The sequence below is a fragment of the Kogia breviceps genome, chromosome 13 (genome assembly GCF_026419965.1).
Source record: "Kogia breviceps isolate mKogBre1 chromosome 13, mKogBre1 haplotype 1, whole genome shotgun sequence".
In the NCBI taxonomy this organism is placed as follows: domain Eukaryota; kingdom Metazoa; phylum Chordata; class Mammalia; order Artiodactyla; family Physeteridae; genus Kogia; species Kogia breviceps.
The window spans coordinates 7,104,969-7,393,326 of NC_081322.1; the positions used below are offsets into that span (position 1 = coordinate 7,104,969).

Genomic DNA, 288,358 nt, shown 5'->3' on the forward strand with positions numbered 1-288,358 from the left:
TCAGTGAGAGACTTAAAAGAGTCTGTCATAATGCTTTTCCTAAGAACTAATAATTAATTGCTTATCTGGTAAAAGTAGTTTGGGCCTCTCTACTTGTGCTAATATTATGTATGTGTGATGGACAGAATTGCAAAGCCAAGGGCTGTTTCGAAATGAACCAGACTTTAGAGGTCAAGAAGATAATTATCCCTATTATTAAAGATGAAAACAGGGCTTCCCTGGTGGCGCAGTGGTTGAGAATCCGCCTGCGGATGCAGGGGACGCGGGTTCGTGCCCCGGTCCGGGAAGATCCCACGTGCCGCGGAGCGGCTGGGCCCGTGAGCCGTGGCCGCTGAGCCTGCGCGTCCGGAGCCTGTGCTCCGCAACGCGAGAGGCCGCGAGAGCGAGAGGTCCGCGTACCGCAAAAAAAAAAAAAAAAAAAAAGATGAAAACAAGAGAAACCCCAACGCTTAGAGTGTCTCATTATCTTATCAATGATGAAGCCAGGGCTTCAGTTTCTCCCAGTACCTTATTCAGGATTTCATACGAGTAGACTACTTCCGGTGAGCAATTGTATATTCATACATAGACTAAAAATACCCGCTCAATGGGCCGGAACAATATTGCCAAAGGATTTGAGATATTGAGCTATCTACATAGAAACCCTGTGTGTCAAAGTTTTCATAACAGCAATTTGATGAACATTATCCTTATCTAAAAAACACAGTGCCCTTCTCAATTTTCACACAAAATGTTACATTCCGCGCTATCCTGTGACCAACTGTAGACTTAGATCAGCCTAAGCTGACCTCAGCATCTAGCATCTAACACCTGTGTCTAAAATGCAGACCCTGAGCATGCTTGGCTCAGGTACTTAGCTATTTTTCCACCATTTATTTTTATTTATAATTAATGTTATCTATGGGCTAACTAGTTCCAATTTGCTTGTATCTGGGGAACAGTAATCTGGGTGAGAGATAACGATTAGCTGGCCTGAAAAAAAAGCGACCCGTCATAACTGTGATGCCTGGTAACTCCTGCAAGCTGGGGGGTGGGTGAGGGGAAGATGTGGCCCGATGATGGAGTGGAAAATGTTTTGTAAGGAAGCAAATAAACTCTTAGGTGGTTGAGAAACCTCAAGAGAGTTTGTATCATCTGATTCCAAAGTTTCCTGAAGCAAATGACAGAACTGATTAGGGGAAGTATCTTTAATTAGCCGAGCTGAATCCAAAAGAATACAAGTCCATATCAACAGAGGAAGTTTATTGGATTTCCTATTTAAAACAGATGTTTTATCAGAACTCTGATTAACGTCTGAATGTGATAGTAACAGGACTGAATACTGAAGCAGTTTCTTAAAAAGGAACCTTAAAAGTAAACAATATCTAGGCACGCCTACTTCTAAAAGGTGTAGAGAATGCGGACATTTTTGCAGGAGGATAAATTCCCCCTGCAGGCAGCAAGGTCAAAGCTGGGGCTTGGTAGCTGGTGGAGGAAGAAAGGCATAGCCCTAAGCCAGTGCCTTGCTCTCCAGGCAGAGCTCCTGGGAGTAGGAGCCATGGAACGGGGGAACAGGCCATATGCCAGCGAAATTGATGCAGAATCCCACAGGAAATGTTTTCTGTAACTTTAGTGTACAGTTTCCTGTGAATAAAGCAGCCCTCCTCTGCTGATGCAAAGTCCTGCTATAAATTGAACTTCTGCTTTGCTTTGTCTTTGGTATATGAATTTGGAGGCTATCAAAGAGATGTGGTCTCATTTACTAGAGTTGATTTTTAAAATTCAGAGCTCAAGAGTTCCCTTGAGGCTTGGCAGGGCATAAACATAGGCCCTGCTCTGGAGGAAGGCACTGACTTTTCAGGGAATACATCTTTCTTACTCCACAGCCAAGGGGTTCTCCTGGGAGCAATCAGAATTCCAGTTTTTTACCAGGTTGCCCCACTGTAGCACTCAAGAGACATTCTCCCCCAGATTTCTCCCCAGATCCTATCTTATGTATACAACTCTGGATCTCAAGTCATCTGGCTGGCCAGTAGTTTTGGGGATACCACCCAAGCAGGATAAATAAGTCATCTTTGTAAGGTCAGAAATCAAGTGTAATTAGGAACTGATAATATGTTAAACTTCCTTTCCATGGAAGTTATCTAATAGCTAGTGTAATAAAAGAATGAACTCATTTCACAATAATATTTTGAAAACAATGTATTTAATGTGTTACCTGAAGCTTCTCAAGAAAAAAAACTTCAAGATAACACTTGAGAGAAACATAGAGAGGAAAAAGTGCTTTGGTCAACTGTTAATATAAAAATATATGTAAAGGGGCTTCCCTGGTGGCGCAGTGGTTGAGAGTCCGCCTGCCGATGCAGGGGACGTGGGTTCGTGCCCCGGTCCAGGAGGATCCCACGTGCCGCGGAGCGGCTGGGCCCGTGAGCCATGGCCGCTGAGCCTGTGCGTCCGGAGCCTGTGCTCTGCAACGGGAGAGGCCACAGCGGTGAGAGGCCCTCGTACCGCTAAAAAAAAAAAAAAAAAAAAAAAAAAAAAAATATATATATATATATATATATATATATATATGTAAAAATCCAGTGTCCCCATGTACATATGATGATTAAGATTTAGAGGGTTTTTTTCTTCTTCCAGTTCAAAAAATGGAAATTATTATTAAATATCTACACAACAGAGGGCCCCAGATTTAAATGCTTTGCTGTTTTGAGTTTGCCGACAGAGGTGGTGATGAACTGTGGCTTTGGTCTCAATCTTCCTCATATATTCTACAGATTACTAATGTCAGAAAAGTGGTATCTGTAAAAAGAGTAAAATTCAGACTACAGAATTACATCTGATTGTACTAGGTCACCTTAGAGGTCCCAAATGACTTATTTGGTTCTTATTCTGAGATGAAATGAAGACAGAGTAGTAGATGGAAGAAGATTTGCTCACTGACTTTGTAACTTCAATAAAATCTATAACATTATTTTATTTTACTAAATCATAAAAAAAAAGGAAGAGACTTGGGAATTCTGTCTTTAAAAAAATGCACAAATAATGGCATTAATCCCCGAAGCATTTTTATTTTATTATTATTTTTGCTGGCAACCATGAACTCTTATGCATCAGATAGTTTTGCTGTGTAATGTCACCTCAAAATTTAATACCTTAAAACAACCTTTTTTATTTTGCATAAGTTTGTGTATTGGCTGGGTGATTCTTATCTGAGTCAGTTTACAGATTTGGGGAAAACATAGATAATAAGCAAACATAGATTTAACAAATATGCTTAATAAGTTTCAAATGATAGAGCCACTATCATACAGATCTTATCTCACTGTCTTTAGAAACAAGATGAAATATGTCTCTATGATAGAGCCACTATCATATAGATCTTATCTCACTGTCTTTAGAAACAAGATGAAATATGTCTCTATGTTATAAAATAAAATAACTTGGGCTTGTTTTACTTTAAGTAAATTTTATGTACATAAATATTAAACCCCATCTTTTATTATTGAAGTTGAATAAAATAAAATAAACTCTCTTATTTGGCATTGTCAAGTATTTTTGAGATAGTCTTTTTAGTGACATAATCTGATTAATAGCATTAATATAGATATCATGCATGGATTACCAGTTTGCTACCTTAAAAATAATAATAAGATGTAATGGTCCAACCAAGACATTGTTTCTATGTATGTACTCTTGCCATATGTATTTTCACCAAATACTAATTCTGAAAAGCTATTATTATTATTTTTCTAAATTGGAATATAGTTGACTTACAATGTTGTGTTACTTTCTACTGTACAGCAAAGAGAATCAGTTATACATATACGTATATCCACTCTTTTTTAGATTCTTTTCCCATATAGGTCATTACAGAGTACTGAGTAGAGCTCCCTGTGCTATACCGTAGGTTCTTATTAGTGATCTATTTTATATATAGTTGTGTGTATATGTCAATCCCAATCTTCCAGTTTATCCCTCCCTCCCCCCTTCCCCCCGGTAACCATAAAATTGTTTTCTACATCTGTGACTCTATTTCTGTTTTGTAAATAAGTTCATTTGTATCATTTCTTTTAGATTCCACATATAAGTGATGTCATATGATACTTGTCTTTCTCTGTCTGACTTATTTCACTTAGTATGATAATCTCTAGGTCCATCCCTGTTGCTGCAAATGGCATTATTTCCTTCTTTTTATGGCTGAGTAATATTCCATTATATATATGTACCACATCTTCTTTATCCATTCATCTGTTGAGGGACACTTAGGTTGCTTCCATGTCCTGGCTACTATAAATAGTGCTGCAATGAACATTGGGGTGCATGTATCTTGAAAAGCCATTATTATTACGGAGACTATAAAATGCTAGGATTAGAAGAAGGCAACTCTAGGAATTTAGAGGTTTGCATACTCAAGGGGAGAGAAGAAGGTACTGTAGTAAAAAAATATTAGCCCTGCCAGGAATTTGAGAGATGATTTCTGATATCCTCATTTTGTGATGAGGAAACAAAGGCACAGGCATTCTGAATTACACCTACAATAAGAACAATTCTAGATTCCACTCTTTTAAATGTATGTTTCCTATGATCTCTTAAGGGAGGAAAATGGGGAAGACACTTTAATTCTATTAAGGAGGTTTGAGACCTACATCTTTTCCTTCTTTGAAACCTACTATAGAAATTTTTAAAAAGAAAAAGTGTTGAGTGGGAAATAACATTTTAATGTGAGACCCTGATTTTTACCTGCATAATATTTTATTTAGTGTTTTCAGTTTTTACCTGAATGTTCTGATACAATTTTAGGTCCTGAAAAAATTTGAGGCTAGAACAATTTTCCAAACATAAAACGAGATAATGATTTTTATGGGTTTCTGGTACAGTAAAAAAATCATACCTATGTCTTAAAAGCTTTTCAAAACCTTCATAGCTAGTTATTATTAATTATATAACATTTATGTATTTACTTTATCTGTTTTATCCCAAATTCAATTCGGAAAGGTCAAGGGAGGGAATAGAAATATCTCCACCTAGTGGTCAGTGTGAAGTAAACCTCTAGGTCTATGACATAATGAGCTTTAATTAATGTTTACTTAGATATTAATTATTAATTATTATATAATTATATTAATTATTATTATGTTAAAAAAGTAAATAGTAAGAATTTGAGACTAACGTGAAAATAATAGGTGGACATTTCCTCACGCTATTCATAAACGTTGACATTAGTTGACCGAGAGGTGATACATTTTTCAGACAGAGAAACCATCTGAGGCTTAGTTATTTCTTTCCTCTCTTTATCTCAGCAAAGGCAGGGCCCTGCTTCCTTTTGCTCACCAATGTAACTCCATGACCAGCACAGCGATGGGCTTGTAGTAGGGCCTCAATGACATAATGGAAAAAAAAGATGATAAATGTTCACGAAGGCGTAAAGGTTAAAAGTGACATCAATCAAATAAATATAAATATTACTCAGTGTGGCTGGTACTGTTCTAATTGCTATTTCTGAATCTATTTTTATTTACTTTTATAAAAATGAATTCAGATATAAGAGCATATGCAGAATTATGCAAAAAGCAGCAGTCAGAGACAAAAATGAGTCATCTGTATTTAGTGACTTCTTGGGAATAATGAATATTTCCGTATTAAAACTCAAACCTACACCCGTGAACAAATAAAAGTATGTGACTCTCGTTCAGAACAGAGATTCTATGCAATAGTCTGGTTTCCACTCCGGGGCTTGTATGTAGTAATGACTGTCTTTGTGTTCAGTGCTTTTCTTGGGGAAAATCAATCGAATATTGTTAGAATATTAGACGTGGTTTCTAAAAATCGTCAAGAATTTAGGGGTAAAGCTCCTATGTCAATATAAAGAACTTACCCAAGAATAGGAGATATTTGTGGGAGAAGCTATTGGGCTCATGCACCTATTTTTGTTTGTTTTCTTGTTTAACACCTATGGTCTTTTAGTGAAATGATATGGGATTGACCCTCACAGAAACTACCGATTTGAGTCTCAGTTTAATTGAAAATGCCGTATCTTTCTTCTCTTTGTAGAAAGTATCATCATCCACCAGTTGCGTATGAGCTCCAGATGAAATGGTAAACCGAGCACACACTGGGTGTGTGTACTTCTTCTGAACCCCTGTTGAATGGATAGTATTTCTCCAGCTCTCCACCATCACTAAGGTCCTCTATGCTACTGATGATGACTGGAAATAATTTTCTACTTCCAGTGAATTTTTTTGAGGATACAACTGTAGAAACTGAACATGGTGTTGCTGACAATAGAAAAATATGTAGCACGAGAGCAATTCAATCCTTATGTCAAAATAAATTTCTCTTCCTTTTGCAAAGCTTTCAGGTCCATGGGCACATGCTGTGTAATTTATTTTTATAATACACTTTGTAATGTGATTTTTTACTAAAGTGTTTCCTTTTTCATAATCTATGGCACATGTATCTGTAGAATACACTGTCAGTTCTTCAAAGTATTGGTATTGGTACATTCAAAATGGTAACCTATACTTATTTTCTTTCATCAGTTTGTTACTTCTGAAAAAAAAAAAAAGAAAGTACAACACTCTACATATTTCCTGGGGTAAATTCAAGAGGAAAATCCAAAGCAGGAGATTCTGGAAGAGGTGTTATTATTGTTTGTACGATGCTGTGCTTCTGTTCATGGTTCAACACTAACAAATAACACTGACTTAAGAGCTTAATTTTAAATACTTAAGCCAGTTTTTAAAGTTGCTCTTTCTAGTGTTCTGTGCCCCAAACCCTGGATGAATTGGTTTTCATATGGAACAAATTAATAGAAGGAGCTGTATGAGTTTAACCAGTAAGACTTACAGGAACACCTTCTACTGACAGTTCAATTATATTTCTGTTTGCATTGTGTTTACTTATATGTACAGGACTTATAATAAGGACTGTGATATCAGGATATTTCTCACAATCTACCCAAATGAAAGCCTGAAAATAAAAACTGACCTAGATGCTATCAGCATCTTTTTAAAATATGGTAGAAGAAATCCCAAGATAGATAACTTTTTTTTTCCTTGATAGGTAAGGATTTGGACAGGATTTTATAACCATATGTAGGTTAGAGAATATATTCTTTAAAGATTCAAAGCAAACATACATTGCTCAAATCTCAGTGTCAGACCTGCTGTTGAATTTAGGTTTCTGTGAAAATATGCATCAGAAATCTACTTGAAACCCTAACAGTATAGGTTTTTTTTAAAAAAAGACTTTGTTAATATGGACATGTTTTCAAGAAGGTCTTTAAAAAGATAACTGAAAGGTAACTGAAGAGTTGACACATTTTCTAGGTGCAGAAATCGTGTATCATGTCACTTTACTGAGATTAAAGAAAGAATGCTTCTGGGTGTCACAAGGAAAACTAGAAAGCACACAAGTAATACTATTGGCCCATTTCTCCCGTCCACAGCTTTATCCAGGTTCCTAAGGCCACAGAGGGGAATCCGCACTGAATCTCTGGAACAGAAACATTAGGTTTTAAGGTATACCTTGTGGAATTAGCAAATCATATTCAGTAGCTATGATAAATTAAATAACTATATTTTATGTAAAATTAGTTTTGATTTTTATAAGTAAAAGAAATGCTACAGTAGATTTGTCCTAGCGTGAATGATTGTGAATGCATCACAGACCTGCAAGGCTTTCATTACTGATTAAGAAAACTAGAGTGTGTATGTGTGAAGATTTTAAAAATTGTTGTGGCTTTTGATTTCTGAAAATGTTTCTGAACTGTAAAGACAATCTCAGTGAGAAAAGGGTTTTATTTAGTATTGCTGTACTTTTTGACTCACAGTTAAGTTCGCTATTTGCCAATGCTTATACTTCTGATGGCAAAAATATTCTCATATATCACAAACTAGCGTCTGAAGCAAATAACTTTCTGATCCTGTGGGAATTTTATTACACCAAGAGTGAACAGGCTAGAGGATAAAACTTTCAATACTTCTTGACTTTCACTTAAAATATTACAAATAATTTATATATATCTGGATCAAAAGTTTTTATTTCTCCTGCATTTATAAGGAAATTTGGTACTTGCAAAGCAGAGTGAGGGTGATAGTGTGATCCAAGTCTTTCAGATGGATGCAGAGCTCTTTTCTGCCTCTGCTATGGTTAAGTCCTTTCTTTAAACTCTAATGGAATCTGAGTGACCGATGAGTAAAATTAACCTAAATTAATTTAAAAATTGTCTTGAAATAAAATAATAGAATATTAAAAATTAGCAGAAAATAGAAAACACCAAATAGTCATATCCTTACCTAACGAATAAACAAACAAGATCATAAATAGTCATATTCCAATATCAACTTCCAGCTGAAAAATTTGCCCCCATGTGCAATTCTGGCACCACCCCAGACTCACATGATTTCTATATCTTTTATTATAAGCAAATCTCCAATCATCAGTATGAGTGAGAATCAGTTCTGAATGGAATAAATAGGTTTTCTGAAATAGAGTCATAATCAGTGTTTCCAGGTTAAGGCATATAATCGAGCTAATCCATTATGTTGCCCTTTTCTTTTTGAGAGGAGAATGTTTTTCGAGGGTATCTTCTACAGAGATTGCTTTTCAAGTATGTCATAAAATATTAGGGTTTGATGAAGTTAGTGGTAGAGGAAATAGTCCAGATATTAGATGCCTGGAATGGTCACAACATGTGCAGAGTAAACTGCATCTTAGGACAACCGTTTGAAAAAAAATCGTGGTGTGGAATATCTAGCTTAAACATTAACAGAGACACCAACACGACTGAAATAATTCACAGCTTCTAAAAACCAGTGACAAGGAGTAAATGGTGTATCAGACAATGCATTTAATATGTTTCTGCCTTTTCTATTTATACTGTGGTTGAATTTTCCTGGAAATAAATTTAAAACATAGCAAAAGCAGGGTGTGTTCATGAATTTGATGAGCAACGATTCTAAAAACAACAAAATGCAAGATGCAAGTTTTAAAAAAACCGTATCTGGCATCTGAGGCCTATACGCCCCTCCGGACTCCCGTGTTTACGTCTCTGTTAAAAATACTAATTAGAAAGCAAAAAGGAAAAATGACAAAAATTGTTGTAACAAATTCATAAAAGTTGGGAGAGTTTCATCGAATTAATTTTGCTTAGTGACCACTAAAATTTTATTTTCTTAAATTTTCAGCATTTACTCCATAACTAAATGATGAAAACTGTTTGTTACTTAGGGAAAATGCCATAGATTCATAAATTTACACAGAAATGTTTAGAGGTGCCATGACATGATTCATTTATTTTCTGGTGTTGTTTTCTTTCTGTTTGTTTATGTTGTTTGGGTAATTTTACCTCACCATTCACAGATTTTGTTATTTTAACAATTCAGATCTGTATTTCTTTAAATTTTGCTTTAAAAATGTCAGATGTGAGCTCTTCCAATATAAGAGACTTACAATGTGATCAGGTATTCTTAGAAGTTTTGCCAGGTTTAATGGATTTTCAAAAGCAAAAGATTGCATTGAAAAAATTTGGAGCTACATTCTATTTTCACAGCATTCTCAATTTTGTTTCCTTTAAGTTTTATTAAATCCATGAGAAGTTTATTATTTTTCACTACCTACGAGTGAATTTATGGATATGTACTTGTTTTTTCTATGAATGTAATATCCTACTTTCAGTTCTTCACAGGCTATTGAAATTATTTAACCAATTAGGACATTCTCTGTGTTATTTCCAAAGCCAAACTATGTTTATCAAAATCTCACCAGAGTGAGAAAAATAACAATTGTGATATGAAAGCATTGTGCAATATTCTTTTTTGAGTTGGAACATAATATTCATCAAATTAAAATCATTTAAAATGAGTATTCAACCTTCTTTTTACTTAAAATTGTTGGCTTTAAAATAGTTTTCCCTTCTGCATTTTGTATTTTCTTTAAAATATGGTGTTTTTCACAGCGAATATGCAGAAGCGGTACAGCAGATCTGCCAAAAGGAGAGACGCTTTTCCTTGGAGTTACATCATAGTTTGTTTCCTTAGTGAGATGAAAACTGCAAGACACCAAGAGACGCAGCTGGTTGCAGGGTTTCCCTCGCCCCTTTAGCCTCCCCAAATGCTTTGTCCATCAGCATTCAGATATTTCCCACTGCGCTCTGCTGTCAGTCTAAAAGGGAGGTTACTCAGTAGAGTGAACGCTCCTGAGGTTTTTTGTTTGTTTGTTTCATTTTTTTTTGCGGTACGCTGGCCTCTCATTGTTGTGGCCCCTCCCGTTGCGGAGCGCAGGCTCCGGACGCGCATGCTCAGCGGCCATGGCTCACGGGCCCAGCCGCTCCGCGGCACGTGGGATCCTCCCGGACCGGGGCACGAACCCGCGACCCCTGCATAGGCAGGCGGACTCCCAACCACTGCGCCACCAGGGAAGCCCTCCTGAGGTTTTCCAGCAGTCCTCAGCCAGCCTCTACATGGGCAGTTGGGTAATGGTTTCAGCGGAGTGTGCTGGGGGTGCCTGTGGGGTTGTGCTCTGATCTCTTTTATTTGTCAGCCTTGTGCCAGAAATGGTGGTGCATTGCCATAGCCAATCCGAATGTATCCTTGCCTTACTGGGGACAAAGGAATGGGTTTCTCCTATTATTTAAAGATACACATATCCAAAAAGCAGGCAAGGCTGTTGTCTACCCAAAGATGCCTTCCACAGGAAAGCTGCAGATGTTAGGGGTCTTACCCATAATTGCAGCTCTTTGGCTTCTCTTCTTGGAGGAGTGGAGCCCTTTGGGGCACATGGTTTAAAAGCATTGGCCAAAAGACTGTTATTTCATGACTTCCTGGGAGAAGGGGTCTCAGGCTTTCCATCATATACGTTCAAATGGATTACTGCCTTTGAGTCCTGGGCTAGAGTCACTTTTCATGAGGACAGGCTTTTCCCCCAGGTAGAGAAACCGGAGCAACTTCTCTGGGCTCCATGTTTGTTGTCCTTTTTCTGAATGTCATTAAAGTCTGCTTTTGTAATTTGTATTCAGTGATTCCCAAGGAACGTATGAAAAATGTCAAGCACTGAGGTCTGTCTTCAGCTGGGGCATCCCTAGTGACTGCATGGTCCAGGCACAGCAAGCTGACCCACAGATGATGGTAAGAACCCAGTTCCCTGCAGTTCCCAGATCTTTTTTTTTTTTTTTTTTTTAAGATAATCAGTCCTCCTTTAGTTTTCCCTGGCATTATTTCCAGAATCTCTTTCAGAGATAAGTGTCTCTAAGGATAAAATAATTTTCTTCTTTCTCTTCAGGAGTCGTTTGTCCCATTCTGCCTTGTATTGACCCGCATTGGTGTAAAACGCTGTCTCCCTAGTTTGACTGTAAGCTTCTCCGAGGCAGGACTTGCATATCCCTCACAGTGAAAAGAATATACTGGATAAATGTTTGCAAAAGGCAAGATAATTCCTTCTTCCAACTGCTCTGTCTCCTAATCTTCACAGAAGTTTTCCATGACCATAAACACATACTCAGTTTTGGTCTTTCTGACTCTTACTCCCATTTCTTTCTCCTCCCTGAGAACAAGGTATATGCATAGCCAAAATGGCAGGGTGTTTTATAGGCACTTAATTATTGACTCCTAATCCCAAAGGGTTGCTCCTTCAGCAGGGTGTTCTGTGCCAGATCTTCCTCACCAAATTGACCTGCCTGGTGATTCTACCCCTGCAGAAGCCTCTGTACCCATTGAAGGTTTCAGATGCAGAGTATCCCGGATTTAACAAGAGAAAAATCTCAATAATCACTGATTCTAAGGGGAGATATGCTGTCTGCAAGGACAAAGGGCCCTCAACTTATCAGATCACCAGATGGTCTGTGCTAGCATAACAAGAGAGTTGTGGCCAGTCATTTCTGATTCACAGAGAGGCTAAGCCCCGGTTCCCACATAGAGCATTGGTGCAAGTAAGCAGTGGGACAAATGGACTCCACAAGCTAACAAACTGAGCATCTCCCACAAGTGGAAGGAACCAGAGATCTCTGTTTCTAGGGCAATGGCAATCTGCTAAGATCTTGCTTGAGAAAAAGAATATGATTAGCCAGGGTATATGGTTTTGCAAATTATTAATAATAAGTGTAGTATAAGGTTCAACTTTCTCTACATCCCTTTATTTTTGATTCTCTTCTCTCCTGGGTAGAGAACCACAATATCACTTAGACCTTAGGACCAATTTCCTCACAATTTAGTTTTTGACATCATAAAGAGGATAAGGTGTGGTACCTCCCCAGACCCTCTATAAGTCCCTGTGCACACATTTTATATGGCACTGACCTCATTATATTTCAATTGCTTGTTGGCAAATTGTCTTTCTCATGGAGTAAGGAAAGTCTCTTTCCTCCATGGCCCCTCCCCTTTTAAAAATAATGTCACTGTTACACATGTGTCAGTTGGCTGTCAAACAAGAAATTGCAACATCGTATCTGAAAGGAAGACGTTAATCTATAATTGATGGCACCTGTAATAGATAAATGATGGAAAACTATATGCCATGGTATGTAATTGACCGAGGTTCTATACAGTGGAAGTTATGAAGTCTGAGGTCTCATTGGAGTTATGTTCTTTCATTTAAAGAAAGTGTGGAATTATGAGAAATGAAACCTTATTTCCTTCCCAAAACAAAGTTCTTAGACTGTCTACTAAGGAATTTTGGTGTCATTGTCTTTCCTCTAATGAGATTAACCATTAAAATATCTTGCTTGACTTGTATTTCTGATTACTGACTGTGGTTATTTGTGAACTTGCAAAATCTTCATCACAACACCAATGACCTCAGGCTAATCAGACAATCTCTCAGTGTGAGAACAAAAGGATTTTCTTAAATGCCTAACTGAAAAAGTTTAATAAATATACTACATAAAAATCAGGAAAAGGTCAACTTTAAAATCAATTTGGATCAATCTCTGATGCAATAAATACAAGAAATCAAATTTATTACACAGTAGATGAAAAATTAATCAATAGTCAAGCTAAGAGAAAAATGGTAAATTTTATTTGAGCCAATCTGAGGATTATAACCTGGGAGACAATCTTTTAGAAAACTCTGAGGACTGTTCCATCTGTTAGAGGTCAAAGTACAGTCATATGTTTTTGAGACAAAGGGTTATATGTCAAACGATGTACAGTATTGCCAGTTTATACAATCCAGATCTGCTTGTACAAAGGGAGTAGTGGATCATCCTGACCCTTTACAAGATTAAGAGGGAAGCTTGTTTCCTAAGGAAGTCTGATTAATGCCGATGCACAACACACACTGAAGGGGAGGGAGGAGGCCCAAACAGGAAGAGAAAAATTTTATGTTCAAAGTTTTCTTGTCTTGCCATAAAACATGAATTTTATTTCATCAACTTCCCCTTTTTGATCATTAATCTTTTGATGGAAAGCATTAGGTGATCAAACATTTGGTCCCTTAATGCCAGAATGGTTGCTTACATGTCCTGGGTCTATCATGTCCCTTGATGTTGGGTCTTAATAGCCGGGTTCTTTCGTTCCTTTTAGGGGGTTGTACTAGTAAGATGTCTTACCCAGTTCAGCAGTATGATCTAAAAGTTATCAGAAGCCTGTATTTGTCAAAAAGTCCTTTCTATGAATCTTCTTGAAGACAAAGCATTTCTTTTGCAAAAGCATTAGAGTACAACAATAAATGACAAAAGACTTAAAAAGGCAAGGTTAAAGATCTGATTACAATGCAGTTGACAAAGAAAGCTGGTTATTGTTGAGGCAAACAACATTTAGATAATAACTAGAATTATTACTGATAACATTTTACTAGGACGTAGTCAACTTTTAGAAATTTCATATAATCTCTAGGACTTTCATAATAATGACATTTACCCATACAATATAACCTAAGAAGGTTTATTAGTACTCATTGGACAATGTTTGTCATGTAATTTAACATACCAAATAAGTCCAATTAGTTTAATATTGTTCGTTGGTAAGGAGAGAAAACAATTCTCTTGAGGTGTTCCAGGGGCCCTTCAGAAAGTGTCAAAGGTAGCTAGAGGTCAAACAAATTTCAATTCGAATTTGATCTTTGGGAAGTTTCAAAAATATCAAAAAGGTTTCAAAACACTTAGTCAAATAAGATCATAGGTCATTGTGGATCAATACTTATTCGCTTAACCAAGGTAACAATAAAAGATTTCAAAAGCTAATAAAGTTATAACACATAACTTAAAAGGTAAAGAAACTTTACAATCTGCTATCAATGTCATCTCATTTACATTCGATTTACTTAAAAGTTTCATCACTCAAGTTATTTTTCTTGTTGACAAATATTGTAACAGGAATAATAAGATCTTATTTGAATTCTGGTAAACCTAGCTAGGTACAATAAAAGTATTATACTTAATGTTGATGACTCTAAAGGCATGTCTGTATTAATTAAACTGACAACTTAAACTTGTTTTCATGCATTAATCATTAATCTTAGATATTGTGATCTTGAAGTTCATTTGGGTTAGTTTTTTAAAAAAATATATTTCTGAGTATATATGCACTTAATTTTCTTCAAGCCAATTAAATAGAGCTCTTTTACAAATTAATTCTGGCAATACTACACATCTACAACACACACATATACAGATAATGATGTGGAGGTGAAATAAAGTTAGGTGGGTAAAGCAGCTACTATGATTGCAGAGCACAGGAGATGGAAAGGAACTGGAAGGATATCAAGGAATCTAGAAAAGTCATTTCATCTATTTGGACCTCATCTGAAAAGGTAAGTTTTAGATTAAAAATCGAACGAAGTTTTCAGTTCTACAGGGGTTGCCAAACCTCCCAAATTCAGGCTTGGGTGTCCGACGTGCAGCCAAAACCAACCACTGAGACACCGGTGTAGTGTAGATAGAGGAAGGTTTATTTCATTTAGCCGAAGTGAGAAGACTAGAGAGCAAGACCTCTCGGCTCCATCTTAACAAAGAAGCTAAAGCGGGGAGTTTTATGCAGTTAGGGGGCAAGAGAGAGGAGGCTTCAGGGAACTGAGGAGGAAATCTGTTTCTTCAGTCTCAGAAAACACCTGGTGCAGCCAGACTTCTGGGTGGCAGAAGCTGGTCACATCTTCCTTAAGGTCATCCATTTCTCCTGCACCACAAACTCATAAATTCTCCTTGTGACCCTGGAGTTATCTCCTCCTGCCTGACCAAGAAATAGTACTTCGGCATTTAAAAATTATATCGTGAGAACAAGTGGTGCTGAGCAGGGAGCAGGCAGTCAACATGTGTGAGCAAATAAGGCCTAATCAGAATTTAAACTGTTTGATTCCGGTTGCTAAAATGTTAGAGGGAACTAAAATCACAAGGGGCCCGCAACAATACTAAAGAAAAAGAAACAGTACATCAGAAAAAGTATATCATGATCACTCAGATCACTAGAACAACAATAAAAACCTGAAAGCAAAATAATTGACCATTCTCACAGAAAGCTGGAACAGCAAACCACTTAAGGAACTATCACATTTAGTGGGTATAATGATGTAGGCAGAAATGGGGAGAGAAAATTTGCCTTATGCTTTACATTTTTGCATTATGCCTGATGTTGTTTATATACATTTACCAGTCAATGAAACTTCGCAAAACGCTTCTCCATTAACTTTGATAGGTGAACGTTTTCCACTTGTGCCTGAGGTTGAAAGGAAATTTACATAGATCAAAACAACATATAGACTTACTTATGTTACCAGTGCTGTGCTAAGGATTTGAGAGATAATGACATCACATAAGCAAGTGAGTTATCTGCCAGATAAATATTAGATTGACTTACCTCCTGAGACTTGTAGTCATTTTGAAAATACATTTAATTATAAATTATGAGGCCCAAACACTCTTTCATTTATTTATTTATTTTTTGTGGTACGCGGGCCTCTCACTGTTGTGGCCTCTCCCGTTGCGGAGCACAGGCTCCGGACACGCAGGCTCAGCGGCCATGGCTCACGGGCCCAGCCGCTCCGCGGCACGTGGGATCCTCCCGGACCGGGGCACGAACCCGTGTCCCCTGCATCGGCAGGCGGACTCTCAACCACTCCGCCACCAGGGAAGCCCCGAAACACTCTTTTAGTTCCCCTTCCCTTAGCTCACCTTCCAAAAGGAGTAACTATAGACAAAGCCTTAAAGAAAATAAATGTTGGGTATTTTTTTCAAATAATGTGACTTACTGTCTGCTCTGGATTTCAAAGATGCCAATTTAATGGGGGCTATATATAATTAAAATTTTTTTTTTTTACAAATATATACTTATTGCAGTAATTTTGGAAAATACAAGATTGCAAAGTAGAGAATAAACATTCCCCATCTGGTCACTGGAGGTTACCACCATTTACTTTTTAGTTGGGCTTTATACTACATACCTATGCTACTTTGGTATCATGATTTAGTCACTTTTTGTAACATGAGTATTTCCTTGGGTCATGAAATACTTGGTAGTTTTAAAGTGTCTGCACAGAATCTTATTTTATAATAATGCCATACTTTGTTGAGGTTTTTTTGAATTATCCAAAGTAAAATAAAGAACTGGCTATTGAAAACTGGCAGTTGTGTAGCAGTTGAATAATGCTGGTTAGCCGTTAAGGTGGCGTGTTGCAGTGCAGAGTGCTTGGCTGTTTCCTATTTTCTCCTGATTGCTCGTGTGTAAAGATGCCCTGTCGAGCAGAAACAAACGGCTGTCCAGTTTATTAAAATGCCTGACAGCTGCACTTCCAGTCACCTGGGCCTTGAATATAAATAACGGAGCATACAGAGAGCACATCGAGCGATGATAAATACACCTTTTATTTTTCTTCCTCTCCCCCCCAAAAATGGTAAATCTGATCATCTTCACATATGAACTTAAAATATGGAAAATGTGAAGGAAGCAAACAGATGGCTCATAACTTTGTAAGTACTTATAATATTGTGTATTTTCTTGCTCATGAATATTCTGTACTATAACCATTGTTTCTGTAGTTTAATTAAAATGTTTTCCTGGTGTTAGCTTTAAAAAAAAAAAAAGTAAAATAAAGAGCTACAGCTTATTACAAGACTTCTTAATGACCTGAATAGACATTTTTCCAAAGAAGATATACAGATGGCCAACTGGCACATAAAAAGATGTTCAACATTGTGAATCATCAGAGAAATGCAAATCAAAAGCACAATGCGCTATCACCTCACACCTGTCCGAATGGCTATCATCAAAAAGACCACAAATAACAAATGTTGGCAAGGATGTGGAGAAAAGGGAAGCTTCCTGCACTGTTAGTGGAAACGTAAACTGGTGCATCCACTGTGGAAAACAGCATGGAGGTTTCTCAAAAAATTAAAAATAGATATACGATATAACCCAGCAATTCCACTCCTGGGTATATATCTCCCCCAAATGAAAACACTAATTTGAAAAGATACATGCAACCCTGATATGCACAGCAGCATTATTTACAATTATGTACCAAGCTGTAGACACAACCTAAGTATCCATCAACACATGAATGGATAAAGAAGAGGTGGTATATATAAAATGGAATACTACTCAGCCATAAAAAGAATGGAATTTTACCATTTACAACAACATGGATGGACTTGGAGGGTATGTTGCTAATTAAAATAAGTCAGACAGAGAAAGACAATACTGTGTAATATTGCTTATATGTGGAACTTAAACGATAAAACAAACTAGTGAATATAACAAAAAGAAACAGACTCACAGATAGCATAGAAAACAAACTAGTTTGTTACCAGTGGGGAGAAGAAAAGGGGGAGGGGCAAGGTAGGGATATGGGATTAAAAGGTACAAACTATTATGTATAAATAAGCTACAAGGATACACTGTACAGCACAGGGAATACAGCCAATATTTTATAATAACTATAAATGGAGCATAACCTTTAAAAATTGTGATTCACTATGTTGTACACTCGAAACATATATCGCAAATAAAGAAGACTTCTTAAATCAATGTGCAAAAGATAAACGTGGACTCAGAAAAGGCGGTACACAGTAACTTGGAGACTATTAATATAGGCAAAAACAAGCGAGAACAGCTCCATCTCAGCCAAGATATTAAGGTTAAACAAGTCAGATGATTTATTCTTGAGGGCAAAAGGGTCACCCATCATGCATGTCACTTAATATTTACACTTGCACCTCGTGTGGAGGTTTATTTTTTGAATTAGAAAAAGTCGGGGTTTTATAACTCAAGCAAATACTGCCGATCCCACGAGCCTCGGGCTCTCTCTCTCTGTGGCCTTTTCAGTGCTCCGATCCCCTTCCGAAAGGGCTTCGAGGTGAAACAAAAACCTGTCTGGCGCCGGAGCCACCCGCTCCTGGGCTAACGGGTGTGGCCCGGGTCGGCCGGGTCTGACCCGCCACCCGGAACGGCAGTCGCCACGATACCAAAGAAACCGGCAGGTGCGTGCGAACCCCGCGAGCGGAGCGAAGAGGCGCCTGTGGCGCAATGGTCGAGGCCTCTTCGCCCCACCCACCCTGGTTCTCGCAGGCGCCAACGCAAGCTTCACGCTCTGGGGACAGAGGCCCTCACTTTGTCGTCACAGGGCCGATGATCAGGGGGCGTCCGCCTTCTCCCGCCCTCTTCTAACCCTCCTTCCTTTTCCCCTCCCCTCGTCCCTCAGGCTTCTCCCTCCTTCCTGTCTCCCTCCCTCTGGCGTCCCCAGCTGAGTCCCGCTTCCGGTCTGCGGCGGTCTGCGGAAGGGTGTCCCGCCTCTTCCGCCTTGACAGCCGAGGCGGCGGCGGCGGCGGCGGCGGCGGCGGCGGCGGCGGCGGCGGGGGCCGGCGACGGCGGCGCCTGCGCGTCTTCTCTCAGGGTCAGCAGGCGGGTCAGCGGGGCGGTCCACCTGCGCGTCGCGGAGCTGCGCCCTGGGGGGTCGATGGCGATGAACTATAACGCGAAGGATGAAGTGGATGGTGGGCCCCCGTGTGCTCCCGGGGGCACCGCGAAGAACCGGAGACCGGATAACACGGCCTTCAAACAGCAGCGGCTGCCGGCTTGGCAGCCCATTCTTACGGCCGGCACGGTGCTCCCCACTTTTTTCATCATCGGCCTCATCTTCATCCCCATTGGCATCGGCATCTTCGTCACCTCCAACAACATCCGCGAGATCGAGGTGAGCGGACGGGAGGCCGCGGCGGTGGAAGTCGGCGCCGCCGGGGAGCGGGGTCCCCCCGCCGGCCCCACTCCTTCCTCGGGTCCCGGGGCTTGAGAGGAGGGCCCCGCCCTCCCCCACCTTCTCTCTTCCTCAGTTTCCTCTTTCTCTTCCTACGGGTTTTCCGAATTTGCAGTTTTGCCCGCGCTTCCTCTCGCTGTTTACCGGGTTAGAGAGGGCATGAATGTTTAATGCAGAGTGTGGGTCGGGGCAAGAGCGCCCCTTTCCTGGGCGGTGTGTGTGGTTTTAACCCCCAGCGGCGGTGGAAACAAGAAACAAAAAGAGAAGTGGAAAGAAGTTATGTGGAGAGAAAACGCCAGGAGAGTTGACACGTCCAGAGTGTCATTACCTGTGTGGGGATTATCCCGGGACACGGAGATTAACACCTTGGCCATTGTTGGGGAAAGGAGCCAGAATCATAGAGGCATGGATGATTTTTATGTCAAGAAGGTGTCATGTTACCAGATCACATATTAGGACGTGTGACCGAGGTGTGTACAGTACCTTTTGAGTTAATAGACGCTTTTAGTTATAGGACATGAGGTAAAAGGTTACCTGAAACTTCAATTCCAGTTTTGCCTCAGGCTACATTGATTAATAACCATGTCTTACATTCGCCCTAGGTTTTTTTTTTTTCCCCAAACTTAAAAAATAAGAAAGAGAGTCAACGACCGTAACACAGAGAATAATTTGTGAATTGTCTACTGAACATTTTACTTTCATAAGAGAGTGTTAGAGAAACTTGGGGAAGCATCTTGACTTTGGTCAGAGGAAACAATCATAGTATCTTCATCTGCAGTGGTGAACATAGGTTGATACAGAATGTAAATACTTTGTGTAGATGTCCAGTATTAAACATCTGCTCATCCACTTTTCTTGAATATCTGAGAAATATTTTTATCTGTTCGAAAGGGGAGGAGCTGGTACGAAGTTCTCGTGACTTCTTCTGTTCTATCAGATTGTGTCATTTTTTCCCCCTCTAATTTTATTAAATACTTAAAAATTATGCATGCTTTTTAATAGGGCTTTCAGAGCAATTTTATTTCAACTACAGCAATAGGCATACTTTCCAGTTTAATTCGCAATGTTACCTGTAAAAGCAAAATTGTTATATTTTAAAATTGTACAGTGCTCATTTCTGTGTTAGTAATAAGAATTGTACAATATCTATAGCCTAGTTTTTAAATCTTTTACTAAAAACTCATTTTCAGTTTAATAACTAAAGAAAGTAACACAGTATGTTTTTTTTCAGCATAAAGTTTTGTTTTATCATTTTTATCTCCTAGTAGTCCTTCCAATGTAGTACTTCGTGTTCTCCCAACGGTACGAGGACCACACATATCAGGATGTGAGCAAAGTGGTGTAATACAAGGACCATGGGCTCTAGGCAGGAGTCAGGCAGGGCTGGGTTTAAATTCCAGCTCAGCCACTAACTAGCTCAGTTTATTGGAAAACATAATCTCTCTAAGCCTCAGTTTCCTCACCTGTAAAATCGGTAAATAATGCCTATCTTGTGAAATGTGGGACTTAGAAACAATATAGATAATATTCCTGGCACTTAGTTTGTACAGTAGTTACTATTATTGTGATGACCCCGAATCAGGAGATAAGAAATGGAGTCAGAGGGGTAGGTATTTGCTAGTAAGCTAGAAGAATATTGTAAAATTGAGACAGAAACCAAACCAAGATGTCTTGATTTTCAGTCTTAAGCTTTCACACTACACTAGGACCCTTACTGCAGTGTTAGTAATTAAGTAGAAGAAAATTTAACATTAGAAATTTCATCATCTTATTTAAACTTCTTAGGATTTTTTTTTAAGATTTTTTTGATGTGGACCTTTTTTAAAGTCTCCATTGAGTTTGTTACTATATTGCTTCTGTTTTGGTTTTTTGGCCACGAGGCATGTGGGATCTTAACTCCCCCACCAGGTATTGAACGCGCAACCCCTGCATAAGAAGATGAAGTCTTAACCACTGCACTGCCAGGGAAGTCCTTGAAACTTCTTAGGATATTAAGATGAAAGTAGCAATAGTTTGGAATTTTATATGATGAGTATTTACTAAATTATCAGAACTCACCTTCTATAGATATTTACTATACTATGAAGATAAATGTTTACTTTCTTTAACACTTTCGGATTCTGAAATAAAATAAAGTTCTTCACACCAACTAGTTGGTGAAATGGAAATTTCTTTAAAAAAATTTTTTTTAAATTAATTTTTATTGGAGTATAGTGTATTAGTTTCTGCTGTACAGCAAAGTGAATCAGCTATACGTATACATATATCCCCTCTCTTTTGGATTTCCTTCCCATTTAGGTCACCACAGAGCACTGAGTAGGAAATTTCTTAACTAGTTCTCATGTATATAATTCTGATTTCAAGTTGCCTGAAGAGTCTTCTGCAGCTTGACCTAGTTAGAAGGGCACTAAAGTTAAGAGTCAAGGCATTAGAGTTGAAGTTCCAACTTTTACTCTCTAGTTTGTGATCTTAGGCATATTTTGAGTCTCGATTTTCATTTTACTTGAAGAGCCAAAAGATTCAGACTAGGTGGTCTCTAAGAGGCTGTTCAATTCTAATATTCTGTAACTTCCAACTTTAATGTGATTTTTTTTTTTTTTTTTTTTTTTTTTTTACTCCGGTACGCGGGCCTCTCGCTGCTTTGGCCTCTCCCGTTGCGGAGCGCAGGCTCCGGACGCGCAGGCTCAGCGGCCACGGCTCAGGGGCCCAGCCGCTCCGCGGCATGTGGGATCCTCCCGGACCGGGGCACGAACCCGTGTCCCCTGCATCGGCAGGCGGACTCTCAACCAATGCGCCACCAGGGAAGCCCCAACTTTAATGTGATTTAAAGAAAAATGCTGCATATTCAAATTGTATCACCTTTGGAACCAGAGGAAATGAAAATTAAGAATGATTAGGAATATTGTACCAATGCTCACATACAGTTATGCAAATAGAATAAATTTTTAAAACTTTGTTGATTATGTGGAGAATTCATTCAGCATTGGGTCTGGAGTTATTAGAAAAACCTAGGGAGCTTTCCCAAAACACACATGCTTGTTTCTGACTGCTGTCCACCCTTTGTCAGCCACTAGTTTAGTAATAAAATATGTTGAGGGTTATTAAAAGTAAATGTGTAAAGAGAAGTTCTTGGCAACATTCACTTCCATACTATAAGTTGCTCACAGCTCTTTAGCCTATTGCCTCATTATTGAAAATTTTAAGAACTTGTATTGCTGTATTATCAATACATCAAATTACTAGGCCAAAGGAGACTTGTCCAATCAGAATGCTTTTTTAAAAAAAAATTTATTTATTTGTTTGTTTTTATTTTTGGCTGTGTTGGGTCTTTGTTCTGTGCGCGGGCTTTCTCTAGTTGCAGAGAGTGGTGCACGGGCTTCTCATTGTCGTGGCTTCTCTTGTTGCAGAGCACAGGCTCTAGAGCGCAGGCTCAGTAGTTGTGGCGCACGGGCTTAGTTGCTCTGTGGCATGTGGGAATCTTCCCGGGCCAGGGATCAAACCCATGTCCCCTGCATTGGCAGGCAGATTCCCACCCACTGCGCCACCAGGGAAGCTCCCAGAATGCTTTTGCAGTATAGCTTAAAGTGCTAAGATCAGAAGTCCAGACTTTTTAGGTATAAAAATCAGAGGGTTTTCATCCTTTTCCCAGAAATTTTATACTAAAAAATTACTACTCTTGTAAAGCATGTTGGACTCTCCTAAAAAGGGAGTAAAAAAGGTATTTAAAAATTTTAATGCTTATATTTGGAAGGATATCTCCTCCCCCCATTAGGTGTATATATCTTGTTTAGTTGGTTTTTAGATTTTCCATAATCTAATAAAGTTATTAGAAAACTAAAGTTAATTTTATCATTCATAAGAAAATATTTTAAATATTTAATATCTCATTAAGACTAAGACTTAATATATTCGTTTATTATTAGCAGCAAGGAATGAATAATTTCTGTAATTTGGCAGTTGTAGGAGTCAGGCACATCTTTCTACCATAAAGATAGTGTTTGTCTAGTTGAGGGCCCTTGTTGGTGAGGCAGAGATATTAATTGAATGGGGCTAACTTGAAACAGGTAGGAGGTATTCTTAATTTTTGCAATTTCACACATTTATCAGTGTGAAGTTATATAATTGTCAATTTTTTTTTAAATTAATTAACTTATTTTTGGCTGCGTTGGGTCTTCGTTGCTGCGTGCGGGCATTCTCTAGTTGCAGCGAGCGGGGGCTACTCTGTTGCGGCGCGCGGGCTTCTCCTTGCGGGGGCTTCTCTTGTTGCGGAGCACGGGCTCTAGCCAGACCATTTTTTTTTTTTTTTTTTTTTTTTTTTTTTTTTTTTTTTGCGTTACGCGGGCCTCTCACTGTTGTGGCCTTTCCCGTAGCGGAGCACAGGCTCTAGACGCGCAGGCCCAGTGGCCATGGCTCACGGGCCCAGCCGCTCCGCGGCACGTGGGATCTTCCCGGACCGGGGCACGAACCCGCGTCCTCTGCATCGGCAGGCGGACTCCCAACCGCTGCGCCACCAGGGAAGCCCTAGCCAGACCATTTTTGTGAAGCCCAGGAACTGAGAATGGTTTTACAGATGAACATTTGCAATTGAGTTTGATAATAGGGAACACTAACTTTGAACTCCAATGATGCAAAATGTTACCCCACCAAAAGAATTTTATTCTTACTAATTAATCTGTGTTACCAGAAAATTGTACACAATTGTTATTATATGTTGAATTTCGTCAACAAAAGTTTGTGCAAATTTGTTTTCTCTCTGTTATATAAGAACCCACAAATATCCTCTTGGTTTGCAAAGCCTAAAATATTTACTTTCTGGCTCCTTACAGAAAAGACTTTCCTACCCTTGACTTAGAGTTTTAAAGAGACATACTGGCAAATTTAGCAGTTGTTACAAAAATAGCAGTGTTTAACTTATACATTCTAATCCTCAATAATCTTTTCAAGGTAAGTGTAGTGATTACTGATAATTGCTTTTGTTCTACCTTCTTTGTACAAATAGATGTAGAATACCTTAGCTGAATTTACCATTAACCTTGGTGCAGGTAATATCATTCTTCATTTCTTTGTCACAGTCAGATAAAGTTGACAGAACTAAAGAAAATTGTTTTTGAAATTTTTACTTTAATTACCTTTTGTCTTCATTAGAGCCTCTAGAAAGGACAAATAATTCTTTTTTATTTTTATCTTTTTAAATTTTTATCTTTTAAAGATAAATTCTTTAGTGTGGAATCACTTCAAAGGGGTACTTAAAAATGCCGGTTTTAATTTAATCTAATTAATACTTAAAATGATTTACCTTATTACTCAGCATTTTGTTGAGTGACCTGTTTAGGTATTATATTGATTTCCTTTAAGACAGATTTACATTCAAAAATGGAAGTTCTCCAGTTCTTATGCAGGGTAAAAATGGCATGTCCTTCAGATTCCTCCTTTCCCACCGCATTAAATTCAGTCAGTTTCTTAAGAATGGGATGCATTTGTAGAATTACTAAGAAGAATTGCCAGTTCGATTTAGGAGAGCAATTACAATGGTAGCAGAACAAAGTTGAGAAATATGATAACTCTTAAACTAACCCAGTCATCTCCATCTGTTGTTCTGTTTTGCCTCTGGCTCCTTGTGTTTTGAATTTAAGCTATTTGCAGGTCTCCAATTTATCATTATATTCTGCACTGTGCCTTGTATGCTTTTGACATTTAACAGGCATTAATTTTTAAAAATAAGGGAACTGTAGTTCCTCTCCCGCCTGGTAGCCTCTTTCTTTCTAGGATAAGTTATGAACTATTATCTTCAGTATAAGCTTTTTTTCCCTACCTTTATTAAGGTTACATTTGACAAAAATTGTATTTATTTACAGTGTTCATTGTGATAGCTTGATATATGTATATACTGTGAAATAATCACCATAATAAAGCTAATTAACATGTCCATCACTTCCCATAGTTACTCTCTTATTAAAAAGACAAGCCATAACAAGTGTTGGTGAGGGGGTAGAGAACAGGGAACTCTTATGCGATGTAAATTTGTATAGCCATTATGGACAAAAGTATGGAGGTTGCTCAAAAAGTTAAAATATAGAACTACCGTAAGATCTAGCACTTCCACTAGGTATATATTTAAAGGAAATCAAATCAGTATCTTGGAGAGATATCTGCACTCCCACGTTCACAAACTTCATTTTTATACCCAAAAGGATTTTATTACAATCTGGACATTGGGCCAGGCTGCCCTTGAATTTTAGCTCATGAAGGATGTAGTGGTCTTTTGATGGTAAAAACTCACAGACTGAATTAAATGTATCAAGAGTTTTAATCAACATTGAGCATTTTCTGTATGTAAAGTGCTGCTCTGGGCATAGTGGGCGACAGAAAAAAGTTTGTGGACAGGGCCTCTTATTTTTCCTTCCCCCTCAAACAGAGAACCTTTCTTAAGGTACCTTAACCTGGAATCTTTTGGGGGGAGATGAAACATACATATTAAAGGAAAACCAAGCATTGCTAAGTGAGTGGCACAGACAGAAAGAATATGCCTTAGTGGTCCAAAAGAAGACAAGATTACATCTGTCTCTAATAACCATGGAAAACTTTGTGGTGGAAGTGGGCTTTGAGCTGGACCTTGAAGGATAAATAGCACTTCTAAAGAGGAGGTTGGATGCATTCCAAGAAAGGAGATTTATATGAACGAAATTGTAGTGGCAGGAAATCAAAAGGTGTCTAGAGAAAGTAGGAGTAAGGGTAAATAAGCTGGTGCCAGGTTGTGGATAGACTGGGTATTTGATAATGATGAAATCGTCTAACTTAGATTGGGACTTGAACCCACGTGCTGGAACTCGAACCCAGCCAAAACCCGGACTGAGACTTGAACCCACGGTCTTTTAATTGAGATCACACACCTGGTCTCAGGACTTGGGAGTGGGCTTGGGAGAAGCACAGTCCACAGACAGAGTGTGGGCCATTTCAGAAGGCGAGAGAGCACCAGGGTGTGGGGTTGTCAGTTTTTATAGGGGTGGGTTGTTTCATAGGCTAATGAGTCGGAGAAATATTCCAGCTATTTGGGGAGGGAGGGGGAATTTCTGGGAATTGGGCCACTGCCCACTTTTTGACCTTTATGGTCAGCCTTGGAACTGTCCTGGCTCCTGTGGGTGTGTCATTTAGCTTGCTGATGTGTTAACAGTGAGTGTATACTGAGGCTCAAGGTCTAGTGGAAGTCGACTTGTCCGCCATCTTGGATCGATTTGGTTCTAAATAAGTTTATGTCATGTCCTTGGGCTGTGTCATTCTTTTAAAGGTTGTGCGCTGCCCCCTTCCCTCCTGCTTCAATGAGATGATGGTGTCCACTGTAGAACGGTTGCAGTGAAGAGCAGTTAGATTTAGGATGTATTATGAAAGTAGAGCTAATAGAATTTTCTCATGTGGTGGCTGTGTCAGGTGTGAGAGAAATTGTAGAATCAAAGATAACGCTAAGATATTTTGGCCTGCATTAGAAGGATGGAATTGTAATTTTGTAACCAAGCAAGGGCTTGTGTGCCCGGTTGCAGAAAGACAAACTCTGACAGCAAGCATTTGCAGCAAAGTGTAGGGGTTTATTTGCAGGGTGCCATGCAAGGGCATGGGAGGAGACAAGCCTCAGATCCACTCCAACTCGGTCTTTGAGCTAGGGATGTTTTAAAGGGGAAGAATGGTTTGGGAATCAGGATATCTTTGGTTTACAGTTCTCTGGCCAGGTGGTCCATGGCTCGGGGGTCTGTAGGCTCATCTTGCCCTGGAGAAACAGCCTGACTTTGTGTGTTAATGATGGTATCTACAACAAAAATTTTAGTACATTAAGGATGTTATCGACAACAGCAATCTTAGTCATCTGACTCTGGATGTGTTAGTGTTAGTGTTCAGTTAGCACAGAATTGAGGTCAGAGGGGACAAAAAAGGGAATAAAGCTTTGGAGAGAGAGATCAATCATAAAGTCAGTAAGGGAACACGGTTTTAGGGAAACTTGGCTTCAATTTATCAAGATGGGGAAGACTACAGAAAAAGTTTTAGTGTGATAGTAGGGGGTTGGGGTGTGAGAAGCTGAGTAAAGAGTTCTGTTTTTAACTTGTTACAATGAGATGCCTTTTAAACATCCAAGTTGGAAATAATGAGTAGACAATTGAATATATGAGGCTAGAGTTTAGGGGGAAGGTTGAGACTGGGTTTAAGCATTGAGGATTCATCAGCGTAGATGATATACAAAGACATAAGATGGAATGAGGTCAAGAGAGTGATTATAGGTCAAAAAAAGTGAGAACGTCCAAAGACAGCCCTGAGTCACTCCAGTGTCTATAGAAGTTGGGGAGATGAGGAGGAAGTAGCAGAGGAGACTGAAAAGGAGCAGCCAGTGAGGTGGGTGAAAAACAAGGGAAGTGTGCTATTCTGGAAACCCATTTCAAGGTCGAGTTTGTGAATGACCACGCCCAGGGCTGCTGCTCATATAAGGGGAGGACTGAGAGCTGGCTTTTGAGTTTACAGCGTGAAAGGAGCAGTCTTGCAGTGACTGGTGTCACTGGCCACATGGGTTTTCAAGCCAGAAACTCTGGAAGTCTACCTAAACTTACCATCCCACCTCTAGGCGTTAAGTCCTATAGGTTTTACTTTCTCTATATTTGTAAAATCTCTTTTCCCATTACCACTGCCTTTTTCTTAGTTTATATTCTTAACATTTCTCGTCTGGATTATTGCAGTAGCATTATTTTTTTTTCTTTTATCTTTTCTCGTTCTAGTCTGGCATTTTCTTTAGTCTTTCTGCATGTTACTGCCAGAGTGATCTTTTAAACAGCCTAATCTGAATAGTTCATTCTCTTGCTTAAAATTTCTTGTATGTCTCCCTGTAGCATTCAGGATAATGTTCAAAACCCTTAACGTGGGATGTAACGTTCTTCGTGATAGGCTACTTTCTGTTTCTCTGGCCTCATCTCCCACCATTCCCCTGCCCTTTGCTCTAACCATAGCAGACTGCTGTAGTTTATGGAATGTGCCATGCTGCTAGATCTACCTGAAATGTCCTTCCTTTTCTTGTTCTACCATGGTTTTCAAATTACGTTGCCGTCGACACTATGGAGAGTCTTCCCTGATTTCTCCCCTTTCCATTTTCAAGGAAAATGATATATATAATACTACAAGATCAAACATGTATAACTATGATATCCATCCGTATCTAAAGGCAAACAAATTTTCTTACTGAACATTAATTCAGAACAGTAGCAATTTAGCAAGCAAGTTTTTTGGCAAATGCTGCAAGCAGAAGAGAGATGATGATGATTTTTAAAATGGCAGATTTTTTTGATGCTTATTTTAGAAGCAGGTACTGTTGTATACTTATTAGTTCTGAAAAGCTGGAAACCATAGACCAACCTCCAATTACATGGATTTGTAGTTTAATTTCTAAATTAATTAAAATATAAGAATGATCACGTGACATTTAATAACATTGTGTATCACTATGCTGAGTAAGTTAGCTATTGTTCTAAGCTCTCAGGTCTCACATTATATACAATTATATTTAACTTTGAAAAAGTTTTTAGAAATTATTTGTTTTTCCTTGATTTTTAAAACGATAGAATGTACTTTTTCTTCTCCCTTTTAAAAAACTGGCATGAAGTCTCAAAGCTTGATTTGTACTGGAAGAAGTGAGAGTCAAATTCAAGGATACTAAGCCTATTGCTAAGGAAGAATTGACAGAACTTGGGTGCTAATTCCCAAGATGATGCCAAGATTTTGAGCTTGGATGCTTGGGACAATGGTGGTACCATTTATAGGCACCAAAAGACCACAGTTGGGTGTGAGATTATGGGGTTCAATGAATCACCACTGATGATTTTTTTTTAAGTAAAGTTTTTAGTGAAGCGTAACGCCCCGCCCTCGCCCCCTGCCCCAAATGAACAAATCACATATGTCTGACTTAGTTTTGGAAAGATCACCGTGGATTTGAAATAGAGAGAGATGGTAAGAGTTTCAAGTGGGAAGGAAGAAATTCAAGCAAATGAATACATCTAGGGATATAAAAACGGGACTGGAGGATGAAAATAAGACCAGTGATGATTTAGAGAGGAGACTATAATGTATGAAATATGATATGAGGTAGCTTGAGGTTATCGTCAGAAAGTAGCACTGGAGACAAAGATGAAAGCCACTAATGTTTGAACATCAGTTACATGACTATACAAAAACAATGTTTTATATAGAAAAGACCATGTATTTCCTTAAAATAAAAGCCCTGCTTTACTCATATTAACTGCTTATCTGTTCCTTTGATCTACCCTATTACATAGATTGGAGCATAATTAGCAAAGCCCTTTTCATCAGTTCTGTCCTAGGCAGTTTTTATAACTTGATACTTTTGTAAGAGTTTTTTAAGGGGTAAACTAAAACTTCAGGTTGGAATTTACTTTTCGTTTGTAGAAATGCATTAAATGCCAGATATAAAAACTTTGTGTATGAAAATTTATATTATAAAATTCTATTTCAGATTCTAAAAGTTAAGATGGTGCTAGAATGACATCTACCTGTCATAACAAAGTTGTTGGTTTTGATCTGTATTTTAGATGAAAACTCTGAAGATTTGGTAGTACTGTTTAAAACAGCATATTCATGAACGGTGCCAATTTTACTTTTAAAATATAATGTCTTTTAAATTGACTTCCATATTTCTAAATTATTATAATTATTATTATTCCACTTTCCTGGTTTCTGAGACCTAGATTTTCCTTATTACTGGTTGCCAACTGTTTTATAAATGGACACTGTAGAAAAATTAGATATCTTAACTAGAGAACCCCTCATTGATTATCATATCCTTAACTCAGAACTTTGTCCTAAATTCATGTATCTTGGGTTTGTTCCTGTGCTAAGCCCTCAATTAGAGATTGTCCCTCTTGGTACTGGCTCCCTGTAGATAACATCCACTTGTCAGCCCTCATGGAGACATTTGCTAGATACTGGATTAGGTGTGTGTTTCCATAGTACCTGTACTTCTTTTACCAAAACACCCATTCCATCTTAGTGACCGTGTTCTGTATTAGACAGTGAGCTCCACGTGGTTAGGTATTGGGTTGAGTCCCTCTTGCCTGGAACACACAGACATTCAAGTAAATATTAAGTTAATAAGTGATTCTTTCCTGACAGGGTATTCAGGAAGAAATGAAAGTCTCGTTATCTTAGCCTTTTTAAAAAATCTGTTGTTATATCAATACAAGTGTTTGATTATGTTAGCCTCCTCTGTCTCCATTTCCTTATTTCCTTTTTTAAATTTAAATTTTAATTTTTTTGGCTGCGTTGGGTCTTCGTTGCTGCACACGAGTTTTCTGTAGTTGCGGTGAGCAGGGGCTGCCAGCTCTCCGTTGTGTTGCGTGGGCTTCTCATTGCGGTGGCTTCTCTTGTTGCGGAGCACGGGCTCTAGGCGCGCGAGCTTCAGTAGTTGTGGCTCGTGGGTTCAGTTGCTCCACGGCACGTGGAATCTTCCCAGATCAGGGATCGAACCCGAACCCCTGTCGAGGCGCATTTTAACCACTGAGCCTCCAGGGTAGTCCCATTTCCTTATTTCCTGCAGGACATTTTTAACACTCAGGATTATTTAGCTTTCAGAGGCTTTGTTGTCAGCAATATTAACCAACTCTGGGTAGCTTACAGGGGAAAGGGATTTATTGGAGGAGATTGGGTAGCTCTCACACAAAATAGGTAGGAGGTCTAGAGGATCAGGTTTGGAGACAGGAGGGAAGGAAGGGGTGTTTGGAAGCAGAAACAGTGGCCCAGATGCCACAGCTGCTGTTGAGTTCCCTGTTAGACTTCTGCTGCGGCTGCTGATCTCATCACACCCACTCCTCTCCGATTTATATGGAGATTCAGTTCTGTAGTCTCAATCAGGATTGATTGTACGTATGCTTCTGTCCTGGCTCCTGGGGTTAGGGAGAGGAAGGACTCATTTATTCCCTTGGCTTCTGAAGTGGAAGTTGGAGCCCAGCCTGCCTCCGAAACTCTCCACCAGGAGAATTCCCCAGGGCTTGGAAGTGTGTTTGGGTGCTGGGCACCCAAGTTAACAACAACAGTAAGTCACAGTTATCCCCCAGATTTTCTTCATTCTTATAATCTGCAGGCTCTGAGTTTGCATATCAGAAAGGATGGGTATGTTCATTGTGCAAGAGGACATCGGATGGTGGAGAGAACAGAGATTTTGGAGAAAGGCAGAGCTGGGTTTAAATTCTTGCTGGGTGATCTTGGGAAAATTACTACACCTCCCTACCTGTCAGTTTCCTAGGTTAAAATAAGGAAAATAAAAATTAACTTTTCAGGACTACATTTTAACGAGATGGTGTTTGTTAAGTGCTTATAATGTCTGACACTTAGTATATACATTCAATAAACAGCGGCCAGTAAAACAAAGCATGTATTTATGGATCCAGTGTACCTTTTAGCGTTGTCTCGTTTCCTTCCAACATGAAAACTCTCGCCACAAATCCAAAGTGCTTATGCTCGTCATCCTTAAATGTACCTGTGCTCTCTACCTTCGTGCTTCTCCATATGTCGCCTTTTTCTATCCTTTTTTTCCTTTTAATGGCTCAGTTCAAATCCTCTTTTCTTCTCAGTGAGAAAGTGCTAGTCCAGCTAGTACTTACTGCTCTCTTTGCCATTCAGTTTAGCACTTAATGTTTATAGTCATTTTCTTTGTGTTTATGCACTATCTTTGATAGTCTTCTGGAGGGCCAAGGGGACTGACTGTGGTGGTGAAGAAGCAGTTTAGGAGAAGGAACGTTGGACTTGGAGTAAAAAATCCTGGCTTCTAGCGTAGCACCAGCTACTGCTGTTTGTGTATCCGTGGGCAAGTTTCTGAATGTCCTCTTTACGTAAAATGAGGATAATAATACTATAGGATTTTGGTGAGGATCAGATGAAATATGTGTGGAATAGAAAGGGCTGTGTAAACTGTATCGACTAAGTATAAGATATGATTACTTTCGTATCTTCATGTCATACCTTGCACATAGTAAGGCTTAAAATGTTAATGACAAGTTTTTTACTTTCAGAATTTCCTGGAATCAAAAGACATGCAATTTTTTTGTACATTTAAAAAAGTATAAAAAAGATTGTGATGAAAATGTTATAGCTATTCTTTGAAGTATAATTTAACATTCAGCAATAATTCTTGGTTTCAAAAAATTTCAGTTTTAATATACTATAGTATAATTTATTAGATTTCACATTCCATCGTATTATTTTTGTTCAGTTAAATAAAGAATATATATCTTTGCTTAATCATAGCTGATGATCTGTCTTTCCTCCTTTGCCCTAGAAAATAATTTGAAAGAGAGTAGTTTAAGAGGTTTCTGTTCAAAGGCAAACAATATGGTAATAGGCCCAGCTGACAACTTTTTTTTTTAAATCCTTAAATTTGACTTAGAAGAGAGAGAAGATGTGAAGAGATTATTAAATTTTAAAAAATCGAAAAAAATTTAATATATTTTAACATAGATTTTTAAATATAGTTGATTTTTCTAAATGTTCTCATGTTTTCTTTCATCTTGTCAAAATCATAAAAGTTGGCTTTTAAGTGCGATATTGTGCATGAACAAGCCCTGGGTGGAAAACTGGGGCCCCGCAGGTTTAGTGAAAAATTATATATGCTTTATCTCTCTTCATTTAGGAGACCTGTTTTTTTAGCTTGTTTTAATTATGTGCCTAGCTTCTCTTAGATAATGGCAGTGAATGAAAATTTTTTCTAAACAAAGTTTCATTAGTAAGTAAGCTTTGATGGAGGACATTTCAATAGGTTATATCGGAGTTTGACAAAAGCAAGTTTTATTAAGCAGTTTTGTGGTTTTTGAAAAGCAATTAGATGTAATTTTTAAAAATTATTAAAAAAAATTTTATTGGAGTATGGTTGATTAATAATGTTTTGTTAGTTTCAGGTGTACAGCAAAGTGATTCAGTTATGCATATACATATATTCATTCTTTTTCAGATTCTTTACCCATATAGGTTATTACAGAATATTGAGTAGAGTTCCCTGTGCTACCTAGTAGCTCCTTGTTGGTTATCTATTTTATATATGGTAGTATGTGTATGTTAATCCCAAGCTCCTAATTTATCCTCCCCACCCCGTTTCCCCTTTGGTAACCATAAGTTTGTTTTTGAAATCTGTGAGTCTGTTTCTGTTTCATAAATAAGATCATTTTTTATCATTTTTAAAATTAGATTCCATATGTGAGTGATATCATGATATTTGTCTTTCTCTGTCTCACTTACTTAGTTTGATAATCTCTAGGTCCATACATGTTGCTGCAAATGGCATTCTTTTGTTCTTTTTTAATGGCTAAGTAATGCTACATTGTATATATGCACCACATCTTTTAAAAAATTTTTTTAAATTATTTATTTATTTTTGGCTGTGTTGGGTCTTAGTGGTGGCACGTGGGATCTTCGCTGAGGCATGCAGGATCTTTTGTGGAGGTGCGTGGCCTTCTCTCTAGTTGTGGCGTGTGGGTTTTCTCCTCTCTAGTTGTGGTGTGCAGTCTCCAGGATGTGTGGGCTCTGTAGTGGTGCATGGGTTCCAGAGCGCTTGGGCTCTGTAGTTTTGCAGCATGTGGGCTCTAGTTGAGGCGTGTGAGCTCAGTAGTTGTGGCACGCAGGCTTAGTTGCCCCGCTGCATGTGGGATCTTAGTTCCCTGACCAGGGATCAAACCCACGTCCCCTGCATTGTAAGGTGGATTCTTTACCACTGGACCACCAGGGAAGTCCCTATGTACCACATCTTTATCCATTCCTCTGTCGATGGCCATTTAGGTTGCTTCCATGTCTTGGCTGTTGTAAATAGTGCTGCAGTGAACATTGGGGTGCATGTAATTTTTCGAATTATGGTTTTCTCTGGATATATGCCCAGGAGTGGGATTGCTGGATAATGTGGTAGTTCTATTTTTAGTTTTTTAAGGAACCTCCATACTGTTCTCCATAACAAGAATAGGTACAATTGTAAATCGTACCAATTTACATTGCCACCAACAACGTAGCGGGGTTCTGTAGATGTTGTAATTTGATGCTGTATTTTCTATATACATATTTTAACCTTTTTTTAATTATGAAAAGAAATTGAATATCCATATATAAAGTTTAAATGTTCAGCTTCAGAAATAAAGATTAGTTGGCTTTTTTTTTTACTTTATTAAAGACAATTAATTAGGGTTGCTAATGATAAAATTCTTATTTATCAAGAGAGTGATAAGACAAGTTATAGTCTGGGAGAAAAAATTGTTAAAAAGCATATCTGATAAAGGACTATTACCAAAATGTACAAAGAACTGTTAATAGTCAATAAAAGAAAATGGAAAACCCTATTAAAAATGGGCAAAAGACCTGAACAGATACCTCACCTGACAATATCTTAGTCAGCTTAGGTCGCTATAACAAAATGTAGACTAGGTGGCTTAAACAACGGGTACTCATTTCTCACAGTCCTTGAGGGAGGGATGTCCAAGATCATGGTGCTGATAGGTTCAGTTCTTGGTGAGGACCCTGTTTCTGCCTTGCAGATGGCCACCTTCTTGCTGTGTCCTTACCGTGGCATAGAGAGAAGGAGCTCTGATTTCTTTTCCTCTCCTTATTAAGGATACTAATCCCATCATGGGGGCCCCACCCTCCTGACCTCATCTAAACCTAAATACCTTCCAAAGGCCTACCACCAAATGCTATCATACTGGGGATTAGGGCTTCAGCATAGCATTTGGAGGGAGAGGAGACACAACCATTCAGTTCATACATTCTGCCCCTGGCTCCTCAAATTCATGGCCTTCTCACATGCAAAATACTTTCATTCCATCATCAGCCCCCAAGGTGTCAACTGGTTCCAGTATCGACTCTAAAGTCTAAGCTGTCTTCTCAATATCATTTTGATCAGATATGGGTGAGACTCAAGGTATGATTCATCCTGAGGCAAAATTTCTCTCCAGCTGTGAACCTGTGGAACCAGATGTGCTTCCAGAATTCCATGGAGGGACAGACATAGTATAGACACTCAAATTTGAAAGGGAAAAAATGAAAAGAAAGGGGTGATGAGTTCCAAGCAAGTCTCCAAAACCTAGCAAGACAAATATCATCAGATCTTAAGGTTGAGAATAATACTCTTTGGTCTAACACTCTGCCTTCAGGACCCACTGGGGTAGAAGTCCTGCTCCGAGGCTCCAGATTGCTGCCGTCTGGTCTGTTGAACTCCTCCCCCAGGATGAACCGAGGACGCAGCCCTGATGGTCTCGAAATCATCTTTGGGATCATTCTTCTCATCTTGGAGAATCAGTAGCACATTCTGTAGCAGAATGGCTGCATTGGCCAGTCCTGTAGGATCTAAGCAAGTCCCTCAGCTTTCCTTCATTTTGTCCCTTCTCTTTCCCCTTCCGTTCACACTGGCAGTGTTTCTGCTGGAATGGCTGATTAGGTCCGTGGTTCAAACCCACACTAATCTCTTTATCGAATGATTGTTCAGCTACACCGTAGTATTCTCTTCAGAACAAGTTTTCTCATTTTTTTGTAGTATGGATAGCTTTGAGAATTTTCCAAAGCATAAGTTTTGCTTCCTTTTTGCTTAACATTATTCCTTATTCCATTTGTTTCTCTCTTCTTCCATTTTACTATAAGAAGTCAGGTGGAACCAAGATACTCTTTGAACACTGTGCTTGGAAATCTACCTAAATATCCAGTTTCATCCCTCACAAGTTCTACATTCCACAAAACACTAGAGCACACTTTAGCCAAATTCTCTGCCACTTTATGACAAGGATCACCTTTTTTTCCATTGTCCAATAATGTTCCTCATTTCTGAGTAAGACCTCACCAGGATGGCCTTTTACCATCTATGTTTCTACCAATATTCTGATCACATTTATTTATTAATGCTCTAAGGAGATGGAAGCTTTCTTTCTAACTCTCCTCATTTCTCTCTGAGATGTCACCAGAATCACTTTTTTTTTTTTGCGGTACACGGGCCTCTCACTGTTATGGCCTCTCCCGCTGCGGAGCACAGGCTCCGTACGTGCAGGCTCAGCGGCCACGGCTCACGGGCCCAGCCGCTCCGCGGCACGTGGGATCCTCCCGGACCGGGGCACGAACCCGCGTCCCCTGCATCGGCAGGCGGACTCTCAACCACTGCGCCACCAGGGAAGCCCCAGAATCACCTTTAATGTTTATATTTCTAGTATGCATCTCATATCTCCAGCCTCTAACTGTTTCCCAGTTCCAAAACCACTTCTTTTTGAATATTTGTTAAAGCAGCACCCCACTTTTCAGTACCAAAATCTGTCAATTTGGGCTTCTATAAAAAAATAATAATATAGACTAGATGGCTTAAAAAACAGACATTTATTTCTCACAGTCTTAGAGGCTGGGAAGTCTAGATCAGGGTGCTGGCAGATTCAGTTCCTTCAGATTCTTCACCCTGAAAAGGGTGAAGAGCCTTTTCCTGACTTGTATTGATAGATGGCTGCCTTCTCACTTTGTGCTCACGTAGCTGAGAGAGAGCGTGAACGCGAGTGCGCTCTGGTCTTTCTTCTTCATCTGAGGAGGGTACTAGTCGTGTTACGGAGGCCCTACCTTCATGACCTCATCTAAACCTAATCCAGGGCCTTCCCTGGTGGCGCAGTGGTTAAGAATCCACCTGCCGATGCACGGGACACAGGTTCGATCCCTGGTCCGGGAAGATCCCACATGCTGCGGAGCGACTGATCCTGTGCGCCACAACTACTGAGCCTGTGCTCTGGAGCCCTCGAGCCACAGCTACTGGGCCCGCATGCTCTAGAGCCCGCACGCCTCCACTCCTGAGCCCATGCATCGTAACTGCTGAAGCCTGTGTGCTCTAGAGCCCACATGCTGCAACTACTGAAGCCTGCATGCCTAGAGCCTGTGCTGCTCCGCAACAAGAGAAGCCACTGCAATGAGTAGCCCGCACACCTCAACTAAGAGTAGCCCCTGCTTGCCACAACTACAGAAAGCCCGCGCGCAGCAACAAAGACCCAACGCAGCGAAAAATATAAATAAAATTTAAAAGATAAATAAATAACCCTAATCCAATGTCCCCACCTCCAAATTAATCACATTGGAAATTAGGGCTTCAACATAGGAATTTTGGGGGGACATAAACCTTTAGTCCATAGTACACAGATGGCAAGTAAACAAGTGAAAGATGCTTGACATTATCATTAGGGAATTGCAAATTAAAACAATAGTGAGATACCACTACATGCCTATTAGTGAAAACCCAAAGCATCAACAGCACCACTGCGGGTGAGGATGTGGAACAACGAACTCAGTTATTACCGGTGGGAGTGCAAAGTGGTGCAGCCACTTTGGGAGACAGTTTGGCAGTCTCTTACAAAGCTAAGCACTCTCTTACCACGTAGTCCAGCATTTCTGCTCCTTGTTATTTACGTAAATGGGCTGAAAACTTAGGTCCACGCAAGAACCTGCACGTGGGTGTTTATCGGTTTTACTTGTACTTGCCAAAACTTGGAAACAACCAAGATATCCTTCAGCAGGTGAATGGATAAATAATCTGTGGTGGACCAAGAAAATGGAATAATCTTTAATGCTAAAAAGAAATGTGCTGTCAAGCCATGAAAAGACAGTGAGGAACCTTAAATGCATATTCCTAAGTGAAAGAGGTAAATCCGAAAAGGCTACATACTTTATGATTCCAATTATGTGACATTTCTGGAAAAGGCAGAACTATGGAGACAGTAAAAAGATCCATGGTTGTCAGGGCTTAGGGATAAGGGAGGAATAGAGTACAGAGGATTTTTTAGGCAGTGCCACTATTCTGTGTGATACTGTGATGGTGTATATATGTCATTATACCCTTGTCAAAACCCATGGAATGTACAACACCAAGAGTGAATCTTAAGGTAAACCACTGCCTTTGGGTGATAATGATGTGTCATTGTAGGGTCGTCATTGGTAGCAAATGTATTACTCTGGTGAGGGATATTGGTAATCAAGGAGATTGTGTATGTGTAGGTCCAGGGAGTATATGGGAACTCTGTAGTTTGCACTCAATTTTGCTGTGAACCTCAAACCACTCTAAAAAATAAAATCTATTTAAAAAAATTCGTATAATGGAAAGAGTTTTCTCATTTTAGCTATCAGGTCAGGTCGTCTGACAACAGCTGGTGTACTGCAATTCAATTCTGACGCTGACCACCTGAGTTAGTGTCAGACTCCACAGGTGTAAGGACATGGTCCCCAACAATATGCTTCAGTACCACTCAGACACCAGCTACGAGTCAGGGCCCCAGGCTACCCATACTTCTGGCCAACTAGCTACAAATCCGGGAGTTCCCAAGCCCCCCTCCCCCAGACTGCCCTCACTGCAGATGCCAGTTGCAAGTTCAGAGGTCTCCAGGCCACTTGCATTTCTGACCAACTGCCTATAAATATGGGAGGTTCCTATAACTTCTCTCAGGTTCCATAATTTGCTGGAATGACTCAGAACTCAGGGAGGTGCTAGACTTACAATTATAGTTTTATCATAAATTAAAGAAACTAGGACCAGCTAAATGAAGAGACACATTTGGCAAGGTCTGGGAGAGTCCTGAATATAGAGCTTCATGCCCTCTCCCTGTAGAATCAGGGCACACTGATGGGTTAACGAACCCGCGAGCTCACCTGTGGTGGCCAGAGTTTTTATTGGAATTCCATGACGAAGGCATGATTGATTAAACATTGGCCACATGATTGAACTGAATTTCCAGCCTTCTCCCTCTTTCCAGACTTTGGGCTGGTCCAGAGTCCTTCATCACATCTAGTCTTTCTGGTGACCAGCCCTCACCTGAGCCATCTCCTTAGCATAAACTCTAGGGTGACTCAAGGGGCTCATCAAAAACAAATACACTCTTATCACCAGGGGAGTTTTAAGGGATTTAGAGGCTCCCTGCCAGGAACCCAGGAGAAAGATAAGACAGATTCTTAATTATCCAACACCAGGTTTTAAAAAAATGGTAGCCCTTGAGAACCCTGGTAGTTTTTTGTTTATGTGTTTGTTTTCTTAATTTGAGAATGTGCCATGGAAAGCTGAGATGATGGAAAAGTTGTTTAGACTTTATAGTTATTTAAATCTTTATACATCATGCAGTTTGAATTTTATATTTATGATTTTATGCCTAAATGTATTTCTTTTGGTTAAAAGGAGAGATGAGCCAGTAGGATGACATAGGACCCTTTCCAGTTTTTACACCTCACACTGTCAAAATAAACAGATGACCTTATAAAAAGTTTTTTTCTGGGCTATTATTGCTCCATCAGACTCTTTTTCCCTCTGATAGCAAATTATTTCAGAGTATATCCACTTTCTCCAAGGAAGTGTGCTTAGTTATATTTTTCTCTTGCAGATTGATTATACCGGAACAGACCCTTCCAGTCCCTGCAATAAATGTTTGTCTCCGAATGTGACGTCTTGTATTTGTACCATTAACTTCACACTGGAACAGTCATTTGAGGTCTGTATTCCCAAGTAATGTTTTAGAAAAGCCATGCTTTAAAAAATATTGATATTATATTAAATTTTTTTTTTACTAGTTATTTTCTTCTTGTTGATATGTTGCTTTAATTTATTGGGAATCTATACACTTTTGAGGACGATTGTTTTGTTTTGCTATTGGATTATGTGTCTGATAATTAAATACATTAATTTAATAGTTTATTGTAGTAGTAGTTTAAATTAAATTTTAAACCTATTCTTTTTCTGGAAAATTTTATAACTACAAAAATTTATTTTGTATAAAGTTTCTATCTACATCTACATGTATTCAAATAATTATTGCTCAGTTTTGCCTACTTTTCATACTATAAGTTTTACTTTGGAAAATAAATACTAATTCACCCATTATTTAATTGCATTATTTTTTCATCAGATATGATACTTTAACATAAATGCAAACACTCAGTAAAACCTTATTGACAAGCAGTTAGAATACCATCCGTGTGTGTGTGGGGGGGGGGTCTGTGTGTCTTTTGCAGTCACACTTATCTGTCATTCTTCTTGGAAACTGAGCAGACGCTAAAGGACACAAAGATTCAGAAATAGGCATGACACGACCCGTTCGTGTTCTCCTTTACCTGAAAACTGAGCTTTAAAAAATTATTGCTTTATTCTTCAGGGAGCAAAACTGCTTTAATACATGCCAACTTTTAAGATTTTTGTAGCTATGCTTTAGGTTTTCTTAAAGGTCGTGATGACTTTTGAGGTCCCTAGTAGATGGTTGCCATCTAGTGGTTATGGATGCTGTTGCCCTGAGATAGTGGACTGTGACGCTCCCCTTTTCAAAAAATATGAAAATAAATTAGGGAGAAGACAGGAATTTAATTATTTTATTTTGTTTTGGCAGAAATAACATACAACTTTAAAACATCATAAAAATTTGATTTTTTAATATGATGGACAAACTATAAAGATGCATTGAGTTCTGCTTTTGTCAGAACAGGCAGAATTAGACATGGAAGAGACTTGTAATGATTTAGAAGCGCCACTAGTTTCTTCCCCCATACAAAAACACTTAGCATTTCAAAACTTTTCTTCTGCGAAGGTGATCATCCTCAGATTCATTCTTTTGTGGGCTCTGTGTTCCTTTACAGGCCCAAACTGAATTAGACTAAAGCCTGTTCAGAGAACAAAAAACCAACCAACCAAATAAATAAATGAAAGATTTCTATGTAAGTGTTTTCTTTATGTGGAATGGGAAAGTTTGCATATTTTGACATTTGAAAATCAAGCTTTAGGTAAATGATTGTGTATATGAAAACAGCAAATCAAATAAAGCAAAATGTTATTGAATTCCCTTTTTGTGTGTGTGAATTCCTTTTAATTCAGTATAAGGTTATAGACAATGGAGGTAGCAACCAGAAAGGAGAAAATAGCTGATGTTTTTGCCACCTCTAAAAATCTTAGTCATTCAAGATGACTTCATAACATCTTCTAAATAGTTACAATGTATGTAGGTTACCCTTATTTCCCAGGTTATTTCCAAGTTGACTCCACTGAATACATTATAGTACCTTTCTTGATTATTATAAAATGACTCATTATCTTAGATACTTTACTAATTATTAATTTGTTCATTACTAATATTATATAGTATCCTACTGAGAAATTTACTATGTCCCAATTAAAGTTCAGAATTTATTTTGGGCAGTAAATGAAAGCTTGAAAGTATTATTCCTTTGAAAAGTTGATGCTAATTGGATGAAGACCAATCTGAATTAGAGAAGATTTAAAGTTGAAAGTAGGAACTTCCCTGGCGGTCCAGTGGTTAAGGCTTTGCTTTTCAATGCAGGGGGTGCAGGTTTGATCCCTGGTCCAGGAACTAAGATCCCACATGCCTCATGGCCAAAAAACTAAAACATAAAACAGAAGCAATATTGTAACAAATTCAGTAAAGACTTTAAACATGGTCTACATCAAAAATAAAATCTTTTAAAAGATAAATAAAACTGAAAGTAGATCAGACTAGGCTAATAGATTCCCTGAGAGCTTTTTTGTTTGTTTTAATGTAAATACACATCTTTGAGGTCTTTCAGAGTATTTTCAAATTTCACTCTTGGATTTTTGACCTTATTTGATTGATTCTTTAACATTATTTGATTTGGTTTAATTGTTTAACCTTATTTACAATTTGTACCATTTTAGATTGCTAAGTACTGGTAGAATTCACCCCAGTAACTGTTTTAAGTTATCACAAATTCTAAACTAGTGCAAATTACATAGCTTTTATGTATGCATGAAACAACTTCATACTTAATAGTTTTATATGAACATTTTTTCCCTTTCTGTTTCTGTAGGGCAATGTGTTTATGTATTATGGACTGTCTAATTTCTATCAAAACCATCGTCGTTATGTGAAATCTCGAGATGATAGTCAACTAAATGGAGATCCTAGTGCTTTACTTGTAAGTAAAGTGATGGAACATCAAACTACGGTGTCTAAGAACTAAGAACATGTGGTAATTGTTCCGTTAGAAATGTTAAATTTAATAATGTTAGATGAAATTAAAGTGTTGTTTGACATTTTTAGTTTGTTTAGTGAAGGTTTTTAGTTAAAAATTTTTCCTCTGGAATTTGCACAGCTTAATGATTTCTTGCAGCCAGAGGACACATTACAACCTGCTTGTTTCTGGTAGTATCATTGGGATTTTTGCTTTGTTAATCTGTTTGTAATGGAATTTTGATGAGTCTAGCATTCTGGGAGTATAATTTGTTCTGTTTGAGTTTACTCATCATTATTACACTGGGTAGGAATATGCAAATAAGCTACTTTTAATTTCTGAGATTGTGTTTTAGAATTGAACATGTATGTTCTTTGCTTTTTACCTTGTGGGAAGCCCGATAGTAAAGTCCAAAGGGTGTGGGTTACTGAAAAACTGTCTGAGGAGCTTTTTGAAAATACAGATTCCAGGATTCTCCTAAGTCTCATATGTCTGTGTCTATAGGGGTAGAGCTCTAAAAATACCTATTTTTTTTTTTTAGAATTTTTTTTTTTTTTTTTTTTTTGCGGTACGCGGGCCTCTCGCTGTTGTGGCCTCTCCCGTTGCGGAGCACGGGCTCCGGACGCGCAGGCTCATTGGCCACGGCCCACGGGCCCAGCCGCTCCGCGGCACGTGGGATCTTCCCGGACCGGGGCACGAACCCGCGTCCACCGCATCGGCAGGCGGACTCTCAACCACTGCGCCACCGGGGAAGCCCATAAAAATACCTATTTTTAACAAGCTCCCCTTTTGATGCTCAGCCTGGTTTGGGAATCTGTGGACTAGAGGATCTTAGTTTCCTGACTGTTGTTCAGCTTCTCATAGAAGTGGTTGGTGCCCAAGTATTTTATATTATTGCCTGCAATGCAGCAAACCTTTAGCAATTCAAGTATCTCTTAGAAACAGTGACACTCTTAGAATGCGATTTAGGACCACACTGGGACCAGAATGGTCCTGGTAAACGTAAAGTTACTCTAGGTTATCCTTCCTGGTTTGATTGCTATTTCCTGATGTTTGGGATCTTAAGAAATAATAAGTCTATTTAAAGATTCTGGTTAGGTCTGCAATATCTTGTAGTCTGTGTGGGATTTATGTTGTGGGATCTAACTTTAAGGACTCAAGTCCAGAGAAGGTGAAGTTCTGTGAGGCACACCAAGAATTTGTTGATTGGGATCATAGATTGGGTGGCTTGAAAGACCTAGAAGGGGTGTTTGATTTACAGTTCTTTTATATAGATACACACTCTCTTCACTGAGGGCAAAAGAAGCTGAGATTCTTTTCTTCCAAACCTCAAGCAGAGCTTTTAGACTAAACCTAAGGATTGATGAATTTTTTCTGTAAAGGGCCAATAGTAAACATTTTCAGCTTTGCAGGTTATATAGTCTATTGCACCTACTCACCTCTGCCATTTTAGAATGTATACAGCCATGGAGAATACTTAAGTGAATGAATGGGTAGCTGTGTTCCAATAAAACTTTATTTACAAAAACAGGTGCTGGGCTGGATTTGGCCTGCAGGCTGTCGTTTATTGATCCCTGGACTAGACCAAAATATATGACTTAAGACCAGGTGGCTTTCAGAAATTTTAAAGATGTTAAGAACAGACAGATTGAAGTTCAAGTAACTTAACATTGTATGTAAGGCCCTTCACAATCTGATGTCAACCTACCACTTCAGCCTCATTGATTTTATATTCTATCCTTAATGTACCTTTGGCCTGGCTGCCCTCAGCCATATATGCTGTTCCCTAACCATGCCTGGTGATGCAGGTAATCTTCCCATTTGGGCATTTCCATTTCATTTGTCTAGAATGTGGTTTTTACTCTTTCCCTGGAGGTCCTCTCACCTCAGACCTGCTGTTTACTTTAGTGTCTTTGGATGCAAAATAACATCTTTACATATTTACTTCATTCATACCCTGTTCCAAGTCACTTCTCACTTTACTTAACAAACTGTTTCCCCGTATCATCTACTCTTGCTCTTCCTTTCCAGGCCATTTTCTACATAGCTGCTAGAGTGATCTTTAAAAAAAAATAAATACCACTTCCCTGCTTAACCTCTTTCAGTGGTTTGTTTACTCAGGATGATCTGAGCTACGCACGACTCTCCAGTCTCATCATATGTCATTTTCTTTATTGCCACACTCTAACTACATTCCCTGTTTACCTTCTCAGAACTATCAAGTTCTTTCTAAATGGGGTGTACTGTTCTCTCTGCTTAAAGCTCTCTTCTGCCTGCTCTTCATGTGGCTGTCTCCTACTTTCTTTAGGTCTTAACTTTCATGATACTACCTCCAGAGACAGTCTTCCCCTTATCTTCTGTCCTCCCAACTCCACTGCAAGCTCATGAGAGCAGGGAGCATGACTTTCTTTAATCACCATATACCAAGTGCCTTTCCAGTACCTAGCACATGAAAGGCATTGAATAAATTATATATGGAATGAATATAGACACCTTTATCATGGCTCTTATTTCATATTATAGTTGGTTGTATTTGAGTCTGTTTTCCTATATTACGTTGTGAGCTGCTGAAAAGCAGGGACTTTTTTTTCATTTTTCCATTTCTAGCACCTTACATGGTATGTGGTACATGTTAGGTACTCTTTATTAGATGGCTTTCCCAAGCCAGTTACTGCAAAGTACCTAGCATTGCTTAGTTCAGTTCCTGATGCATAGGTAGTAAATATTTTCCTTTTTTAAAAAAAACTTCTTCAATAATTTAGTAGTTAGAATATGGGTCTTCGGGACACTGGTCCACCATCTTTTCTGTCTGCTGGTTTTCCAAATAAAGTTGCTATTCCTTGCCCCCCTCCCCTCCAAAATGGTTTAGTGGTTAGAATATATTTGCCCCATTGAGAGTTTATTTACCTTATTTTTTTGAAATCAGTTTTCATCAAAACATTCAAATAGTAAAAAGCCAGTTATACATTGTCTATCTTCATGGTCTTAGAATGCTAACTTTATGAATGTAGATGTCTTAGGGACCAAAAAGCTGAGAAGTCAAATATTAAAGAGACTTTATGAGATTCCCCGCCAGAATGTAGATACAAGTCAAGGTTGGTTACAATGGAATAGCCTTAAGAGGCCTGACTAGGTTCTAGTTAATTTCAAATCGAGACTATCTTGGTTTGTTTATGTGTTGTGAGACATGGCTTAATGTGGCCTTGGAGTCGTAGAACAACTCAGATGTATACCTAATATCAGACTTGGTAGAATCTCTGGATTAATCCTACAGCTTCCACGTTTCCTTGAGATCTTCAATAGGGAGGGACTAAGTCAAAACCAAATCTGGAGGACAGGTGAAGTGCTGTTTGCCTTGCCAACATTTTTGTTTTCTTTATACCTGGCAGCACAATTTAGAGAAGATTGGTACATTCTAGGAATCTGTATCAGACTTTTCCTCCCTCCCTCCCTTCCTTCCACGTGGGCTTTAACCCCAAACTACAAAATTTGAAATTATCTACTTGAACATGTTAATTTTATAAGTGAAGTGCAGATAAATCAAGGGACTTGCACAAAGTCACATAGTACACAGCTGGACTAGAAGCTCAGGTCTTTTTTTTTTTTTCTTTTTAATATTTATTTATTTGGCTGTGCTGGGTCTTAGTTGCAGCATGTGGGAGCCGTGTGTGGGATCTTCGTTGCAGCATGCAGGATCTTTGGTTTTTTTCGTTGCAACATGCAGGATCATTTTTAGTTCCAGTGGGCGGGATCTTTAGTTGTGGCATGCGGGCTCTTAGTTGCGGCGTACAGGAGGGATCTAGTTCCCTGACCAGGGATCAAACCCGGACCCCCTGCATTGGGAGCCCAGAGTCTTAACCACTGGACCACCAGGGAAGTCCCGAAGCGCCAATCTTCTTACTTCCAGTTTAAGATTTCCTTTCATTCTGTTACAGCTGGATTGACAATAGACAGCTTTTTAGTTTTTCTTGTGAAGAAAACAGTTTGTAGTTATGATTTCTGTGTTGATATGAAAATTTTTTAAAATATCAGTTTGGGGGCTTCCCTGGTGGCGCAGTGGTTGGGAGTCCGCTTGCCAACGCAGGGGACACAGGTTTACACCCTAGTCTGGGAAGATCCCACATGACGTGGAGCAGCTAAGCCCGTGCGCCACAACTACTGAGCCTGCGCGCCTAGAGCCCGTGTTCCACAACAAGAGAAGCCACCGCAATGAGAAGCCTGTGCACCGCAATGAAGAGTAGCCCCCGCTCGCTGCAACGAGAGAAAGCCTCTGCACAGCAACAAAGACCCAACGCAGCCAAAAATAAAATAAACAAGATACATAAATTTATAAAAAGAAAAAAAAGTCAATTTGACATATACCTATATGACAATATATGCAAAGAAAGGCTATAATGCAGTAATGTTAAGGAATATATTTTGAGTAATTAAATATGGTATTATTTATAGTCTGTTTATAATATAGACATTTTATATGCATTGCAAGTGAGAAATATGTAGGGATTGAATTTTTAATCAGTAATTAGGACTAACTCATAGTTCTCCCAGAGGCCTGGGTAATAACTTCTCTCTTCTTTCCTTCTAAATATCAGAATCCCAGTAAGGAATGTGAGCCTTATCGAAGAAATGAAGACAAACCAATTGCTCCTTGTGGAGCTATTGCCAACAGCATGTTTAATGGTATGAGACAGAGATAAACAAAGATTTTATATCTATCTATCTATCTATATCATACTGTAGTTAGGAATATTTGTATAATCTTTCAGAAACATGAATGAAATTGAGAAATTCAACAGCTTTAAGATAAATATGTGAATTAGTTATTTAGTGGGGTATTATAATGCTTTATGACTCTCTTTTGTGAATTCTTATATTTTAAGAATGAGTTTCTGTCTCTGGGAAGAAAGAAGCAGGGACATTCTGCTAACTTACTATTTCATACATGATAAAATAAATGCCAGGCTACCTTTACCAACAACTTCGAATATTTATACCATTAAAAAGGGGCTGCAGTTGATCACTTAGAGCAGCACTGTCTGATGTGAATGTAGTGTGAACCATAAATGGGAGACGTGTATAATTTTAAGCTTTCTGGTAGTCACATTAAAAACAATAAAAAAGAAACAAGTGAAATTAACTTTAATTATATTTTATTAAACTCAGTATGCCCCACATACTATCATTTCAGCAGGTAAGTGATATTCAGTATATAAAAATTATTAGTGAGATATTTTATATACTAATTTTTATATTAAATCTTTGATGTCTGATGTACATGATATCCTTACAAAACATTGTTATTTGGACCAGCTGTGATTTCAGGGGCTCTGTAGCCATATAGCTAGTGATTACCAGATTGGACAGTGCAGAGAGAGAAATTGATAAGCCAGAAGCTATTTAGCAGTGCTTTTTTTTTTTTTTTTTTTTTTAAAGAATAGAAAGAGAGGCAGATTTACCTTGCAAATTGTTTTATTTGGGTTAATATTAAGACATTTGACCATATCACATATCAGCTAGCCATGTAGGAAAATGACCTGGAACTATTGAGGGAAGGCAAGTTCATCTAGGATTATGAAGTTACCATAGCTGATTCACATGTAAATAATCAAGAGCAAATGCTCATCATGTGCCTACTTTGTTACAACCTCTTTGGGAAGCAAGTACCAGATCCTCATTTCTCATGGAATAAAGCCGGTACTATGGATTTTCAGTAGATGTTTAGCAGTATCTTCCTTTTCTTGTGTTTTAGATACACTAGATTTGTTTCTGGTTGGCAATGAATCTGATCCTACACCTATTTATTTGGAAAGGAAAGGTATTGCTTGGTGGACAGATAAACATGTGAAATTCAGAAATCCGCCTGGAGCAGACATTCCCCTAGAAGAACGATTCAAAGGTAAAATATTACGAATAGCCCTTAAAGCATAAGCTAGGCGTTTTAATGAAGTACCTAACATTTTCTGTCTTTAGAATCTTAAAAAAGTTTATGCTTTTTAAAAAAACAACTTTTCTTAACTTGATGTCAAGTTAGGTAAAATATGTAGTATCTTCTAATGTACTGAAATTCTAAAGGAAATGTAGTATACTTTTTTTTTTTTTTTTTTTTTTTTGCGGTACGCGGGCCTCTCACTGTTGTGGCCTCTCCCGTTGCGGAGCACAGGCTCCGGACGCACAGGCCTAGCGGCCATGGCTCACGGGCTTAGTTGCTCCGCGGCATGTGGGATCCTCCCGGACCAGGGCACGAACCCGTGTCTCCTGCATCGGCAGGCGGATTCTCAACCACTGCGCCACCAGGGAAGCCCTGTAGTATACTTTTTTTTTTTTTTTTTTTTGGCGGTACGTGGGCCTTCCACCACTGTGGCCTCTCCGACCGCGAAGCACAGGATCCGGACGCTCAGGCCCAGCGGCCACGGCTCACGGGCCCAGCCGCTCCGCAGCATGTGGGATCCTCCCGGACCGGGGCACGAACCCGCGTCCCCTGCATCGGCAGGCGGACTCTCAACCACTAAGCCACCAGGGAAGCCCTAGGAAATGTAGTATACTTTAAATCTCGAATTTCTCTGGTATTTCCTTGTTAGCGTTTCATCCATAATCTTAAAATTGTGACAAAGTTTATTTTAAACAAGTATTTATTTGTTTATTTATTTTAATTATTAATAGTTATAAGTCCAAATTTCTTTTTGTTTCTATGCCTCCTTGATTTCACAGTGTAATGTTTCTTACCATTATATATCTTTGTATTAAGTCATTTGCTTTTTGGAATATACTCAATAGCCTACTTTTAGTATTCTCTTAATTAAGATATCAATCAAATCTTTGTAATTATTTGTTAAGTTATTATGTGAAGAATTGGTTTCTCTTTCGATTTTAAGACTTCCTTAGAATACGAATATATTTCTACTTTTGAACATAAGGGAAATATTCATATTGTGTATCTTTGTTTTATTAGAGTGTGAATTTTCGGTGAAACTCAATGGAATTGAATGTCTTGTCTCCCCACCCCACACCGATCTCTCCTTTTTAAGGCACAACAAAGCCAGTAAACTGGGTTAAACCGGTATACAGGCTGGATCCTGACGAAGACAATAGTGGGTTCATAAATGAGGATTTTATTGTTTGGATGCGTACTGCAGCATTACCTACTTTTCGTAAGTTGTATCGTCTTATAGAGAGGAAAAGTGATTTACATCCGACATTACCAGCTGGACGATACTATTTGAATATCACATACAGTATCCTTTTTTGGCCATGTGCATAGACTCAAAGAATTTGAAAGGAGTGTAGTCCAACCTTGTCTCAGTTATGTGGTATGCTACTTTGTGTTTTAGTTTTGCTCTCTGCATTTTTATGAGTATGTGTGTATGTATGACAAAGTCTCTTTTAACTTGTTTCTTCCAGAAATGCCTTTAATTTTAAAATACTTTGTACTAGAGTTCAAGCATCTTATTTGGTAAAATTATTTAAAATGTAGGTGCTAGATTTGTTAATAAGTTAGATATTTTTACAAGAGAGATTGTAATTCAGCTTAATGCAAAGGCTAGTACTCACTTAGTAAATCTAAATGTTGGTGGTACTGGGCTGTTTTAATCTATATTTTTTTAGATAATAAAAATCAGCAAATTTGTTAGTTCATATCAACATAATTATTTATAATTGTTGCTCTGTTTACAGTATCAAAACATTTTTATCATTAGCTGTATTGTTCCACCTTAATAATTTAGGCATACTTTTCAGTGCTGATAAATATCATTAATTTCATCCTGACTATATGTCACTGTTATACTAAGTACTTTCCATGTATTATTTTATTTATTTCAAGCATTGTGAGGCAGGTATCATCTCCATGTTATAGACAAGAATATAGGAACATAGAGCACTTAAGTAACTTAACTGAGATTACACAGGCAATAGAAGAATCAGGGTTCATAATCAAGCTGTTGACTTTACCATCAACCATCACTGTAGGCTGCATCCCTAGCTGGTTCACTCAAGTAGTCAGACCAGTCCATATTGGCCTGGATGCAAAGTCTTTCCTAAGCCAGAAATATTGGGCACTAACTTGTATTCTCAACAAAATCCTTACATCTTTTAATTTCTAGCCCATTGCTTGTATATATCATGAATGAAAAATTTTCAAATATTAGCATGTGTGCTGATGATCTTACATTTTTGATTTTTCATAACCCAAATTAGCTATAAGTTAATATAGTTTTAGCTTTATAATGGATTAATAAATGGTTTATAGACCTAATTTCAAAATAAAGATCTATTTGTAGCCTTAGTCTTTTGATTTTGCACCTCAGTAGACAACTGAACATGACCTGATAGTGACAGACTGAAAGTGACCAAGTGTTTGAAACTAGGCCTACATAGCAGAAATTTTAGACAGACAGACCCAGTTTAGGTGCTGGTAGAAAGAACATTATCTCGAGGCTATGGCCAAAGTAGAGGGCAACCTGTAGCCTACAGCACAATAAAGGGAAGTCTTTGGAGCACTCAGGAATTCTTAGTTGACAGATAATTTGCACCAAGAGAACTTTTAGGAGGAATGCAGACTATTTTGAAAATCAATAAGACAGGAATTTGACCTGCAGAACATTAAGGGTTAATTATCAAAATTGGGTATAAGGTGGGAACTAGGTATTAGAATCAAGGCAGAAGCCAACTTTTTAGGGTTGCAATATAGAGAGACCAGCATGGGTGATTTGATACCACATCCCGTAGAGGGTTGGGTTAGTTAGAGCTCTTAAAATCATTCCTGGCTCAGGTTGGGATTGATTTAAGAACTAGTAGAGCTGAGGCTGCCATTGGAGTCACAGCCGGGCTGGGGAGCTACGGAAGCTGGAGATGGGAACTAACACTTGATTCAAAAGATGCTTTTGAAAAAGTTGTAAACCTTTTGCATAGGGACTTAGTTCTGTCTTCTTCTCTTCCCTGACTCTTGCCAAAATCCTAGAACCGGTCCATGTAGGTAGCTCATCCAACATGTTGGTGTCCCATTTCTCAAATTTGTTTAAGGATCCACCCTTCAACTCCACTCTGTTTTTTAGTCATCGATCCTGTGTCACACCGTGAGTTTCACCATTGCTCCAAATCAGCAATGTAAAACTTCATTGTCATGCTTTTCAACCTTGTGCCGAGTCCTCCCATGCCCCCATCACTACACTCTTGCTACATGTGCTCTTTGAGCTCATAGAGATCCCTAATCTCCTCATTCTTCCTTTTTCTCCTGGTCTGTCAAGCTCTTTTTCCTGTATGGGTTTCATTGCTATTTATCTGAAATATATTTTCACATTGCAGACCTTTTACCCCTCCTGTGTAATGAGAACAGAAATATCTAAGAAATGAAAAATTATATAACCCTTAACTTTAGTTATTTTTGCTTGTAAACTATATTGGCTTTTATTTATTAATTTTTAAATTTTTCCTGTGTATTTATTTATTTTCTTATTAGTCATCCATTTTACACACATCAGTGTCTACATGTCAATCCCAATCTCCCAATACATCACACCACCCCCACCACCCCTGCTGCTTTCCCCCCTTGGTGTCCGTATGTTTGTTCTCTGCATCTGTGTCTCTATTTCTGCTCTGCAAAGGAGTTCATCTGTACCATTTTCTAGGTTCCACATATATACGTTAATATACGATATTTGTTTTTCTCTTTCTGACTTACTTCACTCTGTATGACACTCTGTAGATCCATCCACGTCACTACAAATGACCCAATTTCGTTCCCTTTCATGGCTGAGTAATATTCCATTGCATATATGTACCACATCTTTATCCATTCATCTGTCGATGGGCATTTAGGTTGCTTCCATGACCTGGCTATTGTAAATAGCGCTGCAGTGAACATTGGGGTGCATGTGTCTTTTTATTTATTTATTTATTTATTTATTTATTTTAACATCTTTATTGGAGTATAATTGCTTTACAATGGTGTGTTAGTTTCTGCTTTATAACAAAGTGAATCAGTTATACATATACATATGTTCCCATATCCATTCTCTCTTGCATCTCCCTCCCTCCTGCCCTCCCTATCCCACCCCTCTAGGTGGTCACAAAGCACAGAGGTGATCTCCCTGTGCTATGCAGCTGCTTCCCACTAGCTATCTATTTTACATTTGCTAGAGTATATATGTGCATGCCACTCTCTCACTTTGTCCCAGCTTACACTTCCCCCTCCACGTATCCTCAAGTCCATTCTATAGTAGGTCTGTATCTTTATTCCCATCTTACCCCTAGGTTCTTCATGAACTTTTTTTTTTTCTTAGATTCCATATATATGTGTTAGCATACGGTATTTGTTTTTCTCTTTCTGACGTACTTCACTCTGTATGACAGACTCTAGGTCCATCCACCTCACTACAAATAACTCAATTTCGTTTCTTTTTATGGCGAGTAATGTTCCATTGTATATATGTACCACATCTTCTTTATCCATTCATCTGTTGATGGACATTTAGGTTGCTTCCATGACCTGGCTATTGTAAATAGTGCTGCAGTGAACATTGGGGTGCATGTGTCTTTTTGAATTATGGTTTTCTCAGGGTATTTGCCCAGTAGTGGGATTGCTGGGTCATATGGTAATTCTATTTTTAGTTCTTTAAGGAACCTCCATACTGTTCTCCATAGTGGCTGTATCAATTTACATTCCCACCAACAGTTCAAGAGGATTCCCTTTTCTCCACACCCTTTCCAGCATTTGTTGTTTGTAGATTTTCTGATGATGCCCATTCTAACTGGTGTGAGGTGATACCTCATTGTAGTTTTGATTTGCATTTCTCTAATAATTAATGATGTTGAGCAGCTTTTCATGTGCTTCTTGGCCATCTGTATGTCTTCTTTGGAGAAATGTCTATTTAGGTCTTCTGCTTATTTTCGGATTGGGTTGTTTGTTTCTTAATATTGAGCTGCATGAGCTGTTTATATAGTTTGGAGATTAATCCTTTGTCAGTTGCTTCATTTGCAAATATTTTCTCCCATTCGGAGGGTTGTCTCTTCGTCTCGTTTATGGTTTACTTTGCGGTGCAAAAGCTTTTAAGTTTCATTAGGTCCCATTTGTTTATTTATTTATTTTTTTTGTGGTATGCGGGCTTCACTGTTGTGGCCTCTCCCGTTGCGGAGCACAGGCTCCGGACGAGCAGGCTCAGCGGCCATGGCTCACGGGCCCAGCCGCTCCGCGGCATGTGGGATCTTCCCAGACCGGGGCACGAACCCGTGTCCCCTGCATCGGCAGGCGGATTCTCAACCACTGCGCCACCAGGGAAGCCCCCATTTGTTTATTTTTGTTTTTATTTCCATTACTCTAGGAGGTGGATCAAAAAAGATCTTGCTGTGATTTATGTCAAAGAGTGTTCTTCCTATGTTCTCCTCTTAGAGTTTTATAGTGTCCGGTTTTACATTTAGGTCTCTAATCCATTTTGAGTTTATTTTTGTGTATGGTGTTAGGGAGTGTTCTAATTTCATTCTTTTACATATAGCTGTCCAGTTTTCCCAGCATCACTTATTGAAGACTGTCTTTTCTCCATTGTATATCCTTGCCTCCTTTGTCATAGATTAGTTGACCATAGGTGTGTGGGTTTATCTCTGGGCTTTCTATCCTGTTCCATTGATCTATATTTCTGTTTTTGTGCCAGTACCATATTGTCTTGATGACTGTACCTTTGTAGTGTAGTCTGAAGTCAGGGAGTCTGATTCCTCCAGCTCTGTTGTTTTCCCTCGAGACTGCTTTGGCTATTTGGGGTCTTTTGTGTCTCAATTACAAATCTTAAGATTTTTTTGTTCTAGTTTGTTAAAAAATGCCATTGGTAATTTGATAGGGATTTCATTGAATCTGTAGTTGCTTTGGGTAGTATAGTCATTTTCACAATATTGATTCTTCCAATCCAAGAACATGGTATATCTCTCCATCTGTTGGTATCATCTTTAATTTCTTTCATCAGTATCTTATAGTTTTCTGCATACAGGTTTTTTGTATCCCTAGGTAGGTTTATTACTAGGTATTTTATTCCTTTTGTTGCAATGGTAAATGGGAGTGTTTCCTTAATTTCTCTTTCAGATTTTTCATCATTAGTGTATAGGAATGGTTAATGGTTTATCAATTTTGTTTATCTTCTCAAAGAACTAGCTTTTAGTTTTATTGATCTTTGCTATTGTTTTCTTTGTTTCTATTTCATTTATTTCTGCTCTAATCTTTATGATTTCTTTCCATCTGCTAACTTTGGGTTTTGTTTGTTCTTCCTTCTCTAGTTCCTTTAGGTGTAAGGTTAGATTGTTTATTTGAGATTTTTCTTGTTTCTTGAGGTACGCTTGTATAGCAATAAACTTCCCTCTTAGAACTGCTTTTGCAGTATCCCATAGGTTTTGGATAGTTGTGTTTTCATTGTTATTTGTCTTTAGGTATTTTTTGATTTCCTCTTTGATTTCTTCAGTGATCTCTTGGTTATTTAGTAATGTGTTGTTTAGCCTCCATGTGTTTGTGTATTTTACATTTTTTCCCTGTAATTGATTTCTAATCTCATAGCATTGTGGTCAGAAAAGATGCTTGATATGATTTCAATTTTCTTAAATTTCCTGAGGCTTGATTTGTGACCCAAGATGTGATCTATCCTGGAGAATGTTCCGTGTACACTTGAGAAGAAAGAGTAATCTGCTGTTTTTGGATGGAATGTCCTATAAATATCAATTAAATCTATCTGGTGTATTGTGTCATTTAAAGCTTGTGTTTCCTTATTAATTTTCTGTTTGGATGATCTTTCCATTGGTGTAAGTGAGGTGTTAAAGTCCCCCACTATTATTGTGTTACTGTCGATTTCCTCTTTTAGAGCTGTTAGCAGTTGCCTTATGTATTGAGGTGCTCCTATTTTGGTTGCATATATATTTATAATTGTTATATCTTCTTGGATTGATCCCTTTATCATTATGTAGTATCCTTCCTTGTCTCTTGTAACATTCTTTATTTTAAAGTCTATTTTAGAGTATTGCTACTCCAGCTTTCTTTGATTTCCATTTGCATGGAATATCTTTTTCCATCCCCTCACCTTCAGTCTGTATGTGTCCCTAGGTCTGAAGTGGGTCTCTTGTAGACAGCATATATATGGGTCTTGTTTTTGTATCCATTCAGCAAGCCTGTGTCTTTTGGTTGGAGCATTTACTCCATGCACATTTAAGGTAGTTATTGATATGTATGTTCCTATTACCATTTTCTTACTTGTTCTGGGTTTGAATTTGTAGGTCCTTTTCTTCTCTTGTGTTTCCGCCTTAGAGAAGTTCCTTCAGCATTTGTTGTAGAGCTGGTTTGGTGGTGCTGAATTCTCTTAGCTTTTGCTTGTCTGTAAAGCTTTTGATTTCTCCATCGAATCTGCATGAGATCCTTGCTGGGTGGAGTAACCTTGGTTGTAGTTTCTTCCCTTTCATCACTTTAAGTATATCATGCCACTCCCTTCTGGCTTGTAGAGTTTCTGCTGAGAAATCAGCTGTTAACCTTATGGGAGTTCCCTTGTATGTTATTGTCATTTTTCCCTTGCTGCTTTCAATAATTTTTCTTTGTCTTTAATTTTTGCCAGTTTGATTACTATGTGTCTCAGCATGTTTCTCCTTGGGACTCTGCACTTCCTGGACTTGGGTGGCTATTTCCTTTCCCACGTTAGGGAAGTTTTTGACTCTAATCCTTCAAATATTTTTGTCGGGTCCTTTCTCTCTCTCTTCTCCTTCTGGGACCCCTGTAATGTGAATATTGTTGCATTTAATGTTGTCCCAGAGGTCTCTTAGGCTGTCTTCATTTCTTTTCATTCTTTTTTCTTTATTCTGTTCCACAGCAGTGAATTCCACCATTCTGTCTTCCAGGTCACTTATCCGTTCTTCTGCCTCAGTTATTCTGCTATTGATTCCTTCTAGTGTATTTTTCATTTCAGTTATTGTTTTGTTCATCTCTGTTTGTTTGTTCTTTAATTCTTCTAGGTCTTTGTTAAACATTTCTTGCATCTTCTTGATCTCTGCCTCCATTCGTTTTCCGAGGTCCTGTATCATCTTCACTATCATTATTCTGAATTCTTTTTTTGGAAGATTGCCTATGTCTCCATTTCATTTAGTTGTTTTTCTGGGGTTTTATCTTGTTCCTTCATCTGGTACATAGCCCTCTGCCTTTTCATCTTGTCTCTATATTGGCTTTTACTACTAACATTTAATTTGTGAAATCAGTCCTTTTGGATAATAATTATATAATTATTTTGTGATTCAGAACATATGAGTAAGGTGCCTGTGTATTGTAGAATTATACCAATGAATTACAAGCAATTAAATACCAACTTTTTAAGTTGTATTTTAAAAATCAAGTAACTAGACATGGAAAAGTCTTCCTATACACTCTTCAGATTACCCTGTACATTCATTTGATGGACGAAAGCGGATGATCTTGAGCACTATTTCATGGATGGGAGGAAAAAACCCATTTTTGGGGATTGCTTACATCGCTGTTGGATCCATCTCCTTCCTTCTGGGAGTTGTACTGCTAGTAATTAATCATAAATATAGAAACAGTAGTAATACTGCTGACATTACCATTTAATTTTATATTTTGAAAACAAATTTACTGCATGTGCATCAAGGCCAGTCCTATTCAACCTAGCTTTCAAATGCTGATGTCTGGTTAGTATGTCATTTTTGAAGTTGGCACATAACTTTTTTTTTAAAAGCTGTCTTTATCCTTTGCTTCTTCCGTATGGATGACTTATGAAAATATATGACGGGTATAAAACAAATTTGCTATATTGATCATATCGACACTGTAACTGCTGAAATGGCATTCTGATGTTTCCTTTTTGTTGGGACAGGCCGTATGATGCATGGAGCCTCTTTCATGTGAAATGCGTCTGCTGCTTAAATGTTTATGCTGTGTTGTTAATATTATATTGACATATGATACTGTATATGTGTGCCTATGGTATGAAGAAAGGGATTACAAGGTGTGTGAGTATAATGACTTGCTAACCCTTCAGGATTCATAGTTACAAAAAGATGAAGAAAGACCAAATCTAAATAAAACACTTCATCCTTTTTATAGGTCGTGTGTAAAGGCTTAAAGTGCCATCTTTGTTGAGGTGGTTCTTGTATTCAGTTTATCCAGTACAGTTCTTTGTCAAGCTTAGATTTGATTTCAAAGGACCTATTTACCTGTCTAGAATAGGAATTAATGCTCACGGTAGGTCTCCGGTAGGAAGATTTAAAATTCCTCTTTCCATTTGGTTAAGATGTTGCAGTCAGGAGACCCATCTCACTTGATGTTTTTACATGTGATCATTTCCCTTGAAGCTTACACTTCATAAGGGATGAAAGAATATAGGTGAGATGGGAAAGCTTCTTGGCCGACCTTTATCTTCTGCCTCAACTGTCAACCAGATGTAAATGTTCAAAGGAGACTGTTTTCATTCTTGTGGTATTTAACATTAAGAAATTTGCTTCAGCATTGGAAATACCTCAAGCTGTTTTTATTTTGCAGGTAAGTGTTTTGACTTAAGTACTAATGTTATCTTGCAGAAATTTTGGAAGACAGTAACCTTCATTTCCTCTATATTTCATTCAATTTTTACATATAGGTGAAGGATGAATATGTATGCACATTTCTCTTTAGTTAAGCCACCGATTGTTTTGGTTGGTTTTTTTAAGATGTACTTTAAAAAGAAGTTCTTTAAATTTCCTAATTAAATTCTGGAGATTTTGGAGTATGTACATGATAAATTATAATATATGTGCTTGAAGTTATTTTATTTTCTATTAACTGGAGTTATTTTTAATATTCCTTATTGAATAAATGCTGTAACTTGTTTGCTATGGAACTTATTCTTGAATGTAAACTTATTTTTTCACATGCATGAAATGTATGTCTTCATCAGAGGTGGCTTAATTGCATTGAAATGGCTATTTTTTTTTTTTTAGCTAAAATAACTCAAATGTTTGTATAGAAGAATTCCTGTTTGAATTCAGAGTTTGTAATGGTTTCCTTTGTTTATATTTTAAATCAAAAGGTCTGGGTAATGTATCAATTTTGATTAATGTATGTTTAAAAAATAATGTAATGGTTAATAGTAGAAATGTGTCACACTTCTTAAGTTTTGTATAATATGAAATTCACTTAAAAGAACTTGTAATTCATAATGACTTTCAACAGATAGAATATTACTTGCATGAAGTACTTAATGTATAATTGTCCTGAAATTTCTGAGTACATAGGGTATTCCTTGTATAAAACTATTCTTCAGAATATGGTTATTTATTCTGATAATTGACCCTCTTGCACATGGCAGTTTATTTTCTGTGGTATATCATTGGGGGAAATGGCTTCTCCCAGTCTTTGCAGATTGAGTTTGTGCTGGTTAAGAAGGACTGTCATCCTGCATCTCTTTTTCTAACTGGGGACCAGAGGTGCTGCTACAGAAAAGTTGAAGAGCTCTTCCAACACTTCCTCATCTGTGGTGAAGACGGAATCTTAAACTGTATTTGGAGTTTTATCTATTTTACAAGTACATTGATGGCCTAAGTTCTGCCTTGTCTCCTGCCATTTGAGCTGTAAGCGATTCCTGTTGCTGCATATGAAGACTGTGGAACATTCATATGGCCTCTGTGACTGGCGGGAGGAAAACGTTTCTTTCTTACGGGCTTTATGCTGATGATTTGGAAACACCGATGTCATACTCAACTTTCAAAGAATCATATTGCATTTTAAGACAACTAGGTTAAGTAGAAGGCGTTGAAGAATGTACTAACTTGCAGGAAATATTTTGATACATGAAGTTCCCAACGGAAGGAATTATTTCATAAGTAAAAGGTAAGAAATTTCTTTGAAATCAGAAAGCAGTTTAAAAGTGAATTGGTAAAAATAACTGTACTACCTAATAGAAAATTATTCAACGAAGAGGAGAGTCAAGTGAATATTATTTGTTTCTTGGTTTAACGTAACAGTATTTGTAACCTTGATTATATTGAAAGATAACTTTCTGTTAGTATGTTCTGTATTAATAAAAATGAACAAAATTAATTTTGCTATGTTCAGGTGTCTTGCTAAAATAACAGTGCCCCCGTGTCGTTGCTGACGTTTAGCACTAAATTGTAGCCCAGGCTCGATGAGTCCAGATTTTAACATTTCCACGCCTAGATTTGATTGCCATACGTGAATATGTTAATCACTGTGATAGCATTAACTGCAGGATTTATGCATGTTACTGAGAAACATCTGTGCTTACCAAGAAGTGGTCAGATTATAACCTGTTATAAGCAGACAGGCTAAATTTGGTATTAGATCAAGGGAAATTTCTGGTAAATAGAAAATGAATAACTGGTAGAGAGACAATGCTGATGAAAATAATGAAGTGGGCAGGGACATAGGAAATGAAGAGCCAGGCTAGGATAGAGGAGCAGCTGAGCGGTGGGCTTAGTGCCTGCTGTTCAGCCTGCTCGCCTCCTGTCTTTATGGAAACACTGCCTTAGAACTGTTGGACGATCCTTTGTTGGTTAAGCTTCAAAGTTCTGTTCTTTGTGAACATGGTTAGTTTGAGGGGAGGGTGGAGGGAGTAAGGAAGTGCTGCTTCAAGAAGAATTTGGTGCATAAATGTTAGTTGTAGTATTTGGATAATCTAGTAAAGCGTTTTAGAGCCCCTTTTTAGCCCATGCCCCATTCAATAAACGTAAAAATCACATTTCCCTTAACGTCATTTGAAATTTCAAAATAAATATCACTGGGCTTCCCTGGTGGCGCAGTGGTTGAGAGTCCGCCTGCCGATGCAGGGGACGTGGGTTTGTGCCCCCGTCGGGGAGGATCCCACATGCCGCGGAGCGGCTGGGCCCGTGAGCCACAACTACTGAGCCTGCGCGTCCGGAGCCTGTGCTCCGCAACGGGAGAGGCCACAACAGTGAGAGGCCCGCGTACTACCCCCCCAAAAAAAAATCATTTAAAAATAAGTATCATTTAAAAAAAAATCAAATCAGACCATGGTGACCTTATTTTCTTTTATATATGTAAAATTTGTCAAAGTAGCATGTGTCCACAGTTAAAAGAAATCTAAAGGCCTTATGATGAAAAACAGCAGTAACTGTCCCAACTTTCTATCTTCTAGAGACAATTATTTTGACTTCAAAAGTTGTTACTTTTGGTATTTATCTTAGTGTATCTAAATTATATGACTGTTCTACTATTGCTTGATTTAACCGTTTTAGACATTATTGTCTTCTTGATAATATTACCTGATGATGTAGCTAACACACATACCTCCCCTTCTCCCATATATAGTTATAATATTTAATAAACACATTAGCAATTGTTTAGTTGTGACTTTAAAAATACTGTATACTTTAGAGCAAAGCAGAGCAGCAAGATTATACTTTGTACACTTTATTTTTCCTGGAATTAATAATCACCCCACTTTTAACATCAACATAACTTTCTGGAAGCCTATCTTAAAGTTTTTCCAACTTTTCTATCAGGTCCACCCTGTTCTTATCGCTAGTGTTTTGAAGGTCTCTTGTCCCCATATACCTGATAACCTGATTCCCTGTTTTTGCTAGAAAGGTCTGTTCTGCATTTGTCCTTCTCTGCCATTCTGTACTGGTGGCTTTTTCAGACAGCTACTCAGCCATTATCACATTCCTTTTTTTGTCACCCTCCTGTGTTGGGTCTGCTGTTTCCTAGTTCACTCTCTTGTTTACTGGAGCTATTTTCAGTTTTTCGCATAGGTGACTTTCCTTGTATTTCTGGCTGGTCTCAGCAATCTATCATGTATAAATGGACCCCCCCAAACTCATTGAAAGCTCTGTTCATGGGCAGTGCTTGACAAGTGATGGCCTCGGTAACACAGTGCTACTCAAAAGTGCCGCCGAGTGCATTATTTGCTCCTGTTCACGATAAAATAAATGCTTAGACAAGTAATAAATAGTTGGCAGGTCAGCAGCTGTAGGTAGACTGAATTTTGAGAAGCACTGCGTTAGGGAATGACTGTCAGGGAGCCAGTCATTTGGCCAGAGGCCTTTTCTGTGGGACTGTGCAGTTTCTCCAGGGAAGAATTCTCTAGTCTTCTGCAAAAGGAAGGGGTTGAAGGAGGCTCTGTCTCTGCTTTGAACTCTCTGCTGCTGCCTGTCTTCCACCCCGGCTTCTGTTGTCCACTTCACATATTTCCGCTATACCTGTCCCTTTGCATATGCCTTCCACCTAGCTGTCTCCCTTCACTTTTTCCAGATGAAAATGTGCTTGTCTTCTACCTGTGGGAGACAGTGACCGAGGTGAGAGATTGTATTTGGCCGAGAGGGGTAGGGCAGAGATTGTAGAGAGCTGACCATTCTGTAGTGTGTAATTTTCTACTACTCATTTTCAGGCCTGTCCCTTGATTCCACTCTTTGCTATAAATTCTTTCAAGTCTGGGCTTCTCAGGGGTTTTAGAACCAATCAGCATGCTTCTCACTGGTATCCATCTCCCTTGCAGTCCCTTTAGATTGTGGCTTCCTTGGTCCCGCTCAGCTGTATCCCATCTGCTTTCTGTTTTCCAGAAAGCTGTTGAAATTGATTTTCTGTTTCTGTCTCCTCTTTGGTCGCCATCCTTTTGGGCTGTCTTTTAAAAAATTTTTTTTTTTTTTTTTTTTTTTTGTGTGTGTGGTACGCGGGCCTCTCGCTGTCGCGGCCTCTCCCCTTGCAGAGCACAGGCTCCGGACGCGCAGGCTCAGCGGCCACGGCTCACGGGCCCAGCCGCTCCGCGGCACGTGGGATCCTCCCGGACCGGGGCACGAACCCGCGTCCCCTGCATCGGCAGGCGGACTCTCAACCACTGCGCCACCAGGGAAGCCCTAAAAAATGTTTTTTAGACTGTCATACAGTAAACTGTCACTTTTTGTACTTGTAGTGTACAGTTCTGCGGATTTTAGCACACGCATACGTTTGTGTAACCATTTTAGAATACAGAGCAGTACCCAAACCTCCCAACCTCCCTTTTACTATACACCTTTATCGCCACCCTTCCCTCCACCCATAAGCCCGGCAACCACTGATCTCTTTTCCATCCCCATAGTTTTGTCTTCTGGAATGTCATAAATGGAATCATATCGTATGTGACCTTTGGAAACTGGCTTCTTTTACTCAGCATAATGCCTTTGAGATTCATTTAAGGTGATGTATCTAAAAACACCTCATACGAACAAACATATGGACACCAAGGGGGGAAAGTGGCGGGGGGTTGGGTGGGTGGATGAATTGGGAGATTGGGATTGACATATGTACACTAATACGTATAAGATAGATAACTGATAAGAAACTGCTGTATAAAAAAAGTAAAATAAAATAAAATGAAAAAAACCTCATACCCTTTCAATTCCTTTTCTTTCATTTTACCGGAGGGATAGGGAGGGCAGACAAAGTCTTGGGGCCAATCCGCTATCTTAAATCAGAACCACCTTGCAGTACCTTTTGGTCATCTTAGTACATTTTTAAAAACGATGTACTTTAAGTGACATTAATGGGAGCCTATGTGTATGTCACAAGCTTTTCTATGCAGGGTGATGTGGAAGAAGATTGAACTCACCACACATCACTTTCGCTGTCGAGACTTTATATGCCACTTTGTTTCAAGGACAAGAAATGCAGACAAAAATAGATTTACAATTATGTGTCAGATTGCAGTTGAATCAGTGGTCTAAACTAATCCCTGGGGTATGTTGTCATTCCTTCTTTCACGACAAAGCTTGTAAAAGAGTCGTTTATATTTTATAACTCTCTTCAGCTTCAGCCAGGCTTTCATCTCACTATTGCACTGTAGTCTCCTCACTATCAATCTGCGTCTGAAAGCTTCAGAATACGGTTTTTAGAATCAGGCTGACCTGACTCTTAAATACAGAAACTCTATCTTCAGATGATTTAATCTCCTAAATCATTTACTTTAGCATTTACTGGTCTGTAAAATGGGGATTTTAATACCCGCTTGACAGATTTTGATTTGAGGAATAAGGGAAGTGATAGAGGAAGCGCATTTAGCACAAAGTATAGAAAAATGGCACTCAGTGAACGCCTACCACTCCCTTCTGTCAAGCCAGCTGAACTCATCCCGTCCTAGCCTGGCGTTTCTCTGATATTCCTCGATGTAGTGCATGGTAGGTATGACCAACCATCTCATGAGTTAAGCCAGAAATCTGCCCTCCTCCCCAACTTCCCAATCCAATAAATCCCTACATTCTGTTGATTTTTGAAGGTACTTCCTCGGTGTTGGCTCTCTAACCCATCCCCTTTTCTACATCCCTTTAGCTACATGTCTTTTGCTGTTGACTTACTTCAGGTTTTCTTTTTTCCTTGGTTTACTATAAGTACCTTCTAATGGACTCTCTGTCCTGCTAACTCATATCCAATCCAGCGTTTCACTACTACCAGAATGATATTGAAATAGAGCTCTGATCCTTGACCATTTGCCATTTAAACCTTTAAATGGCTCTAAAACACCTTCAGGATAAAATTTAAATTCATCATTAAAAATCTGTCTTCCCAGGCTTCCCTGGTGGCGCAGTGGTTGAGAGTCCGCCTGCCGATGCAGGGGACGCGGGTTCGTGCCCCGGTCCGGGAAGATCCCACATGCCGCGGAGCGGCTGGGCCCGTGAGCCGTGGCCGCTGCGCCTGCGCGTCCGGAGCCTGTGCTCCGCAACGGGAGAGGCCACAACAGTGAGAGGCCCGCGTACCGCAAAAAAAAAAAAAAAAAAAATCTGTCTTCCCCTGTTGCCCCGCATCTCCATTTGTCCTGCTGCCAAACCGAACGATTGGCATTCACTTCCGCAAGAGATCTGTTCACCGCCTCTTCTTTGCCTCTGAATATGCTGCACCTTCTGCCTGGATACTTCCTCTGTTGACCCATTTCTCCTTTCCAACATTTCCTCCCGTGATGATAGCTAACATTTACTGAATTGTATCATTTAATCTTCACAGCCACTTGATGATGGATACTGGTAGCTCCATTTTACAGGTAAATAGGTGTAAATTATGAAATTTGCCTTCATTCATATTATTATTAAATGATAGATCCAGGATCTGTCTGACTTCCAGGTTCTTAACTATAATAATATTTTTTCCCCTTTTCACTCCCATCTAGGCCTCTGTTTTACAGTTCCTGCAGTAGATTATGCTTGATTCCAAACCTAAGTTATTGATCATGTTCTTACCCTAAGTCTGGAATGCCTTTTAATCTTTACCCCATTTATTTTATTTATTTATCTATTTATTTTTTGTGGTACGCGGGCCTCTCACTGTTGCGGCCTCTCCCGTTGCGGAGCACAGGCTCCGGACGCGCAGGCTCAGTGGCCACGGCTCACGGGCCCAGCCGCTCCGCGGCACGTGGGATCCTCCCGGACCGGGGCACGAACCCGCGTCCCCTGCATCGGCAGGCGGATTCTCAACCACTGCGCCACCAGGGAAGCCCGAAAGTATTTTTCATACATAAGGATTTTAGATCCAGGGATAAAGATCATTAGCTCAGTCCCTAACTTTAATAACGAAAAGACTGAGGCTTGCAATTAGATAAATCATTTAATAGTAAAATAATACAGCAGTTGAGACAACCAAAGTTCTCCTGATTCCTAACTATGTAACAATCAAAGAAAATATGAATTATATTGAAATGCTGTCTTTTGTCTAACTGGTCGTTTTTATACATTACATTTCACATGAAGCTGTTCTACTACATTATTTTTGTTAAAACTGTAAGTGGATTAAGGATGGTTCCAGAATTAAAATAGACACATCTCAATCACACAGAACCCCGTTCTGGCTTTCCTCTGCTTTTTATTTAGAGATGTTATAGGCAGGATCAAAGTAAGGTTGTCATCCTGTTTGTTTTTTAAAGGAAAAAAAAAAAGATTGAGTTAACTGTGTGATTTGGTAACTTTGCATCATTAATTGTGAAATTTTTTCCCTTAGTACTTTCACATCTGATGTCCATAAAGCTATCTTACAGCAAGAGTCAAATAAACCCTTACCTACCTCGGAATTTCCACATATCTAAATAGCATGCTTCCAGTTCTCTTATGATGTTCCAGAGGCCTCTGAAGGAAATATTTTTCAACGAAAGAGTCATTTCTAAGAATTTTCTAATATTACAAAAGAACCTCAAACTGATGTTTTGGAAAGAACCTATCTTGAAAATAAATATTCTGCTTCAGAGGATGAACTTACAAATCAGGTAACAAATTTAAAGTGTGCTTGGGAAGATTAAATAAAGCTTGATAGGGACCAAGCAAATTTCAGCCATATTTTTCTGTCACGAAAGTCACAATGGACAGAGCAAGGGCATGATATGAGTAAGGAACCCTGGGACTGAAAAATGTTTGAAAGGAGTACAAGTATTAAGAAAGATTTTGTGACTTTTTAGACTCAGTAAAATGAGTTCACTCTTTTGTGCAGCATACTATACATTTAACCAGTATTTACTGAGCATTTTCCTTGCACCAGTTACTACTTTAGGCGCTACGGATACAGCACTGAACAAAAAGTTTTAAGCAGAGTCATTATCTAACTTAAGTCCTTAAAAGGATAACTGCTGTGATGATCTATCATTGAAGATAGACTGAATGGAAGAGTAGAAGCAAGGAAACCAGTTTAAAAGGCTTTTGCAGTAATGCAAGCAAGAGACAGTGGCTTGGCCTGCATCGGTAGTAGCCATGGAGACATGAGAAGTGGTCAGTTTCAGATTATATTTTGAAGGTGCAGCCAACAGGATTTTCTTATGGATTAGTTACAGAGTATGATAGAAAACAGCCAAAGTTTGGGGCTTGAAATAAATAAACTCACAGAGAAAGCTTGGAAATAAGGAGTGGAAAGTAGAATTCAGTTTTGGTCGTGAAGTTTGAGAGGCCCGTTAGGCAACTCAGTGGGGATGTTTGGAGTGAAAGGGCAAAGTCAGACTGGAGAGTTGTCCGCACACAAATGGTGTTTCATCGCATTGGATGAAATCACAAAAGGGATGAATGTAGAAGAGAAGTGGTACTCTGAAATTTAGAAACTGAGAGGGTGAGGATCCAAGAAAGGAAACTAACAGTAGCAGCTTCTAAAATAGAACCAGGGAAAGAGTAGCATGTGGAACCCTCATCAAGACCACGTGTCCAACTATACACGTTACATTGTATTGCATATGTGGTTTATTTCCATATTAAAAATTGAAAAGATGCTATGAGGGAATGATCAGCTGTGTTAAATGTTGCTGATAGATGGAAAAGAGGAGAATTGATACAGTTTAAAGGAGGAGTGGGAGGGAAGACAAGTATAAAGAAATCTGTGTTTTATGTTGGAGAAGAGAAATGGTCTGGTTACTGAACTCAAAAGAGGTTTGTTTAATTTGGGAATGTGTTTATATGCTCATGGAATGATCCAGTAAAGAGGGGATAATTGTAATGACATGAATATAAGGATTTGCATCTACTTTAGAATCTATTTTATGTGCCTCTTTGGTTCTTTTTGGACAGAGCCATAAGTGTCCTAGAGCTATCACCCACTATATATAATTAATTCATCTGCTGGTTAGCAGATTACCGCCTTTAAGCAGTCCTAGGAGAATGGTAAGAAATTCACATAATCTTTGTTCTTGAGAAGTTTACAGTCCATTTGGCTAAATGGAGAAAAGATAAGAGCATATATAACCATATACAACCATATAATTTGAACCACACAATTTCAAATTATAGACAATTCACTATTAAAAAATCGCTATGCCCCAGCTGTTGGCACCTGGTAATTATCCTCAAGCATTTTATTACGGTGTATAATACAGAGTGGAGAATAAACCGGGTCCTTTCGGTCCTAATCTAGGGAAGAGATGAATTGGGTATTTATGATTTGTAAATATGTAAATTTATAAATAATTGGGTATTAAAATCGGTGAGGAAAAGAACTTGAACTGGGAACAAGTAAGTTGGTGGGTCTAAGCCTGAAGATTAGAAGGAATAATAATTTCAATATTACTAATTTTATCTACACATTTCACCTGTGCTGAACCCATACATCATCAGCTTTCTATTTAAAATGACAATAGAATAATTATGAGTTTGTAAAAAGGTGGACAGGTATTTACTATAGTATAGGGTGGATACTTTTGTATTTATACCCGCTTGAGGGTGGGCACTTGTAACAGACACTTGTAACGTGGCATTATTTAAGCACAATTGGTATCTGTACAATAATTGCTGTGCCTGGCAGCTCCAACCATGGAAAGTGCCCTGCTAGTCTGAGGCAGCAAGACTCAGGAGTCCAGATTTGTCCTCCCATTTCTGGTCCCCCGATTAAAATTTCCCCCTCTTTTCAGCGTTCTCCCAGACTCAAGAGAAACGAGTGAACAGCTTCCACACTTTGGCGACACTGTGGGAGAGCTTCTTGCATGGGGAGTTCTGCAGCACCCAAAGGTGCAGCAAGATAAAAACTAGTATCCCAACGCAGCTCTACACAGCACACGGAACAGTAACGTCCTCACAACAGTGTTAAAAACTGATTGTATCCGTGTAAGTGAAGTTATACTTTTTGTTTTGTATTTCATCCAGCTTCAGAGTTTAGAGTTCGGCCAAACCGGCGTTCTAAACAGTGGCTCAAAGGTTGCTCAGAGTTTTACGTCTTCTCGTTCAAAATACACACACTAATTTTTTTCGATAGCCTGGTCTCACATTAATTTTGTCTAAGCTAGTAAAACGAGTACGTAATGCATCGCTCCCTGCCTCTCAGGTCTCAAAAGTCGCTCGTTTCTCCCCAGCCTCCGCTACCGGGCTGACTGGCGGTTCAGGAGCGAGGTCGAGGCGCAGAGACGGCTCGCCGGCTAGAGCGGCCACAGCCGTCCGGCAGCTCTCTCTTCTCTTCCGCTCTCTATGGTTAGGAGCAAGTCCCGCCTCCGCCCGGAAATATTTACGTTCCAGGCGCTTGCGCAAAGCCAGAAGGTGGTTCCGGTTCCGGCGTGTGGATCTTCGTTCCTGGCATTCAGTTGTTGCGGTTGGTGGGCAGTAACGGAGACAAGATGCTGCGGAGTCTGCTGGTGAGGAGCTTCTCGGCTGGCGTTCGGGATGTGGGGCGGGAGGGTTGGCGGAGGCTAGAGGGTCGCGACACTAAAGCTTCTCCTGGGAGGGAAGGAGAGAGGGAGAGGGCGGCTTCGCTGGTCACCTTGGTCCGTGTCCTTTTTGCTTGACCTTCCTTCCCTTCCATGGATCCCTCTTGCCCCAAGCTGTGCTGGGTAGTTGTAAGGAGTGGAGAAGCTGGGGAGGTGACCAGAGGATTGTGCGTTAGACAATCCTTGGGTTCTTAGTCGCCACCCCTAATGTTATGGGTGCGGGTGGGAAGTTTCTGATACCCGGAAGCGTCCGCAGAAGGATGTTCCTCTGATACCGAGAGGTTTGAGTTTCAGTGACTCTGAGCTTTGTGAGCACCAGAAGGCAGTTTAAAAAGCAAGCCATTCAGTTTTGGCTGACACTTTAGGAGCATTTCATTCATGGCCGAAGGGTCGTGTTGCTTCCATCAGGCGGTTCTGCAGTGTCCTTCACCCCTCCACTGACTTTGAGCATGTGAAATATTTTCCCCGAATTTTGAAAAAGAGAAGGAAAATGTTAACAGTGATCGTTTTCTTCGGTAATTATCCAATAAAGCTTTACTTATCTTCTCAATATATTATTTATTTTAGAAAGTGGAGTGCGTATTTGTAATTTATTTCAACTGGATATGTATTGCAAGTCTCTTGTAAAAGATTCATGCCTTGTTAATTGTAAGGGAAAAATGTAATGAGGGAAGCATTTTAATTAAGTAGGAATCATGCCAGTTTATTTTGATATCAAGTAATAGATTTTTAATAACATGGTAGAGTGTTTAAATAAAAACTTCGAACCTCGTGTATTTTGTAACCATTATTTCTGTAATATCAGTATGTTTTCCTCACATAATGCTACTTGTTCAATTCAGGTAAAGATCGTGATTTTTTTCCCCCTCAAAATCTACATGAATTGCTTCTTAAATGTGGTGTTTGGAGACTTCAGAATGTAATATAAAGAGTAGTGGCCGGGCAACAAATAGGAAAACCTCAGTGCTTGTCTGTGACTTTGTTATTGATAAATCGGATATGTTTTAACTCTCAGTTTCACTTTTCTGTAATACTGAAGATTGGAAATGGTTGGTTTTGAAGGTTTCTTTAAGCCCCAAGTCTGTTTAGTATATATGGATTTTTATTTATTTCAGGCTCTTCGTCAGATTGCCCAGAGGACCTTAAGTACGTCTTCACGCAGGCAGTTTGAAAATAAAGTTCCAGAGAAGCAAAAGCTGTTTCAGGTACTGAAGTATTTTATAGGAGATTGTTACTTGTTATGATTAGATTACCAAAAGTTGGAGATAGGAGGTAAATCTGGAGACGTCTGATTGTTAGCAATCCTCTTGTATTAGCAGAAGAGTAATAAGAAACTCTGTCGATAGCTAACCTGGACATTTGCTATAACCAAGAGGCCCTCGGGAAAGCAGAAGAAATGAGGGGGTAAAGATCAAAGACACTTTCTTTTGGAGGAGTCACATTGGGTTGGCACTCTTTGGGGTAGCTGCACAGTAATAGACAAATAGACCATAGAAAGAGCCCAGAAACAGAACAAATACATTAATATATGTAGAAACTTGGTATATGTTAAAGGTGCTATTTCATATCAGTGGGGAATGGAAAAATTGGGTGGCTGTTTTGAAGAAAGTAAAGTTATATCCGTTCTGTATTGTGTGTTAAAAGATTAATTGCAGGTGTAAATACTTATCCCTCCAAAAATATTAAAAGAAAATATAGGAGAATTTTTTTCCAGCTTATTGAGGTATGATTGGCAAGTAAAAATTGTAAGTATGAATTCCCCGGTGGTCCAGTGGTTGAGAATCCGCCTTCCTATGCAAGGGACGCGGGTTCGATCCCTGGGGATGGGGGAACTAAGAACCTTCCTGCCCTGGGGGAACTAAGACCACGCACTGCAACTACTGAGCCCACGCGCCACAACTAGAGAGAGGCCCATGCACCACAATGAAGATCCCATGTGCCGCAACTAAGACCTGACGCAAAGAAAGAAAGAAAGAAAATAGAAAGAAAGAATATAAATAAATAGTTTGTATTTAGGTTGTACCTGATTTTTTTTTTAATGTACAAACAATGTGATATTTAATGTTTCTATGAATGATTACCACAATCAGGTTTAATCTTAGGGGTCATCCTAAGAAAGTCTTTACAAAGCCTAGAAGCTGTAAAGGAGAAAAATTGCAAGGTTTGGTGAGAAGATTTAAAATAGGTTATGTTAGCCAGGTGTGGGAGATAAGTGCGTTCCTATATATAGTGCGTTGATACATGCTAGGAAATAGTATTGGTACAGAAATTTTAGAGTATTTCAAAGTATTAGAAGCAAATTATTGTACATATCCTATCCAGGACTCCCATTTTAAGAATCTTTCCTACAGAATAGTAGCATAAATGTATAAAAATAGGAAATAGGCTATTATTCATTATGGGAGTTTAATATCAAAAAACCCCAACAACCTAAATACTCATTAATAAAGGATTGGCTAATGTAATTTTATTTTTTGCACAGTGGAATGCTGTGTAACCATTAAAAGGAACAAAGTAGGTTTAAATGGGCTAGATGGTTTTTAAGATAATGTTGAGTGAGAAATCTGTGATAGGCCATTATGTAGCATAATCTCATTTTGTGTATTAAACAAGTATGTGCATAAATTAGAAGGTATGACAATACAACCTTTAAAAAATTAAGGTATGTATTAATAGTGGTTTTCTCATGAGGAAAGACGTAGTGGGACAGAGCACTTACCTTTATAAGTAGTTAGGTTATCAGTGATTTTTTTGTTTAATTGTGATCTCTGATTTTTCATAAAGAAAATTTTAAGTGGTTAAAAAAAGTATTATGTATGCTGCATAAAAATGAAATACTTATATTTAACTGATGTGTTAAATATCCTACTCTATGCCAGGTGCTGGACTGGGAGACTAAGGATATAATTTAGGATTATAAACCAAAACTCTTTCTTCTTTTTTTTTTGCGGTACGTGGGCCTCTCACTGCTGTGGCCTCTCCCGTTGCGGAGCACAGGCTCCGGACGCGCAGGCTCAGCGGCCATGGCTCACGGGCCCAGCCGCTCCGCGGCATGTGGGATTCCTCTGGACCGGGGCACGAACCCGTGTCCTCTGCATCAGCAGGCGGACTCTCAACCACTGTGCCACCAGGGAAGCCCTCTTTTTTTTTAAGGGAAAAAAAGATCTTACCTATGACCAAAGTGTGATGACTATTGCTTTTTTAATAATTAAATTGATGAACTCAATGAATATATTTTCACAGCTTTACTGTTTATATGTTCTTTGGAAAGAACATTTTATTAGATCTCAAATTAACTTTAAAAGAAAGAATGTTGATTTTTAGGAGTTTTTATTTTAAAAGTAGTTGCAGTAGAGAAAGGTTCAGGAAAAGGGTAGTCCTTTTTAATTTTGATATTTAAAATATTTCAATTTCAGGGTTTTAAGAAGCCACTTAATTTTATATGAATGTATTAGTCTTTTTTATTTAGTTGGAAACAAATGATATACATTAATTATTATTTTTTCAACCTAGGAGGATAATGGAATTCCAGTGCATCTGAAGGGTGGGCTAGCTGATGCCCTCCTGTACAGAGCCACCATGGTTCTTACAGTTGGTGGTAAGACATTTGGAATGCTTGCTCTATAGCAGAGTCTTAGTAGTGACAGCTAACAGCATCATCGCTCTCACTGTGCCAGTGTTTTCACACAGGCAGTCTGCCCCCAGAGTCTGAGGGCTACTGCTTTACCTATAATGACTCACAAAGGTGATCGACACATATTGTATCAGAACATTTTAATGTCTTTTAAAAAAAATAAACCAGTAAAGTTTGATCATTATCTTGTGATAGAGGTGGCTTTTGGAATGTGCCACTGGTGGCCCTGCAGGCCTTTGGAAGGGCCAAAGATAGCTGCTCTATCCCATCTCCTGTAACAGGGGTTCTTAAATATTTTGACTATGATGTATAATAATCATACACTTTACATCTAATCCCTGTACATACGTATTTATAACAGAGATAAAACCTTGTGCAGCACAATACTTTTACTGCACGTAAGGTGCTTTGATATTTTTTCTGTGGATTGGGCAGCTCCATTATTCAATATTAGCAGTGGAGTATCACAAATTAGCGTGCTGGGAGCAGAGTTAGGGATCTGAATGACTGCTTCCTGCGGGGAGAAAGGGAAACAGTATTAGAGTGATTACCGCGTGCTCATTCTGTTAATAGGAGTGCCACATACGTGGATTTCTGCAACCCTTGTATTAAGTCTGTAATGTATCCTCGTTTTAAAGATGGAGAAATTATGTTACCCAGATAATACTGCTTCTTTGGAAGAGCTGGTATTAGAACCCTAATCACAAAGTCCCCTTGCTTATGCCAAGGTGCCTTTTTTGGCTTGGATGGAATGCAGTGAAGGGACATTTTGTGGATAACAAGCAGATAGTGACGTCTGGGCTTTCTGAAGCTAAAGTCCTAAGTGCTTTTTGGCCAGTGTGCCTGTTTCGTAGACTTTCTGGTAATTAGTTTTAAAAAAATAAATTTCCAGTTATTAGACATTCTTACTTCAAATTTGATTATTTAAAAATCATATGTCACTCTTCCTTGGTTGTATATTGATAATACACTTCAGGGAAGGCTTTGCCTATTTGACCTCTTTTGGCTTTTGAATCATTCTTAGCATTTCTCAGGCAATCTTAGGTTATATATTCTTAATCTTATTTTAAATTTTTTACATGTCATTACGTTAACAGATACATTACTGTGCTGCATCTAACATCTTCTATACACGTTAAGTAATATTAAAACTAGATTAAAAGTGTTCTATATGTATTTATTTTAAATTATGCCAGCACCTATCAAAATACTTCCGTATATTCCCATAAAAGTAGTCTTAATACCAGCCTTGCCTCTTTATCTTACAACTTTTTAGCTGGAATATTGGGTTTATACATTTAAACCTGAGAATTTCCTGTTAAGTTATTTCCTTTTTATTTTTCAGGAACAGCATATGCCATATATCAGCTGGCTGTGGCTTCATTCCCCAAGAAGCAGGGTTGACGTCCGTTTACCCTCCCAGCACTCAGTTGGTTCAACTCCATTCAGCTCTCTTTGGACCAGTAGTCTGATAACTAGCTTGAGTTCTTCTTTGGGGATCAATATTTATTGACTTGTACTAACTGCCACCAATAAAGCAGTCTTTACCATGCTTTGTTTTACTTTATCACTTTAGGATACATTATACCAGTTATAGCAGCCTTATAAACCTTAGGTAAGGAGGAAAAAGTGACTCTGTTGTCTTTAGGTTATATATAGTACCATTGTGGTATTATTTTAGTGAAATTTTATTTTTAGCAGCTTAGAATTACAACAGGGGATGGTCTTCAGCTTTCATTGAGCTTGACACTTGGAGTGCATATTTCTTTGAGTCTTCCTCTCCCCTTTCTCCCCTGCTTGCTGTATCCTGGGATATGCTAGCACCTAGGGTTAGTGGAAGCAGGTTATTTTTGGCTCCTGGGGTTCAAGTTGCTTTTTTTCTCTTTTAGCTGTGTGTGTTTATGTTTAAGGAGATTGGATGTATTCCACAGTTCAGAGTAGGCTTTAGTAGAATTGCTGTAAAATAATCCAGTATTTGTTCTTTTCACACTCAGAATGGGCTTCTGTTACCTTAGTTTAATCCATAACATACAGCGTACCTTTCCTTAAAATACTTAGTTCATTTGTAAAAGTTATCTTCTGGGGGAACGGAAGGAGTCAGAGTTTGTCATCTCCTCTGCGAGGTGTGCATCTGTAACACTCTATGAAGATTAAGAGTCTGGATGCGTCAGATCTAGGGGAAATCTATGAGTAAGGGTTTTTATAAAAGCTTCAATTTCTGGATAAAATTGAGAAAACTAATATAAGAAAAATGGAGTCAAGTCTGTAATACCAAACTAAGTCTTTTCCTTTTAAAACATTGAGGCTCATGGTACAGATCCATCTCAAGAGGTACCTAATGAAAGGTGTTTCAGCCTCGAGCCTTGAAAGTTAGAAAGATCTTGGTTAGCCATATATCTAACCTGCCACTGAATGCAGGACTCCGCCTAGCCTCTTACAGAATCTCGTTACTAACATCAGCAGAGAACGCTGCTTTTGAAGGGAGTGGAATGAATATTGTTAGACATTTCTAAATGCTGAGAAATAAGTAGGCCTGGAATCTAGTCCAATTCTGATTTCAGAGCTAAAAAGCAACCATTGATAATATTTTGAAACAAGCTATATTTATCAACATTATACAAAGGAGAATTTCATCAATGTGATTTGAAATGCTTTTATAACATGATGTGAAAGATACTTCTGTGCAGTAAAAAGGAAGAGCATCTTGGTATCTTCTACAACCTTCAGCTCTTGATGCTGTGAGAGGTGCTTTTCTATTTCTGGTGTAACCTAGTCACACAATTAAAACTTTTTTTTTAATGCCAAAGTGTTCAATTAACATGACAAGATTGGATAAAGTAGGAGTAGGTTAAATGCTTAAGAGACTTTAAAATGTTTTTAAAATGCTATGATTAAGCTGTTGCCCTTCATCCTAAAGTTCTGCATTGTCAGCAGGGGTGGAGATGGGGAGGGGACAAGGGGTGAGGTCTCAGAAGAGGGGTTGCTGGATAGGAGCCCCTGAAATTATCTGCTACTCTTAGCGTTTAGTAAGAGAGAGATTACTATTATTGATTCAAAGACTAACCAGATGTCCGTAGAACAGAGTCCACAAGAAGTATTGCAAATGTGGCCTTCAGGAAACGAACAACTCTCATTCCAGTCTCCTTTGTATCTGTACCACGTGTTATCCTTTTGAGAATAATATCTGCTACTAAATAGAAGAAATTCTCTGATGATATTATCCCACTAATGTAAGTGCCATGGGAGATGTATCTGAGTGAAGCTTTGTTACAATTAGTACTGTGCTCAGAACTGGATTTTGTAGTGTAGCTCTTCTAGATGAAGTTACATCGAAAAAACTAAAACTCAGGGCATGCAGTTTACCCAAAGCTACAAATAAATGGCAGCACGATTTCCAAGTCCATTTTTATCTGATTCTTAAAGTTCACAGTCTTTCTAGTATACTTCACCTTCCCAGGTGTTTAATTATATTGGCTGGGATGGCTTCAGTGCACTGCTGGTAGCATCGTATGCAAATACGAACGCCCTACAGACTTGCGTCCCCTGCCCGGTCAGGCTTCTGGGAAGAGTACAGTACAGTACTTCTGTCCACTACAGAAGAGTACAGTACAGTACTTCTGTCCAGTACAGAAGAGTACAGTACAGTACGGTACAGACTCCAGTTCCTTTCTTCAGTTTCACATTGGTCCCTCTGTATAACTTGCAACATACCTACCTATTTAACATCTGTCTCTTCCATTTTATAAATGAGATCTAAAGTCGGCACTCGTCACCAGTCACAGTGCTCTTCTGCTTCTTGGTGCGTGCCTACTCATTCTTGACTGAGAATCGGGGAAAGCCCCCCAGATTCTGCTGGAAACTTTGACATTCTTCCCTTTGCTCCCAAAGTTCCCTGTACTCAACTTTATCAGGAGTTTCATGCCTCTGAATCTGAATTCAAATTTGAGTTATAATTGTTCGTAAGACTGGGAACCAGTGTAGCACTGTAGTTAATTACAGATCACGGAGTCAGAAGACCCAGCCTCAACCCTTGGAGTAGATGACCAGGGGTAGCCAACCTTGCTAAACTTGTATCCTCATCTGCATAAATGGAATAATGCCTAGTGCACATGGTTATTCTAATGCAAGTAAAGCACGAAAAACGGTTTCTGACACGTACCCAGTGTGCAATAAATGCTCGGTACTTCTATGGTTAGCTCTCTGAGAGAAGGAACTATACCTTTTCACCTCATATCCGTGTCAGCTTGGCATAGAGCAGGGACCTTGAGCTGGTCAGGGCTGGTAGGAGAGGTTCACACTTTCATCCATGTCCTGGGTGCCGCCTTTTGGCTCTGCTATCCTTAGCGTGTGGCTTTCATTCTCCTCGTGAGACGGCTGCTGCAGCTCCTGCTATGTTTTCCTGCAGGAAGAAGGAGGACTGGTGACGGGCACATGCCAAACAAGCGAGCGCTCTTTAAAGAGCCTCAGAAGCCCCACACGAAGACTTAAACTCATATCCCTTTGGCCAGATGTTTTGCCACATGATCATGCGTGCATTCAAGGAGGCCAGGAAATGTCTCGAATGGGAATATTGCCAAGCAAAACTGGAGTTCTGGTTTTTTTTTTTTTTTTTTTTGCGGTACGCGGGCCTCTCACTGCTGTGGCCTCTCCCGTTGCGGAGCACAGGCTCCGGACGCGCAGGCGCAGCGGCCACGGCTCACGGGCCCAGCCGCTCCGCGGCATGTGGGATCTTCCCAAACCGGGGCACGAACCCGTGTCTCCTGCATCGGCAGGCGGATTCTCAACCACTGCGCCACCAGGGAAGCCCCTGGAGTTCTGTTTAATAAGAAGGGGAGACTGGGTATTGAGTTGACAACTGATAGTCTCTCCCCCAGCCAGTTGGTTTTTTTAAAAGAATGAAGTCCACCCTGGAGGAGACAGGACAGGACCTAGGAGCATTTGGGTTCTGACTTCTAGTTGTTTCTGGTGCCCACAGCCATGCCTGCTGGTAGGCTTGGTTGCATTTCATCGTCCAATAACTTTCTCTTTGTGCTTAAGTTAGTTGAGGTAGGTTTCTCAACCAGGAACCAACCAAAGCAGTATTTCCTGAGTTTCCCATCTATATCATACCATCTAATAGGAGCACACTTCTACCATTTACTCTAAACCACAGTTAGGTGCTTACGAAAGGCAGCCATTACTGGTTTCTCATAGCAGACAGGAATGGTTCAATGCACCATCAATGCAAATAGATGCAGAGAATACAAGAATGATAAAAATAATTACAGTGCTGCTGTAGCCAGTCTGGTTCAGGGTTTGCAGAAACCTTCCTGCCGTTTGAGATAGTTGTGCACAAGTTCCCCAAAGCTGCCAGTTTCACAGGCATGCAGCTTGGGACTTCCCACTGCCCGGGTCCTGTAAGCAACATGTCGTGACCCACTACCCAGGACTTTGCTTCTACATATACTTCAAGATCAGTAATTCAAGTGGACAGATACCGAGTACCTGCTGGGTGCCAGACACTGTTGTGGGTGCCTGGGGATCATTGGGGGAGCAAAATAGGCCCATTCCTGCCCTTGTAGAGTCTACCTTCTAGTGAGGGGTAGCAGGGAAGACAATAAAACTAAATTGTACAGTACATTAGCAGGTAATCGATTCTATGGGGAAAAGAGACCAAAGGGGCCAGCTGGCGTGGGGGTGGGCTGACAGGGTGTAGTAGTAAATGAGGTATGAAGGTGGGTTTCAATGGGGTGGTTAGATAAAAACTGTAGAGGTGAGGGAGCTAGTCAAGCAGATACATAGGGAAAGGGCATTAAGGGAAGATGGAACAGCTTAGAGCGGGTGCCCTCATGTGCCCAGCGTGTTCAAGAACAGGAAGGCAGGAGCAGTTATGGCTGACTGAGTGAGGGAGGAGAAGGCAGAAGGAAGAAGGGGTCGCGCCAAGGAGGGCCTTGCAGGCTATCGTCAGGACTTGGGCTTTTACTCTGAGCGGTATGGGAAGCCATTGCGGACTTTCTCACAGAAGAGAGACTTATACGTTCTAAAGAGGACCGGCTTGGCTGTCATGTTGAAGTAGACCGTAGGGGACCCAGGGTAGAAGCAGGCAGACCCATCAGGAAGCCTTGTGCAGCTATTCGGGTAAGGAGTGATGGAGGCAATGGGAAGTGGTCAGACTATGAACAGAGAGGGAGTTTTACTCATCAGCCACCTAGACCTTGCCCTTCTCCATCCAACCATCCAACCATCCACCTATCCATCCATCCGTCCAGCAATTACTTACTGAAAGCCTACTACTTTGTGTAAGGCACTGTTCTCAGCTCTGAGAATGCGTGTGTGAACTAGACCGTCAAGCTCTTCTATGGAACTTAACATCCTAGTCAGTGGACATAGACAGCAAATAAATTCATAAGCATGGTAATGGCCTACAATGGGAACGGCTGTAAAGGAATCAACAGTGTGATCTCAGGAAAAGTGCCGGAGTGGAAGCTAGAAAAGGCCTCAGAGGAAGTGACATTTGAAACAAGACCAGAAAAGAAGGAGTCTACTGTGCTAGGAGTCAGGAGAAAAGCATTGAGGGGGAAAGGGAACTTGCTTTGCGTCTTTGAATTGCAGATAGAAGACCTGTGTTGTTGGAACACGGGGAGCTGGAGAAAGACGGCAGCAGTGGTTATCTCTTCCCCCGTGACCAACACAACACCTGGCCCTCTTCCTACACTCAGGGTCCAGATCGCTTTTTTTCTGGTTTCATGTTACACAACACAGTCTGATAACCACAGCATTGATTTATCCGAAAGTCTAAACAGAAACTAGCAGGTGAATATTCTGTTCCAGAGAGTCGTTGTTACTATTAGCAAGAACTAGAAGCTGAGGAAATACAGTTAAGGGGAGGTCAAACACACAGCAGTTATGTTTGAACCTGATCCCCAATCAAAATCTTATTCAGAATCCCATTTTAAAAATCCACTACGTACCATGTTACTTCTTAGATGGGGAAAGAAGAAAAAAATACTTAGGACAACTGTACTAGTTGGTTCCCTCATAGACTTTATTCTGTGTGCGCACTGTTGATTCACTGGTTATGTTTGGTAAATCTGCATCTTAACGATTGGCAATTTTTAATTCTCTCTCTCTCTCCTCTGTGATTCCCATGAAGCTGACCACGTATCTGCTCTGACTGCCTGTCTCTATTGAAATCATAGTTTTACAGTTGCTTCTAATATATATATTTTAAAGCAACTCCAAGTCAGGGATATTTTGAAGAACTCATTAGTGAGGAAAACCAATCAAAACATAAGACATTTTCTAAATGTTTACCCTAGTATAATACACCAGAGGGAGGTCATGATTAAATGTTTACAATTTGCTTGGAAACTAGAGAGCTGTCTACCGAAATGGGTATTTCAAAGCACACATGAAGTTTGCCAGAAGAAGAGGAGATCACGGTATTAGATTCTGCAGCCTTAGTGCTAGAATATAATAAATGTGTGTGTATGTATATACTTGTATGGCTTTCGTTTTTGGTTTCTAATTATGTGATCACTGGTTTCCAATTATAAATGTTCCATTCGTATAATGAAAGATGGGCTGTTTCCTTTAATTCTGAGACTAGATCAGATCTTCATTGACCTCTTGTAGGAGGCTGTCATCTTCCCTCTGGGGAGTTGCTAAAAGTATTCTCTGGTGTTATTCTGACGATTAAAGGCGAATGTCTTTGTTTGGCCTTGTTAATCTCTTTCCAGGCCATTTTACCCCAATTAATGTGTAAATGTTTTATTCATGGCCATTACTATTGGATACTTCTCCCATGATGCTTTTTCTTAAAACCGAATCTTCTTTGGGAAATCAGAATGTGATGAATCATTGTGACTGTTTTCGCCACAAAAATACATCTTTAGAGTCTGGTCATTTCCCACCTTGATTCTATCCTAATGATCATTGTAATGATTATTTATTTATATGTATTTATTTAAATTTTTAATTGAAGTATAGTTGACTTACAACATTGTATTAGTTTCAGGTGTGCAATACAGTAATTTGATATTTTTAGATTTCACTTCATACAAAGTTACTATAAAACATTGACTATATTCCATGTGCTGTACATTATATCCTTGTACGTTATTTATTTTATACCTAGTTGCTTGTACCTTTTAATCCCCTTCACCTATTTTTCCCCTCCCCCAACCCTACTCTGCCCTGGTAAACACTATTTTGTTCTCTGTATCTTTGAGTCTGTTTCTGTTCCATATGTTTGTTTGTTTTATTTTTTAGATTCCACATGTATGTGAAAACATACCGTATTTGTCCTTCTCTGTCTGATTTATTGCACTAAGCATAATACCCTCCAGATCCACCCATGTTGTTGCAATGGCAACATTTTATTCTTTTTTATGGCCGAGGAATATTCCACTGTGTATATATGGCACATCTTTATCCATTCGTCCACTGGTGGGCACTTAGTTGTTTTCCATATCTTGGCTATTGTAAATAATACTGCTATGAACACAGACGTTCATGTATCTGTTCCAATGAATGTTTTCATTTTCTTTGGATAAATACCCAGGAGTGGAATTGCTAGATTGTATGACAGTTTTATTTTTAATTTTTGTTTTCCGTACTGATTGTACCAATTTACATTTCCAGACACAACCTCGCCAACACTTGCTATTTCTTGCCTTTTTGATGATAGCCATTCTGACAGGTGTGGGTGATATTGTGGTTTTGATTTGCATTTCCCTGATGATTAGCAATGTTGAGCATCTTTTCATGTGCCTGTTGGCTGCCTGTATGTCGTCTTTGAAAAAATGCCTATTTAGGTCCTCTGCTTATTTTTTTAAATTGGATTGCTTTTTTTGATATTGAGTTGTATGAGTTTTTAAAAATATATTTTGAATATTTACCCCTTATCAGACATAATGTTTGCAAATATCTTCTCTCATTTAGTAGGTTGCCTTTTCATTTTGTTCATGGTTTCCTTTGCTGTTCAAAAGCTTTTAAGTTTGATTAGATCCCCTTTGTTTATTTTTGCTTTTGATTCCCTTGCCTGAGGAGAAAGATGCAAAAAAAATATTGCTGAGACTGATGTCAAAGAGTGTACGGTTAATGTTTTCTTCTAGGAGTTTTCTACTAGCAGAACTTAAATCTTCAATCAATGTTGAGTTTATTTTTGTATATGGTGTAAGAAAGTGGTCCAGTTTAATTCTTTTGCATGTAGTTGTCTGGTTTTCCCAAAACTGTTTATTGAAGAGACTATCTTTTCCCCATTGTATATTCTTGCCTCCTTTATCATAAATTAATTGAACATATAAGCATGGGTTTATTTCTAGGCTCTCTATTCTGTTCCACTGATCTACGGGTCTGTTTTTCAGCCAGTAACATACAGTTTGGATTAGTTTAGCTTTGTAGTAGAGTCTGAACTTAGGGAGCATGATATCTCCAGCTTTGTTCTTTTTTCTTAAGAATATTTTGACTATTCAGGGTCTCATGTATTTCTTTTTTTTTTTTTTGTATTTTTTTTTTTTTTTTGGTTTGTTTGTTTTCTGTACGTGGGCCTCTCACTGTTGTGGCCTCTCCCATTGTGGAGCACAGGCTCCGGACGCACAGGCTCAGCGGCCGTGGCTCACAGGCCCAGCCACTCCACGGCATGTGGGATCTTCCCAGACTGGGGCACGAACCCATATCCCCTGCATCGGCAGGCGGACTCTCAACCACTGCGCCACCAGGGAAGCCCTTGGTCTCATGTATTTCTATACACATTTTAAAATTATTTGTTCTGGTTCTATGAATAAGCCATTAGTATTTTGATAATGATTGCATTACATCTGTAGATTGCTTTGGGTAGTATGGACATTATAACAATATTAATTATTACAATCCATTTCTTTGTGCCATTTTCAGCTTCTTTCTTTCTGGGAAGTCCAAGATCAAGGTGATGGCTTATTTGCTTCCTTGTGAGAGCTTTGTTTCTGGCTTGCAGATGGTCACCTCACTGCATCCTCACATGGTCCTTCCACTGTGGTGTGGGGAGAGAGTGCTCTGGTATCTCTTCTTCTTTTTTTAAAAAAAAATTTTGTTTTAAAAATTGTTTGGCCGCACTGTGCAGCATGTGGGATCTTAGTTCCTTGCGCAGGGATCAAACCCGTGCCCCCTGCATTGCAAGCACGGAGTCTTAACCACTGGACCACCAGGGAAGTCCCTCTCTTCTTATAAGTGGCACCGATCTTATTGGATTAAAGCCCAACTCTTTTTTTTTTTTTTTTGGTGGTACGCGGGCCTCTCACTGTTGTGGCCTCTCCCGTTGTGGAGCACAGGCTCCGGACGCGCAGGCCCAGTGGCCATGGCTCACGGGCCCAGCCGCTCCGCGGCATGTGGGATCTTCCCGGACCGGGGCACGAACCCGTATCCCCTGCATCGGCAGGCGGACTCTCAACCACTGCGCCACCAGGGAAGCCCTAAAGCCCAACTCTTATGATCTCATTTAGTCTTAATTACTGCCATAAAGACCCTATCTCCAAATACAGTCACCTTGAGGTGACTTCAAATATGAATTTTGAGGGGACACACCTGGAAGAAAATAAGGGTTATTTCTGGTCTTTTGTTCATACATTTCAAGCAAGTGCTCTGGCCCAGGATCCATCAATGGAAAGGTACCATAATTGGTCCCCTTTGTTTTGGGGCCCACTCCTTGCCAACCAATAGCTTCTTCTATTTAAGGAGCTAATGCTCTGAATAATTTCTCACAGATTAAACCCGTGATAAACATATTGGATTGTAGATTTAATATTATATGCACTTGGTGTGTTCAATTAAATGCAGGTATGCACTTTAATCAAGGAGGTAAACATATTAAAGATATGGTTCTTTTTTTCAAGAGTAACAAATGATGGAAAATATCTTGGTAGAAGAGAAAAACTAGTTAATTCTGGAAATGCGGAATAAATCTTCTGCTCAAGATTTTAGTGCAGGAGAAAGAGAAATTCTGAAATGTATGGGATCTGAAATTTGTCATATTTTGGCATCCAAAGATCCATTGCAGCATTTCTTGACGTTTTGATGGGGCTGTACCGAGGGCAGGAGGAGGTATGATTGGAGAAATTCAGAAGATTTAGGCAATAGGCATTTAAGATGGAGCAGAGTGGAGACAGAATGGCTAGTGAGGAGGATATTATAATAGACTAAGCAAGATTTAAAATACTGAGGGAAGTGAATTGTCATCTTGGGTGAGAGGAAGGTAAGGGTGGCAGGAGGTGTCAGGAAAGTTGTTAACAGTAACCTAACGTCTTATGTGTTGTGTGAGAAGCAGAGTAACTGCCCTGAAGAGAGCAGAATTAAGAGAAGCACAGGGTTTCCCTGGTGGCGCAGTGGTTGAGAGTCTGCCTGCCGATGCAGGGGACGCGGGTTCGTGCCCTGGTCCGGGAAGATCCCACGTGCCGCGGAGCAGCTGGGCCCGTGAGCCATGGCCGCTGAGCCTGCGCGTCCGGAGCTTGTGCTCCGCAACGGGAGAGGCCACAGCAGTGAGAGGCCCGCGTACCGGGAAAAAAAAAAAAAAAAAAAAAAGAAGTACAGGTAAATGTGTAAAGAGGGTCAGCTACATCATTCTTAGATTTACACCTTCAGTACTCAGGAGGAGGTGGTCTAGGACTGGAAGTTATAACTTAACAGTTGCAGCATTTTCCTTCAGGAAGGGGACCCACCCTCCAAGGCCCTTGAATGTAAGAATACGGGGAGGGTAGATCAGAGAGGAGCTGCTCGCAGACAGGAGGGGTGATGCTGTGTTACTTAATGCTGAAGGTCACACCAGCTTGGGAGCCAGTCGGGGTCACGTTTACATTCGTGTCCAAATAACCACGTTTCTGAGCTCCATGGGCCCATCTGGGGGCTCTGACACCCTTCAAGGTGTCCTAGTCAGCACATCCCATATGGCCAGGAACAGGATTTTCCGTGTTCTTTCCTTTTCTGCTTCTTGTCCAGCTGCTGCGCCAATGCCACGGCCAGGCACTGCTCTGCCCGGGGCACCACTGTGTTGTAGGGAGAAATGGGGAGCACTTTTCCCATCATGTATTCATTCAACAAACATTGAAATGCCTTCTATGCACCTGGCAGGCTTCTAGGCCCTGGGTTATACCTCCATGAACGAGACAGACAAAAATCCCTGCCCTCAGTGAGTTATACCCCTAGCCACTTCCCCAGCGAGGCCTGGAGTATGGCAAAATTTCTGGTGACGACGGACCGTCCGGCTTTGGGCTCCTGTTAGCACCTCTCCAACAAAACCCTCGCGTGCCACTAAAAGGAGCAACTGTTTTTAGGCACACCCCACCCCACCCATATTTAGAGAGCGATCATTTCTTTCTGTTGATGGAACAAAAGCCTTCAAGGCTGTAACTCCGCCTGCGGCACTGACAGTTTCCCACGACTCTGGAGCCTCAGCTTTGCCCTTGAAGAGTCACTTGGCCCATCCCGGGGTCTTCCCAGAAGAAGGTAAGAACCTGCCCGAAAGAGTGCCGAAATCGTCACCTCTTCCAAAGCGAAACAGCTCCACGTTTTTTTTTTGTTGTTTTTTTCGGTACGCGGGCCTCTCACTGCCGTGGCCCCTCCCGCTGCGGAGCACGGGCTCCGGACGCGCAGGCGCAGCGGCCACGGCTCACGGGCCCAGCAGCTCCGCAGCACGTGGGATCTCGGACTCCCAACCACTGCGCCACCAGGGAAGCCCTCAGCCCCACTTTTGACACGACAGAAGTTTGGGCTTTTGGTACAGGCCTCAAGATGTCAGTGTTCTCAGGACAATGTTTCCGTGAGACACAGACCCAGGCAAAGAACGGTGCGCTCCCCGCCCTTCGCCGGCTCCGCGGGGGCCAGTCTCAACAGCGGCTCTTCCCTGAAGGCCGCGGAAGGTCAGTTTTTCCCTTTTTATATCGCATTTTGGGCGTCATTGCCTTCTCCCAGCGCACCCTGTGATAAAAGGCTAGGACCCAAAGGACAGGATATTTTATGGTAGGACACGGTTTTCCTGGAAGGGGAAAACAAGGGAAATAACAGCTTCACTTAAAACGAATACTCACGCATCCATCCAGATTCGGTAGTGATTTGACACAGCGTTTCCATTGCCTGTTCTGTACCCCGTCGGGGCGTTGGGAGGCGCTGCAAGGGGACCACCGCACCACGAGGGGGCAGTGTTGTATAGAGACAGAGAAAAACTTCGCCTCCATCCTATTACCGCAGAATTAAATAATATTTCAGTAAACCTGAATTTAAGATATCGAGCTTTTGCCCGACAGAAGTTATCTCCTCTGAACTCCTGCAGCACTGCTTACACGAACCCCTAACAGCAAGCCTGCTTCGCATTTGTTATTTCCTCCATTCAATTGTGAAGTTCCTTGAAGTCGACTGATGCTTCTTTAGCCTATGACATAATATTTGCTAAGTAAGTGAATATTTTATGAGTGCCCTCTGAATATATGCTAAGTTTTTAATGGTTGAGGACATTTTTGTAAAAATAGTTCCGATGTTTAATGTGGAGTAGAAAGTATTAAATAAGGGAGACAAAACTAACCCGACATTGGTTTATATAACAACGAACATACAGTTCTTTCTTTGTTAAGTGTTGCCATCTCTGTTAGGTCGTTTGATCCTCATAATAACCCTGTGGAGTGAGTTGAATACTGAGTCCAGGTGGCCCCGAGGAACCACAGCCCCCAGAGACTGAGCTTGTTCTTGGATGGAGGTAAGGCTGATGACACCCTCGTTCTTCAGTCAGTGTTCATTCCTTCTTTTTCTGAGCGCTCTGGCACAGAGGAAGTTCCCAGAGGGAAGACACAGTGTCTCTGGCTGCTCAGGCAGGCGGGGGCAGGAGGCACAAGTTGAAACATTGGTAGAGATATGAAAAAATAATGAATAAGATATCACAATGTTAATGGTGGTTAGTTTTCTCCAGTGGTGAGATTTGGGGACGATTTTAAAACTTTGCTCTTTATCTCTTTCTGCATTGTCTAGTTGTTTTCACATTGACTGCTTGTTACTTTGAAAATAAAAATGGCCATTACCATTTTGAAAAAAAAAAAATGAATAGAAATGAGACGATGTTGGTCCCGAGCCGTGTGGAACAGGTGGACAGGTTACAGGTGACGCTGAGGGTGAGGGCTGGAGCGCGGGCGCATGCAGGCCGCCGGGGCCAGCTGCGGTGGAGGGGGTTCTCCTGGACACAGTAGGTTGGACACAGGTCAGGCTGGAGTCAGGGGAGAGGGGGGCCCATGGACAGAGGGCTGTCCCAGCCCATGGAGCCCCCTCTACTGCTGCCACTAATGCTTGACTGTGAGAGTCTGTCCACGTGGACACTAGGAAAGCCTTCATAAGTTTCTGTTGGACACCCGGCTGAAGGGAAGGCTCTCCATCATGACCACACGCCTTATCGGTCATTCATATCCGCGTGTCGTCTTGACTGTGCCTTTATCAGGCCTTTTACTGAGTGCCACTGTTGTCATATCATGCCACGGAGGCTGGTTGTGACCAGTTGTCTTATTGAGTTTGGGAGACAGAAACACTGAAACCAACAGAGAGCCCAACACTTTTCACCACTGGTGACCTGGCAGCTCCTAGGACCTGCCAGGCCAACACACATGAGGGGAGCAGTGCTGGCGGAGCGCTGTCCGGCCCCGAAAGCTAAGGGTGAGCCAAGATTTCTTGTTCTGTTCTGTTCTGATGATGAGGCCTGAACATCTGAGGGAGAGCACTTTACTGCATTCGCCAGCTCTTTTTGGAAGTGACAGGTCCCATCTTCTTAGGCCAACTTCAACATGCCTTTCTTCTTTTTTTTTTTTTTTAAAAATTTTATTTATTTATTTATTTATTTTTGGCTGTGTTGGGTCTTCGTTGCCGCACGCGGGCTTTCTCTAGTTGGCGGCGAGTGGAGGCTACTCTTCGTTGCGGTGTGCGGGCTTCTCATTTGCAGTGGCTTCTCTCATTGTGGAGCACGGGCTCTAGGCGTGTAGGCTTCAGTAGTTGCGGCACATGGGCTCAGTAGTTGTGGCTCACGGACTCTAGAGCACAGGCTCAGTAGTTGTGGCACACGAGCTTAGTTGCTCCACGGCATGTGGGATCTTCCCGGACCAGGGATCAAACCCATGTCCCCTGCATTGGCAGGCAGATTCTCAACCACTGTGCCACTGGGGAAGCCCGCCTTTCTTCTTATTTTAAGAATTTAAAAAACTGGGGGACAGGAATAATATCCATGTATTTAAAAAACTTCTATTTTGAAAATTTGCAGACACAAAGGAAAATAGAAAAAAGTGCAATCAATGCTTGTATACTTGCCATCTATATCTGACAGTTGTTATCTTGCTGCATATACTTCATGTATGCATTTTTTTACTAAATCATTTAAAATTGTAGAGTATATGAAATTTCACACTAAAATGCTTCACAATATTATCCTACATAACATAGTAGCAAATTCACTCCTAACGAATGAAATATTGTTTCCTATTATACTGGCTGTGTTCGTTTGTCTCAACTCCCAAATGTCTTTTATATCATTTTATATATCACAAAATACAGAAGTATAGGTTTTATATAGTTGATGGTAACTGGTGTGTATAATGCTCAATTCTATGTTATCCAAACAAAGCTATTTGTAAGTCTTGTGCTTTGCATTCTCAAATGTACTCGTCAAAATAACTCCCTAAAGTTTTTCTTCAACGTTTCCTGCTTAAAACAAAGAAAAACAAACAAATGAACAGAGTAATAGAAATAATATAATATAATTTAATATAAATTAAGACTGAATTGACAATATTTGGGTATTGAATAATTTACTTCCACATAGTGGACTCTTAGTTGGAGCATCGTTGAATTCCTTCCCTTTCCTCCTACCAATATGTGCAAAATGTATCAGGTTCTCTTTCTTTCCGAATGGTTGAGCTGTCCCTAGGGATTTTATTTGATTTTTTTCTTTTTTTAAAAAATAAATTTATTTAGGGGCTTCCCTGGTGGCGCAGTGGTTGAGAGTCCGCCTGCCGATGCAGGGGACACGAGTTCGTGCCCCGGTCCAGGAAGATCCCACGTGCCGCGGAGCGGCTGGGCCCGTGAGCCGTGGCCACTGAGCCTGCGCGTCCGGAGCCTGTGCTCCGCAACGGGAGAGGCCACAACAGTGAGAGGCCCGCGTACCACACACACACACACACACACACACACACACACACACACACACACACGCATAGAAAATAAATTGATTTATTTAATTAATTAATTTATTTTTGGCTGCTTTGGGTCTTCATTGCTGCGCGCGGGATTTCTCCAGTTGCGATGAGCGGGGGCTACTCTTTGTTGCTGTGCGCGGGCCTCTCACTGTGGTGGCTTCTCTTGTTAAGGAGCATGGGCTCTAGGCACGTGGGCTTCAGTAGTTGTGACACACGGGCTCAGTAGTTGTGGCTCACGGGCTCTAGAGCACAGGCTCGGTAGTTGTGGCACACGGGCTCAGTTGCTCCGCGGCATGTGGGATCTTCCCGGACCAGGGCTCGAACCCGTGTCCCCTGCACTGGCAGGCGGATTCTTAACCACTGTGCCACCAGGGAAGTCCCTATTTGATTTTTCTTGTGACCTTGTTCTGAGGAATACTCGTTACTCCAGGCTCTCGCTTGAATCTCTTATTCAAGAAAAAGTTGGTCAGCTTGATCAATACTGAGCGAGAGGTGTTCAGATGAGAAAGGGATGAGATTCCAGATGCTCCTCCGCTTTGCTAGGTGGGCAAAGCAATATGAAACCAGCCCTCCACCGTCAGAGGGGAGGACAGGCAGGCCCAGAATGGTCCACCAAGTGGGTGTTCCTTTCACACTGGGCTGCTTGCCTTTTTGTCTCTGCTCATGTCTGTTGGACGGCTGGACGAACCTGACAGCCAGGTATTCGTGGGTTTAGGTGTAGGAGAACCTCTTCCACTGCTAGTTGGCTGTCTTTGCATTTTCTTTTCCTTTGGAGACCACGAAGTGTGAGAGAAAATAAGCCTCCAAGTTTACTAGTTTGAAATTCTGTTTATGAGTGTCTTTGTCTTAGCGGAGTTGATTATGGCCTCGTCAAAAAAAATAACCTGGGGTTGACCAGAAGTCCTGGTCCCTTTTCACAAAAACCATGACTTCTCCCTCGAAATAGTCCATCCTGGGGGAGGAGGTATGTGACGCTCAAGTGGGAATTACTCGCAGGGAGAGTAACGAGGGCTGAGCGTCTGGAGGTGACCGTGGAAAGCAGGCTCTGTGGACTCAGGTCGGTGAAGGCGGTCCAATCGAGTAGGTGACAGGAGGGCCAGCCTTTAAGGGGTGTGTGGTGGTACTTAATTATGCCCACCAGTCCTGTGACACTCCTCCTGTCAAGAGGCGGAATCTCTGTTCCCTCTCCTTGACCCGGAGCGGTCTTATGGATGCCTTGAGGAATACATATAGCTGAAGTGATGCTCTGTGACTTCCCGGGCTGGGGTGGGAAGTCACTCAGCATCTGACACTTCCTCTTGGGACACTCGCTCAAGGAGCCTCAGCTGCCCTGTAAACGGTTCACCAGAGGTCAGCACGTGGGGGGCCCTCCCAGAGCGGAAGAGAGAGAAGTGTCCAGGGAGCCCCAGCTGTTGGGCTGCTCCAGCCCAAGTGCAGAGATGAGTGGAGAAGCTTCAGGATGACCTCAGCCCAGCCACTTCCCGAATGCAGCCACATAGGGACTACAGTCACGGAGCAAAGGAAATGAATATTATTGTTTGGAGCCACGATTTGGGGTAACTTTTTACACATCAACAGACAATTGGAACAAGGTACTAAAACACTGCCAAACACATTGAAAGAATTATGCTGATAAACTTAAGTTCCCTCATGAAAATTCCGATGAAATGTGCATTGATTTGCCTCCACTGAAGTGAACGGTGATTTGTTTAAAAGCACTTCAGTTCAGCACGTGTCCATCTCGGCTGTGTATCTGTGTGAAAAGCAATGGAATAAATCCCATCTCCTTTTACCAGGGAGGGCCTGGGGAGGTTGGGACGGAAGGAGGGGAAAATAACTTTCCCTCCAGCCTTCTGAGACCCCTGTAAGAAAAGACAGGCTAACAGAGAAAAACAAGCAGAAGTTTATTAGCGTGTAGACCTCATGTGTGCATGGGAGACCCCTGGGAGGGGAGTTCAGAGAAAGCCTCTTCCTGCATTTGCGGTTTTTCAAGTGCCTACCGTTCAAAACAATCCATATATCAGAGCAGCATATGTTGGGGTGCATGTCCTCAACTCCTACTGTCATGCTTTGGGGTGGCAGATTCTGCTCCCTTCAGCACCATGAGGTAGAAGAGGCTGACTTCTGGGCAAAGCTTTGCTCCTTGATACAAAAGTGCAGGAGGATGAGAGCTTCCCTCCAGCCTCCAGGTGTGACGAGGTGATGCGTGGCGCCTACCTGGCAACCCCGAGGTGACGGGAACCAACTCCTGCCCTGGCGGAGGGGACAGGCAGGAAACCCCCGGTCCCTTCTTCACTTGGCTGCTGAATTCACCAACCTGGAACTGCGGGCTGCTGGGCTTCTTGTTAAATAATCAGTGTCCTTAATGCTTAAACCTCTTTTAGCAAGATTTCCTAGTATTAGTAGCCAAAACCATAATTGATGCAGTTGACATTTGTGGCTTCTAAGGAATGAGTGATTTAAAAATTGCTTTCTAAATTTAAAATCCTTTAGTGTATCTCCCAAGAGGTCGCCTTGTTCCAAAAGTCACAAAAGACAGCTGAAGGGAAAACTAGCACTTAATAAAAGCAGGGCCTATGTTGCTGTTTTTCCCCTCTCAGGATACTGAGTCTGCTTTAGCAAGTCGAAGCAAATTAGTAATACATCTATTTTTGTTCCTTCAGTTTCTGCAAGTTTTCTTGTGCAGAAAATCATTTGAAATCCAAAAGCGAACTGTGAAATGCTATGTCAGATGGTTACTTTTAGGATTTTGTAGTCAGAAGCTGTCAGGGGCTGAAATTAAGTCCTTCCCTGTCTGATTTTAGCATTCGAGGATAGCCAGCTGTTGCATGCTGAATTGTGTCGCCCTTAATTCATATGTTGAAGCCCTAACCCCTGGCTCCTTAGAATGTGACTATTTTGGGAATAGAGCCTTCAAGAGCTTATTAAGTTAAAGTGGGGTAGTTAGGGTGAGCCCTAATCCAATAAGACGGGTGTCCTTATACGAAGAGGAGATCAGGACACAGACACACACAGAGAATGGACACACAGTGGGGAGGCAGCCATCTGCAAGCCGGGGAGAGAGGCCTCAGGAGAAATCAGACTTGTCTACGCTTTGATCTCGGGCTTCCAGCCTCTAGAACTGTGAGGAAATAAATTTCTGTTATTTCAGTCGCCTGGGCTGTGGTATTTTGTTATGAAAGCCCCAGCAAACTAATACGACTGATACATGACATTTGACATATGGTAATTGGGTTATAGTTTCTTTATCCCTTCTTTTCATCACTCATAAAAGGAGGGGTGAAAACATGGCAACTTGAGACTTTTCCAAATGAGTTAAAACACCATATACCATATACCATATATACCATAGTATACCCAGTGCCACTTGTTTTGAAGGGCATATTTTTTTTTTTTATTAAGAGGTAATCAGTTTCATCTCACCTGCACTGTATGTCAAATAGATGTTTACAGAGTATGGTTTGAAGGTGGCATCACATTATTAGGCTGCCAGGTTTGCCCACAGGTCTCAATCTAATTTGGGAAAGAATAAGAGACTTGGAAAAGCAGAGAGTGTACTGAGAGAGGGATTTTTCATGGAAGATTTTGGAGCCACTTCTTGGATAATGAGGTCTTTGTGAAGGAGAAGAGACAATAAAGTCTGAGTCATTGATTTTTCTTTTTCTTTTTTGGCTGCGTTTCGTCTTTGTTGCTGCACGGGGGATTTCTCTAGTTGCAGCGAGCGGGGGCCTACTCTTCGTTGCGGTGCGCGGGCTTCTCATTGCGGTGGCTTCTCTTTGTTGTGGAGCACGGGCTCTAGGCACGTGGACTTCAGTAGTTGTGCTCCTGGAGCTCTAGGCGCGTGGGCTCAGTAGTTGTGGTGCACGGGGTTAGTTGCTCTGCGGCATGTGGGGTTTTCCTGGACCAGGGCTCGAACCCGTGTTCTCTGCATTGGCAGGCGGATTCTTAACCACTGCGCCACCAGGGAAGTCCCTGAATCACTGATTTTATACTGTGTATAGCTGTGAGACAAAGATGTTAGAAATATTGCTAACGCTTTGCATTTACTAGTGAATACGGAAACACTTGAAAGATTTTATTTTTGCTCTGTGTTCCCAGAAGATAAATTAGTTTCGTAAAGAATATGATCCAAGATCTGTTGGACTGACTCCTTTTTAAGGTGGTTTGGAGGCAAATTTGTTTCCTTTGTATAATAATTCATGTGATTAATCTTTGGCCTAATTATACATTCAGTTCTCAAAACAATCCTTAAGTAAATCGCAATGCTGTTTTCTATTTAATTTCCTAAAAAAAGAAAAATAATGGAAATGTCCTTGCTAGTTTTTGTTATTACATTGCAATTAATGGAAATATGTACTTATCCCCCCCTACCCACCAGGTCATTCTGATGCTATGGAAATTACCCAGGATGCTTTCTAATAAAATAAAAATAATAGATCAACAATCTTATCTAGGTTTTCTCAGGTCTGTCTTGTAAAATTAGCCATCAGGAAATATCTGCCAAAACAGAACATGAGTGTATACAACAAAATGTCATTTTTGAGCTTGGTTCCCGGGAAAAGATATACAGAAAGCTGAAAATTTTTTGTATTTTCTTGCCCAGTTTTCAGTGACATTCTTGGAAATGAAAGCCTGAATTTATAAAAAGAAAGCCAATTCTCTTTGATATCTTGACATGCAAATTTGGGAAAGGCCTTCAATGGCTACCAGATAACTGGAAAAGGCAACTGTAATTTTTGTGTGTGTGTGTGACCCCCTTGCTGTGTTGGGAGTGCAGAGTCTTACCCACTGGACCACCAGGGAAGTCCCTCAGTTTTGTTTTGTTACCAAGAATGTAGCCAATTTATTAGCAAATGTGCCTGATTATAATAAATTAATAATTAGAAAATATATATAAGGAGAACTTTTTTTTTAAAAAGGGAACAAACTTAAAATAATTTATTTATTTATTATTTATTTATTTAGGCTGCGCGGGTCTTAGTTGCGGCATGCATGCAGAATCTACAGAATCTAGTTCCCCGACCAGGGATCAAACCCGGGCCCCCTGCACTGGGAGCGCAGAGTCTTACCTACTGGACCACCAGGGAAGTCCCAAGAAGAACTCTTTATTTGGAGAGTTTGGGCATTATCTTGTACAGGAATACAAATTTTAACCTTTGCAAGTGCAGTAGGAATTCACACACCAAGTTGCAGTTGATAGAGGCAGAACCAACCAGGTGTATTTGACAACCAACCTGCCATGCAAGCTGTAAGGAAGGCCTATGAGGTGGAATTTAATGGAAAGTAAAATATTTTTAAAGGAAAACACAACTCTGCAAAAGACATTTTTCTCATTTTATAAATACATTATTAAGTGCTATTTGCTTTCGTGGAGCACTGTTCTACCAAATACGCCTCTTTTTTTAAACTAGGTGACCAGGACTGTAAGCGAACATCTGTGTGAGGGGTGAGGGAGGGGAGAGGATTAGACTAAATTCTCTCTTTTGCGGCTATAAGATTCTATGACCGGGCTTCCCTGGTGGCGCAGTGGTTGAGAGTCCGCCTGCCGATGCAGGGGACACGGGTTCGTGCCCCGGTCCGGGAAGATCCCACGTGCCGCGGAGCGGCTGGGCCCGTGAGCCGTGGCCGCTGAGCCTGTGTGTCCGGGGCCTGTGCTCTGCAACGGGAGAGGCCACAACAGTGAGAGGCCCGCGTACCGCAAAAAAAAAAAAAAAAAAAAAAAAAGATTCTATGACCTCCTGACCAAGAGACCATAGCTGTAATAGCTAATATTTGTCTAGCACCTCCTCTGTGCCAGGCACTGTCCTTAGAGCTTCATAAAGTAATCTGTGAAGCTTCAGGGTAATACTAGGTGAAAAAACAAATAGCTCCCAATCAGAAGAAAATTTTGACAATTAAATTGTAGAGTTCATGTTTTAACTAGAAAATGCATTATCTTGAAGACCCCAGTATTCTGAGGGATAAAGGGAATCTCATCTTTGATTCAGGGACTACTGGTTATCCTACACTACCCATCCTCTCCATTACTAGCAGCTGGCTCACGACTTCTTGGAATAAAGACTACATTTCCCATCATCCCTTCCCGCTAGGCGTGGCCATGTGACTAAGTTCTGGCCAATGGAATGGATATGGAAGTATTGTGGGGTAACATGCAGTAACCTGCTTTATGAGACTATGTATATGCTTTACTTAGATCATCAGATTGTACAGTTTTTGTTGCCTCTTTGGGAAGGGACTTTCGTACCATGAAGTAACACACCATGCTAAATGATACCTGGATGTCCCACAATGATGCAGTATGACAGTCAACCAGATTTTCTGTGTGCTTAACTTTTTCTTAAAGTCAAGCTATTAAATCAACGAATTGAAGTAAACAGGACACGAAGTAGTAAAATAGTAGATATTAGAAATGGAACGATCAATAAAGCCTGTGTTGATCCTTGAGTCACTGAGGAATTGACAGATCACGATGTTAAAGCCAAGGATTCTTGTTCTTACTGTGTAACAGCCCTGTTTATTTATAAACCTGGTTTTCTGGATTCTCAAGATCATCTACCACTTCTTGGAAAGAACAAGTCACATTTTAACATGTCTCACTGACATGCTCTGCATGTCTCCACCAATGCACTTGTTACTCAGTGTCATGGTTCGCTCCCCTCTTTTCTCCATTGGATTGTAAACTGGTTAAAGTCATGGACCAGGTCTTTCATCTCTGTATTCCTAGATGCCAGCAAAGTGCATGACGTATGGCAAATATGCAATAAATTTTTTTTAAACATATTTTTCTTAGATCTGAGATTCAAGAAATCTCACACACCACACCACCATTATGATATAGAACATTTCCTTCACTCCCAAAAAGATCCATTTGCTGCTTTGCAGCCAATCCCCCACCCCTACCCCCAGCCCCTGGAAATCACTGTTCTGATTTCTGTCTCTGTAGTTTGCTAGCTATACTGTCATATAAATGAAATCATATGTAGTTTGTATCCCCTTGTGTCTGTATCCCTTTTTTTCACTGGGTCTAATCTAATGAGTTTGAGATCCATCCATGTTGCCAATTTCAGTAGTTTATTCATTTTTGTATCTAAGTAATATCCCTTGTGTGCATGGTCTAAATGTGTTTATCCGCTAAATGATATTATAGTTGTTTTCAGTTTTTTACTGTTATGGGTAAGGCTGCTATGAACGTTCACGCATAGGTCTTTATATGGACATATATTTTCATTTCTCTTGGCTAAATACATAGGATAAGGATTTCTGGGTCATACAGTAAGTGTGTGTTTATAATAATAAAATGCTAAGTTTCCCCAAGGCAATTGTACCAATTTACATTTCTACTGGCAGTGTATGCAGTTTTCAGTTCACTAGGGCTTTGAAAATAAATATCATAACCATACTTGTACTAGATTTTCGGTTTTATAGCTGTAAGATGTTACTAAGTTATGGAAAAAAACAAAACAAAACAATGTGTCAAAATAGATGGATAGATGTGCTGAGGTCTAACTTTTTTGGTTGCCAGAGTAGAAAGATATTGAATCAGACCGATTCCTCCCCAAATAATTCCTCCACTGTTTTAGTGAGCAATACTTGAAATTCCTTCTTTGCAGTGTCATGTTTCCTGCCAAATTTGTTCGAATTCAGAGTCTCCAGGAAGCTGATCTGACAGGATCACTCCATCAGGGTTTATCAGGATCATTTTCCAAAGGCCTAGCTAAGAGTTGGGTGGAGAGAGCCATTCCGAGAATGGAGAGTCTGAGTCCACGGAAGAGGCAAAGATGGGATGCCACCATGAGGGAGAGACAGGACAAACCACCAACAACCAGGCACGAAGGAGGCCGGGGCCAGGAACTGGCAGTAGAACTGGGTTTGAGAAGTAGTGGTGCCACTTTCTAGTCATGTGGCTTTAAGCAAATCATGTAACCTGTAGCCTCCTATTTCAACATCAGATTTCTTTGTTTTCATCTGGGGTGCTGAGGAAATAACATTAGCTCCGTCTGCACTGAATGACTGTTGTTGTGGACATTGCATGGAGATGCACGGGAGCGCTAACCCTAAGTGCACTTTCTGCTTCATGAGTGTCTTTTATTTGGTCAGTTTTTCTCACTGTTGTGGCCTCTCCCGCCGCGGAGCACAGGCGCAGCGGCCACGGCTCACGGGCCCAGCCGCTCCGCGGCACGTGGGATCTTCCCGGACCGGGGCTCGAACCCGCGGACTCTCAACCACTGCGCCACCAGGGAAGCCCTATTTGTTCAGTTTTTTAAACTGCTTTCCCTCCGTTAATTCTCTTCTGTCGAACCTTCTTTTGACTTTTACCCCCTACCTAACCATATCAATGGTGTCTCCTCGCAGATTAATCTCTTTTCCTGCCCCTTTGAAACAGCCTACACACATTATCGTAGGCAGTTGGTGGCACTTTCATAAATTTCTTTCCACTCCAGCCCATCTCAGACCCAGGAAACAAAACCGTGAGGCTTGAGATACGACTGGGCCATGGCCTTCAGTTTCGGGTTCTGTGATCCGTCAGAGAACACTCAAATTACATTTCAATCAACGTGCAAAGGGATGCAGGCTGATCTGAGATGCTAGAAGGAGCCCCTTCTTCATTTCTGAGGGATACGGGCATCCTTCTGTGCCTTTTCTCTTGTCTCTAAGATAAACACAGCATCTTTTTACAGGAGAAGCTAAGTCATAGTCATTTATAAAATGCCTGCGTTTTCCTGGAAAATTTCCTATATTCCCGTTCTGTTTATAACTGCATTTTGTTTTGCCTCTTTTTGTGTTCCAGAATAATGTTTGTAAAAACAATGTCATGTAATACTTTGAATGCCCTCTGTGAGAGGAAAGATGAAATGAAGTTTTAATGGGGTAAATGACTCGCTGGGGAAAACACATGTCTGTGCAGTGATGTCACCAATGATGATTCCATGGCCTCATTGTTCTCGGGGGACCTGCTGCTTCCATAGACTGTCTAGCTCACAGGATGGTTTTGCTTTCAAGTAAAGCCAATCTCCAAATTATGCTAAGTGTGCGGGCCAGGACCTAGCAGGAGTTAAGGAATTTCTGAAGACAGTAGTGCAGAGGGGATATTCCTCCGTACTTCGCAGCTAGTTCTCCAGACTGAGTGTCATGAGTCCAACATTTGAATATGGTCTTGTTAAATCTGATATCAGTAACCAGGCCTTTATGGCGCCTTGGGTAGGGCTTGGCCTAGCTTGCTTATTAGCTACCAAGTGCCCACTTTCTATGGACATCAAATGTGCACAGAAAGTGGACATTTACCACTGGATTGCTATCTGTTAGTGGTCACCCCCCCTTCTCTCCTCTCCTTCTTCTATAATAATAGAACCTTAGAGTTTTAGATGGGCACCTGGACGGCCAGAATAAACTACATCGTCAAGCTCCTTTGCCGCTAGATCTGACCACGTGATCAGATGAGGTATAAGTTCTGGCCAATGAGATATAATCGCAGTCACCAAAGAGCAGCTTGTGGGAAGCTTCCTCAGAAGACCACACAGATCACCATGTGACCAGCCCACACCTTATTTTGCCCTTTGCTTTTTCCTTCTTGCTAAGATTGTATGTCACGTCTTGTATGTATGTACCTTGAAGCAGAGGACTCATCCCCACGGATGAGATGGAACATGGAAGGAGCCCGGGTGTCTGAAGAGTTCGTGGAGCAGATCCACCGTATCAGCTGTGGACTGCCTCCCTCCTGCTTTCGTGAGTGTTTTAGTCCCTGCTTTTTCTGTTTTCTGCTGCCAGCAGCGGAACCCTTCTGATGCAATCGAATGCCAGTTGTAAAGAGACTCACAGACATAGAAAACAAACTTACGGTTACCAAAGGGGAAAGGGGTGTGGAGGGAGGGATACGTGAGGAGCTTGGGGTTAACATATACAGACTACTCTACACAGAGTAGATAAGCAACAAGGACCTACTGTAGAGCATGGGGAACTATACTTAATATTTTGTAATAATCTGTAAGGGAAGAGAGTCTGAAGAATTATATATATATATATATATATATATATATATATATACACACACATATATATAAAAAGAATCGCCGTGCTGTACACCTGAAACTGACATGATATTGTAAATCAACCACACACCCTTAAAAACTTTTTTTTAAAAAAGTGGGTGCAGCAAATTTCTCACGGGTTCCCGGAGGAGAATCTCTCTCAGGAAGGAAGCAGACATTGCCTGTCACAGGACACGAGTCCCTGTGCTGGTCTGTATCTTCACCTGCACTCAGAACACTCGCAGGCTGCTCGGGTGCTGCTTTAGTGCCTGCATCAAGGAGGGAGCTGCCGCCCCTTCTTGCTCTGGGAGCAGAACTCATGGCCCCCGGCATCTGGTCTCCTTCTTAGCGGCTCTGGCAGCTGTACCGCTAAGCGCTGAGTGGGCCAGGCGCATCTCGTTGCATATGTCACTGCCTATTTGTGGCAAGTTTTGTTTGGCTTTAACTTTAAAGGATTGCAGATGCCGATGTGTTGTGATAGGTCGCGGGGAGTCTTCCATTGCTCTAGTCCAAGCCCATCCTTGAGACAGTGAGGCGATGAGTCCCAACGTGTTTTGCAAAATGAATGACATGCCCAGGAATAGGGCACCCAGCAGAGCGGAAAGTAGACCAACGAGGCACTTGTCACCTGCATTCTAGTCCTGGCACTACTGATAAGCTGATACAAACATGACCTTGAGCCAGCGGCGCAGCTGCTCTCGTTCCCAGGCTTTGCAAATGTGAAATGAGGGAGCCGGTGGCATGATTTCTAAGATCCCTTTTTGCCTCCATCACTCTGTGATAATCCCATCGTCGTTAGCTGAGGCCCACCCACCGTACAGTTTCATGTCTTTCTCGAAAATTATTCAACTAATCTGTTGAGTACAGATAGTTATTTTTTAAAAAACTGAAGTAGAGTTGATTTACAATGTTGTATTAATATCTGCTGTACAGCAGCGTGACTCAATGATACATCTATCTTCATTCTTTATCATATTCGTTTCCATTATGGTTTATCCCAGGATATTGAATATAGTTCCCTGTGCTCTACGGTAGGACCATGTTGTTTATCCATTCTAGATATCCCGGTTTGCATCTGCTAATCCTAACCTCCCAATCCATCCCTCCCCCACACCCCTCTCTCTTGGCAACCAAAAGGCTATCCTCTATGTCCCTGATTCTGTTTCTGTTTCATAGATAGGTTTATTTTGTGCCATATTGTAGATCGTTGAGTACAAATACAGTAAAAAGCATCACCAGTATTTCCATCAGAAGAAATAACACAAAAATTTCTCACCTTTGCACATCTACGTTAACACCAGCATCAGTAAGAACAAGAGATAAATAGCATCTTGAATATTGAGTGTCCTTTGGCAAATGACACTGGGCCTTGTTTCTGTCTGATTTAGACTTTTGAGCCGCTGACAACAGTGACCAAGGTTCCCTGCAGGTGTGACGTGGAGGTGGGCGTTGCGGAGACGTGGGAAGCCGGCGGGGCTGGGTCTGATTCGCTGCCCCACTTGCCAGCTCTGGCCAGTACACTTTCCCTCGGTTTGCTGGTTTTCTCATAATACTTTTCCTAACTGCTGCTGCCAACACGGAGCCCAAACTGAAACACCCCCTTGGATCATGGATTTGGGGACCAGCCCTACGGGTGGTAGGTCCTCTTTACCTGCCAGCTCTAGGTGAGGACACTCCATCTTCCACTGGCAGCTGGCTTCCCAGCATTTCCTTAACACAAAGGGGGCTTGGCTTAGACGGGCACGTGTCAAGCCTCATTGGCCATCAGAATTATCCAGGCCGCTTCAAAAGCATGCGGCTGCCCGTGCCAGCCTGGATCAGCTCTCACTGGTGTAAGGGCGGCACTCAGGCATCAGTACAGAAATTGACAGGAACTGGTCAGTCTCGCCAAGTGACTTTTTGTGCCGGCAGGCTTGGGACCTATTGGCTTAGACCCTCCAGGGCCACCTCAAGCCGCATGGTGGCCTTGCAGTAGGACAGCAGTGGGAGGAATATGGCTGAGCCAGGCCCACACCGCGACCGCACTGTGAAAGCCCGTTACTGATTGGCCGAGAACCTCACCCCAGCGCCAGTGTAAAAATCTGACACAGTGTCAGGCACTGCTGGGCAATGCAATTCCAGACGTTGCAACTTCATGTTCATAGGTCATAATCAAAATAGTAAGGGCCTGGGACTTCATTTCGAAAACGTGGTAATAAAAACATAAACGTGATCCGCAATCCTTGGTTTTCTAATTATGGCCCTGTTACGCACACAGCCTTTGGTGCTCCTAACACCAGAGGTCTTACTCTTTTATTTTGGGGGCAGTGTGTGGTTTTGTTCCAGAGCTGTTGCTACCAGAAAAAAAAAAAAAAAAAAAAAAAAACAACACCCAAAACTGCAAGAAAAGAAGCCATTCAATAAATAAAACCACCTTTTTTTTTTTTTTTTTTTTTAAAGGAAAAACTAGGCCATATGCGAGAGGTGCTTATTTTCTCAATTTAAGCAATGAATGAGAACTTTATGTACTTTCATCTAGATGAGTCCGACACTGGGCAGCAGATAGACAGGGGGAGGATGGAGACATTGTTTAAGCATTTTCCAGACGCTTTTGTATCACATGCAGTGTTATCTATTTAGCCACCCATGAATAAGCTTGCAGGAGGCCAAGGCCAAACAACGCCATCGTTTTCCCTTTGAATACCTGCCTGTCTCAGAGAGTCCAGATGTGACTCTAGTAGTTTTTCACAGTTTGCAAAACCCTGAAAAAAAGAGACACGAATACACCTCTGTCTTAAAAAAATAAATCCATATTTGGATCTGAGGTCATTTGTAGAGATGTAGATGGACCTAGAGACTGTCATGCAGAGTGAAGTAAGTCAGAAAGAGAAAAACAAATGTCGTATGTTAACGCATATATGTGGAATCTTGAAAAATTGGTGTAGACAATCTTATTTACAAAGCAGAAATAGAGACACAGAAGTAGAGAACAAACGTATGGATACCAAAGGGGAAGGGTGGTGGTGGAATGAATTGGGAGTTTGGGATTGACATATATACACTATTGATACTATTTATAAAATATATGACTAATGAGAACTTGCTGTGTAGCACAGGGAACTCTACTCAGTGCTCTGTGGTGACCTAAATGGGAAGGAAATCCAAAAAAGGGGATATATGTATCCGTATAGCTGATTCACTTTGCTGTACAGTAGAACCTAACACAACATTGTAAAGCAGTTATACTCTAATAAATATTAAAAAAAAGAATCTGAGATACTATTTTTAATATATTAAAAATTATAATAATTATTATTAATATAGTAGAAATTATATAATAGTTATTAATATAATAGAAAGCTACCAATAAACTTTATTAGGAAAAAAACCCACAAGGATTTTCATCCTATAGAAGGCACAACTAAAGCTGTTGTGTCCGAGCCTCCTGAAGCTAGCTTGCCTGCCTCACTTCCCTAATTTCCTCCATGGCATCATCTTTCCTCGAGTCATCTGACTTTGCTTGGTCATCTTAAGATATCTTCCCATCCTTACTTCCTACAGCCAGTCATCTTCCTCTTTGCCGGCCACTGCTGTGAGCGCCTTGACACGGACCCTCTGCATCTTCTACCTGGACTTCGGCATGCCCTCTTGCCCAGTCTCCGGCTTGAGCCTGTCTTCCCAGCAAGTTACTGTGAGCTCCTTTGCCAGATTAGGCTCTTTTACAACAAGACTGTTTAAATCGTTCTTTTCACAAGCATTTATTCTAATATAATAGAAAGACCATAGGCTTAGATGTCAGAGAGCTGAATTCAGATCCTGGTTCCAAAACGGACTAGCAAATCACTAGACTCCCCTGAACCTCAGTTTCTCATCTGTAGCATAGAGAGAAAAATCAGATTCCATGAACTATTAAGTAGAAAATGTTTTGTGCAGGGTCTGGAATACACTCTGTAAATGATTATGCTTAAAGGATTAAATTCCAGAATCTCAGCTACTTCCACGCTCCACTGCTATTCCAGTTGTGTTCACAAACTTTCTGCTCAAACAACTCAGCTTTATTTATTGTCCAAGATATTTCCCGTCCTTTGCTAATTTTTCAGCTTCTCATTTTGAATCTGGTGTCTGGAATGCTTACTTCTAGTCAAGTCTTCCTCCTCCAGAAATGCTTCAGGGACCATCTCGACACGGTGCTTTCTCCCTTCCGTGAACTTCCAGCAGTTCTTACTGCTGAGACATTTCTCTGTGGGGTCTCTCCTGTGTCTGTGTGTCTTTTGAGCAGAGACACAGGCTGCTTTTGTTCCGGATGAGCTCTTCTAGGGTATTTGTACACTAGCAGCCTTGGAAGAGCAAAGGGCAAGTTTGTTTACTGTCCAATATAACCAATATAACGTCTCTTTTCCAGACAAAAGTCACGTAAGCTTACTGCCCTTGTGAAAGACTTGGGTTCCCCACGCTCAGATTTGGGTCCTGTAATGCAGCCACTGTGAATGCAAGGTCGCTGGTCCCCTCTGCATCACCCTGTGGGAATTGGGGCTTAGGGAACTGTGCAAAGCACGATACTCTGGCTACTGCTGCAGCTGTGAGTAATACAGTCCTTTGTCTCTGGTTCCTTGGGTCGTCTGCCAGCAGCCGTGAAACTGCAGCAGGGTAGCTTGTTAGCCTGCAAGTAGCATAAAATTCCAGACCCTTCACATTTCTTGATGACTATTATTATCATTGTTATTGTTATTATTTGGTTGCAGTAGCTCCTAAATACTTTTTCCTAACAATCTACTCTTTTCCCTCCTCTTTTGTCATTGGTTTGTGGAACGATTGGTTTACAGAGATTGGTTTGTGCAAAAAACTCTTTTTTTTCTGGTGGAATGTTCTGAATCGTGGATTGAGCTGATTGCTTCCTGCGATGTAATTTATCTTGTTCCTCTATACCATGTTTTTCCACCCAAATTATTTTTCATATTGGTTTTTCAGCTTCCAACTACACAGTCTCCAGACCTCTCTTGAAACATTTGACTCTTGCTTATGCTTATTTCTAGTCTCTGTTACTACATTGAAGATTTTATGGACAGGACTTCTTTTGATTTGTCTTAAGGAAAAAAACTCTCCCACCTTTCTTAGTGAACATCGTGACTAGAATAACGGCAACTGCTGAATGAAAGCTCAAGGTAAAATGATTAAACCCCGAGTCTGATCAGACAATGGCTACCCTTCTCCTCCTCTCCACCAGAGGGCGCATTCCACATTCAGGAGAACCCCAAATCCGAGCTCTTGTCTGCTTTGACTACCTGGGTGTCTGTGCACCATCAATGTAGCTGAATGAATTAGTAAGTGTATAAAATGCGTTATCAAGTGGAGCCTTGGTCTGGTTACACTTCATCCTACACAGGAGCTCCAACTGAGCCCAACGAAACCTCTCTTTTGACTACGATTTCATCATCACTGCGTTTCAGTCTACTATGCCGTGAGTTTGAAGGCCAAGACCAAACCTTGAAGAATGGGTTCCTATGATTTTTCACATTTCCCACCAACCTGAAAGTGTGTGTCAGGCACACAGTGTCAGTGTACAGAGACCCGCTGCTGACACACAGCGCAGTGGCCTGGCTAGAAATTCTGGACCTTCCGCTACTTTGATAGTTACAAACCAAATAGATTCCCAGTGTCCCGCGGTGTGAGGATGACTTGAACAGTGTTGAATCTTACGGAAATGAAAGAGGAAGTGGCAGAGGGTTGCTTTCTGAACTCTTAAGTGCATTTATTTTCTTCTGTCTTTTTCACTTTGCTTAAGGAGTTCAGAGCTAACTGAATAATCTACCCCCAGCAGCACTTGACTTTCATTAAATCTAAAGGGTTCATCCTAAGCAGATATTGTATTCGGATGCACTGTTTTTCGAAGCTTCATAGCTTCCCACGCAACCACAACTTTTTGAGGTCACGCGAGGCTGAGTCACCCTGTGCAGTAGGATGAACACGGTGCGTTACTGTTTTCTGCTCCAGAGTTGCTCGCACTCTGATAGGGGAGGATGTTTCCGTGCAACTGAGAGGTCTGGGTCAAGTGTCACCAAGCCTGTGGGCTTCCCTGAAATAGACCTTTGTGAGGAGGCAGAGGCTTTCAGGAATTCAGGGATTCCTTTGGTCTCCGATTCCTCAGCTTTGCTAGTGCAGAGCGGGTAGTGTCTGCTGCTTCTGACTTTTTTTTTTTTTTTTTTGCGGTACGCTGTGGCCTCTCCCGCTGCGGAGCACAGGCACCGGACGCGCAGGCTCAGCGGCCACGGCTCACGGGCCCAGCCGCTCCGCGGCACGTGGGATCTTCCCGGACCGGGGCACGAACCCGCGTCCCCTGCATCGGCAGGCGGACTCTCAACCACTGCGCCACCAGGGAAGCCGTGCTTCTCACCTTTAATGGTAAAACGTTTTGGAGGCAGAATCTCTTGAGAGATTTGAGTGGGCCCGACGTAAAGTTGCTTCAGGTGTCCCAGGTGTTGTGAGACAGAGTTCTGAAGGCGAGGCCTCTGTGTCGTTCTCTTTATAGCCACCGCTCTGAGCTCGGCTCTGTACAGACACATGGAAGGCTCTGGTAAGTGTGATTTAACTTGCCTAGAGAACGGGGATCTAAAGAACAGGATACCAGATACCTTGTCCCTCACTCCTGCTGTCACTGCCTCTCTGCCTCCTCCTTCACACCCTTATCTCAAAGGGATTGTGAGGGCTTTCTTCGCCAAGACCCTGAAAGCTCACTCCGCGCGCAGCCCTAAGAGCTGGACCATCCGTGCTCGCGGAGCCCAGGTTTCTCTTTCCCACAAAGGAAATCAGCAAGAACTTGCGACGGAAACAATACTATCCTGTCACTGGGAACGCCGGCTGTCCTAACGCCACGCAAATCACCACGCACATCAACGAAGAGGCCGCTTTTGCCCCTTGAGAAGTTAAGGGCGGTGCCGTAAGCTGCACTTCTTCCCGAAATTAGCATCTCTTCCCTTGTCTACCCCTAACCAGAACCTCGCAGCAGCCTTGGGGCAAGCATATCTATGGGCGGCGAATTGATGTGCACACAGAAAGTTTATGTCACCTTCACACTCGTTCCTCCATCCTGTCGCCTCTCAGTCAATCCTGGGAGTCAGATACAAGGATGACACATCTTCCAAAAACTCAACCTAAACCCGTCAACTTCCAGCCTCTGCGTTCTCTAACTTTGACCTCCGACGCCAGGGAGCGCGCTGACCGCTAGATCGCGCTGTCGGACAAGAAATCCTGAAGCTCCGGACCCGCCGGGAACCCAGGAGTCGGAGGGAGAAGAGGTGAGAGCAGTGGACCGGGAGAGTGAGGTGAGGGAGATCCCGGGCTGTAGCCTGAGGAGTAAAAGCCACAGAAAAAAAAAAACCCCAAACTGAATAAACCCAACCAGCTCTGCCCCAGTCGATAAATATCATCAATTTGTTGCAAATACTAACGGGTTCCAAGGGGTATGAAGAGTTGGACGCACTACTGAAGGGCACAGATTGGAAGACGGTTTACACTTAAAAAAAAAATCTTTCTAAATGTATTTTTTATACAGCAGGTTCTTATTAGTTATCTATTTTATACATATTAGTGCATTTTTACTCGTTTGTCCTCGTACCAAACGGGGAGCCCAGCGGAAGGGCCCCCTGAGGTCAAACAGTGCAGCCTGCACGCTGGGAGGAACCCCGCCCACGCCGGCGCACCTTTGGATACGTTTGACTTGCACTGTGTCCCCTGGGACGTGGATGTGCGTGTGTTTGTGGATGTGCGTCTGCGTACTTCCCGACGGCGGGGTCCTCTCCCTTCTCCTCTCGCCATACTCTGGAAGTTTTCCGTATGATCTTTTTTTCCGAGTGAGGGGGTGCTTTGGGGGCCGGTGGTTTAACGTTACCTGCACTGCTTCGCAGCAACTATTTTCAAACGCATTAAGTCTAAGCATGCGGCCGAGAATGCTTTGCGCAAAAGAGGCTGGCCACGCGGGTCCCCGGCCGCCGCGCGGGGTTGGAGAGCGGCGCACTGCGCGTCCTCTGGGGGCGGAGGCCTCTCCCACCCAGCCTGCGGCCTCCAGCCTCGGGAAGGGGAAGCCCGCCTGTGCCCTCTGCTTCCCGGAGGGTGACCGACTGCTGGACTCCCGCCCGGGCTGACGGAGGCACATGCGGCTCTGAATCAAATCAACAGGGGAGAGCTCTTTTTTAAACCAAGAATATCAACACCCAGAGTTAAGTTGCTTCCTCGTCAACACCGCCATCACAATTTTTTTTTTTTTAAGTACATAAAGAAAAAGCGCGCGCGCGCGCACACACACACACACACACGCGCGCGCGCGCCCACCTGGGCGAAATGCACACTGCAGCCAGCTTGGGCTGAAGTGCAAGCATTTTTCCTTTTCTAGACGGGAGTGTGGATTACCCTGGGGAGTCCGTGGCGGTTCCAGGCCGTGGCGCAGCACTGCTGGGTGCCCGGACGGCGGCTGCCCGGACTGTTTGCTCCACGCTGTGTCCCCGAGGCTGCCACCCGCCTACGTGCGTCCGTGAGAGGGGAGTGGAGTGAGAGCGCAGGCGAAGGGCTGCTACCCCGGTGGTCACTGCGCGCTGGGGTGTGCCTGTCGTGTTATTCACGCCCGGGGCGCCGTGGGGGCGGTGAGTTGGAAGGGGAAAAGGCCTATGCATCGTGCGTGTGTGGGCTCTTTGTGTGAGCTACAGCTAGACTTCGAGTGGGCCGTGTGTGCTCGGGGAATGTGCAGAGGTGGCGATTCCCATTTTCCTGCATTCCCTCCCTCCAGTCTTCTCCCAGGCTTTCTCCGGCTTTCGCTGGAGCAGCCCGTGCGTGGGGCGGAGCGCAGGGGACCATCGGCCCTGCAAGTTCTTGTCATCATTCTAAAGGCAAGTTCGTAGGCTACCGCGCCTGGTGAAGGGGGAAGGCCAGGTTAGCAGATGTCAGATCAAATAGGGAAAAGACGTTTACACTGGCCACACGACCTCCTCCTGTGTTGCGGGCGGCGAATTCCAGGGACGCCGCTCCTGCGTTCCCCTCCGGGCCCCTCCTCCACCCCCCCAGCAGCTTAAACTTGTGGGAGTAACCCCTGGGCTCCAAGAGGCCGAAAGGTGCAGGGCTTGTGCTGAGCGCACAGACGTGTGTAATCCGACCGCTTCCTAAAGAGCTTTTCTGATGCCACAGTGTAAGGGCCCCGCGCTTCCTCCCGTGCGCCAGGTACGATTTGGCAACCCTTGGTGTCAGGCTCCGCTCTCAGGGCCAAGAGGTGGAGCCGAGCGAGGAGGGGCGGCAAGACCTCGAGAAGGTGCTGGCAGAACGTCAGCCCCGCGCTTGGCCTCCAGCTCCCAGCAGTGCGGGGCGGGGGGAACCTGACTCCCCTTAGCTGCCTTGACCCCGGGGCGTTTTAAGGGCAGAGCTTTCCTTCCGAAGCCTCGACTCGCGACCAAGTTTTGCTCTGGCCCAAGTGAGAAACGGCTACGGTGGATGTAACTCCTGAGCGGCTTCCAATCCTGAGGACCCCTAGGTTTCCTGGCGTTCCTTGCCCTCTCTCTTGGCTCCAGTTAAGCCCCCCAGTTCCGTCCCGAAGCCCCAGGGCAGAAAGACAGGACTGGGAAAGCCACCCCCTCCCCAGGCGACCATCCGGGTTTCCAATCGCCGGCGACTGAAAAAGGCAGAAGGCGTGCCGCGTGCGCAGACAGTTAGTTAATGGAAAGCCTGTAAATCGGTTTCAAGTGCCCCCAGGACGGAAGGGGAGGAAGGTGTAGGTGGTGATGATGGGGGATGGGGTCAGACACATCCTTGCAGTTCGGAAAACGAGAGCCGCTTACTTCCCTCCCGTCGTTCTTCATTTAGAGCAACACATGTATGAGAGACAATCGCACGGATAGGGAGACGCGAGCTGCCCAGCCCGGCCCAGGCGGAGGAGCGCGCGGATTCCCTTGGCGGTGGACCCGGCTGCGCCGTCCCCTCCCCGCTTCCTCCTCCCCCTCCGCCGCCCCCTCCCCCCTCCCCGGCGGGCCACTGCTACTACGGCGATCGCCACCTCACGCAGAAGGAATGCTCGAAGTATGCACACGTTCCCAAAAGTGGACCTCCTTCACCGCCGGAGGAGCATACATCACCCCGTGGCAGCCGTCCACCTTCGCAGGCGTTTCGTAACCGAGTAAACTGAGAGCTGGGAACAGCCCTCTATTAAGGAGCCCGCGGCGCGGAGCCTCCTCGCACTCGACGAAGGCGAGCCGCCCCAGACGCGTCCGCGCGCCCGCAGCTGCGGTCCCGGGCCGTCTCCGCCCGTCCTGCGGCGCCCGCCTCTCCGCCCGGCGTCCTCCTTCTCCTCCTCCACCGCCCCGGGGGCCCCGCCGCTGCCGACCCCCGGGCACGTGCGCCCGGAGCGCAGCGCCGATCGCCGGGGCGCGCGGGGGCCACACACACCGGGGGGCCGGCCTCTGCGACGCCGGGAAGCCGCTATCGCCGCCGCCACCTCGGTCACCGCCGCCTCAGGTCGGTCCGGCCTCCGGCCCCGTCGCCAAAGAAAACTAGGGAAGCTTGCTTCTAGCCTCTCCCTTGCTCGGTTCTAAGCCACTAAGGAGCCCGAGCGGGGACCGTTTGGACTTGTGCCTGAGATCTGCCGGGTATTCTGAGCTTTTGGTGGCTCGTTTGAGTCATTGAGGGGGAAAGAGTGGTAGCTTTTCTGAAGAGCCGATGCAGGGAGGCTGTGCGCGCGTAAGGCACCCCGTTCGATGCGCCCGAGTGTGGAGGGATTTCGTCCATAGATGCTTCGTGGAAATTGACGCAGGGCGCGCGGGCTCCGGGGGCCGCCGGTGCCTCGGGGCCTCGGGGCTGCCGCGGCGCCGCCCGCGCGCAGGGAAGGTGCTTTGGCGACGCCCGGTGCGGAATTCTTGGGAGGCCCGGCGGAGGGCTCTGCCCCGCGTCGAGGCTGCGTCGCTGTGTGTGGCATCCGGAGACAGCCTCCCGGGCGAGTGATCCGGCTCCCTTCTCTGCTTTTCAAAGCATCCCACATGCTGGGTCAGCTCGGCTCTCGGGGACTCCGCTTTGGCCGGCTTTATCCAGCGTCCGGAGACACCTCCCTCCCCCGACCTCTCCCCCTCAGTGCATAGGTGGACGCCCTACTCAGGGTCGTGGAGCCTCTGGGGGAGTTGCCATCCCATAGCCAAAGAGGGCAGAGAGTTATTCACGGAGAGGGGGCTGTAGCCGGGGGACAGAAGGGGTACACCCAGCTCAGGCACCCGTAGGGACCCCAACGGTGGTCCTTTCGGGGCTTCCCGGGACCCCTTTCCGCCCAACTCACCCCGGATTATGGGGCCTTCTGAAGTGTGCTGGAACGCTGGGGAGGGACGGGGCAAGAAGGGAAATGAGCGCTAAACTCGGTGCTTGGGTGACGAATGTCAAGGTCGCTGTGGGTGACGCGCAGGAGATCTGGAGGCACCCCGCGGGGTAGGGGTGAGGGTGTCATCTCCTTTTTAAACTTGACAAGGGAGTTAAAGGAATTGGCCTTTTCCAGCGGAGAGGGGGGAGGGGACGAGTTGGCAGGAGGAGATGAATCCGGTAAGTCTCCTACCCCTTTCCGCACCCCCGCAATTGACTCGCATTCATTCATGAGCGTGAAGTGAGGGAATCCTCGCTGCCAGGTAGGGGCGGCCGCTTTTCAGATCTTATGTCTGCGAGTGCTCAGTGAAGTGCTGCTAAACATTCATGTAAGTATTTTGGCTAGAAGGAGAGAAAACTTTTTTTTAAAATTATTTTTTAAACATATGGGTGGACTGCCTGGCTGGCTGGCTGAACTGTTCTATGTTCAGATAACCCCGGGGCATGATTCCTTATGCCGCTTAGTCACGCAGCCGATAGGTGGCGCTCTAGACCCAGGCAATAGCCCTCCACTACTCAGGTTTCTGTAGCTAGTGCAGAGGTTAAAAAAAAAAAAAGCGGCACACGGTTTTTTCGGTGGGTCGACTGTCAGCCTTTAACTTTTCTCGAGCATGACTGCCAACTGAGTTGGAAATTATTATTATAGCAAAGTTAAGGCCAGATGACGGGACAATGGGCCAGTCTCACCTCTTGCTTTTCACTAATGTAGAAAAGGGTTAGAAATGTCAAACAGTTGTTAATTTGTTAATTAGGAAGAAAGAAATTGCTAGAGTTCTTGGATCCCCAGAGAAAGGACAAAAGTTTAATCTTGGCTTCATCAACAGGAGCTCTGGGCAATTTGGCACGCCTGTTCATCAGACATTTAAAATGCAATTTACACTCAGGCCCAGGAAAGCTGCCCTAATACATTGTGCCAATAATTGGCAAAGACATGGTTGGAGGTTGTCAGTTTCTTTTCTCAAAGAGGGCTCGACCTTTGGCTCATTCTTGGATTCCCAAGCATGACTTCGTTTTTCACGAGGCCTGGTGTGTTGCCTTGCAATCATTTATGTACCTCAGAATCAATTCTCTTTTTATGTTTTGCTTCTGGCAGCCTCCCACTTTTAAGTTCGTTGCTAGTAGCTTTTGTCTCTGAATTGGACCTTAGAATATTTTGGAAGATTTCCTTCTACTGACATGCGTTAGGCACCTACTGTGTGCTGGGAACCACAAAAGACAAATAAGACTATTTGTCTTTAAAGAATCAATAACCTAGTTACAGAAGCAGGAAAAATCAGTGTAGAATGTATTCTCCTCCTGAGCCTATAAGCCTGTATTCTTCCGGAATAAATGAACAGTTAAATGAGAAGATTAATTATTACTGAGAATTTTATTTAAAAATGTCTTGGGAAAACAGGAAAGAGTGCTTTGTCTCTTCTATTGCCTCTCCCTTTTTATTATGTATTTTAGAGTTGTTTTTTTTTTTTTCCTCATCTTGAGCAAAAGATTTATCAGCTGTGAAGACAACATAGCTAGCAGGAGGTCAAGTTTCTCTTGGTCTGTACATATTTCTGTATAATCCATGTCAGACCTTCAAGAGCTGCATATTTGCAGGCAGAACAAAATGAAGAAAAAAGAGAGTAAAAGAGGTTTATTATACTTTTCCAAATTACCCCGAGACCACTAAAGTACCGTTACCTAAAGAGTTCAGCAGCTAGGAAAAAACGGCTGGCCAAATAAAAACCCCAGCTGGAAGAGGCATTTGGTTGAGTCAGGGAAAAGCTGACCTCTGAATTAGCCATCACCCAGGGGGATGGAGTTATGTGGGGCGTGGTAAGGCCTTCACCCCGGACCTTAAGCAGGACCAGCCTCCAGGAAAACAGGACCCTCTTTAAACTTGAACTCCCTCTTAGTGCCGTGATTAAAGGGCTGCAGATGAACTTGACTTACACTGCTTCACAATAGGCCCATTATATGCTGGTCTGGGCCCTATGGTTATTAAGGCAGATCTGGTCGGGTCCTGGCCCGGGTCCAGGCTCCAGTTCTAACCTGGCTCCCGGCCTGCCCGGACCCGGTTCTGATGCCGTCTGATGCTTCCTCCCGCAGATCCCTTCATGCGGCTGTGAGCGCCGAGGCCGAGCATGCGGACCAGGCTTCCCCCAGCGCTCGCCGCCCTGGGCGCGGCCCTGCTCCTGTCTTCCATTGAGGCAGAAGGTAAAAGGCTCTTCCCTCCTTGTCCCCCGTGACCGTGCAGAACTCTAGAAAGGAAGGAAGCAGATCTTTCTTGTCTCTGTCGCTTGCTCTGTTTCTCCCTGCGCTTCGTGTTTTTCTCTCCTTCGGAGACACGTCCCCTTCTCGGAGGTCTGTCCATTCCCCAGCTCTTTGGTATTCTGCTTAAGCCGTTCCGCACAGCGCTGTGTGCCCTCCCTGCTCCGGTCTCCGCGGTGTGCTGTCCACACCGCCACCGACGCGGCCGCCTTCCGAGAGGACCAGCCGTCCGGGAGGGGGCGACGGCTGCACCCGGCTCTGCGGAACCAGCACCTCCGGGGGGTGCCCGGGAGCCCCGGAGCGCGGGCGCGCTCGCTCGTGCGCGTGGCTGGTTAGCCCCTGCCTCGGGACCGCGACCTCGGTGACAGCGCGCAATAAAAGACTGCAACAGCGCCGGCTCTGCGCGTCCGTGTGTTTTGTGGGGAGTCCGGTCGGCCAGGCGGGCGGTGCCGGCAAATGAGGTATAGCAGCCCAACCGCCCGGGGGCTGGCGGGCGGGCAGAGATCCGGGGCGCGGGGTGTGTTCTCGCGGCCCGAGGTCGCCGCCGTCTCTCTTTGGTTCGCTGGGCTACGAGACCCGTGGCCCAAGCCCAGGCCCAGCCCCGCGCGAACAGGTTGGGTCTGGGCCAAGGTTCTCAAGCTCGGAAGCTAGCGGGCGCCTGACAAGCCGGGCACCACCTCCCCCTCCCTCCTTCCCTCAGCTTCAGACCCGAGCGCGGAGTCGGTCAGAGGCTCCGAGGTGGGTCTCAGGGCCTCAGGGTCTGCAAAACGGCTCAGTACGCTCCAGCCCTTGGAAAACGAAGCACTTCTGCTAGAGTTTTAACCTTGTTTTAGGCTTGCTGCGGTGTACACTTGATGCCTTCCTTTCTCAGCGTTCGCGGAACAAGCCCTTCCTGTATATTGACCCAAGAGGGGCTTCTGTGTCCCCTCAGTTATCGTTGGAGACCCGATAAACTAGATTTATTGTTCTGCAAGGTAAATGGGGTAATACCATAAAAGACATCTTAAAAAAATGTATACTTTTTTTTTTTCCAATGCATAAATACCCCCGATGAAATTAAGGGAGAAGAGCGATACTTCTGTGTGGGTCAGTGTGGAAAGGGGGGTGGGGGTAGGGCGGGGAGGTGTTTGTGATTCTTAGAGGCTGTGGGGAAGGAGAGCTGTTTCATGACCACACTGAGATTTTCAAAAACTTTCTACTGTGTTCGATTCTCTAGTTCGAGGCTGCAGGTACGAAAGACTAAGATTGGGCAAAGCAGAGAGTCTTCAAAATGTACGGCGTGTTCAGAAAAGTGAGGGAAACTTGCTGGCTCTTCTTATCTGATTAATACTTTATGAATGCAGAGGCTTTTCAGAGTGGCCTCTGAAGTAATATTCAGATGAGATTGCCTTTAATGTTCCTTTCTGTGTCGTTGTTAGGAAGGAATTTCACTTGAGGAACTTCTGGAAGCCCTACTAAAGATATTTTTAGATAATTCACTAAAGTGGCATATTTATTGCTCATTAAGAAAATAGTTATTTGAAAATCAGAAAGGGTTGAGAATTCTTAGGACAAGAATTGGGTTGGAAATGATGTAACTGGAAAAAAGTCAGATCTGAATTGGATAATGGCTGGTTAGCAAAGTGCAGTTGAAAAGAACATTTTTACTCTCTACATTACTGATTGTTTCCGTATTTCTCATAATTTATCTTTTAGATTTGTATTTATTTCCACATTAATCAGCTCTTTGTTTTGCTTTCTTAAGCTGTTTCTCTTCTTGTCTCTCACCCCCCTTAGGCCAGCATTTAATAATGATCCTTTTGTAAGATTTATTATTTCGAGGGGGCCTTATTCTAGTTTGGCACTGTCAAATAAGAAATAGACTGTGAGCCACAAATGCAAGCCACATATGTAACTTAAAATCTTCTGGTTATGACATTAAAAAAGGAAAAAGAAACAGGAGAAATGAATCTTTATAACATATTTCACTTAATATATCCATATATTAGGTTAACCAATATATCCATAATATTACCATTTTAACATGTAATCAATATACAAATTATTAGTAAGATATTTTGCATTCTTTGTAACTAAGTCTGAAATTGGGTATGTATGTTATGCTTGCAGCGCATTTCATCTGGACCGGCCACATTTCAAGAGCTTGATAGCCACGTGTGGTTTGTGGCTCCAGTACTGGACAGCAGAGCTCGGGTGTTAATTACTAAGTGGCCCCAGGAGCCTGGGAAGGGCTAACAAAGTTTGTGGCCAAGGCCTTTCTGGGGAAAATGGGCCGCAAACAGAATTTCTCTGAAGTATTTCTGATGGCACATTTCAAAAATTCAACTCGCAGCCCCTGCTTCTTGCTATGTTATTTTGATCTTAGTTCAAAAGTAGCCATTGCGGAGGTTGGGAGGGAGACGCAGGAGGGAGGAGATATGGGGACGTATGTATATGTATAGCTGATTCACTTTGTTATAAAGCAGAAACTAACACACCATTGTAAAGCAACTATACTCCAATAAAGATGTTTAAAAAAAAGGGTACATTAAAAAAAAAGTAGCCATTGCTACTTTTCTTTCCCTTTTGCAACTCATACTTGTACTCTTGTATTCATACTATTTTCCAGTCAATTTCTACTTACTTTTTTTATATGTTGAAAGCTCAGTACCTTTAATTGAAAGGTTTTGGCGTTCACTTTTTGCACTGCTTTTTTATAGGAGTACCACCTTTGTCGTGTTGTTTTCTTCTACCTACTTATACAAGGAACTTTATTTTTCATAATACAGTATTTGTTCCATAGAAATAAGAGTGAAAATGATTTTTTTTGCTTTTAATATTTGTAATTTTTAGCTACAGCATAGACTTTATTAACCTTATAAGCTGGCCAGTGCTCTGTAAGATCTAGAATGTGTGACTTATTTTTGGTTCCTGTATCATATAGTATGTAAATTGCCATTGAGAAAATTTAACACTTTGCATTTAAAGATTAATGGCCAGTGTTCCCTGAGAATTAGACACCTTTCTAGTTAATCTAGAATTTGAGGTGAACATATGTTTTGTAAAAAATAGAGTTGTAATTTTAGTAAGTCTGATTTGTAGTTCATAATATATAATGAACGACTGGATATTTTTAATTCATGAGTGAGTCGAAGTCATAAGCTTTAATTATCTTACGTCTAGGTTAAGAGGCTGATTAATGTATATTTCTATAATCCTGTGTCTCACTTATGTTCTAACAGAAATTTCAAACTCGTTGGGAACTTATAGATCATCTGTTCTAATTCTCTCATTTTCCAAATGAGAAAATGAGGACCTTGTTCCTAGCCTAGCGACAAGGCATAGATAAGACCCAGGTCTTCTAGTCCCGGTTTCGTGCTAGTTTGCCCACACTGTGCTGCTTTCTTGCTTGAAAACGGGTCAACCCAGTCAGTTTCATGAAAGGATGCATTTTGTAATCTGTACAGAATAATTTATTACTTGTCTAAAATATTAACTTTTCAACTGCTTATTTTTGGTATCTTATAAACACACACGAAATGAGTATCTGTATCGTGGCAGAGATCATTAAATTTATACTAGCTTTGGACGGAAAATTTAAACGAATGCGTGCTGAATATAGTAAAACCACGCTTTGTGCACTTCTCAAGGTTTCTGCCATTAAGGTAGTACCCTTCTCAGTGTTGCTATCACAAAGATTAGACTAAAGGTCTTACTAGTTCATCAAGATGATATTTTAGTAGTGTGTTCTCAGTTTTCCTTTACCTTTGATACGTTTTATACACTTGCCAAATCTTACTAGACTAATCTCCTCCCACCTGTCCATCCATCCATCCATCCATCCATCCATCCATCTATCTCTGGGTAAACTTTTAGGTCTTCCTCCTGGGTCCCATAATTAAAAACAATGTTTTGTAAAAAAAAATTATATATCAGGATAGATACTTTAGTTTCAAAATTGCTTGAACAAGTTGTAAAGTTAATATACCAAATTCTATCTGTATCTGAATTGGAGATGTCTGAATAGCACATATTTATTGATGACCAGGCATCAAATAAAGGTTTTTTATAGAGTAGAGAAATACTTATGTATATTTTAATAGGCAAATACATATCAATATTGGTTTCTAAAGTTAATCTTTCACTCAAATATTTCTTATTTTTTACATTTAAGCCAGTATGGTAGGAAACTGTATGCTCTGGAGTCAGACTATGGGATCAAAGTTTTGCTGCTTATTAGCTGTGTTAACCTTTCCGAATTTCACTGACTCATCCGTTAATCAGGGATAATTAGGCCACTCTTCTGGGTGATCATGAGAAAAGAAGGAGCCGATATATAAAGTGACTAGCTCTCTGCCTGACACAGAAGAGACACTCAGCAAATGCTAGCTATAATTATTCCTAAAAAGTCCTAAATCCTGCCAATTTATCTAAGGAAGATATCAGCAGAATGCAGCTTTCATAGCATGGCTTTTTTTTTTTTTTTTTTTTTTTTTTTTTGCGGTATGCGGGCCTCTCACTGTTGTGGCCTCTCCCGTTGCGGAGCACAGGCTCCGGACGCACAGGCTCAGCGGCCATGGCTCACGGGCTTAGCCGCTCCGCGGCATGTGGGATCCTCCCGGACCAGGGCACGAACCCGTGTCTCCTGCATCGGCAGGCGGATTCTCAACCACTGCGCCACCAGGGAAGCCCCATAGCATGGCTTTTTGATAACAAAAAGCATTATTCATAAATATGAACTTAAACTGCTAGTGTTATGAATACTTAAAATTTTAGCTTCTTTACCATCAGTATTCAGATTTATGAATATATATCTGATTGCTATCTTATTTATTTATAATTTGACTTCTATTTGTCTTCGTTCAGATTCTTATTCTATGCAACTATGACTCTTTACAATCATAATCGCTATGTAGATAGTTCATCTTAGAAATATTCTGGCATCTGCATAGACGCTGCTTGTAACAATGAAAGGGCAGTTGTGAATTATTTTGATATAAAATAAAAGATTTTCAAAGTTAATGAAAATACATTTCGCATTGATTCAAGTTGACGGGGTCCACACGCACACCTGCCTTATCATCTTCTTTCGTGAAACAAACAAGCAAAATATATAAACAGAATGGCAAGCCTAACAGGTTTTACAAGTGATAAAAGTGGCAAGAAGGAAAGTGGAAAGGGCTCTCGGTTGTACACATGCGGGTCGACCATTCTTTCCTACTTTTGATTCCCCAAGTACCACATCTGAGTTTCTATAAACACCTTAAAATCCTCTGAAATGTTAAAGACTTTTCCCAACAGTCAATTTTTCAGTTTTTCTGGAATCCTGGTCATTTGGAAATCAACAAGGTGGGCTGCTGCTGCCCTTCAGCAGTTTTAACCTAATGTCTGCTGCTTCAGGTCAATTTCCTTGCAAGGTTGGTGGTACTGTTTTTCCATGTACTGATTTTTTTTTAAAAGCATGCTCAGGCCAGTTGCGTCTGCCTTTGCATTAAATTTGTCCTGAGCCATTGCTACTGGAACAATATTTTATAATGATATTCTTAATACCTATTGTCCTATTAACATCTGTTGCATGCTTGTTATACTAAGTGGTGACTACCAGTAAACCTCGCAAAACGGTTACAGACAGCAGAATGTTGAATAATTAAACTATGCATGTAGATTAATAGTCTAATCTCACTGCCTGTGTATGGATAGTACAAAAATAACATTCATTCCATTACTAGCGTATCCAATAAATATAAAAAGCCATCTCCTGCAGGTGGAAGCAGCAGTTCATTAAAGCAAATGTTTGCTTAATTTGTATAATTTCCATTAAAATGTGCTATTAATATTACATAAATACCTAACCCCAGTTAAATTCTATGACTCATGTCTCAAAGCTACTGCTATAGTTCAATTGACCTTTAGGAAAACCTAAAAGGAGACTGTAATCTCTCAAAACAGAGACCAAAAATTCTGACTCACAAGGAATACTTTCAATCCGAAACACTTTAAGAAGAGTATGGCGGAAAGTCATCTTATTGTGTTGACCTGCTTCAAGAGTAATAATTTTTAATGCATTGACCATGCACTGACAGTGAGTCAGTACAATGCTGCATGTTGAGGCATGAACACTGCAGAGAGAATATCATTATAAAATATTTCTGGAATGTCTTTGTGTAATGACTATTGTACATGGAGGCTTTCGTTCATTGTGGGAAACTAAAAACAAGTCAACATTTCATTGACACGTGCATGATGCTGTACAGTTTTGTATGTAAACTATTGCTTTCTGTACTTTTCAATTATTCCTGTCATTGACTTCTCCAAGATTTATGCGCAGTCATGTCTTCAGATTGCTGATCCTTCCTCACTGTTTTCTTTAAGTTCTGTAAATAAATGTCCATAAATATACATTGATGTTGTCTTTTCATAATTAACCATTGTTTTGTAAAGGACCATACTGGCATTTTAATTTAAAATGCCACTTCTAGTATGGAGTATACCTGCTGCAAAGGAAAATAACAGTGTTGGTTTACACCTTGCAAACGTACAGCAAAGTGGTGTAAACAGGCAGAATGTTTGTTAGTTTTATAAACATCTGTATATCACTCTTTATGTACTTATAAATGATTGACATCCCTTATTACTATTTTTGAACATTGGTCTATAGGAATACAAATATACATTTAAATGTATATTTCCTTGTGAGACATAACAGTGCTAAATTTCCCATGATTCCTCCTTTTTATTAAAATACATTTTTCATCTCTGCCACAGATTGAGAATTATCAAACAAAAATTAATAACGAGGCAATGATGCAGAGAATGAACCAAAATATCATTGATTCTTTTCCACATTATGGAAAAAATGTATTATGTCAGTGTTCTCGCTTAACCTCTGTGGTTGTAAGCAGGTTGTGATTTGGCATGCTTATTCAAAATACACTCAGCATGTATCGAAAGTTCCTTAATTGTTATGTGAATTGTTTGCATATGTGGTTATTACATGTGATTTCATTGTACCTGTATGTACTTGTATCCAAATATGTTTCTATTATGCTTGATTTTGCTGGCCATTCTTGGATGACCTAGCAACTCAAGAATCCAAAGTGTTTTGTGCTGTCTTCTGTAATATGTATACTCTCTGATGTTTTGTCACATCTTGTCAGCTTTTAATTTTATTCTTGTCCAACAAGATATCTTTTATATTTGTTGGAAACAAATTTATGCAAAGACAATTTTAGTAAGCTTTGCTCAACACAATTCTTTATTAATTAAATTGACCGTTTTGTGACATTGGAAGATGTAACTGATATCAACTCTCTCTCTTGCAGTTGACCCACCTTCAGACTTGAATTTTAAAATTATAGATGAAAATACTGTTCATATGTCATGGGCAAGACCACCTGATCCAATTGTGGGTTTCAAAATAACAGTGGACTCCACAACGGGTAAGTTTTGAGATGTTGGGATTTTAGGACAGAGACATCAAAGGTGATATAATCTGATCTTTTCCCCTCCTTCCATTTCATTATGAGGAAGCCAGGAATTAGAAAACCTGAGGGGTTCACCTAACGTCGCAAGATATTAGGTGGACTCAGATCTCCAGATTTCCAGCCCAGTACCCATTATTATATTTTTATAGTGTTAGCCTTATTAACTTGGTTTGCTGTGCTAAGCTGTTGTTACGAAAAATAGACTTCTTTCCCCCCTGATCGGAATATTGCTGGTAATCTTTGCTTTTATAAAATAGAATGATCGCTTCTTGACATTCTTCTTGAATCACTTAATCTGTCCAACACTTCAAGTGACAAGCGATGAAGTGAGCTGTTACGCCTTGCCCAGTGTCCTGCACACTTCTGGGATGGTGACGAGCTGCCATGATGGAAGACGAGGATTTACTAGATAGATTCTGTCGACCCTGAAGGCTAAGAGTCTTTGAAAGAAGAAAACTTGTTTTGCTTGTTTTCAAAAGTTTTCTTTAGTATTCATGATGTTCTCCAAGTGTGGAGAACCCACCTCTGTTGATTAACTTTTATTTCTAACGTGGAATGGGAAAATAACCATTTTTACTAGCACTGGCCAAGTGGTAGGAAGAGGTCTGTATTGGCTGACAGAAGCGATAGATGATGTCAGCATGACTCAGCACCAGAGCTGCGTTTACATACTTGTGGCCTTTAAAAAATACCACTGATTTTAAAAGCTGATTTATCAGGGGATTGGGAAGCGGTATTTTTCTCCCATATGATCCGAGAACTTAAAAAGTGATCAAGAATTATTTACTTTTTATTCCTTGAATATTTTCTTCCCCAATATTTTTGCCGTTAACTATTTCATTGATTCCAAAGCAGAAAAACAGTTGAAAAAGAGTTCATCTGGTCTCCAGATGTTGGAAGTGACTGACTCCTATACCTTAAAAACTGACACCGGGACCATCCAACCTAGCAGAGCCCTGGTGTCTTGTTTTCCCATGGGGGCCCTGGTGGGTTCTTCAACGCTCCACATGTAAACCTGGAGCATTTCTCAGGGTTCTTTTACAATCGTTACCTTTTCTGATTATTTATGTTTTGATGAAAATTTAATACGTTTAAGAATTTTAAAAGTCACTTAGTCCCTAAGAACTACTGTGTTTCCTGATTGAATTGAGCATTATCATAATCTAGAAGGAAGTACATAATTGTCAATATATAAGGAAACGCTCAGTGCACTGAACCTTGAAATGTTTGATACCTACTTAAGTCAATTCAGAGGACCATGGTTACCCATTAGAGTAGGCTCCCATCCCCCGCTGGAGTATGGAGGATGCACTTCTGTAGAAGAGGATGCTGTTTCCCAGTAGATGTTCCTTTTAGCCTATGGGGTTTGTTGTCTTTGAGTTGATTTTCAGCCCTTCTTTTTTTTTTTCAGTGCTCTCCTCCAATGCATCATTTAAAATTAAATTCTTTTCTGCTTTATCTCTCCTTTATAAAAAAAATTGTTATCTACCATTAACATTCAAAAATAATGAGAGATTTTTGTTTGATATCCTGGTATATCTTTAATCTAGAGGAAAACTTGAGTCCTCCAACAAATATGGAATATGATTATAATGAGTAAAGGCAAGGCCAGTCCATTTATTGAATTTCTAGAATTCAAAATGTTTGTTTTGGAAGGCAGTTAAAAAATAATGTTTGGGTATTCTAAAAAAACTGTATATTTTGAATTTTCAGATTTTGAGTATATGTTATGTTAAATGTGAAAAAAGTTTTGTTGCACTGATGTTTTTCTTTCTATATTTTCAGGTGGGCCCACTAAAGAATTTACCCTTGCAGCTAGTACCACTGAAACTTTATTAACAGAGCTCATACCTGAAATAGAGTATGTGGTGACAATCACTTCATATGATGAAGTAGAAGAAAGTGTACCAGTTATAGGCCAATTAACAAGTAAGCACACATATAAAGTACTTGTATACCTTATATTTTGCAGAAGATTTCTCCAACTTTCGAATTTAAGTTGTTATTATGCAGAGTTAATTTACATCCGTATTAACTATTCTTCCAATGATCCTAGATGTTAGTAGCTGTGAATAATTCATTCCTGATTTATAATTCTGGTCTCTGGAAACAGCAGGGATATTATGAATGAAAACTGTTAAAAACATTAGGCTTTGCCAGACAACAATGTTAATATCCATTTTGAAATATATCTAAAATCTCACTAAAAATAATTTATTTGCAAGGGAATGCTTATTTGGCTGTATTCTCTGACCAGCTGGGGATGGACCATACATTTGAAAGACAACATACTTATTTTCTTCTTAGGAAGTATTTGTATGGGTCCATTTCTTTTTGTAATAATCAAGTTTTGATTCAGTTCAAACAGGTGGCCCGATAAAGCCAGGGGAGAAGAAACCTGGAAAAACAGAGATACAAAGTAAGCATTTCCCTTAATATTTGTGCTTGGCTTTGCAGAAGTTATAAATGTAATATAAAGGAGATGTTCCAACTAGGTCCACAGTTTGAGCTCACTCCTATATTAATTTCTGTAAGCTTTCTCTACAAGTACAGGCAATGTAATAGTAATGTCTGACTAAGTGGTTATAACACCTACGCTCTGACTTTCTAACCAGTCATTCTGTGTACTAAACATTCTTTTTACTGGGAGTGTTTTAAATTTGCGTGTGTCCAAGTTCCCCTGCAGGATTTTGGCAGTAGGTGAAAAACAAAGCTCATCACTGGACTTAACTCCTTTCTCAAAGACAAACTATAGAAATAGGTGGTCGCTCAGGGATACATGGGAACTATAAGGCTGGACCACAAGGGAGATGCCCTCACAGTGTTTTCAGCAACTCCATTGCCATGAAAATGTAGTTCTAGGTCTCTGTATATGTTATGCTTATTTCTAGGGTGTTTACATGGGCTTAGCTGGTGCAGTTGTAACCGTTTCCAGAGTCTCTGTAAGACGTCTCTGATAAGTTGATGCACTTGTAATCAAATGAAAGCAATTTTATTGTCTGGTTTTGTGGCTTCTAGCCCCTTTTGGTCTTACACTGCTTTGTGTGACTTGCTGGGATGGAACCTTGAAGGGTTTCTTGGACTTCTGATTTTGCCACCTTTTAAACTGGATTTATGACTCAGGATAACAATAAAAAGATTGTGAGCATGAAGTTCCCTTTATCCTGAATTTTTCCCGCCAGATCACTGTTTATAATTCTTTTTGATGTCTAATCATCTGAAGTGAAGTTTATAGTATGCAGTTACAATGCAAATATTTTCCCTGAATCGTCAATATTTATTCTAAATCAAAGCATTATTCTAAATATTGACTTTCAGGAGGCTTAAACTGGCCCATTAAATAGTATGCAAAAATTGTTTAGGCATGCAACTTGTATTGGCTTGCAAATTTCCCCGGACCTTTCCTCCTCTTCCTAGCCAAATACTTCTCTTATTATCTACCAACTGACTGCAGGCACAAAAATATCTTCAGAAAAGTCACTCAGCTTTGCCTTATGAATACAGATTTTCATAAAAACCAACCTGTTCCCCCCTCCCCACCTGACCACAGAGAGAGGGAAAAATATGTTCGGGTGTAAAGGCCAATTGTTGCATTTTTAGTGACTTAAGGGTACTACATATATTGCTACTTTTGAATGAAAATATTTTCCCCCCATTTTGCTTAGTACAAGAAGGTTTTCGTTGTCAAATTTAAATACATTGATAATTAGGACAAGATATTATGGCTATTTTGCATCATATTTATGCTTGTTGGTATTTCTGTTAAGACTCCACTAACTAAAAGTCTAGAGGTAGACTAAGCAGCTGCAGACTTTAGACAATTGTATTGTAAAATGCAGGAGAACGTTCAAAAAGATTTGCTCTTTTCTTCAACCCTGCCGCATTTGCTCAAATGGTACAGCAATTGTTTTGTATTTATTGATCTCGGAATACCAAGAACGAAAACACTTTGCTTACATTTCTTTTGTATGTCTCCTAGATATTTTATATAGTTTTTACTTGGAGAAAAGAGTGAGGATATAGTTATAAAAATAGACAAATCAATAGCAACAATACTTGGGTCACAGGCTCTTGGAAAATAGGTCATATATGTATCTAGTCTTGCACAGTGTCTTATACGACAGCTTAAAGACATACAGCTGCAGAAATGCATGTTCACGAAGGTACTGAAAATGCTTCTGTGTGTGCCAGTAAAGTTGTACATTCTTTTGTGCCTGTCAGTTGTGGGTAAAGAACAACGTGAAAAGTTCTAATGAACAAAGTGATTTTAGGAGGCAACCTTTTTGCCATGTGAGTTTGTATTCCTTAAATGCTAGATAGATTTATTAGTGTGTCATTTAAAAAATATATCACATGTATTTCAGAATGCTCTGTCAGTGCCTGGACTGATTTAGTGTTCCTTGTGGATGGCTCGTGGAGTGTGGGAAGAAATAATTTCAAGTACATTTTAGACTTCATTGCTGCTCTTGTGTCTGCCTTTGGCGTTGGGGAAGAGAAGACAAGGGTTGGAGTTGTTCAGTACAGCTCTGACACCAGGACGGAATTTAACTTAAATCAGTACTATGAACAGGATGAGCTGCTTGCTGCAATTAAAAAAATCCCATACAAAGGTGGCAACACAATGACAGGTATGTTTTTACAAGTGGTGGTGGTGTTTTAAGATAAATGAAATGTCTATTTGGGAAAGAAGTGATGCATTGCACAAATGATCACATGTTAAGTAATCTTGAAATGAATCCCATAGCTTTTGATCTCGGTAAAATTGTGTCACGTGGAACTGAACATATTTCTTTTTCATTTCAGGGGAAGCCATTGATTACTTAATTAAAAATACTTTCACGGAATCTGCTGGAGCAAGAGTTGGCTTTCCCAAAGTGGCAATTATTATTACAGATGGCAAATCCCAGGACGAAGTGGAAATTCCAGCAAGAGAGCTTCGAAGTATTGGGGTTGAAGTTTTCTCTTTGGGTAGGTCAAGTTGGGTCAAGTATTTTCATCTTAGAACTACTTTAATACTTAATGGCCAGGAAGATGAAGGCTTGATTCCTCAAGGAAGGATTCTTTCTCAAGGAAGGAAAGCAGTTTTTACTGCATTTGGTAGTGTAGTGTTAATCCAAATCATTTTTGAGTAAAAGTTCTGCTTATCTATTTCTCTCCCGTAGCTCCTTTAGCGTATGCATTAAGTAAGGCGGTATTAACATTCTCCGTCAACACGCTGCTTTTCAAAGAATGCTGGGCCAATGATTCTAATAAAGATCCTCCTTGTAATATCGTTAAGTGTTTTTTATGTTTCCTCTCTTATGTAACACTTGAAGAATTCAGAGGGTTCCAGCTCATTCAGGACTCTGGAAGAAAAAAGTATTATCTTTACAGATGGCAGGGACAAATGATGGCCTGGCTGGCATGAGAGTCCACTCTGTTTTACCAACCAGTCTTTTGCCTCTTTGGCCATGTTACGTGAAATGGGAAAATGCTTTTGTCATTTCAACAGTTGCACATTCATTAGGACGCCAAACAATGCCAGTTTATGACTGAATAGGACTTGGAAATGTCTGTACTTCCCACATTTCCCTTCCCATATCCTTGTCCTTTTTTTTTTTTTTTAAGGCATTAAAGCTGCAGATGCAAAAGAACTCAAACAGATCGCCTCCACACCTTCACTAAATCACGTTTTCAACGTGGCCAACTTCGATGCAATTGTGGATATTCAGAATGAGATCATCTCCCAGGTGTGCTCAGGTGTGGATGACCAGCTTGAGGAATTGGTCAGTGGAGAAGAAGGTGAGTGAACTGTTGGGTGTTCCCACGTGTCCCCCTTTTCCATTACTTGAGAGCCGTTACGGCTCCACAGGCAGGGGGACATTTAGTTCAGCATTCTGCTTCTATTAAATGGCAGAGGAAAAGAGTTTCCATCACCCTACCCTGCATAGTGTTTTCAGGGCACTGAAGAATATTTCAGACGTCAGTCAGTTTGATCCTCCCACGTTTGGAAAATGCTTCCATTTTATCAGTCATTGCTTCTAAATACATGGGAGAGAGAAAAGGCATTTCATAAGCATCCTTTGGAGTCTTAAAAAGTCACAGTTTCCATAACTGTTCGCCTCTTAGCCTAAGACTTCACAACTGATTAAAGAGAAGTTCTAAATAGCTACATCTTCAATCACATAAACTCTTGAATCTACAAACCCCACGGGTTTTGGCAATGTTCATTGGGTCTGATTTGTTTCAGAACGCCTTCTTATTATTTCATGGGCTCTGAATCTCTTTCTTTGTTTTACTGCCTAATGTCTGATTTTCTGCTCTGCTTTATGACAAAATCCACCCCCGCCCAGCTTTCCCCCGGTCAACCGCTCTTTACTCAGTCTTTTAAAACATTCAAGTTTTTCGCCTTCGCTAGGGTGTGTGTGCGAGGTTGGGCCAAAGTTTGGCTCTGCCCGCGTTGGAACTCTGCCCGGAAGCGGGCTGTGGGCTGCGTCGCAGGCGTTCGCAGTCTTTTTTGGGGGCCTCCTCTCTGTTGCTGGCGATCGCCTGAGACTTCTGCTCCCGAGCGCTGCCTCCGCGTCACTCCAAAGCTTCGCCTAACCTTCCGGTTGGCGCGTCCATTGCTTCCCCCCCACTGCTTCTCACTTCTTTAGGCATCATTTTTATGGACGACGTTTGATTGCCGTTTTGAGCAGACAATGAGTAACCTTGTACATATTTTACCATCCACTGTTGCAGCCTGACTTATAAAAACGTAGAACTATATCTTCTGGGAAACGGATTCCACTGGCAAATCTAAAACTTTGAAGATTTGGTCTGAAATAGCTTAAAATACTTCGTCATCTGCTAAGTGTTGGATTGGCTGAAAAGTTCGTTCGGAACGTCTTAACGGAAAAGCCCGAATGCACTTTTGGGCCAGCCCAATACACGACTATGTTCTACACTGAGTAAGGATAGACCATCTTTAGATTATCAGTATTTGCTCGTCAATATGCATGTTGTAAACCATTGTTTCACCCGCTGTTTGGGGGCATTATGAACGTAGCTGCACCTTTTTTCTTATCTTAAGTGGAAATACAATTGCTTAAGATGATAAGAACCCGTCATTTAAGAACTGCTGAATTCTTTATCTTTCTTGGCATATCATGAAGTATCTTAAATATGACATTATTATGCTTATATTACTATTAAAAGAGCAAAACTTTCTAAAGCATTGAGGAAGTCATTGATTTAACAAATATTCATCAAGTGCCTCCTTTGTTACCTGAATAAAGGCAATGAGTGTAGTACCAAAACCAGAATGGAAAATCTTGGTCCCAGAGAATGAATTAGGCATCAGATGTCCTATTATTAATTTCTCCAAGGACCTCCTTTTCCCTAAACTTCTCATCTCCCTGATTAAAATTCAGGCACTGAGTCTCTTTCAGTTTGATGGGTACAGGTGGAAACGGGGGACCGGGATTGGGGAACCTTTCCCGATGCATTCATGATGAATTCAAATAAGGAAAATTGAGGTACAAGCCTGAAGACCTCATTAACAGGGCTGCATCTCACTGTTTTAAATCATTCTTCTGGTCGTTATTTTGTAGTTGTCGAACCGCCTTCCAATTTGATTGCCACAGAAGTCTCATCAAAATACGTTAAGCTAAGCTGGACTCCATCTCCTAGCGCAGTGACTGGCTATAAGGTTCTCCTTACACCCATGACCACAGGAAGCCGACAGCATGCTCTGAGTGTGGGTCCTCAGACGACCACGCTCAGTGTTCGTGACCTCTCAGCAGACACAGAATACCAGATCAGCGTTTCTGCCATGAAGGGACTGACATCCAGTGAACCGGTTTCAATAATGGAGAAGACTCAGCCAATGAAAATTCAAGTGGGTGAGTTAACGGGTGTATCACTGAGTTTGGAATACCTGAAGGTCCATTTGAGAGTATGCCTTCCTGGTTCAGGTTTACTTTTAAGCAAAATGTCTGCAATAGTTTTCTTTTAAAGAAGGCTGCTTACTAAGAAAACCGGATACCGTAGGCTTTCCGTATCCGGGGTTCCGTATCCACAGATTCAACCATTGTGTGTGGTCTGACGTTGGTTGAATCTGCAGATGCGGAATCCGCGGATCTGGAGGGCTTAGTTCCCTGTGCCATCTTATAGGATGGACTTGAGCATCCCTGGAGTTTGGTGTGGGGAAGGAGGTCCTGGAGCCAATCCCCCGAGGATGCAGAGGGACAGCTGTGTCTATCTATATTTTATTGATTAATTTGTATTTGTTGAACTTTAATGGGCTTTCTTTCTTTTTACAGAATGCTCACGTGGTGTGGATATAAAAGCCGATATTGTGTTTTTGGTTGATGGTTCCTATAGCATTGGGATTGCAAACTTTGTTAAAGTTAGAGCCTTTTTGGAAGTTCTCGTAAAAAGTTTTGAGATTTCACCAAATCGGGTGCAGATAAGTCTTGTCCAGTACAGCCGGGACCCTCATACTGAGTTCACATTGAAAAAATTCACCAAGGTTGAAGACATAATTGAAGCAATAAACACCTTCCCCTACAGAGGAGGATCTACCAACACTGGGAAAGCAATGACTTATGTTAGAGAGAAAATATTTGTGCCGAGCAAGGGTTCAAGAAGCAACGTCCCAAAGGTCATGATCCTTATCACGGATGGAAAATCTTCCGATGCTTTCCGAGACCCAGCTATAAAACTAAGGAATTCAGATGTTGAAATCTTTGCAGTTGGTGTGAAGGATGCTGTTCGCTCAGAATTAGAAGCCATCGCCTCTCCTCCTGCTGAGACCCATGTGTTCACAGTGGAAGATTTTGATGCTTTTCAGAGGATATCTTTTGAACTCACGCAGTCTATCTGTCTTAGAATTGAGCAAGAATTGGCGGCCATAAAGAAAAAAGGTCAGTAGACTTTGTAAAGTAAAAGTTCTCTCTTCGTGAACAAAGCATTTTTGGTTCTAAACTTGTGGGTAATATGCTTTGTCAGTTCTTTTTATCTATAGGAAAAAGTAACTTTCCTATGTTATTGAAAACTACTGAACTTAGCTCATTTAGCTCTGAGATATGACTTTCTCCTGGGTATGGGTCAGGTATCTATTGGTGAAAAAGCTGTTTATCCTAAGAGTCATGAGCTGTTTTTGATCTTAGATCCTCAGTCAGGGCCGGGAACCAGCTTTATCAAACCCATTTGTCACATCCGATTCAATAACCACGAATTGAGTGTCTACCATGTGTTAGATGCTGAGCTAGTTGCTTTGAGTCAAAGGTGACTGGAACATAGTCCTGGATCTTTGAATCCTCCTTATGCATTCTCTTTCCTGGACCATTTTTGGGCATCCTTCCTCACATCTGGAATTCCCTATCCTTTTTTCTTCATTTGTCCAAATTCTGTCTTTCAACATTCGATCTCTTCCATCTCTTTCATAAAACTTTTAAACTGTTCTAGGGCTATAACACTTATCACTTATAGTAATTTGGCATTCAAATATACTACTTTCTTTTGTTAATAACTTTATACTCTCTTGTCCCTCCAATTTGATTGTATGTCCCCTAAGGATAGTGAGTGTGCCTTAAACATTGTGCCTTCCTATGATTTAGTTTAATAAATATTCTTTTGTTAGGAAAGAAATTTTAAATTATTACTTTGAAACATCTGTCTACCACCAAAGGTTAATATCTGATTGCTTGGGATGAATGGGAACATTTTGATGGTTCATTTTAGGTCTGTTACTGTTTTAAGTATTCCAGTTGTGGGCAGGACCATTCCATTAGTGCTTTGTCTTAAGAAGCTCAAAACTCTAATTCAGTTTTAACTGGTTATTTAAACACGTCACTTAGTATTATGAATGGTCAAGACAAATGACCGGGACCTCTTTGCGGGGCTGTTAGTGAGAGGCTTTCTCTCAGTGGTCTTGTGTGCAACGTTTACTCAAGTGCGTTGGTCTCCATGACCACTCTCCCAAATGAATGTAAGCCGTTTGAAAAAGTGTGTAGTCATTAGGTCCATTTTTGCTTTATAGATTTAAAAATTTTAACTATGTCCTTTTTTTTTTTCCCCCCCTAACAGCTTATGTGCCGCCAAAGGATCTTAGTTTTTCTGAGTTGACTTCCTACAGTTTGAAAACCAGTTGGTCGCCTGCTGGAGGAAATGTTTTTTCATACCACATCACCTACAAGGAGGCTACTGGGGGTGGTGAGGTGACAGTGGTGGAGCCAGCCTCGAGCACCAGTGTCATTCTCAGCAACCTGAAGCCAGAGACCCTGTACCTGGTCAACGTGACTGCGGAATACGAGGACGGCTTCAGTACACCCTTAGCTGGAGAGGAGACCACCGCGGAAGGTTGTGAGAGGGTTCTCCACTGGTTCCCCCAAACTAACAGTTTATTGTAGAACAAAGTTACCATTTGAAATAACCATCTGCTTTACGGTCCAGCACTGTGAATGCCCTCGTAAGATTCAGTACCTTTAAAACACAGCTACTCATAAATCTTTATTTATTTATTTATTATTTATTTATTTTTGCTGTGTTGGGTCTTCGTTTCTGGGCGAGGGCTCTCTCCAGTTGCGGCGAGCGGGGGCCACTCTTCATCGCGGTGCGCGGGCCTCTCACTGTCGCGGCCTCTCTTGTTGCGGAGCGCGGGCTCCAGACGCGCAGGCTCAGTAGTTGTGGCGCACGGGCCTAGTTGCTCCACGGCATGTGGGATCTTCCCGGACCAGGGCTTGAACCCGTGTCCCCTGCACTGGCAGGCAGATTCTCAACCACTGCGCCACCAGGGAAGCCCTCATAAATCTTTTTAAAAAGAGAAAAACTCTTAAGTAAAAGACCCTAGATTTATTGTGATGAATCTGAGGTTGAGACATAGAGAACTGTTAATAATTATGGAACTAACTCTGGAAATACTGCTTATCTAGCATTTTCTGTCCCATGTACCAACAGTGTCGTGTTCAGATACTTCTGAAACTACCAAACTTCTGATGGCAAATCTATATTACCAAAACTTTCTTCTTTTTAAAAATTGTGGTAAAATATACATGTATATACATAAAACAGAAACTTGACCGTTTTAACCGTTTCAAGTGTACATTTCAGTGGCAGTTAATACGTTCAGTGGTTGTGCTAACATCACCACATTCATCTCCAGAACTTTTTCATCTTGCAAAACTGAAACTGTCTACCTGTTGAACAATAACTCTCCATTCCTGCTACCCTCTGTCCCCCCGACCATGGCAACAAACATTCTGCTTTCTGTTTCTATGAATTTGATGACTCTAGGTTTCCATATGAGTGGAATCATACAGTATTTGTCCTTTGGTGACTGGCTTATTTCACTTAGCCTAGTGTCCTCAGGGTTCATCAGTGTTTGTAGCATGTGTCAGAATGTACTTTCTTCTGTGGCTGAATGATATTCCGTTGTATGTATATACCAACATCGGTGGACGCTTGGGTTGCTTCCACCCTGCAGTTACTGTGGATAATGCTGCGAAGAACGTGGGTGTACAAAGTTTACCAGATATTTTAAGCAATGTTTGTTTAGATGTGTCCACCTTACTGGATAGATTTGAATACCTTGTGATACATTTCTCCCCATTTGACATTTAAAGGATTCCAATGAGCCTGGTTAGAACGCCAGCACCAGACAATTACTCTTGATGTATACAGTGAATATTACAAGAGATATCAGTCATTTTCCTCCATTTTTATTCGGTACACAAGAGGCTGAAACAGCAGCGAGAGGAATTTTAGTTACAAAGAAGTACTGGCTGACAGGGAGGGCATATGTTGGTCGACTTGCTGAGAAAAGCTAGAGAGTCTTTTCTGCGAAAAAATTTTCAAATAAGATTGATTTTTCTTCTGTGCATGGTTTAGGTATACTTCTGCCCGAAGGCTAGTAGATAAACGAAACGGCCTAAGATGTCTTCTTGTCTTACGATTTTTGTGATAGTATAACCTAGCAGTCCACACTTAGATATTTATGACTTTCTGATGATTTCTCTGTAATGCCCATACTGCGCCTTCATGAGCCCGGCCCTCTTTCTTCAGCACTTTGGGATGGGGGTGGAACTATGCCTCAAGAAGAAATTGAAGTCTAAAGGGTTTTTGAATAGAGCCAACTATATTCGTTTACACTCTAGTTTTTGGTCATTGGGCTACTACAATAGAATTTGGTAATACCTTTCCAATTCTGCCGTCTGTACTGAAATCTGAGATTTAGTTTTTCTTTTGTCAATAAGGAAGTGTCTGACTCAATACCTTTATTAGATTAGCAATTATTGAGCTTCTGCCATGTGTCAGGTACTATGATACTTGTCTCCATGGATTGTCTCATTTAACTGCCTCAGTAACCCTACAAATAGTCACATTTTTACTTTTGGGTAATCTGAGACTCAAAATTACACATTAATTAAATCTCAGAGCCAGTATTCAAATCCATCCGTTTTGTTTTGACTAATTTAGTCCTTTTCCTTGCCATATTAAATGAATCATGGATGTAAGTCTGCCACCTGCCATTTCTTTCTTTTCTTGAGATATACAACTCCTTTTTCCCTGGAGTGGTCTGTTGATGTGTTGGACGTTTGGATAAACTTCTATTTGTATGTGAGGTGCGTGCAGATATATTGCACTGTGGTTTTACCCCGGTAGATTTAGTTCATCTTTCCTGACTGTGTTGTCCATATGAACAATTTGCTTCTTAAACAAAAAGGTCATTAAACCACAAAATCAAATGATATTCTCATGTGGGCTTAACAAAAATTTCATTTAAGACTGAGTGTGTGGATGTTACTTACATTGCAGTTTAACCTCGGGATTTAGATTCAACTAGCATTCATTAGGTACCTACAGTGTATTTGGTCTAACACATGTGTGGTCTAATTATTCTCAAGGCAAATGACTGTGCAGATAAAAAAATGAGTTGTGGGGCTTCCCTGGTGGTGCAGTGGTTGGGAATCCGCCTGCTGATGCAGGGGACACGGGTTCGTGCCCCGGTCCGGGAGGATCCCACGTGCCGCGGAGCGGCTGGGCCCGTGAGCCGTGGCCGCTGAGCCTGCGCGTCCGGAGCTTGTGCTCCGCAACGGGAGAGGCCACAACAGTGAGAGGCCCGCCTAGCACAAAAAAAAAAAAAAGAGTTGTGGGACTGATTGGATAAGAGAGTTTGTTCAAGTGGGTAAATGTGGTAGACCTTGGTGTTAGGTATTATTTTCCTACTTTTCTGAGAAAATCTAGTAAGTGAAAGCCTTGTTACTTATGTTTGAAGAAACAGATTGTTTTTACTTTTGAATTTTATGTCGACATTAATTTATAATTTAATAGAGTATTTATGATATTAAAAGTTTACTGTTATATACCTCTTTATTTGATTAAAAAGTTGACAGAACTTCTTTTCTTTCTGGGTATTGTGGAGTGTTTGCTCTTTCAGAATCTAGTTAATATCTGGCTAAATGCATGCAAGAACCAGGATGTTTGTCAAAAAACTGCTCATGGATTTGCTGAGAGAAATGCTATAATTTAGTGATCAAAAACTAGTGTTTTATTTTTCACATAAAATCAGTCAACTTAATTATTTTTTAAATTTCAGTAAAAGGAGCACCTCGAAACCTAAAGGTGACGGATGAGACTACAGATAGCTTTAAAATTACCTGGACTCAGGCTCCGGGGAGAGTCTTAAGGTATCGAATTATCTATAGACCAGTTGCTGGTGGAGAAAGCAAAGAGGTTACCAGCCCAGCCAATCAGAGGAGGAGGACGCTGGAGAACCTGACTCCAGACACAAAATATGAAGTATCTGTAATTCCTGAATATTTCTCAGGATCTGGCTCTCCGTTGACTGGAAATGCAGCCACTGAAGAAGGTAGAGGAACTATGCTCATCATTTGGTAACAACCGAAATCTTAGACTGTAGGAGCAGCTTTGGACAACTATCCAGATGCTATGAGCCATGAGGCACTTTGTCTCAATTATCTCAGTATCTTCAATGGTAGTCCTATTAGACTTGACTTACTCAAATATTTGACTTACTCATGACAGCATTTGTTGGTGTCAAAAGAACCTGAATGCTATGAGATGGTCCAAATCTTCTTTTAAAATAATATTATTAAATATTCTAATATAAACTGAAGGATGACTAGGGACTAAAAATCAAACTGTTATGTACCATTGAGACAGATTACATATCGTTTCTTCAGGAAGATTTCAGAATATTAACATGTTTTTATTTAAATGGAATGGTTAGGCTCCTAGGATAGATTCTGATATTAGTTGCAAATTATTAATATTTCATGTGTGGTTTCATTGAGGCAAATTAAGACACTCTTCATTTTATTCCTTATCTTTAAAGTTTTTTAAAAATAATAATAGCTACATATTAGCAATAATGAAGTGATTAAGCAACTATTTGTATCAGGTTCTGTGCAAAGAGCTTTTCATATATTATCTCATTTAACCCCTCCATAGAATCTATGAAGTTGTTACTTTTTTTTTTTTTTTTTTTTTTTTTTTTTTTCCGGTATGCGGGCCTCTCACTGTTGTGGCCTCTCCCGTTGCGGAGCACAGGCTCCGGACGCACAGGCTCAGCGGCCATGGCTCACGGGCTTAGTTGCTCCGCGGCATGTGGGATCTTCCCGGACCAGGGCACGAACCCGTGTCTCCTGCATTGGCAGGCGGATTCTCAACCACTGCGCCACCAGGGAAGCCCTGAAGTTGTTACTTTTTAATCCCACTTTTACAAAAACAAATTGAGGCTAAGGGAACAAAATAATAGCTCGGAGTCATGTTGCTCACAAGCTTTGAATCTGAGTTTGGGGACTTTCTTGCCCTTGTGCGCGGAGACACTTTCTCTCTCCGCCTGCTCTCTTCCTCCTCTCTTCCCTCCGGGAAGTCACTTCTCTTTCACTCTTTGCAGTTGGGCACCAGAAAAAGACCCAATGACGCGTCATCTCTCTATTTTCTGCAGCTAAAGTGGCTGGCGATGTGTGCCTGGTGGGGAGAGTCATAGACTTGGGTGCCTTGAGACCCTTCAGAGACCTCACGGGGCCACTCTACCAGGAAAGGCATGAAAGGCCAAACATAGTTGCAAAGAGATGGGCAGCCCTTGAGTTTTAGCCAAGACTCGACCTCGCTTGGGCTGTTTCCTCTCATATATTTTTTCTAGGGACGGCATTATTTTTATCATTTATCATTTTTTTTATCACATTGGTGTATTTCATGGCCATCACACTTAGACGTTCATTGCATTATGCTAACAAACCCTTTTTATTGATAATTTCTTAGCAGAGTTAAAATCTCCATTGTGATGCTGATCAGCAGCTATACGTTTTATAGTGCTTTGTTCCACTTTTAGAGAAAACATTGACTTTTTTACATGAAAGATTCTAACATGAAAGACTTTAGCATGTGTAAATACAGAAGAGGAATTAGATGGCTTTTGCTTTGTTTCTACTGACACTTAGGGACCAATTTAGAGATGCTTAAACTCTTCTGGCTAGTCAATAGTTACAATAGCCATAATCTCACCTAGGATATAAATTTGATTTCATACATATATATATAAAGCAACAAAGTGTATTTTAAGTCATCTTACTAAATAATGAGTTTTGATGTTGTTGTTATTTTTTAATGAAGTTAGAGGGAACCCAAGAGATTTAAGAGTTTCTGACCCTACGACATCAACTATGAAATTATCTTGGACTGGGGCACCAGGAAAAGTGAAACAGTATCTCGTCACATACACCCCGGTGGCAGGAGGCGAGACTCAAGAGGTCACCGTGAGGGGAGACACAGCCAATACTGTCCTGAAAGGATTAAACGAAGGGACACAGTATGCCTTATCTGTGACAGCCTTGTATGCGTCTGGGGCTGGAGATGCTCTTTTTGGAGAAGGGGCAACGCTTGAAGGTAACTACTGTCCTATTTTATAGAAATCCCTGAGCTTGCTTGCGATCGCATTTAGGGAGCTTAAAATGTGTTCAGAGAATGAAATCTGGGAACGTGCGATCCTTTTTCTTAAAAGGAATTTGTATTGAAAAATAAGTAGTCATAAAACTGCCACTTATCCAGAGACGTAGAATGTAAGCTACCGAAAAAATTAAATTTGATTGGGGAGAAGTGTATTGAGGAGCTGAGTGCATGGTAAGGCCGTAGAAATGTGTCTGCAACGCCTTGGGCTGGTTAAATGGAGAATAGGTGTGCGACCCTTGGGTGGGAAGGGGCCTTGGGAAACGTTTGCGGAGGAAGAGGGTTTGCATTGCCCAAGGTAACACAGCTGCTGTCATCACCCAGGAGCAGGCAGAATCCCTTTTTGACTCTCAGCCTCTTTTCATGCACCATGCATATAAGCATTCATAATAGCTTGAAAAATGTGAGAATCCAAGTTACTATTTGTTTTCTAAATGATCTCAAAATTCAGTTCAGTGTTAGAAGTTCAAGGTTAATGCAGTACTTAGTAAGAACCATCAAGACGGGGAGCTGTTTCCTTGGATCTCTGGAGTTCGTTGTCAGAGGGCTTCATATTTCTTAGGCTCTTTTGAACTATCATGGCAGCTTCGATCTGACTCACCAGAACCACAGAGTAAGTCCTGTGTGAGAGAAAATACAAATTTAACTTAACCACAATGAGAATGGATTGTAGTGTTAAAAAGAATTATCCGTGGATGCTTACAATGATGACTCCGTTCCATAGTTGGGGGCCTAAGTGGGAGATCAGGTATAGCTTTCCTTTTGTTATCACCATCTTTTCTATGACTTATCTAAAATCATTGTAGGAGGAAAATAAATCCGAAGTATCTTTTGTAATGTGGGATCACAGTGATATTAGGCAAAATATCCATCAAATTTAGTGGATCCAAGAGCTTGGAGGACTGTATATGTTATGATTAACAGGGACGAGGCCTACAAGAGGCAGTTTTGATTAAAACGTCAGGACTTAGTCAAGAAATAAAAACAAATAGACAAGAACATTCTCATCAAAATTCTCTCTCTAATAGTCATCAAGAGTTTAAGTCCAATACTCTGTGAGATTTATTATTAGAAGAAGATTTAGATGGAAGATTAAATATCAGTGTGTAAAGTACTGATTATCAGAAGAGTCCTGGTTTGGCTACCTTGCCATGTGACCTTGAAAGGATCCCTTAACCCTGCCGAGCCTCAGTTTACCCATCTGTAAAGAGGGCATGACCACGGTTCTCCCTCCCTCCCAGACTTACTGTGGAGATCAAAGGGGAGAGTGTAAGTGAACCGCTTTGGGAACTCTAAAATACCCCACGTATATGAAATTCATCAAGGGGAAACAACATTCACTTTAGAACTGGTATCTAAAAATACAGCTTCTGTAAGTATTTCAAAGATATTGATTGGTTACTCTAAAGTTTTGAAAATAATGAGAGAAATGGAAATTGCCTTAATTACGGAGACATAATCCAAACAACAGAAGCATGTGATCTTCATATCTGGAGCAACATTCAGAATTTCTGAGAAGATTGTCCTTTTCTTTTGACCTCTGAAGTTCTCTTTCTCATGTGCTTTCTATAGGCTTTCAACATAGATTATTCATAGGATTTTTTAAGGATCAACTTTTGAGCTTTTATTTTTATAGAAAAGTTGGAGATTATTTATATCTGCGAACATTTCTCCCTTATAAAGGATATCTTAGAAATAATTTAATAGTTTTACTTCTGATTGTACCTTTTTTTTTTTTTTTTTTTTTCCGTACGCGGGCCTCTCACTGCCGTGGCCTCTCCCGTTGCGGAGCACAGGCTCCGGACGCGCAGGCTCAGCGGCCACGGCTCACGGGCCCAGCCGCTCCGCGGCACGTGGGATCCTCCCGGACCGGGGCGCGAACCCGTGTCCCCTGCATCGGCAGGCGGACTCTCAGCCACTGCGCCACCAGGGAAGCCCTGCTTGTACCTTTTAACCTGCTGATATTCTTCTGCATTTCTTAATTTAAAAATATATTTATATTCAGTCAAAAATCTTGATTCTAAAGATTAAGGCATCTTTACTAAGAATAATGTATTACCAATTTTTAGAAAATAAAATGCACATTTTAACTTAACAGCAAACATATACTACTGGGTGATGATTTTTCTAGGCCAGGTGTATAGCTAAATTGTTTATAATTTTATGCCTTTGCACATGTGGTATAGAAAATCTACCAACTTGTCTGCATGTCTGAGTGTTCACACACATTTCTGATCAGATGATCAGAAATAATCTCGACGGGAGATACACAGGTAGTAAAATAAATTTTAAAAATTACTGTTTCCCATTCCCTGAGAAGGAAGAAACCTAGATGATTTGCAAGTTCCCTTTAAAAATATAGTTAATTCATAACTAAATTGTAAGAGTAGATTTTTTTTTCCATTGACACCAAAGCTCTTTACTATAGTGAAGGATTAGAGAAATTGCTGCCAGCCTGATTTTATTAACATATTTATCTCATTGCATGATGTGTGGTAAACTTGAGGAATATGTGAAAGCATAGTTGTGACTAAGTGAAAATAATAGAAGATTTTTGCCCCTGGTTATTCTATTTCATTTTATTATATTAACCTAGCCAAATCCACATACCATATACAGGAATAGGATATGATGGTAAATGCAGTGAATGGAAAGGCCAGAAACAGGGCCAGGCGACTGCTTTTGAGGGTTGCTGTTTTTCCAATCTGTTTTTCTCTTGGGAGGGGAGGTGGTTCGAGCAGACCTGGAAGGAATGTTTCTTCCATCCAGTGTCATGGCTCAGCCAGCAAGGGCATTCTGTGGGTTGAAACTTTTATAGGTTGACTGAAGTGCATTCTATTCAATTTTAAAAGAATTAAAGAAAATAATTAGTGTGGTCTACAACCAGCCCTAGCTTGAATCTGTTCCCCAGTGCTTTCTTGAAATGCTGCCAAGGATCAGAAAATTCCCCTGTCCCTGGAAGAGAGATTTATTAGCATTGGCGTTGGGGAAGTTCATGGCTGGCCGCAGTGTTGTACGAAACAGAATCACAAAGGCAGAATTTATTACCATTTCGGATCCAAACTTCAGAGGAATCTGAGCACAAACTATTAGGTTTGATTTACATTGTTTCTTTCTCCTGTTGTTGTTAAAGTGGGTTTAATGTAGTTACTAAAACAATGCTGTACATGTAAATGAACTTGAAGTCTTGAAAGAACTTTTGGTTGTCACTGGTAGTGTTTACAGAGAGCGAAACCTGCTCTTATAAACCTCAAAATGAATAATGCCCATTTTAATTCAGAGATTTACCACAAGTGAATGAAAATTTCAGTTTTGGAATCATACAGTTCTTTTATTTTTGAGTGTGTTTCTTGGCTATGGAAAAGATGATTTTTTTTCAGAATTTCCTTTGTTTCAGTTGCCGTAGCAACTCTCCAGTGTCCTACACATGAATGGCTTCCTATACATCAAACCAAGCTAACTCAGCTGACATTTTGTTACAATGAGGATTTTAGCACATTACAGGAATTCTTCTGCAAGATGTTGAGTGACACGGGGCCCCTCCAAGATGGACTAAATAAGGCCTCTGTGTTATCCTAGATTTACTGCTGTCTCATAATTTGAAAAATCACACATTCCGGGTATAACAACTCTGATGTTTCCAGGGAACTTTAGCACAATCACCAAACAGGACTTCATATTTTCTTTTCTGCAAATCAGTGGCTTATCAGAGAAAAATCTATATTACATCAGAGAGGTGACACTTACGGAAGAAATTTCGCCCGGGCTTTGATTGAGGTTGAAGGTCCATTTAATTGTTTAGGGGTTTTATAGAACTATGTGCTGCTTAAAGTAATTAAGTTAACCGATCAATAGTGAACTTTGTCCTTTGGAATGGTGACTCCAAGTCGTTGTTTGTAAATCAAGTGTGTTTCCACACGAACGTTATCCAGAGCAGGTATTCTGCTGTGGAAAGTTGGATGGCTTTGAGCTGAGTTCTAACGGAAAAGACAAACTGATTCAGAAGAGGGTTTACTTTACATTTTCAATTTAACTTCGATTTTTGAAAGTGGTATGTGAAACTCAATGAGAGCTGGCTGGAACAATCTATAAGGTGAAAACAGAGTTTCATTTCATAATGATTAATATTTCAGTTATCATCATTGGCTAATTTGTGTATAATTACATTTGAATTGGATGACGATTTGCTGTTTAGAAAGCAACTGGAAAAGAGCTAAGGAAATGTTGGAAAGTTACTTAAAATGAGGCCTTAGTTCTTTGGCCTCATCTGTGGAAAAAGTAGAGTCCACCCCTTGTGGATGTTCAGATCATGAGAAATGCACCTGTCTAATTACTTGCCCCAGCAGCACAGAGATGCATGCACGCAGACACCAGAAATGATGCCTTTGGAATATATGTGAGTATGTTCTGTAATCAGATCAGAAATACTGAGTATCAACACTTCAAAAACTGATGAATTTTGTTTGTTTAAATTTATGACAGAAAAGCATTGTTATTCCTTGCATCTATCCTGTTACTAGACTGGGCAGAACAGAGTAGAAGGGGAGAACTATTGAGAAGGAATCAGAGGAATAGAGATGAAGGCATGCCATCATTGCAGAAGATGACTTGTTTGAAACGATTGCCGGAAATTCTATTCCCAGAGGTAAAAGTAATATGCAAAGTGCAGGCATACGGTTCAGAACAGCAGATAACAAGTACCATGAGATTAAATTACTGAAAGCAATGTCACTTAGGTAGAAAACATGAACAAACCCAAACATCATAAAACATATATTTGTAAGTCTTGGGGCGAAGGGAGAGGAGGAGCTCAAAACAGGGGAGCCTTTGCTGGTGCAGAAGTGGGTCCACGTTTGAGGAAAAGGTTGAGACAAAGTGGCAGAAAGTCTCCTGGAGTTGGTTTTTGCTCACTGCCACTGTTTCTATGTCTTCCCCTTTTGAAGAATGGTAACCTTTGCTGGACAGAGGCTATATACTGGTCTTCTTACATCTTTCTTTCTTTCTTTTTTTTTCTTACGTCTTTCTTATTCCTCTCTCTTTCCTCTTCCATCCCAGGTACACTAAAAAGAGACTCTCTCGCAAACCCAATCCAAGCCAAATAATCTCTGTAGCTACTGATGTCTGAAGTCCCATAGTTTGAGGACAAAACCTACAATTCAATATATTAAACCAAAGCAAATGCCTGGCTAGGTAGCACTTGGGGCAGACCTCATTCACAGGAAAATGTGATCAACGCTTGAAGAAGAAGCATGCACTGAGAGCCATCTCCTCGTGACACAGGCTGGAGGGGAGGAGACAGTGGTGGACATCCCACTCGTGTTACGGGGTGGAAAGGGAGCGATGAGAGGCTTCGGTCAACTTCTCCGTTCTCCGAGGGTCAGCCTTGGGCACGTGCCACCACCTAAAGAGTGACTTGTTGTGTGTGGCCATAGACCCATGCGATGTAGAAACCATCACACCGTCCCACACGGCGTCCCTGTGTCTGCCCGTTTTGAACAGCTTTGCTTTAATCACACTGGCCTTTATTTCACCACAGCTGTCTCTCATTTCAGAGTGAAAGCGAGTGTGAGGGTTCCTTCCCACACTGACCAAACAACTTGCAAATAAATGCCCCCCATGTGAGAAAAGAGTAGAGAATCGTGGAGGAATTAGGATCACAGAGGAGACTGAAAAGATTTTTAGAAAGCATCAGGGCTCAGGTGCATCTCCAGATGCTCTAATTTAATTGATCTGGGCGTGGCCGAGTCTTTAGCTCTCTGGGTGATCCTGTGTATCTGATCAGGTCCACCCAGTCCAATTATTGCGTTGCTGAGGGTCCCAGGGCCCCAGGAGGTGATGGCCTGCTCACCAGGTCCCCAGACCAGCTTGGCCAGGCTGTATCACAGGGTGAATTCAACTGCTGCTTTTTTGTGTAACTTAATATTTGGCCAAGCCGAGTTTCCATTTTTTAAAACTTCAAGGGTTATAGTTCTGATAAAATAGACTTGTCACGAGTACATCATATTCTCAAGATTCCTGGGTGTAATGCAACAGCTTGAAAACCCAACTCCCCCGCTTTTTGGAGAAAAAAGGTTTTTCAATGCATTTGACAACAGTATAAACTTAATATTTAGGATTATTTTTATCAAATTGACTGATTGACATAACAAGAAACCCGTTGAAGCAGTCTATCTTTTCAATCTTGGCTTCTGATCTGAGGTGTCTTTTTTCTTTCTTTGGATTCCGTATTTCTTTGTCATGAACATGCAGTGTTGCAGTGCCAGTGCCTGCCAGTAATGCCTTTATGCGCGAGGCAGAAACTATAATTTTTTTTTCTTTCTTTTTTTTTTTGCGGTACGCGGGCCTCTCACTGCTGCGGCCTCTCCCGTTGCGGAGCACAGGCTCCGGACGCGCAGGCTCAGCGGCCACGACTCACGGGCCCAGCCGCTCCGCGGCACGTGGGATCCTCCCGGACCGGGGCACGAACCCGTGTCCCCTGCATTGGCAGGCGGACTCTCAACCCCTGCGCCACCAGGGAAACCCCAGAAACTATAATTTTTTTGAGGATTTTTTTCTGTGATTGAGAATTTACTTAGTGTTCACTTGAATAAGTGTTGTCATGCCATTAATTAGAACTCAGGAATATTTTTCAGCTAATATTTTATTTGAATCCTAAAAAGTGGTTTTACAGATTCTTTCCAGGACGTTGACAAACCTTGCAAAGGCCTTTACTGCAGTTTTACTAATATTTTGTTCTAGCTTTCCAGGTCTTGAGAGTGTTAACATAGCTGATTAAAATCCGTGGGAATCCACGTCTCGTGAGCCAGGCTCCTTTTGCTTGTAGCCCAGGAGTATCTTGGTGAATGTATTTTTGCTGCAACCACAGTTCCCTTCCTGTTATTTTCTCACAGTGAAATCATTAGCCTGTGTTTGTGAGATTGATGTCGTGTTGCCATGGAAATAAACAATGTCACAAACTCCGTGCTATAGAAAGTAGGGGAAAAAAACAGGCTGAGAAGCATAACCTTTGGGAAAACTAGAAACTAAGATGATTGTAAATTATTCCAGTGTTAATTTGGAAGATCATTCCCATGTTCTCCGCTTTGTCTTATACTTTTCGGGAATGTTATTAATGCAGCTCGTTAGCTCACTTAATTTCAGAATCAGTTTCAAGTACTTTCAAGTATTATTTCACAACAGTTGTTGCTAACTGCAACTTAGGAAATGTAGGTGAAGGGGCACGTATGAAAAAAGGATGTAGTGTATATCAAGCAAAGGAAACATGCTGCAGATTTAAAACTTCTCTGTAGTTGGGCTATCAATGATCAAAACGAAATAAAAAGCAAAAAAAAACCAAACCCAACAACCAAGTCAAACCCAACCCAACCCAACCCAACCCAAGAAACAGTTTGTTTATATTCCTCTAAATAGAGAAGATTTAAAGATGTGTGACCATTTAAGTAGCAAATACAATTAAAGAAGACCTTCAAATGAAGATTAGCCTCAAGCACTGGGGGAAAGAAGTCAGTATGTTCTTGAAAATAAATATTCTAGGTTGCAGGGAAATATGTAACTAATTTCCCTCCAGAGATGAGATGTCCTGTCAGCAGTTGAAGTTATTTATAATGGAGTTAGAATTTTCCATTTCATCTTGGGGTCTGGTAGGATGCCCAGCTCCCATTTTATTTATTTTTCCTTCTGTAATTTACCATATATGATAGGTTTCTGTCCACTAAGACTTCTTTTTCATTTACTGTTATCTTTATGTACTGAAATTTAAATAATTATGAGTATTTTAAAGATATTCATTTTTACTCTGATTCAATTGAAATAACAGTCTTCAGCATTCTTGTAGCAGCATTATATATCATTTTCTTGAATACACAACAATTACTGGTAAAATGTATGCTGTAGAAGCAGATAGTTTTATATTTATGTCATACTGTGGCATAAACCCTAGTAAAGGTAGCCAATATAAAGTGACCTGTATATTTATCGTACATTTAAATTATGGAAAGTTAGGGTTTTATTGGTAGACATCTGTGTCTCCTATTAAGTCAAGGTTGCCGTATTTTTCCATTTGGGTTGTACTTTTTTTTTTTTTTTAAAAAAAGGAGAGAGCCAAAATTTAGCAGCAAGCATTTTCGATCGGCTAGAACAAGTGGTGTGTTTTATTTTTATTTTTTTTGCGGTACGCGGGCCTCTCACTGTCGCGGCCTCTCCGGTTGCGGAGCACAGGCTCCGGACGCGCAGGCTCAGCGGCCAAGGCTCACGGGCCCAGCCGCTCCGCGGCACGTGGGATCCTCCCGGACCGGGGCACGAACCCGCGTCTCCCGCATTGGCAGGCGGACTCTCAACCACTGCGCCACCAGGGAAGCCCGTGTGTTTTACTCTGATGACTAATTGCTTTTAGATTTTCCAGAAGAATTGGTGGTTTTTAGTTTCCTTAGGGTTAAGCTATAATTGAAATTTTGCATTCCTGCTTTTTTAGCTTTGTGAACAAATAGAGTTTCCCCCCAAAAAAGATTGTTGGAATCAAGATTTGCAAGTGATATGAGATTGTTGGAGTTATTGGAAGTGGTATGTTGAAACTGAGCTTATTTAAATAATAGAGGAAAAGATGATGGTGAAGAAATAAAGATCTTTGTACACAATAAGGAAAACTGAACTGTAAAATTTGGGGATTTAGATGCTTTTTTCCTTTGGAATTTGTTTTTTAGGCACATACTTCTTCATATTTCGATGCCATTCTTGTCCTGAAGGGCATTTCAATCTGGTTGGACATACGGGGGCCAGGGTGATAGGCAGGAATCAGGTATAATTCTAAAGTTTAATCCCATCTTCCGTTCCACTGACAGAATAGGACAGACCGCTTAGAAGGCAGAAACGGGCAACATTAGACAAATTGACTCCAGCAAATCAGGATGTCTACTAGGATGAAAGAGTATTTACATGTATAGTAGACATTAGAAAATGATCCGCCTTTCATTTCTATTCTAGAGCGTGGTTCACCTCAGGAGTTGATTACTAAAGATATCACCGACACATCGATTGGCGCTTATTGGACGTCTGCTCCAGGAATGGTTCGCGGTTACAGGGTCTCTTGGAAATCCCTGTATGATGATATTGAGGCTGGAGAGAAGAGTCTTCCTGGAGATGCAATTCATACTATGATAGAAAATCTGCAGCCAGAGACCAAATACAGAGTTTCAGTATTTGCAATTTACAGTAGCGGAGAAGGAGAACCTTTGAGTAGAGAAGCCACAACTGAATGTAGGTAACAGTCGGAGGCGGTTTGAGTCTGTTGGTGCCACCTAATAGCTATCAGCTCATGATAACCACTTGCATTCTTTTTCCTTATGTGACAACTGGGGACTAAAAAATTAGGACCTTTAATGAATGTGGTTTAAATTCAGGTTTGTTTTGTATCTAAAATTATATCAAAGTCTGAAATATTGAATCCCTTCCAGCTACCTACACAGTTGACCCTTGAACAATGTGAGGGTTAATCTGAGTATAATTTATCATCGGCTCTGCTTATCTGAGGTTCCTCTGCCCCTCAGGAAAAAACCAACCTCAGATCATGTAGTCCTGTAGCATTTGCTAGTGAAAAAAATCCGTGTATAAGTGGACCCTTGAAGTTCAAACCTTCATTGTTGAAAGGTGAACTGTGTCTCTCTCTCTCTCTCTCTCTCTCTCTCTCTCTCTCTCTCTCTTTTTTTCTGGTGGAAAGATCAACTAGATAAGAAGCTCGGCTAGTATAAAGATCAGAAGCTATGGAGACAAAGAATATTCGGGCACATTTATAACTATAGTACCTTGGGCAAGTTCTTGAACCTTCTTTGAGCCTCAGTTTCCTAATGTGTAGAATGCAGCCTCAGATTGTCTTGAGGATTAAATGAAATAACAGTGGGCAAAGAACCAAGCATATAGTGCGTAGCTACTTAGAGAAGGTTGATGAACAATGTGGCTATTGAGACTATGATTGTTATACACACAAGACTAATCCTAGATTATATTTTACTATGTTTGAGGAGGCTAAATCAAGTCTACTCAGGTTTCTGGAGGCTAAAGTTTACCTTAATCTCATTAATATTCTTTCTTGTGAAAAATTTGGAATCACCCTCTCATCATTCATTATCAGGTGGCTAGTGAGAGGCATGTCAGTATTTCTTAATTGTCTTTCCTAAAAAGTAATTCGTTAAGGATGGGCATTTCTAAGTATTTATAGGATAGAAGTTTATTCCTATTGTTTGGGAGGATTTTAGGAAAAGGGGAAAGATTGGGGCTCTTGCATTTCCTTTTATTAGAAAGAATTGGAGGAAAGGGGTGGTTTTTCTGCCAAAGGAGGAGAGAGGGAAACGCCATGAGCAATTTCAATGAAGTCCTGTATCCTGATTTTAGGTTGTCCTTAAATGAAAATCTTTTGGCCTGAGTTCTCTGAGGAATTCATCTTTTTTTGCTTTTTTTTAAAAAAAAATCACTGGCAAACTCAGTTGGATATGTCTAAGGTTAAATCTATGCCAAAATTAACCAGATTAAAAAAATCAAACTCCTTATAGGAGATTTAAATACGGGAAAAGGCATATTTCTCAGATAGTCACATGATTGGTTTTCACGGTAGGGACTGAAATCTTGTGTCTGAATATACTGGCTGATATAGTTTAAGAAGCTGGCCCCAATTCATCTCTATTTCTGGTAAATGTTCACTTGTAAGGAGACGTCGTGTTGTAAACTTAGGCCACATATGACACACCTAGCTAAATTTATTTGTAGGAGTGAAGATACAATTCACGTGGCTGAGAAATTATCAAAATTTATATATTTAGAGGGAAACTTTTTCCAAAGATTCTCCTCCATCATTTCTTCTTGTGAAAAGATTGAATCCTCAGATATTTATTTGGGATTTAAAATCTCCCCAAGGATATATTTTTGTCCAAAGCAAGTATGTTAGCAGAAATCCTAGATAAACTTTCATCTCTAAGAAGCTGAGCATCTAAGACTGTTTCACTATGTCTTGGCTAACGGATTGATTTAAAGGTGAGCGAACAGAAAAGGCTCTTTTGAGCTGTGGGCAGACTAGGCGGCGATGAAAGTACATTCTCTGGAGCGTGTGTGTATCAGCTCCTCAAACAGCTGGGCAAGTAAGATGGAAGACAGGAAGCTTTCTTTGTTCGACTACCATTTTGTTGTTGTGTTTTGCTTTGCTCTCTTTGTGGAAAGCGAGGTAGTTTAGAAAGTACTTTGAGAAATCTGAGTCAGACGTAGTATATTCAGGTGGTGGACGGGTCCTGAATGGTGCGGGTAACTGGGTCGGGTCACTGGGTCATGCTCGTAGAGTTTCTTATAAACTTCCAAGGAGACATTTTGGAAATATTTTCCGGAAAGATCTTCTGTTTTCACCTGACGCTCAGAGACATGGTATGCAGACTGTTGATACAATGAAACCCGTGAATTGTGGCTAGAAAGCCCGCAGATGGGAAACTTTCTACTGGCCCTCCAGTTATGGCAGCTGGTTTAGCAGAGGTACAGCGGGTGTTGGAAAGCATCTTGTGAGAGTTACTAAAACATGAAAAGAACTTAGAGTGGGAGTATTAACAGCATTTTATAGCATGTGGCATACCTATGAATGGAGTGAAAAATCTTGCTTTTTCCTTATGGGAAGCCAGCAAGGATTTTTTTTCCCTTCTTAAAATCCAAAGTTTCCCATTAAAGCTAAGATGAGATATGTCGGACTTTATTTAGCTTCAATTCCTCTATTTTAAAGAATTAATTAAAAATCAGGGATACAATTGAGATCCTTGAAGCATTTCAAGGTATGAAGTACAATATTTGACAGTTATTAACATATTTAAATTTGGGAATATTTTAAAGTTTGGGATCCCACTCTTTTGGGGACATAGGTTTCTTTTTAGATCAATACTCATAAGATTGAAATGTCCATTTTTCTCAATTCTGAGTTGTATGAAATTGGTTTGAGAAATTTGTGTAAGGGAGAGATGTCCTTTTCCACTGCACAAAAGTTGAAGAGATGGAAACAAGAGGTCAGAAAACATATTTTAGCAGAAGTCTTTCTAGAAAAGTGTTAGGCACACATTGATTTATTCAACATTTGTAACAAATAGATTGTTCTGTGTACTATTCTTTCCAAAATCCCATGTAAGGTCTTTACATTTTTTGTTTGAAAGTATATATCTTTTCTTTTAATAATTCACTTACCTGGAGAATAGTAATGGAGAAATGAGGATTAACTAAATAAATTTTAATATTTCCAGAAAGTAATGGAATTGGCTGAGAATTCTCTTACTTTCTTTAAACCCTAAAATTAAAAAATTGCAACCAGTATACTCTTAGTTGAAATTATACTTGCATCTTTCAGAAAACTAATTCATAACCATATATTGAATTTCTTTACCTATTTTGTCATTCTTACCTTTGCCCTCTGTACGTAACATATCTTTTGCTTATATGGCTGCTGTCAAGATTTTCTTTTTATACTGATTTTTAGTAATTTGCTTATGATGTGCCTTGGTGTAGTTTTTTCATGTTTCTTGTGCTTAGGGTTCATTGAGATTGTTGGATCTGTGGGTTTATAGTTTTATAAAATTTGAAAATATTCAGGCCATTATTTCTTCAAATATTTTTTTTATTGCCCCCCACTTTCTTCAGATACTCTGGTTCTACATGTACGTGTCTGCTTGAAGTTATCACAAAGCTCACTGCTGTGCTGTTCAGTTTGTCAATCTTTTCTCTTTTCTTGTGTTTCATTTTATTTTTATTTATTTTTAAAATATTTATTCATTTCATTTATTTATTTGGTTGCACCAGGTCTTAGTTGCAGCACGTGGGCTCCTTAGATGTGGCACGTGAACTCTTAGTTGCGGCATGCATGTGGGGTCTAGTTTCCTGACCAGGGATCAAAGCCAGGCCCGCTGCATTGGGAGCGCGGAGTCTTATCCACTGCACCTGCAGGGAAGTCCCTTGTGTTTCATTTTAGAGAGTTTCTATTATCATGTCATTAAGTTCGCTAATTTTTTTCCTGCAATTTCTAATCTGCTCTTAATACCACCCTGTGCATGTTTCATCTTAGACGTTGTATTTTTCACCTCTAGACGTTTGGTCTGAGTCTTTCTTATTTGTTCTATGTGTTTACTTAACGTGCTTAACATTTCTTGTACCGTCATTAGCATATGGAATATAGTTATAATAGCTGTTTTAACGTCCTTTTTGAATAATTCTGTCATGTGCATTCTTTGTAGTGCTGCTTCTCTTAGCAGAATTTGGTTTCTGGTGAGAGCTCTCTTCCTGGCTTGCAGATGGACATCTTCTATGTCCTCACATGGCCTCAGTCTATGCATATTGCCGGGGAGCGGGGGAGACAGAGAGAGAGAGAGAGAGAGAGAGAGAGAGAGAAGGAAATCGAGCTCTCCGGTGTCTCCTCGTTCTCTTATAAGGATTCCAATTCATCAGATTAGGGTCCTACCTTTAGAACCTCATTTAACCCTAATTACCTCCCTAAAGGTCCACATTGGAGGTTAAGGCTTTAACATATGAATTTTGGGGAGACACAGTCATTCAGTCCATAACATGGGTAATTTATTTTTCTTTCTTTGAATTCCTGGTAATTTTTATTAGAAGCCAAACGTTATGAATTTTACTTTGTTGGGTGTCATATATATATATATATATAAACATCTTCATTGGAGTATAATTGCTTTACAATGGTGTGTTAGTTTCTGTTTTTATAACAAAGTGAATCAGCTATACATATACATATATCCCCATATCTCCTCCCTCTTGCATCTCCCTCCCACCCTCGCTATCCCACCCCTCTAGGTGGTCACAAAGCACCGAGCTGATCTCCCTGTGCTACGTGGCTGCTTCCCACTAGCTATCCACTTTACGCTTGGTAGTGTATATATGTCCATGCCACTCTCTCACCTCGTCACAGCCTCCCCCTCCCCCTCCCCATATCCTCAAGTCCATGCTCTAGTAGGTCTGTGTCTTTATTCCCATCTTACCCCTAGGTTCTTCATGACCTTTTTTGTTTTTTTCTTAGATTCCATATATATGTGTTAGCATACGGTACTTGTTTTTCTCTTTCTGACTTACTTTGCTCTGTATGACAGACTCTAGGTCCATCCACCTCACCACGAATAACTCAATTTCGTTTCTTTTTATGGCCGAGTAATATTCCATTGTATATATGTGCCACATCTCCTTTATCCATTCATCTGTCGATGGACACTTAGGTTGCTTCCATGTCCTGCCTATTGTAAATAGAGGCGCAATGAACATTGTGGTACATGGGTGTCAGATATTTTTATGTTCTTATAAATATGCTTAAGCCTTGCAGCTAACTCACTTGGAAACAGTTTGATATTTTTGAAGCTTACTTTCAAACTCTGTTAGAGCTAGACCAGAGCAACCTCTAGTTGAGGGCTAATTTTGCTCCACTACTGGGGGCAATAACCTCCTTAGTATTCTACGTGATGTTCTGAGAATTTCGAGGTTTTTTACTCTGGCAAGGGGGAGCATTTCTGGCCCTGCATAAACTTCGGGAATTGTTCCCCCTGCTTTTTTTAGGTGGTTCTTTCCCTGGTTTGGGGGTAGTTTCCTCATTCATATGCACTGAGTAGTGCTGGGCTGAAGACTCAAGGAGGAACTTTTGCTGATTTGGGGAGCTTTGTCTCTGTAACACCATTTCTACAGGACTTTGCTCTGCCAGTTCTAAGTGCCTTGGACCCCCTAGACTCACAAAACTACCTCCTCAGTTCAGGGTGCTTCATCTGGGTGCCCCCTTCCTGTACTGAGGCTGGAAAGTCTCTCCAAGCAAGAAGTCAGGGCAACGATCCAGCCCCTTCTCATTTGTGTCTCTTCTCTCGGGGACCATGATCCTATGCCGCCTGATATTCGATGTCTGAAAAATGTTGATATATATGTATACATATATATGTTAAAGATTTTCAGGTTTTTTTTAGTTGTTTCACGTGGTTCTTGCCTGTTTGGACATGAAAATTTCTTTTAGAATCAAAACTGACTCTTTGCAGTGTCTCCTTCAGCTTAGCCTCTCTCTCTAGAAGATTCTTATGGCCTCTGAATGCTCAGAATACTGAACTGAATGAAATGGTCCTGCTTATAAGGTGTTAACTGCAGTCGCTCTGGCTAGTCATTTATGCATTGTTCTTTTTTCTGAAAAGATTCAAGGAATATCTCTGACCCTGTATTCATGATTTTTAGTATTCTGCACATTGTAATTTCTACAGGAATTCTTTACAGATGGAAATATAATGAAAATTCTAAAAGCTCATCTCCAGAAATGGGTGTTTTCTTTACTAAAATCTCTGGAATGCAAATACGAAATCCTTGCAATATGAATTCCCATTTTTTAGTTGTTAGCCAGTTAAAGAGAAAACATCTCACTGTGACCTCACTGAGATTAGGCTCACACGCCGTCTTGAACTTAGGAGAGCTCACAATGCTAAGTAAAGGAATAGTGTACGTATTGAAGAAACCACACATAGCGTCTTGTCACATAAATGGGGAGGTGGACATAAACATTTTCTTTCAGCACAGTATACATTGTATCTTCCTTTCATCTCACAGTATCCGATGATTCGAAAACCTTGAAAGTGGATGAAGAAACAGAAAACACAATGAGAGTTACCTGGAAACCAGCACCTGGGAAAGTTGTCAACTACCGTGTTGTGTATCGCCCCCGTGTGGGCGGGAGACAGATGGTTGCCAAGGTGTCACCCACTGTCACCTCAACAATGTTAAAGCGACTTCAGCCCCAGACCACGTATGACATCACAGTTCTCCCAGTTTACAAGACAGGAGAAGGAAAGCTTAGGCAAGGATCAGGAACAACAGGTATAAAACCATAATAATTTTGGGGGGAAACTGTGTAATATTTTTAATACATCTACTTCATTTGTAAATGTCTAAAGTGGAGTCTGTAATAAATTATACTATAATAGTTAGGTAGGATGCCTAATTAGCATAGGATTTTTACCAGTCTAGTTCCTGGTGAAATGATTCCACATATTAATGCTCTAATGCTAATCTAATCTTCTGAATTGTGAGTACTATTTATACTTCCACTTGGGTAGCACTGCAGTATTCTGATTTTTATTGGGTGTGATAGCTTGTGCTTTCTGACTTAATCCTTTTTATAAATGTATATTTTGAAGTATTTTGTCTGTGATGATTGTCATGTATATCACTTAGATAGTTTGAATTCAACTTATTATTGTAGGGGCTAAAAAAAAAAACCCCCAAAGCCTAGGCTTATGGATAATATTTTAATGTCTATTGTCTTTACAGCTTCTCGATTTAAATCACCCAGAAACCTCAAGACATCTGACCCAACCATGTCGAGCTTCCGGGTGACTTGGGAGCCAGCGCCTGGGGAGGTCAAGGGTTACAAGGTCACATTTCACCCCACGGGAGACGACAGAAGACTGGGGGAGTTAGTGGTTGGACCATATGACAACACAGTTGTTTTGGAGGAGCTTAGGTAGGAATGGACTCTATTCCGTCTTTGTTACCAGATTGTGCCCTCCACACGTGATCCACTTACGTGTCAGTTTTTGCCGGCAGAGTATTTAAAATCAGCCAAAGTTGCTTTCTCACTCTTGGTGCTGCTGAAGTTGAGGTTGGGGTTCAGAGACTCAAATTTTAGGCCTGAGCAGTTGTACTCTTTTAATGGCTTTTGTTATTAAGCGATCAGGATTGGTGTTTTTTCAGTAACACCCTGCTTTTTAAACATTAACATCCACGTTGCACGATTTCACCAAAAGCAGTTTATCACCAGCCAGCCTTATGGCAATGGTAGGAGTCCCCATGCCTTCTGGAAAGGCCCAGGTGACTGACCCTGAGAAGGGAGCGTGCATCCTCTCCCAGGGTGGGCTGCAGGAGTCAGGGGGCAGGCCTTTGCTCTTGGGCTCAGCTGGGAGGATTGGGGAAGGGGGCGCTGGTGCAAGCTCTTGCTGCAGGCTGTGTGGTGGGAAGGAAGGAGGTTTGAGTTGGAACAGCAGCATTCTTCACGGTGAAAAGCACAGGCTGCTGTGCGTTGCCTGCTGGAAAGTTGGTTTGTTTCAACGATTCATTCAACAGTATTGAAATCTGTATAAATGCTTGATATTTACTTTTATCGGAATAGGGAGGATGAAATTTATTGAGCCTCCTACGTGCCAGGCACTGTGCCAGGTGCTTTATGTTCCGTTGCAAGTACAACATTTAAATTGTTTTCTTAAAGCCCATCACTTAGAAGCAATCAGAGTGAAAGTCTGATCCTTCCCTGACTTGCTCGGTGGGAAGGTGGGGATTCTGCATCTAATGGAAAGGCAAGGTGGAAATTGGTGCCGTGAACCCCTAGTATTCTCTAGAGTGCTGGGGGGCTAGTTTCCCTTGATTCCTCATAGTGTGGGCTTAAACTAGAATGTGATGGAAATTAGTTTCCTTCTTCTGCAATGTTATGTATTATAAGTTCCTCTGAATGAAAGTTTGTAAATCAAGTTGAATGTTTATAACAAAGCAAAAAAAAAAATGCAACCACTTGAGGTTATTATGGATACAGACTATATATTTTAAAATTTCAGGGCAGGTACCACCTATAAAGTAAATGTTTTTGGAATGTTTGATGGAGGAGAAAGTTCACCACTTGTTGGACAAGAAATGACAACTCTCTCTGACACAACTGTAATGCCAGTTTTATCCACTGGTAAGAAATTGAGTTACATTCCCCTGGGAAAAGTCAGTATTTTGCAACTTTTTTCCAATATGTATTGTTAGGTGAATCATACCATGAAAATTGACTATTAAATTTTACACTAAAATGTATTTCAGTAACATATACTTAAAAAATTCTTCAAAGATCCAGCTAATGAGCACACTTTTGCCAACATTTTTTAAGGCTTTCTTGTCAGTATTGCATTAGTTACATAGTACTGTATTATTTAAAGTTGAGATTTTACAATGATAATATACATTACCTTTAATCTTTAATATACATTATCTTTAATCTCTTTCTAATGATTAAAATGCAGTTTTATTTTGTTAAAGTAATCGTAAAAATGATTGATCTGGGCTGAGCAGCAGCACTGGGTTCCGTAAATAGGTGGGCAACTTAGACTTGGGAAGCAAAATGGTAACATAAAGCCCTCGTACTTTTCTGCTCCTGCCACGACTGTAGCTTTGATAGGCAGGAAGCTCGTTTTGAACATTCTTCCAGGTGAGGAAGAGTAGGTCTTGGCAGATCAGGAGCAGACTTGTAAAGGCTTAGGTGCTTGGAATAGTACTTGGGAATCCTAATTCCTGATGGAGCGTCCAATACGCAGTGATGCCTTTGTAGTGTGATAGGCATTTACTGAATCTTTCTCAGTGAGTTTTTTTGTTGTTGTTGTTGTTGTTTTGTAATATAAAGATCAGATGCTAACATGGCAAGAAGTTGAAAAATTTGTAGCTGGTAACATGAGCTCCTGGAAAAGAAAGCATTTGAAAACATGGATGTGGATAAAAGAAGTGAAAGGGTCAACTCTTGCTGTTTTGCATTAATGTTCAATTGTTTCTCTTATGATGATGCTAATTAACTGACTTATATTTTTATTTTGTAGCTTGTGCACTGAGGATATTGGGATAATTCTCTCTTTCCAAAGCACCCTAGCTTTGTATCAGTGTTTGTGCGTGTGGTCTCTGCAGCTCTCAATCTGTATACTTGTTTGTATCTTTTTTCTAGATTGTCTTCCTTCTCTCTTGATTTTTTAAATGTGCAGACCTCACCAGCTGTATCTACCTGATGGTTATACATAGTAGATGATTAAGTTAAATAATTAAAAGCTAAATCATAGCTATCAGATTTTTAGACACTGTATCTTTACTTCAAAAAGTTCTAATTTTAAGAGTTATGTGCCGAATCCTTCATAATATATGTAATACTGGGGGCTTTAATTAATTGAAAAGATATTTTTGGCTCACTGAAACTTTTTCTAGCTTACACATTTTAACAGTTCATCTCATACTTGTCTGCTAATGACCGTTGACTATTTAGAAAAATGCAACATCCAATCTAGATCACATTAAGAGTTTTATTAAAATTACTACTGCCTTATAGTTAGATGGCTGTACATTCCCACTTACACATTTTACCTTTTGGGTTTGTGAGCTCATTCACATTTACGATGACGGTTTAAGTCTCCGTGTTCTATGATTGCGGCCAGAAATATAGTCAAAGATGAAGGAAAGGTTTTCCACTGAAATAATTATTGGAGGGATGGATGGTTCCTGTGACTCTTATTTGAGGTTAATAAATCGTGTGGACATGTTTTCAAAGGCTTCAGCTCCAGATTACATCGCTGAGCCACAGAACTGAGACAGTTAGGTGACCCTGAGCCCCCAGGGGGTGGCAGAGGCTGGCTAGGAAGTTACCCGACCAAGAATGTCCTCCTTACTCTGTGCTGTCTCACGATTGCCGTGTCAGGGATGGAGTGTCTCACCAGGGCTGAAGCAGACATCGTGCTGCTGGTGGACGGATCGTGGAGCATCGGCCGGGCGAATTTTAGAATTGTCAGGAGTTTCATCTCTCGTATCGTGGAAGTCTTTGAGATTGGCCCCAAAAGAGTACAGATTGGTAGGTGTGGCAGCATTGAAGGCATTTAGACGTCTTCATCATGCTCTCTTCTATGTGCTAATGCCTTGCCAATGGTGTCCTTTTAGCCCTTGCTCAGTATAGCGGGGACCCCAGAACAGAGTGGCAATTAAACGCTCACAAAGACAAGAAGAGCTTGTTGCAGGCTGTGGCAAACCTGCCCTACAAAGGAGGCAACACCCTCACAGGTGAGTCAGGTGCTCCCGCGCGCTCTCAGCTCTTGCTTTCGGCCAAAGCTTGTGGCCGAGTAATGATGTGACCGATTCTCTCTTTAACAATCCCACTAGGCATGGCTTTGAATTTCATTCGCCAGCAGAGCTTCAAGACCCAGGCTGGCATGAGGCCTCGGGCTCGAAAAATCGGCGTTCTCATCACTGACGGAAAGTCGCAAGACGACGTCGAGGCACCTTCCAAAAAACTCAAGGATGAAGGCGTGGAGCTGTTTGCTGTCGGTGAGCATTGACGAGGATTGCCACGCCCCCAGGGGTGACGAACGTGCCGAGGATATTTTTGGAGTTACAGATATCTTCTGAAAAAAAAAAAAAAAAAAAAAAAAAAAAGATACCTTCTGAAGCATGAAAGAACAGACACACTTGCCCTATCACATTATTTATCAAAATAATGTACCAGGAGGTTCATTCATGTTTCTCTTTTTTTCCTTGTAACCGGGACGAAACTACATGGCTTTTTGGAAGAGAGTAATGAATCAAGAGGACAAATGTACCGTTAATAGGATTCAGGAAAGTTCTTGTTTGGTTGTCCACAGCACCATGTTTGTTTTTGATATCCATTATTTCACTTTCCAGAAAAAGCACTGAAGAGACCCTTTTTGGTGGGGAATCAGTGCTCGAAGCATTTAGAAGAAGCTAAACAAAATAGCCTTTAGCTTATATTATTTTTTGTTTCTATTTTATATATGTAATCATTTTATTATTCAGGAAAATCATATATACATTCTAGTTAACATTGACGATATAAGGGTAGCCCATGAAATATTTGCTTTCTTCCATGAGTTTTTTTCTGAGACATGCTTTTAATTTGTGTATATCCATCTTTCCCAAGGTATCAAAAATGCCGATGAAGTTGAGTTAAAGATGATTGCAACAGACCCCGATGATACCCATGCATACAATGTGGCGGATTTTGAGTCCCTCTCCAGGATCGTGGATGACCTCATCGTCAACTTGTGTAACAGCGTCAAAGGTCCAGGTGAGGTTAGCCCACGGTTTCTCACCCTCAGCGCTATTGGTATTTTGGTCCAGATAAGTCTTTGTAGGATGGAGGAAGTGGATTCTCTTGTGCATTGTGAGGCGTTTAGCGGCACCCCTGGACTCTTCCCGCTGGATACCAGTAGCATCCTCTGAGTCATGACAACTAAAAATATCTTCGGAATTTGCCAGATGTCTGCTGGGGAGAATACTGCCTCTAGCTGAGAATCATTGATTTAGTCCCTGGTTTTTTTCTGATGGCATCAGACTGTACATGACTTCTAGCTTATTTGAGGATACATTTAGTTTCTGTGTACCTGCACCACACACACACACACACACACACACACACACACACACACACACACACACATACACACACATACGTGAGACTGGGGAAAAAAGAGAGATGCTTTCTTTCCTGGTGTATATCCATTCTCTGGTAAAGCATCTTCACTCTACATAACTATTAAATGGTTGTTCCCAGACTTTTATTTTCTAAAGTTTGCTGCCTTTTGTTTTTGATTAGAAATGGAAGAGGGGTCTTATATACGATTTGCTTTGCCCTAACTACAGATGACCACGTTTGATACTTTGCACTTGTAACCTCTAAATCTAAAGACAAATTACAACTGTAGAATTTGGACTTTGAGAAAGGATATCATCTCTCTTTACCACTGAAGAAACAGATTTAGAGAAGTTCAATTACTTACTCAAGGCCAAATGGGTAAAGACATTTTGAGAGGTCCTTGAAAAAAAGGTAGCTATTGATAAGGAATTAAGATTTAGAAATCAAATTATGGAAGTGAATTTTGAGTGACAAAGAGTGGTATAAGATGATTTCAATCTGTGTAAATCATAGGGCAAAACATGGTAAGCACCAAATTGAAGGTTTTTGGAAAACAAATGATAAAAACTATGGTTCTTATTATAAGAGAAAAATTTCTTATAAATACATGTAGATTCTGGTAAAGATTGCCTTTCACTAATTTATTCTGGTTTTGGAAAGTTGGAATGAGTTTAATAAATAAAGTGGTAGAAATGTTTCACATGCTTTGGATACTGAGGATACATTTATTTGAATGTTCCTTCTTGAATTTCTGTCTCCAAAATTTTGCAGATATTCTTTTTGGATTTTGAACAATAGACTGACCTTTTCCCAGGAGAAACAGACCAGCCAAGAATCCAGAATTTGTAGGCATCTGGCTCTGGATTAGCTGAGAGAGTTGTGGTTTTATTTAGTTGCAGAGAATTTTGAGTGGGGATGAAAACATCTTTTATCTCTTTTTCTTTATTTTTTTTTACATCAGCTACGTAATAGTTGCATTCATTTAGTTTCCCAGACAGTAAAATTGCTTGATAATTTTGTAGGCTTGATTATGACTCAAGTACAGTAAAGGTTAGGATACTAAGAATGGAAGTTCTTTTTCTCAGCTTTGGCTTACAAAGAAAGTAGAAGGAGTTTATATGAGAATGATCTGCCATGCTCACAGAGTCACTGCATTAGTTCTCGTATAATTATTATTTGGAACATCTTTCTAACGGTCCCAATGAGCCTAATATTTCTATTTTCATTGACATTTATTCCAAATATTTTTCTATATCAGTCATTTCACCTATACTTATGAACAGAGATAGGATATTCCCGAATTTTAGAAGACTTGGTGGTTTCTCCTGTCTCCTGAGTGAGAAAGCGGTTAGCTTCTCGTACCACTGAATTAGATCTTGTAAAGGAACTAAACATGAATAAGAAGCCAATTCTGTCTTCACAGAGTGTAACTTACAGTTATGGAGATAAGACATGAATATAAGTAGTCAATATGATAATGAGGGCAGTGAACTTGGGTGGTGCCAAGAGTGATAAAGGTAGTGGAGCTGTCAGAACTCACGGTGTCATTTACTGGTATATGTACAAGGTTGGAGACCAGAGCAAGTATCCAAGGCTAAGTCAGAGGTTTTGAGTCTAGGTGACTGATAAACTGTGGTGCTTTCAGGAAGAGGGGGAGCGACTTTTCATGAAAAATAATGAGCTCAGGTTTGAATTTCTTGAGGCTGAAGCACCCTTTGGCCACCCATTCAGAGAGGACTTATGCACGTTGGGCCTCTAAGCTGATTTACCGTAACTTCTTAGCATGTGAAAGAATACATGTCAAAGCTTGAAATAGGGAGAGGAATACCATTTCAACCAAATTTAAATGTCATCACCTTGCTATAATAATGAAAAAAGTGTACGTACTTCATTTCCACGTGTAGGTGACTTGGAAGCACCTTCCAACCTAGTTATTTCTGAGCAGACCCATCGTTCTATGAGAGTGAGCTGGACACCTCCTTCTGACAGTGTGGATAGGTATAAGGTGGAATACTACCCGGTTTCTGGAGGGAAACGGCAAGAAGTGAGTAGAGAACAACTTACAGTCCACTCCTTCCTGGTCCTGAGATTGGGCCCTCCTCCTTAGGGCTCTGAGACGAATGCTGGGGAGATGGCGGGGGCGGAACTGAGTCCAAGATGGCGCTCTCCACTGCTTGCTAGGCAAGCACTTCCATTGGGGCTTAACTAGAGGGAAAGAGCTTTGCTTACTTTCTTATGGTTTTTTTAATTAAGTATTTTTAATTAAGGATTAAGAGGATGCTTAATTTATCCATGAGTTTACATTGGAATCATCGAGTAGGAAGGGAACGTTGAAGACCTTCTGGTTTTACCCACTAATTTTACAAATGAGGAAACAACAGCTGGGAGAATAAACTGTATGAATTGTCCAAGATCTCATTGTAATCGGGTGGTTTCCCAAACCAAAAGACAACGGTCTCATTAAAATATGATTTCTAAGCCCATTGTAGTAAACTACTTCACCATTACAGGAGAAAAGAGGGAAGTGAGTCTACCATAAGTTGTTATTCTTTTTACAATGTTTCCCCTAGTTTTATGTGAGCCGGTTGGAAAGCAGCGCAGCCCTGAAAGATCTGAAGCCTGAAACTGAGTATGTCATTAACGTGTATTCTGTGGTGGAAGATGAATACAGCGAACCTCTGAAGGGCACAGAAAAAACCTGTAAGTCAGATTTAAAAAAAAAAAAATCTTCTCATTGTTTTATTTTTTCAGACAGCCCTTGTGGGATTTTTTTTTGTGTGTGTTCTTTTAAAAAATTTTTTTTATCGAAATGTAGTTGATTTACAGTGTTGTGTTAGTTTCAGGTGCACAGCAAAGTGATTCAGTTATGCGTATACATTCCTTTTTAGATTCTTTCCCCCTATAGCTTATTACAAGATATTGAGTAGAGTTCCCTGTGCTCTACAGTAGGTCCTTGATGGTTATCTATTTTATATATAGTCGTGTGTACATGTTAACCCCAAACTCCTAATTTCTCCGTCCCCCCTACCCCAATCCTCTTTGGTAACCATAAGTTTGTTTTCTACGCCTGTGAGTCTATTTGTGTTTCGTTAACTAAGTTCGTTTGTACCGTGTGGGACTTCTGTCAGCCTTCCAAATCACTCCTTTATTCGATATCCATTCAACACATATTTATTGAATGCGCACTTTGTGCAGGTCCTCAGTAAATACTCTGTGGTTTTCCGCTTTTACTGGCTGCTCCTGCCATCATGGCACCTGGCTGGGTAGTCATGGGCTGAGATCTCTTAGAGGGAAAAGTACCACTTCTTAAGGGGAGATACCATATGGGGAGCAGGACTCGGCTTACCAGGAAGAACAGCTCGCAGGAGTGACCCAGCTCAGTTCTTCCTGCAGTGAGAGCTCCCCCCCACCTTTTTTTTTTTTTTACTGACTTTTGGACTCTGGCCTTTACCGGAGAAGCTCTAAGGGCTTTGGCTTTGAGTAGAGCTTTGGAGAATGATGTTCCTCACTCCTATTCTTGGTAGGGTTTCTGAAGCCATATGAAAATACTCTTTCCTTCTCCCATCTTCGTGGCTGGGCTCCAGGAAGAAGGGAGGCCTCTTACAAGAGGCAGGAGTGAGCGTCACTGGATCGCCTCTACTTACCGCTCAGTCCCTTAGGTCTTTATCTCTTCTCTTATTTCCCTTTGTTTGCGACCATCAGAGGTGGGAAATAGTGTATTTCATAATGGGCAGGGTTAATCTGCTAACTCCTTAAAACTTCAAACTCCACCTTAGGACAAAAAATAGAAAGCTGTGTAGGTGTTAAGTGGAGAGAAGGCGGTAAGCCTTTTACTCTGCCTCACGGGCTCATCTTCTTTCTGAAGAATCCCCTAAGTTTCACTTATTTATAGATGGCACTCTCATTAAAAATTTTTTTTATTTTTTGGTCTTTGAACATCTTTATTGGAGTGTAACTGTTTTACAATAGTGTGTTAGTTTTTCCTTCACAACAAAGTGAATCAGTTATACCTATACGTATGTTCCCATATCTCTTCCCTCTTGCGTCACCCTCTCTCCCACCCTCCCTATCCCACCCCTCTAGGTGGTCACAAAGTAAAATTTTTTAAAAAGAAAAATCAGAGGGTGGGAGGGAGGGAGACACAAGAGGGAGGAGATACGGGGACATATGTATATGTATAACCGATTCACTTTGTTGTAAAGGAGAAACTAACACACCATTGTAAAGCAGTTATACTCCAATAAAAAAAAAGAAAAATGAAATATTACGTTGGCTTTTTATGTATGAAATTTTATGGTTGAAGCATGAAAATGGTCAACCTTCAGATGTTCCCGAAAAAGAGATTGAAATCTCAGGAAGCTGGTCTCTGTTTTGGCTTCCACATGAGCTCACTAGAATGCCATGTTACACTTAAACGTCTTTGCTCTATGAAATAGTTGTCACGTGCAGTCCTAGTATGAGGTGGTGATAAACAATGAGATTGGGTTTTCCCGGGGAGAGGAAAGGGTTATATTAACTCTCATCGATTTCTCACAGCCGCCTAGTTTCTATTCAGCGTATACAAATATCAATAAGTAGGAAACGATTGAAAAACGAGTAGACTGACAGGAACCAGACTGGTGTCCTCTTTTACGTTTCAACAGTGCCGGTACCCGTGGTCAGCCTGCACATTGACGACGTTGGCTCGACCACCATGCATGTGCAGTGGAAGCCGGTGGGGGGCGCTACTGGCTACGCCTTGTCCTACGAGCCCATCAACGCCACAGAGCCGACCAAACCCAAAGAGGTGGGAGGCGTTTGTTTCTTTGTTGTTGGGTCTTCCTGGGACTTTCACGGTCGCAGAGTCCCCGTTAAGGGGCAGTTACTCACGAACTCATTTATAACTTTGTGGGGCGCGGCAAAGCGTTGCCGCAAAGCAGGATAGAAAAAGCTGAGTCATCCATCCTGTAGCCAGTGCGCATGCGTTGAGATATGCTAACAAGGTTTTGAAGCAGTAACCAGTCCGAAGGCGACGTGTAGCTATGCTTTCGATATGAACCAGTCAGAGACTTGCACAGTACCCCGAATCTTATATAGGCAGCTGCCGCTAAGGCTGCGGGGTCTTCCTTCCATCTTTCCTTAACCAAGCTGTACTCCAATAAAGTGTGATACGAGAAGAATCTAGCGTGTGGCGACTGTTATTCTGCTGGTCAGACGCAGCTCGCCATATAACTTTACACGCCAAACAGAAAAACCCAAGATTAGATTTGTGACCTGGGACGAATCTTAAAAAAAGAGCATCAGCATGAGAAAGGAAATGCAGGGCAGAGAAATGAAAAATCAGAGTTGTGGGGAAATCTAGCAGTCACAGATTGGTGTAATTGTCCATCCCCTGTTAGTGGAAACGTGCAATTTGAATGTGTTGTCTCCCCTCGCTCGGCGTGACCACCGGCAGATGCGCGTGGAGCCGACAGTGACCGACGTGCAGCTGAGTGACCTCTTCCCCAGCACTGAGTACGCGGTCACGGTCCAGGCCGCCCTGCACGACCTCACCAGCGACCCCTTCACCGCGAGGGAGGTCACCCGTAAGACGCCGCCAGTTCTCCTTCTTCCCTTACTGCTGTGAATACAACGCGCTCTTTAGGCTTCCTCTTTCACCCGATCGTGCTAACGATAATTTGTGTGTCAGTTGTAGGCTTATGACTTATGGCAATCTAATGTGAGAAGTGAGGTTATTTCTGGACTTACGGCAGCATCTGAAATTGATTGTAAGATTCACATTTATTTTCCCATAGTTTGAGATGTATCTTAACAGTCAGTGGTGTCTTACGATTGCTCTTGGTGAGGTGTCAATCAGGGAAGAGAACATGAAATTACGGTGCATCTTACAATCCGTATTGTTGTAGATCCATGAACTGTAGTATATAACCATCCTTCATATGTCGGATCCTATCTGGAGCCGGTGGGTTGACGGCAGGTGGAGAGAGCCGGGAGCTAGCCAGGCATGGAGACGTGTTCTGGGAGTGCTGGGCGAGGGGACCCGGGTCATCGTGGGCTGAAAGACGAGTGCGGCTATGGATTTGGGTGTGGGGCTAGACTGCAGCGCTAGGGGAGGAGAGGGCACAGAGAGGGGCTGAGAGACGACAACATTGAAGGAATGGAGGCGCAGCAACATGGAGGTGGAGACAGAGATTCAGGAAGAGAGATGTACAGACTTGAAAGGAGAGACAAAGGAAGTTGGTGAAAGGGGCAGCTCGGGAGAGTGAGATGCGTCTCCTATAACAAGAGAAAGTCTCTCCATTAGTTTTCCTCCTCCTGGTCCTTTGGAAGGTAAAGCTTTGTCTGACTTGGTGAACATTTATCACTTGGATTCTCTTCTAACCGTCTGGGCTCCTGTGGGTTTTCTTGCAAGCTTATTGGTTGCTTAATTTCGGCTCATCTTCAAGCTTCACTCTTGTAACCATTTGTTTTTCTATCACGTTCTTCAGGAAGCGTGACTCATTTTGATTTCTGTCTTAACCGATTTAAATATCTGATACAGACACATGAGCTGTATGTACATTTATGGTGAATTATGATTTATTACAGCTGAGCAGCAAGTAAGAGCTTATTTAAATAGAGTGGGAGAAAGTTAACATATAAATGAGAAGTTAGAGTTGTGATAAAAATTTAAACTTACCCTGTTTTTAAAAAGCCTCCTTAAGAAGAATTCAGCTGTACCTGGTAGAATCAAAGTGCTTTTATCATCGTAGCCACTTTTGTTTTAGTTGCTTTTCTGCACACCTTTAAGTTTTCTCCAAACAACGTCTTGAAAGCTTGTGTGGATGCTTTAGAGCTTTTTGGCTGAGAACCACATCTGGCCCTAATTTCTCATGCATTTCCAGTGCCTTTGCCCAGTCCTCGAGATCTGAAACTCAGAGATGTGACTCACAGCACCATGAACGTCTTATGGGAACCTGCACCTGGAAAAGTGCGTAAATACATTGTTCGCTACAAGACACCAGAAGAGGATGCCAAAGAGGTAGGTCGAGATTAGAAGGGGTTTAGAAATATTTGGTTAGTCCCAGTAGGCTTAACAGAAGAATCTAAACAAGTATATAACGTGTTTTGAATATTTGTCACTTTATGAACATAGTGTTGGAAACGCTATATATTCATAGAGCACTATTTGAATATTGATTGATAATACATTGGACTGTCTTGCATTTAGTTTAGAAATGTTTTGCTGTGTGCTGTTAATCCTAAAAACATCATCCCTTTGGAGATGAAGAGTGATAGAATCTAGATGGCATTTCGCTCTCCTCCAGATGTTTACTATGGTGCTCTGCATTCTACGAATTACTAAAAAATGTCATAATAATGTTTCTAAAAATGAAAGCTAGCAAGGGGATGCAGGAAAGAAGAGGAGGAGTTTGTCAGGGAATGGGAAGATAGGACACTTGAGCAGGACAGAGACAAAGTAGGAATATAATGTCAGAGGATTGTCCCTTTGGCTTTGAGCGTTTTTGAGATGCTGAGACGGAGAGCTATTTCCATGACAACCTGCTTCCAAGTGGAGGCAAACTGAGGAGCTTCGCCAGCGAACGGGTTTAAAGCTTACGTTTGCCTGAAGGGGCATTAATGTGAGAATCTCAGTGGCATCTTTGGAAGCTACAAATGGTTTCTCTAAGCACCAAGTTACAGACCGTGCTGGTCATCTGGATTGTACACAAGCTAATTTATACCTGCGCACACTTTCATTTCATTCTGGGTTTCAATGTCAAAAGCAGTACAGGGACCAGTGGGTCTAATCAGCTAATGCACAGGAGAATTTTTCCCAAAGAAATCGCACAGTGATTCAAAGGGAGACGGGGAAGTGGGAGAAACGATTAGGTTGTTTGAATTCCTGGGCAGTCATCATTTACCAGACACTAATGCCAGATACAGCTCAGTACATACATTTTTTTTTCCACTTTGGAAACATTTTCAATGATCTCCAATTCCTGGGCTCTTATGCAAGTTGGAAAACACTGCTGGTTTTCGTACCACCATTCTTAGGCTCTTGTGCTGAGAGATGTAGCCAACACCAGAGGGGTGTCCAAATTAAACTTTGTAAAAATAGTTCCATTGCTCTATTGCAGGTAGAGGTGGACAGGTCACAGGCCAGCACACCTCTTAAAGACCTCTTCTCGCAAACCCAGTACACAGTCAGCGTGTCTGCGGTATATGATGAGGGACAGTCTCCCCCAGTGACTGCTCAAGAAACCACCCGTGAGTTGTGCTTACGCTTTATTGATAATTGGAAAACAACACTGCGTGCACGTGGCACTGAACTAACTGGGTTATTTCATTTCTTTAAAAAAAAATTTTTTTTATTGGTGTATAGTTGATTTGCAATGTTGTGTTAGTTTCGGGTGTACAGCAAAGTGATTCAGTAATACACACACATGCGCATGTGTACACGTATTCCTTTTCAGATTCTTTTCCCTTATAGGTTATTACAAAATACTGAGTATAGTTCTCTGTGCATTTCTTAATGTGATTTTTGCCAGAATTTAATAATGTTTGGGTTCATAGATTGTCTGTCACTTATTTTCTTCCCAGCTTCTATCTCTATGTCCATTCCTTTTATGATAATTTCTTTCCTATTATTCTACCAGCCACTGTCACTAATTCATATTCCAGATACTTAACCAGGGTGTGTGTGTATGTGTGTGTGTGTGTGTGTGTGTGTGTAAGGGGGCGGGGAGAAAGCATATTGGACGTTTTCTCTGGAAAGCATGCGTTAGTTATCAATTTTTTTTGAGATCTTACGATATGTAAAGTGCTATCAGGGCTAACAAAATATAAGCATCTTTGCTCTCAGTAGTATTCCATTGTGAAGATAAAAAGCAACAATAAATGGGATCGCGCAAGGAAAGTGAGTTACGTGGCACTCAGAGGAAGGGGAGATTCCACAGTGGGACAGTGGAAGAATACAGGGCGCCTGCAGGGACCCCAATTTCCCAGCTCCATTCTGGGCCACCTCAAGGGATGTCACTTTCTCTCCTTCTCCTGCTGCTTCCATAGTATTTAACCCAATTATTACTGCCTGTTGGCCTTTTCCTATGTATTCTCCTTCCCCCTGGCTCCTTCCTCATGAAGGCACAAACATATTTATTTTGCTCAATTTTGAATCTCCAGTTTCTCACTCAGTGCTGAGCACATCATTTCCTAATTAAATGGTGGTTAAGAAATCGAGGTCTAGAGCCAGCAGGGTTCCCAAGAAATATAATGGAAGCCACAGAGGTAACTCAAAATTTTCTAGAAAATAGAAAAGGTAAAGAGAAAAATGAATTTTAATAATGTGTTTCATTCAGCCCAGTGTATCTAAAACGTTAGCATTTCAACATTTATCAGTATACTAATTATTTATATTTCACATTTGTTTTGGTAGTAATTTTTTGGCAATCCGGTGTGTCTTACTTTACACTTTTAGCACATCTCAATCCAGATGCCACATTTCAAATGCTCAATAACTACATGGGGCTGGTGGCTCCCATGGTGGACAGCACACAGGGAGTCTAGAGAATTTAAATGACTTGCCCAGCCTCACCCAGGAAGCTAGTGGTGAGGGATCAGTGCTATAGTCCAGAACTTTACTTCCTATCCAGCAACTCCCTCACCAGAGGCTCGGAAGCTTCTCTTTCAGCACCCAGCGGTCTATACGTGATCAAGGCATCTTGTCAAATTTCACAGCCTCCTCCTTAACTTCAGACAGTATCCACTTCTGCTATTTTCTTACCATGTGAAATCTCTTCGCAACTTTAATAACCTTTTCGGCCTCAGTTCTTTCCTGGAAGGGTAGTGGCTAGAGATGAAAATTTGTCCGTATGAGCAGGCTGACAGATGTTCATAAATACAACAGGAATGTAAAGGGCAGTAAAGGAACAGTAAAGGGAACAAAAAGTCAGGAAGAAAGACCAGTCAAAGCCTGTCATTTAATATACTAAATTAATACTTGTTTTGAATCCTTAAGATTTCCTAAGAACTTTGAGATACATCCAAAGTGCACCCTTAATGGTTGGTTTGTTTTGCAGTTGTGCTTGTGAAAGTGGTATTATCTCAATGGGCCTTTTCATTGTAACCCTTAGAAACAAATTTTTGGTGGCTCTGGCTTTTGTGTAGCTGGCTTTGGTTACCAGGAGATAGAGAAATAATTGACAATGGAAGCGCAGAACTGGTGTCAGACGTTCCAAATTGCTTGTGCTGCAAAGCAGCTGCAGTGCCCGGTCAACAGAAGGGCTCTTAGTTGGGATTTCAGCCATCATCAGTACTGCAGGGCTAGTCCTGTCTCGGAATAGAGTTACACAGTCAGCCTCACAGTGTGTGTAAGGTTAGTGATCTGCAGGAAAAGCTTATGCGTGGATTACTTAGATCATAAGATTTCATGGACCATGAAGGTCCGTGAACTCTCTGATATTATGGGCTAAAGTTTGTGCTTCTGTACTGCTGTGCAAAAGAGTCCAGGGTTTCCCTTAGATTCTCAAAAAGCGTGAGGGACAAAACGGTGAAGAACCACCGTGTTAGAACACTATGACCAAACGGTACCTTTAAAAAAAAAAAAAAAAGGGCTTCCCTGGTGGCGCAGTGGTTGCGAGTCCGCCTGCCGACGCAGGGGACACGGGTTCGTGCCCCGGTCTGGGAAGATCCCACGTGCCGCGGAGCGGCTGGGCCCGTGAGCCGTGGCCGCTGAGCCTGCGCGTCCGGAGCCTGTGCTCCGCAACGGGAGAGGCCACAACAGTGAGAGGTCCGCCTAGCACCAAAAAAAAAAAAAAAAAAAAAAAAAAAAATCACCATTTTAATAGACGAGAAGTAGTCTGTTATAGCCGTAAAATGCTTGCAGTTTTCGGGGCTCTCTCTCATATTTCCTTTCAAATGAACTGAATTGGTAAGACACTTGGTTCTAAGCACTGTTGTCAGCCAGTTTTCCCATGTCCATTAAAATAGAACAAGGCAGTTTTATTATATTAAGTTTGGAGATCACATCAAAAAACAGTCCTGCCTTTTCTCATGCCAGGCACTGTTCCAGCCCCAACAAACCTACAGATTACTGAAGTAACACCGGAGAGTTTCAGAGGTACTTGGGATCACGGAGCTTCTGACGTGTCTCTCTACAGAATCACGTGGGCACCGTCTGGAAGCACAGATAAGATGGAGGTAGTGTTAACTCTTTTTCTCTCTCTCTCTTTCTTTAGATGGCATTTCATTTTAGGGACTCCTGTTTGAAATGCGTACGACCTCTGTTGCCTGAAAAAGCATCCTTTCCCACTAGTGACTTTAGAGCTCATGGCGTGCCTCAGAGCAGGGGGAATATCTGGCTAAATGATGTCAACTGCCACGGAGTGCGTGATGTAGCTGGTGACTTAACCTTGTGTGCGTTTGTTGTTTCTTCCTCTTTCCCTAAGACCATCCTCAATGGAGATGAGAATACTCTGGTGTTTGAAAACCTGAACCCGAACACCCTCTATGAAGTTTCTGTCACTGCCATTTATCCCGATGAGTCAGAAAGCGACGACCTGACTGGCAGCGAGCGCACACGTAGGTGTTCAGCCTTCAGTAGTAGGACATTGTTATCTTAAAATGAACAGAATAGAGCGATGCCTATATTCGTAATATTTCCCCATATTCTGTTTTTTGTAGTGCGTTTGATACCCTTAACAACACAAGGTAAGAATTTAATTTGCTGATTGTACGGATGACCAAATAATGAATGAATGAATGAAAAATAACACAAAATCCTTTGCAAACAGGCCTTCTGCTTTTAAATCGTAAGGTGTTGACTGGGACCTCCTTTAAACAGGTCTTTCTCGAAAAACTTTGCTCTTTGCTACTGTATGTTGAGGAGTCATTTGAGAGTCAATGACCATCCTTTACCGTCGGGTCAAATTTAGTTCTAAACCCAGGGGCAAGACGGGAATAAAGACACAGACCTACTAGAGAATGGACTTGAGGATACGGGGAGGGGGAAGGGGAAGCTGGGACGAAGTGAGAGAGTGGCATGGACATATATACACTACCAAACGTAAAAAAGATAGCTAGTGGGAAGCAGCCGCATAGCACAGGGAGACCAGCTCGGTGCTCTGTGACCACCTAGAGGGGTGGGATAGGGAGGGTGGGATAGGGAGGGTGGGAGGGAGACGCAAGAGGGAGGGGATATGGGGACATATGTATATGTATAACTGATTCACTTTGTTATACAGCAGAAACTAACACACCATTGTAAAGCAATTACACTCCAATAAAGATGTTTAAAAAAAATTTAGTTCTAAGCCTAGAAGTATACAGCTCTCTTGATTTCCTTGGGAACAGTGCATATTTGTGGGAGAGGCATTCTCCGGTTTGTTTACTCTGTTTCTCAACAATCCTTTTTCAGCTCCAAAAAGTGGCCCACGAAACCTTCAGGTGTACAATGCAACATCTAACAGCTTGACTGTTAAGTGGGATCCTGCTAGTGGTCGTGTGCAGAAATACAGAATCACCTATCAGCCTGCAGCAGGGGAAGGCGACGAGCAAACGGTAATTCATTTTGAAATAAGCGTGACTGGGCTTCCCCGGTGGCGCAGTGGTTGGGAGTCCGCCTGCCGATGCAGGGGACGCGGGTTCGTGCCCCGGTCCGGGAGGATCCCACGTGCCGCGGAGCGGCTGGGCCCGTGAGCCGTGGCCGCTGCGCCTGCGCGTCCGGAGCCTGTGCTCCGCAACGGGAGAGGCCACAGCAGTGAGAGGCCCGCGTACCACAAAAAAAAAAAAAAAAAAAAGAAAAAAGAAATAAGCGTGACTTGGATAAATTCTACCCTCTCCCCCTCAGACTCCTGTCACTCCCAGGGTTTAGTTAGTCACCACTCACTCTTTTGAGAGCTGCAAGATTTACTGTCTGGGATGGAATTTTTTGGCTTCATCCCTGATGGAGCCTCACAGCACCAGGCATGTGCCTCAATGCGTTCATGTGTCCCTTAAAAACTATTAGGGGTGGCTCATCCATGAAGACAGCTACATTTTTGACTCTATTTGTATTTTCATTTCTTACATCTCTATCTTGATCAAGTGTTGAGAGTTTGCTAAACTTCCATTATTCTAATTTTTCTGTTTTTGGCATGTCATAGGTATCTTCTAGATCTGATGTTTCTAGATCTGGGTATCTGTTCAACCTAACTTATACTATTTATCACTTTATTTTATTATTAAAAATGTTTATTTATTTATTATTATTATTTTTTGCGGTACGCGGGCCTCTCACCGTTGTGGCCTCTCCCATTGTGGGGCACAGGCTCCGGACGCGCAGGCTCAGCGGCCATGGCTCACGGGCCCGGCCGCTCCGCGGCACGTGGGATCTTCCCAGGCCGGGGCACGAACCCGTGTTCCCTGCATCGGCAGGCGGACTCTCAACCACTGCGCCACCGGGGAAGCCCTATCACTTTTGTTTTTATCCAAATGGAGGTTCCTGAGAAGGACTGTAGGACTGTAAACTCGGCCTTCATCTTCTTTTTCTTCCCAACCTTCCCGTATTTAACAGAGCCCTTGCCCATTTACCTTGCTTACTTTAGTTGTCTGTCTTGAACCTTCTTCAGCTTTGTTTTATGAAATGTGTGACCAGAACTGCACACCTTACCCTGGGTCAGGAAGCAGCATGATTTTTTACACAGAAAGGGCGATGCTTTCTGATTTATTTCAAATACCTCTTTTGGTGAGGTCTAGCATTTTGTTGACTGTTGAGGGCTATGATTTTTCCTCGTGTTGCCTTAGAGAGAATGAGTTATTAACTTTTAATTGTCTGACTGTCTGAGCTCCAGCAAATGGGTCACACCTCTTCCCAGTTTAGAGGTGTTAGCAGAGGTAGATGCTGGCAGTGGTTAAAGGTCTCTGAACCTGTGCGGTAAGTGGGTTTAGCTGACCTAGTGCTCCCGTGAGCTGCTCTGTTGAGGTTTCCATAGATCTAGACTTAGGTGGTGTGATACATTTGGATTAAGAATTTCTTACAGTTTATTGATAGTATACTAAATACCAAGTGTCATCAACTGGCTTTTATATAAAACAAGACACATTTGATGGACTGATATTTTAATGGCAGAAACAGAACTTTCGTCTGTGCCAGGCCAGATTTAGGCAAAGCTTGTCCTTAGCATTTCTGTTCTTGGTGATAGTGCATGCAACTGCTGCCCTGGGTCTCCCTTTCCTGTTTCTCAGCTGTTTGCTATAATTAGAAGGAGTCTCACAAACTTATCCTCTGTACGGTATTAGCTGATAATCCCTTAAGGTCTGTTATTCTTAAGGATATTTGCATTTTCGTGCTAGTCTACGAAATAATCAAAGTAATGAGTCACTGATGCTGGCGTATTTGGAGAGCTGGATGGGGGAAGCAGGCACGCACCGTCCTGCTTCCTCCTGAGGCTAGTTCTACTAAGTGGATGCTTTCAGATCTGTCAAGTATCAAATACACTGATACCTTGTTCTCATGACCTCAAATACTAAATGTGTTTGAATTAGCTACTGTGGTTCAGTTTGCCCGTATTGAGGAGAAGTACAGTGCTTCACTGAGGTTTTCTCTGAAACAGACTGCTTGAGTGGATGCGTGCTAAGTGGGAGACATCTGGACCAACCATCCACATGGAGATTCTCGGGCAGCGTGCCATTTTCATGCGATTTTAATTAGTAGGGCATAAACATCTGAATTTGGTAGACCGTTAACAAATCATACAAATTTCCTTTCAGCAAGATTACTAGATGGCCTTAAGCAATGAATAAAAACCTTGAAACTCTGTAATCAGAGGATATTGAAAAAGCTTCATGCCACAAGGCTGGAATCCTGAGTGCGGCCTGGCAGAGGGTCCCGTCACGTAGTTGACACAGCTCATGCTGTTAGAGGGGAAGTTTTTTGAGGGGGAGAACCAAAAGCTTTAGATCTTTTGCTGAATCATTTTAATAATGTTTCTAAAGCAAATAAAAAACATCTCTAGTAGAAAGGTAAGAATAATACTTAATGGTACAGAGCCTCCACTATGGTGCAGTTCTTTGCCATCTTAAAGTCCCTTTGCAGCTCACTTACGATGAATGCCTTTTTGGGGAAGAGATCTGGGAAATGTGTTTTGGATGAAATTTCACAGCGCTGGTGGCTAGCAAGTTGAAATATCTTTTTAAGGTCACCAGTTGAAGGCTTAAAATCCTTTTTATGATTGCAAGTGCATATTTTACATTTAAAATTATACCCTAAGATGTATTTTCAGCTTTCACCGTGGGACCAGTTTCCAGATCTTGGCAAGGGTCTCAAACAGCTTCCCCTGTAGAAAGAGTTTTCTCTAACAGATTATTGAGATGGAGAGAGCAGCAAGGCTCACACTTTTCTCCCTGTTTTACTCAAGACCACGATAGGAGGACGGCAAAACAGCGTGCTCCTACAGAAGCTGAAGCCCGACACTCCTTACACAATCACTGTGTCCTCCCTGTACCCAGATGGTGAAGGCGGTCGCATGACAGGAAGGGGCAAAACCAGTAAGTGAACGCAGACTCCCGCGGCTTTTTAAATAACGTTCACGGGGATGGAATCACATCTTCCTCTGGACACCCTGGGGTGACACAGCCTTTTGCTAATCTTTGAAAACGCATGTTAATAGTGATCTTAATTGTTTTTGGTATCCTTACTTGGAGACATCTGTCTCTGTTCAAGGAGAAAGACGTTTATTACTTTCTAGGATAAAACAAACAAAAACCGCTCAGGGGCCAAAATCTCTCTGGAGAGATGAGACATGTGTCAGATGATCACAGGCATTCTTTCACTTATTCAGGACTTCAGCAACTATTTGTGGGGCGGGGAGACATCAGTGACCCTGCAGTTTTGTGAGTGCTGGCTTGTTAGGGCCACACTGTGATGTGCTTTCCGTGCGTTTCAGAACCTTTGTATACCGTGAGGAGCCTCAGAGTGTACGACCCTTCCACCAGCACTTTGAACGTTCGCTGGGACCATGCAGAGGGCAATCCTCGCCAGTACAAGCTCTCCTACGCACCTGCAGCAGGCGGTCCGGAGGAACTGGTACTTATTTCCTGTAGGGAAAAAAGCATGTTTGTTTTAGCTGTAGCCGAATGACTGCCACGTGGAGCCTAAAGGGGGAAGGGTAAGCTGGGACGAAGTGAGAGAGTGGCAGGGACATATAGACACTGCCACATGTAAAACAGATAGCTAGTGGGAAGCTGCCGCATAGCACAGGGAGATCAGCTCGGTGCTTTGTGACCACCTAGAGGTGGGGGATAGGGAGGGTGGGAGGGAGGGTGACGCAAGAGGGAGGGGATATGGGAACATATGTATAAAAAAAGAGTTAACCGATTTACCTTAGTGATGAAGTTCATATTCATTTAGTAGGACTTCACAGAGGGTGGTAGGTGGGTGTCTTGTGCCTGGGTGATCAGGGAGTTTTTGCGGGGGGTTGGGGCTAGGGGAAATAATCATTCCAGGGCGTTCTGAGAGGGAGCCTGGGGTGAGTGTAGAGAAGTCTTCAGAAACTCTTGTAACAGTTCGTCTGGGGGCACCTCATTACATCCCGATATTATAGAACTTGCTTCTTGACTTGGTCTTGAGTTAATATTTTGAGTATTATATTATTCGAAGTATTATTTCTTTTACAAGTTTTTCAAATCAGATACTTTACATCCTCTTACAATCTTTAGGTACCAATCCCTGGGAATACCAATTATGCCATTCTGAGGAATCTGCAGCCAGATACCTCATACACTGTTACAGTAGTTCCTGTTTATTCTGAAGGTGATGGAGGACGCACATCAGATACTGGAAGGACACGTAAGTAAGAAGGCAGAAAAATATAGCTTTTTCATGATACGTTTTGCTTTTCCGTGGAAAGGCCATATAGGCCCATTGAAGAAAATTTGGAAAATTCATGATAGAACAGAAACATAAAAATTACCCATAGTTTACCGCCCAAACACCACCAACTGTTAATATTTTAGTGTATGAAGTGAAAAGTTATAATGGCATTCTTCTTCTGAAATGATAATTTCAGGATTTATAAATGTACATGTAATCACCAGTATTCTGTTTCACTCACAAAAGTTCATGAGCTTTGCTTTGTGCCTTATGAATTTGTGTGAAGCAGTGTTTTGTACTTGGCTTTCGTAGTGTCAATTGTTGAAATCTGTTCGTCACATCACTTGATCGCACATTTCTCTGGTTTGCTGATGAAGTGCTGTTTGGCGCTGAAAATCCGTGTGCTTTCATTTGCCATTAACATCTTGAGAAACCAGCGTATAGTGGTTTTACAATTCTTTCTAGTACTGCTTAACGGCTTTGGGGCATACCTATAAATATTTCTCTGGCTTTAAAAATACACTTGCTGATGTCTAAAAGAGAGCAAATACAGATGACTTCTTTTGGCAAAAGATCAGCGGTCTAGAAAGATGATGTTATTGGCTAAACTAGAGTTTGGGGTTAATACGTGGATTTAATTTGCATGTTTTCGAAGTCCCTGTTGGGGCAGTTAACTGAGAACTGAGTGTATCTTTTCTCCCTCCTTTTGCCTTTTCTTTTCATCACAGAAGACATTCAGTGTCTATTTGTTGAATGAGAAGGAATGAATGGGTGAATGTAGCTGATGGAATCAGATGGCTTCATCGGGCTTGTCAGTTTTCACCTGGGAGGCAGAGCTATAAAATCCTCTTCTCTATCTCTCCATTACCTGTGCTGGAAAACCGAAGCTTCTTGTCCCCTGCCCCTTGTTCTTTTAGGGCCAACCCAGTGCTATTATTGTACTTTTACTAGCTTGTTTTTATTGGCAACAACTTTGCTTCCATAGAGACCAAGGACATAGTTGGCTACCTTTGACTACATTTGGATTTGGAGAATTTTAATCTGCTTTTGTGTGTAGATAATTAGAAGTTTAAGGAGGACAGTATTTTATCCTGTTTCAGAGTAGAAGTTTTGGAGAAGCGATAGCAAAAGCTTGACATATATAAACAGATGTAGGAAATATGTGTTGGTTTTTCTTTCCTCAGTGGTGAGAGGGCTGGCAAGAAACGTCCAAGTGTACAATCCAACGCCAAACAGCCTGGACGTTCGCTGGGACTCGGCGCCGGGGCCGGTGCAGCAGTACCGCGTCGTGTATTCGCCCCTGGCTGGCCCGAGACCCTCGGAATCCGTAAGTCATGCTGTCGTCGTAGAGCTCGACAGAAGAATGCTGTAGATTTTACCGTGTCTCCTGCTCTAGTTGCTGGCCCGGAGCAAGAAGTCAGTTGGTGTGGTAGCGGGTCTCCTGGAAGCTTCCTTTCCTGATGAGCTCAGTCTCAAGTTTGTGTCCTGTTTGGTTGCCTGTGAGGATGCAAGCCACGGGCAGGCCCATGTGTAATGCTTAAATGATTGCTTTGATGAATTAAAGTAGGTGTATTAACTGTAGGGTTAGTTAGCAAAAATGAATTTTGGAAAAATGCAGATTAGCTATAGAAGTTAAAAGCCCCAGTAGTGAATGCAAATCATTGCTAGACCTTGTCACTGTGGGCTTTTGTTGTAACATATACCTCTGTGTTATGAAAATACCTTAAAGCTTGCCTTCATTGGCTCTTAACAAGTTGCCCAACCTATCTTCAACTCATAGTGCTATGCAGTTTTCTAAGTAGATGAATAATTTTGAGATCAGAAATTACTAATTTGACAAGGGATAGAACACCTATGGGAAAGTAAATTTATAGACTAATTTAATTTACAAGTCTTTACCAAAATAAACAATGACGATGAACAAAGGTAAACAAAGGAGGAGTGATAGATGTGTTCTGTAAGAATATTGATTTGTATGTCCCGGTGCATGGTAGGACACATTCAGACAGTACTGCCCTTATCCATTGCACCGAGTAGCTCTCTGTTTTCCCAGTGTGTGTGTGTGTGTGTGTGTGTGTGTGTGTGTGTGGTCCCTTTTCTTATGTGTATCTAACATTCGGGATGCTTTTGGGTAACTATCATGAGCCCTGGATGTTGTATTTGAGAACCTTTATCATGAACACAAATGGGAGATAGTTGGAAGTTACTAAGGGTCAAGTATGAACTAACTTTTTTGGAGAGGAGATTTCTGAGGGTAAAGTGCCCTTAACAGTGTGTCTTGGACAGATCTCATGAGGTAGCACAGAAGGTGGTTTCTGCTGTGCGGGGCTCAGCCTTTTACTGTAAACATTATGATGCTGATTAACAAAAGGTAAGCATTTGGGTTGTGGTCAAGCAGAATCTGTCCTCCCCTCCAGATCGTGGTGCCGGGAAACACCCGCACGGTGCACTTGGAGCGGCTGATTCCGGACACACCCTATTCCGTGAACGTCGTCGCCCTCTACTCGGACGCAGAGGGGGCTCCCAGCCCCGCCCAGGGCCGCACCCGTGAGGCGGCAATCCTTTCTCCACCGGGTTCCCTTGGGACTTGCGGCGGGAGGCCTCGGGGTGGGGTGGGGTGGGGGCGGGGGGCGGGGAATCGCCTCTACCTTGCGCAGGTGAGGGGAGCGCTGGGTGACCCACGGTCACGTTCAGCCTGGAGCCTTGGGCCCGTGACTGCCCTCCCGGCTGAACGATGTCGTTTGGCCGTTTTCTCATCTGGACCCCAGTTAAGGAGGGGTTTCTTCCCTTCTTCTGCCTGCGGTGGGTCTTCTCACCAACTGGGCACTTTGGAAGCGTTAGGGCGCGGCCCCTCTGTTTCATTGAACAGGAGGCGCTTATAGCAGGTTAAAATCATCCCTTTCCCTCCCAGTCTGTACTTTCACGTTCAAACCTGGCGCTCTGTCACCGGAAGTTCAGCATGTAATCGTAGCTCTGAATGCAGCACTTTCTACTGTTTACGGTTTCGCACGAGAGCCGTAGATGTGTATTTCATCGTAAGGGAGTGAGCAGCCCAGAGAGTCGTGAAGGACCGGGGTACCGTTACTCTGTCCCGGGTTCCGTTCTTCCACGCCCCTCCCTCCGCCCCTGTGTCCACTGTGGTCACAGACAGGAGACTAACTCTGTTGTATTTATTTGTTTAGTACCACGAAGTGGACCAAGAAATCTGAGAGTCTTTGGGGAGACAACGAACAGCCTCTCGGTAGCCTGGAGCCACGCGGACGGGCCGGTTCAGCAATACAGGATCATTTATTCCCCCACCGTCGGGGACCCGATTGATGAATACGTGAGCATTTTGTCATCTCTTACCTGGTTGGAGGGGGAAAGGAGGCTCTCTTCTTTAGGAAGGGCTGTGATTACAGTTGAGTCTCTCTCTCTGGGGTGATATTGGGGCCACCTGCACGATCAGTATCTTTGGGTTCATTTCTCTTCTAAACACAGGTTGAAAACGTATCTTATCTCATAAAAATGTGTATTTCTAGCTCTCTAATTATACCGTAGGAACTGAGTTGGTGAAACATGATACCTGTATTATCCTGAGCCACCTAACTTGATGTTCGAGTTCTGTGACTCTCTAAATCTTAACCTTTCTTGAAATATAATTCCTCCACAAGGTCTCCCTTCAATACTCCAGGGCTAATCAAGCTCTCTTTTCTCGGAATTTAACATTTTTGTTAAATGCCCTCAAAATAGAATTCCTCCACAAGGTCTCCCTTCAATACTCTAGGGCTAATCAAGCTCTCTTTTCTCGGAATTTAACATTTTTGTTAAATGCCCTCAAAATAGAATTGAAATATAATTCCTCCACAAGGTCTCCCTTCAATACTCTAGGGCTAATCAAGCTCTCTTTTCTCTGAATTTAACATTCTGGGGTACACTTTGGTTTTGGAGTGTACATACTCTCACATCAGCTTTAAACTTCTTGAGTGTCATATTCTGTCACTCCAGAGCCAGATTCACGTTTCTTCTAACTTCCTCCTAGCCCTCAGTACGTATATCCATCCATCATGGATGGAAGAACTCACTGCTTTCTTTCAAGTTTAGTGATTAGTTGATGTGACAGTTTAGTAGACACTTACACAGAACGTCTGTGGTCTGCAGCCATTTTGCCACATGCATCCTCTCTGATGGTTCTCCCTTCATTATCTCCATGTTATAAAATATGACATCTACTTGAACTTGATATATTAGGCTTTAATTCAAGCTCCTATTTTTATTAATCAGAAAGCCATGTAACTGCCATTTAAGAGTTTCTGATCAAGACGGGGCAAGCGGAATTACCACACTTAGTTGGCCAAAGCAGAGAAGCTTCTGCTTTAGTGTTTATTCAGCCTTGCCATGGACAAATACACAATTTCCCGTCACTTTCTGAAAACATTAGAAATGTAATTTCCCTCCCAATTCACCATTTGGAATCAGGGGACTCCGCGCTGGAATTCATGGTTTAAGTGATCCCTGCTTTTTGTAGAAGCAAAGCATAGAGTTGGAAGAGAGACTGAGAGGTCTGTCTGGTTCGTTTGCTCTTCGTGGGGGCTGCTGAATGTATTTTCCATTTCTTCTTTTTCCCCTAATTAATATGAGCAAAACTGGTACTTTTTAAAATATAAATCTCTTTGTTTTATGTTTGGCTGCGCTGGGTCTTCGTTGCTGCACCCGGGCTTTCTCTAGTTGCAGCGAGCAGGGACTACTCTTCGTTGCGGTGCGCGGGCTTCTCATGGTGGTGACTTCTCGTTGTGGAGCGCAGGCTCAGTAGTTGTGGGTCGCAGGCTCCGTAGTTGTGGCGCACGGGCTTAGTCGCTCCGTGGCATGTGGGATCTGCCCGGACCAGGGCTCGAACCCATGTCCCCTGCATTGGCAGGCGGATTCTGTACCACTGCGCCACCAGGGAAGCCAAAACTGATGCTCTTGAGGACAGAAACTGAGTCCGCTTTTGCTCCTCAGTGGGCTCCCAGTGGCTGGTACCGCACCTGGCCCACGGTGGGCGCAGGGTGCATATTTGTGGAAGGACCACCACACAACTGACACACTAAGTACGAGATGCTTTCATCCTCATGGCTTCCATCCTTCCTTCTCAGACGCTGAGACACAAGACCGAGAGGTGGCTGGGGCGGGATTTGAGCTGAGACCTGCCTGACTCTAAAACCATTTCCCTTGCTGCCCAGTGGTAGACAGTTTGCCTCGCCCTGAGCAAGAAAAAGAAACCATGAAGAAAGCATTCCTGCTTATGGGGATACATACAAAAGTATTGATCTGGAAGTCCTCTAGCTGATGATAACTTCATAATTTAACTTCCCCTGCAGACCACTGTCCCAGGCAGAAGAAACAGTGTAATGCTACAGCCCCTGCAATCTGATACCCCATATAAAATTACTGTTATTGCTGTTTATGAAGATGGAGATGGTACCCATTTGACAGGAAACGGAAGAACTGGTAAATGTCTTAAACCTTTTATAATCTTTAAATTTGGTGGTATTTGAGTATCTACATCTCAGACACTCCACTAATACTGCATTAACATTTGTATCAGATACTGAATTTTGTCAGAATGATATGACAACGGAATGTGTCATTAACTTTTTAAAGGTCCACTGAAAGAAGGAAAATGAGACACAAATCTGCATATCTTGCTTCCCTTGAGATCGTTTTATTCTTTGGAAAACCGCTTCTGAGTCACTGAATAATGTTTTAGTCTGTGTGGTGTTGGTTAAGGCTGTAGCTGTTAACTCAGTCAATTAAGTGTTGGCAAAAACGACCCCATCACCACAGAGTCTTAAGTCATGAAACAGAAGCAGGATGACTGGTAATCATCTTCCGTCTTTACAAACTTAGTTTTTTTAAAAAAATATATTTTTCCTATTGTACTAATGGATTACCAGGGTTCACGCCTCTTTTCTAGCCTGCGTGGGTGGCAGTTTCTTATGGTTTAGACCAAAAGTTCTCTAGTTTGGTTGCTGGAATCATCTGAGGACCTTTAAAAAGGCTTACGCCTGGACGCCTCCCCGAGACATACTGATGTTAATGGTCTAGACGTGGTCCAGACCTGCCCAAGTTCCAGCGCGCAGGCAAAGCTGAGAGTCCCTGGCTGTGCGTGAAGGTTGGCTGGGCCGTGGGTCCACTTCGTTCAGCAAAAATCCGCTTAAGTAACATGATTTCAGGCTCCTTGCTCCACTTAGTCGCCCAAACTGTTACTCTACTTAAACGATCTTGACAACATTACAGGATTTGGGAGAGGTAACATTTGAAAACTCCTGAGGGAAAAGCAGGACCAGAGTGTTTCAGCTCAGTCTTTGGAGGCCAGGAATTTGTATATTTATTGACACCTGTTGTCTACAGGACTGAGTCAACACAGACTCCATCTAGCGACTCAAGATGATTTTAATTTAACAGCTTCCCATTTTCACTCTTCCCTTAGGTTTCAGAATATATTTTGGTATTTTTCTGGAGGAAATGCTGTATTTCAGAATTCTATGCTTAATCAAGCACATAAAAAAAATCTCTACTAGATCTTTAGTTTTCTAGGAAGGGCCAAAGCCACTTCTGGTTTCTCTTGTAAAAAAGTTTTTGAAGTTAAGTCCTTATTTGTGTAATGCTGTGAATAATAACTCAGTGGCTGACCAACAGGCTACCTCACAGCGTTGATCTAACAGGGGATAGAGTTGGGTAGTACTCTGGAGACGTGAGGATTTACTCTAGGTTATGTTGGTGGAGGTTATAGTGGTGCTGGGGAAGAAGCTCGTTTCGGTCACTAGCTAGCTGTGTGGTCTTGGGCAAATCATATCTTAGTTTTGTGATATGATGGTTGGATTAAATAGTCTGTAAATCATTTTTTTTGGCTCTAACAATCTGTGATCGATAACATTCAAAAAAATGGTATGAGATCTCTTTTCCTTTTTATAATTCTGAATCCAGTTCTAGAAATCACCAGTTCCTGAGTCCATTTGATTTGCTGTTTGAATTTGGAAAACGACTAAGCTTCCTGTTGAACATTTCAATACCTTTTAACTGTTTTCTGGAGCGGGACAACATGGGATATTACTAGTTTGCTCTCGTGAGGCTGCATTGTCAATATTCACGGTCAATACTCCTAAAGTCCTGTGCTCTCTCCTCGTTTGTCGATAAAGGGTCAGTAACGTGTGCCAATATTTGTTTTCAGTGGGATTACTTCCTCCTCAGAACATACACATCTCGGATGAATGGTACACGAGGTTCAGAGTGTCCTGGGACCCTCCACCATCTCCCGTTCTCGGATATAAAATTGTGTATAAGCCAGTGGGTAAGGAAGCACCTTTATCACCTTAGAAATGCACTGGAGGGTTATTTGTGCATGAGGGCGTTCTTTGTTGCATCCCCCATGATTAGATTCTCCTGATAGTTCAGTTATCACATCAAGTCCTCTCCTACCAGAGGTAACGTTTCTGGAAATAGCATTTAAGCCAATGGTCTAAAGTATCATTGTTACTATGGGTTTAGATGCAACTCCCATTAATCTGCATGACTAAAACGTCCGATCTGGTTCATAAAATTGCACAAATTGAGGCTGTGTTCAGACAACCTATATGTTATGATGCTTGTGAAATCATGAGTACTTACTTAGTATAAACTTGTGTATTTTTCCCACTAGGTCAAGGTATTATTCCATTGGGGGCATGTGCATTTTAGTTTATTCACGACAGGCTTGCTTTCAGCTTCCCACGGACACTTTCACCTAAATGGATATCCCCTCTATTAAATTATTCGCCACCTATGTTTCCATCTTCTGTCTATATGCTTAGCAAAATGGAAGCAAAATACTTTTATAGTAAATTTGCTGGGGTATCTTCCATGCATCCAGGAAGGATGTGAACTAGAAAAAATACAGGAGAGAAGGCAAGTGTAAGGATATGTGAGCCTGTGTAGGAAATGGAGAGGGAACTTGAAGGTGGAGGACTTTCAGTAACCCCGCTGCATGGAATGGGGTGGGAGACAGACGTTCTGAAATCATCTCTACAACAGAAAAATGTTAATTGAGCACCCAGTATGTACAAAGCACTATGCAGGCAAACTGGAGCTTAAAGAAGAGGCTTGAGAGTCCACAGTGGTCGACGGTGTGATGGTTTGTTCGTTAAAGGAACATTAATTACACACATGCTACATTCGTTAGTACACATGCTAGCTACTGTGCTGTGCTTTGAGGATAACAAGGAAAAGGATTCGGTCTCTGCGTACAGTTCTGTATTCACCGTGTAATGCAGCGTTACCGAGTGTTACAGAGAGCACGTGCATAAGGGCTATGGAATTAATGGTGTTCATGCTATCATTTGAGTATAAGTTATTTGATTTTAAGACAAATTTGAGACTAGGGATGGCATATTTCTATGTATTTTTGTGATTGTTATTAAAGGTTCCAATGAGCCCATGGAGGTCTTTGTTGGAGAAATGACATCATACACGTTACACAATCTCAACCCCAGCACCACCTATGACGTGGATGTTTATGCTCAGTATGATTCTGGACTCAGTGTCCCTCTGACAGACCAAGGCACTACATGTGAGTCACGTAGCTTTTTGTGGTTGTAAGAACAAGTGTCGTATAAATGACCAGGTCACTCTGTTTTTAATTTCCTTTCTTTCTTTTTCTTACGCATGTTTCCTCAGCATTGAGTAGGTAACTCTTTTGTGTCCAGCTAAACAAATACTTATGTCATATAGTCAAGTATACAAAATGTATAATCATGAGATATGTTTGTTTCATAGAAAATAGATTTTGAATTTTAAAAGGTAAAAATTATAAAAATTCTGATTTTATCCATGTGGGATGCTATGTGGTTTTTCCTGACATTTGATGTTAAACGTATATTACCTAAATGTATTGATCTAATTGAAAGTTTTCACATAAATGCCACGATGACTGATTCAGCTTGCAGATAGATTTTGTTGTCATCAAGTGCTTTAATGGCTATTGGAGGACTTAGCAGATAGCCTTGAAGAAAATTTTTAAAATTATTTTTCATGAGGTGTCGTTGACATTCATTGTGTTGAGAGGGGCTGTAGGCAGACCTCGTTTCATTGCACTTGGCTTTATTGTGCTTGGCGGATGCTGTGTTTTTTTATAAATTGAAGATTTGCGGCAACCCGGCATGGAGCAGGTCTACTGGCGCCATTTTTCCATCAGTATTTGCTCACTTCACGTCTCTGTGTCACGTGTGGTAGTTCTTGCAATATTTCAAACGTTTTCATTGTTATTCTGTTTGTTACGGTGATCGGAGGTCAGTAATCTTTGATGTCACTATTGCAAAAAGATAACAAACAATTCATTGGAGGCTCAAATGATGGTTAACATTTTTTAGCAATAAAGTGTTTTAATGAAGGTATGAACATTGTTTTTTTAGACATAACACTATTGCACACTTAATAAACTACGGTATAGTGTAAACATAACTTTCGTGCCCTGGGAAATCAAAATATTTGTGTCACTCGCTTTATCGTACCACTATTTGCTTTATTCTGGTGGTCTGAGACTGAACCTGCAGTATCTCAGAGGTACGCCTGAATGTGGATTTTCCTTCCCTTGAAAATCAGTCATAGAAAGGGAGGTCGGTTTGGACAATACCATGTTTTCGTGTTTGTTTTATGTATGTTTCTTATGAAGAAACAATGTGAGACTTTAGACATTATTTTGTTCAGCCACAGTGGAAGTTTTAAAATTGTGTTGTGATTAAAAGTATGCTTTTTTGCCTTTATTTATGAAGTAAATCTATTTCTTTCTGTCCTTCTTTTGTAGTATATTTGAATGTGACAGATCTGAAAACTTACCAGGTCGGGTGGGATACATTCTGTGTTAGGTGGTCAGCTCACCGGGCAGCCACTTCCTACAGGCTGAAACTAAGCCCTGCAGATGGTACGTGTGCATAAAAATGACCTGGAGCACATAGTAGCCACATTTAAAACTTCAGTAAAGGTGTTATTCTATTTATAAAATGATGTATCAAAATGTCTTTAAATATAATTACTGGTGACACTGGCATTTTTCCTCTGCTGTCCTAATCAGGAACAAGAGGACAGGAAATTACAGTGCGTGGATCAGAAACCAGTCACTGTTTCACCGGCCTGTCCCCAGACACTGATTATGGCGTCACTGTCTTTGTGCAGACACCAAATCTTGAGGGACCAGGTGTCTCTGTCAAAGAACATACTAGTAAGTGTCTGAGTAATCTGGGGAGTCTCTGTAAGGCTTCAGAGTAGGATGCTCTGGGTGTGGGAGACATAAGTGACTCCTGTGTGGCACTTCTCCTTACAAGCAGCAATAGTGACATGATGGCAGGTCCTTGAAGTGGCGTCTATAGCTGGTTCAGCACCTTTATCTGCAGCAGATCCGTGCTGCCCCTGTTAGAGCTGGCGTGATTGTAAGGAAAGACCTAAAGGAGGGAGAGCTGGCTCTAGCTAACAGTGGGAAAGTGAACGTGTATCCGTATTAGTGACCTTTGCTCATCTGACTGTATCTGAAGGCCTGACGTTCTCCCTTTGCATCTGGGCTTCACTTCGTGCTGCTGTAGTCAATGTTGAGTGACCACCAATGGTACCAGTTTTGGATAAGATAGGATTCCCAGTAAGTCAGTACCCATGACACTTGATTTGTTATCGAGGACATAAATGGCTCTAAAAATTTACTTTCTGAGATATGAAATGTGCACCTGTTGCATTTTTCTAATTATTATTTTTAATTCTAGCTGTAAAACCAACAGAAGCTCCTACAGAGCCGCCTACACCTCCTCCCCCTCCCACGATTCCACCAGCCCGGGAAGGTAAGTACTGCTGTTAGGCAATGCATTCAGCTGATGGGGATTGATAGCCTTCTTACTTATGCAGTTGATATAGAACATTTCTGACCCATTATTCCTGCTAGAGTTTTTCAATTAAAGGCAAAGATTACCAGTCATTTGCTCTTCTCCTCCAGGCCCATTTTAGTGTGAAAAAAACCAGTCATAGGGCTTCCCTGGTGGCGCAGTGGTTAAGAATCCGCCTGCCGATGCAGGGGACACGGGTTCGAGCCCCGGTCCAGGAAGATCCCACATGCCGTGGAGGAACTGGGCCCATGAGCCACAACTACTGAGACTGCGCGTCTGGAGCCTGTGCTCTGCAGCAAGAGAGGCCGCGATAGTGAGAGGCCCGCACACCGCTATGAAGAGTGGCCCCGGCTCGCCGCAACTAGAGAAAGCCCTCGCACAGAAACGAAGACCCAACACAGCCAAAAATAAATAAATAAGCAAACCAATGGACCGACATTAAAAAAAAACAAAACAAAACAGTCATAAACCACTCTGCCTTTTCAGCTGGAACTCTGTTTCCTCTATTTTACAGATGAAGGTCTACGGGTGCCTTAAATAATCCATTGTCACATGGCGGGCATTTCTTTCTTGTGGCTGCTGGCATCAGCAGGCACTGGGAACCTTTTGGGCTAAATTTGCAGCATAACCCCTGGGACCTTTGGCTTTGGAGTTCCTGGCTTCTGACCTGAGAAGGGCCCTGGATTACACAAAGCTAAAAAATGTCCATTCACCAAAGTTGGAGACATAATTGTCCCCCTTGTAGTGAACTGGTAAAAAGACATAGACTGAGCTATTAAGATTGGTCTCTCAGTAATCTGGGGCAATGCTCAGTGCTTCATCAAATTAAGTTTTAGCTAATTAACTACTGGTTTATTCTTTTCCCACATTCTGTTTCCAACATTTAATTGAAAGTATTTTTCTTTTCTCTTAGAAGACTCTAGAATGTTATGGCTTTATCAAGCCTATTAAAGAAGTAAAACTAAAAATTAAAAGTGTATTATTATAGGATAAAATAATAATGTGTTTCTTTAGACTTTTGAAAGGAATTCAGTAAATATTTTTGGCTTAAAGACATGTTAAGCAAGACAAAAAGACAGCCCTCAGAATGGAAGAAAATATTTGCAAACGAAGCAACTGACAAAGGATTAATCTCCAAAATATACAAGCAGCTCATGCAGCTCAATATCAAAAAAAACCAAACAAACCAATCCAAAAATGGGCAGAAGACCTAAATAGACATTTCTCCAAAGAAGATATACAGATTGCGAACAAACACATGAAAGGATGCTCAACATCACTAATTATTAGAGAAATGGAAATCAAAACTACAATGAGATATCACCTCACACCGGTCAGATTGGCCATCCTCAATAATTCTACAAACAGGGCTTCCCCATGGCGCAGTGGTTGAGAATCTGCCTGCCAATGCAGGGGACACGGGTTCGAGCCCTGGTCTGGGAAGATCCCACATGCCGCGGAGCAACTGGGCCCGCGAGCCACAACTACTGAGCCTGCGCGTCTGGAGCCTGTGCTCCGCAACAAGAGAGGCCGCGACAGTAAGAGGCCCACGCACCGCGATGAAGAGTGGCCCCCGCTCACCACAACTAGAGAAAGCCCTAGCACAGAAACGAAGACCCAACACAGCCAAAAAATAATAAATAAATTAATTAATTTTAAAAAAATTCTACAAACAATAAATGCTGGAGAGGGTGTGGAGAAAAGGGAACCCTCCTGCACTGTTGGTGGGAATGTAAATTGATACAGCCACTATGGAGAACAGTATGGAGGTTCCTTAAAAAACTACAAATAGAACTACCATGTGACCCAGCAATGCCACTCCTGGGTGTATACCCTGAGAAAACCATAATTCCAAAAGAGAAATGTACCACAATGTTCATTGCAGCACTATTTACAATAGCCAGGATGTGGAAGCAGCCTAAGTGTCCATCAACAGGCGAATGGATAAAGAAGATGTGGTACGTATCACAATGGAATGTTACTCAGCCATAAAAAGGAAATTGTGCCATTTGCAGAGGCATGGATGGACCTAGAGACTGTCATACAGAGTGAAGTAAGTCAGAAAGAGAGAAACAAATATGATATATTAACACGTATATGTGGAATCTAGAAAAATAGTACAGATGAACCTATTTACAAAGCAGAAATAGAGACACAGACGTAGAGAACAAACGTGTGGACACCAAGGGGGGGAAAGGGGGTGGGCTAAATTGGGAGATTGGGATTCAACATATATACACTACTATGTATACAATAGATAACTAATTGAGAACCTACTGTAGAGCAGAGGGGAGAAAAAAAGAAGGTACAATCTGTTTGTAGGGCATATATTAAGTTTACCTTAAAAATGCATTCCACTATACAGTAGGTGCAGACGAATACTGTTTGATTCCACTTAAATGAAGTACCTAGAACAGTCAAATTTGTAGAGTCAGAAAGTACATTGGTAGATGCCAGGGGCAGGGCGGCAAGGGGGCTGGGGAGGGGGAGGGGGAGTTAGTGTTTAGTGGGGACAGAGTTTCAGTTCAGGAAGGTAAAAAATTCGGGAGCTGGAAGATGGTGAGAGCTGCACAGCAATGTGAAGGTAGTTAGTGCCACTGAACTGTATAGTTAAATGTGGTTAAAATCGTATGTTTTATATTATGTGGCTTTTACCATGATAAAAAAACATTTAAAAAAATGGATCATAAACCCACATATAATAATTAATCTATAAACCTTTGTGTCTTTGTGACCTGAAATTAGGCCAACATTTCTTCACTATCACACCAAAATGTGAGCAAAGAAATAATTGATAAATTGTACTTCATCCAAATTAAGAACTTTTCTTTGAACAACATTGGTAAGAGAATGAGAGGACAAGTCGCAGATTAGGAGAAAAGATTTACAAATCACATCATCTGCTAAAATACTTATATCCATATTATATAAATAATTCTCAAATCACAGTCATAAAAATACAAACAACCCAATTTTACTAAGTGAGGAAAAAATTTGAAAAGACATTTTACCAGAGAAGATATATGAACGCTCAGTATCAGTCATTAGAGACATGCAAGCCAAGACCACAATGAGATACCACTGCACCTATTAGAATGTCTAAAATTAAAATGACCATGTGTTGGCAAAGACGTAGAGTAACTAGAACCCTCGTACACTACTGGTGGGAATGTAAAATGTATAACTACACTGGGGACAGCTTGGGAGTTGCTTAAAGTTGAACATAAACCTAAATGAAAGCATATGTTCACACAAAGGCTTCTACATGAATATTCATAGCAGTTTTATTTGTAAGAAAAAAAAAACCCAGGTGATTGGAAAAAAATAGGAAATGACCCAAATGTTCATCAAAAAGTGAAATAATAAGCAATAATGGAATAAATGGAATTCTTCTCAGCAAGAGAAAGGAAGAAGCTATTGTTAAACGCAGCAGCATAGATGAATCTCCAAATGATGATACTGGGTGCAAGATGCCCGAAGGAAAAAAAAAAGATACTGTCTGATTCCATTTATATAAAATTCTGGAAAATGCAAATTAATCTATCATGTCAAAAGGAGATCAGTGACTTTCGGGGGATGGGAAGGGGTGTGGAGAGGACTGACAGGGAGAGGCTATTATAAAAGGACACCAGTGAACTTTTGGGGGTGATGGATATGTTTGTTACCTTTTTGGTGGTAACGACATACTTCTCTCATGTATTCGTATTCCACAACATATAAGATTTTGAATTTTGAAAAAAAAAAAAAAAAAAGACATGTTAAGGTTGTTTTCTTAATAGGCTTTATTTTTTAGAGCAGTTTTAGGTTCCCAGCAAATTTGAGCTGACAGTACACAGAAGTCCCGACATGCCCTGCCCCCTCACATGCACAGCCTCCCTCCACTCTCAACATATCCCCCCTGCCAACCCGGACTGGGACGTTTGATACATCCTGGGAACCTATATTGGCACATCTTTATCGCCCAAAGTCCATATTTGCATTAGGGTTCATTCTTGGTGTTATACATTCTACACGCTAAGTTTTTATCAGTAAAATGTTAAATTTTTATTTTCAGAATTTTTAGCTTTCAAGTCTGAAGATTCTAATTAAAGGTGTTTCTTTATTTTATTCCATCCCTTCCCTCCCTCCATATGACTCTAGCGGCCTAATTTAAAATGAACAGACACCTTATCTACACCAAGTCTTTGGTAATTATATATAAAAATCTCCAAACCCACTGGGGACTCTTCTTAAGTCCTGAGCCTGGTTGTTTTTTCACTTGATTTCCTCCTTGGTTATTGTTTGAAGCTCCTTGAAGAATCCCATGAGGAGGGAGCATACGTTTGCAGAGTAAGCAGGAGTAATTCCAGAGCAGAAATTGAGGGCCAGTTAGACTAGCGCTTTTCAGACTTCACTGTTGCACGTGAGTCATCTGGCACCTTGCTACTGTTGCTTCGGATGCAGGAAGTCAGGGGTGGGCCCCAGGACTCTGCATTTCTGTCAGGCTCCCAGGCCATGATGCCCTTGCTGCTGAACTACACTTGGAGGAGTAGCAGGGTGTTAGATTACGTTTCTCAGTTGTGTAACTTCACTTAAATGAAAGAATTCATGAGATTTGGGGCTTCCTCTGTGTTTTTCCCCCAGTGTGCAAAGGGGCCAAGGCAGATATTGTATTCTTGACTGATGCCTCCTGGAGTATCGGGGATGATAATTTTAACAAAGTTGTAAAATTCATCTTCAATACTGTGGGAGCCTTTGATGAAATCAGTCCTGCTGGAATTCAGGTGGGTGTCGTTTCAAAGGTTATTCATCTGTAATGTCTTGCTATTTCCTTCAAACTTTTAAGTAGAAAGACTTTTCAGTATAAACTCCATTTTGACTTTGTTATTTTCTCTTTTCTTTACACATAGATTTTTGGGAAGGACTTGGGTGCAAATGATAAATAAATAGAAAACTAAATATTCCTCTAGGTATTCTCTTGGCTAGATGATATTCCTGTTGCAGAATTTAGGGGAGTCTAACTCTAACTTCCTGCTTAAATCTTCTGACAATGATACATTTTCCTAAAAGGTCATTTTATGTTCTTGAAGTTAAATGCATTGTGATTGTTGTACCCCGTTAAGTCAGGAGATTCAGTGATGGACAGTGACTGGAGGGGGTGTGTGGAACCCTACCGTCCCCTCTATCATGACGTTGCAGATATTACCTGAACCAGAAGAAGAAAGGCCATTGTTAACTCAAAGGGAAATTAATTTGTCTTCCTACAATGATAACTACTAATGATCTTGCTTTGGAATCACTCCAAATTTATTGCTTTTACTAGAGTGGGAACTCAGGAAAATTAATCCTTCCATGACACACCTCAAGGAATAATTCCTCACTTAGCTCTGACCCACCAGTAAAACTGAGAATCTCCTCCACTCCCAACATACCCCTGGACTCAGGGCCAGTGGCTCTGTTACTTACTACCTGGATTCTGCAACCTTGAAGACCCACTTCAATTGCACCCTTTCTGGAGAGGCCTCCTTGATCGTTTTAGGCATTTCAGACTCCTGAAGGGTTTTGTCTACGTTGCTGTTATGGCACATATCTCTTTATATTGTCATTATTTGTGTGATTCTCTTCTGTCTAAATCATTAACTCCTTAAAGCAAGAGACTGTATTGTATTGTTATTTTTCTGAATTCTCTTTCCCTTCCCATTTCTCTTGGTGAATTTTCTTCTTTATTTAGGCAGGTACATCTTAGAGATGTTATGAAAATAAGAGATTTTTGACATAAACCACAAATAATTTCATAAACAAATCATGTCTTCTTTTATGCAATAATGCTTTGTGGAATATATTAAATTTCAAATCCCCCAATAATTCTGTAGATGTTATTCCAACCCAAGAAGAGTAAAATGTCAGGCTAGTTATAGTCTTAATTTTTTTTTTTTTTTTTGGTACGCGGGCCTCTCACTGCTGTGGCCTCTCCCGTTGCGGAGCACAAGCTCCAGACGCGCAGGCTCAGCGGCCATGGCTCACGGGCCCAGCCGCTCCGCGGCATGTGGGATCCTCCCGGACCGGGGCACGAACCTGCGTCCCCCGCATCGGCAGGCAGACTCTCAACCACTGCGCCACCAGGGAAGCCCTATAGTCTTAATTTAAAGTGTGAGCAAGTAAGCCTTTTTTGAAATTCTTTTAGAAATTAAGATTTCTGATAAAAAAATAAGAAAAAAAAGCTACCATATTTTATTAACTTCTATGTGCCAGCTACTTTGTATACATGATTCTCATTCCTTAAATTGGCCATAGAAGTGAGTATAATTGTCTCCACTTTACTGATAAAAAACGAAGGCCCAGAGATGTTGGGAACCTACCCAGTGTCACAAAGCTATTATCTGGGAGCGCTAGGATTTGAGCCCATTGAATCCTGACTATAAAGCTTTTATTCTTTCCACTAAATCACACTGTCACTGAAGTTGTGATGAGTGCTGATTATTATACAGACGTGCCACTTTTATATTACCACGAAGGATAGACGTGGTCAGTGCGAAGGTCTGAGAAGCCATTGCTTAGCCAATATTTGAGCTCAAGAGGTGGTATGTTCTCATTTCTAATCTTGGAATCTCATTGCTCTCCAGTTTTACCCATCCCTTCTTACATCCTAGAGGATAAATACAGTGCAAGTACATTATTAATATCGATTACTGACACTTTCCTTGAAGATGAGAAATTAGAGAATCTAGTGAGACAACGGTAGTCAGTGTTACAACGTTAGCTAGAAAGAGCATACCATATTCCGTCAGGTCTAATACACTTCTTTTTCCCATTACGCAGCTAGAAGACTCACTTGACAATTGATACATTAAAAAAGGTGACTTACCCTCACCACCAAACCGCCTTTCCTTTCAGGTCTCATTTGTGCAGTACAGCGACGAGGTCAAGTCTGAGTTTAAGCTGAACACGTACAACGACAAGGCCCTGGCCCTCGGGGCCCTCCAGAATATCCGGTACAGAGGAGGAAACACAAGAACAGGTGCAGTTCGTCAGCGTGTACATAGACCTTTCCTCTCCAAAGCCTTTGGAGGGATAGGCGGAGTGTAACTCTTAACACTCAATTGCTTATCAGTTGGGCGTGGCTAAGGGCACTTGGATTGTTTTCGCTGAGATGACACCAAAATGTTCCGTGCCACATTCTACAGGCAAAGCTCTCACGTTTATCAAGGAGAAGGTCTTGACCTGGGAGAGCGGTATGAGGAAGAATGTCGCCAAGGCGCTGGTTGTGGTCACAGACGGCCGGTCGCAGGACGAGGTCAAGAAGGCGGCTTTGGTCATCCAGCAGTCAGGTAAGCACGAGCATACATTGAAAAAGAGAAAATTGTTATTAGAGTGTAGCTGATTTACAACGTTGTGTTAGTTTCAGGTGTCCAGCAAAGTGATTCAGTTATACATGCACATATATCCACTCTTTTCTAGATTCTTCTCCCGTATAGGCCACTACTGAGTATTGAGTAGAGTTCCCTGTGCTCCACAGCAGGTCCTTATCAGTTATGTTTTGTACGTAGTAGTGTGTATATGTCAGTTCCGGTCTCCCAGTTTGTCCCGCCCCTCCTTACCCCCTGGTAACCGTAAGTTTGTTTTCCACGTAGCACAAGCGTAAGTTTGATGCCTAGTGATTGCACTCATTATTTTCACAGTTCCAAACGTCCAGGAATGATTGCAAAAGGCCAAAATTACTGATTTTACTTTAGTTTCTGTTTTACTCTGGATTCCGTACCCTCCCAATGTTTGTTTGCATTTCATCATGGAATGGTTTGATAATTGCTCAGAAATGACATAGTGTATTCTTTGTATAAGGCGTGCCTCAGGCTCTGTCCCCCGTAGTGGCTGGAAGCCTACGCAACAGCAGTAACGGGATGATCCGCGAGCAGGCTTCCTGCCATAGCATAAATGAGTCTTGATGCTGGTTCAGTCCTGTGCAAGGAGAGACATAGGTTTAGCACGTCCCGGCAGATGCGGACCCCAAACAGATTGCTGGAAGGTTCATTGCAAAGGAGCAGAGAGACCTCAGGGAGATATTGCTGGTATAGATCTTGTTAATCAAACATCCTGAAAGCCTCCTTGTTACACTGCCCTTTGGATTAGTTATTCCGGATGATTGGAGATGAAACTAAGTCTTTATAGTTGCATTAACACCCCCAGTCCTTCAGGCAGCGTCCAAGGTGGACATATTTTAGAGAGAATTCTATGCTATGCAGGATTTATCGTGGTGTAAATTGTAAAGTACTTCGTTACACGGAATTTGTCTTCTGCACATACGAGGGTCTTTGGCTAAAAGTATGAGTCATGATCAGTGCTAAGTCATACTGTCTTCTTACAACAGAGGTTGTTCTATGCACTGATCTTTTTATAAGTTCTTGCCGTTATGTTATGCACTTTGAGCCGATTCCTGTATATTTTAGGCTCCTTTGTGATTTAACTCTGGGGTTATGAATGTTTGCTTCTCAGGTTACCTTCTTTATATCTAATTATGTAACTGATTCTTTATGTAGTCTATTTTTTCTGCTGTTGAATTAAGCTTTTGGAGTGAAAACTTTATTTGTATTAGCCTAAATAAGTGAAAGTTTACTGCCAGTGGGAGTTGTAGATTCCATTTCGAAAGTGGTCAAAGCGCTGACTTTGAGCCTGAGTTTATTGAGTAAATCAGTTTCAGGGATTCAGAGTTTAAAATGGGCCCGTTGTTGGTTTCTGAGGCACATGAGCTTGAAATGTTAATGTTGCCTGAGACAGCTGCAGGATTAATGGCTATATTAGGACTGTGGCTGTGTGGAAGGAAATGAGTACCACATGACGTTATTCTGCTATTAAAATGTTCATCTTTTAATTGTTAAGACTTTATTTTAGGAAATCCAGTTAACTGAATTTTATAAGCCAGAAAATAGGAAGACCTGGAAAAAGTACATATTCATTAAAGAGAGTTTATGTCAATTAAAAGACCTTGTTGCATTAGCTGAGAAAATACGGCATCATTTCTGATAAGATTTTATCCTGAATTGTTTGAACCATAAAGGATTGGAAAAAAGGATAGGTAATTCTCTCTGTAAACGCTGCTCTGCAGGGTTCAGCGTCTTTGTGGTTGGCGTGGCTGACGTCGAGTACAATGAACTTGCCAACATCGCCAGCAAACCAAGCGAACGGCACGTGTTCATTGTGGATGACTTCGAATCTTTTGAGAAGATAGAGGACAACCTCATCACCTTTGTCTGTGAAACCGCCACTTCCAGTAAGTCACGGTCCCCATGGATCCATAGTCTCGGTTGTTTTGAAAAAGTAACTACTGAGTAGACCAGGGGTCCCCAACCCCTGGGCCGCGCGGCCTGTTAGGAAGCGGGCCGCACGGCAGGAGGTGAGCGGCGGGTGAGCGAGTGAAGCTGCATCTGTATTGACAGCCGCTCCCCGTCGCCCCCATCACCTCCTGAACCGCCACCGCCCGCCGTCCGTGGAAAAATTGTCTTTCACGAAACCGATCCCTGGTACCAAAAAGGTTGGGGACCACTGGAGTAGACCATTCTCTATCCTATACGAGATCAAGTCTGTGCATAAATCGGTCCTGGGAAACCACTTGAGAACCTGATGAACCACTGTTCCTACTGTGTGCTTGTCAGAGGTCCATTTTTAGCCTTGAAGATGTAATGTTCCTTGTATGGAAGTAAAGTGTTGGAATATATCCTTCTCCCACCATCCCAATGCCTGGGACGTTTGAGAAAATTGGTCTTCAACTTAGAAATGCATTTACAGAAGCACTTCCATGGGATGAAGGTTTTTCCCTGTTAGGAATCAATTGGTATTTGTTCCGTCAACATCCGTGCTTCGAGAGAGCCACGAGAAAACTGACTTGTGTGAGTGTGCACTGTAGAAATGCACTTGGTTCCCACTTGTTTACCTGGGTGTAGGTTTTTCATATTATACCGAGACCTCAAGCTCAACTCTTAAAATACTGTGAAGGACAAAAGATTGATGATTTAAGTTGCCTTGTTCCTCTTCTCCATCCAGGAACTCTGATTCTTGGGGTCTTAGATGATGGAGACAGTTGCGTGGCTGGTCTAGACCCCTGATCCCAGGCAGGGCTATGCTTTTTAAGTGTTATGTTTTCCCCTATTAAACATTATGTTGAGATCTCAGAACTCGGGTTAGAGGCGGCAGTAGTAAACGAATATCAGTGGTTGACTGTAAAACTTACGCCAAAGCTCAGAATGGAGTCGCGCTAGTGCAGGTGAGCCGGTGCCCCTTCCATTTCACGAGGTCCTGGATGCAATCCTCTGCCGCCCTGGCTCCAGGGCCCAGGGTGAGACCCTCTGCACACCTGCCACTGTGAGGTCTGGTGGCCAGCGTGAGCCTCCATGGCTTGGCAGAGAAGAGGACTGGCTGGTGACAAACTCCTCCTGCCCTTACACAAATCTGAAGTTTCCTGGGAGAAAAGTTCTTTTTTTTTTTTAGATTTCTTTTTTTTTTTTTTCACAAATCACACACACACTGTATTTTATTTTTACAAGAGATAAATAAACTGACACCAAGCATTGTCAATGGATGACCACAACAAAAGCCACAATGATTGCAATTACCAAACACGAAACACACTCATACTATGTCATAATACTGACATTCAGTCCAGTCATCCTCCACTGTAACAGCTCCTTTACTTTGCAGTGAAAATTGATTTGTATATTTTTTGCCTCTGAGTCCTTGTGGGATTTTTTTTAAAAAAATTCAAACAGAAAGTCACAAAAATTGTAATCATCCTCATCAGTAAAAGTTCCTTAATCTATTGAAAAACATCTATAAATTTCTCCCATTTAATTCAATCTTACCATTCTTTTTTTTTTTTAAATTTATTTCTGGCTGCGGTGGGGCTTTGTGGCTGCGCGCGGGCTTTCTCTAGTTGCGGCGAGCCGGGGCCACTCCTCGTTGCGGTGCGCGGCTTCTCATTGCGGTGGCTTCTCTTATTGCGGAGCACGGGCTCTAGGGCGCACGGGCTTCGGTAGTTGTAGCACACGGGCTCAGTAGCTGTGGCTCGCAGGCCGCAGAGCGCAGGCTCGGCAGTTGTGGTGCACGGGCCCAGTAGCTCCGCGGCATGTGGGATCCTCCCGGACCAGGGCTCGAACCCGTGTCCCCCGCATTGCCAGGCGGATTCTTAACCACTGCTCCACCAGGGAAGCCCCGACCTTACCATTCTTAAGAACATTGTAAAATTCCAGCTGGACTGGAGAATGTCCAGAAAACACGGTCACACTGGTCAGTAGAATAATTTCACGTACACGTGGAAAGTCTACACAAAATAACTTAGAAAAGGTTAGGTTGATATGTTTTACAAGTGAATGAACAGGTTTGTTACTCGATGTATGTACGCAGGTGCTTTCTGTGCGTGTATAATGTTTGTATATCTTGTTGGTGAATCGTACTTAAAGAACGCTGTACTTTGCAGGTTGCCCTCTCATTTATTTGGATGGCTACACCTCACCAGGTAAGCGTTCATACTCGGGCTAATTTATTTCAGGATTTAAGCAATAAGATAATTAAAATGACCTCATTTCAATGTATATTTTTTTTCTGATGTAAAGGTTTTAAGATGCTTGAAGCATACAACCTGACAGAAAAGAATTTTGCTTTTGTGCAAGGAGTCTCTTTGGAGTCAGGGTCTTTTCCCAGCTACTCATCTTACAGACTTCAGAAGAACGCCTTTGTGCATCAGCCTACAGCGTGAGTGTGACAACAGGAGTTCTCTTTCTTAGCATGGGCCAGGTGCTTTTTTGAGGCTTGGAATCTTTGCTGATGTCTTAGAACCCTGGTATTTTAGAATTGAGTCCTGTGGATGACCTGGTTTAGTTTCCTTAAGTACAGTTGGGTTAACTGTGTTCCATCGGGTCACACAGGAGACTAGGACTCAAGCCTGCTACTCTGAGACCCGAGAATCTCATCCTGTGTCTGCCATATGATGGATTACTGATCCTTTTGAATTTAAGTCTAGGATTATAGTTATGCTTCTAAGAGAGGTCGTTTAAACAGGGAGGCAACTTCTTCCTTTGAACATTTCTCCCTTGGTGCGGAGGGACTGGATGGAATCAGTGCAGAATGAGAAGAAGCTTTCTTCCTAGTGTTTCCGACTCCAGGAGATGAAAGACTGCAGTGGCCTTGCTTGTCCGTGACCTGTGATCTGACAGGCAGCAGTTCGTTTTTATTGGCTGGTGCTCTGGCAATCTGTTGGGTAGCTCTAGATGTTGTTATTTTACTTGATGAAAGTTTGTACCTGGGTCCAATAACCAAAATATGTCCTTTTAATTTATTAGAATGAAAACACTTGAATGTCGAAAAATATGTGTTTGGCATCTTCTAGAGGGAGAAGAACAAGAAGAAATAAAGTTTTTCGAAACTTAGGACAGGGTCAGACAAGGATGCCTGAAATTTGAAATGCTCTGACAAAGCTGACGGAAAATTCAGAGTAAAACCACAGCTCATTTCTTTTAAGGAAGCACAGATTGTATTGTTGTAGTGTGACCACGCTGTGAGCTCCTAACTCTTTTATGGTTAACCACACGGGTTGGCAGTTTTAGGTTTATCCGTGAACCTAAGTACCCGGCATTTAACTCTGTCACCTCAAGATATGATTCCTACATTTTAACTTATGACAGCCCACTGTCCTCTTAAGATTCAGAACTTGTGGCTGAAAGAGGCATAAATGCAATTAAATAATTTTTTCCCTAATCACTCATTAACTAAAAAAGGAGAAAAATGGGCTAGGTGAGAAATGAATTAATATGGAGAAATTATTTTTAATGTGGAATGTTATGAAGATGGTCAGGTTTGGGACATACAAAAGGCATCATGTCAGCTTGCCCAGAACATGTGCTTTAAGAAGTAGGGCATTACAGAGTATTGAGTAGAGTTCCCTGTGCTATACGTATGGGAAAAGAATCTAAAAAAGAGTGGATATGTATATGTATAACTGATTCACTTTGCTGTACAGCAGAAAGTAGCACGACATTGTAAATCAACTATACTCCAATAAAAATTAAAAAAAAAAAAGTAGGGCAGCATTATATTCCAGAAGTACTAGCAGTGTGGTACTAGGACATGAAACCTCAAGAGACATTCGGTGCCCTCTGTCAAAATCCATGGAGGAGTTGCTTCTCTTCTGTCCAAGAGCTGATTTTTTTTTTTTTTAGACATCTTTATTGGAGTATAATTGCTTTACAATGGTGTGTTAGTTTCTGCTGTATAACAAAGTGAATCAGCTATACGTATGCTTATATCCCCATATCACCTCCCTCTTGCGTCTCCCTCCCACCCTCCCTATCCCACCCCTCTAGCTGGTCACAAAGCACGGAGCTGATCTCCCTGTGCTATGCGGCTGCTTCCCACTAGCTATCTAGTTTACATTTGGTAGTGTATATATGTCCATGCCCTCTCTCACTTTGTCCCAGCTTACCCTTCCCCCTCCCCGTGTCCTCAAGTCCATTCCAAGAGCTGATTATTAAGCCCCTTTTCCTACCTTCAGGAAGATAGTGCTATTAAATGGTCTCAGACAGAAAACCATTAATTGTGCTTCAGAGATTCCCCCAGAACAATGACTGACTCAACTCTAGAAGGACACATGGGGCCACATTTTACATCCAACAGCCTTAGAGCCAAGAAACATTTCCTTTTAATTGAATCACATCCCTTTATCAGCACTAAATGTTTGCACATGTACATGGCCATAAAACCTATTACTGGTTTTGTTTCGGGGAACATGTGACCTTCTGGAGATTATTTGATTTACTTGATTTTAAGGGAGGACTTGAGAAGTGTAAAAACTATTACATATAGGGAGGGACCAATTAAAGCCTTAAGCCATCTTGCTTATGATCTCATACCCCTGATGTTGGAAATTAAATATATTTAGTAAGATTTACTCTCTTTAAATTACATCCCTAGATACAAGTTTTATCACCCTAAAATCATTATATAGTTTTATAATTATCTATGTGCTTAGGAAAAATGATTAATTAACAGTAGGATGAAAGACCATTTGGCAATTTCCCAGACTTTTGTGACTTTATCAGATTATAAATCATCTATTACTGCTTACATAATGGGTCTTTAGTGTTTGCTATTTTGAGGTCATTCTTAAATTTTTCCCCTTCTAATATGTAGCCACATTATTATAAATGGCTTCTAATACTACTCATGATGAGATTCTAGCCCAAAGATTTAAAATATCCTCTATTTCTGGTGAGAAATCCTTATTAATTAATTAATTTTGTTTCATCCAACAGAGATCTACATCCCAATGGCCTCCCCACTTCATATACGATTATATTACTATTCAGACTTCTCCCAGAAACTCCCAGCGAGCCTTTTGCAATTTGGCAGATCACAGACAGAGACTACAAGCCACAAGTTGGGGTGATTGCAGATCGTAAGGATTATAATTTATCTTATTTTAAGGCACATGCATATGCATATTTTTGATTATGGTTTTCCTTTTCTCTTTCTTTAAGAACCTTCTGGATATATATATATATATTTACTTGATTATGCTTAAAGTTTTAAAAATATATCAGTAAATATTTGAATTACATTTTATCTTAACTGAAATTATTAATTTTTTTAGAGAATTCTCCAACAAGAATTATTTGTTAATACTTTCAATATAGAGTGTCCATGCATTTGATTTAATAACAATTATGTGTTGATTACAGCTTCCAGCAAGACATTATCATTCTTTAACAAGGATACAAGGGGTGAGGTACAAACTGTTACGTTTGACACAGATGAAGTGAAGACATTATTCTATGGAAGTTTTCATAAGGTAAAAACGTTAAGATTATAGAAAAATAAATATTTTTAGAAAAAAGTTATTTGTAGAAAAAAGTATATGACTTAAAATTTAAACTAATTTATTTTATTATTTATTAAAATGTCATGTTAAACTGGTCGAAACATAGCCATGTCTTTTAAAAACAATACCTTATTTCAAAGAATTTGATTAATTCAAAGAAGGAAACTTAAAACGATAATTCTACTAACCATAACTACTATTAACATTTCGATGTATTTTCAATGCTAATGTCTCTTCAGAATATGAGTCGTGTAGTAGATACAATACTGTATGCCCATTTTTCTACCTACCATTTTATTTTGAACCTCTATGTCATTTTGTTTCAAAAGCTTAATTTTTGTGGATTGTATTTAATTGATCAAATTATTTATTCTTTTATAGAGAATAGTAAGCTGCTTCTGCCTGCTTGTTTATTGAAAAGTTACAAACATGCCAGTCCAAAAGTTATCATTAACTATCAAAATAATTAAGATAACTGTTTACTAAATTAACTTCTGCATGAACACATTTACAACTTCTCCAAAAATATCTTATTAAAAGTTCTAAGGAAAATTCTTAGGGGATTACCTAATTCTTGATGATCTTAAGTTTTGTAATCTCAACATCGAGGATAAATAGAAACTTGCTGTCAGGACAATTAACTTACAGATAAGAGTGCTGAAGTTGGCAGCATTAGAAATGAAAAGAACCGTCTAGGTTAGGAGTGGACTTTTTAATGGAATTTCTTCATCCACTGGATCAAGTTAACAGGAGGAAGACTGCTTGTGGTGCAAGTGGTCTAAAACTTCCCCAGTATAGCGCTCAGAAAGTTAGTCCCCGTACACAGAAGACACATATTTCTAGTTCAATGTGATTCTCAAGTGAAAATTGAAGAACTACCCTGTACTTGGGTAGATTTAGCTGAATTTCTTGCTGATTCTATTCCTGAGAATCTTGGCTTCTTTCCAGGATGTTTTTCTTATTCATGAATCAGATTCTTGGTGAGGATGGCAAGAGACTCTCTTCATGGGGTTTGGAGAGGCCTCAGCATGCACATTAGTGAGAAGCAAAAAACAATGATGGAAAAACAGAGATCTCTGAGAATAAAGGCATATTTGCTTAACAGTTTACAGACTTTCCTGGTAAAGTGCAGCAGAATAAATGCCTTACTGGGAAAGCAGATTCTAGACAAATATTACTGGCTTCAACTTCTCCTTGTCCGATAATAGATGTTGAATCTGGCAAAGCTCTCATGAACTTTTTTTTGGCTCATTGATACACCTACTAAACTTACACTTGAGTAACTTGCCCAAAAAGACTATTTTATTTTTCTTCCATACCCACTGAAGATATTAGAAATGTAGCCCTCTACTAACCAGCTGATAACCATTTAGGAACTATTATTAATAAGATAACTATTATTAATTTCCAACTTTCATTGAATGCTTCATTTTACTGAGCAAAATAAGGCAGTATTTTGAAGAGGTCAAGAGTGACAGTCATTCATTATTGCAAATCAAGATAATTATTTTTTGACATTCCCTTCTGAATTTGGCTTTAGAGAGAGAGGTATTTGTATTCTTAGGTTTTACATAATGCCTCTTCTTTCCTGTTCTCACAAGCGTTCTTTTCTCCTCAAATTCTCTACCTTCTTTTTTCATAATGTCTTTCTTTGTTTTTAGTTCCTCCTCTACTTTTTCATTATGCTGTTTTCCCTCCTTCATTCCCCCACACCGTTCTTCTAACCTACTCTCATTTATCCTGTCTATTCAAGTACCAAATGCGATCACTATTGGCTACTTACATTCCACTGATCCAAGGAGTCGAACACTCTTCTCTCGTTTTCCATGTAGTTCGGGAACTGACGTTCTTCAGTCCTTGAGATAAGAACAAGTAGTTCTCTGATAGCAGCAAATTAGTGAGAATAACATACAGGGGGCTCTCGGGAGGGAGGGGATAGCTTAGGTAAGGAATGGCAGACAATTACTGCTTCTGGAGAATTCTCTTGAAGCGTTTTCTATGTCTCCATCCTGTTGTAACAGATGACATAGATTCAGGAGTGAAATTTGTAATGCGACAAAGAGGCAGAATAGATGAAAAATAAGGTTTTAGGAAACGGCAGACCCTGGGAAGGGTGATGAGTTGACAAGAGTGTTCCTATTTCTTTCTACTGGTCTGTGACCAGCCATCCTTCCCAGTTGGGAAGGAGTCCCTAAATACTTGGGACAATGGTCTCCAGATAAAAGCCGCTCTGAAATGTAATTAGGCATGTCTTTAAAATGCAATGAAACACACTGAAGAGATTGTAGCAAAATATATTTTTAGCATGCGTTTCTTTCTGGTTAGCATTGAATGACAAGGGTATTTGGAATAATTTTGTTTCAAAAATTGCAAGTTTTGATTTTGAAATAATTTTTCTGGATACTATATGATTTTTCAGATAGTTGGTGAATGTTTGCTTCTGAGATTGTTCATATAAGAGCCAACAAATAAGTTTTAGCTCTTATTAGATAATAAATATCTCGGGAATGTTTGTATGGTGTTCTTGAGTTCAGTATGAGATGATTGCCCTAGGGGTATTTAAAATTATTTTTAGTAAGCCATATATCACTTTTATATAAAAGCAATATATAATTCATATCACTTATAGATGCACTAAATTAGTGTTTTGGTGGTGATTCTATGTGGAAAGAATATTTACTGCTTAAAAAAAAAAAATCTCTAGAGATTGTCCTTATGCTTATTTACTCAAAGCATGTAAGGGAATTTCTGTTCCTTAACTTGGAGCCAAACTTTTCAAAGTAATCATCATGGGCTTACTTGAGTATTTGGGCTGTGATAAGTGGAAACTATGAGCATAACTCTCAAGTCAAAGATTACCCGCAGCCATTCTTTACATGACTGAAATACAGATGTTTTCTTAATTATCTGTACTAATAGGTTTTTTAAGATTCGGAGTGTCTTCAATATCAGATAAAAAAACAAATCAACAAGATTCTTTTCTTATAAGGAAATTGAGCCTTGAATCTATTGATTTCCAGAGCTGAATCTCTGTAAAAGACACGTGCTGGCTCTTTCCTATGTTAGGTATCTACATGGTGTGTAAGATCATTTTGGCAGGGATTAGGGACCAACCAATTAAAAATTGAATTTAGCAAAATCAGTGGAAGACATTCGAGGCTCCTTTGTCCTGAGTATAATAATATATTAATGATTTATTAACTTATATTTGAATAGTTCATTTTTTGTAATTTATTCTTAAATACCTACTATAAAATATTGGCTCTGTTCCCTGTGTTGTACAATATATCCTTGTAGCTTATTTTATACATAACAGTTTATACCTCTTCCCTCCCTGTCCCTCTGTCCTTCCCTCTCCCTACCGGTAACCACTAGTTTGTTCTCTATATCTGTGAGTCTGCTTCTTTTCTGAAGAGCTCTTTTATAGTTTACAGAAGCATCTCATCTACTACAATATCTCTGGCCATCTCAGGAAGAGTACAGAGTGGGGAAAATAAGAAATTATGCAAGTGTATAATAGCTGAAGGAAACCGAGACCCAGAAAGGTTAAGTGGTTCATTTAATTTGATGCTGTTAATAAATGACATTGACACGGCAACCTGGTGCTTGGATTTTTAATCCAAGCCTCTTGATTTGGGACGAGAATAGCTTTAAGGACACATTTTTTTAAAACTGTGATCTGAAATATGTAGAAGCCAGATTGTTCTGGGTAGAAATTTTGTAATGGAAACAAATGATCTTTTTAGGTTCATATCGTAGTGACCTCAAAAAGTGTTAAGATTTACATTGACTGCTATGAAATTATAGAGAAGGACATCAAGGAAGCTGGAAATATCACAACTGATGGTTATGAAATTCTTGGAAAACTACTTAAAGGGGAGAGGAAATCAGCCACAGTAAGTAACACATTTTTATTTTTCTTGGTATCTTGTATTAAGATTGAAATGACATTTTAAAAAGTAATCAGTGAGGGTTTTTTTTTCCTCAGTGAGTTTTAAATTGTTTTATTTCTTGGTTAGATTGAAACGCTGGAAAAGTTACACTGAGAAAATATGCTGCTGACCAAACATGATAATGTGCTCTACTGCTAGAAACAAATTAAGTTGCCAGGGCACCAGAGAACATCATGTAGTCGACTTGAAACTGAATCAAACTGGAGAGTACAACACCAATAGTTGCCAGGATAATCAGTGAAATCTAAACTAATTCATTTTTTGCTCTTCAGAGGTAGTAACTGTTAATAAAAATTTGTGCACTCAGGACACTACGCATTTGTGGGCACTGTCTGTGACCGTCACAGACTTGCTGTCCCCTCCCTGGGGCTCACATCGGCCTCAGGAGGAAGTTGAGTGTAAGCGGCCAGCCCCCCCTCACTCACAAGTGTCACTGGCTCAAGTTGGAGGCGGGGCCTTGCCACCCCTCTTACAATGCTATTTAGTAGTAAAATTTTAAACCTAAGGTTTTTTGCTGTTCCGGGCTAATTAAGTTCATATTAAACGTTGGCCAATAATAGCATTGCTCTAAAAGCAAGACGAATATTCTTGGCTTCTATTATTTTTAAAATTGCATTTACTGAATGTAGCTCTCTTCCACGGACAGGATTTTCTTCTTCTTGATTCAAAAGTGAAATGTTTATTCCACAATGTAGAACCAAAGAGTGCAAATTTAATATAATTGCGATTAAAATCATTTATTGAATACTGGATTTGATATTTAAATGGAACAATGACATTAGGTTTATAAAAGAATGGCTGTAGCTTAACAATCTTTATCAAAAGAGCTCTATTTCTTTTAAGTGTCGGAAGATAGAGAATATATATTATATTGAAATAGTTAAGCTGAAGGTAATCGTAAAATGATCAGTTAGCCCCTAGGTAAGAATTTATGAAAAGAAGGGCATCCATTTTAGAATAAGTGAGGAGTAGTTTTTTTTTTTTTTTTTTTTTTTTTTTTTTTTTGCGGTCCGCGGGCCTCTCACTGTTGTGGCCTCTCCCGCCGCGGAGCACAGGCTCCGGACGCGCAGGCTCAGCGGCCATGGCTCACGGGCCCAGCTGCTCCGCGGCACGTGGGATCTTCCCGGACCGGGGCACGAACCCGTGTCTCCTGCATCGGCAGGCGGATTCTCAACCACTGCGCCACCAGGGAAGCCCAAGGAGGAGTAGTTTTTTTAATGTTACTTTTCTGCAAGGGTGGACTCTTAAAAGTTGATCTAAAATGTGTGTAGTCTTCAAATTCAGAATTAAATACACTCTTAATTTTTCAGTAAATAAAGAAATTAATGTTTTCTTAAAAAAAACCCCAAACTCAATCGAACATTTCATGTTAGCCAAGGAAGTGGATCACAAGTGGTGATATCACGTATGCATTTTGCTTTACTATCGCTTTCTCTCAGGCATAGGTTTTTCTCTTCTTATGAAGTAAGGATCACATTGCCTTCATCGCCTGCTCCCTCAAGAGAGTCTCTGTGAGAAGCTGGCAGAGGTTAAGATGTGGAAATGTTAATATGAAATGTTTTCACGCATCTTTAGCTCATGTTGCTGTTGCTTGTTTGCAGTTCCAAATCCAGAATTTTGATATTGTCTGCAGTCCAGTGTGGACCAGTAGAGACAGATGCTGTGATATTCCTTCCAGGGTAAGTAAAACAGAATGGAATTCTGTGGCGGCGTTAATAGTCCCCGAGCAATAAGGGATGTGGGCGTGGATGGCGAGGAAGTAGCCCTCTGCAGCCGCATCTCCAGGATGGAGCCAGGGACACGCAAGGTATGCGTGCTCGTCGGCGACCGCAGCTCAGGCCGGGGAGCCCTCCCTCGAGAGTCAAGAACGTAGAGGACCACACCTGGAAATTCTCCCTGCCAGCCCAGGTGGTTAGGCGTAGTCAGAAAAGTCCAGCTTCATCAGTGTGTTTGATAAACCCACTTACCGCGGAGTCCTTCCTATTGCTTGTAAAAACTGCCGGCATTTTACAGGATAAGCCATCACCTCTCTGGATATCTAAGTAGAAATAACCACATTTCTTTTCAAGATGATGGCTTTCACCCGTAGCATCTGTGTAGGTTGTAATAATGGCAAAGGTGAATGCTGATGGCGGATTTGAAGCTTTGGGCGAACAGTGAGCTACACGTACCCGCGTGATGAGCGAGCGTTATTTATTCAACAGATACTCACTGAGCACCTGTTGTAAGCCAGGCACTATCCTATGCGCCGGCGTTACAGCAGTGAAAGGGAATATTCTAGTGAAAGGCAGGAGGAGAGGAGGCATGAACAAGTAGGTATACACTACGTTACAGGGTGAGAAGTCCTTGCGTGAAAACACGCCAGGGTACAGGGAGGGACGGCCGGGTGAGTACCCTCAGCCGTCGGTGATAAGGGGAGATTTAAGTGAAGTGAAGTGAGAGGACAAACAATGTGGATAATGGAGAGAGAGCCTTGCAGCCAGAGGGGACGGTAGGACGGTAAGTGCAAAGGCCCTAAGGTGGCGAGGTGCCCTAAACATCTGAGAAGCATGAAGAGGGTGGGGGGGGGCTGGGGCAGTGAGAGGGGCAAGGTGGTGTGCCGCTGCTTGGCGGCACGTGTGAGCCCCTGTAGGCCTGGGAAGGATTTTAGATTTTGTTCGGAAGGAAACGGGCCTCCGTATCTGAGATACTCAGCCTTCCTCTAACACCAGACTAGAGAAAATTGGATTCAATTACCAGTGGTCTTGATGACAGTTTTGTAAACATGTTTTTGTTGTGTGAGGTTTCCTAAAGCAAAACATAAAATAAAGACATTAGGAGCAAAGCAAGATTCAACGTAAGACTATCTGTAATCATAGCTAAACATTATTTCTTCAAGCTGGGAAATAGATTCCCTTGTGTATATGAGATAAGTGGTGTGGGGGATGGGAAGCTGTTTTTACCATCAATTCATAGATAAATATTCTTTTCAAACTTTCAGAGAGATGAAGCAAAATGCCCCACTCTTCCAAATGCCTGCACGTGTACGCAGGACAGCGTCGGACCTCCAGGACCACCAGGCCCTGCGGTAAGGAAACAAATAGTTCCTCTAGTTTTTCCTGTTAAATCTTGGGCATGATCAGCCTTTGGCCGGTGTGTCATGCATCAGAAGCTTCCCGCCACTGGTGTGTTCTAGGACAGAACAAGCTGCATTGCACACCATTTTTGTAGCATGTTTTGAGATCTGAAGTGGAGTAAATCAAGAAGAAGATTTGAACACATTTGAACACATTTCTCTAGCCACACAAGAATGAACGATATCGGCTAGCATTCAAGAGCTTTTCTCTTAAAGATACGAATTTGGGTTTCTCTCTGTAATCACTTGATTTTGAAAATCCCTTTGCTTCCTGACGCTTCTCGTACGTATGTTACGGAGCCATGGTTGAGAGGCTGGCCCAGCAACAACTTGTTTAGAACCTAGGATATGTGTATGTTATTAGCAAACATATCATAGAATAACATAGAGGATAATGTACATATGTGATGATATCATAAACTCTGGGTGAAAGTGTTGGTGTTAGGAATAACTTGAGTAAGAAGACTGACCAGGTCTATTCATGGGTGGAGGGGAGACCAAGAAAATGCGATGCAAAACACTGAAGAGTACACTGATATGTCTCATTAGTCAATGTCGACTCCCCGATTCAGTCAATCTAACATCTGACCTGGGCTGGTTTTTCGGAATGGAAGTGATACCTTTCAGCTCTATTGAACTCTTTCAAGAAAATGGTTAATTAACGTACGAACAGTTCAGAGAGCCTCAGAACACCAGATTTTACTGTACATGGGTCATAGCAAATAATGTAAATTGATTTTAAGTTAATTACAAACCAGCTCCTCATATACGGAATCAAAATGTCTCTGGAATTACCAGTGGTCCTGATGATGGTTTTGTAAACACATTTTTGTGACGTGAGTTTTCCTAAAGCGAAACATAAAATAAAGATATTGAAGAGCAAAGCAAGACTCAACATAAGACTATTTGCAATTAACAGTGACTTACCTGATTTATATTTGTAATCATAAAATTATATGCTGGATGTGACTCAGATGTTCTTGAGAAGTAGGGATTTTTTTTTCCTCTAATTGTATGGTAACATTGTTGGATATCACTATCATGTTTACTTCGTCTTTGTTCAGTGGTCTCTGAATTCCTGTCACTAAACTACATGTTTGGAGATTTTGAGAGATTCTTCTTTTTGCATATTATTTTCCCTGAAGAATGCATTCATATAATTCCAAAACAGATTTTTTTCTCCTTAAAAATACTTAACTATAGTATTTAAGTAATGCTTGTTCTTTTCCCAGTAAACCTCAAATTTTCAAATAAACTTCAAAATTTGCTAACAATTAAGAAAAGTTCAGAATGTAAAATTGAGATCCTTAGAATGTACAAAGTTTTGAAATTCTCTTTCCCCACACATTTGTAGGATATAAAGTATATACTTCCATATTTTATAAATAACTGTATTGTCTGGAGAGTGCATTGCTTCTCGAAGCAATTTCTATATATCAACTTCCTACTCTCCTGTGTTCACTCTAAAATGTGCTCTTACTATGCATTTCAGGGAGGGCCTGGTGCTAAAGGTCCCAGAGGTGAAAGAGGTATCAGTGGGGCAATTGTAAGTATATTTTAATTTTCATCTGTATGTTAAAGTCTGGTTAGTCAAATTTCCACTAACGGGGTATGTGACCTTGAGCAAGTTGATTCAAGTGTAGTGTGCCTTAGGCAATATAATGACCTCTGTCCTGTCTCTGGGTGTCAAAATGATGGATTAGGCTAGCCAGATACAGGATGTACCGGACATCTCACTGATGGAGGAATCGCCCGTGGGAAATCTGCAGAAGCACCTAAGGGCTCTGCTGTCACGTGGGGAAGCAGAGGGGGTGACCTGGCCATCAGTTGGAGACCCCACAGGGAGCAGAGCCCTGCCGGGGACGGTTCACCTGTCTCAGAGAAATAGCTGAGCAGCCACACGCGTGTTCATGGCAGGTCACCAGCCCCTCCTACCGGTTCCGTACTGGTCTCCATAAGACAACTGAAGCTTCTTAGGGGAATATATTATGAAGATGATGTGTAGTTTTTGTCATACTATCACTAATGATGAGCTAACCCAGTTAGGAAAGTGAGGCTGGGGTGCTGACCCGGGTCCGTCTGACTCCAAGTTTGTGCCTTTTCCACCTAGACGCGCTGCAAAGAAGCGCCAGCATAGAGTGAACCTGTCTGCTCTTTCCTTGCTCGATGTACACATACGTTAGTCCCGGAAATAAGCCCAAGTCTAAGAGAAATCAGGACGAGCTTAAAAGAAATCAAATCCAGTGAATTTTGAGCTTCGATCTCTCAATGAATCTAGGACGATAAATATATGAAAATATTATATTCAATGTATTTTTCTTCTTTTAGATACCGACTTTTAATAGGAATTTTGGAAATATAAGTGCTCTTGTGAATTTATTGTACTTTCCAGTTGTTCTTTAAATGAGTAGCAAAGGGGAGAAAGGAATGGCATTAAATGTTTTTATAGATGGATAGATTTGTAAAATGTTTGCAAAGATTATATGATTGGTGTCTTAAGAGTTACGAAGACAGGCACTGGAAGGGCAGTCCATGACTTCGTGCTTGTTTCTCTCTTGTGTATTTAGGGTCCGCCTGGTCCTCGTGGAGATACAGGTCCTCCAGGCCCCCAGGGACCTCCAGGCCCCCAGGGACCCAACGGCCTCTCCATTCCAGGAGAACAAGTAAGCACAAAGGCTTTCTGTATGAAATGAGGATGGTGGACTAACGTGGAGTTTAACTGGAACATTTTTTTATTCCATTTCGCCACACTCAAATGTTTTCTCAGAGAACTCAACAAATTTTAGTCATTGAGATGACTTTCTATGACTGTAATTTCAGATATGTAAATAGTGTGTGTAATAATATATAACTGTGTAGGAAAAATTGTTGCTAATTACTTGACCTTTAAAAAATTTTTTTACTAAGTAATGCAAATATCCTTCAACATCCTGAAAGCTTTGATACTGCTTTGAGTCTGTGGCAGCCCCGGGGGGTGGGGGGTCCTTTTCTAATGTTTATGACTTCAAGGCAAGCTTGCATTATTTATCTATGTCATTACTTCTATACAAATTTTTAATAAAATGTTTACCTTTTGTTCCAAATGCTAATCTGAACTTATAAAGAAGTGTTTTATCTTTAAAGGCTCATATTTTATTTAACTACTTCTTTCTATACTTTAAAACATACAGTAAATGAATAAGAATACAGATAATTTCATAGTTTTAAGTTTAGTTCTAAACTCCTTTTTAAGGATGCCATAATAGATGACACATACATTTTTTTGGGCATTTAGAGAAAAAACAATCTGTATCAGATATCACCGGAAATGAAACATTTGAAGGACTAGGACTTTTTCACTCAAAAGGGTTGAATGCATCTACTTTTAGCTTCTTATGTCCAAAAGGGAGTTTTAGGGACTTTTACCTTTTCTTCTTATTACTACTAAATGAAGTTTATCAGCTTTAATTAATTCAGATTTGCCTGTGGAACAAGTGTCTTCTAGCATGTAGTTATAAAGACCAAAATTATGTTACAGTGTTTCATTGCATATCTATTAAAATTAGCACCAAATTAAATATATTAAATAAAAATCAGTTTTTCCCTTCAACTTTTATTTCTATGAAAATCCCTATGTTAAATTAGGTTCTTTCAAAGGAGACATATTATCCCGTGAATATATACAATTATCCCATAACATGATAAGTGGCAATTGTAACAGCATTTGTAGTTTAAAAAGTGAACATCAGTCCCCCAAAATAATGTACTCACCTCCCTTCACAAATCTGCTTCACTGGATTTATGACGTGACCGAGATTTCAGGAATGGCTCATGGCTTTCCTTTTCACTTAATTTCTGTGAAACCCCTGAGACCTGTTTCCCCGCTGCTTTTGCTCCAGGGTCGCCAGGGCATGAAGGGTGATGCTGGGGAGCCGGGACTTCCAGGCCGGACGGTGAGTTGTCCTTCACGCCACCTTTTCTTTTCTTGTCAAGTGTTATTTGCAGAGTTGCCCTTGTAGTGCCTCAAAAGGTGAACCAAGGTTAAGCAGCAAAGCACAAGCCTGGCCGCGTGCTGTACATCATTTCCATTCCGTGGCCTGGTCTTAGTCTTCAAGCTGGTGCTGTTCGGTCAGGTGTGGCCTTGATGACGGAGCCAGCATCTTCCTATTGGGCTGGCGCTGGGCTTGCTTCCGAGCGTCTGTTTCCTTTCAGAGCCCCCTGCATTTTTTCCCCCCAAACGGCTTAGAGCGTAACACAAATTCCTCTTCTCACACAAGAAGTTAATTACAGTGTTTCACTTGTCTGTTTCCTTTTGTGTAGGGAACCCCAGGATTACCTGGCCCACCAGGACCAATGGGCCCTCCAGGAGATAGAGTAAGTTTTCTTGGGCAGGCTGTGATGACGTTGGAGATGATATCACATTGTTGCCTATTAATTAAGAACCCCCCCCAGAATTCAATTTGCATGGCTGGAAATGCAGAGTTCACACATCTCACGGGAGGCGGAAAAGCTAATATCAGTGAACCCAGCGATGCCAGGTCAATCTCAAGGTCTGTGAAACAAAATGGTGGGACTTCAAATCAGTTGTCAGAATTTTAATTTTGGAAAATTTTTTAATTTTATCATATTTGGAAAAACAAGTCCCTAAAAGGAATTTTGGTTCATTGGAAAGAGATTCAAGAATGCTGGCAAATTGCTTTGAATCCTAAAATTAAAATCTTTGTTATGAGGCACGCACCTTTTATGTAACTCTAAGAATAGTCTTGATTTCCGTGGCACTTTCTATGCAGTCAGGGACATCTTTTCTCCACCTTTAGAACTCAGATACCCCCTGTGGGCCTCTGTGATGGAAAGCCGACTGGAACTTAGTAGGGAAAAATTTTGCTCATTTGTGGCAGATTTCAGTTTTGCTCTTGACTTATGATGAAATCAGTGCAGGAGACCCAGTTTTTTCTAGGACAAGTATATGAGAAGCACAGTAAACATGGCTTCTGTGCTGTAGTCCAATGTTAGAGAGAATTTGGTTTCATAGGAGACGACGAATGCTTTAATAACATATTTTAGAGTTGCTCAGAACCAAGGCACCAATGACTCTTCAGCATCTTCTGGCTCAGACAACAGTCTGAGAGTTGTGTGTTTTCTGACTAATCACGTTAAAACACAGGAGTAACAGCAGGGTGTGAGAAGGCCAGGGATATCCTAGCTGTCACTAAAGGCATTGATTTGTTACCCTAAACTCCTCCAAGACATCATGGAGCAGGAGAGTTGGGTCAGTCTGATGGAGCAAAGATTTGCCCAGATAATACCAAATTTGAATGATTTGCCCGTGAAAGTTATTTGCTCCAATGCCCACTCTTGAGTTCACGAGACAGTGAGGTCAAAGAGAAAACTGTATTCTCTGGGAGTCTGGGACCCAGTGGTACTTATATATACATATTCTTCTGACTCTTTTGAGACTGGCACTTTAGTGTTTGGGAATTCTTATTTTACAATAAAGGACAATAGTAAGATTGCAAAGGTGACAAGTCAGCCTATTCAGTTAGTCAACAAAACCAAAAATACCGCAATCAGGAAGCGATGATGTATATTGAATATAGTTCAATATCCTGTGATAAACCATAATGGGAAAGAATATGAAAAAGAATATATATGTGTGTGTGTGTGTGTGTGTGTGTATGTATAACTGAGTCTCTTTGCTATACAGCAGAGATTAAACACAATGCTGTCAATCAACAATAGTCCAATAAAACAAAAAAATGATGGGCCGCCTCTCTTGCTGCCATTGCTACTGAAGCCCTGTTGGGCCCATCACACTCATGCAGTGTGGGCTTTGTGCAGACTCGCCGGGTGGCCAGTGCCGTCCCATCAACACGTCCCTCCTGAACTGGCAGTCAGGCAGTCAGCCCTGCCACCGCTGTGTCCCTGAAAAGTGAGGGAGTGGGAAGGACTGCGTTCTTCTAGTTCTAACCTGTGAATCCAGTCCTGTGAGCCCAACCCAGGACTCTCGTGTTGAGGCTGAGGAAAGTCTTCAGCAAATCGTTTTGTCTTTTTCCATCACGGTCTTGTACACCGACCCCCCCACTTAGTTTCCTACCGATAGTGCTGAGAGTAGAAGGTACCTCTGAGGGAACACACACAGTTGTGGAAAGTTAGATTTTGGGTGCAGGCGTCTCCGCTGACAAATAAGAGAAAGAAGTTGAACCCTGTGGCAGAAGAGAAGAGAAGAAAGCTCAGGAGAGCAAACCCAAGGGCCACAGTGAGGAAGACATGTTACCAAGGTGGAGTCGGTAGGAGCAGGAGGCATGGGTTGCCTTCAGCACAGATGATTTTCAACTGAGGCACAGCTTTGGGGGCTGTCAGAAAGTAGCGAGAGAACCACAGGTGCAGGCGTGACATGCAGTGTATCTGTGAAAGCAACCGTAGGTCCTCTCAGCCATCCTCCCATGGAGCGAAGCAGCAATAACTGCTACAGTTTCGAAAATGGAGAATAAGAAAATATTACAGCACCAAATTCTACAGATGGCTCAGTGGTAGCCCTTCTGAGGCCATCAGAATAAAATCCACTTCACCCCAACTTAGATATGTATTTCTTCTAAAAGAAGATGGTTGGTTACACCAAAGAGTCCATCCATGGGTGAATGGATTAAAAAATGTGATATATATATATATATAAAATGTATATAATGGAATATTACTCTGTCTTAAAGAAGAGGGAAATCCTGTCATTTGCAACAACATGGATGAACCTTGAACTTGGAGGACATGCCAGCTGAAATAAGCCAAGCACAGAAAGATAAATACTGCATGATCTCACTTAATGTATGGAATCCTTAAAAAGTTGAGCTCGTGGAAACAGAGTACAGTGGTGGTTGCCAGGGGCAGGGGAAGAGGGAGAAATGGGGAGATACTAGACAAAGGATACAAAGTTTCATGGAGATTGACATATATACACTATTGATACTATGTTTAAAATAGGTAACTAATGAGAACCTACTGTGTGGCACAGGGAACTCTACTCAGTGCTCTGCGGTGACCTAAATGGGAAGGAAATCCAAAAAAGAGGGGACATATGTATGCGTATAGCGGATACACTTTGCTGTACAGTAGAAACTAACGCAACGTTGTAAAGCAACTACACCCCAATAAAAATTTTTTTTAAAAGGATACAAAGTTTCAGTTATGCAGGACAAGTTCTGGAGGTCTAATGTATAGTGTGATGACTAGAGTTAATACCATATTGTGTATTTGAAATTTGCTAATGGAGTACATCTTAAATATTCTCCTACATAAGAAGGTGATAACTATGTGAGGTGATACATGTGTTAATTATCTTGATCGTGGTAATCATTTCACAACGTATACATATATCAAAACAACGCGTGTATGCCATAAATACATACAATTTTTATTTGTCAATTATACCCCAATAAAGCTAGAAAAAAAAGAGAAAATGGTTGATCAGGAAGTTCTCAGGATGACTGAAGGAGGATTATTCAGAGATATGATACTTACCTAAAAAGAGTGAAAAAAAAAAAAGTGTATCTTCTACAGCAGCTGGAGGAAATTTAGATGGTAGAAATGCCATTTGAACTGTCCAAGCAATACTCCGAGCATTTCTGCTTCTTAAGTGGCTCTCAGAAGCAGTGTTGATGTTACATGAGATGAACTTTGTAGCCTGTTTTTTGTTAAGCAGGCCTAGATCTTCCAGAAAACAGTCTGAAATGTTTATAAGTTTCTGAAAAAAAAATTTTTTTTTTTTGCAGGGGGTGGAATATTTCTTACACAGTTTTAAAGAAATAATTTAAACTTCCTCTTTTGTAAAATCAATGGGAGTGTGGATATTTAATGGAGGTATTGATCCAAATGTTCTTGATTTGTGCTAGAATCCAAGAATATGCATAAAAGTAACACTTACTCTCAAAGGAGACAAAAATCTCCTTTGACAGAGGAATGCAGCAACACAAAAAAACGACCTGACTCAGAAATGCTTGGCTGGATTTCAGAGGTCTGTACTTGGGATGAATGCTAACTAGGCAGTGAGTGACTCATCCCAGGCAGAGGTCATTTGGCCCCGTGCAAGCTGCGCAGAGATGCCCGGTGCTTCTGTACAGATCTCTCCTCCCAGTGCAACCCTGTCTGGGTCTGGCCTTTCTGTGAAATGAGGAGAGATGGACCAATAAAATAATTGAGTGAGGGTGGAGGATTTCCTTTCTTTTGAGTGGAGGAGTTAAGGATTAGTTTTGCCTCTTTCTTGGAGGGGAGGAGAGAAATCCCTGAGGAGTGAAGCATCAGTGGCCCTGCCCTGGCTGTCTGGGGTTGCTTAGGAAACCAGGAAGGGAGTTTTCTAACCAAGTGGTTGGCCCCTCCTGCATCTTCTGTGATGCAACACTCCCTTCATCTTACTTTGATCCTTCCTGGGCCAGTCAGTCGACATTGACTTTTTGGTAGAAAGGGCTAGTCTTCCTTTAGACTTCTTTACACTCTTACAAAAGTAAAAGTGAGTATCTTCCTAAAAGGAACCTGCTTTCTTCGGAGAAGACTGGATTGATTCTCAAAATGATTTTATTTATAACTATATAAATGACTGAGTATAGAAATGAATTATTCAATAAAAAGCATAACTTAAATGGAAAACATTTTTTGGCATATTGGTCTTTATATTGAAAGGTTACCTGCAGTTGGGTTAAATCCCTCACCTGTCACTCTTATCAGCCTGTCCAGTGTCTTTCCATTTTACTTGGTCATTATTTCACTAATCTATAATTAATTTCATTTTTACAATAGGGCTTTACTGGAAAAGATGGAGCAATGGGACCTAGGGGCCCCCCTGGGCCACAGGTAAGAATGGAATAATAGGTGATACTCTTATCTCCCCATCCTAAACCCCTAGCCCCACTTGCTAGGGAAAAGCCTGGTAACCTGACCTTTGAGGCATGTTCCATCTGTGCTGGGGGGCACACCGTCGAGGGAGCTACTTGTTTTTATTCTCCTAAATCAAAATGGGCTAGAGAAAACAGAGGTGTTAAAATAGAGAGTCTTTCTGTTTAATCAAGTTATATCTGAAACAACAACAACAACAACAAAAATCTCCCTAACCAACCAGTTCCTTCCATGCCCACATTAAGTGGTAGGTTTTATGACCCTACTGGTTACTTCCTGTTCTAGAATTTTAAGAGTCTGTAGCCTATGCTATTTGAATTTTAAGGCCATTAATTACCGAACAGCTTGAAGTCATTCAGAGGAAGTAAGTTTTACCCGAGTAGGTTTTCTAATTAAGATCTTTGGGGAAAAATACTGAAGCCAATGACTTTGAAAGAAGCATACCTGCATCCAGGTGAGATCACAGTTACATTGTTTGAGGTGAGGGATGCTCTTCATGGCTTCTGGCTGTATATGAAGACTGGAGAGCATATGTTAAAATAATTTTATTATTTATGTCTAATATATACGTTCTCAAGTAGAGTTGAAAATGTGTAATAAACTCTGATTTAAAGTATTTACTACAGAGATTAAAATTTGCATAATTGATGAATAAAGGATTGTTTTACAAAAATCTGATGATTCTATTTTAAGGATATTTTAGCTTTAGAACATAATGTATTGACTAGCGATATTACAAATATTTTACTAAAAATGTTGCTTAAATGTCTTAAAGCTGTGCTAAAAGGAATGGGGAGAAATTCTTATGGTGTTGATGGGATGGAGGGTGCTGATATGATAGAAGAGGAGGCACCCTTTATTTGAATGCACCAAAGAAAAAGTGAGTTTCTAGGCTGAGATACAACTCCCAAGAGACAAGGGGAAACTCCACCACCCGGTGCCCAGTTACCTTCTCAGTATTTTCCCCAGCCAGAGTTCACTCCTGTCTTTTGATGAGTTTTCTGGTTTGGTAATGGAAACAAACTGATAGGAATTGCTTTCTGCAAATTCACTTAGCAGCCAATTTACTAGGATCACAGTCTGTGAAATAGTGAAACTGATTAAATATAGTCCATAAAGATTAAATGGGAATTTTCAAGATTTTTTTTTCCTCCATGTTACCTTAAAATTTGATTTTGCTCTTCCTTAGTATGTGATTATGTGCTAAAAGCTTTTAAAACCAGACATGCCTTGTTAGTTTACTTTAGATGAAATTCTTCTTTGATGGTAAGCTTCCCTGTGTTGTAGGGAAGCCCAGGCTCTCCAGGAGTCACAGGACCGAGTGGGAAACCAGGAAAACCCGGAGACCACGGCAGGCCAGTAAGTGGACGGCTTGCACACCTACTCATTCCACTGTGGCTATGAATGAGGAGACTGCAAGGCTGTGGCATATTTATGTTATCTCTGCTGTAATGTGTGTGAAGCATTTGCTGAAGCTATGCTAAGCCCGTGGATTTAACTTGGTACTAGTTCTAAAAATTTTCTCTCTAAGTTACAACATTCTGGGATGAAAATTGTGGTCATAGGGTTTCTTTAAAAGGAGAATGGCATTATGAGCCAAGACACATATTTCTGCACTGAATAAACACTCAGAGCTGGGTCAGCAAAATCATCCTTTCTATTTAGGAGCGGTATGCAGCTTAAGATAGAAAAATACATGTTGGTGCACGGCACCTCCCTGGGTGCCCTGCAAAAGTTAACCCTTTGTCAGTATCCTGTAGCCACACTGCTGGCTCTTTTCTCTTGCGCTGAGGTTGCTAGAACATTAGTCCCAGAATTAAAAGGATTTATCTCACCCACCATTATACTTTTTTTACACTGCCCTGCTCCAATTTACATCCGGTTCAATTTTCTTTTCCTCAGATGTTTTGATGACAATAATAGGGGAGATGGTATAATGCATATCTTCTGTTTTCAAATCAGTATCTCCAAAACTGAATTCATAGTTTCTAAAATATCCAGAAGTATTTGTAATGACTGTTGGGCTCCATATTCTTCGTTACAAACTCTTCCTTATTTGTATGTGTGAGGAATGAATTTATTTTAAGCAGTTTGTTTTTTGTCTGAATAGAATTCTGAAATATAAAAATTTATCTCAAAGATCAACAAGTCCAATTATTAGTAATGACACATCTATCAGGGCTGTTCTCTGAACAGAACTTCTCTCTTCTGAAGTATTGTCCAAAGTTATATAAATCCAAGCTTAAAAAATTTTTTTAATGTCAAACTAACTCAGAATCTTTATGTGATATGGCCTGCCTTCTATGTTTACATAAAATTAAGCAAGCAGCATAAAGGTGAAAGGACTCCTGTTGTACTTCATACTCTGTGTGTACTCTAGCATATGACTTTATTACTTTCTTTTCCTCAATGAATCATGACAGAAACGTCACAAGGGCACTTAAAAGTACAGGGAACTTGTTAACGCTTTCAGAATTCGATTTCGTTTTACTATGACTGAAAGAGAGTCTAACGTAAGCATATCACTGATGTAACTGATGGCTGAAGTTAGACACCTGAAAGAAACTTCTACTTCCTTTACTTGAAATGAGAGCTCTACATACTGGCAATAAAGATGAGTTCTAAATCATATATTCTAGAACCATCTCAGAGTGGCAGTAAATTAAAAAAGAACACATGGGAACAAAGTAGCAGTAAATGTAAAAAATAATTGCCTGAAATTTACAAAGGCTCCAAACTAAATAATGTTTTCGTAAGAGTCCGGTACTTTTAGCAAAGGGCAGTCAAACTCCAGTTTTTCTTGTGACTATAATTTGGTAACATTTACTTGGACCTTATCTACCCCTTTTTCCCCCTTTACCTTCCTCACCCTTCTAAGGTAGCAAATTACCTCTCCTTTTCTTCTCTCTTCTATCTCACCTTTAGCTTCTAAAACCAAGACTACCAGACGGGAGTATAAAGGTCTTAGGAGACGGCTTAGCTCCGTCACTGTTAGCTTACGTCGTTAGCTCTTGGAACCAGTGGTGTCTTCTTGCTAACGTGTAACACCTGATGTTGTGTAGTGGGTGTTTCCAGGAACTGCTGGTGGAATATTTTTATTCATTCACTCAACACCCATCTGTTTGGTGCCTAAATGTGCTTGTCCGTGTTCTAAGGTCTGGGGATATAAAGGTAAACAAGACAAAGTCCTTGCCCTCGTGGAGATTCTAGTGGAGGATACGGACCCCCAAAATGTAAATAAACGATATGGTTTCTGGTGATGATGAGTGATAACAAAGAAAAGAAACACAGAGTTAGGGGTTAGGGGGTAATTGTGGTGGTGGAAGGAGGGCTATTTCAGATACAGCAGTCGGGGCGTCTGCCTGAGGAGGTGGAATGAAGCAAAGGTGCGGGCAGTGGGGACACAGCGTGAACAAAGGCCGAGGGAGGATAAAGGGGGCACGGGGAAGGGCCAGCAGAGAGGCGCGGGCACCGGAAGTAAAGGGAGTGAGGGGAGAGCTGTGAAAGATGAGGTCAGCTAGCTGGGCAGAGGTGAGCCCGTGGACCAGCCAGCCCGTGGTGAGGACCTCTTATCCTGTTCTTAGTGTGATGGGAAGCCCTTGGAGCCGAAGAGTGACATGGGCCAATTTTCTTTTTAAAAATATCAGTCTGGCTTCTCTGTGGAGAACAGACTCAAAAGGGGCCATACGGGGGGCAGGAGGACCCGTCAGGAGGAGATTAGAGCCGGTCAGGCAAGAGTCTTGGAGACGGTTAAGAGGCACTTTGGTTTGGGATGTTATCTGACCATCCGATTTGTCAGTGGTTTGGGCGTTCCTTTCAGCTGGCAGCCTGGAGATATACTGCAAGACAAAAACTTCTTGCACTAGAAGGAAGAGTTTTCCCAAGATCCTCTCGCGGCCGGCGAGAGGCCTGACAGAATAGGGACGAATGTTCTGTGGTTGCGGTGGGATGCGGGCGCCACCATTTGGATCGAGCCCTTTAATAAGGGAGGCACGTGGTTCCTTTCATGCCCAGTGCACAAAAAATTCACTGGAAGAAGTTACAGGTATATATTTTGTTAGGGAATTGACAGAAAGCTCTTACTAGAACAGGTTCTTCTGGGTTCTAACTGAACCAAGATTAACCTCATGCACAACCTAAGATAACCACCTGAGCTCCCCAGCCATGGGGATGTAAAGGAAAGTAGAATGGTAGCAAGGGCCATTTTACATGTGTTTCAGTTCCAGACCTATATTGTGAATGGCACCATAAAATGTACGCACAGTACATAACTTCTAAATCGGTGATCATAAAATTCACATCTCAGCACTATATTGGAGGACATGTGCTTCTGAGAGAGGGAGAGAGAGAGAGACAGGGAGACAGATTAGATTCCTTTTGACAGACAAGCAAAATGTAACATGGATGTAAATGTGATGTGTCATTTTGCTAACTTGTTAGAAAGCAGACCTTGTCCTCTTTCATCATCCTGTCCATCCATGAGTCATTTTAGACCATATTTGTCAGTTTCTAATATCTGAAATTACTATATTTCAGGGTCCATCGGGATTGAAAGGAGAGAAAGGTGACAGAGTATGTATTTCTTAAAATTTGACTTACAAATTTATATCGTGTGTTAAACATTGAACTCTGAAACTATGGAAATAATATGCTGATCCTACTTATTGATTTAATTAACTAGGGAGACATTGCTTCCCAGAACATGATGCGAGCAGTTGCAAGACAAGTCTGTGAACAACTGATAAGTGGTAAAATTTCTTTTCCTTTTAATGTATGAGTGTGCGTGGGTTTTTTTTTTTTTTTTTGGTACGCGGGCCTCTCACTGTTGCGGCCTCTCCCGTTGCGGAGCGCAGGCTCCGGACGCGCAGGCTCAGCGGCCACGGCTCACGGGCCCAGCCGCTCCGCGGCACGTAGCATCTTCCCGGACCGGGGCACGAACCCGCGTCCCCTGCATCGGCAGGCGGACTCTCAACCACTGCGCCACCAGGGAAGCCCTCTCTCTCTCTCTCTCTTTTTTTTTTTTTTTTTAATGTATCCCACAGGTGATTCCAGTTTACACTAAAGCCTCATTATCACTGCCATAGGCACACACACGAAAATGCTATAAATTGTTAATTTAAAAAAGGTTCTCTTTTGAGTGACATCATTGGGCAAACCTCGGGGCTTTATATCAGAGCCCTGTTAAACTTTCACAGCTCCTTTATGTTTATGGTAATGCTGATGGCTTACTGGCCAGTATTTTGTGGAGACGGTTGTTTATCAGGGATCATTTTGTCCGGGATGACTGGAGTGTTTTATTTCAGTTTTAGGATTCTAATTAGAATGTTTGCCGCAGGGTGCAGGAACAGAGATGGATTTCACCAGACACTAAGAGAAAACCATTCCATCCTCTCATCCCTCCCTTACTGGGTTTCTTACTAATAAGTCTTATTTGTTTTTTTAGGTCAGATGGGTCGATTCAATCAGATGCTGAATCAGATTCCAAACGACTACCACTCCAGTCGCAACCAACCAGGCCCACCGGGCCCTCCAGGGCCCCCTGGCAGCGCGGGAGCCAGAGGAGAACCAGGACCTGGGGGGCGGCCAGGCTTCCCGGGCACACCAGGGATGCAGGGACCCCCGGGTGAACGAGGTAGGCATTCCTGACTGCTGCATAGGGGTGAAGGAAGGAATCTGCAAGTGTAGGAGCTGGGTCCGGTGGGCAAGCATGTAGAAGACTGGACTTAGCAAACTACACCGGTCTTGTTTGGACAACCCCGGAAGAGCCGTGCATCCGTGAACCTGTCTTTCTTTTCAGGCAGCTGCAGGCTGTAGAGATCCCTGTCTTAGAAAACAGGAGGATTTTGTCATGAGATCTCAGTAAAGGCAATGCTATTTTCTGATTGCTGTTGTCGTTAATGGGAAAAACTGTATCCTGGCAAACTGAATCAGGCATAAAATCTTATGAATTGTTTTGACTGGCAAGGGCTGGGTAGCAACTGAATGTAAGCAGCCCTAAGATTTCAGATCGAAATTCTGCTGGTTCCTTTATTCAGGGCCTGGAAACTGGTCTTATGTGTTTATTTGGCTTTAATTTCATGGTAGATAAGTGCAACTGAAGGAAAAGAAGAAAAACAGGATTATCTGATTCCAGATGCTTCGGGACGCTGGGTACTCACTTTTGTCAAAGTGACGGCTAACATTCTGCAGAAAACTTAGCTATGTCTATAATTCTGATTATTTAGATGCGGTACTAATAGGGCTACTAAAGATGAGATACCTTTAAGACGTCTTCAGCGAGTTGTAACTATTTATTCAAGATTTCTGTTCTTAATTACTGTTTCTAAAATAATATATTAGATGTGTTTGTTTTCTTCAAGCAATTTTCCCCCTGACTTGTAGCCAGATTTGTTTCTTGGCCATGAATCTGGAATTACACAAATGTCTAGAAAGAATTTGGCTTAAAGAGTGGACTTCTGTGAAAAATTGGGTTCTGCTTTCACTAAGGGAAACGAATTACTTGAGTCAAGTACTATCAGTTCCAACGAAGACTACATATTTCCGGATAATTTTCCCTCTGTGTTTTCCCATGTGCTTGCTTAGGTTTGCCGGGAGAGAAAGGCGAAAGGGGTATTGGATCTCCAGGACCTCGAGGGCTGCCTGGCCCCTCAGGTAGGTTTGCTAGTACATCAAACAAGTGAACATATCATTCCTGAGCGAGCATACGACCCCACGAGATGCACGGACTCATCCTGTTAGCTTCAGGCAAACTGACCATCACAGAATATATTTTAGCAAGAAGTCCCGCGTGTATAACTTCCTCACTTTTATGTTTGTTCAAAAAATGTTTCAGTGCGTTCTGTTTAAGCATTGACTCTGACTTTAATATATGAGGGTTTGAGTTCTAGTGACACAGAGGGTTGTTGTTTTCTTTTCATGGGATTCCTGTTTGTTTTGTTTGGCCTCATAGCCTTTAAGGATGGTGTCATTTCCTGTTCCTACTGGTATTCTTTAAAATGTCGCTAGTAGACTGAGGAAATATACTCTCATTAGAAATCCTGACACGTTGCACGATTTCATTCACAGTTTCTTCACTGATGTTTGGGAAGGAAATAATAGTTGTTCTGTGCATTTTGTTTACTAGATTGAAAATGAATTTTTTTCTTCGTTATAAGGTCCGTGAGACCCTTGCAACCATGGCCAGTCCTAGAAGTTAAATCTTTACGTTTATGTTAGCCATGAGTAAGTGTCACTTCATCCAGAAATAACACTGCTTCACATAGTCTGGAGGCGTGGAGCAGGCATCCTGACTGTCTGCCTTGGCTACCGCAGCCATTTCCTGCAGCGAGTCTTATCTCTAAGACAGTGGAAGCAAACCAGAGAACTCACTGATATCTTTAGTTTGGCTCAATTCTTGCTAAGTCAGTTTTCTTTGAATAAAATCATTAACACAGTTGGATGTTTGGCATTAATTCCTGAATCACTGGTAAGAAAGTTCTACCCTGGGTCATACTGGTGATTTCTTAAGGAAATATTTTCGTACCATCCACTCGTGAATCGTCTAGTCTTGACGTAGTGGAGGCACCAAAGTATTGTTGACCGCCTCAGGAGATGTGTTTGACAAGAGGGGACCTATTTGTTTTCAACCCATAATAGGTCCACAGGGAGAATCCAGAACAGGCCCACCGGGGTCCACAGGCTCAAGAGGTCCTCCAGGTCCCCCCGGTCGTCCTGGAAACTCAGGTATCCGAGGCCCCCCCGGTCCTCCTGGATACTGTGACTCTTCTCAGTGTGCCAGCATCCCATACAATGGACAAGGCTATCCAGGTATGTCGTTGCCATTACAGGGACCCAAATTCACCTGAATTTAAAAACCTTTATGGAAATGAAGTTCCCTAGGACTGAAGGAAAGTTGATTTGAGGATTTCTTGAAGAAATCCTCATACAACTCTTTCAGTTGTATGTTTGGCTATTCTCTCTCAAAAGAATTAATGTTAATTTTATAACATTATTACACTGTTAGGAGTGGAATAATGATTTTCTCCTCCTTTCTCTACTTCTGCACTTACCAAATCACATCATAAACCTCTGTTTATTTCTCGTGGGAGTTCAAAGAATGCTACCGATTGACTGTTTTTTTGTTTTTGTTTTTTTTTAACCCTAAAGGCTGGAGAGGGATTTGTTCAGTACAAGAATATATCTAAAAAATTGTTTTGAGACTCTATAATGTGTAGGCAGACTATTTGATATCATGGTGCAGACAACTGAAAATATTTCACTATTTCACCTTGTCCATGGAATTAATATTTATAAACTCTGGGACTTAATGTCTTTTGAGTCAGTCATGAAATTCTAGTACTTGACAGTTACAGGAGGCAGAAGTCTCTTAAGCCTGATTTTGGGGACCGTGGGGGTAAAGGCGATATGCCGATCTGAAAATAAATATATTAATGCTGTGGGCAGCGGTCAGCGGTGACCTTTTCATCAGCACAGCCTCAAGCATCTTGCAAGTTTTACAAATGATACTGCTGTTTGATATGGTTGGCTACTAGCAAGTAGTGCATGAGTAGTTGAATATCTAAATATCTATATATCTATATATTTATGTGCATACTTACATATGACCCAAAGTAATCATGAATCATAAATTTCTCAAGCAACCCGTTCACAAAATTACAATTTCACTCTTTATAAAAGAAACGTAAATTACCTCTGCCTTCTGGTATGTGTGAATAACTTGAAATATATGGATATATACATATATACTTTAACCATTACATACTTAGATGAATGTGTATAGATGTTTTTTTGCATAGTAATTCAACTTTTAAAAACTATCATCTTTGACCTGTTTCAGGTTCCGGCTAACAAATTTTCTAAGTCGCCAGTGCTGCTTACAGTTTGAATACATGAAAATCCTGTTTCTGAGATGTTTGCGCACGTGCTTATTAGGAAATGAGTCTGTATGGAAATCTCACCACAGATATGGTTAATGAACCGGGTGGACATCATAAAGGAGGGTGGAGACTCTTTATACTAACTTGAATGAGACAAAAGCAGTGGTGTTAGTTTATAAGCCTGATGCATTTCAGTAATTATGTAGAAAAATATTATTTAAAAAGGAAAAGTTCAAACACACAGCTCATGAGGAGCCTCAGCTTTGAAAGAGGCGCATAATAAAACTACTAACCGCAGAGATGATGCCATTTTGAGAAAAACAATTAACCTGGTTAAAGAGAACTATCTTATGTAAATAATAAACTAATTATGGCTTGTAAATGATTTGTACGTGGTCCTGTCCACTAAAATCACTTAACAGTCCTGTACAATCAGCTTCTGCCTGCTGCTTGCTCTGCCGGAATAACACCAAATAGAATCTCCTCATCTCTCGCTTGTTAGCGATGTGTCTGATTCAGGGCATGTGTCTCACTATGGTGACCTTTTGTACGCGTACTTTCATTTGGATTTTGTAATCGCAATTTTCAAACCAAAGTCTGAGAGTCACTTCTTCTCTTCCTGTTTCGCTGTAGTCACTCGTGGTCCTCACCCACCAGCCGTAACTCAGGCCGTGGGAGAGACGGCCACAGAAAATGTCATGTACTGTATATTACCTGGTGATAGTTGATTCTCACCTCCAGAGTTCAGTTTCTAGGAGCCAATGTAACTTCCCCTCACCTCCTCATCTTTACAAATGGTTCTTTGAACCGAGGACTTTGAAGTCATGGACGGTTACTTGGGGATTTGCAAATATCCTACCTAGCTTGGTTGACAGTTTTCCTTGGCCCAGTCTCTGACCCTTCCCAGGTATTTGTGCGATGATTGTACTTACTGCTGGATCTTTGAAGGTTAAAAACAAGTGCCATTTCATTATTGATCACCAAATTCTCTCTGCAAATGGAAGCAATCAGAACATTGTAATTTATCTATTTATAGTTATGAGATTGAGACTGGAGTGCCATCCCCTCGAGTGATGATTTAGCTTTTGCTCTGTGTGTGTGTGTGTGTGTGTGTGTGTGTGTGTGTATGTGTGTGTTCCTTCCAAATCATGCCATAACTGTAATGTTGAATCGGACAGAGCCCTACGTGCCCGAGGGCGGGGCCTACCTGCCTGAGCGCGAGCCCTTCATCGTGCCGGTGGAGCCCGAGCGGACGGCGGACGAGTACGATGACTATGGCGCCGACGAACCCGCCGAGGAGCGTCCCCCGCATGCGCGCTGGCGGCGCGCCCTGCTCCGCGGCCCCCGGCAGTGAACCTGACACCGCGCGCGCGCGCGCGCAGCACGGCCTGGCTCGGGGGGGAGGTGTTGGGATTCTCATTTACAGGTCAGACGGAGCAGTGCACGTGTTATCTGTCACGTTTCTTCCGGCGTTGCTTCATCCGAGAGTACCCTTTCTGGCTGTAGAGAACCTTGTTTCCGCAGGAAGCCTAGCTCGCTGCACTCAGTCTGTAGAAGTCTTTGCCTTTGCCCTTGAAGTGCTTGCAAAATACTTTAACAAAAGCTGCAGGGACAGAGCGCGCCTTGTGCCTTTAGGTAGCACCGCGGGAAGCCTCTTAGGTTAAGCAGTTAAGTCCTGGAACCCAGAACGACTGTGTATTTCGAGAGGGCAGTTTATCTTTTACAACGCTTATTTGCAGTTCAATTACATCCCGATCCAAGCAGTTCCCCTCCTTAAACCAAAACAGAGGGAAAAGTCAACTCTCTTGCAACTATTTGTCTTCCTCTTCTATCTTCTGTTATACATTAGGGCATAGTATGCTCTTATACATCTCCTTTAACAACCACAAACCTTAAGCCATGTAGCTGAAATTATTGTATCAACTGGATACAGTTCCATATTGCCTTAAACCTCCTTGTTTTAGACACGCTAACATTTATACCAAATCGCAGATTATTCTGCAGAGACGGAATTGCATGTTTGTGTTGTACATTTAGTATGAACTTTTTTTTTCCCAGAACATAATGTTTCTTAGTTATCAAAAGCAGTTGGAAAATGTTTGCAAGACTATGAACATAGAATTGCTGCTTTTATATTTTAACTGCAGATTGTGAATTTCACTGCCTTATATTATTTATTTCTGAAACAAAAGAGGCATTTTTCAATAAAACTACTGAAAATTTGACATGGTATGTTTTTTTCTTTAATGGCCTTTTGGACTGTCCAGGCGGTTGTTAAAACAAACAAGTTCATATCCTTGGCTACAGTTACAAATCTTGCTAATACTATTAAATTATGCTAAATAACTTTAGGTTTTTAATGATGTGGTGAAGTAATAGAAAGAGAGTAGTGAGAGAGCCTTAAAAAGCCCAGCAGATTCCAAAGGCTTTATTAGGAATGTAGAGGAAGTGTGGGTTGGTGGAAAAAACAACTAAGTATCCTAGGAGACCCCAAACAACCAAACAGCCTTTAACAAGCCACAAGATTTCATATGCATTCAGTCACTTTCCTATACCATACTTTACACAATAACATGTTTAACTGCAAAAAGGATAATCCTTAATGGACATGTTTACATTTAGTGATACCTTCTTTTTTTTTTTTTTACTTTTATGAATACAATAACATCATTTTAAATATCAAAGAAAACAATGTAAATGTTTGTTTGAAAGAACTGACATCAGTTGAAGAGAGAAGTACTGAAAGAACATTTTCCACAGAGCAAAACATCTTGAGTTAAATACTTCCCGGAGACTGGGATCAAAAGGACTAGATAATAAATGTATTGTGATCAAGAGGTTTCAAGCAGATTGCCACATTCATAGCATTCATCTGTAATTTCTGATACGTACATTTTAAAGTTGAAGGAGACCACTGAGATCATCGCAGTCTAATTCTTCGCTTTCTGTTAGGAAGAAACAGACTCAGCTAATCAGTATCAGAGAAAGACTCATGGACTCTAGGCCTTGTGCTTCTTACCTGGTTTTATCATCAAATACTCTCCTCTCCCTTCCTGGGAGCTCTTACTTTCTGGGCAGGAGCTTTCATCTTTCAAGGTTCTATGAATTTATCTTCATTAATTTCTGATTTATTTGGGTTTCTGATACTCCTTGATGACGAGCCTCTGTATCAGGAGCCTGAAGATGGGTTCAGTTCCTTGTCACTGACCCAGCTGGGTCCCAGGGCCACATGGATTTGAGGCGCAAAGGAATTCCACCTTCCCTCACCAGCTGGACGTGGGTTCAATTCTTGATGTTGGCGATGCAGATTTGCTACCTTCTCGTCTGTGCTGGGAGAGGGGGGAGGGACCAAGGCAGTCCTAAGCACAAATTAATAAATAACTGAGATATATGTTGGGATTTTTACTTTCATAGTATATTTCCTCCTTGATGAAGTTAAAATTACTTCTGTAATCCCTGAGTGCATACTGACAAGTGATAGGGAGAAGATGGCCAGATAGTCTGGGTTTAAAAACCAGTGGTCACCCACACGCCCCCAAGTCAAACCTGTAGGTGCTGGCTTATTTATTCACACTTCCTTTGAGGAAATACAGAAGAACTCGAAATACACTTTCTAGTTCTTTAAATCTGGAAGTATTATAAGTAATCCATTATAACTTTTATTTGAAGCTAGGGCTCTTATTTTTAAGAAATTAGACAAATAACTATGGGAAGAGGTGGTAGCTTCTAATGAGGTCTACAGTGGGAAAGTTTTCCAACTTTAAAAACAGCGCTTACATAGATCCTAATTGCTGAGTATTTTTTTTATAGGATATTTGTACAATGGGATTAGCAATTTAGCAAGTTGAATAGGTGGCTGCATGTATATTTTCTCATAGCTGTGAGCACCTGTTTTTGAGTCTGTAAAGAATTATGCTGCCTATTCACTTGGTCAAACTTACATTTTATTTTTTCTACAAATCACATCAATGTAATTGTTCCTAAGTGTTTATCATTAGATCCATTGCACTGTGTTTGGCACATACGATTTTTCATCATTTGGTTTTAGTCATAATTACTCTATAATAAGAGGGGACTCGACTGTACTATCCTCGTGGGGTCTGAGTGCCTTATAAAGAGCAGCCAATAATACAAAGAACAGCTGTGGTAAATCTTTTGTTTTCAAAGGCAATCTTTAAGATACAAATTCATATTGATCCCGAATTCATCTTACACTTGTGGTTAGAAAATGAACTTACATGTGAATGTCTAAGTGAACATTTATTAACTTTTTCATCTCAAAATGAGGCTGCTGAAGGCTACTGGGAAAAAATCACATGGATTTGCTTTCAGGACATGACCTGTGTGCTGGTCACTTATGGATTTTGTCTCCAACTCATCTGTTGCCTGCTTCCCTATCAGTATATCCAAGTGTATATCCTTCCTTGAAGTCCCGCAGATACTTCAAGATTAACACTTGCGTGGGCTTCCCTGGTGGCGCAGTGGTTGAGAGTCCGCCTGCCGATGCGGGGGACGCGGGTTCGTGCCCCGGTCCGGGAGGATCCCACGTGCCGCGGAGCGGCTGGGCCCGTGAGCCCGGCCGCTGCGCCTGCGCGTCCGGAGCGGCTGGGCCCGCGAGCCCTGGCCGCTGCGCCTGCGCGTCCGGAGCGGCTGGGCCCGTGCGCCGTGGCCGCTGCGCCTGCGCGTCCGGAGCCTGCGCTCCGCAACGGGAGAGGCCACAACAGCGAGAGGCCCGCGTACAGAAAAAAAATTAACACATGCGGTATGTATTAGGATTAGATTCAGCTGTTAGTAACAGAAAGTCACAAGATAACAGTGGTTTAAACAAGCAGAAATTTATGTTTCATGTTTACAAAGTCAAAGCCCAGGCCCCTTCTGTTTTTCTGCTCTGCTTTTTGTGGCTTCTGTGGCCAAGTTACACTTCTAGACCAAGATGGTTAGTAGACGTCTGGCTATTATGTCCATAGTCCTCTGCAGGGAAGAGGAAGGAGTGAAGAAAAAGCTCACCCCTCCTTTTAAGGATGCTTCCTGGAAGTCGCAAACACAGCTTACAACACCAAACTTATATTACATGCCAATTGCCAGAACTTTGTCACGTGGCTACATGCAGCTATGGGTGTGAAATGCTGTCATTATTTTGGGTGGCCATGTGCCAAACTAAAACCAGCTACCTATAATGATATGAGGGGAAACGAATACTGGGCGTCAACTCAAGACTTTAGCCTTTGACACAATGTCCGAATCCGAACATATCTCCTCATAAATCTGATTTTCCTCCACTGTCCCCACCAACCACCAGTTCCTGAGGCTAGAAATTTGATAGTCATTGTAAACTCTTTCTTCTTTCGACTCTCACATCCGGTTCATCAAGTCTAGCTGATTGAGCTCCTACATACGTACCTTAATCACCCTGCTGTTACTACTCGATTTTAGACCCTTGGGATTTCTTATCAGGAGTATAATCACAGTCTCTTGTGTGTGTGTGTGTGTGTGTGTGTGTTTGATTCATTGACAGTTTATTTATACAAATCAACCATTTATCCAATTTCCTTTTACATGAAATGGGGAGTCGCTGTGCAGACCCGAAACAATGCTTAGATAATGTCATACAGGTGATTCCTGCGCCCCTTCTCCGGATTATGACTATTAAGAAGAGCTCAAGGGCTTCCCTGGTGGCGCAGTGGTTGAGAATCCGCCTGCCGATGCAGGGGACACGGGTTCGTGCCCCGGTCCGGGAAGATCCCACATGCCGCAGAGCGGCTGGGCCCGTGAGCCATGGCCGCTGAGCCTGCGCGTCCGGAGCCTGTGCTCCGCAACGGGAGAGGCCACAACAGTGAGAGGCCCGCGTACCACAAAAAAAAAAAAAAAAAAAAAGAAGAGCTCAAGTTAGTAAAGAGAGGAGAAATGCAAGAAATTTACCTTCATTTTCCTACATTTTGACACGAAAACCTTAGGCGTTGCTACAAGATAAAGGGCTTTGCTTCTGTTACATTTATAGTCACATCCAGTTCCAAACAAAAGAAGTTGTTTGGGGCACAGACTAGTGTTTAAGAAGGAGATCCTGAGCATCTAGTAAGTTCGAGGCAGTTTCTAGCCACAAATCACAGTCTCTCAAGTGGTCCTTCTTCCTGTAGCCTTGGAGCCCGCAAAGGAGTCTTTCACACATGCCAGTGTGAGTTATCCAAAATGCAAACCCGAGCGTGTCACGTCTTCTGCTCAACATTCTTCAAGAGCTTTACAGATTTCTCTACAAATCTTAACTCTGCCAGCTCCCTATTCCTCCTTTATCATAAGCCTTTCTACTGGAACCCCTGGAATTCCCATCCCATTCCCAGCAAACTCCCCCAAACCCTTGGCCTCTCCAGTGAGCACTGCCAGCACCTCCTGGTTTGACCCTGAAGACACCGCAGAAATGGTTGATACCTCCCAGAGTTGGTGGGTGGGGATGCGTCCTCCTGACTCCTCAGCACTCTTTCCAGACCAACGATCCTTCCTTCTGTTAAACACCTTCATCGTTTGAGGCTCATACCCCACTCGGCATAACTGTCATCTAGTTACTTCATGGTCACTCCACCCCATTCAGTAGGGGCTTGTACAGGGCCATTGGTGCTCTTATCCACCCCAATATCTTCTGGGTGTCTTAAGCATCCATGCTGGATGACAAATACATAATTATCTCAGTTATCTTCTTCTTTTCAAAGTCATTTTCTTTTACTTAATCTCAGCTACTCAGTCTCTTGAAGGTCTTGGACTTGTATCAAACTGCCACTACTTTGAAATCACTGTCTTTTTTTGGTTTTTTAATTAGTTAATTAATTGATTTACTTTTGGCCACGTTGGGTCCTCGTTGCTGTGCGCGGGCTTTCACTAGTTGCGGCGAGCGGGGGCTACTTTTCCTTGCGGCGCGAGGGCTTCTCATCGCGGTGGCTTCTCTTACTGCGAAGCACGGGCTCTAGGCGCGCGGGCTTCAGTAGTTGTGGCACACGGGCTCAGTAGTTGTGGCTCGCGGGTTCTAGAGCGCAGGCTCAGTAATTGTGGGGCATGGGCTCAGTTGCTCTGCGGCATGTGGGATCTTCCCAGACCAGGGCTCGAACCACGTCCACTGCATTGGCAGGTAGACTCCTAACCACTGCGCCACCAGGGAAGTCCCGTAATCACTGATTCAGACAGACCAATCTTGGATTTCCAGCTCACCTACTCAAGTACCCCCACTGCAGCTTTTTCAGCTTCGTCATGACATTCAATGTGATGGCGCTTCTATGATCTTCCTATCCATCACTTCCTCCTTATCCTCACTCCTTTCCTTATCCACCTTGGATTTCACGTCTTGGTAACATACCCGGTTTAATGAACCACCTGAACTCCAAGGAGTACAAAGCTAGTTTTATTTTTCTTTAGGCACTGTCTTCAGTTATGCTCTGTTGGATAATCTTCTTCTGTCCCTTCGCATACCTCAGACAGAGCCCATTGCTTTTAGACTATTTCAAGTGTGAATACTCCAGTCCAGGCCAGTGCAATTTAATCCACTTGAAAATGTTAATCTCGAATCTAATTTAGTGTTCCTTTTCCTTTCTACCTTGAAGTCAAAACTTAGGACTTGGACTGTAGAGGAGGTATGTCAGCTCGTTCACTCCAGCTTCTTCAGAATTCAGCTAGGGGATGAGGACTAGAGAAAAAGGAGATTAAGGTTTTCTCCACTTAATGTGTGCTACTAGAATCCTCTCTTGAATGTCAATGCTCACTGCAGGATGTGTACCCAAGTACTACTCCACTTGTTGGGGACCTGTGTATGTTCTTCAGAGGAGCCTTCAAGGGCCCCGCCCACTACTCAGTTATGTCCAGAATGACCTCTCCTAACCCCCAGTCAGCTTTTGTCCCCATGGATACCTCACAGCTACTTGCTACTCATGTCCTCTCCCTGAACCTAAAGTCCTGTTGGGGGGATTCCAGTAAGATGGCCCAACTCTGGTGACTTTCTAAGCGTGCACTTGACCACAGGAGACTGAAGCATCCTTGTCAGGCCAAGTGAAAAATGAAAGTCTGCTCCCACAAATACGACCTCTCTTTGCCTTGCTGCCTCCCATTCATTTTTCCCCATTCAAGCACGTAGGCATGTAAGTTAGGTCAGCAAGTCTACTGTGTTATACATACCCATCCATGGAATAATGTGCTCTTCTTGAAAACACCCCTCAATCTCTGTAAATGGTTTTCCTTAGAGCTTCTCTCATGTGGCTCTCACTGGGTGAAGGTTTGAAGCACTTTTTTTTTTTTAAACATCTTTATTGGAGTATAATTGCTTTACAATGGTGTGTTAGTTTCTGCTTTATAACAAAGCGAATCAGCTATAGGTATACATATATCCCCATATCTCCTCCCTCTTGCATCTCCCTCCCACCCTCCCTATCCCACCTCTCTAGGTGGTCACAAAGCACCCAGCTGATCTCCCTGTGAAGCACTCTTTCTATAATAGAAAGTAAAAACCACAACTCTCTGCCCTACACCAATGATCACCTGCTTCCAAGGATTCTTCTTGATTCTTTCTTTTGCAAATATAGGCTGCTTTGGTGTGATGGAGCCAGTTTGGATGGCAGAGCCAGTTCTACCAATTCTTGGAAGTTCCGGTGGAATGTGCTTTATGGCTCTCTTTAGAATGTGGGTGGTACTTAATGGTTTTCTTTTATCTTTATGGCCATTTGTCAACTTCTGAGTCAAAAGGAAAAGCCCCATTTAATAGCTCAATGATCCAGATGAGCCAAACTCCCTTGCTCCTTTATTCTTCTGTCACACCTATGTATTAAAACCCTAACTCCAGATTATCCCAACTGCTTGCAATATCCATGACTATACCCAGGGTACTTCACACAGTAGGAGAAAATCAACCATTGGGGCAGAGGGTTAAGTCTATAAATCCATTATGATAAACCTCAGCGATCAACACAGTAATTTGACTGGCCATATTCTCAACTCTTTACAAAAATTTCCAAACTCCAAACCTCTACCTCATCCTCATCAGGAGATTTCTCGTTACGTCTCATAGAAGTTATTTCCTATTGAAATGAGAAGCCAAACTGGAACCTCACCTTTCTATCACCAGGGCTACAAAACCACCTGCATATGAACCCACCCTTTCCTCCTGTGTCAACAAAAGGAGCATCTCTACTCCTTGAATTCTGAACCCTTTTCCATTCCTTCCACAAATATTGGATTAAGTACGTACTCAGTGGTAGGTGCTGTTAGAAATGGTGCTAGGATTCTACAATGAACATAGGAAAACATAGACAAAGTCCTTTCCTTCATGGGGCTTACATTTTTGGAGTGAAAACGGACACTAATAAGTAAACAGGCAAAGCATATATAGTCAGAGGGTGTTAGGTACTATGAAGGAAGATATAGCAGGCCTAAAGTATAGACAGTGCTGGGTATGCGTTCTAGTTTAGGTAGGGTGGTAGGAAATGCCAGTTTGAACAGAGACCTGAATGAAGTGTGACTGAAAGCATAAGCTGGAATCTGGCCGATAATTGTATAATCAGATGCTTTTGTAATTATGTAGTTTACCGGCCATATCCCTAGAGCGGTAGTTCTTGACTTTTGCCTACACACCTGGGGAACTTAAAAAAAAATCCTCATGTCTGAATCCCACCCTCATAAATTCTGGTTAATTGGGTTAGAGTGAGGTCTGATGACAAGGATTTTTAAAAGTTCCCCGGTAATTAAAAAGTACGGGGCTTCCCTGGTGGCGCAGTGGTTGCGAGCCCGCCTGCCGATGCAGGGGACGCGGGTTCGTGCCCCGGTCCGGGAGGATCCCACGTGCCGCGGAGCGGCGGGGCCCGTGAGCCGTGGCTGCTGAGCCTGCGCGTCCGGAGCCTGTGCTCCGCAGCGGGAGAGGCCACGGCAGTGAGGGGCCCGCGTACTGCAAAAAAAAAAAAAAAAAAAAAAAAGTACGGCTAAGGAGTCAAGCTATGACCCAGAGAGTCTGATTCGGCATGTTGGAGACGGAGGCTCGAGAATCTGTATAATGTAAATATATTCTTCAGGTGAGTGATAATGATCAGCAAGGATGGGAAATTTTACACCCTCTCTCTTTGGCTTTAGATATTATTTTTATGCCCCAACTGTATTTTTAGCCCAGTCTTTTCTTCTGACCCTTGAGGCATGTATTTCCAACTGCCTTGGTATGTCTCTAGTTGGACGTTTTAGAGGCATTTCGAATTTGATATGAACAAAGTGAAATCCCTCACCCTCCTTTCCACACCAGCTTCCTTCTACAAGTTTCTTGCCTTGTTGAGTGGCTCCACCACCCTCCCAGTTGCTTCATCCAGAACCCGGGAATTGACATGATTTCTCTTTCTCTCACCTCCTACGTCACATCCCTCAGTAAATCCTTTGGCTTCTGTTTTCTAAGCATCTTTCAATTGCTCACCTCCCTGTATCCCCAGCGCCGTTCTCTCCCTCGAGGCCCCAGCGTCTTGTCTGGATTCCTCCGAAGTCTCCCATCTGATCTTTTTCCAGCCACTCTTACCTCTCTCCAATCCATTTTCCTCACAGCTTAGCAGCCAAAATGATTGTGAAGAATGCAAATCTGGTCATATCATGGCATTTCCCCAATTTTGGGTGGTATCAAGTTCAGAAACCTTATCAAGACTCAGGTGCCATCAAGGATCTGGGCTCTTCCTACTTTTGCCATCATGATACCTCACTTATCTCCATTGATTTTCCCCAACCGCACTGGAATTCCTGCTCCATCCCTTCTTAATCCTGAGCCTTCCTGGGTGCTATTTCCTTCATCCGGAACACGCTCTCTTCATTTGGCCACATCCTGTTCATCCTTTAATTTGATGCTCAAATAATCACTTCCTTTGGGACACCCGTTTGTCATTTTCAAAGTTCAAGATCCCTGCAATATGCATGAATACCATTGTGTTCCCTTTGATAACTTTTATCATACCAGCAATTTCTTACCCAATTTGCCTTCCCCACTGGATAGCAAGTTTATATAAGGGCAGGAATCATATTTATTTTGTTTACTTCAATGTTTCCAGCAGCCACCAGAGTGCTGGTGTTTAGGTGGTGTTTAATAAATATTTGTTGAATGAATACTTTCAGGGGAACAAACTCTCTTCCTTGATACACAAAATTTTATTTGAAACATCAAAATACTGTAGGAAGATTGAATAATGCACATGTAATTGAACTTCTTCATGTCCACTTTGTTGCAGAGCAGGGGAGGATGCCACCTGTTTTTTTAAAAAAATATTCATTTATTTATTTCCCTCCGTAAGAGCCACTAGTGAGAGGAAGACTTGTTTATTCTTTACTCTGGGCTGTTATACAATTGTGCTTCTTTTCATGGTGCTGTTCTACTGTTAGAGGAGATCATCGAGAGAACATGACTGCCTGTTGACCCTCCAGCTAGATCTGGGCAACTGGAGGCTCCTCACCCCTCTCCTCTAACTGTGGGTTATACGTTCCACCCACCATTCTTACATTAGGAGCTGTTTTCAAGGATGCAGCCTTGAGGGAGTCATGTGGTCTCGAACCACCTGAGCTGAATATATGTCTACCATGACTCTGGTAGGTGGATGTAGAGATCTTCTGGTCTTGGGGCTGCCCAAGACAAGCCCCCTAAGTAAGTCCCCTTGCTTATTAAACCTGCTACCTACCAATCCAGAGTGCTCTGCCTCTTTCTTTGGTCTCTCCTTGCCCTCTGTGTACAGGGGCTGGTGTCAGTTTTCCCCCAGGAAGCTCCTGAGCTTTTGAACCAACACTTACACCTTTGAATTCAAGGCAATGTCAGCAATGAAGGGAAGATTATTGGCTAGATTATAGGAAACATTTCATGTTCTTTTATTTTTCAGGGTTCATAACTGGAAAATAAGATAAAGAGGTTGCCCCAAAGTCCCATTGAGTTATTAATGAAAAAAAGCCTAAGGTGTTCAGGAAATGACACAGAGAAGAAAGAATGCCTTATTCCATTAGAAAGAACTATTTTGCCCAAGCCATGCCCCCAAGGGTCAGCATATGACAGGATGGTTAGACAATGGAATTTGTTATAAAATTAATTTGTTTGTTATAACAATTCACTTGTTATACAATTAATTGTTGAGAGAGGTCCTGGTGAGAAGTGTCGTCAATCACTGGAGCTCTTGATTGTAGGTCTAGTTACCCCAAATGGGATAAGCCACGTGTGTCAAATCGGAAATACCTTTAATCAGAACATCTCCCAGGGTTGCCAAATCAAAGCAGATGTGAGATATTTATCGGTTTAAATTTCTGCTTTTTAGATCCCTCAAAGCAAATGTCACTGGAATACATTGTTTAAGGTCAGTTTATTCAAGTTGAACTGTGCTAACAGACAATTTACACATTTTTTCTTCTATATATACCTTTTAACTTTGGATTTTCTTATAATAATATATATATATTTCTTGACCTCTCAATTTCTTAGTTTCTCATTTAGCAATATTAATTTCAGAACAGAATGCAAAATGTAACTGATGCAAAGACATTAAGTTAGATATTAGGAGAACTTCTAATGAAGTTATAAAATATTTTTCATAGATATTTTAAAGACATGAAATAAAACTCACCTGTAAGTTATCTTGTGCCTGACATGGTGCTAAGTGCCTTCACTTAGCTATTCTTATAGGTACAATTATCTTCATTGTACAGATTAGAAAAAAATTTCAAAAAATTAAACTATTATTGAAGCTCATACAGTTAAGAGAGGTTTTCAGTCTGTGCCCTTCTCCTACACTCTGCCGTCCTTTCTGTTTACCTGTGGTGATGAAGGCGTAATTCTGTGTATAAATCATGATGGCGTTAAGAGTGCGAACTTTGCTCTCAGATAAACCCGGGTTTGAACCCTGACTCAGGTGCCTTCTGTGTTATGAAGAATTTTCTTAACCTCTTTGATTCCAAAGTTCTGAAAAGTTGGGCCTCATACCTACCTCTAGAGTCGTGGGAACATTCATGCCAATATTGGTAGTAATTCTGACCATATTAAAAAATTAAGCTGGATACAAATCCCGTGAAGAGCCATTAGAAACGTCTCCAGTAGCTATTTCAGCTTATGCTACGGTTTTTCCCGTTCACTTTCCAGCTGACGCTTTCTTACTTTCTCTTCACTTTTCATTCCATCGCTTTACGTTCTAACATCTGTTTCTCCTTTCACATTTTGATAGCAGATCATCCTTAGCTTCTTCTCTCTCATCAATAGAATCAGAGAAGATCATGATGTGGTGTCTAGCACTGGTCCCTGAATAGATGCTCCCTCTCTACTTTAGCCATCCAGTAGCTCCAGTAAATTTGTCTTGACATGTGACTGGATTTCTCAGTGCTTCTTGGGGATTACGGTGAAGAGTTTGCACAAGGTTTTAGTAAGGATCTTATACCACGGGAATCTAACATTCCTTGCCTTGACTTAACCAGGTGGAAGAATGTGGAGGAGGAAAGTGGAAAGGAAGTATGAAACAGGAACATTCTGGGAGTATGTAAACCTTTATCAGAATTTGTTAATGAGAAGAGTTTCACAAGTTTTGAAGGCATTAGTATTATGTCTTTCTTAAATAACATTGTGTTCTCAGGTTGTGGAGTAGGGTTACTTTTTTTTTTTTTTTGCGGTACGCGGGCCTCTCACCGCTGCGGCCTCTCGCGTTGCGGAGCACAGGCTCTGGACGCGCAGGCGCAGCGGCCACGGCTCGCGGGCCCAGCCGCTCCGCGGCACGTGGGATCCTCCCGGACCGGGGCACGAACCCGCGTCCCCTGTATCGGCAGGCGGACTCTCAACCACTGCGCCATCAGGGAAGCCCCTTGACTGTGCATTTTTTTTTTTTTTTTTTTTGTGGTACGCGGGCCTCTCACTGTTGTGGCCTCTCCCGTTGCGGAGCACAGGCTCCGGACGCGCAGGCGCAGCGGCCATGTCTCACGGGCCCAGACGCTCCGCGGCACGTGGGATCCTCCCGGACCGGGGCACGAACCCGTGTCCCCTGCATCGGCAGGCGGACTCTCAACCACTGCGCCACCAGGGAAGCCCCAGCGTTACATTTTTAAGAACAAAATACCAAGAGAAAGCAGCCCGTCTGGGAACTGGCAGTGCAGTGGGGGAAAAAGAAAGGCTCTGGAGCCGGGAAAACCTGGATGTAAGTCTCGACTTTGCCACTTACTGGCTGCTTTGCGAAAGTAATGCGACTTCTCTGAGCTTTACTTTTCTGATCTATAAAATGGGTATAATATCTCTTTTGCAGTGTTGTATGAGAGGTAATTAGAGTTAATACATGTACAAACGCTTGATATATAGTAAGTGATTTTTAATTTAGTGGAAATTTCTAAATGAGTAGAATTGGTTTTTTTTTTCTATATTTGATATAGGGATTATTTCCATGTTGATCTTCTGTGATTCATTATAATGAGTAGAATACAAGCAAGCTGTTATGAGAGAGAAAGTGCCAGACAAAAATGTAGCTTTCCTCAGAAACATTCTACATCTAAGTTATGGCTGATTGGAAATTCCTCCTCAGTCCTCAAGTTAATTTGGCTGTTTAGCAGGATTATATTTGTCATGGCATATTTTTCAGCAGAGATCTATCTAGAATTTAGAGGACTCTTACTGAAGCTAATAACCAGCTTTAGAATTGATATAAGGATTACATGCTGTCATGTTAGTAAAACGTGTTCAAGAAATGACAGGTATTGCTACTAGTGGAAATATCTTATGAGACCTATCAATCAGGTAATGGCACCAAGATGTCAAATACATGTACTATCCAAACTGGATGAAATCCAATTTTTACTATGACTTTATCTTGGGTATTTTGAGAGCTTGCTCAGATTGGGCTAGCCAATCAGATAATTACTGACTGAATTATTCCTTGCATTTCTAGCATATCCATTCTGCAGGTGAATAAAAAATATATATCTAGATAATCACCTCAACAAATTTAGAGCTCAATAACCTATTTATGAACAAAATGAACGAGTCTGGGCCATTTCCTCAAGCACTCTACCCTTTCAGAATTGAATAAAAATAATAACACATGTCAACCCGGAGTCAGAACACCCTTTGATATACTGTGGTATGTGGTTGGTAAGGGGAGGTGGGGACTCCGCCTTCTTGGGATGCAAGAACCTCAAATGGATTTTGTTTGGGCTTTTGATTTTGTGGGCAGGCAGCCATAACCACTCAGTACTTTCCATGTGAAATCCAAAGTCTCTTCCTGGAACTTGTGGGTAGGGAGAAACTTCCTAAGAAATCTGCCCCAAATTCTCATTAGACCTTTGGTCACTAGTGCACTGAAAGTGGGCATTCATATGCTGAGTCTTCAGTGAAATCCTATTAAAGAGATTATTAAAATCAAATGTGATACTATGAGAAGAGTCGTAGAAGATAAGGGAACAACTGAGCCATGTTGGCAGGGTATGTGAGGGGTGTGGAGGATTTACTAGGAGGGAGTCTTCTTGGAGACGCTTATGGCTGAGCTAAGTTAACAAAGGGAAGACTTCCCTTTTATCATTGTCAAGGATGGTGCTAATCTGAATCTCTTTGGTAAAATGTTGCCTCATTATTGCTACAACATACTTGAAAACAAATATAGAAAGGTTATATTCTACAAAGACTAAGCTAGTTTTTATTGTGAAAAAAGGGTAGACCCTTGTTTTATTTCTGATTTTTAGGCAGTAGTCAACATTTAAGTCGATTCATTAACATTATTAATAATAGCAGACATTTATTAAGCTCTTTATCATGTGTCACCAAGATGACAAACATACAATATGCATTAAATGGGTTAATACGTGGAAAGCACTTAGATCACTTCCTGGCACATAGTAAATGTTCAAAAGCATTTTTAGCAATTATTATGTATCACAAATCTACTGTTATATATACAATCTATTATAAAATGAATATGGGGACAGAAGTTTGAAGAGATTTAGTAATTTACTCAAGGTCACAGACCTAGTAAATAACAAGTTTGGTATTGGAATTCAGGAAACTCTAACTCAGAGCCCAAGCTCTGAATTATTATAATACTCAGTTTATTAAAATTATTCTCCAACAATCTTTAAGCTTCATATTTAGTAATAGTAAGGAGAACATGAATTAATCCACATGGCTTTAGTCTAGACTATTGCTAGTCAGTTTTTCTTAAGGCCTGATAAGTGTTGTACATTGTAATGAATAAGAATTTATTCATTAGTGAGATTCAAAATCTCTGAAGATAAAGCAGGTAAGCATTTAGAGGGGCTACAGATGTACCAGGAGTCTGATAATACTGGTAAAAAAATGTCTCACTAGGCATAAGAAATGAATTTGTGTTGGTTTAAGGAATCATCTGGTGGGGGAGGAGACAGGTCAACTTGGGAGTCAGTCAAGGCAAGTGTCAACCCCTGGGAAACCTGAGAAGCAAACCTGGTAGTCCTTAAATTATGTTGGGGATTTATATGGATTTTGTGTTCTACCATTAGATCTGCATAAAGCAGTGTGCCAATCAGCTACATTTACAAACTCCAGCAAAATAGAAGGCCTTGGTTTTTGATTTGCTTATTTATTGGCTCTCTCCTCTTTCTTCCAATTGTTTTTGTTTTCCTCTATTCTCTATAAGGACAGTTCCACATCCACAAATCAATCAACATGATGCACCACATTAATAAAATGAAGGATTAAAATTGTATTATAACCTCAATAGATGCAGAAAAAGCATTTGACAAAATTCAACATCCAATTATGATAAAAGTTCTCAGTGAAGTGGGTATAGAGGGGACATACCTCAACATAATAAAGACCATCAGTGACAAACCCATAGCTTATGTCATACTCAATGGTGAAAAGCCTAAAGCATTTCCTCTAAAATCAGGAGCAAGACAAGGATGTTCACCCTCACCACTTTTATTCAACATAGTATGGACAGTCCTAGCTGAACAATCTGACAATAAAAAGAGATAAAAAACATCCAAATTGAAAAGGAAGAAGTAAAACTGTCACTGTTCACAGATGACATAATATTATATATAGAAAACCCTAAAGACTCCTCCAAAAAAATATTAGAATAAATGAATTCAGTAAAGTTGTAGCATACTTAGTTAATAACAGCAACCTGTTGCATTTCTACACACTAATAATGAACCATCAGAAAGAGAAATTAAGAAAACAATCCCATTTACATTTCTCTGACAAAGGTAAAAATGCCTAGAAATAAATTTAACCAAGGAGGTGAGACACTACTCTGAAAACTAGAAGACACTGATGACAGAAATTGAAGATAGCACAAAGAAATGGAAAGAAATATAGTGCTCATGGATTGTAATAATTACTATTGTTACAATGTCCATACTACTCAAAGCAATCTGCTTATTTAATGCAATCACTATCAAAATATCAATGGCATTATTTATAGAACCAGAACAAACAATTTTCAAATTTGTATGGAAACACGTAAGACTCTGAATAGTCAAAATGTTCTTAAGAAAGAAGAACAAAGCTGGAGATATTATGCTCCCTGGTTTCAAACTATACTAATCAAAACTGTATGGTACTGGCACAAAAACAGACACAAAATCATTGGAACAGAATAGAGAGCCTAGAAATAAACCCATGCTTATCTGGTCAATTAATTTATGATAAAGGAGGCAAAAATATAGAGTGGGGAAAAGATAGTCTCTTCAATAAATGGTGTTGGGGAAACCAGACAGCTACATGCAAAGAATGAAACTGGACCACTTTCTTACACCATATACAAAAAATTAACTCAAAATTGTTTAAAGACTTAAATGTATGGTCTGATACTAGAAAACTCCTAGAAGAAAACATAAGCCATACACTTTTTTTTTTTTTTTTTTTTTTTTTTTTTTTGCGGGCCTCTCACTGTTGCGGCCTCTCCCGTTGCGGGGCACAGGCTCCGGATGCGCAGGCTCAGCGGCCGTGGCTCACGGGCCCAGCCGCTCCGCGGCACGTGGGATCTTCCCGGACCGGGGCACGAACCCGCGTCCCCCGCATCGGCAGGCGGGCTCTCAACCACTGTGCCACCAGGTGCATACACTCTTTGACATCAGTCTCAGCAATATTTTTTGGATCTGTCTCCTCAGGCAAAGGCAACAAAATCTAAAACAAATGGTACTACCTCAAACCAAAAAGCTTTTGCACAACAAAAGAAACCATCAACAAAACATAAGGGAAACCTACTGAATGGGAGAAAATATTTGCAAATGATGTATCTGATAAGGGGTTAATATTCAAACTATATACAGTCTTCACACATCTCAATATAAAAAATCTTATTAAAAAATGAGCAGAGGACCTGAAAAGACACTTCTCAAAAGCAGGCATATAGATGGCCAACAGACACATGAAACAATGCTCTTCATCATGAATCGTCAGGGAAATGCATGTCAAAACCACAATGATATATCACCTCATCTCTGTCAGAATGGCTATTATTATTATTATTATTTTGCGGTATGCGGGCCTCTCACTGCTGTGGCCTCTCCTGCCGCGGAGCACAGGCTCCGGACGCGCAGGCGCAGCGGCCATGGCTCACGGGCCCAGCCGCTCCGCGGTATGCAGGATCCTGCCGGACCGGGGCACGAACCCGCGTCCCCTGCATCGGCCGGCAGACTCTCAACCACTGCGCCACCAGGGAAGCCCAGAATGGCTATTATTAAAAAGGCAAAAAATTACAAGCGTTGGCAAGGATGTGGAGAAATGGGAGCCTTTGTGCACTGATGGTGAGAATATAAATTTGTACAGCCACTATAGAAAATGTTATGGACTTTCCTCAAAAAATTTAAAAAAACTCCCATATGATCCAACAATTCCACTTCCTGGTATTTATCCTAAGAAATGAAAACAAAGATATATGAACCTCTGTGTTCATTGCAGCATTACTTACAATAGCCAAGATATGGAATATGGAAACAACCTAAGTGTCCATCATTGGATGAATGGATAAAAAGATTACATATATCTTGTATATATATAATTATATATATTCCATATATATAATGGAATATTACTCAGCCATAAAAAGAGTGAAATCTTGCCATTTGCAACAACACGGATGGACCTACTGGGTATTATGCTAAGTGAAATAAATCAGACAGAGAAAGATAAATACTGTATAATTTCACTTATATGTAAATCTAAAAATCAAAACAAATGAACAAACAAAACAAAACAGAAACAGGGCCATAGATATAGAGAACAAACTGGTGGCTGCCAGAGGGGAGGATGGTAGCCGGTTGGGTGACATAGTTCGTGAAGGGGATTTAGAGCTACAAACTTCCAGTTATGAAATAAATCATGGATGTAATGAACAACAAAGGGAATATAGTCAATAATATTATAATAACTCCGGTGTGGTGACAGATGTTTACTGGACTTAACATGGTGATCAACTTGTGACATATATAAATGTTGAGTTACTATGTTATACACCTGAAACTAATATAATATTTATTCAGTTATACTTCAAAAAGAGATGCATAATTTTAAAAAATTAAAAATAAGAAAAAGGAGGTCCACATCTGGGTCAGGTAAAGGCACAGAGACATCCCAGAATTCTAAAATGGGAAAGTAAAAGTTGGGTTAGAACCGAGTAGAAGTCAGAAATTCAGGGAATTCGATGTTAAAGACATTTTTCTTTTGAAGATCTTATCAATCTCCACTGGTGTTTGGCTTGCTCCTTTCTTGTCTGACTTTGATCATTGCTTATAATCAAATCCATTGTGTGTGTGTATGTGGTGAGTGTGCGGTGGATAACACTTTAAGATATTTGTGATCTATATTCCAGGGCAAATGAATTTTGGAAAAAGGTTTGATTAGGGGAAAGGGGAGGAACCTATGAAGACACCAGATGTCATGTAAAGATATCTGGTGAATGGAATTTGAAAGGCTAAGAAAAGGAAGAACCAGAAGTCTGCCTTGTTAACATCACAGCTCAACCTAGAGCTCTCCTTTGGTTGTCAGTTTGTAGACATGAATTCTCCAGTTAAAGGTCCCACACCATATGGGTCAGACTGGCCAAGAAGGTCTTTGTCCCACTTTTATGTGGCCTCTTCAGGCCAATAGCTGTACCAGATATACGTGTGTGTGACAAGCCCAGTCTAGACCAAATCATGGAAAGCCAGGGGGAAACTTCTTCTGTCTGGGATGTTGGGAATACTTCAGGAGAAAATTGGGCTATCAAAATATAATCTAGATAACTTCATTATGAATGCTCTCCACCTGCGTGGCCCAAGGACTCTAGGTTAGTGATTCTCAATTATTGTGGAAAACATTTTCCCTGGGGAGGGGTAAGGATGATATCAGAATTTGAAGGATGAGAGTATGTGTGTATTTGAAGATGCATGTTCACTATGCTTATTCGGTTAGTAACACAAATTGCAGAGAATGCAGTTCCACGGTCCTTTTGGTTGGTGGAAATACGTAGAAAATAAAATGAGACAGCACTGTTAGGGACATGGAATAGAAAGTTTTGATAGCGTTGTAGACCAGTGGGATATATGGGAACAAAGGACATTTCTCTTTGATGAGATGCAAGGGCACTTTCTGTTTGTGGAGCAGTGGAGCTAGGGCTGCGTTTGACTCAGTGACCGTGAGCATTGAGGAAGTGTTAGCTCACCAACTGCGATGTTTTATCTTGATCAGATGTTCAGACCTCTCTCCAGCTTTTTCCACGGAGCCTCTCACGAGGAAGAGCATTAAAAATTCTCATGTGGTCTATGTACTCTCCTACGGAGGCGCATACCGCACTCCAGAAAGCTCGTGGCCTGGTAACATGAGTTTTCTGATGCTGGATGATTGGTTGACCAGAAGACAAGAGTCTTATAGTTTTTAGGAGTATTTGAGGTCATAGGTTCTTTTTATATGTAAGATTACACAGGATGAAATGTCAATTAAGTATCAAGCAGACTCTTCCAAATGGGAATGATTCATATCTCTAGTGGTATGAATTATACCTTGAGAAATAAAATCATCAATTCACACATACGGCCTAAATAAAGTGTGCTGGTTATTTTTTTTTTGCCTTACATGGGCCTCTCACTGTTGTGGCCTCTCCCGTTGCGGAGCACAGGCTCCGGACGCGCAGGCTCAGCGGCCACGGCTCACGGGCCCGGCCGCTCGGCGGCACGTGGGATCTTCCCGGACCGGGGCACGAACCCGCGTCCCCCGCATCGGCAGGCGGACTCTCAACCGCTGCGCCACCAGGGAAGCCCCTGTGCTGGTTATTTTTCATTTTCCTCACCCTCTAGCCCTAACCTCTAAATCTATCCTGCAAGCTGACTCCTCGGGAGGAAACCACTTGGGATCTTTTCCTGCCTGGCTTTGGGTGGGGCTCAGGCAACAGGAAGCATCGACGGCAGACGAGAGGGAAAAGGAGGCAAGTCTTTGCTGTCCCATCTCTCTCAGTAGCCGTGTCTCAGCATGCTCTGCCTCTCGCTGGGTGTCTTTTTCTCCTCCCCCCCACCCCCCCAGCTCCCGTTGAACGCTGACAACACCGGCATCGATGTTTCTACCTGCCTGCCTCCAGCACTGGGAATGGTGATGCCTTCCCATTAGCAAGCTCCCATTGCTCGTTTCTGAACGCTTTACCGTTCTTCGTGTATCTTCGGAACTTGCTCACACCTATGTGAATCATCTTTTTCCTAAAGCCTTATAGCATTTGCACCCTTGGGGAGAACTTTCTTTCCTTCTGTAACTCTGACTGACACCCAAGGGGTCAGGACTTCAGAGGAGAACACCGGAGTGGAATTAGAAGTAGACTGGCCACTAACTGATTCAGGGACCTCTGGAGAAAATGCTTTAGCTTTTCTGAACCTCTGTTCCACCTCGTGTAGAAAGGGCGAGACCTTATCCTCTGACTCCGAACCGTACATGGCGTACGTGATTGAAAGAGAAAGTGACAGTTTGGATTGGATGACAAGTCTTGTCATTTTTAGATAGTGGAAGCAGATACAAGTACAAACGGGGCGAACTGGAAACTATCTCAGGCACTGTAAAGAAATGTTTATCTTTGTAAGAGAAAAATACTAAGAAAACTCTCGAGCCACACATAATCTCAGGCTGGATTTCCTCTAGATAAGGAAACCTGATGCAAGGGCACAGGAAGCTGGGAAGACGTGGATTTTATGGACTTCCTGTGGGAGAAGGCAGCCGTTTCCTTGATTCCCAAATGCTGTAGTTAAGGAGGATTAAGTCACTGCGGAGATATGGGTGGGTGGCCATCACTGCCTAACTGCACGTGTGGGCAGCTGCAGCCTGCAGATGTGGGCATCCCCGTGGACTCTAGCTTTAGATCCTTCTCGGTGCCCTTCTAGGGCCAGTGTCTTCATTCATTCAGTTCTTAGACTTTGACCACTCCCAATGAGGGTTTTTTTTTTTTTTAAACATACTTTTCCATTCCCAGGTCTTAGAAAGCACAAAATTGGAGGGTTGAAATTTATATTTTATTGAAAAACCACATAAATTTTAAATAAAACCAGAGTTATTCGTTCAGCTTACAGAGTTCCTCTTTACTGGAGGGTCCTAATGTGCTGTTGAACTGTAGCAGAAGGTGAGCTACTGAAATGGTGAATGTGGCGACGAGTGAGAGATTATGGAGGAAAAGTAAGCAGAGAGAAACAGGTGATGAAATTGATGGAGAGAAGAAATATATTCGTAAAGAGACAGAGAGCAAGAGGGACTGGGAGCTAAATTTTGCTCAACAAATGAGCAAATGAAGAGGAATGGCTTCATTATGTTAGCTTCTTGAAGGGCATGGCTACAGTATGTTAGCTTCTTGACTAAATGTACAAGAAAAGAAAATGACCTCAGTGATATTCTGAGAATTTTTCATTGAATATTTAATTTGGAAGTAATTTTTCCAGAAGAAATGCTGAAGGTGATGACTCACAAAGATACTATATTCATATGATATTGGAGTGAATGAATTTTTGATAAGGCTCAAGGATAGCTGTCTCACATAATTTAATAAATTTTGAAAATAAGAACAAATGGAATAACATCCACCATTTGATTTTGCTCATTGTTTTTCACTCATCATAAGAAAGGAAAGGTCAATTGAAATGAGCATAGACATTCTTATTAAAAGTGAGAGCAATCATTTAATTGGTGTCTGTGATGGGAATAGCTTTTCTAGGTGTAAGAATCAGCTTCCGAAGCCAAGGAACACTCCCTGTTACATTAATGCTATATGGATTCCTTTTGGAAGTTCTTCCAGCTTTTATCAGTTTTGTTTGATTTTATTTGGGGTATTTTTTACCCAGCCAGCATCATTTGCACATTAAGGTTCCAAGGAATCCTTATTCCAAGAGCAGCTTGAATCAATTCAGCTTTGGCACATCAGAGCAAGACCTAAATGTCTCATTCTATTAGTATGTCATCTTTTTGGCATGTACACTGTCGTTATTCACGGCACTTAATTCTGTGGTCATCTTCTTTTTCCTTGTTGCCTTATCCATAGCTCATGTTCCTCAGATCCAAAAACACCAAGAAATTATCTTGGGAAAAGCAATAGAAGGCCTAATTTTTAGTGCAGAAGCCATCAAAACATGGGGCTGTAGGGAAGAAAAGTATACGAGAGGAACACCAAAGAGGAGACTGGTGACCAACTCTCTAAATTCTGATGAATATCATTAAGATATTCCCTCTTGATATTTATCACAGGTTATAAGAAACGCCTAGTGACTCTTTATCTCCATAAAACACTAGAATACATAGCTCTATGAAATTGTAGACTATAATTTCCAGTTATTCTGGTACTATAGCTTTTATAGAAATGATACATCATAGTCATGAGAGTTGATCTGAAATTAACTTCTTGAATCCCCAAGGCCCTTGGAAGCTGATTGTTTCCAAAGACCTTTTAAATGATGGGCTTTAATTATGATTTTCAAATGACTCTTTACTTAAAAATTTTTGTTGACACCCTTAAGTCCTTCAGCATTTCAGCTGCGAGCAAAGGTAGCCAGCAACAGTGGCTGCAAATATAATACACAATAGAGTCCAATCCACACCGTTAAGGTGAAAGTCAAATTGCACCTATCATATATATGATGGTGAGTATTTCTCTTGAGCTTTCACTGGTGTTATTCTTGTTTCCATTAGAATTCTAACGATTCTATCAATTCAAAGCGGATTACCAAAAACAGAGTTTAGGCTTCCCTAGAAAAGACCAAAAGTACAACTTTAGACTGAAACATAGGCTCATTTTGTAGGTGGCAAGAGGTACCAGTGAGGCGCACTGCCTTTGGGATTTTACTATTTTCTCAGACAAGAACATTGCAATATAACCAAGCAATTTTTGTTGCCTAGAGGAAAGGCATTTCTGGCAGATGAAGCCACTTTTCAAAAGGTGTGAAGGAACGCGGAGGGGGAAGGGAGAGCGGGTGGGCGCAGGGGTACGGGAGACGGAAATGGGAACCAGATGGCGGAGAAAGGTCCTTGCAACCAAGCTGAGAAGGCGAACTTTTATCTTGAGGATGAGTGTGGAGTTGATGGAGAGACGGGGAGGGAGATATTCACTCCGAGTGTGACATGATCAGAAGTGCCCGGATTTGTTTAATTTATTTAATCCAGGCTTTCCCCTGGCATGGCTGGGTCTCAGAGACACTCTGGAATCCTCCCCTCCAGTCACTGGCTGAGAAACAGAGAGGCAGCCCGTGAGCCAGAGGGGAGAGAACCAGACCCGGGGCACCGTGTCACTTAAGAGTTCCTTTCTTGCCTAGGGTATGACTGCTTTGCTGAATTCAGAGGGAAACTGAACTTGCTTATAAAATTACCGTTAGATGACCTGTCAACATATTTGTTTGAATAGAGTCAGGGAACCAGAAGAGCAATAGGTCCTTCTCATTATGCATCTGTTTTGTGTCCTTTGCTGCGCTGAAGACACATTTGAATTTCCTAGCCAATTCTGACTGAATGGAAACTCAAATCCTACAACTATGGACAGAGGTATTATATTGTTATTAAGGGACTTCTCTTCACTCATTCTTCATTCTCATTTTTCATTAGGATTATGCAGATGTGGACTTAAGAACTCTCTCAAGCAGGCAGCTATGTTCACTGTTCAAATGGGCGGATTATTCTTCTAAACCAGGCTTACTCTCAAGGAAGGAGAAAAGAGCAGACAAAGAGATTCAGTTCCTGCCCAAGGCACAGTGTTTCTCATTCGAGAATGCATCAAGACTTCCAAACTGGAGGGCTGTCCCCGTGACGGATATTTTTAGACTATACTGAAAAAAATCAGAGACGTTATCTGGAAAACAGTCAAACAAAAGAGCTTCTCAATCTACACTAATGGAAACCCACATTATAGACGTGTGTTATTATTAAACACATAGTAGGCAATCAAATACTTTTAAAATAAATATTGAGCAAATATTCTCCGGGAAATTGAATGACTTATAGATGTATGATCTTCCAGTGTAAGGCTAAACTACTTGGACATGTCTCCCTCTGTGGGAATTTCGCAGCTTTGGCCAGGTTGTGTTTTGTTCCGGCTGCTTCTGCTTGCTTCGTATGGAAGATTTGAAATCTGAGGCTTTCCCAGCGCAATTTGTTCATTTTGAGCCCTCCAATTCAACAGGGCACACTTAAAATATCTTTTTAAATTATTAATTAATTTATTCAGAGGCACTGGGTCAACCTTTTTTGGTAAACTGAAGAAGTAAGATACCTCCTGGTCTCCACAAATTTTTAGTTTGTAGCAAAGGATCATTTCTTAGACAGTAGGAAAGTGACATCATTTGGAGCTCGGCTCAAATAGTAGCCCACTTAGCTATCTACTCCTTTATCTCAATACATTTCCAGTGTTCTCAAACCTGGCACAGTTTATGCGTTTCTTCCTGTCTGCCTCTAAATATATTCAGGTTTTCCCCTTCAGAAAAATCATGTTAGGGTTAGGGTTAGGGTTGGGGTTACACACTGAATCTCGTTCTGTCCTTTGTCAGAGAAACTTCTGGAAAGATGAGTGTCTGCCTTTTGCTTCCACCTCCTCACCATCCACTTAAGCCGTCATTCTGTGAACTATTGAACTATGACTAACACCCCCTCCCCGACTCTGCTCCAGTAGCCCAGTGTTACCAACGATTGCCGGATACAAAGACTTTTTTCTTCTCATACTGTTTTCTGATGTTTGCTGAATACAGCACTTTTGCGTCCTCCCCCCTTTTATGACTCTCTTCCCTGTTTCCCACGAAATTCGCGCCTTCTAGGTACCTGAAGGGCTGCTCCCTCCCTTGCCCGATGGGTCCACTCTCCTTTGTTCCTGTAGATGTGCGTGCCTGCAGGGTTTTCTTGTCTGCCCTGCTTCTATTCTTCCTTCTTCGGGTTCTAGCTCTCAGTTTTCCTTCAGAGAATCAACCTCCCCGCCGCCCGCCGTCCGCCGTCCGCAGCCCACGTGGTCCCAGAGGGGCTGGCCCAGCTCCTTGGCTCCAGGGCCCGGCACCTGGACCTGGCCTCTACAGTCAGCATGTTCCATCCAGGTCCTCAGCTCCTCCCCTACCACAGGGACTGGTCGAGGGGTGGCTGTGTGACCCGAATCAAGCCAGTCGGTGGCGGGATGGGACACTGGCTAGAACCATCGGGAAGGAAAGCTGCTTCTCTCTGGCAACGCTGACCTGTTAATATGGAAGTCTGGACCTGCAGGTGACACTTTTACTTCTGCCAAAGGGAGTGAGGAGAGAGGGAGGCAGGACGGGACGGGGGAGCCTGAGTCAGATGAAGGGGCCTCCATGCAGCAGGCAGGGCCGAAGCACGTGAGCTTGTCCTCAGGGCTGCCGTGGCCTGGGGAGAGGTCTTTGCGCCTAAGGGGTGAGGTTTGAGTGCTTGCTACCTTTATTTATATGTAACTGAGTTAATTGCACAGTCAAATAATTTACATTTTAATAATTTTAACAACGGATTCACAAAGTTCCTGAAGATTTAACCATTGACTCCCAACACGCCGGTGCCTCCGGTTTGAATATCCATGGGTGTTTCTTGGCTGAATTAATTATTACTATGATGGCTGCCCAAAGGTAAGTTTTTATAATTCAGCTGTTCCTTCCGCACTTATTAGTTGGCCTTCTAACCCTAAAGAACAGCTTCTTTATTTATTTATAAGTATGAACTCATCCATACCTATTTTTATTCAATAGATTATAATCCATTAATATCATAATTGTCCACAGTTGGGCCAGTAGGAGGCCCTTTAAACTGGCATCTTTCACCTTCTGACATATCCTCAGGATTCTTTTAGGACTTCTGGGATTTTTAGTTCTGGTGCAGGAAGATTGTTCTCTGCATGCTTCCATATTGTCTACGTTCCCTGTGTAGGTAACTATTTTCCTACTGCCATTGCTGCTGCAGCATGGATGCCTTCTCATTTAACTTGGGTCCCTGAGCTCACTTTGCAGACACTCTCTGTCTGCTTGGGCTGCTGGCCCTGTGCCCATGCGTAGACGCCCTCCTCACCCGACTTTGGCTCTGGGATCTACCCCACCCTGCCTTGCCCTTTGTGGACTTGGTCACTAGGTATTTTATGCTCTTACATATCGCTCAACTCAACTTTGCTGCTATTTTGTTGAGGAATTTTGCGTCAGGGGTTAGCAAACTTTGTAAATGGTCACATAGTAAACATTGTTGACTTTCGGACCACATATTTACTGTTGTAGCTGCAACTGTTCAGCTCTGTCATAGCCAATGAACGGATGTGGCTCTGTTCCAATAAAGCTTTATTTACAGCCTACCAGCCCACAGACTGCAGTTTGCTGACCCTTGGTCTGTGTTCGTGAGAGTTCATAGTTTTGGTTCATGGTTTTCTTGTAATGTCTCTGTCTATCTTGATATCAGGGCAAGGCTGGCTTTACAATATGAGTTGAGAAGTGTTCCCTCCTCTTATGTTCTGGAAGAGATTTTGTCAAATTGTTATTACTTCTTCCTTAAATGTTTAGTAGAATTCACTATGAAACCCTCTGGGCCTGGAGTTCTCCATCAGCTCACTCTCTTTCATAAACTGAGCCCTAGAGATGAGAGGTCCATCTCACAACAAGCAGGAGGGATGCTTGGAGAGACCTTGGAAGAGAATCCTTCTCTGACCAACATTTTTCTTTTTTTAAACCGAAGTAATTGACTACTGAAAGAGAACTTTTCTCTGAAATTCCTGGATGGAAGTTTGATCCATTTTGCATAAGAAATGGGCCAAGTTTTTTTTTTCTAAAGTGAAAAAAAAAATACAGAAAAGGAGAGTAAAGAATCTATTATCTATCTATCATCTATCTATCTATCTATCTACCCATCTATCCATTATCTATCTATCTAAATGTTGCAAACCCAACAAGCAGACAAAATAAAAGATATTCTGGCATACTTTTCATTATAGAGGTATTAATGGATGTGACACTCTTAGGTTAACATCTGAACTTACCATATGTTAAAATCTTAGAGTGACATATCATCCTATGGCCAGGAATCCTGGATGTCAGCTGAAATTACTCTTGAAATATTCCAATGAGAGGGAAGGAAGTCCAAGCCCTTCATACAATTCTGATAATTTGCCAATAGCATACACTGAAAAATGAACTTTCCTGGACACATGGAATGATTACTGGCTCAAGTGGAGACCATCACAATTCTTACAGGTAGCTTTGACCTTTGACCTGCTGGAAACAAGTAATGTTTAAAATATGTGCATATGGCCTGTAATAAACTTAAGAACATCCATCTTCCTTACTTTCTGTCTCTTCCCGGTTAATTTCCTCTCTATGTCAGGTGCTGTAATGAAAGCAGCTAAGGAAATGTGGTTACAGTTTGATACTGTATTGATACAGATATTGATACTGTGGATATGTGTGCTTGTAGTATATTTTTGGTTCTACAAATGGAATAGGAGAAGCCAAGTCTAAAATTAATGATCTTTTTGTTCTTGCAGCGAATGAGCCCCTGTCCTCTGACCAAACTGCCTAAGGCATGTTTGTGTCATTCAGTTTGTGCTCTGAATGAGATGTTTCTGTTCCACGAACTATGCCAAAAGATACTGTGTTCTTCTTAGTTTTAAACTATAAAAAAAAATAAATAAATAAAATAAAATAAACTATCAGCAGCCTAGCCTGCTACAGGCGTTGAGTGGAAGGACAGATGCTGTCCTGGGTATCTTCCTTCTGTCGCTTCAGTCACTCTTTCTTATTCTCCACCCTCCTCTAGGGCAAGCAGGCTGACCTCTGGGGTTACATCAATAATCTCTCTTGCTCTCTGGTTATGAGTTGGATTTGGCTCATGGGGAGGCGCCCCTTCCTGTGGGTTCTCAACTGGCTGATTTTGTGCCTCAGCTGAGGGTCACAGCTCTTCTAAGATGGTCTTCTCCACACAGCTCTCTTGCTAACTTGCCTCCCCTTCCCTCTTCAGGCACAGGAGTGGTAACTAGAACCACTACTCCTGAGGCCCTTGGGGTTTCCCTATACCTTACCCACACCTCTGTCAACAATCCTTTCTTAAAGCGTTCATACTTTCTTTATTTGAGCATACCATGTCTCTCTCGCTGGCGTCTAGACTGACACAGAGGGTCACTACAGCAAACCTCTTCAATCTTTTAATCTCTCTGATACCATGCCATAATACTTTTTAGCTTGTCTTCCATAGATTGAAATTAATTCATCAGAAAATTCCTGCGGGCAATAAGAAAACTGGAAAGTCAACCTTGTATTTCCAGTAGGCACCTAGTTTTGTGCATCTGCAAAGTTAACTGAATACAAGCTGGGTATTGTCTTGTTGCCCTGCGATTCTGTTGTGTAAGTTGATGGAGTTCACTTTACCTATGGCCCTATATACCTTAATGTCATGTTTGACCCTCACATTCTGGATAGAATGAGCTCTCCTTAAAGGCTATTCCCCCCAAAAACGAAAAGATGAGGACGCGGTCTCCAGAGTTCTTTGTGTGGGAAAATATAGGTCAGATCCCCGGAAGTTTCTGCAAGGATGGTGCATGTTTTTTAAAACAGGGTAAATATAGCGGTTACAATGAAACATTTCTCTGCACCTTCCCCGTCGGATGGGAGCTCTTGTCCAACTCACAGGCCTGCTACATGTTGGTCTGCTCAGAGCCGCGTGGTGCTGGCTCTTTCCCCATCCTGCTGTGCTGGTGTGTAGGGTAATATCATCTCTCACCCGCTGCAAACAGCCTCTGAACGTGTCTGTTGCTGGTTTGCTCCAGGGGAGTGGATGCCAAGTGAGTAGCACTGCTGTGCAGATCCAAGGGCTGTTGATGCCTCATATTCCCCGTGTCCTATGGGATTACTACCCTTTCTATGCTTAGAGTGTTTACCTGCTCACTTATCACAGCCCTGTTGCTGTAGGATTTAGATAATGAAGTCAGAGCCCATTGGCTGACGGTTCACTGTCCTTGAACCACCCTAAGAATGAATGGATCCTTTGGAACACCTATGGTCCTGGCTATGAGGGGACCCCTGGCTGACCTGTTTCACCAGCCCTAAGGACATTCTGAGGGAAATCTCTTTTACTCTGTAGGAGCCTCTGATATTCTACAGGGAGGCAAAGTGGCTTCCCTATTGGTGGCTTCCCTAATGGCCAAGCCAATTCCTGGCTGCGTACCTTTGTGTAGATTACATACAGTCCCTAACCTCAGCTTCTTCATTTGTAAAACAGAGTGTATAATAATATCTACCTAATGGAATTGTTGTCATCATGGGATCAGATATGTATATGAAGCACTTAGCACAGTGCCTCACCCAAAGTAAGCTTTCCAGAAATGTTAGTAACTTTTTTATTATTACAAGAGTGCTTGAAAATGTGAAAATTGTTTCCATTCTTTAGAAAGTAAAACTTTATGAGTATTTGAGTACAAAAATACTCACGTGTCAATGGATATGCTTTCAGAGAATAATTGGATAAATAACTGAGCTGGTTTGAGATACGTTCCTCCTAGGCCCAAATTTTTTTTTTTTTTTTTTTTTTTTTAACATCTTTATTTGAGTATAACTGTTTTACAATAGTGTGTTAGTTTCTCCTTTACAACAAAGTGAATCAGTTATACACACACATATGTTCCCACAACTCTTCCCTCTTTTGTCACCCTCCCTCCCACCCTCCCTATCCTACCCCTCTAGGTGGTCACCAAGTACAGAGGTGAACTCCCTGTGCTATGCTGCAGCTTCCCACCAGCCATCCAATTTACATTTGGTAGTGTGTATATGTCCCTGCCACTCTCTCACATCGTCACCACTTACCCTTCCCCCTCCCCATATCCTCAAGTCCATGCTCTAGTAGGTCTGTGTTTTATTCCCTCCCACCACTAATCTCTTCATGACATTTTTTTTTTTTTAGATTCCATATATATGTGTTAGCATACGGTATTCGTTTTTGTCCTTCTGACTTACTTCACTCTGTATGACAGATTCCAGGTCTATCCACCTCACTACAAATAACTCAGTTTCATTTCTTTTTATGGCTGAGTAATATTCCATTGTATATATGTGCCACATCTTCCTTATCCATTCATCTGTTGATGGACACTTAGGTTGCTTCCATGTCCTGGCTATCGTAAATAGAGCTGCAATAAACATTTTGGTACATGACTCTTTTTGAATTATGGTTTTCTCAGGGTATATGCCCAGTAGTGGGATTGCTGGGTCATATGGTAGTTCTATTTGTAGTTTTTTAAGGAACCTCCATACTGTTCTCCATAGTGGCTGTATCATTTTACATTCCCACCAGCAGTGCAAGAGTGTTCCCTTTTCTCCACACCCTCTCCAGCATTTATTGTTTCTAGAGTTTTTGATGATGGCCAATCTGGCCGGTGTGAGATGATATCTCATTGTAGTTTTGATTTGCATTTCTCTAATGATTAATGATGTTGAGCATTCTTTCATGTGTTTGTTGGCAATCTGTATATCTTCTTTGGAGAAATGTCTATTTAGTTCTTCTGCCCATTTTTGGATTGGGCTGTTTGTTTTTTTGTTATTGAGCTGCATGAGTTGCTTATAAATTTTGGATATTAATCCTTTGTCAGTTGCTTCATTTGCAAATATTTTCTCCCATTCTGAGGGTTGTCTTTTGGTCTTGTTTATGGTATCCTTTGCTGTGCAAAAGCTTTTAAGTTTCATTAGATCCCATTTGTTTATTTTTGTTTTTATTTCCATTTCTCTAGGAGATGGGTCAAAAAGGATCTTGCTGTGATTGATGTCATAGAGTGTTCTGCCTATGTTTTCCTCTAAGAGTTTGATAGTGTCTGGCCTTACATTTAGGTCTTTAACCCATTTTGAGTTTATTTTTGTGTATGGTGTTAGGGAGTGTTCTAATTTCATACTTCTACAGGTAGCTGTCCAGTTTTCCCAGCACCACTTATTGAAGAGGTTGTCTTTTCTCCAATGTATATTCTTGCCTCCTTTATCAAAGATAAGGTGACCATATGTGTGTGGGTTTATCTCTGGGCTTTCTATCCTGTTCCATTGATCTATATTTCTGTTTTTGTGCCAGTACCATACTGTCTTGATTACTGTGGCCTTGTAGTATAGTCTGAAGTCAGGGAGCCTGATTCCTCCAGCTCCATTTTTCGTTCTCAAGATTGCTTTGGCTATTCGGGGTCTTTTGTGTTTCCATACAAATTGTGAAATTCTTTTTTCTAGTTCTGTAAAAAATGCCAGTGGTAATTTGATAGGGATTGCATTGAATCTGTATATTGCTTTGGGTAATACAGTCATTTTCACTATGTTGATTCTTCCAATCCAAGAACATGGTATATTTCTCCACCTATTTGTATCATCTTTAATTTCTTTCATCAGTGTCTTATAGTTTTCTGCATACAAGTCTTTTGTCTCCTTAGGTAGGTTTATTCCTAGATATTTTATTCTTTTTGTTGCAATGGTAAATGGGACTGTTTTCTTAATTTCATTCTCAGATTTTTCATCATTAGTGTATAAGAATGCCAGAGATTTCTGTGCATTAACTTTGTATCCTGCTACTTTACCAAATTCATTGCTTAGTTCTAGTAGTTTTCTGGTAGCATCCTTAGTATTCTCTATATATAGTATCATGTCATCTGCAAACAGTGACAGCTTTACTTCTTCTTTTCCTATTTGGATTCCTTTTATTTCTTTATTTTCTCTAATTGCTGTGGCTAGAACTTCCAAAACTATGTTGAATAAGAGTGGTGAGAGTGGGCAACCTTGTCTTGTTCCTGATCTTAGTGGAAATGGTTTCAGTTTTTCACCATTGAGAACAATGCTGGCTGTGGGTTTGTCATATATTGCCTTTATTATATTGATGAAAGTTCCCTCTATGCCTACTTTCTGCAGGGTTTTTATCATAAATGGGTGTTGAATTTTGTCAAAAGCTTTCTCTGCATCTATTGAGATGATCATATGGTTTTTCTCCTTCAGTTTGTTGATATGGTGTATCACGTTGATTGATTTGCGTATATTGAAGAATCCTTGCATTCCTGGAATAAACCCCATTTGATCATGGTGTATGATCCTTTTAATGTGCTGTTGGATTCTGTTTGCTAGTATTTTGTTGAGGATTTTTGCATCTATGTTCATCAGTGATATTGGCCTATAGTTTTCTTTCTTTGTGACGTCTTTGTCTGGTTTTGGTATCAGGGTGATGGTGCTAGGCCCAAATTTTTATAAAAAAAAAGAAAGCTCAGACCACAGATAGTTTTGCACAATTTCTAAGAGGTAAGATATCAGAGGTCTGGCTTACTTTTCTTCCCCTCTTTTATCCAGCTCTTCCTCTACTGATGGGGATGGAGGCTAACAGTTTTTACTACTACAAACAGTGCTGCAGAAAGCATTCATGAACATTCATCTTTAGGTATTGGTGGTCTTGTTTCTGTGAATGTAACGTTAGATATGGATTTGCTGGATCAAAGGTTACACACATTTGTAGTTTTAATAGATAGGCCAAATCACTTGCTGGAAATATATTTACTCATATTCCCGTCACCAGTATATGAGAGCCCCTGCCAATACCAGGCATTAGTGATTGCTAATATTTGCCCATCTGGTGAGTAAAAAATAGCCTCTCATTGTCATTTTTTTTTCTTTGCACTTTGAAGACAACCAATGAACTTGAGCTCATTTTATATGCTTATTAGCCATTCAAATTTTCTATTCTGCTTCCGTCAATTACCCTTTGCCCATTTTTCTAATGGGCGGTTTGAGGGGCTCTTTGTCTACAGATATTTACCAGTGGTTAATTACAAGGGCTGCAAATGTCTTCTGTGAGGAAATACAATCTTTATCAAAGAGGTATTTTACATTAAAAAAATTTTTTTTAAAGTCCTTATTGAATTTGTTACAGTATTGCTTCTCTTTTATGTTTTTTGGTTTTTTGGCCACGAGGCATGTGGGATCTTAGGTCCCCAACCAGGGATCAAACTCACACCCCCTGCGTTGGAAGGCAAAGTCTCAACCACCGGACCACCAGGGAAGTCCCATTTTACATTTTAAAGAAGTCAAATTTGCCAGTCTTCTCTTCTGGGGAATTCTGGATTTCCTGTCTTTCTGATGAAGGTCTACACGTATCCTGTGATATATGTATATAAAATTAGATCCTGCAATATGTGAAAACATCGATCACCTTGAGAACATTATGCTCCGTTAAATAAGCCAGTCACAGAAGGACAAGTACTGCATGATTGCACTTATACGAGGTATTTAAAACAGCCAAACTCATAGAATAGAATGGTAGTTGCTAGGGGCTGGGAGGAGGGGGAAATGGAGAGGAGTCACTCATCAAGGTGTGTGAAATTTCTGTTATGGAAGATGAACAAGCTCTAGAGATCTGATGATGAATAAGATCTAGAGGTACCACTGTGCTTATAGTTTACAGTACCATACTGTACGCTTAAAAATCTGTTAATGTCTCATGTTAAGTGTTCTTGCCAGAATAAAATTAAAAAAACCTTAAAACACACACACACACACACACACACACACAGAGTTAGCTCTTAAACCCATCTGAAATGTATTTATGTAAATGGCATGACATTTTTTCTAGATGGATTGTGGCTCTGCCAATACCATTAAATAATCCATCCATTAAAAACTGAAATGTCATTCTTTTCATATATTAAGATTTTTTTGGGCTTTCTGCTTAATTCCATTTGTCTACTTGTCTATTTTCATGTCAATAAAATATTGTTTTGGTGATAGTGATTTTATAGTCAGTTTTAATATCTAGTGGGCCACATTTCTCTAATAAGTCTCTTACCCCTTAACCTTCCTTTATTCTTTTAAACACTTCTTGGCAATTTTCACTTATTAATTCATTCATACACATTTTATTCACATGAAACATATAGTTATTTTAATCTCTTCCAAATAAAACCACATTGGGATTCTGATTGGAATTTTCTTAAATTTGTATTTTATTTTGAGATAAAATTGCCACTTTAATGGTAGTAAATTTTCCCATTTATGAATATAGTATGTCCTTCCCTCTGTTATTCACTTAGATTTTGTTTTAAAACCTTCAGATACTCCCTATGAAGTTATTGTAGTCTGTTGTTATGACTTGGAAATATATATAGAAAATTCATATATTTTTTATTAATTATAGCTGTTAGAAAGGAGGACTGATATGGTTCTTCCAGGATGTTGTGGCTTGGAGAGTGTTTGATGAGGGTGTGCCATATACTTAACTAAGTTGTCAGCCTTTTCAAAGTAATAGACCAGAAATGGAATTCATTTATCTGGAAAAGTGCTTGCATCTCTGATACTTAATGGAATGCTAGTTTTGCCTAAGGATTACAGAATGCCAACTTTTGATGTGTGCTTGTTGGAACAAGATTGAATTTCTTCCACATTAATTTCTTTTCAATAGGATTTTTTCCTGTCTGGTTGAGATAATTTGGGGGGAACATTTATTAAAAAACAGCATATTCTATTTAGTTACCCATTAATATTACTTTGGATACAAAGAATTTTTCCTGCAACTAATTATAGTCATTTTTTTAAAGTTTGGATTTAAAAATAAAAAGTGATATTAATTACTTCATGTAACTTTTATACTTCAGATCCCATGCATTTCTTTATCAGATTCATTCAGAGGGAACAGGAAAGGAAGTTCTCCCGGGAGAGTCATTATTGTGCATAAATTTGCTCGTTTATTTTCTTTCCACAGTTGTAAGACGCAGAGAGATGTTTGAACACTCGGGTTTATGGAGCAGCATCTATGATGTTTCTTTTTATCTCAATTTACGAATCTTAACCTTCACTGTGCACATCCCAGGTCTTTACAAAGTGTTCCCGATTGAGCCTTCCTTACTATCAGTAGACATATGGACTTTCGTTGCCTTCTGCAGTCACATTTTTTCAGGGTGAGTGTGGAACAAGCTGCACATGTAGAGTTTTATGGATTAATTTAAACAGCATGAGGGCAGTGCCCAGACCTTCCTAATTACAGGACCTCATTTATTAAAATAGCAATAACCATTGCTTTCATTGAAAACTCATTTTCTGCTCTCCATGGTCATGAGTTTGTCAGTATCTTTATTAAAGCCATTTTAATGCCTTTTAAAAAAGTCTTAAATAATCGAGGATTGAAGTTGGTGGGGGAGTCTCTGTATTTAATTAAAATAGTTGTTCTATGAGACTGAGAACTTAAAGTTAGACTGTTGTCTGGAGTCCTTAAGGGATTCTTTATTGATTTGTGCAAGGCAAAAAAACCAGCTCAAGACATTCGTTTCCGTGTTCTTGGGGGAGAGTATCTGCTTTACCTTTTTATGTTTATTTATTTATTTATTTTTAAAATAAATTAATTAATTTTTGGCTTCATTGGGTCTTCGTTGCTGCACGTGGGCTCTCTCTAGTTGCGGCGAGCGGGGGCTGCTCTTCGTTGCGGTGAGCGGGTTTCTCATTGCGGTGGCTTCTCTCGTTGCGGAGCGTGGGCTCCAGGCGCGGGGGCTTCAGTAGTTGCGGCACACGGGCTCAGTAGTTGTGGCTCACGGGCCCTACAGCGCAGGCTCAGTAGTTGTGGCACATGGGCTTGGTTGCTCCACGGCATGTGGGATCTTCCCGGACCAGGGATCGAACCTGTGTCCCCTGCGTTGGCAGCCGGATTCTAAACCACTGCACCACCAGGGAAGTCCTGCTTTAGCTTTTTAAAATTAAAGATATCCATGAATTGGAGTACCAACACTCCTTTTCATAGACAAGTACCTTTCTGAAAAGCATTTCTTGTATTTGTATTTTTTTTTGTCAAATAACACTTAAGAAAGTATGGGTCTGATTATAGTCAGGAAACTCAGAGATTTCAGAGGCTCAAGTCATTAGCAATCTGAACAAGAGCCAGATAAAGAGGTGTTAAAAAAGTTCACTAAAGTAAATTAGAAACATGGTATCAGTTAACTCTAGTTTCCACTGCTACTTACATAATTGATGAAATACCAGTTGTCTTGATCCATCGAACAGAGACAGTGCCCCTAGTAGAAATTTAAACACTTTTCATCCATACGTCTCCATCTCTGTTAAAAATCTGTGCAAACTTCATGGAACAATTCCAAGCCACTCTACCAAGAGACAAGAGAGTTTCCTTTTCAAAGCTGTCAGGCATAGTCAGCTGTTACTCTGAAACCAAATAATATGTGGCATAAGGCTATTTCCCAAGAAGACTGGCTTGTTTTATTATCTAAAGTTAAACCCTTTCAAATGCCTACTAAGATGCTGACTGGCTCAGAAGCGCATAAAGTAAATGCATGTAATAAATCCCTTATTTTGAACATGAACAGAGAACATAAAATTTTTATTAGCAGAAAAATCCGGTTCTTTTTATCTGACTAAACAAAGGTTCAAAGGGATTTATATATTTGTGGTTTGAAGGAGTACTAAATGTTTAGCCTTCTCAGGGCATCCTCAAGTCTCTGGCCCTGAGGGCCGGGTAATCCACTGGTTCCTAGTCTCTGACCTGGGGGTCCGTCTTACTAGGCTGCAGTGAATTGAGCTTACTCAGTCTTTCAGCGTACAAATGTAAATTTGGGCAAATGCAGAAACTACTCTTAGAAGAAGATTTGGTCCCCAAATCTAAAAGGGAAAAATGTGTCAAGTAAAAGTTGTTCTAGGAATATAAATCAATATTCCTGTCGTATCCAACTTTCCTCTGTAGCTTAACCCACCACCCACGCAAATGTGGCCACTGAACCAGAAGTGACCGCTGGACTCCTGTGTGTTCCTAGAGGAAAAAGCTATGCCCCAATATAGCTGATCTTCTCTGATCAGATTTCATTTTGTAAAACTTAGAAATTAGGGACACAAAAGGAAGCAGACAGTTGGGGTTGAGGAGATTGGAGGTGGTGACCTTGTACCATGTGCTTGACTGGCGTATGAGTAAGTGAAGGAAGCAGATGTAGGGGTGCTTTAGGGGGCATTAGAGGGGATCAGAGGGAGGGACCATTAGCCCCACAAGAGCCTGAAGGCTTTCAGGCCCTCCCTCCCAGATTCCCATGATGCTGGGAAGTGTCTGCCATGCCCTAGATTTGTGAGAGCCCCTCATCCTTTTAACCTGACTTAGTTGGAGCAATTTCTGTTTCTTGTAGCCAAAGGATCCTTGACTGAAACAAAGATAAAGACATTATTATAAAATCCAAAAGATTTGGAGGACCGACTGATAAAAGCATCATTCTTTACAAAGAACCCTGTCCCATACCTGGGTTCAAGCTCTGGCACTCTTGCCAACAGAATGGCCTCTAGAAAGGACTTTAAACTTCTGGTCACAGTTTGTTTATTTGCAAAATCAGGGAGACGAAAGAGGATTGAATTACACCATCTGTGAATTCCCCTTGAGATTCTACATTCTTGGAATCTACTGATTTTGTTGAATTTCAACTGGATATAATTATTTGGTTTCTGTAAGTGTTAGAGAGTAGAGAGATGAAGGGAAAGGTCAGGAAATCATGGAGGCCCTGGAGTAGAGGCTTCTGGATTGAAGACCAAAGGACCCTCAGTCAATGTGAAATATGGCATCTGAAAGATTCTCAAGACTTCTGATTTAAAATTAAAACTCTCCCTGGGGATGGACTAGTAACAAGTTTTCCCCGTCCTCCAGGGGAGATTATTCTGGATTATTCAGATGGGACCAATCTAACCACAAGAGTCAAATGTAGAGAATCATTCCTTGCTATGGTCAGAATAAGAGGGAGATGTGACCCTGGAAGAATGGCCAGAGAGATGCAGTGCTGCGGGCTTTGGAAATGGAGAAGGGGGCCACGAGCCAATATACGGAGACAATCTCTAAGGGCTGGAAAAGGCAAGAAAACAGACTGTCCCCTGGAAACTCCAGAAAGTTAATGAAGCCCTGCTGACACCTTGCTTTTAGCCCAGTGAGACCTGTGTTGGACTTCTAACCTACAGAACTTTATGATAATAAATTTGTGTCTTAAACCACTCAGTTTGTGGTAATTTCTTACAGCAGCAATAGAAACCGATATAGTGAACACTGACTGTGAGTGTGGCTGTGTCTTACCTTCTCTCTAGAATTATATTCTTCACTCTTAATGATCAAAGTAAAGTTGGCAACAGTTTGCGATTTGTAGAACTCAGAAGGTCCGTGTGGAAAGAAGACCAGACTGGAAGTTGAGATATATGGGTTCAGGCTCTGTACTTGGTGATTATGTAACCTGGGATGAGTCACTTAAACCCTACAGTTCCAGTGTCCTCAACTCTGCCATGAGGGTTTTGGTCTAAGGTAACCTCTAATTCCTTTTTGATTTTTTGGGGGGTACGCGGGCCCTCTCACTGTTGTGGCCTCTCCCGTTGCGGAGCGCAGGCTCCGGACGCGCAGGCTCAGCGGCCATGGCTCACGGGCCCAGCCGCTCCGCGGCACGTGGGATCTTCCCGGACCGGGGCACGAACCCGCGTCCCCTGCATCGGCAGGCGGACTCCCAACCACTGCGCCACCAGGGAAGCCCTCTAATTCCTTTGAGTGTTGCTCCTTGATGATTTCTCTGAGTGCCTACCTCACCCTGAGAGCCAATGTTCACGGGAGACTCTAACACGGCCATCTCCGCTAGGAGGTGGAGTTTTACAGAAGGTTCCATGAGTAAGAGTTCTATGTGTCATGCTTAATTATCAAATGTAGTTTTGCTTGGCTTTGGTGACAGGTGGATGTTTAAATGTATTTGTCGAAGGGAAATATTTTATCCTAACTTTTATGGTTTCTCAACATGGAGTGAGATTCGAGCACTTGGATTTAGGATGTGAGACACGGTAGCTCAAATTCAGGACCAAAAACTTCCCGTTTAATTTTCAGCAGAATATTAATTATCTATTCTACAGTTATTAGAAGGCAGAATTAATTGATCTCACAACTTCTTTTCATTATGAAATACAGATATTTTGTAATATAACTTTCCCTTATTTTACCCCAAGAATTTTGCCTTTCTCGTTTGCATAGTAATTCTTCTTTTCCTTTAGAACATTCTGTACTATGTTTTTGATGCGATATTTACTTTAATCTACCTCAATATATTTACATTCTTGACTCATTTGATTACTTTCATTAACTTTTTTACTCATGGATTTTTAAAAACCTATCAACAAAAACTAAACCTTCCTTAAGTTCTTTTTAGTTATTTTGCCAAAAATAATAATTAAATGGTTGCTTGTTTATTATATGTTGGATGGCTTTGGTCACTGAGGTAGAGAAAGTTATCTGTTACAGTTTTGCAGTTATTTTGATACCAATTACAGAAATTTACTTTGGAAATTCTTATTCTCCTTTGTTGTCAGGCAAATGAACATCAGGAGACTTGAATGCATTTTAGAAAAACCTCACTTTAATTATTTTTTGATCTGAAAACCTGAAACTTGTATGAAATGTACAAAACATACCTAATAGTTGTGTTGAGATTTATGTAAACTGTTTTATAATATTCAAGGACATGTAATTATAGAATGTCAATGTTGGAAAGGACTCTAAACTATAGTTATTATCATTATTACTATAGACATTCATTTCATGTCCTTTTAAGTAAAATGTTTACTAAGCATACTAAAGTAATTGGATTAGAAAATTAAACCCAAGTATAAAATAAGCTTAGAATAGACAATCCATTGTGTCTAAACAATACACACAATTATAAGGGACTTTAATTTATAGACCTTTTTGAACTTACACTTTGGATTGCTAGTAGTTCATGGTGACCCCAAGTCTAAACAAGCCATTAACTTGACTATGTTGAGGTTGACACAGCAGTGGAAGGAGCATTGGTGCTGGGCTCTAAAGTTAAGTCTTTCTAGCTGCGCAATCTTATGTGAGTTCTTTCATTTTGCTGGTCTTTAGTTTTCTCATAGTCCAAATAAGTCCATTGATAACTGGCTTAGATCCTCATCAGTAATAAATTATTTAGATAAAAAGTGCCTAGAATATAGCAAGCATTCAGTAAGTCATTATGCTTTTGCATATATTCCCTTTGATTAAAACATGATGCTTCCACAGCACTCTTTAAGAAAAATCTGAGGGCTGTTCATGGCATACCCTCTATTTTGTGAGGCTTAAAGCTTTATGTCCCATGATGTCCTGCCTGTTAGAATCTACATTTGAGTAGTGGATTAACACCTGCATTGCAGGCACGAGGCCATTAGTAAGATAATCTACATAAAAGTACTTACGGATATGAAGTAGTAGTATTATTTTCTAGAAATCTTAGTGCACATTTATTGTCCATTGGTACCACGTGCGTACAAATTTGTGGCATGAAGTTTTGTATTTGCTTCATTCCTAAGTTTATTTTTTCTTTCTCATTCATTTCCAATTTACGCTATCTTGCTTTATTTTCTATAACTTTGTTTAATGCCGTCACTCCACTTCAGAACAAGGTAGGATGCTAACACACAAATATATATGTATATGTGTATATACACGCACATGAGTATCATTATTACCGTTTTTAAAATTCTACCCTATGAAGGAAGAAGTGGGTGAGCTCTGGAATTCTGTCTAATTTGTATGTGGTGTACTTCTGATTGTTCTGACAAGCTTGATGTAAGAGCTTTGTGTTGAAGAAGAATTTAACTTGGGCATCAGGCTGGAAAATTTCCCCTTTTGAAACACCGCATGCCTAAATTGTGAAAGATAGAGACAATATTATCAAAGTTTATGTATGCTTATAACAAAGTGTTTGAAACACATGGTACTTTAGATCAAACCAATTAGCGTTTAATTGCCTTGATGACAATTTTCTAACTACATGAATGTGGAAATTGGAGTCAACAGACTTATCTCTCTCAGGCAGAGCATAATTCTAGAACTTGTTACTCATTTCCATCTGGAATATATTGCTACAGGAGAGCAGGGGGTTTTCTGCAGCCTGGGTTTCTTCAGGCCCGTTGTTTTAGGAAATATGACGCCTGAGGAAGCAATATCTCAGTTTACTGTGGGACAGAATTATTGTCAGAGCATTAGTACTTATGCTGTATTAGAATCTTAGTTCTTAGGAATCAAAGTGTAGATTAGAATCACAAAGTAGAGTCTGGGGTTGAAAGCAGAGAGACGTGTATCTACCTTAAATACTTTTGCATTTAAGGTATTGCTGGATACCAAGCTTGGGTATTCTATTTTTTTTGAAACTAATGTTATGATTGGCATTGGTTTGTAAAAAATGAGTTTAGTTATTGACTTTTCCATGTGTGGAATCATTGAAGAATACATAAACTATACCAAATCAACCAAAGTTTATATCTGATATGGAGAGAAAAATATAGAAAAATGTTTCTTTAAATTTAAATATTTACCTGTTTTCCTTAGATGTAACTAACATGTTAAAAATCTCTGTGATCAGAGATAAACCCACGCACATATGGTCACCTTATCTTTGATAAAGGAGGCAAGAATATACAATGGAGAAAAGACAGCCTCTTTAATAAGTGGTGCTGGGAAAACTGGACAGCTACATGTAAAAGAATGAAATTAGAACACTCCCTAACACCATACACAAAAATAAACTAAAAATGGATTAAAGACCTAATGTAAGGCTAGACACTATCAAACTGTTAGAGGAAAACATAGGCAGAACACTCTATGACATAAATCACAGCTAGATCCTTATGGACCCACCTCCTAGAGAAATGGAAATTAAAAAAAAATAAATAAATGGGACCTAGTGAAACCTAAAAGCTTTTGCACAGCAAAGGAAACCATAAACAAGACGAAAAGACAACCCTCAGAATGGGAGAAAATATTTGCAAGTGAAGCAACTGACAAAGGATTAATCTCCAAAATTTACAAGCAGCTCATGCATCTCAATATCAAAAAAACAAACAACCCAATCCAAAAATGGGCAGAAGACCTAAATAGACATTTCTCCAAAGAAGATATACAGATTGCCAACAAACATATGAAAGAATGCTCAACATCATTAATCATTAGAGAAATGCAAATCAAAACTACAATGAGGTATCACCTCACACGGCTCAGAATAGCCATCATCAAAAAATCTACAAACAATAAATGCTGAAGAGGGTGTGGAGAAAAGGGAACCCTCCTACACTGTTGGTGGGAATGTAAATTGATACAGCCACTATAGAGAACAGTATGGAGTTTCCTCAAAAAACTACAAATAGAACTACCATACGACCCAGCAGTCCCACTACTGGGCATGTACCCTGAGAAAACCATAATTCAGAAAGACTCATGTACCACAGTGTTCACTGCAGCTCTATTTACAATAGCCAGGACATGGAAACAACCTAAGTGTCCATCAACAGATGAATGGATAAAGAAGATGTGGCACATGTATACAATGGGATATTACTCAGCCATAAAAGAAATGAAATGGAGTTATTTGTAGTGAGGTGGATGGACTTAGAGTCTGTCATACAGAGTGAAGTTAAGTCAGAGAAAAATACCGTATGCTAACACATGTATATGGAATCTAAAAAAAAAAAAGGTTCTAAAGAATCTAAGGACAGGACAAGAATAAAGACACAGACATAGAGAATGGACTTGAGGACACAGGGAGGGGGAAGGGTAAGCTGGGACAAAGTGAGAGAGTGATATGGACATATATACACTACCAAATGTAAAATAGGTAGCTAGTGGGAAGCAGCCGCATAGCACAGGGAGATCAGCTCGGTGCTTTGTGACCAGCTAGAGGGGTGGGATAGGGAGGGTGGGAGGGAGGGTGACACAAGAGGGAAGAGATATGGGGATATATATATATGTATAGCTGATTCATTTTGTTATAAAGCAGAAACTAACACACCATTGTAAAGCAATTATACACCAATAAAAATGTTACAAAAATCTCTGTGATCAAATCAATAAAATATTAATATAAGAAGAGAATATAAGTAGAAGGTATATAACAGATACAGCAGAAATATTTCCCATTATGTACAAGAAGTTAATATGTGTTAAAATTGGTATTTTAGTTCAGTGGGAAATGAGTACTTAGTTACTAAATGGTGCCATAGTTGGCTGCTCACGTGAGATAAAAGAAAATTGAGCCCTTATCTTGCAGCACACACGAAGATAAATTCCACATAGATTAGCAACTAAAACATGCAAAATAAAAATTTGCAAGAAAATCTGGGAGACTAGATGTGTTCATTTAGAGGCAAGGCAGACCTTCTCAACCAAAACTGGTTGAGAAAATACAAAATAAAATCCAATATGGAGACCTCTTCTAGAACTATGGTTCTGAAGGCTGTAAATGTCAATTTAATGGATTGCAAGAAATTCAGCATCGAGAGAGAGGAGCAGAATTCATAAAATATATTTTCTTTAAAATCTCTGATCGACTTGGACCTGATATGGAAAATTTCAAAGATTAATTTCCTCAATTTTCCCCTCCACAAAGCAATGAGCTCGACAACACTAGAAGCAGAGTTAGGAATATAAAGATCTCTTGAAATATGTGTGTAGAAGCACTTTGAATCTGTCAATCATTAAGCAAAGAAGTAATTAAGAGCATGAGCTTAACTTCACTGTCCTATTTTGTCTACCATGGTCCTTCCCAAGTCTAAGAGTCAATACCTGAGACTTTAGCCTTTTTTTCCACTTCGTAATATGGTTACTAAAGTACTTTCTAGGGCTTCCCTGGTGGCGCAGTGGTTGAGAGTCCGCCTGCCGATGCAGGGGACACGGGTTCGTGCCCTGGTCCGGGAAGATCCCACATGCCGCGGAGCGGCTGGGCCCGTGAGCCATGGCCGCTGAGCCTGCGCGTCCGGAGCCTGTGCTCCGCAACGGGAGAGGCCACAACAGTGAGAGGCCCGCGTACCACAAAAAAAAAAAAAAAAAAAGTACTTTCTACCCATAAAGTCAGCCAACTCTATTTCCTAACTGGCTCTTATGCCTCAGATTTTAAAATATCAAAACATGTTTGTCAAGATCCAATAAAAATACTTGAAATTTTAGGAAAGAGATATTGGAAGTCCTTTGGGATGTATAAATGAACAGGATGGTTAAGTGTATGTGTAACTTCCAATTTGGTTGAATGGGCAAATTCAACTTCTGTTTTGTATCAGGTGAAATTCTGGGAGATGAAAATGCCTCTTATTGTGTCTCTTGTTTATGAAAACTTTTTTTGCATATTAGAAATAATAAGAGAAATATTTTCATGGAAGTAGATAATGCAATAATAATAGTTAACATTTAGTGAAAGCTTACTATTTGCAAAGCACTGATCTTAAGGACTTTGCAGGTCTCACTTCATTAATTTCTACAATGTTCCTGTGAGATTATTAATTTTATCATCTCCATTTTATTGATGAGGAAATTAAAACACAGAGAATTGAAACAACTTACTTAAGGTCATTTAGAAAAGGTAGAATTAGAATTCAAACATAGGCAATCTTGATCTAGAATCTGTGATTTTTACCACATACCATGCTATCTCCCACAAAATTCAAACTCAAAAAGACTTAGGTTCAAATCCTGGCTAGATCTCGTGTTAACTGAGTAACCCTAGAAACTAGGTCTCAGTTTTGTCATCTGTAAAAGAGGCAGACTGACACCTATTTCACTGGGTTGCTGTGAATATTAAATGAGATAATCTATACCAGGGAAGAGCAAAGTTCCTGGCACAAAGCTGATAGCAAACAAATGCCAGATGCTTCTCCTTCCCCTAATGTGTTGGAGTTAAAAAATTTATGGAAAAAAAGACCATTTTTTTTCTCCCCAAATATGATCTTCATAAAATCTAGTTAAAATATTTAACAGCAGATAGCCTATTCATTCTCCATATCCTTTAAGATGATTTTATTGTGAGCATGGAAAATTATCTAATCTTTTTCTCTCCTTTCCTTTCTGTTAGCTTACTGTGATGTTTTTATGAAAGGATGAGGTGGGACTGGGGCTGAGGCAGAAGCAGCAGAATTTGTGGTTCTTTTTGGAATTTTAATTATAAGTCCAAGAACACTCCTTTGATCAAATTTTTTATAAAGTTTCTCGAAAAGATCTTTGTTTACTGACTCTTAAATGAGGAGTTATATAATACAGATTCCACGTCTTGTAATAAACTAAAGCCCTTCCGTTCGAAGAGGGTCCCATATACAGGAATTCATGGTGAAATTGGTATGTGGAGGGCGTCTGTTTCTTCGGCATCCCTCAGATGTACTCCTCCAGCAAGAGCTGGGTCTGTTTATTTCGGTGAAGGGTTCAGGCATCTGCGACTTCGCGCTCTGAGGGCCGCGAGTAGAGAAAAGTACAATTCACCGGGCAAACTTAAAACCACGTACCTCCAGCTGTGGAGAGCCTCAGTGTCAGGCTCTGAAGAAGCCAAGGTTGCGGTGAATTTGGGGGCAGAAACAAATCATTGAAAACTGTGCCCTTCTCCGTTCTCCACGGTCCCTTACAACAGTCGAACTTGAACATCTTCAACGTTTCCTACACTTACCTGGTACCGGATACGTGGAAAAAATTCAGCCTTGGGCTCCTTCGCACGTAGGCTGTGGTTTGGCAGGACACTTGCGTGGGCTCCCCGGCCACTTCTACCCACGTGAATAATGGTCACAGAACCCCCTTTCCATTTCCCAGCCATACACATGTCTGAAGAAAAAAAAAAAAGACTAAACAAAAAGTTCTTTTTTTATCTGAAATAAAAACAAATAGAAGAATGAGTGGGAGAAAGGTCTGGTCAAATTTACAGTAAATGCCTCCGGAAAGAGGCTCTATCACAGAAAGGAAGAAATCCTTTGTTCTAGTTTGTGAAATACCAGTACAGTTTCTGTGACTATTTAACCTGTAAGCTCCTCTCAAAATAAATGAAGTTCTTACTAACTCCTGTCTTCCCCTTCCTGCAACAGGTGCTGTGGGTCAACTGTCCCCAAAGAGCTTGCGATTTGCTTTTTTAATAGTTTTATTTAAAAATTTGTATATATCTCCTGGGTACACAAAGCAGAAGTAACACGAGTGTTTGTATCTGCTCCTCTTCAAAATCCTGTGAGATTATTAATTTTATCATCTCCATTTTATTGATGAGAAAAATTAATGGCACGGGATTAAAGCAGAGAGAATAAACCAAAAAGATGAATAAACCAAAATGATGAAGAGGCAGAGAGAGGAGGTAATAGCAGGTGAGAGATGACAGCAAGTTTTGGAAGGTATGAATTAGAGGATTTCTAACTGGTTTGAAAGAAAGTTGCAGACTCCCAGAGGGAGTCTCCTGTCAGTCTGGGAGACTCTTCAAGATCAGCAAGTGGGTCTGACCCAGGATCCTTTCAAATTACTGCCTCTGCACTGGCACTTGGAACTTGTGAGATTCTATACATGCCCTTTAAGAGTGGAGTCTCTATTTCTTATAGCCCTCTGGATCTCTCATAGCAGGGCCTGCTGGCTTTCAATGCCAAATGTTCTGGGGATTTGCCTTCCTGATGCAGGTCCGCTGGCTAGGGAGCCCGATGTGCAGTTTGGATCCCTTGTTACTTGGGGAGAACCTCTGCAATTGCAATTATCCTCCTGTTTGTGGGTCAGTTACCTGGGGGTGAGAGTCAACTTTATTGCATCCCTGCCCCTCCTACCCATCTCATTCTGGTTTCTTCTTCTTCTTTTTTTTGAGAAGATGTTGGGGGTAGGAGTTTATTAATTAATTAATTTATTTTTGCTGTGTTGGGTCTTCGTTTCTGTGCGAGGGCTTTCTCTAGTTGTGGCGAGCGGGGGCCACTCTTCATCGCGGTGCACGGGCCTCTCACTATCGTGGCCTCTCTTGTTGCGGAGCACAGGCTCCAGACGCGCAGGCTCAGTAGTTGTGGCTCACGGGCCTAGTCACTCCGCGGCGTGTGGGATCCTCCCGGACCGGGGCACGAACCCGTGTCCCCTGCATTAGCAGGCAGATTCTCAACCACTGCGCCACCAGGGAAGCCCCTCTGGTTTCTTCTTTATATTTTATATTATGGAAAATCTTCTTGCAAGTTCTCAGGTTGTTCTTCTAGATAGTTTCTCTGTAGTCAGTTGTAAATTTGGTGTGTGTGTGGGTGGAGGTGAGCTCAGAGTCCTCCTATGCCACCATCTTGGCCGCACTCAAACAAATGCTTTTCTTTGGCTATTTAATTAAGATGACCAATGGACACTCATCATACTATATATATTTCAGAAATGTAGTAGGTAAAATCACATTTTGATAATCACAATATATTATAAAAGCATAAGGGACACAAGATATTAAACAGGTCCCAAGTTTGGTTACATTTCTAATGCAGATGCCACTTTCTAATTGGCTTTTTTTGTAAATCTAGATTTTTATCAGCTAGCTTCATCACATGGATGGTGCATATCCTCTTGAAAGAAAATCCAAGAGATCATCCTATAACTTAAAAAAAAATCAAATTAATTTTAAGTGAGGCTGTCAATAAAATGTAAATTAATTTCACATTGCGTGAAATTAATATAATGGAAGTTATTGCTCAATTGCTGTTTTATTGCTATGCAGTTCACAAAAGATTTAAGCCTATCAACCAGAACAGAAGTATTTATTAAAGAAATGCAGTTATGGAAGCATAGTGAATGGTACTTAGCCAAAAATATTGGATATATTCAAAATCTAAAAAATTAAGGGCAGGAGAATCTGATTTACCCAGACACTAACTCTCAACATGTCAGAGTTAGTGTCTTCTATTTAATCCAAAATTCCTGTATTTAATATAAGCAAGGATTGTAGCGCTTCTGGTGGGGAGCATGTGATTGCCAGTGTAAACTCACGTCCACTTTTGAGAACACAGCCAGGCAGGATGAAAGAATTAAAGAGTAATTTCTTCAATTCAGCCTAAAAGCTGGCTAAATCTGAGTTTTAATTAACCCATGTTAGTTATAATATATTTTCACAAAATGGTAGCTGAAAGCCTTTAGGTAAAAATGGAAATACTTACTGCAAATCTGTATGGAGATTGTTAAATATAACTTACTTACTTTCACATGAACATTTCTTCTTGTTCTGCTCCCTTGGAAATATATAATTTTATGCATAATCCCTGGCACTCTTATCACCATCAACCTCTCCTCTTCTGAAACAAATGTCCTATTGTAGTATTTTAAAACACCTCACAATTGAAAATATATTTTTAAAAAGTTCAGCCAGCCTACTTTTGCTAGTTGTAAACTTGTTCTCAAAACAGAAAAAAAAAAAAAAAAGTCATATGTGCGCTAGGTGAGAAGTAGAAGATTTTAAAAGCAATTATTTTCTGTACAGAATCGAAGAAAAACATTACTTCACAAGTACATTAATAAAGGACAAATTCAGAAATCAATTTTATTTTTGTCTGTTTTTCTTTTACCACTGTATTATTTCATGTTATTGCTCTCAAATCATTTTCTGAACTTCTCTAGGCCCTTGGAGAATCACTGCTTGAGTGATCTACTTGGTTCCTGGTTTTCACTGAGTCCTCTGTGAGGCCTGAGAGTTTTCTTCACAGGAAAGTTTTTAATTACAGATTGTTTCATTGGTAGATGCATGACTATTCACATTTTCTATTTCTTCCTGTGTCTTGTGGTAGTTGTTTTCGTTTTTTCTTTGTTCTTGTTTATTTTTCTTTATTATATTTTGTTATTCATTTTATTAATTTCTCTCATCTTTTTATTTCCTTTTTTTTTTACTCTCTGGGTTTATTTTCAGTTTTTTTCTTTTAACTTTTTGAGGTGAGTGAAAGATAATTGATTTTATGCCTTTCTACTTTTTCTAAAACATGCATTTGAGGTTATAATTTTTCCTCTAAGCAAGTCTTTAGCTGCCTCTCACAAGTTTTGGTATGGTGCATTTCCATTTCCATTTAGTTCTGAGTGTTTCGTAATTTCTACTATGTTTTCTTCTTTACCAGTGTTTTGTTTAGAAGTGTATTGTTTATTGAATCAAGGTTTACTTAAAATTTTATATTTTTTAAAATTGGCTTTTAGTTATTTATTGTTTTAGTTGTTAGCCTAGGGCTAAAACATGTTGCTTTTACTTAATAGAGTCTAGTATAAATGAGTACATTTACCAGTTTCCATATAATGTGAAGATCTTAGAACTCCATTTACCACCTACCACCTTTTATGTTATTGTTGTTGTCTGCTGTCGTCTATTTTAATTCTACATATAGTTTAAACACCATGTAACATTATTATTATTGTTTTATACTGTCATATTGATTTCGGTTTCTTTCTTATCTGCCATGTTTCTGTTTTAAATTATTTTCCCTTTGCCTAAAGACCTCTCACTTATTTATTTAGTTTAGTTTAGTTTAGTTTTATCTTAATTTTTAAAGGATATATTCTAAAATGTGTAGACTTTAAAGTTGGCAGCTATTTTTTTTCCCAGCTTTTGAAAGTTATGATTACATTATTTTCTGGCTTCCATCATTTCTGCTTAATAGTCTAATTCTTACTGTTGCATTGAAAATGTTTTGGTTTGTTTGTTTTTTATGAAATCAATAGCTGCTTTTAAGATTATCCTCTCCCAGCAGTTTTACTATAATGTTTCTGGATATCATTTTCTTTGTATTCTGCTTTGAGTTTGTGGAATTTTTCATGCTGTTACTTAGTGACTTTCACCAAATTTAGAAAATTAATTATTATCTATCTCTTCAAATATTGCTTTTGCCCTACTCTTTCCTCTCTTTCTAAAATTCCAGTTACATATATGGTAAACTTTTTCACTGTGTATGTACCATTTATGTATGTATTTTCTATCTTCTTTTCCTCTTTACGTTCCAGTTTGCATAGTTTCTACTGAAGCAATCTATTTCTCATTTCTCCTCAGCTCAATTCATTCTGCTTTTAAACTAGTCAATTCAGTTAATTTTGTTATTGATTTGTCACTGAGTTGGAGAATTTCCATTAGATTACTTTTTTATAATTCTAATTTGATGGCAAATTTTCCATTTTGTCATTGCTCTCTAACAAATCAATCACGGTTCATTTAAACTCTATATCTGATAATCTAATATATAATTCATTTTAAGCTTTATTTCTATAATTTATTTTCTTTTGACCTCATTTTCAGGTATTCCTGGCAAACTTTTTACTTAATACCAGATTTTTTGTGTGTATGTGAAAACATTATAAAGCTCCAGAGACTATTATCTCATTCCTGAGAGGATTAATTACAGCTTCTGCCAGATAGTTGGAATAACAGAAGATCATCTTTGTACAAAGATGGAGCCAATTCAAGTTGGGTTTCAGTCTTTATAAGGCCTCACCTATTTACAGTTTGCTTTTATTCTTAAGATGTAGTCCTTCACATCAGAAATCCTGTTGAGTTTATCAGGATCCTATATACCATTTAGGAATTGGCATATGCTGCTAGGGCAAAAGAGGTGAGAATGTCAGGCACTGCTATTATTATCTCTTTGGAATTTTTGACTTAAAATTCTCCTGTTTTGGTAGCCTTGAGTTCCAGTTCTTGTCTCCTCAGTACTGTGATAGTGTGGGAAGCTCTGTTTCCCTTCTCAGTTTTCTTGGTTATTTTACTTAACAGAAAATATCTTATGGGGAAAAACTAGCAGGTTAGAGTTTTGGAGTCATCTCAGTGTGCTGCCAATTTCTCTAGGATCTTGACCCCTCAAATCCTGGCTGCCCTGTTATGTGTACGATGCCTCCAAACTTATACATTTTTGTATTTATGCAGCTTCTCTAGTTATTTTTAGTGAAGTGGTTAGTCTTCTACAAGCTAGATTATCATAGACAGAAGTTCTCCCTGAAATCGATTTTAAGTTAAATCTTCTCTTGGCAATCCCTCTTCCACCCCATTAACCCTAGCTGACACTGCCATAGGCTTCTCCTTCCCCTCCCCTATTTTGCTAACCACTATCAAAAAGATGCGGGGGGGCTTCCCTGGTGGCGCAGCGGTTGAGAATCCGCCTGCCGATGCAGGGGACGCGGGTTCGTGCCCCGGTCCGGGAGGATCCCACGTGCCGCGGAGCGGCTGGGCCCGTGAGCCATGGCCGCTGAGCCTGTGCGTCCGGAGCCTTTGCTCCGCAACGGGAGAGGCCACAGCAGTGAGAGGCCCGCGTACCGCAAAAAAAAAAGATGCGGGGAGGTGGATATAGCGTACATGTAACTTCTTACTTGATTGTTAGTGCAGTAAGATGATTTTATTCTCTCTGTGTCTAGTAGACATTTAAAATTGTTTCTCTTGTGAGCATTTTGGTAGTTCCTTCTGAGGACCCACTTTAAATGTTTATCTGCCCTTCTTATACTGTAGTCAGTGCATCTTCCTCTAGTGAGCACTCTCCTCTTATCCTCTGATTTTCTAGTGGTCTCCTGGATGGTCTCTTTCGAATTGGATTCCATTGCTTTTCCAGGCATCTATCTTTGGCAAGACTTCAGATCACCTTTCTCTCCCTTGTATCCCTATCTTTTTCATGAGAGACATTCAGAATCCTTGCCTCTGATGTCAGTGAAAGTGCATCTAGTTTTTAATATATTCTGGTCTTTCTGCCTTACTACCTTGGGCTGATAGTTACAGCCATTTGACTTTAGATTCTTTAAGTGTTTTTATGTATCATGCAGCAATCCATTGTGATCCTTTCATACCCTAGGAAAGACACACTAAGCCTTCTGATTGGGCTCTTTGAAGTCCCTCTATCCTTGGAGAAAACACACACCCTTGCTAACTCATGGTACACTAGCAGCTTTCTTGAAAGGAATTTCTATCTTTAAAAAAACCCTCAAACTCCATCTCTTAACCATTTAAACCTTTGCATTAGTGTCCTAGGGCTGTTGTAACAAAGTACAACAAAGTGGGAGCTTAAACTAATAGAATTTTATTGTCTCACAATTCTACAGACTAGAAGTCTGAAATCAAGGAGCTGGTAGGGCTATGCCCCCTCTGAAACCTTTATGGGAGTCCTTTCTTGCCTCTGCTTGATTTCTGGTGGTTTGCCAGCAATCTTCAGCATTTATTTCTTGGCTTGTAGATGCATCACTCTGATCTTCTTTCTCCACAGGGCATTCTCCCTGTATGTATGTCTGTCTTCACATAGCCATCTTCTTAAAAGGACACCGGTTACATTGAATTAGTGGGCCCCCTACTCCAGTATGGCTTCAACTTAACTAATTACATCTGCAATAGTCTTATTCCCAGATAAGGTCTTATTCAGAGGTGGTGAGGTTAGAACTTCAACATATCTTTCTTAGTGGGACACAATTCAACTTATAACATCCCTAGATATATTTGATTTATCTAACTGATTTTCAAACACCTACTGTGAATTCCTCCAAGCTAGTTTAATAACTCATTTTGGTATCTGATGTCCATTGGCCTTGGCGCCTTGGTTGAAACTTCCAATTTAGCACTCTGTTAGAATTGAGTACATGTTTTTTTTTTTTTTTTTTTTTTTTTTTTTTTGCCATACGCGGGCTTCTCACTGCTGTGGCCTCTCCCGTTGGGGAGCGCAGGCTCCGGACGCGCAGGCTCAGCGGCCCTGGCTCACAAGCCCAGCCGCTCCCCTGCATGTGGGATCTTCCCGGACCAGGGCACGAACCCGTGTCCCCTGCATCGGCAGGCGGGCTCTCAACCACTGCGCCACCAGGGAAGCCCAGAATTGAGTACATGTTGCATTAAGTATTTAGTTGTAAAAATACTACTGGTGAACAGTACTGGTTAATATGGGCTTAGGCAGTATATGAACAACTGAAGAATTGTAAAAAATGTCAGGAGACACCTAGGTGATTTTTTTTAAAAGCACAACTTCATACTTAAAATTTTAATCTTGTAACTTCTTCAATGAAGCTTTCTGGATAAATTCAAATATGTTATTGCTCACATAGCAAAAATTTAAATATTTCAATGAGAAATTGATAAAAGATCAGAAAATACATTTGAGCAAATATTTAAAAAAGCATTTAGAAAAAAATGCTGAGTTTACAAGCTGGACTTCTGTGGCCAGTGAGAAAACCAAGACTTCAGTGTTTATTTGGCAAAAGTTGAAAAGGGAATTTAAAAATTAGTTATTAGTAAATATAGTCATACCGTTGGAAGGCAGAATTACTGGTTATGCTGCCATTTGCGGAGGAAGACTTTAGAAACAATGAAGGCTTCAAATATTGAAGATAATTTGAACGTTTAAATAGTGCTAGAAAGTTCTTAATAAAAAAAAGTAGAACCCCTATTGGATTACTTTTTCATCCCATTACACTTCTAAGAGATAGCTATGTCTAATTTTTAGCTATTTCTTCAAGAAATTATCTTTATAATTCTAAATAATGTGCATGTATAATGCTTTCTCTTGATTAAGCATTTTTATGCATTTTCTATTGACTTCCTATTTTGGTACATAAAGATGGAAACTCTCTTGCTTCTCACGTTTTCCATATCTTTTAAGTATAGCTGTACTACAGTTTTTTATTAAATGTTTTCCTTATTGTGATATTATTGTTCACTGCTCAGACAACTAATATACGTAATTATCTTCTCTTTCTTTTATTGCTGTTTGCTTTTCCTGGAGTTAGTAATTTACTCAATTTAGTATTTTTATTTTTTTAATTTGCTGTTTCTTTGAACCTAAGACTGAGTCTCCATACATTTTTCCAATTGCTCTGTAGACTACTTCCGTTTACAATTTCCTATATGGTCAAATTGGCCAGGTAATCTGTAATTTCCAATTTTTCTTCCTGAGACTTCCCTTCTGGTGCCATCTATATTCCTGATTCAATCTAGATTTGCTCTCCAAAAGCATAGCTGTCATCCTGGGACTCTCCTTTGCAGAAGTTCCAGGAATTCTCTACATCTTGTTCCCGTATTAGATTCTGATTCCCTGTTTCACATCTTTTCTTTCTTTTTTTCCCTTCAGTTTGGTGAAGTACATTGTCCAATAGCTTCCTGAAAAGGGGTACACAGGAAATAAATAGAGACCATGAATGTCTGAAATTGTCTCCATTGCATTCTTGCACTTTCTTTACACCTTAGTGAGACATGAACTTCTAAGTAGAAAATAATTTACCTAAGAATTTTGAAGATGTTACTCCATTATTTTGTTTCCACCATTGCTATTGAGGAGCCTAGTGACTTATTCTCAATTCTTCGCTTCTGACTTATTTTTTCTAGGATTTTTTCTTTTACCCTAAAAATCCATGGTGAGGTGTCTTCGAATGAATATTTTTTTTTATGTTCATTGTCCTGAATGTTTTCAGTTGGGAACCTTATGCTTTCCAGCTCTGAAAACATTTCTTGTATTATTGTTTCGCGTCAGTTCTGAAAATATTAATAGATTTGACATCCCAGCTCCCGAATCGTCTCTTCATCTTTGTCTACCTCTGTGGTTTACTTTTAGGAAGATTTCTTTATTTCCTCTTCCCACTTGTGCTCATAATTTTTAGTTTGGCTATCATATTTTTAATTCCTAAGAGCTCTTTTATAGTTTCTAAATATCCCTTGAAAATAATACCCTCTTCTTCCTTCATGCATAGAATATACTCTCTTATCCCTGAGGGTAGATGATATAGATTTTTCTTTTCTTTCTGTTGTTTTGTTTTCTTCTACTCCTTGAAGTCTCACTTTCTTCTGATTCTCTTGCATGATTTACCTTCTTCATGTAAGAGACTTTACTCAAATATCTGTTGGTGATCCCTGGTGTTCATTCACATTTGAAAGTGAGAACTTGAAGAATCAGTTATGAACCCTTTGTACATAGTTTATTTCATTGGCAGGGAGAGCTCGTTGCAAGAAAATGGGCAGTCATCCAGTTTGGGGGTTGCAACCTACTTATTAGGCATTGTTTTCTGAGTATGTTACATTTCTCCAGAGAAGGGTAGATTCTCCAGTCTGGCAGAACTCCAGAGACAGTATGAGACTGGGAGGTGGCACTCGGGATCTGTGCAGGTGAAGCTTCCCGAGGGCAGTTTTCATCTTGCTAATCAACGTGTACGTTTTCACTGAGTACACTAGTTTCAGCCTAGCACCTCATTTCAGTCCTCCCTTCTACCCCTGTTCCTGAGTCCAGAACGCCTCCGATCTCAGATTCAATTCATCTAGGAAACATACTTCCTTCTCCTAGAATGATGGGGGAGTAGTTGTTGCTAGATGGGGGTTACAGCAGAGATAGGAATGTGCAGATCTAACTGCTCCTTATTTAGACTTTAAATCTACACTTATGGTTTGTGGCCTTATTTCACTCTTTCCTTCTGTCATAACTGATGTCTCCCAAAGCAGGGCTGTTGGAGTCCTGCAGCCTATTTCTAGTGAGTACCTCCCGCTCCAGCCCTTTGGTTTAGAACTCCTTTTCCTCTGTTCAGGCTTTTACCAGTCCCGTGTCTTTTTTCGATCTTTATGTGTTGTGGTTATTACTTTGTTTAATTGAAAATGGGAGTTTGCTTTTTCTTTTTGTTTTGGGAGGATCTTCAGAAAGATCCTAAATCTGAAAGGCCAGGTGACTATTTGAAGCAGAACATTAATTTGAATGATACAAATACATGGTTAATTTTACAAATCATATATAAAAGTAAGAACTAGTCAACTCTCTAGTTGCTGGAATCCCCGGTAAACAGGGAGCCTCTCATTCTTAGACTTGATAGTTTGCCACTGTAAGATCAACTGTCTTTCCCTAACATTTTTGATTCATTATTAAGGACTCAGACATTTAACTGGGACCTTGCTATACTGTGTAACTCCTCATTGTTTCTTTGTTTTGGAGTGAATTTTTTGAAAGAACTGGTCATTCACATAATTAATTAAAATATTGATAATAGTTCCATTTATTAAACTAAATGGACTCTGAATTAGAAAAGGCTTTCCCCCCCAGAATTTTCTGGGGATACACACCAATCCAATGGCCTCTCTCACTATAGTTTTCCTCAAACAGAATTTTCAACTTTGCCAAATCAGTTACAAAGTTTGAAACTCTATATATACATTAAAAAATTATTTCACTATGATATCTGTTGATTTGGATATGATCCTTCCTGGCAGGATATGAGATCTCTTTGCTCAGAAAATACTCTGGCCATTTTAGTCTCCCAATGATGCTATAAACTTCTCAAGACACTTTATGCATATTTGGCAGCTGTGATTTGAAAAAGTGGAGTGGCTAGCAGTAAAATAGGAATTCAGAGTAACAGAGCTCTTGGGTGATCCTAAAAATAATGAATATATAGAATATTTTATATGAGACAATGATTTGAGAGAAAATCCTCTTTCTGAGAAGTTAGAAAAAGCCTTTCCTTTACAAACCTACCAGTAAATTCTCATCTAAGCTACTCTGACATCCAGATCACTACTGAATGAATGAAAACATTTCTATGGATCTAAACCAATGAATGCTACCTGGTCCCACATGAACTCCTTGGAATAATTTCTGCCAAAAGGTCCTCAAATTGATCATGCAGACCCTCCTCCTCTCTCACCTCCTCTGTTTTTGCAAAGGCAGTTATCTTTATCCTCTTTTTGCAAATCACACAGGCACCATTCTAGTTCAGCTTTTAATTTCATTAACCAGGCTAATATGGTAGCTTCTGAAATAATCTTCACACTTTAAAAGACTTCTCTATACATCTCAAAACACTACGGCCAAATTTAGCTTCATCAAGTGTAACTCTGAGCATATAATCTTTTGGAAAAAAAAAAAAAACAACAACCCCAAACAATCCCCAAACCCTTTGTAGGCTACTCATTTTCTACCCAATTAAAATGCTATTTATTAAGGACATCCACATATCTTTCCTTTCCACTTGTCCGCTGCTATTTTTCAGAATATACTCTGTATTCCATTAAGCAAAATTTTATGTTCTTCTTTTGCAAACTCACATAACTATAGGATCCAAGCAGGGAAGGATTTTAGTGAAGCAGGTCTATACATTTTATTTAAACAGCATTATTGAGCTAGAATTGATATACACTCAACTGTAGATACTTAAAGTATAGAATTTGAAGCTTTGACATATGTATACACCCGAGAAACCACGACTACAGTCAAAATAATAAACATGTCCACACCCCCAAAAGTGTCCTTGTGCCAGTTTATAATCTCTTCATCTCCTTCCTTCTCACTTCTCCTTCCCAAGCAAGCACTGATCTGCTTTCTGTCACTATTAGTTTGCTTCTTCTAGAGTTATACACATGGAATCATTCAGTATCTACTATCTATACACATGGAATCATTCAGTATCTACTATCTACTCTTTTTTTTTGGTCTGGCTTTTTTTTTTTCTTTCTTTCTTTTTTTTTTTTTTTTTCGTGGTACGCGGGCCTCTCACTGTTGTGGCCTCTCCCGTTGCAGAGCACAGGCTCCGGACGCGCAGGCTCAGCGGCCACGGCTCACGGGCCCAGCCGCTCCACGGCACGTGGGATCCTCCCGGACCGGGGCACGAACCCGCGTCCCCTGCATCGGCAGGCGGACTCTCAACCACTGCGCCACCAGGGAAGCCCTATGTCTGGCTTTTAAAAATTCAGAATATTTTGAAAATTTACCTTCTTGGGTGTTGGCTATTTTTGTACATCTATAAATATTCTTGAACTTGGTTCTGAGATGCAGTTAAAACACTTGAAGGCAGTTTGAGCCTTTTATGCTTTGCTTTTAATTTTTATTAGATGAGACCAGTCTAGAGTTAATTATTCCCCAACAGTGAGGCAAGACCCTTCTGAGCGCTCTACTCTACCCAAAGCCCCACAAATTACGTGACTTTTCTATCTTCCTGGTAGGACCAGGCACTATTCTCATTCTGTGTGAGCGCTGGCCCTGTTTTCCCCTAGTCCTTAGATGGCTCTTCCCCTGATCTAGGGTAGTTTCTTCATATGCATGTGATAATTGCTAAATACTCAAGGGGGACGGCCTCTGAAGATCTTCAGAGCTCTTTTTCTCCAAAGCTCTCCAATTGTCAGCACCGTAACCTGCAAACTCTACGCGCTTTGGACTATCAGACTTTCAGTTCCGTCGCCTCAATCAGAGAAACCACTGGTTCCCATCCAGGTTCCCTATGCCTGACTGCTGCCTGGAAACCCTCTCAAGGAAGTCAGCTCAGCAGCTGGCTCACCTTGGCTATTTCTGGCCTCTCATGGCTCACAGTTCTTTGTCGCCTGATAGACAGTGTCTTGAAAACCGTGGCTTCCAATATTTTGTTTGGGTATTTTGTTAGTCTAAGGCAGGAGAGTAAGTTCAGTCCCTTTACATTTTCTAAATATCTCAACCAGATATGATCTCTTAAGTATTAGAATCCTCACAGGACCTTGTATCTCTCCATAGCACAGTGTCCTGCTTTTCATTATAATTATGCTTGTAATTATTTTATTCCTCCTCTTAGCTTTCAAGCTCCTCTGTGATGCTTGCTTTTTTCTCCAAACGCCCCATAAACAGATGTTGAATTCAAGTAAGGTAAAAGATAAGAGGCCTTAGCCTGTTACTTCAGCAAATGACTTTTTTGGTTTAAACTCAATAATCTCAGGGATGTGCTTAAATTATCAGCACCAGGATTTCCCTCTTTTGTAAAGTGGTGAAATAATGAAAGCTATTATATTTATTATATATAAAAAATAATTTTTCCTATATTAAATGATCCATAGAGCTAAGTTCTGGGCAGTTTCTAGAACTGTCATGGTTGTTAGCACTTAACCTGCTTTAAAAAATTATTACAGATATCAGTCAGATTTGCCATAAGGGGCCTTACATGTCTGATAAGTATACTGACATTATTTTTCACTGCTGGGCAACTTGGAAGGTGACAGAGTTATGTCTCATGGTTCTATCACAAGGCTACAAGGCTTAGTTGATTGATGTAATTTTTTGGAAGTGCTTGACTGTCCTTTACCAAACTCTGTGTGTGATTTAAAAAATATCTTTATTAAATGTATGTATCTCTGGTCTATCTTCCAGGATGTGTATATTGTTATGGGAGAGGCTGGTGATGACAGAAAAAAACCAAGAACTGGATGAAAACCCATTTTCAAGTCCTGACTCTGTCACTTAGTCACAAAGAGACTCTGGAAAATTAAATTAGAACATATGGCTCTTAGTTCTTTATTTAAAAATAAGGAAAATATTGTATTCTTCAAAAGGTTCCTTTGAGGGTCCAATGAGAAAGTGTTCTGTAATTTGTAAGGCATTCAACAAAGACTAGTTCCTACTGTTTTCTCCAAATTTCTGTATCCTGTCTAGGGCTTGAGTCCCAAAGTCTGCAAATCTGGCTCTACTTGCCAGGGTGTCTGTGACTCAATCCACTGGGAAGTGGGGGAAGTGGCTTTGAAACTTGGTGCTACTGTTCTAGCAACCGTCAGGTTTCTGAATTCAGAGGAGATGTTTGTATTTCAGTAATTCATTTATTCAAAAATATTTATTGCACAGCTATCATGGCGAAGGTCCTGTTCTGGTGCTGAGGATAAATCAAACTAACCCTGACTTCACAGGACTCACATTTCGGAGAGGGGGGAACAACGAAAAACAACTTACACAAATAAGTAAATTAGATATATTTTGGAGGTAACAATTGCTATAAGAAAAGATAAAATCACAGAGGATAAGGGGGAATCAGGAGTGTAGGGTAAGGGTAGGTGTTGGAACTTTGAATAAGACCTCATAGAGGTGACAACTAAGGAAAAGCACGGGGCTTCCCCGGTGGCGCAGTGGTTGCGAGTCCGCCTGCCGATGCAGGGGACGCGGGTTCGTGCCCCGGTCCGGGAGGATCCCACGTGCCGCGGAGCGGCTGGGCCCATGAGCCGTGGCCGCTGCGCCTGCGCGTCCGGAGCCTGTGCTCCGCAACGGGAGAGGCCGCAGCGGTGAGAGGCCCGCGTAAAGTGAAAGCATGGAGAGGGTATATGGGGAGAGCACGACAGGCATAGAGCATGGCTGGTGCCAGCAGCTGAGGTGGGAGCATCCAGAGGGCGGGGGGAGGCTAGGAAGTGAGGAGGGCCCAGGCACATCTCACTGACCTGCAGCCATGCTGAGGACTGGCGTTCACTCGAGCGAGGAGGAAGCCAGGCAGGACTTTCAGCATAGGAGGGATGTGACCCGATGTTTTAAAAGGAAGTTCTGGCCTTGACCGCAATATCTATAATAAGCATATTCAAAGGCTTATTAACTTGAAACCATTTTAAAATGCCAATTTGCAGCAGAGCAGTTTGGTTAAATAATGTTGAATGATTGATTCTCAAGAGTTTTCCAAACCGAAGGTTTTTATCTTTGTGTTTGGCCACACATCAGTGATGTCTTACAGGAAACCCTTGTGGTTGATGTTATTATTCTAGCCAGACTTCAGGCCTGGAAGCAGGCCTGGGATTGGACTAGAGGACCAGAAGATGCCCAGAGCACCGTGCCCACCTCCAAACCTGCTTCGAAGGTTGATCAGCCTCTGATGCTGCCTACACAGCATTGGCTGTGAGATGGAGCCCCCGCCGGAAAATGTCAAGTGGATGTGGCCAAGAGTTTGGCTCTCTCCTGATGCTGGAAAACGATTTTTTTCTTCAACTTACTTACTCTCCTGCAAGAGTGTGAACTTGTTTTCTGCAGCCAAGACAAACAAGCTCGATGATGATGATATATATTATGCCCAACCACAAAAGGAGGGAGATCATCTGAGGCAGAAGAAATGGATTTGGTGTGGCCCCTGGTTCCTACCTGTACAACACACCTGATTAACTACAAAGATAGTCCTACGAACCATGGACCTCTCTTTCTCTCTCTCTGTCTCTCTCTCTCTCTCCTTGTTTTTTCTCCTCCCAGTATGAATTTGGGTGTGGACAAAATAATTCCAGTGGAAGACCCAAATAAAGGGTCTGTCTGCATGAGGAGAGATTACCGGGGCCTGTGTTTACACGTACAGCCCTGGGGTGTGAGGAAACACCCTCTCTGTGGCAGACGGAACAGAAATCCTGCAGAGGGTGAACAGTAACTTATCTTGGCATGAATATCAGCCCCATCCATGTGCAGTGAGTGTGAGTGATATACCCACTGACATCCTATTTCCTCCTGAAGACGAGGTACATAAACACAGAGCACTATTTCACAGTTTTAATCAGAAAGATGATTTCTTTTCCCCTGTCGTGGAGTATAATCAAGAGGAAAAGATTTTCCATGAGAAGGTTAAGGAAAGTCACACTTTAGATATTTTTGGAATAAAAATACCTTGAGCAGGGCTCAATCTGATCCCTGAAGAAGACGAAGAGGAGTTTACTGGGCATTTTACCCTCAAGCAGACATTTGAAGTAGAGGTCAAGATCTAACCGTCTCAGACCGTTCAAGGGCCATTTGTAAGCTTGATAACAAAGGGTTAACATAGGAGCACCACGTAAGGGTTTGCAAGGACCATTGGAAATCTTATATTTGTAAAATTGTGACGTGGATAATGTATCATTGCAAATAACCACCACGCTGGCATTTTTTGACTTTTGATTGAAGCATAACATACAGAAATAAAAGTGTACAGTTTCTTAGAGTATAGCTGAAAGAATTTTCACATGGTACAGATATGCATATAATTACTTCCTGTATCAAATGTTAACCACTGCAACCTCCCTTTTGTCTACTTCCAATGAGCCAACCACTATTCTGATATGTAACGGCATTGATTAGTCTTGTTTGTTTTGCAGGTTTTATTAAATGGAGACACAGAGCGTGTACTTTTTTATGGTTTACAGATTCATCGATGTTATTGTGCTGAGTTTTCTCATTGCTGAGTGGTATTCCATCGTATGGAGATCCCATATTTTATTTATCTGTTCTCCTGCCAATGGACAGTGGATTTTTTTCCCCCAGTATTTGCCTGTTTTTAATAATGCTACTCTTCACATTTTCATACATGATTTTTGATGCAGATAAACATGCATTTCTGAGAGGCATTATACCGAGGGGGTAGAATTACTAGTTCATAGGATATTCTCATAGAAAATATTCATCTGTCTCTTCAATCTGACTAAGTCTCTGTGTTTATTTCTACATATTAGGTAGGTAGGTTTTGTTTTCCAATCTTAGTGACAGTGCCTGATGTGGCAGGTGGGGCTCAGAAATATACTACTCGCTGGTCATCAGAGCTATTGCTCTAGCGAAGCTCCGTCTGGGGGGTGTAGTGCTGGGGCGGACTGTTGTCGGCACGCTGGTAGCGGGGGCTAGACCCTGGCCCAGTCTGGCCGTCAGGCACTGTCCCATGCAGTGGTTATGTCCTGCTGATGGCCAAGGCCAGTTCTTGGAGCAACTCGCTGCATGTGCTGTTAGGCCCAAGGCTGAGGCAGGTCTGCTGGGGGGCAGTGAGCCCCTGGCACTAACAGACTAGAGGTAGGATTCCAGAATGCTGCTTACAAGCACCAGTGTCCTTGTGGTAAAACAAGCTCCCCCAAATGGCTGCCAGTGTCTGTGTCTTCAGGGGGAGTCCTAGTGGCCTCTTGCTTTTCTGGTAGGCTCTCCAAGATCAGCAAGTGGGTCTCACCCAGGCTCCTTTCAAATTATTGCCTCTGTGCTGAGTCTTGGAATGTATGAGATTTTGTGTGTGCTCTTTAAGAGTGGAGTACGTTTCCTACAGTCCTCAAGCTTTCTTGTATGCTAGTCCCACAGATCTTCAAAGCAAGAAGTTCTGGAGGATCATCTTCCCAGTGCAGAACACCTAGACTGGGGACCCTGACGTGAGGTTTGGACCTCTCAGTCTTTGGGGAGAACCTCTGCAATGGTGATCATCTTCTGTTTTGGGTCACTTATCAAGGGTGTGTGTCTTGCCTATACCATGTCTCCTCCTCTGGTACCCATCCTGTTGTGATTCCTTCTTTATAACTTTAGTTGTAAAGACTAACACTTTTGCTAGTCTTCAGTTCTTCTCATAGAAATTTGCTCTGTAATCCCACTCCTGGGCATATACCCTGAGAAAACCATAATTCAAAAAGACACATGTACCACAATGTTCATTGCAGCACTATTTACAGTAGCCAGGACATGGAAGCAACCTAAGTGTCCATCGACAGATGAATGGATAAAGAAGATGTGGCACATTTATACAGTGGAATATTACTCAGCCATAAAAAGGAACTAAATTGGGTCATTTGTAGAGACGTGGATGCATCTAGAGACTGTCATACAGAGTGAAGTAAGTCAGAAAGAGAAAAACAAATACTGTATGCTAACACATATATATGGAATCTAAAAACAAAATGTCTCTGAAGAACCTAGGGGCAGGACAGGAATAAAGATGCAGACATAGAGAATGGACTTGCGGACACGGGGAGGGGGAAGGGTAAGCTGGGACAAAGTGAGAGAGCGGCATGGACATATATACACTACCAAACGTAAACTAGATAGCTAGTGGGAAGCAGCCGCAGAGCACAGGGAGATCAGCTGGGTGCTTTGTGGCCCCCTAGAGGGGTGGGATAGGGAGGGTGTGAGGGAGATGCAAGAGGGAGGGGATATGGGGATATATGTATATGTATAGCTGATTCACTTTGTTATACAGCATAAACCAACACAACAATGTAAAGCAATTATACTCCAATAAAGATGTTAAAAAAAAAAGAAAAA

General features: G+C 41.0%; 4 protein-coding genes and 1 long non-coding RNA gene across 14 annotated transcripts in view; 4 read left to right on the top strand and 1 right to left on the bottom strand.

The window, feature by feature from the left end:
* Positions 1 to 6,339, top strand: part of FILIP1 (filamin A interacting protein 1) — a 184,701-nt gene extending 178,362 nt beyond the window's left edge. For all 6 annotated transcript variants that reach the window (XM_059035940.2, XM_059035945.2, XM_067011298.1 and 3 more), the window contains one exon: positions 6,034 to 6,339. Coding sequence is in view for 3 of the 6 variants with exons in the window: in XM_059035945.2 (XP_058891928.1) it covers positions 6,034 to 6,074 (41 nt within the window). In the remaining 3 variants the exon portion in view is untranslated. The remainder of the gene's footprint in view (positions 1 to 6,033) is intronic.
* Positions 6,340 to 18,659: 12,320 nt separating this feature from the next.
* Positions 18,660 to 59,173, top strand: TMEM30A (transmembrane protein 30A). The gene is made up of 7 exons (XM_059035965.2): positions 18,660 to 19,098; positions 39,546 to 39,653; positions 41,992 to 42,099; positions 46,728 to 46,815; positions 47,885 to 48,031; positions 49,161 to 49,367; positions 56,514 to 59,173. The coding sequence occupies exons 1-7, from the start codon at positions 18,862 to 18,864 to the stop codon at positions 56,705 to 56,707; spliced, it is 1,089 nt and encodes a 362-aa protein (XP_058891948.1). The 5' UTR covers positions 18,660 to 18,861; the 3' UTR covers positions 56,708 to 59,173.
* On the top strand, positions 58,876 to 73,417 carry COX7A2 (cytochrome c oxidase subunit 7A2). Its single transcript, XM_059035968.2, has 7 exons — positions 58,876 to 58,963; positions 65,069 to 65,330; positions 67,446 to 67,638; positions 68,004 to 68,159; positions 69,347 to 69,436; positions 71,745 to 71,829; positions 73,211 to 73,417. Exons 4-7 carry the CDS (start codon positions 68,142 to 68,144, stop codon positions 73,267 to 73,269), a joined length of 252 nt encoding a protein of 83 aa, XP_058891951.1. The 5' UTR covers positions 58,876 to 58,963; positions 65,069 to 65,330; positions 67,446 to 67,638; positions 68,004 to 68,141; the 3' UTR covers positions 73,270 to 73,417.
* Positions 73,418 to 85,477: 12,060 nt separating this feature from the next.
* COL12A1 (collagen type XII alpha 1 chain) lies at positions 85,478 to 225,773 on the top strand. Of its 5 annotated transcripts, none has more exons than XM_067011302.1 (66): positions 85,478 to 85,564; positions 111,497 to 111,604; positions 118,960 to 119,076; positions 120,907 to 121,050; positions 121,481 to 121,540; positions 123,486 to 123,749; positions 123,925 to 124,089; positions 124,729 to 124,902; positions 126,693 to 126,983; positions 127,404 to 128,006; positions 129,172 to 129,444; positions 132,680 to 132,952; positions 134,722 to 134,994; positions 144,034 to 144,306; positions 150,640 to 150,906; positions 151,360 to 151,552; positions 152,637 to 152,758; positions 154,514 to 154,663; positions 154,750 to 154,869; positions 154,969 to 155,133; positions 155,744 to 155,890; positions 158,143 to 158,282; positions 158,809 to 158,938; positions 160,882 to 161,024; positions 161,673 to 161,802; positions 163,102 to 163,238; positions 164,338 to 164,467; positions 167,256 to 167,395; positions 167,644 to 167,776; positions 167,879 to 167,905; positions 168,612 to 168,754; positions 171,592 to 171,721; positions 172,120 to 172,259; positions 172,892 to 173,021; positions 174,230 to 174,372; positions 175,463 to 175,592; positions 176,228 to 176,370; positions 178,385 to 178,514; positions 180,238 to 180,357; positions 181,465 to 181,611; positions 182,845 to 182,961; positions 183,112 to 183,258; positions 183,791 to 183,865; positions 188,531 to 188,670; positions 190,781 to 190,904; positions 191,071 to 191,214; positions 192,987 to 193,151; positions 195,351 to 195,389; positions 195,487 to 195,625; positions 198,181 to 198,323; positions 198,607 to 198,716; positions 202,493 to 202,642; positions 204,301 to 204,378; positions 205,680 to 205,766; positions 207,307 to 207,360; positions 208,382 to 208,477; positions 209,693 to 209,746; positions 210,114 to 210,167; positions 214,578 to 214,631; positions 215,961 to 216,032; positions 219,210 to 219,245; positions 219,355 to 219,421; positions 220,117 to 220,305; positions 221,256 to 221,324; positions 222,309 to 222,479; positions 224,728 to 225,773. In XM_067011302.1, the coding sequence occupies exons 2-66, from the start codon at positions 111,532 to 111,534 to the stop codon at positions 224,901 to 224,903; spliced, it is 9,363 nt and encodes a 3,120-aa protein (XP_066867403.1). In that variant the 5' UTR covers positions 85,478 to 85,564; positions 111,497 to 111,531; the 3' UTR covers positions 224,904 to 225,773. The 5 variants fall into 5 exon arrangements, with proteins under 5 accessions (XP_066867403.1, XP_066867405.1, XP_058891872.1 ...); XM_059035889.2 differs by lacking the exon at positions 85,478 to 85,564 and adding an exon at positions 108,435 to 108,526; XM_059035891.2 differs by lacking the exons at positions 85,478 to 85,564; positions 224,728 to 225,773 and adding exons at positions 108,435 to 108,526; positions 223,510 to 223,931.
* Positions 205,435 to 211,968, bottom strand: LOC136792419 (uncharacterized). The gene is made up of 3 exons (XR_010836193.1): positions 209,565 to 211,968; positions 206,610 to 206,660; positions 205,435 to 205,486 (listed from the first exon to the last, which is right to left on the bottom strand). It is a non-coding gene; the product is annotated as an uncharacterized lncRNA (long non-coding RNA).
* Positions 225,774 to 288,358: the final 62,585 nt, after the last annotated feature.

Coding starts and splice junctions, on each gene's coding strand:
- TMEM30A (XM_059035965.2), top strand. CDS start 18,862: ATGGCGATGAACTATAACGCGAAGGATGAAGTGGATGGTGGGCCCCCG. Junction 46,816..47,884: donor TGCCAACAGCATGTTTAATG/GTATGAGACAGA, acceptor CTTGTGTTTTAG/ATACACTAGATTTGTTTCTG. Junction 48,032..49,160: donor CCTAGAAGAACGATTCAAAG/GTAAAATATTAC, acceptor CTCCTTTTTAAG/GCACAACAAAGCCAGTAAAC.
- COX7A2 (XM_059035968.2), top strand. Junction 69,437..71,744: donor AGAAGCAAAAGCTGTTTCAG/GTACTGAAGTAT, acceptor TTTTCAACCTAG/GAGGATAATGGAATTCCAGT. Junction 71,830..73,210: donor CATGGTTCTTACAGTTGGTG/GTAAGACATTTG, acceptor TTTATTTTTCAG/GAACAGCATATGCCATATAT.
- COL12A1 (XM_067011302.1), top strand. CDS start 111,532: ATGCGGACCAGGCTTCCCCCAGCGCTCGCCGCCCTGGGCGCGGCCCTG. Junction 124,090..124,728: donor GGTTGAAGTTTTCTCTTTGG/GTAGGTCAAGTT, acceptor TTTTTTTTTAAG/GCATTAAAGCTGCAGATGCA. Junction 193,152..195,350: donor CTGTGAAACCGCCACTTCCA/GTAAGTCACGGT, acceptor TGTACTTTGCAG/GTTGCCCTCTCATTTATTTG.